The 288,358-nt window shown below is 32.4% G+C and overlaps 2 protein-coding genes, 1 long non-coding RNA gene and 1 pseudogene across 7 annotated transcripts; 1 reads left to right on the forward strand and 3 right to left on the reverse strand.

Moving 5' to 3' along the window:
• Positions 1 to 13,554: 13,554 nt before the first annotated feature.
• LOC118204684 (oxysterol-binding protein-related protein 11-like) lies at positions 13,555 to 149,190 on the reverse strand. 5 transcript variants are annotated; one of them, XM_085821179.1, is made up of 22 exons: positions 149,061 to 149,182; positions 137,355 to 137,601; positions 131,176 to 131,207; positions 126,623 to 126,728; positions 125,935 to 125,982; positions 124,877 to 124,958; positions 124,390 to 124,469; positions 119,051 to 119,344; positions 115,912 to 115,953; positions 108,329 to 108,409; positions 91,235 to 91,314; positions 89,157 to 89,197; positions 82,868 to 82,992; positions 79,550 to 79,635; positions 53,666 to 53,747; positions 47,415 to 47,562; positions 43,527 to 43,637; positions 42,510 to 42,670; positions 38,512 to 38,625; positions 33,997 to 34,158; positions 33,776 to 33,841; positions 13,555 to 27,636 (listed from the first exon to the last, which is right to left on the reverse strand). In XM_085821179.1, the coding sequence occupies exons 3-22, from the start codon at positions 131,178 to 131,180 to the stop codon at positions 27,586 to 27,588; spliced, it is 1,965 nt and encodes a 654-aa protein (XP_085677305.1). In that variant the 5' UTR covers positions 131,181 to 131,207; positions 137,355 to 137,601; positions 149,061 to 149,182; the 3' UTR covers positions 13,555 to 27,585. The 5 variants fall into 5 exon arrangements, with proteins under 5 accessions (XP_085677305.1, XP_085677308.1, XP_085677306.1 ...); XM_085821182.1 differs by lacking the exon at positions 137,355 to 137,601 and adding an exon at positions 147,831 to 147,857 and having other exon boundaries at positions 149,061 to 149,156; XM_085821180.1 differs by lacking the exon at positions 149,061 to 149,182 and adding an exon at positions 148,617 to 148,868.
• On the forward strand, positions 53,780 to 71,204 carry LOC118200052 (uncharacterized). The gene is made up of 5 exons (XR_015042375.1): positions 53,780 to 53,790; positions 57,532 to 57,600; positions 58,943 to 59,020; positions 59,258 to 59,323; positions 71,070 to 71,204. It is a non-coding gene; the product is annotated as an uncharacterized LOC118200052 (long non-coding RNA).
• Positions 149,191 to 165,627: 16,437 nt separating the features above from the next.
• LOC118204305 (RUN domain-containing protein 1-like) lies at positions 165,628 to 219,533 on the reverse strand. Its single transcript, XM_035376639.2, has 17 exons — positions 219,294 to 219,533; positions 217,541 to 217,674; positions 214,090 to 214,234; positions 213,624 to 213,713; positions 206,700 to 206,807; positions 203,515 to 203,667; positions 198,583 to 198,673; positions 191,131 to 191,189; positions 186,834 to 186,902; positions 182,764 to 182,903; positions 177,965 to 178,070; positions 175,177 to 175,272; positions 169,757 to 169,867; positions 169,120 to 169,212; positions 167,278 to 167,375; positions 167,060 to 167,154; positions 165,628 to 166,404 (listed from the first exon to the last, which is right to left on the reverse strand). Exons 2-17 carry the CDS (start codon positions 217,663 to 217,665, stop codon positions 166,298 to 166,300), a joined length of 1,686 nt encoding a protein of 561 aa, XP_035232530.1. The 5' UTR covers positions 217,666 to 217,674; positions 219,294 to 219,533; the 3' UTR covers positions 165,628 to 166,297.
• Positions 219,534 to 227,104: 7,571 nt separating this feature from the next.
• LOC118185552 (uncharacterized) lies at positions 227,105 to 231,819 on the reverse strand (annotated as a pseudogene).
• Between the last annotated feature and the right edge of the window lie 56,539 nt (positions 231,820 to 288,358).

Here is a 288,358-nt window from a genome sequence, read left to right on the forward strand (position 1 = left end):
ATGGGTCCCGTATGATGAGGACCTGGGCTGGAGGTCCTTCGCCTGGTGTGTCTGTCTGTCAGTCAGCGGTCACCCAACCATAGTACCATCACGGCAGCCAATGAAATATATAGTAAAATTCATAACCCATATCCGTTTTACCTGCATTATGAAATTAATAGTGCTTTTGAAGGTTTAAATTTAAATCTGAAGTTATGGCTTACGAGATAAATAAACTATAAAATTCTCTAACACTCTGAAGCCTTAACTGTAGAAACTAAGGAATATAAAGATGAACTACCGATCTTTTTGTATGCGTCGATGTGTGAATTTTGAAGGTAGTGCTCAGGACCTTCCGAAAGGACGCCATATTATTTGTACCGGCTCTTGCCTGGAAAGATGTTAAGGACTATACTATACGGTGCAGTTGGTGTAATTTGCGGCCTGTGATCATGTTCGTAAATGACAAATCAACTGGCGAAGATTCTGCTGGTTTTAAAACCCATCCGGCGCCCGTACCACATATTGGATATAATGTAGTAATTACATATTTGGAGAAGTTCTTGAACAGGAGGTGCAGGCTTGGGTGGATGTAAACAATTCTATTCCCGTCACACTCCTTCAAGATCATAATCGAACTGCACAGGGGAAAGAGAAAGATAATGATGATGAGGAAATGGAGGATAAAAAAAAAAAAAAAAAAAAAAAAAAAAAAAAACGACATGGCAAAATAAAGTCGTTAACGTAGAAAGAAGCTGACGAAAAAAACTGCAGACTTTCATAATATTTGTTGAGCGGTGTTCACCTATGCCAGTACGTGATGTTAGGAATCTTCACGGAACACACAGCGAATTTTTAAAACTGCGGGGACAATCTCGTTAACAGGCACCCAGTCAAATTTATGTGAAATCACATTAAGAAATTTACTTTCGTGTGATAATACATATAGGTTTTCAAAATGTTTTTTTTTAATTATATTTACATGAAATATTAATGTGCATGTGTTTCACTTTTAAATAATCTATAAAATGTTTCGTATTACTTATTTAATAAGTGCCGATAGATCGAAAAATACGGCCAACGGACTCAGCATGCTGCAATTTCTCCAGATGGCATTACAAAACATCAAAAGGAAAGTTCTGATGTTATTCATTTCATGCATAGAGGATAATGAAACATTCATTAAGAGAATGGGAAGTACAGCGATCAACATGGCCGCCCAACAGGTTAACGTCGCTGACTGTCGTGTCTGCCGGCCCGGGATCGAATACCGGAGAAAATATGGATGTTTGTAAATGTGTCCGTGTGGCATGGGGTCACTCTAAATATACGGCGAGCCGAAAGTCCTCTCGAGAGGTTGATGGTAGGGGAAGGAGTGCTCTCCATCAAAATTGGGGGGCGGAACTGAGCTAAATCGCACTGTCACCTGTAAAGGGCTCAAGACTTCCCAACGATAGACATAAACTTGCGCTCCTTGCCACGAGGAATTCCGTAGATATTTCTCAGATAAGTGAGCATTAGCAACAACAGCGATCAACATTTCAACTACTGGAAGTTCAGAGCTCACGCTGGCAGGCGGCCAAAAACATACATTTTGTCACACAATGCTAAAATAAGCGAGCAAAAGCTAATAAAGAAAAGAAATCACATTATTCTTGCATCTCCGGATATTCGGAGATACAAAATAACAACTCCCTTCCTCAATAATTAATCCCTAATAAAAGAAAATAACTTAACCTTATTTGAGATGCATAAAAACAATGAATTAACACGTAACATGAAACTACACCTTTAACACAATGCAAGGCTCACCCTAAAAAGTTTTAAGTTTGCTTGTCCCTAATGGCATCGTTAAAATGTCTGCAGTCATTTCCTCAGGAGACACATATCGGAGTATATAATTTTTATCTTTAACAAGATCTTTCACAAATGATAATCAGTGTCTGTATGTTTACTTCTCCCATTGCCTTTGTCCTTAAGGCCCACCAGCGGCCGAGCGGTAAAGTCGCTAAACACTTGTAGTTCGGTCCGAGGTTCGAATCCCGCGAACGGGCTGGCTGCATAGGCGTTTTCGTGGTTTTACCCATGCGTAACGTGTATACGAGCCAGTTTCCCTTAGGAAGTCTTCCACGAAGGCATTCCTTCCCTTAGGCAGATAGCCCTAGTGTGCTTTGCCATAATTAAATACACCAACACCTTTGTCCTTATTTAACATTTTGATGCAACTTTCATTATCCTCATAGAAAATGCAAAAAGTTTAGTTTCATGTTTAGTTCTCCCACTGCCCTTTGTCCGTATTTAACATTTTGATGCAACTTATTATCCTCATAGAAAATGCAAACAGTTTAGTTTCATGGAAATCTTGCGAAAGCCTTTTAAGCCAAACTGCTGCTTTGACAAGAGCTATAAATTCCGCTGCAGTCATGTACGATTGCTTTCTGCAGTTCTACGTAAAACACTGCATTGGAAGAATCTTTTGACCTGAGTCCAATTGGCTTTAAGTTTTGACACTTTTCTGGCTAAGACGGAAACAGCAGCTGGCATGTCTGGTATGGTATTGACTGCTACGTACAGTAACGACCAGGACAGGATTTAGATTTGACCAGATCCTCAGCTATTTGAAATACGGGGCCCTTTATGAGGAATACGAGTCAATATGTTTTACATAGGATATAGCACAATTTTTGGAGTGGCTCGAAGAAAGTGGGGGCCCTAAGCAGCTTATATGTAAATCTGGCATTGGTAACGATCCTGTTGCCCTTTCACACTTCTTAACTTTAATGTAAGCTTTGAATCATTCTTTCGCTTATAATATCCTAGATCAACAGGAAACGTAGATATTTTACAATCATTCATGTGATATTGTTTTCCTTTCTTGAAATGTATCTTGATTGGTCTATGTAGAAGATTCCCTCGCTACCACGTTGTAAACGTACTCCTAAAGATTCCCCAAACTTTTCAATGTGAAATGTTTACTCATTTCATTTTTTAAATTTTCGAGTAAAATTTCTGCGCTAGCTGCAAATTCTTCTCTATCTTGTCTTGTTTATAAACAAGGATCATTTTGACTTGGTTGAAATCTTTTACTTAGAATTTCAGTTTTCTGTTACATACCTTTGTCCCTTGCTTGAGTCCATTAAGTTCTTTACAAGCTTACAAACTCTGTCACCTTCTTAAATCCGGGAGATTGCTTTATGTATATAACACGCAATTAATCTCCAGTTAAGTATGCTGACTGGATATTACCTGTCCATGGCACAATGGCATTTTTTTCTGCTATGGCAAGAAGCATTCTTAAAGTAGTTGGCTTGGCTACAAGAGCAAATACTTGAACACTGTCGTGTCCATATCTCTGCTGCTATCCTTGACCAACCAGTTTAGGTTTGTAACGGGAAACTTTTCCTTCTTTTCACCCTGTATACCTATTTGCAACCTTTGATGGTTTTACCATAAGAAGCATTTGTCAATGTCCATGTGCCATCCGTCTTTAAAGCATTATCTATTCTTGCGTGTCGTCTTTCCATCTTTCTTTGTTGGCGCTTGAAGAAAAGCTTCATGACATGATGTTGGATTTGCTGCTTTCTCCGACTGAGTTGTGAATTAACAAAGATTGTATCTGAAAGGCGGTACACTTTTGTTTTGTCATGAGATCGTCTCAGTTCTGTATTTTCAGAAATATACTGAATTATCTTTAACCCGTTCGTGACCAAGGTCGCGTGAACGCGACGCAGCGATTCCACTCTTATCAGCCCAGCGTCGCTTCCACGCGAAGAGCTCCGATTGATATGGAGGCGTAATGGCAGACCGCACATTGAGTTGAACAGTGTTAAACGAATGTCGCATACTGCGCATGCCCAGAAAACAATTTGGCGTAATTACTATGTTGGCGCGATTTGAAAAGTAGATAAATACGGTATATGGTAGATGTACCGCCATCTGATTGTAAACAAATCTGGCGTTTAAATCTTCCTAGAGTATAATGTAAATATAAATTAATTACTGTGTTAAAATACTATTTTTTGCTGTACTGCTCAAACAACTAGAAAGCTGAAATTATTGCGAAGTAATGTGAAGCAGTGTTTGCATTCAAAATGTAAAGTATAATACCTATGAAATTCTGCACATTCCTTTGGAACTGTACAAATTTTCGTTCAGAAAAAGACTGAAATTTAGGATATATTAGTTGAAAATTTATTCATTATACTTTTAAGCAATAAAAACAATTCAGGATTTACCATACGTTCCATTCGTACATACATAAAGAAACACTGAGGAATATAACAAGTGCTTGCAAATAACACTGAAGAAATTTTACAATTCCTTAATGCTAGTTATTAAATTCTTTGAAATGAGAAAATAAAAACGCGAATATACGCTAACAAACTAAGCGAGATACTCCAGTTTACAATTATTGAATTATAACATGTAAACAAATTACATTTAAATAACGAATTATTACGAACATATGTTAACAAATATTAAATGCACTGTTATTGACAAATTACAGTGAAATATATATTAGAAAAATAAGCAAATGCAATCGGTATGGACGTTAAAATAACTAATAAGCAAAGTTCCACAACATTACAGTTGTAAACATCATTCAAACACACTCGACATGGTGATCACAAATAAGCTAGCGTAGTGTTGCTTAGTCGCCAATATTTCTCCCCGCGCAAAGGTACACCATCAAGCATGCGCAGTAAGCGAAATTTGCTTAACATTGTTCAACTCAATGTGCGGTCTGCCATTACGCGATATGGAGAGACCAGCGTCGCGTATGCGTAATCGGAACGTTTTATTTGAATTTTTAAATGCTACTAGATGGCGTTAAACGGCAACGGTTTTCACAACGGTCGATTCATATGGTATTTGACCTTCATGAACGGGCATTGGTTCTATGCTTCTGTATTTCATATATTTATTGATGTAAACAAAGTGAGAATCACGGTTCTTTAAAGGGCTGGGATTTATTGCTCGCTGTGTTTATATTTTGACAGATTGTGGAAATTTATGGAACGTTTATTAGTTGAAATGTTGGAGTAGAATTGCGTTTGTCTTTTGAGGTTTGACAGAGCGAGATTTCGAAATAGATGAATTAATCAAATAGTGAAATGGAAGAAAGAATTTCTTCTAGTTAATTAATATAAACAAACTGTTCAAGTGACTTGTTTATTGCTTTGTTTTTTTCATTAGGAGAATATGGGGGAGTACATTCAGCGGATTAGCAACGGGTAAGAGTAAAATATTTATGTTCGGTTTTGGCGCCGTTTTTTTTTTTTTTTTTTTTTTTTATGTGTGTGTTTCGTAGAAGTTTAGGGATATGTGATCGGATTATATTCATTTTCAACTATATCACACACAGCAGAATTTTTAAATTTCGATTTTATTCAGAATATATTATTATTCTTAATTTCCTCTTTTTTTATTTTGTGTTTGTAATATTTGCAGCTTTGTTTTATTGTGTATAGTATTTGTTTTCATGTGCATAGCAATAATTTTAGTTTTTTGCATATTTCATTCATTTGTATTAACGTTATATTTTTTATTTTAATACATATTAAATAGAAGTATAGTATATATATATAATTTATAAATTTGGAGCCTTTTTATTAAAATGCTGATTTTATACGAATTTTTTTGTAAACTTAGGCTTAACTGCTTAAAATGCGCGGGCCGGTAGTGACGCTCCGTTTCAGAGCGTTCGGTCCCGTGACTGAGTTTTATTTCCGGCGCGCTGGTCCTCAAGGGGTTAAAAGTAGTTGTACCTTCTTGTTTATCCTTAGGATAAGGATCTTTTGGTATAAATCTCACATCCCGACTAATTATGGTTAGGTTAGGTTAGGTTATTTAATTACGGCAAAGACTCGAGGGTTAACTGCCTAATGGGAGGGATGCCTTCGTGGAGGACTTTCTAAGGGAAACTGGCTCGTATACACGTTACACATAGGGAAAACTACGAAAACACCCATGCAGCCAGCCCGTTCGCGGGATTCGAACCACGGACAGAACTACCAGTGTTCAGCGATTTTACCGCTCGGCCGCTGGTGGGCCTCGACTAAGTATGATACTGTCGGTATACGCCATTCCAAGGTTAAGCAAAATAACATAAAAATAAATAAATAAATAATAATTAAAAAAAATTAAAAAAAGTGCTTATTTAAGTCAATTTGCACGGGAGGAAATTAAAAACTGAAACTTAAAAATTTGCAACAGCTTGCTACAAATATTTAGTGGGAATGACGTAGGATAAATTTTCATTGATAAATTTATATATTAAAAAATAATCAGCACCTTCCGTATTAAGTTTAATATAAGGCATTAAAAACATCATAGTTTAAAAGACTAGGCATGAAGAAAAATTATAATCCTCTCTAAGACGACCGCCTAAGGTCTGTGGTGTGATCGTCTAAGAGAGGTGAAGTTCAATACTAGCGTTTATTTATATTCTTGGAAATACTTTTTTTGGCCAGAAGGGAGTTACTCCAGTAGAGGTATTAGTCTCGAAATGGCCTTTTGCATCGAATCGCTAAAAGCGTTGAATCACTTTTCAAACTGTTTCCACCAAACATTATCGTCCTTTATTATACTTATAGAAATTAAATAATAAAGAATCTGCACGAATGTATGTATGTTTCTCGCACTGTGAAAAAAATACGGTACCTAAAGCCATCCAATTTTGAATAACGTAATTCTCCACCCGGATATTGGCACGCGGAAATCCGAAGCTTTATTATCTGTTTCATGTTTTGTAAAATATTAACGAAGTTTTGATTAAAAAAAAACTCAACGATTTCAAAGCTACAAATGGCAACACATACAAAATTTTTAACTCCAGCCCGCGAGACTGTCTGTTAGAAATTCTAAAGATATGCTATTTTTAAATATTTTTAGCCCAAATGCTCTTGAACATCTATGTGTGCGTAAATGAAAACAACGCCTCTTTGGGCATAATACAAAATCTTAAAGCTTCCAATTTTTTAGTCCAAAGGGGCAATTTGCCCAGAATTTCGTTTTGGCATTTTGCGTCGATTCACGACAAGCGTTGTTTCACTTTTCAAATTTTTGCCACCAAATATTATCGCCCTGTATTATATTTAAAGAAATTAAATAATGAAGAATCTGCATAAACGTATGTATGTTTCTCGCACTGTGATAGAACCATCAAAATTTGAATGACGTAATCTTCCCATAGAATATGAGCATATGGAAGCCCTAATTTGGAATCTGTTTTATTAGCGATCTCATTTTTTGTAACACTTGAACGAATTTTTGATTAACAAACTCAACGATTTCAAAGTGAGCAATAGTAACACAATACGGGAGGGGGGGATCTCCAGCGCGCGAGATTCTGTATCGGAAATTCTAAAGATAAGCTCATTTTAAAATTATTATTGCTGTTGAACTGAATTTTATGGTTTGAGTACGTAGAACATGGTATTAAATAAATAAAGGTAACACACAAACGTTAAAAAAAACGCCCCTTTGGGCGTAATTTAAAATCTGAAACCTTTTAGATTTTTAGTCCAAAGGGGCAATTTGCCCAGAAGGACTATTAATTTCGTTTTGGCATTTTTCGTGGGTTTACTACAAGCGTTGTTTAAAAAAAAAAATTTTTTTTACCCTTCCAGAAATGGTCATTTTAGAAAGGTGGTCTCCATAGCAGAGTGTATTATATGTTGTGTACGAAGACTAATGATATAATATGAAGACTATCGAGTACAATAACGGTTTATTTGCTCTGATAAATTTATGAATATCGGATAAAGAGGGGAGGTCAAAGTAATCATACCATAATAAACAAATAATTTGGTACTTTTCCGTTTCGCCGGAGCAAATCTCGCCAAGCAGACTTTATTGGCGACAACATACAGTATACACATAAAAAATGTTAAAAAAATGTTAGTTCTAAGAATTTTTTATTTTGAAGGCATAAACATTTTAATATCGCTTAAAATTTTATAAAAAAGCCAACAAATAAAGACAATAAATTTGTAAAAAGACATTAATTTAAGAATTTACTATGCTTTCATGGTTCAACATCCTGATTCGCCGGTTCATATCACGTGACCCCAAGCGATCTCATCTCACATAAACTACTCTACAAAAATCTAATGCTCTCAGTAATTATCTACATTAATTTCACGCTAAATCTTAATTTGGAACACAAGTTTAAATCCAAGCAATATTTCAATGCGTACGAATAGCTTACTCAGAAATTATGTAAAACTGCAGTGCTTTACTTCGCTAATGCATTCTCATTAGAATTGATGAATTTAACCCTTGACTTTACCTTTTCTATATTTTCGGCTTCGGGTAAGCGCTGTGATTGCATCCTAATTGATTTAATTACCGAAAATGGCCTTGGACATAAAACTGTACTATCTGATAAAAATTCTATGTAATTATATGCCAGTATTGAAAGAAACAATCAATCTGATAAGAAAACGCTGTGACTTGTTTTGAAAATGAGACGTAAAAGGTTACCAGCGAGAATAATTCGTTTGGCATCTGTTGTACCATTATTGGCGACTTTATCGCTTGCGCCGGCAAAACGGAAAAGTACCAATAATTTTTTTAAATCTGATGCATATTATATTAAATAATAAGTTAAAAATATTTTACCTCAAAAAGAGCCCAACACATTATTTCTTAGTTTAATAATTAATCATGTTGAAATTACATAATATTCATAAAAGTGAAGCAAGAACCTGAGTTAGGCGTAGATTTTTTAACATGGAAATTCAATCGCTTTCGAGGGCGAACAAAGTCGTTCTATTACCAGTAGAAAGAAATCTGCAACTGAAAAATCAAGGTTACGAACATATTTTTACCCTAAGAAAGTCGAGAGTGTACCGCCATCTGTTGGTAGACACTGGAATGTTGTGTATAATGTTTCAAGCTTGTACTATAAATGAAAACTTGCGGAATAAATCTACCTTTTATCATTAATTTTGTGTCTTTTGAAAATATGAATACGACAGACAAGCGATCGAGACCACACGGTTGTGACACTGGCAGCTGATGAACGCGTTAACTTCAGAAATTGCCTGCGCATGTTCCGTTAATGATCACTTGCGTGAGAACTAGCTTTACTATCAATATACTTTAGTTCGAATTCTTTTACATATTGTAAGTATGTTTTCGTGAGGTTGAATTAAAATATAGCATTAAAAGTTAAAATAATTTCGTTTATAAGAATCACTAGAAAATTAAATTTTCTTATGAACTACCGCCAGTAATTAACAATATGTCCAAGGAATCTAAAAACCACGTGAAACCAAGGTAGTCCTTCCTAGCGTACAGACAAAAATTTAGAGATCCTCCCTTTAGCGCGAAATGCGCCTACACTCGAATGGCGCACAAATATTTATAATTATCATTTGAATGTATTACTTAATAATCATCAATTAGATAGTCATTTAAATTAATTTAAACTAGGTCAACTAGATAGGTATATTATTAGAAAATAAAATAAAGATTTAAATTAACAAGAAATGCATTCTTTGCTTTTAAATCACTCAGTTTGTTAAGCAGTTATCATTTGAAGGCTTTATTAACCCTTTCCGGCATGCTACCTTTTAAACTTGGAGTTTTGATGATAAATAAAATAAAATTAAAAAAAAAAAAAAAAAAAAAAAAAAAAAAAAAAAAAGAAGGTAGGCAGTCTAAATTAGGCCTAGAGGAGTACACAAGTAAAATTTTATGAAGATAGTACTTATCTTTTAATTCTCTGAGTGTGCCCAAAGTGGCACACTGATTGAATAGAGCTTCAAAAAGAGTGCTGAAACGAGCATTGTTGTCAATGAACTGACCGATGAGATGCGGAGAAACAAAGAATACAGACTCTCATTTGTCCTAGATTATCGGTGAGCCCGGTCTGGGCACACCTAGGGTTCCCTGTTTGATTTTAGGCAAGGTTTAAAGGTAAAAATTTAAAACTAATATAGAATAAGGAGATTAGCATACAGCCAAAAACTAACATAGAAATTTCTTTTCAAACAATTCCTTTTATACCCCCCAAAAATTTGGAAGATTTCTTTGAAAAATGAGGGTCTTAAAAAACTAAACATGGCTAAAATATATGGAATGGCTTGTGTTAAGCTGCCATCTACTATAAATAAAGAAGGTTCAGAGTAACCTATAAATCCTTTTTCATTCAATTTTCCTGTGCGTACAGAAGGAAATTTTTAGGTGTGTCCACATCGGACACTCTGTGCCGCAAAGGGTTAAAGACCTTATGGCAAGTGGAATTGCAACACTTTTGAAAATGTTATTCTCACAATCGTGTGTAAGGGGAAAAAACGTAATATGTATCATGCAGTTCCAACACATAGTAGACCGCGAGGACGATAAAGAGTATGATAGCATAACTTAACATAGCAGCACAAAAATTCGGAAAAGTCTTTGATGAATTAATACGTCAATATGAGAACATTCTAAATTGTAATTGCATGTGACTTAATACTGAAATTTTCCATGTTTAATAAAACATAATGCATGTTTCATACGCAACAATGATCGAGAAATTATTTATTTCATTATTATTTATTTTGAGAAAAAATTCAGATTTATAAAGGTTTTAACGAGATACACTGCTTAATTTTCACTGGAATACGCTGTAATCTGTCGGAATGACTTGCATTAATCGACAGCTTTGTAATTAAATTACAGTGTCACCTATCAACTAAAACCTTTTTTACACGTTGGATTCTTTTTGTAACGCTGCCACAATAAAATTTCCCATTTCTTTGATACAATCGACAGGAAGTAATATGTCAAAATCCCCAAGTGATTTAAAAATTTATGTATAAGAATAAAACAATATCATAATCAATAAAACAAATTATAAAATATTATTTCAGTAACAGCTATTCTTTATTATTATTATTATTTATTAAGCCCATTTTGGTGGCAGAAAATCTTCAGTGGAGTCTTTCCGAATTTTCAATCCACTACGTTATAGTTATCATTCATGTGACTTGGAAAATATTGCTATTGCACGAAATATTAGATCTTTAATTTGCCTTCCTGCGCGTTGCACAAAATCAGTCTCCAGAATGCACCCATTCGGTATGACATCAAATATCAATTTATCTTTGAAATAATATCGGTATTTCTTAACAAGCTGAGCGATTTAAAAGCAATAAACGCATTTTTTAATAATTTAACTCTTTATTTCAATTTGAATTAATAGCATATCAAATTCAAATCAAGTTTAATTTATGATATATATAATAAATAATTTTTATTAATATTTATAGCGTTATTGTATTTAATAAAATGTTTTTAACGCTGTATATTACATACCTCCACACAAAATAGGTTAATTTCCACCCATACAATTATCTCTAAAAACTAGGTACGTCTTAGAATTCGTTAAAGATATAAATACTTTTGATATCTAACAACGTAGGATATTTTATCAATTATGGATGCATCAAAACTAATATTTACTTTGGTTCTTTCGCAAAGAAATCACACAATCTTTATTTGGTACTTACCTACTAACGCACCCACCATAGTAGAATTCGCCCATTTTCAGAATGTGCCATACTCTGGCAACCATGAGCATAACCATTCTTCTGGGAACCATACTCATAACAGTCCTTCAGTCAAACAACGTCGCCATTTTTGTATGCGTTCTTTTTTTCTTGTATTCCAGTTCCAACGGTTTTTATAAACAAATCGTGATATTTTTTGCCTTAACATTTAAAATATGATCTTGTAGAATTTACCAGCAACGGAAGAAACTGCGCTAAAATTTCAGCAGGAAAACAGAATTTTGCTGAAAATTTTCTACATGAAACAAAGAGGAAATGCGTTTTCTTGAAAGTCGTTGTTGCCACCAAAAGTTAAGCGTAATTGATGTTTATGTGAACATTTAAGGAAATCTAAGTCAGAATGGCGAGACACGTGATGCGCGAATGTAATACGGTTATACCAAAAGACAAAAATGCAAAAGAAGGATATCATGCTATGGAAAGAATTAAGAGTTCCGAGTAAACCGGGGCTCGTTACTGAACATCACATTGGCTCACTCTTGGAAACTCAAATACTGACTTTTCAAATTCCACTTTAGACAAGCGGTTTTATCAGCAGGTGTGAGAAGATGCAAACGGCTGGTCGTCTGGCATAGAAACTAGCATGATGGAGTCTCCTATTAACAGTTTGTCTTGAAACTGGAACTCCTGTGGCAGGTGTGAGCGCTGAACAGAGTTCTCTGGCACAACTGTCCCTTTGATGTTGCGCAGATTTTGCCAAAAATTGGTGCTGACCGAATGGTTATTACCCTTAGTCGATCTTGTAATGGTTGTTGGGTAACATCTCCCGTACTGTGAAACCTCTGCCACAGTCTTGAGATTACACACTGAGGCACATTCAGAATTTGAGACACTTCGGTTTGAGACGGTCCACATCCCAGCAATCCAATAATTCTTTCTCTGTCCATTCAGAAACATGCCCTTTTTGCGTCTTTGTGTATTCCTTCGGTCTTTTTGATCGTTCGACTCGCTTCACAGCACAGCAGTTGCACATAACTTGCCTAATCTCCGTAAGGCACGAGAAATGGTTTTATACTTTTTCTGACGCGCGCTTGCGCATACCGACCCGACGTCGACTGAAATGTTTTGCATATGCACACTGTTTCACTCTCAAACAAACGATTCTCCAAAAGTGATTTTGATTACTAATGTTCTTCCAAATTTTACGAATTATGCTTAACTTTTGGACACCGGTGTAAAAGTTATATTTTTAAATGTACAACGTATTCCTCATTTAATAATTCAATTTTATATTTTAAATTACTAATATATGTTTTCTTTTCATACGTTGATAATGTTTACCGACTTAAGATAAATATCAAGAGTTTGGTAATCTTTCTAAACAAAGGCGTGAACTTGCACCCGATAAGTAACTTTTACCTTTTCATCCGTAAAAAATTTCCCGTTTGCATTAAGGTGGTTGCGTTAATACGTAAGTATCCTTTATTTTTATACAAGATTATCGCATACAAGTTTGTTATGCATGTCTTTTAACTCTGAACTAAAGTACTGTAACTGCAGAAAAACGATATACTAGCTAAGAGCGATTATTAGGTGTTCGATTTGGAATGTTTACGAACGGAAAATGACATCTGCACTCGTGGGCTTTTGAAAATTTCAGAAGTTTACCGCGAAAAAGAGCTATTGCTATGTTCGAAAGGCCTTTACTTTGTTTACGCTTTATCAAATAATTTGCTGCTTTTTCGTTGTTCTGTTTTAATTATAATTTTTTACCTAATGTGAGGAAAATTATAGTCAGTATGTTTACATTACAAAGCATATGATTAAAGTCACCTCTTTCTTTAAATTCATAAATTATTTAATTTAATTATACACTTGTTATATATATATATTTAAGCTTTATATAATAGCAATTTCTTGCAAATGAATTTATGAATATAATTTTCTAATTATTACAGACATAACTTAATTGTTTCAAAATTGAAGTTTTGTTAATTTAATCATTTAGATATCGGACCGCTTTCATGAATTACACAATGAGACAATGGTATAAAAAATTAAATTTAGCATATTACACAAAACTAGTTAATTTCCTTTATTACATACATAATTTTATAATTAATGGTGGACAGATGCATCGTACTCTAACATTATGCAAATACTATAAGAGATGTATTAAAAATAATGCAATCGAATGTACATATAAATAGGACTTCATGAAAAAAACTGTACATTGCATAAAACAACAGAAAAACATCACTACCTAATTAAATGGATAAGGTGTATATAAAAACAACATTTAAAATTTTGGTTTAACATTGACAGATATACAAATGGATTTAACTTTTGTGCATTTTATACACTTAAGTATACATTATTGTACAAAAAATGGCTGCATATTGAGCAAGTGTCCTTAAATTACAGTTCTCTATTTTGGATAGTACCAAAGTATTAATTTTCTGGCACTAGTATATATAAATCTACAGCACTAACTACTCTGGGAATAAAATACTTTTCACAGTATATACAGGAAATGAAACTTCAAAACAACCTAGCAGCAGCTGGTTGCATATATGATTAGTATTACTAAAAGCACATAAAGATGATTAAAACTCTAATATTTATCACAATTTTAAAATTATTTGTTTAACTCACATTCTGTCATATAAGAGATTATTACTGGTTGTTTGTTGTAAAAAGAAAATTTTCTACTTTATAATCAAACGGCACTCTTGAAGTTAATTTTATATTTAGATAAATCTAGCTTATTACTTTACAAATAGTTTATCAATGAATATGGCAGATATAAATTGAATGAATATATGAATGTTTAAAACTTGAATCATGCTGCTCTATTTCCTCTATCATAAAGCATTCTTAGTATTTTTCAAGCACCACTTTCAGTAATGCATTCTTAAATACAATCAAGGAAAGCTTTAAATTAAATTATAACCTTATTACATATTTATTTATGTTAAGCTTAGCAATAAACAATTTACAGCACTATTTTGTTCAATGTAAAAATTAATATTAGTAAAATTTAAAAAGTGTATTTATTTAGGAAAAAGAAATTATTCCATAAAATGATGCAAAATAATAAATTACAAAGATGCTGAATTAATAAAATTTACCTATTATTGAATACGCAACCATAAACAAGTATTCAAGGTAGGATAATAATCAAGGGAAAGTACATGACATATCTCATATGATGCAGCAATACAACACTTTTCCCAAGCATTAAATTAGGGAACAAATGGAAACATTTAAATAATTGGGTTGTTAAATGCTAATCATGCTAAAACATCAAACAGGCAGAAAAAAAAATATAAATGGTAGGATTCAGTAAAGGGATTAAACTTATCAACTATACCAAAGTTCTAAGCAGCATATAGAAACACATACAAATATCCAAAGCAGAAGGAGTTAATAAATGGGAATAAATTTAATGATGCCAAATTTGACAGATATTCTTAAATTAACCAAAATAGTCATACTTTTGTAACATCTGGAAATGAATTTGAAGTTTTGTGGGCAAACGATTAAAAACTAAAAGTTGTACTTACTCAACATTTTGTAATCTATTGATAAAAATCTATTTCTATCGATATCTGTAAAAACCCAGAATACAGAGGGTGTTTGTTCACACATTTTTGTAACGATTTTGATTTTTTATAACTGAATTTAAATTTAATTTTAAAATACAAACGTGACTGGCATCCAATTGGACTAAGGTTTAATTATCGTCTGTAGCATAAAAAATATTCTTTTCTTTAAAATGTCGCTGAAAAATAAACAATGAATCGAAGGCTATATTTTTGCGCAGTTTGAAGAGAAATACTCTAATTCAACTATTAGAAAAGATGTGAAAAGCATGATTTTAATATTTCTACACGTAAAATAAGTGAGATAATTAATATGAAAGGAAAGAAACGTCAAAGTTTGCATCTGACTGGGAAAAAGGCAAAAAATATATACCCAACAAAGGTACGTACAGCTCTTATTGAATCTAATGTCGCATCTCACGTTTTAAACGAAAAATCCAGCCTCCCAAAAAGTTATTGCAAAATTTTTAAATATCTCTGTAGGAACTGTGAAGAAAATCATAAAATCTGATTTAAAGTTAATCAAAAAAAAAAAAAAAAAAAAAAAAAAAAAAAAAAAATTGATGTTCATCGCCTAACGCCGAAACATGTTTCTCGGCGTAGGACTACGTACAGATTGCTGTATGAAAATTATTTGGCAGGTGAAAAATAAAAATAAAATATATAATTATAATTGATAAGGCTTGGATATACTTATCTGACTGCAATTTGAAAAGATCGATTTACTACCGAAAAAGAGGAGAAAAAGATGTTGGTTTAGAGAAAACAAGGAAAGTTTTTTTTAAAGGTTTTATGGTTATTACCGGTTCTCTTATAACGGAAAACTTAAAAAAGAAAGTAGAAAAAAATGTCAAAATTAATTCGGATTATACCATACATCCATTCTTTATCCAAACAATCTTCACTGTGTTAGGTTCCATCCGGACAAGGCTCCAAGCCATACCTCAAAATCTACTGCTCTTTTTTTTGAAAAAATGAGAAATGAAACCGGATTGAAACTATTCTCTTTAACTGCATTCCACCCAAGTCCCCTGATGTGTCTGCTATGGATTACTATGCATCTGGACTTTTAAAACAAGCTCTTTATAGGTAGCATCCCAAAACATTGGATGGACTCTGGTAAATTGTGAGGGAGGAGTGGAATAAATGAACCTCAATGTTTTAAGAAAAGCACTATCCTGGAAATCAAAATGCAATATGATAGCTGAACAAAAGGGCTATCAGACTGAACATATTACAAAATAATATTCTAAGGTTTGTTTATATATAAATCTTTGCAAATTCGTTACAAAAATGTGTGAACACCTTCTGTATATAGTTTGTCCTAATTAACCTTTTAACACAATAAAACCAAATTTAAAACTAATTTTCAGTAATAAATATTTAGGAAAAATATTAATTATCCTATCTAATTGATGGATTACATGAACTTGAATAAAAGTAAATTCAGCTTTTGCACTGAGTAAAAAGGAAGTATTTCAAGGGATAAACAATATAGTTTTGCCTGCCATCAAATCCAGTTAATGTGAAAAAATTGCTCTTGAAATAAAGCATCCTACTGTCTCTCTCTTAAAATGTATTGAGTTATATTATTAAAAATTAATACTCAAGACTGAATTCTGCTAACTATTAAATCTCGAGCAATGTATTTTCCGCATAAATTTTTATAGTACTTACATTTTCCAGCTCTTCCCTAGCACTAAGGTTTTATTTGTTGCTCCTAGTTTTGGTTTTATAGTGATTTCTTCGGCATTTGTTGTATGTAAATGTACATTTTGACTTCAAAATTTCACAATTCCTTTATATTTTAGGTATCCAGTATTTCCAGTTTGCTATTTATATTGGATTCTATTTAGATGAATAAATAACTTTTTTTTTTCGATGAAAATACATTGCTTGTCTCTGAGAGTGCACTCATTTTTATAATTTGGAATAACATCCAACAATTGAATTCTGCTAATTATTAAATTTGCTCAAGAAACTGCCATTAATTTTTAATGCAATGAATGCATGCAGGTAATTTATTATCATTAAATTACAGCCTGCATGGTTTATACCATGCAAGCTGTTTTTTTCATGTAAATGAGTTCCCAAGTTTCAATTTTTTATGCATTATATGCCGCCCACATGGGAAAGTGGTTAGTGGCTTGGACTGCCATACAGAAGGGCCCGAGTTCGAATCCTGGACAAAAATGTCTGTGCATAATAATAAAATGTCTGTTCCTTCTAAGGAGATAACAGTGGCTGCTTATTAGGTGCCTCCATAATAAAATGACAACTGCTTCTGGCCTTAGTAGTGGCCAAAGCCTAAAATGGCTAGTGCCTGCCATAAAAATTATGAACTTTCACACCAAAAATGGAATGCCATATTCTAGCCATAAAATTGCTAATAAAAGTATGTATTGAACCGAAGCTCACTGGCAATTTCAGACTGAAAAGTGGTCAATATCACTGGATGAATTCAATGTTTTTTTCATTCTTTTATACACCTGAGGAATACTCTTCACCAAACTATTGACAATATAGAATAGATGATGTCAAGAAATCGTGGAGAAATGTGGTATTTTATATCTCTACAAAGAATAGTGCTGATATTCTTCACTAAATTCTAAAAACTATTTTATAATAAGGAAGTCATGGATGGCCAATGTATGCATTCAACAATGTTTTAGAATTGGCTGCAATCAGTGCTTGGATTATGTACAAAGAAACCACAGAAGGCACAATTCTTAGAAGACAAATTTTTACTGCTACTTTCTGAAGAATTTAGATGAAAACATGCGACACCAAATTGTATTTCACGCTTTGCTTCATTAGTTTCTGGTCAGGAATAAAATTTTTGTGTACAATGAAAAACTGGAAAATTCAGTAAAAACAAAACTGATATATGCTACAAATGCAAGAGATAAGTTTGTTAAAAATGCAACAAGAACACTTTATTTCTCGACAAACAAACAAAATGGCACTTTTTAGAATTTCATATATGAAAATAAAGAACTGAATGTATAGTTTATTTTAATGGCAGAACTGAGCAATTTTTATGTACTTCATTTCAAATTAATGTAATTTTCAAATTTTATTTTGTCTGTATTGCTTATGCATAACTTTGCAGATGTATTCTCATATACTTAGGTTACAAGCAATACCAACATAACTTACTTTTATTTAAAATATTTTTTTCGATATCATTACATATGCTCAAAACATTATTTTGAAATATGCTGTGGTTTAATGTCTGTGAATAAGAAAAGTTCTAAATTAAAAAAAAAAAAAAAAAGTTAAATATATTAAATTCTTGATTTTAACTAAGCCCATTAAATATCTCTGTAGTAAGGAAAAAATTCCACCTTTCCAATATTAAAAGAATATTATTCCTCAGAAAAATTATGCTGAAATTTCCTATCTTAATTAGATCAGTTTTTAAGATACCTCCCCAAAAAATTCTTATTGCAGAAATATATATAAATAAATAAAAAAAAAAAAAATGAGTTTAAAAAATTATAACTTTGTTTTTTTGGGAGTATAGAAACAAGGCATGAATAGTATCAAAATAGTATAAGTACAATACTCATTGTTGCCAAATGTTAAAACTAAATATTTACCATTAAATCATATTAAAATTGACAGTAAAAATATTTTGATTTTTAAAAACTCCTGTATTTCTTTTTGACATTTCTTAGCTCTCTCTCTTTTTTTTTTAGCATGAGATGCAAAATCTGAAATCTATACAAATGTCAAAAAGTCTGTTATCATTTAGATATAATTCTAATAAAAATACACAGAACAGTGATACCTCCGTGCTGTTAAAAAATTTCATTATTGCCTTAAGATGATGCAGATGATAGTATACTCTATATTATATATAATAACTAGAGTTAACAATTTTGCAATTGAACATATTATATAATGTTAAAATATGTTTCACTTATAACACTAATGGTGTAAAATAACACTTATCGCAAAATGTTAAAGAAATATAAAAACTTTTTTTTTCTTTTCTGAATGATTCACTTTGCTATGCTTATCAGCAATGCATTTTTATAACAAGAAAGAAAACTGGAAGATCTTAGGCTTTGTTAACCAATAACAAATTTTGATCTTCATTTGTGGCAGACAAAAGCCACTATATAAGAAACAGCAAAAGGTGCTAAAAAGAGTTCAATTTTGATTTTTACTACTAACATAATACTGCTGAAATTTCATCTTATACTAAGAATCATAATTTAAATCTTCCAAGCTTATTTTGACAGTTTTTCAACAATATTAAAAAAGATGAAAAGTGCTGCCTTATATAAATTTATTTTAGATGCTTAAATAATGATATTTAACATGAACTAGTTAATTCTTAAAAAAAATTACTATTCTGATTCTGTTTATAATGGATGAAAATGAATAACAGACAGAGGTTTTGGCTTCCCTGCTCCGGGAACTTAAGCCCACTACAGGTCTACTCCCCCTTTGGGCACATCGTGGAGGTTCAACCTCCACTATTACCCTCCAGGAGAGCAGCGCACCACCTGGAGAAAAACACCAGGCAGCACCGGTTGTCTAATGCTCCTACCAGTCGCTTGGGCGAGCCCGTCGCAGCGGGTCATTACACAGCGGCCCCGGGGGAGATCCCCGGGTTACTAGAACCACGCCGCGCTAGGACGTGCCAGACTCCGGGGCCGGCAAATAAGTGACCTTTCCCAGAGCCTTCAGAACCACCAAGTTCATAAATTTTATACCCCCCGTGGCCGAGACTGCCTAGGTACAGATCCTAGCCAGTAGCTTTGCAGAGTTCTCTACGTCGACCCCCGGGGGGAATAACAGACTGAAGCAAATTTGGGTATTTTTAGATGTAGTTGAAATGTTAGAAATAAGAGTGCATCATAAATCTTTCTGAAAGTTTCAGAAGAAATGGCAAATTAACAGCATGTGAAGAATTTAACAATGAAGAACTTTAAAAAAGGGTTGGGATCATCATATGATAATGCTGAAATTGACAAATGGGATATCAACAGATGTAAATTTTGATAACAAAGCTTCTTCTTTCTGATATTATCACAATTCAATACTCTATTAAAAGTTATAAAATTTGAGTAATTTACCTCTAAAAGAAAGCTAACACTAGATATTATTTTATGTAATTATTGAGTACTCAGATTAAAAATAATTTTACATTATTAACCTTTTGCAGTTACATGCTGGTACAGGCATAGCATTTAATATTTGGCTTCAAAATGACTGACTTTAAAGAACTAGTTTTCTTTTAATAGTCATCTAGCTAGTTATATTGCACTAATTAATTGATCAATTGTTTAAGTTACATATTTTTAGTTATTAAAATAGTTTTGTATAACACAGCAGTTCAAGTAGATAATAGTTACATGACAAAAAAAGGAATTTTTCTGGTTTCCTTCATAATATATATACAGTCAAAAGTCTTTAATCCGGACTCGTCGGGACTTCGGCGATTCCGAATTATCGATTTTTCCGGATTATAGATCATCAGTTTAAATCTGGTAAGATGGCATGCAGAAATTATAAAATTAAAAATATGAAACCGTAATTTATAAAATAATGAGCAATTATGATCTAAAGGGTATCAAAATTTACCAAAAAAGAAGCCTAATATTTATTTGTTTACTTTATTAAACATTTCTTTCAACGCGCGGATGCGTAAAGCATACCTTACGCATAGCCGAAATTAGAAAATTGCAACCAGAAAACTATTTGATTTGTATTCGTGATATTTATAATGACGAGGAATTTGATTTAAATCATATCAAAGACGGAGTACATCGAAATTAAATACTACATTTAGTAAGGAATTATAAGCACAATAAAATAAAAACATCTGCCCTGAAGATAACGATAGTGTTGACAGATCAACTTCCAGTTCATTGCGCGCCGCGACGTCCCCCCCCCGCGCAGAGCAGCGTGAAATTGATAAACAGATTTCGGAACGGTTAGATAAACAAAGGATATGCTTTTATCCATTTTTTGTAGCAATTCGTTTTTTGTTTGATGGACATCGAAACATACTTTCGTTTTCTAGATCCTTTGGGAGCTCCAGCATCGGAAATTCTATTTGACATAATCGAAAGTTCAAGCTTACTTTTAGAAAATTGCTCTTACAGTCTGCAAAAAATAATAAGCCGGATCCAATTCGAAGATTAAGGAACAACGCAATTATCAACATTAACTGAAATAGATAATTTTAGTTTATACCGTCCGTTATACATTAAACGCGCACGCGAAAACGTATTCTGCACTTGCGCACACGCATATGCGCAGTAGTCAAGGTCTTACGCGCACGCGTAAAACGCCTGTGCGCATGTGCCAACGCGCCGCATGCGCAGAAAGTTTTTAGCTTTGAGGTCCGGATTATAGATCATTCCGGATTACGGGTGTCCGAATTAACGACTTTTGACTGTATATATTTTTTTTAAAGTCCTGCTCTTTTTTCAGTCATACACGTATAAATTTTCAGCAGTTCAGTTTATTCATTCACTTTTAGGAAAATAAATTTTTTAAAATATTATTAAGCATATTATATATACAAAGCATTTACAGATTTTCTTTTCTAAAATATTCATCTTAGAAGTAGACTTCAAATTACTTCCTCAAAAATATGTAAACGATTTTATGAAAACACTTTCAGTCATATAGATATGAAGGCTCTGTAAGCTACAAAGTAAAAATTCTAATTAAATTACAGTAATACTCATTATGCTTAATAGTAAAATATTCAATATGCTTTAATAACTTAAATAAAAAAGCTGAATTCCTTTAGGTGTACATTTTGACCCCCTGACTGGTAAGGATGCCTTTATCCAGCTATGAAATTTTTCATCATTTGGTATATATCATCTTATTATTTAATATATTTTTCCCTCGGTTACTTTAATTATTTAGATAGTATCTTAATGAATGAAAAATTATAAAAACAGAGACTAAAATAATTGATTATATAAACGTAGCTAATCAATGATGTTAAATACAGCTCTTCATAAACAGATACAAAAAGTTATGTTCCTCAGAGGGTTAAGAAATAAAATTATTGACTTTGATAACTTAGATAACTCCATGCCCAATACTGATGAAATTTAGCACTACTATGAGCAAATTTAAGAAGCACCTACCTATAAGTAAAAATTGCTAATTCTAGAAACTAATTGCTTTTCATAACAGCAGCATTGCTATCTAATTTATAGCTGGCATGTTATATATGAACTGCTCATATTTATAATTTTGCTTTTAAAGAAATGGACCCTTTTTGAATTTAACTAACTAAAGCATGATGACTATTTTTATCTGAATTTTTGCTGTTTGAAGACCATATCAAGATCAGTTATATTTTGCATCCATACAATCTTTCTACCTACATTATTAAAACTGCTAAAAAATCAGTAATGGAAGTATATATATCTAAGATGAATATTTAAGGAAATGTCATCCTTTTCAAACACCCTACATAAGTAATGATTTTCATGCAGAAGAGAATACAAAATTTAACACACAAGAGGTAAAAAATCAATAAATTTATGTATTTTTCTCTTATATGCTAAAATTATATATTCCTTTTTCTTGATAAGGAAAATTATTACGAATTGCATCTACAATCCAAATGTTAGATATGAATGGCTAGTTTAAATGTTAATTTAAATCTTTTTCCTTTGCAAGGTAAGATGCAATATTTTGTTAGTTTTAAGCAGCAGTTTCTGACAAATATTCATTTTTTGCAATAACAAGGTGTTTAAAGCAAATAGAAATAATGAAAAATGTTACTGTAAGAAGTCTATTCCAAAACAAATTATTCTCTTTTAAGAATAATTTTTTTTTGTTTGTTTATGATTTTCTTCTGGAGTAATGTAAATATGAGTTACTATCATACACAGTCCCACACAAAACTAATTATAGCTAACCACACCTCTTGTTTATGCAGTTTGTCATTATCAATTATCCTAACCAAGAAAGGGAAAAAACTGTACAGAAATTTTTGTGACCAACAGAAACAATTTCAAAGGATTAAACTGCACACTGATATGTACTTTCTTTGTAATATTATCACAATTATACTTTTTAAATAAGAAATCATAACATCGCATTAACACAAAATTTCATGCATACACAGGGTGTTTAAAAAAGAATCATTCAATTAAAAAAAATCATAACTATCCAGCTTATGTTAATCTGTAGTACGTTAATCTGTGTAAAGGTAGAAAGATGGAAATCCCGAGTTTCATACATTTGGTAACTGGTAGTGTTAAAGCTCTTCCTTCACCCATCACTTCTGTGTTTGTCTAGAAGGTGTTAAAGCCTCTTTCTTCACCCACCACTTCAGTGTTTGTATAGAAAGCAACTTCACAATAGAAATCCTTTTGTGTTCTATGCTTTGGGAAGTGGGAGTCCGTAAGAATTATTCAGTGTGATTTTCATCGACAATATCCTGGTGCTATTCGATATGGAGTGCATTCGATGAAATTTCACATGCAGTTCGCAGAAGTATGCCGATACAGAACATGATATTCTTGCAACATCTGTCTTGTGTGTTTTCTGATGATGTTTATTTTTCAAACCGCACAGGATTCAAATGCTGCAAGCTATTCATAAAGATAACAGAATGGCATGCGGAATTTTGTGAATTCATCCTTCAGAATGAGTCAAAAGATGACAATTTTTTTTTAACATGCTAACATTTAATGACAAGATACTTTTCATTTATGTGGCGGGGTCAACTGCTACAATGTTAAAATATGGGGTGTAGAGCTGCCACATCAAACTGTACAATAAAGAGAGAGACTTGCAAAAAGTTAATGTTTTTTGCACTATCTCTCGGAAAAGGTGAATGATCCCTTTCTTCATACAGACCCTGTTACAGGAATCCATATATATTGATATGCTTGAAAACTGGCTTTTCCCAAAGAAACTGATTCAGATGGCTTCGTTTTCCAGCATGATGGGGCACCACCACATTGGAGATTGGATGTTCAAGTATTTTCGAACAATCGCGTTCCTCAATGATGTAAACCTGATGATTCAGTTAAACATCATTGGCTTCCGAGATCATTGAAGCTCTCAGTGTGTCATTTATTCTTGTGGGGATTTATAAAAGACTTCGCTTATGTGCCTCTAACTTTCCGCTACATTAGCAGAAGTAAAGATACACATAAAAATAGCCATGGATGCAGTAGATGCAGATATGCTCACAAAAGTTAGGAACAAATCTGCCTACAGTATAGATATATGCAGTGCATACAAAAGTGGACATACTGAGAACCTTTAATTTGGTTTATAAAACTAATCTTAAGTTTCTGTTTTCAGTATTTTTTATAACCTATGCATTTTAAATTGAGCGATTATTTTTGAAACACCCTGTATATTAAAACACAAATTAATTATTATTTTTTTATAGTCATTATTTCAGTTAGTAAGCTCAACATCATCAGAAAATTTGCTTGCAGTTCATTATTAATTATTATGCAGTTTATTAATTATTATGCAGTTTTAATTATTATGCAGTTTATTTACAGCAGTTCATTATTAATTCATAGTGCATATGAACAGAAAACACAAAAAGTAAAACTAGATGACATCCTGCCCTTGCAACACTTCAATAATTTAAATATGCTTATCAATTAAAATTTTTAAGGAAGTAAAGAAAACAGTAAATAAAACATAAAGTAATAGATAAGAAAAGTCCAGGTTTAAGTCTTTGATTAAAATTATCATAATATTAAAAAAGTACTGCAATTTGCAAAAAATACTGCAGTTTCAGACATGCAAGCTATTTCATTGAAATACCAGGAAAACAATATACAGGCACACATATTTTATTGCTTACAGAATTACCAAATTGACTTATTTTTTACATGTTGTCTGTTAATATAATCAATATATCAAGCTCATTTGTTCTGTTTACACAACTGAATTAAAGTTTGATTCAGTAATTTTGAAACAAATGAGCCCGAAATTTGAATTCATATTATTTAAATAATACTTCAGTCTGAAATTTAATCTTTTATATATTTTCAATATTAATGAAGTTAACGCATCCTTTTCTTTTCTTTTTCTTTTTTTTTTTAAACATATACAGGAAAGACATAACTACAAAATTTTCCTTTTCAAACAAATAAGATGTTTAAAACATTACTATTAAAAATTGAGTATTTCTTTCTCTAAATAAGTACATAAACAAAAAACTGTATATTTGTAAGACTTTTAATATATTTAAGAGCATAAAGAATAACATAGCATCTAATATTTATAAATTCTGGAGAAAATTCCTTAATTGAGTGAGTGGAACACAAAAATGCAAAAAATAAAATGTGTTGAGAATAATCATTATCCTATGAGCTCTTTATTACGGGCATTCACACAAACTTTTATTAAGAGTTTATATTTACATATATATACACACACAGGCAATTGGTAGTGAAAAGAAAAACTTCATTAAATTATTTATTTATTTATAATTATAGCAAAATGCTATGCAGATAAGAACAGATCTTTATTCTCTCAATCAAATTTGCTTTTAATATCTAATTTTGCAAAAAAACATTTACAATTTTTTTAAAATACATCATTTTTTAAATATGATTTTTTTAAAATATTTTCATAATTCTGATACAAGAAACTTATTTCACGTTGACTTTCTTTCATAATATTAGTCACTATATTTATTAAAAAAGCCACATGTTTGCAATTTGATGAAAGATTTCTCTCATAATATATATTGAATTTTAATATATTTATCATTTTTGTATATATAATGATAAATACTTATGTACTCGTTTTGGCAGTATACTAAAACTGGAATGATACACAGATTTATTTCACTAAAATAAGATTTGAGTAGGAAAAAATAAAATTTCTCATTTCCAAAATAGATGGATTGTCAAACAGGTATTTTAAACTTTATCCTACAAGAGTAACTTATGAATTTTGAAGCTAAAAATTTAAATATTTATGGCTGATAAAGTTAAATGCATAAACCTAAGGACAATTTAAAAATATCTTTATAATATTGACTGTTAATGGTAAATTCTATTTCATATATGCTTGTGTCTTAATTTATTACAAATGGTAAAAAAGGTCTATATAACATATAAATGGAAATTAAATTTAATATAAGAATTTGCTTGAGTTTTGGCAGTCTAGCATCAGTAACGTGTGACATACCACAAATTATTCCACCGCTTACCATAGGAAAAATGGCCTTGAAAACTATTACAATGGTTAGTTTTAAGTATTGATTCAAACTTCTGCACGTACAAACTTGCATAAAATACAGAATTCCCTCATAATTAAATTTTATATAAGAATTCAGTAAATTTCAAAATTCTTTTAAAAATAACACAAATTATAAACAAATTCTATCTTTAAGAGCTTATGGATGCTTTTAAAATACTAAAGAAGCATTTCTGACACAAGTGCAGATTTTATTTGCCAAAAATAGCAAAAAGATTGCTCTAAAAAATTATTTAACATTTAACCAAAATGTTAGTTGAAAAAATTTAATCATAATGTACAAGTTCATCTGCAGTTTTAATGCTATTTTATCTATTCACAGATATAATTCCATTAGCAGCAAACAATTTGGAACTCAGACTCAACATGAAAAAATCAGTATCATTATTTTATAAGAAACAGAGATATCTAACAACTATTAATAATAAATAGTTCGAAGTTATCCTTATTTCAGCCAAAGAAAAGAAAATGAATTGCGTGGAAAAAAAAGAGAAAGAATGTGACGACAGTATTACAAAACCAAACACTTTTAATTATACTAAGTATGATGGTTCATATTAGATGGTGAAAAAAACAACTACTTTTTTTAAAAAATTTGGATATTTTGATTAAATTACATTTAACAAAATCTCAACAAGTCTAAAAAACAACATTTCTGTACATTTATAAATACAAAGATATTAAAATACTAATTTACAACTTTGGACCCCCAATCCTTTTTACATTCTTTTTTGCATAGAATGTACATTCAATCTTTATCTTTCACATAATACATATCATATTACTTGCAGAATAATGATTAAGATTATATAAACAACTTATATTAAAATTTCATTTTGGTAACAAATTTATCTAACACGAGAAAAATCTTTGCCGTGAATAAATACAGTGCATTAAAAATGAAGAATACATGAATAAATACAGTGTATTAAAATTGATAACAATAATCGGTTTTCTCACAACAATTAAGTATTGTGTAAATAAATAATTATCTTATATTCTCAAAATAGCTGCACTTCATATGAGTAATTGAAGAATAAAATATAAGTAAATTTATGAATACAGTTTCAAGCTCTGTTGAGTAGAAATCAATGAGAAGCTAAATATCTATAATTATTTCTATAGAAAATTGAAATACTAACAGAAATTATATAAAGAAAATATCTTTATGTAACTTCTATAATTGGAAAGTTTAATTAAAAGAAAGGACTAGAAAACCAGGCAAATTTAATGACTTTTGCACACTTTCTTAGAAATCTTTGTCATGGTAAAGGATACTTGTATTTCCAAATAGTATTCTCCTTAAAAAATAACTGTAAAAAATATTAAAAAATCATGGTTAATGTAAAGTTTTTTGATAAAATGAAACACTTATTTCTCTCTTATGTGATTTCTAACAAAGAATGATACATAATTTGATAACAACTTGAATGTAAAAATTTACAATATTAAGGTAGAATTTTGTATGCATAACAAGAAAAACTGATCATGCATTCATTATATACCATTAAGTCCTTATTCATTTACAGTTCACAGTTTCATTATTTTAAATATTAATCAGCTAGATTTTTTTTTTGAGCCGATCACTATTTAGAGTTGTTACAGTAACAATAGCAGTAATATATTACAGCAACTGAAAGTCATTTGATAAATAAGAGCAATATAGGACTGTATTTTGATAGTTTACAAATTGTTAATGTGATTAAAAATTATCAAAATTTTTTAAAAACTTAAGGAAATTGGAGTTTTCTGGATATTCTTCTATAAAGCAGATAATGTAAATTTTTTGATTCAGTTAATCACGCATTTTTTTTTTTTTTTTACTGTTAATATGATTTCCACATAATTTTAATAGCATTAAGTACTGTTTCATAAATTAGTTATTAAAATAACCTATCTAAACAAAAGTTAGAGGAAATCAATCCTATTCTAGCAATTTACAATAATATTCAAAAATAATTTTTGATCAGATGTGTAAAAAATTTTAGACATATTAGTGCTAACAGTAAAGTTTATCAACAAGAAATTTTAAAGATTAGGATTTAGATGCACATTGGAAGGGAAGCCTTTATACAGTCAAAAGTCGTTAATTCGGACACCCATAATCCGGACCTCAAAGCTAAAATCTTTCTGCGCATGCGCATAGGCGTTTACGCGTGCGCGCAAGACTTTTACGACTGTGCATATGCATCTGCGCAAGCGCAGAATACGTTTTCACGTGCGCGTTTAATGTATAACGAACGGTATAAACTAAAATTATCTAATTATCTATTTCAGTTAATGCTGATGATTGTGTTGTTCCTTAATCTTTAAATTGGATCCGGCTTATTATTTTTTGCAGACTGTAAAAGCAATTTTATAAAAGTAAGCTTGAACTTTCGATTATGTCAAATAGAATTTCCAATGCTGGAGCTCCCAAAGGATCTAGAAAACGAAAGTATGTTTCGATGTCCATAAAACAAAAAGTGGAATTGCTACAAAAAATGGATAAAGGCATATCCTTTGTTTATCTAACCGTTCCAAAATCTGTTTATCAATTTCACGCTGCGGGGGGGGGGGGGGGATCTGTCAGCACTATCGTTATCTTCAGGGCAGATGTTTTTATTTTATTCGGCTTATAATTCCTTACTAAATGTAGTATTTCATCTCGATGTACTCCGTCTTTGATATAATTTAAATTAAATTCCTCGTCATTATAAATATCATGAATACAAATCAAATAGTTTTCTGGTTGCAATTTTCTAATTTCGGCTATGCGTAATGTATGCTTTACGCATGAACACATTGAAACAAATGTTTAATAAAGTAAACAAATAAATATTAAGCTTCTTTTTTTGTAAATTTTGATACCCTGTAGATCATAATTGCTCATTATTTTATAAATTACGGTTTCATATTTTTAATTTTATAATTTCTGCATGCCATCTTACCAGATTTAAACTGATGATCTATAATCCGGAAAAATCAATAATCCGAAATCGTCGAAGTCCCGATGAGTCCGGATTAAAGACTTTTGACTGTATAAGTTATTGAAAAATTTTTTATATTATGTTAGTTCAGTTAGAAAACCAAATAAAAGACACTGCTAACTGTTTTTGAAATAGAGGTGAAGGTTTGGCTGGACATTTCTATCATAGGGATACAAAACATTGGATAACTTTGTTTATCATGCACACCTAAAGTACTGCATGCTATATTCATTTAGAACTTATAACAGAACTGTCTACATAAGCATCTCTTTTGAAACATTATATGGGTAGATAAGACAAGCACTGGTGGTTTAGTAATGGCATTAATAATTTCAAATTAGCTAAAAATATTCTTCAATAGGTCTACAACCACATATTTCCAGCTTCTCATCAGCAAATTGAGTTAATTCAATTTTTAGCCTACCTTCTGCTTCTTAGAAAGGCGAGTCATGAGAACATCTTATTGGAATTTTAAAACAAAATAATAATAAAAAAAGTTCATTGGTAAAGCTTCTTTAGAGTAAGAAGAACTGTAAATTAGGAAAACAATGGATATCAACTTAGCTAAATATTAGATACTGAATATTTGGCTATCTGATTGCTAGATGTGAATTTTATTTTAGTCGAATTCTATGTAAAAAATAATGCTGATATTAATGGGCAACACTTTTGCACTAAAAGACATTGAATATTTATAAACAATTAAAATTAAACAGAAAAGTATAAAATGCAGAAAAGAGTTCTGTTATGAATGGAAAAACCATATTAATTTTAATCATACAACAAATCTGAGCTAACTACAACTCACTGGAAGCATTTGGATTTTTATAGATGATATAACTGAGATGTCTAGATCCTTATTTTAAGTGCATATTATTCTGATACCATAAAAATTGCTTAAAATAAAGTTGTAATTCATTAGAAATGCATTTACAATATTTACATTTCAGGGAGCCACAGAATGCAATGAAGTTCCAAACTTTTCAGAAGATCAATGGTTGCTAATTAAATATTGTTTTCATTTACTTGGAAGAAACCATTAAAGAAACAATTTGATGTGTACACCATGACTTCCTTGTACAGAATATTAAATTATATGCATTTTTTCTTGCATTTAATTTAAACTTATTGTATTCAATTAAATCTACTTCGTCGATAGCGCATAAACCACAATAGAATAAATGCACTCTTTAAAATTCACTATACTTGTTTACCATAGCGACACTTTGGCACTTGGCTCACTTTAACAGTGTTACATTTTGTTCATACTACAACTCATAATGCACAAAATTTATATCATTTGAAGAATTATCTAATCATTGCCACATGTTCTATTCAAATAATATAATAAATCTAAAACGATGTATAAAAGAAATTAAGCAAACAAAAAAAAAAAAAAAAAAAAAAAAAAAAAAAAAAAAAAAGAAACAGTTTTTCACAGACGATTTAATATTTCTCATTCAATTAATTCAGTTCTCACTTTGCAACAAGGCAAAAATACATATAAACTCAAAATATCTATATTAAAAATTACAAAGTAAATCTTAAACACTTATTTCCTCGAATAAATTCCAGAATGGATTAAGCTTGATTTAATTCGCAATACTAAAAGATTGGATTGGATTATTTAATTATGCAAATCACACGAGGGCTATCTGCCTAAAGGGGGTATGCCTTTGTGGAGGACTTTCTAAGGGAAACTGGCTTGTATACATGTTACACATGAGGAAAACCCCGAAAACGCCCATGCAGCCAGCCCGTTCGCGGGATTCGAACCTCGGACCGAACTACCAGTGTTCAGTGTCTTTACCGCTCCGCTGGTGGGCCAATACTAAAAGAAGGTGTTATCTTTGTTGTTACAAAGCTTAGTTTCTCTAGATTGGCAACAAATCTGCTATTCTGCCAAGTTTGAAATGTAAACAAACACGGCCACCATGGCAAAAATAATTAGGCTAAGCCATACTTAAACAACTTTTAAATTGTTGATAATTCTACAAATATTGCATGCAGATTTACAAAAGGCATAAAAACCTTAAGCGGAAGATAAGAACAATACAAATGAATCATTTTTAAAGCAAAAAATGAACAAATGACAAACATATAAGAATAAAGAAAAGAAACTGAGATCACTGAGCCGAGTAACATGGCCGACTGCAACCAAAGTATGAGGTCCACATCTACATGTTATGGCAGTCTTATGCACAAAATTTCAATGGTCTGAGGCTACTTGTTTTTGAGTTTTCGAGATATGTACATATGTACATACGCCACGAAAAATTCTCTTTAGAATTCATTTAAAATCAATTAATAATAAATTTATAATTTTTTTGGGGGGGGGAAGAGTCTTTTATTCTGTCCTTATGTACAGATGTCGTGCAGAAACATTTTTAAATTGCATTCGATAGCGGTGAAAATTGATATTTTTGTTGAAATATGATGCCTGAAATTTTTCAGTCATTACAATACTTCCTTTTTACTTCATACAAGGAAGTAAAAAAAAGAAAGAAAATCTGGAAGAATTTGGATTTTAACATTGCACCAGAGGATTTGTCAAGTTTTTTATGCTGTTGCTGAGCTTTGCAGGTTCAATCGGGCCTTGGACTCGCTCCTGGTAACAATTTTTTTTTTTTTGTTGTCTTTTTAGCCTTTTTATTAAGCATTTACTTTCTTCACATTTACATCACATACAAGTCAACAACAAAATCACAAAATTTTAAAAGCAGCATAGCAGCAGAAATTTGGAATTCACGATACAGTGTTTATTACTGGTATACGTTTTCCCAGTTTATCATATCAATGTTTAGTTTCCTTAGTAAGATGATTAAAAAAAAAAAAAATTTTTTTTGACTTTTTATTGTTGATTTTTTTTTTTTAATTTTTTTTTTTTTTATAATTAAATATCGCATTTTTACACTTAAGGCACATAAATATCAATAACAAAATCACAAAATATTTAAACATACATATCTTTAAAATTCCAGGTAACATTTAGGGCTTGATATACTTTTTTATAGTTGCTTATTATTTCTTTAATCCTCTGCATATGTTATACTTTCTGGTTTTGAAATACAGGACGATTTTTCTACATTTTTTCCATCTATATTTATCACTATTTAGATCTTTATCATCAGAATTTGTTAATACAAGAGTTTTAATTGCTTTTTGAGCTTTTAAATTAGAATATGTATGATTTCATAGGCATAATCTGCAAGTTAAAAAATTCTCACAAATTTTTTTTTTTTATCTTTAGATGAATTTCATTTTAATCAATGTAGTAAACAATTGATTTTTATTCAGTCACGAAAAACCAGTTTTATGGACTAATTATTATAAAAATATATACCAGATTGAAAATGAATACTGCTAATTATTCTACTGAGCATAAAAAAACTTGGAAACATGTAATGTACATAAAAAAAAAACTCTGTCGGCTAAAAGTATATATAAGAAAAGGCTGCTTTCAAAAGCAGATATTCTTCATTTTAAAAAGTGCAACAGAATTTTCCCAAACATATTGAACAATACTATTTTCATATCATAATTTTACTAATTTTGAAAATGAGAAAAATGTGCAACATAAATGAATTTTGTGTAAGCTTCCTACAGGAACAATGCACCAGAGAGAGAAAGAAAGAGACACCCATACTTAGATTATTAAGCAGCCCACAACATGTTAAAATAATATAAGAACACAAAGTTCATAGATAATGTTAAAGTAATTAAAACATCTTTATGAATCCACGACAATGGATTATTATCTATTTAATTGGCACATATGTCAGTGAACATTTCTTTAGTGTTAAATCTCTCAAATTCTCATTGCACTTAAATGTCCTAAAAGGCTGTCAAATTTATGATTTGCATTCAAATGTCATCTGGTAACATATGGTGTAAAGCTGTATCAAACTGTCTGAATAAAAAATTCCTACTGATGGGTGGTTTGGGTGAAATTATTAAGTATCATTGTCATATTATCAAACACTACTCTTAGAGAATCGACTTGGGGAATATAAAAAGTAAGGCAGAGTGTGTGCATCACAGGTGACAAGAATTATGAAGTTTAAAATATGAAAAACTGAGGATGTTTTGCAATAACTTTTGAAGCATATTTAGATTGCAACTTAATCTCATTATCAATTAAATGTGCCTTCATTAGTAGAAAGTTCATATGCTAAATTGGTAATGATACAATATTTAAAAAGATATTTACCTGATAAGTAGCATACTGTATAAGAAACATATTTTAACTACAGTAACACTGAAAAAACTATCATTTACATATGTGTTCTTATAAGACATTGATAGCAATATTTTGGCAGGCTGCATTGAAGATGAATTAAAGGTCTTATATCTTGTGCAATCGCAACACTTTCTAAATTGTATGAATGATAGAATTTTTTCCTTCCAGCACAAAAGATAATATATAAAAATATAAATGACTGCCACAAGAAAAATACATATACATAAGAAAATACTGACATACCTTTCCACAGTATTCAGTACCAGATTCTAAACGTTTCTTTTCTTCTTCTCGCTGTTGTTCTTCCAACTGAAAGCACAGAAATAAATATCATACAGAAAAATTATTAGCAAATAAATTAAGATACTTTTAATTGTATATTCATACAAATGTAAAAATTTACAATGCTCTAATGAATTCTATTAAGAAGAAAATAATATATGTTATTTAATATAATGACTTACTTTTTGCTTTTCAGCAGCAGCTTTTTCAAAATTTTCTTCAAGAAGTGCTTTAGTGACATGCTGCCACAGATTTCGTGATTCAAACATATCCTGCTGATCCAGCGGTCGAACATGTTTCCGATACCTTTTTAGTTCTTGAACATTTAATGTTTCAGTATTACCCTGACAAAATTCCAATAACTAATCATTACAAGTACAGAGTTTAAGTATCTATAATATATGTATTATAATCTCCAAATCTTGTTTTACTGCTACATATATGAATAACAGTAAATGCTTCTCTTATCATGTTCAAGAATTACTTGGTGCTACAATAAAATTCAATTCTATATTATAATAAGAAAACTGAGAATATTGCTTAAGAATTTTCCAATCTACATGAAGTACACACATGTCCATAAATTAAGGATAATGCAAAATCAGGCAAAGGAAGAGTTAGAAGCAAAACAAATTTAACTTATTTGTAAAGCTTATTTATTAAACAAAAGGTAAAGAGCAAACAAAGATGCTATAAGTTTGATATTATTAAAAAAATTAGGGATTTTTTCTCCCTGGAGCAAATTACAAAAGAAAAACCTATTTACAAAAAACAGTATTACATGGTTGGTATGATTGTTAATACATTGTATATCTCCCAGACGATACAATACAGTCCGTACAACGCCTAGGCATGCTGAGTATCAAATTATCGATCTGATCTTGGCGGATATTACACTACTAAAAAAGCAATGCTCTCCGAAGTTCCGGTAGACATGTAGGAGGAGGTTGACGGGCTGCAACTCGTCGGCCAAGCATGTCCCACATGTGCTCTACTGGATTCTAGTCCGGTGAGGATGCTGGCCAGTCCATACGGGTGATATCCTCCGATTGAAGGCATTCGCTTACGACGTTTGCACAGTGAGGAAGGCCGTTGTCATCCATAAACACAAATTGTGATCCCATGGTGCCCCGAAATAAACATACATGTTGTTCCAGAATGACACCCAGATAGATATGGTTTGTCATGGTTCCAATTTGAACATGCAGGTCAGTTCTGGAACTCAGAATAATTCCACCCCAAACGAGCACTCCTGCACCACCGTAACGGTGTCGTTCAATGAGTTTTCTTGGTGGTAACGGGTACCTGGAGCTCTCCATATGAAAGTACGGCGAGAATCAGACTGCAAGCTTAACCTGGACTCGTCGGAAAACATCACACAAGCCCACTGTTGTGGTGTCCACAATGCATGCTCTCTACTCCAGGCTAACCATAGGCGACAGTGAGTTGCAGTAAGTGGAACACACCTGACAGGTCTACGAGCATATAGACCAATCTGCCCTAAGCGTCTGTACACGGTCTGCCTTGAAATTGTCGTACCAGTGGCTGAAGAGAGCAAACGAGACAGGTCTGAGGCTTTTCTTTGGCAGTAACTGCCAAATGCCGGTCCTCATTCGGCGTTGTAACTCTGGGGCGACATGTGCTGTAACGTCTACTCATATTACCATCATCCTGGAATCGTTGCCAAAGCCTGGAGATGACACTCTGGGCAATTCCAAGTTCATCTGACACTTCCAGTTGAGTACGCCCACATTCCAGACGGCCGATAATTCTACCACGTAAAAAATCATCCAAATGCGTCCTTTGTGTCATAACTATTCGGTTATTGCACTGAAATGCTTATAAAGCGCCTGCGAACAATTTTACTTCTTTGCCTGTATTCCTTGTATATCACTCTCTTACACTCTCGTCATTGTGATGTACCATCGGTGTCATCTGGTTACTTCCTGAAATTTGCATATGATTCTTGAAGATGTGTGTAGTGATTTTACAGGTGATATACAGTCAAAAGTCATTAATTCGGACACCCATAATCCGGACCTCAAAGCTACAAACTTTCTGCGCATGCGTCGCATTGATCTTTGCGGCTGCGAATATTCGTGTGCGCATGCACGTTTAATGTATAATGCACGGTATAAGCTAAGTTAAAATTATCTAATTCAGTTAATGTTGCAGATTGCGTTGTTCCTTAATCTTCGAATTGGATCTGGCTTATTATTTTTTGCAGACTGTTAGAGCAATTTTATAAAAGTAAGCTTGAACTTTCGATTATGTCAAATAGAATTTCCGATATATATTTACTAATATGTAAAGGATCTACAAAGCGAAAGTATGTTTCGAAGTCCATTAAACAAAAAGTGGAATTGCTGCAAAAAATGGATAAAGGCATAATCCTTTGTTTATCTAACCATTCTGAAATCTGTTTATCAATTTCATGCTGCTCTGTGGCAGGGGGGGGTGCTACACCACAATTATAGGACTTGAACAGTGGAACTTTGTAACTGAAGAAGAAATTATGTCTGTTTATAGAATTAAAGAGAAAGTATTATCACATAAAATGAAGCAACTTAAACAACTTACATTGAAAGAAATGTTTAATAAAGTAAACAAATAAATATTAAGCTTTTTTTTTTTTTTTTTTTTTTGTAAATTTTGATACCCTTTAGATCATAATTTTTCTTTATTTCATAAATTACGGTTTCTTATTTTTAATTTTATAATTTCTGCATGCCATCTTACCAGATTTAAACTGATGATCTAGAATCCGGAAAAATCAATAATCCGGAATCGCCGAAGTCCCGACGAGTACGGATTAATGACTTTTGACTGTATTTATTTTAGAGTTCGATTTCGGCATGACTCTGAATTATCCTTAATTTATGGACATGAGTGTATATGATTATCTATTCAACAATCTATAATTAAAAAAACTATCTTAAGGAAAAAAGAATGAAAGAAAGAAGATATCTTAAGAAAATAAGAAGAAAATGCCACTCACAATTTAACCACTGGTATGCAATTTTTATGCATGTACCATTAACACTTGATACATAAAAATAGGTATAAAAAAAGAAAAAGTACAATGACATGAGAATAATTTTCAAGTAAATTTCATGAAAATGATTGCGAGAATAAATGAAAATGATGGATGTAGAAAGCCTACTCCTTAATGTTTAAAAAATAAAAGAATTACATCTTCCTCTTAATTTTTTTAAGGTTCATGGACATACTCTTGCAAAATTCTAATACATAAAATAATAGTTGGTTACTATAAAATTTGAAAATATCACTAATTAAAAAATGATTGCGTTGATTGTTCCAAAAGTTGATAATAGAATAACTGGATACATAATTTTACATTAAAAGTTGTTCCAAAATAAATTCTGATTTGAATCTGCAGTCTCAGAAACCTTAACATCAAGTTACAGAAAACAAATGCATACCCAGTGGCATAGCTAGAACGTTTGCTGTCCACGGTGGTCCCTGAATTTGCCACCTCTCTACGTATACAAATAATTATCAAGAAAAAACAACATGTAAACAAATAAATTAAAATTCTACATTTATTTATTTTTGAAGAAAAACATTACAATTCGAACAGTTTAAATAATATTATTATTTTGTTTATTTTCCTGTTTATTGATACTGGTTTGCTATATTACTCCTTTTGCATGTAGATAGCATAAAAAGATTTTTTAAATGCAAAATATACATTTGCAGTTCTTAAATACTTCAGAAATGACTTTTATTTAGAAAATGCTCTCAACTTGCAACACTTGCAACAACTCACAGGAAAGTTTGTACTAGTATTATAATATTTGGAACTTTTCTGGAGATTCTATTTTAGAAATAGACTGGAAAAATTCAAAAGGTCTGCTCTTAAACATTTCTGTTTCAATTTTCCTAGCACTAACGGAAATAAAACAGTTAAATACATTTTCCTTAATGAGGAATGTCATCATGATTGTAACTTAGCTCATATTTGTAATTTGCATTCAAAAGTTTCACCAAAATAAATAAATAAATAAATAAATAAATAAATAAATAAAAATAAAATAAAATAAAAAAAAAAAATATGTAGCTTTAAAATCACATGGTAATTTCTTAGAATTTGAGGTGGTTAGACTGCGTAGAAAATGACCTACTGGTCTTAAAAACTAAAAACTGGAAAATGCTAGCAGGGAGAAATTGTCCTGGAAAACGCTTCTTGAGAAATCCAGGGCCTACCCTGGGCTGTGGGGCCATTGAGGAAGGAAGGAATTTCTTTAAATACTTCATCAAGAGTAAAAATTCTTTTTCTTCAAAATTTAATTCCATATGACAATTTAGAATATAATTATTCCTCGCCTGCCTCGACAATCCATCGGGTTAACTCTATAAAAAATATTTCATACAAAAAGTGCTGCCTTTAAAAATGTGCTGGACAGTGTACCCCCTCTACTCTATGTCACTGCCTTAACTCCAAACACCTTGTTTCAATAAGTGAGAAAAAAAAAAGGTTCTGGAAAAATGAATTTATTATAATTAGTTATTACTCATGAAGTAATAGTAACCAATGAAGTGACAGACTCTAAACTACATTGCCATGTGAGAATCATATTCTTCATTTCTAATAAATAATCATATTGATATTCTCCAAATACATGATCAAGAAAGATGAAACAGAAATAACATAACAAGAATACAGCTTTACTTACATCACAGGAAGTGAACTGCAATATGTTGTTCCATTCTCCACTTATGCGATACACAAGATCATCTACATGTTTAATTTCACCAGTAACTTTATGTGGAGTTCCTGACTGCTGTGGCTAAAAATTTTTGTACAGATTATGATGATATTAACTAATCTTAACACTTAATTATTGTAAAACTGTAATAACAAAATAACAAAACTCAAAAAAAAAAAAAAAAAAAAAAAAAAAAAAAACTTCATTAATTTTAAACGAATAATTTTAACTTTTGATGTAAAAGAATTGATTGCACTTGAAAAACAACAGAAAATTATATTGCCAAACCTATGATAAAAGTATTTATTTCATTTAGTGTTTGTATCATAAGTAACACTTAGGAAAAGTAAATATATTTATGCATGTGTAAGCCACATTCCATTTCTGAAATGATATACTATAAAAAATGAGAATCTACTATAAAAAAATACTATAAAAAATGAGAATCTAAGAATTCTGTTGTAGGAAGTAGAGGGATAGTAGAGAAGAATAGAGACATAAATGTACAAAAATGTGGGGACATCATCAGTCTCAAACAAAAGGATGAAATGATGGTTAATGCTTACTGTTGAATGTCTGCTCTGTGCATGTTAAATATGAATTTAGCAATAATAATTTTACACAACAAAATTTAACTACAAATGGTGTATTATTCACAAGAAAATGAAAATCAAATAGCAGGAAGAGCATTTCACATAGATAAAAAACAAGTGGTGATGGATTCAAACAAAGAAAACTTCATCAAAGTTCATCAACTTCATCAAAGAAAATCATCCTAAAACTGGCTTCTGTTCAATGCAAAGATAGCAAAACATCCTTATTTGAAAGTAAATTTTTTGAGACAAACCCATGATATAAATTTTCCATACTGGTTAAAAACTTTCAGTTTGAAGCCTGAAGGATTGCACAAAACATGAACATTCCTGAACGCAGAGCTACAGCTTGGCAAGATGTTTCGTGACAAAATGAACTCAGGGTCTGGTACTGAACTCGCATAATGCAAAGACTTCCTGATGCTCACCTATGAAGAAAAACTGCTTGTGTTCCAAAAACACATTTTCAGCTTGAAAAACATACATGCCTTTGACCTGAAAGAACTAATTATGGCAAATGGAGGTTCAGTGCTATGGGGGCATGCTGACCACATAGCTAATAAAACTATACCTGACTTAGAGGTGCAAATGGATTGAAAAAGTGTTAAAAAATTTCAAAGTTACATCCATTTCCAACATGATGGGTTATTTTAAAAGGTTACACAGTTTATCTCACATCATCTAACAGTCAGATTCAAGTGATGCTAGGGACTTCAAGTAGATTTCCAGTAACAATAAATAAATAAATAAAATACAATATTTTATAAAAAAATCTGAAAGCTTTCAGATTTTATATTATGCTCAAAGGGACATTTTTTTAAACATTTTGTGTGTTATTTTTATTTATTAAATATATATATAAATTATTATATTGTTCTTCACATTTAACAACATAAAATTCAATTCAACAGCAGTATCAGAAAATATTTAAAAGAGCATATCTTTAGAATTTCGGATACACAGTCTCGCACGCTTCAGATAAAAATGTTTCTTTTTTTTCCGTACAGTGTTGCCATTGCTCGCTTTGAAATAACTGAGTTTCTTAATTAAAAACTCATAAACACTTTACAAAATATAAAATAGATAATAAAACAAATTCCAAATTAGGGCTTCCAGATCCCAATATTCAGGTGGAGACATACATTATTCAAAATTTGATGGCTCCAGGCACCCTTGCTTTATCACAATGCGAAAAACATACATACATTTATGCAGATTCTTCATTATTCAATTTCTTTAAATACAGGGCTCTAACATTTGGTGGCAACAATTTAAAAAGTGATTCGCCATTTATTAAGAATCAACAGAAAATGCCAAAACGAAATTAATAGCCCTTCTGGGAAAATTGACCCTTTGGGCTAAAAATAAAAATAAAAAAATAGCTCCCAGTTTTAAAAGAAGACACTGATTAAAATTTTATAGTTCTAAGGTACGTAAAATGAATGAATGATGATAAAGAGCTTTAAAACTTTTTATTACCTTAAGTACAGGTAGCATCGTAATTTTGTTAAAAAAATTTAGTGAAAAAGATATACTATAAATACAGTATATCCTGCATTTCTGAAGTTAGAATCGTCCATCAAAATACTTAGAAATATTTAACTGGTTTATCTGGCCAAAATATGAATATGAATCTTGATGTTTGAAAATTTTACTGATAAATAAACTAACAATTTTCAGTCTTTTTCAGTTGTTTTGAAACTGAAACAAAAAGTAAATATAATGAACCTGTAAATTACATTTATTTGTATTCCAGCCACATACAGCTAGAACTTTACTTCCAAACAAAAGGGGATCCTTTAGGGAGGGTTCTCAAAGTTCTATCCTCCTAGTATGAGTCTTGCATTCTTTAAGTCTTTTGCAAGACATAAGATAATCTTTATAAAGGTTATTGAATCTTTGTGTTGCAACCGTACATATTTTTAGGAAAATGACTGTGTTCTAACTGGACACTGGATAACACAACTAGGTGATAAAATTATCTTTTTTTTTTTCATCTTTGCTGAAGAGCAAAACTCTCACATATTTTTTTATCAAACTATCTGCACTGTTTCTGTGTCAAAATTTCATCTGCATGGCAAGCTTCTGCATTGATGATAAGGTGATAGTTTATTTGAAAAATACAATATGGAGCTAAATCAATATTTGCTAGGAATACAGTTAAACAACATCTTCAAGAATGAAAAATGCAATTTAAAATCTGCTAATCAGAGACCTAGAGTGGGAGATATAGAAATGTGCTCTTTTTTTTTTTTTTTTTTTTTTGTCTCATTGTACATGAGCATTTAAATAACCAAAATTTTGAAATCAGGATAAACTGTACTATTCCATAATAAATAATTTGGCAGATTACATAGTAAATAGTACAGAGCATTTAAACTCATTTTTATGAAATGCATAATTATTAAAATCAAGCAAGACACCTTCAATAAAGCTCAGATAATATTCAGCTGTAAGAGACCTGATATAACATGCGTTATAGTAGGCGCTGTTCAGCGAGATCGTCTTTGTACATTGTCATTTTGATAACAGTAAATAGGAGAAAAAATACCATTCAAAAAGCAATGGAATTTAACTAATTTACTACAGAAATAAAGAACACATAAATACATAGTTTCACAGCATTTTAATTAGGAAAATGCAAAATTTTTTCATGAATTTTTCATAACATTTCTGGAAATAATTTGACTGATGCTGTACTCCTAATTTTAATATTCAAAAGACATCCCTCATTCAAACAGAACATGGCAATGCAAAATTTTAGATTAAACACAAAAGCAACCTTAGTTTGTTGTAGATGTTTTGAGTTAACTCCCCCTAAAGGGAAGGGGGGGGGAATTCTAAAGATTTTCTTTTTGTGCTCTTGAAGAAGAAAGCCTTGTGTCTGATCATGCTAAAAATTGATAGAGTTTTGAATCAAACTATGGTTGCTTTTTTGCTTGGTTATAAATGGTTGACTGAAATAAAAACCAAGCTTTTTGGCAACTTAACTACTCACTTGCCCATATTTCTCAGTCACTTCTAATTTTTATAATCTACACTGACTTTACTTGGAGAATTTATATTTTATTTGGCGATTTTAGTTAAAAAAATTTATTATATAACAGTTTGATCAATATCAACTGAACTGTTAATCACAAAAACTGATGTATTTTCATGTTTCATATACAAGCAGGCAAATCAATATCGATATCCAAATGATAACATTAACTGTGATCACATTAAGTGTCATCTACTATAAACATATCAAAATTTGGAATATATTTGCCTAATTTATACATAAGTTCAATATTTTTAATGTAATACCGAATAAATGATAACTCATTTACATTAATTCATTACAAATATAGGTTTAAAACATTAAAAATTTACCTTAGTTTGAAACGTAACGGATGCAAGATATCCAGTAGAGGAACAGCTAATAGATATTCGACCTCCAAGTTCTATCCAAGGCACTGTAAGTATGCAACGCAGATAGGCACAGGGTAATGTAAAAATGTATGTTTCACCAAGTGTCAATAAATGAAGAGTCACTGAAAAATATTTAAAAAAATTTTATATTAATTTTAAATAAAAGATTTTGCATTATAATTACCAAGTCGTCAAAATGACTCCACAAAAATGCATATGTTAATCATCAATAACTACTGTAATAACAAGGCATTAACATATTCATTTCGTGTCTAACCAGTAACACATTTTCTTAAGCATAATTTTTTTTTTTTTCAGCAGGACTTCTGAAGACTGTTACACTATAACATCACAATAATCTATTCATTCCTTCCAACAATCATCCCATTTTTTCTCCCTCATGTAAAATATCAAAGACTGCCTCAAAATATAAAGGAGGAGAAATCAAATTTCAGATGTCTACCTAACAAAATATTTCTCTTAGAAGACTTATAATACAGTACAATTTTATAGCACTTTCAGGAAAATATATTTAAAATGATATTAAAATTATGTATCTTAGCATGCAGGTTAAAGCTATAAGACTGTACTACAAGACAAGCTTGATTACAAGGTGTAAGACAAATTACACTATTTCTGCAAGAAATAAGCAGAAGATACAAAAAACTGAGGGAAAAACAAATTAAACAAATATATAATTTGAGAACTTTTGAATATACTACTTATTTTCTACACGTTCTGTAGTTCTATTTATCTATTTACATAATATTTTCACAAAGAAAAAGGTTTTAATAAAATTCCTTCAGAAAATAATAAGTTCTAAATAAAAATAAATAAGATGTAAATTGCAATACATATTCGAAATACTTCTCTCTTTCTTTAACTTAAATTAAATTTTAAAAGTTTACAAATAAATTTTAAATTTACTATTTCAATAACATATATGTTTTAATTTTAAAGAAAATATAGTGTTCTCACCTTCTCCAACAAAACTGACTGCAATATATGATGTTAAAAAGTTTGATTTTATACACAAATGCGCACTCAAAGCAATTTTCTTCTTTGGACATTCAACATAAAATGCTGAGACTGAAAATAAATAAATGACAATTTAAAAATTAGTCAATGTCATGAAAACTAAATTTTGATATGATGACAAAAACAAAGAATAACCACTACAGACTTGTTTAAAAAGGTTTTGTGTCAAAGAAAAGTAGCAAATCTAAATAATTTTGCTTCAAAGTACACTATGTAAGGTGAAGAAAATCATGAAATTTATATGTTTCAGTAATGACCAACCATTAATTTAACCTTTAATCCACAAACATTAAAATGCATTTTTCATGACTCTAAAGAATAAGTTAAAATGTAAATTTGATTTACACATAACATAACCTTAAACGATACGCTGTTCCATAGATTGATTCTCTACCTCACAACATGTGAAAGTATCAAATTTTTTAAAAACTGTATAAACGGAAATATTGTCATGTTATCTACTGCATTCAGTCCTTTAACCCCTTCGTGCCGACTGTCATGTATATGTGCCAGCAACGAACACACTTATCTACTGGCCGACACGCAGGCGTGCCAGAGCCCTGTTGCGTTTTCTACCGACTGTCATGTATTTGTGCCAGTACCTTGGAACGTTTTTCAAACTATAATTTCTGCCACAAGATGGCACTGTATGCCCATACGGTTTCAGATACCTGTACATTAGACCTTCTACTCGAAATGAGAGAAGCATGACTCACATACACGCGTTTTTGATTATATAAACAAACGGGGAACTAAATGTTTTTGAATGTCATGATTTATGACGTCTCTTTAAATCGCACTTTATTCGCACGTGGTAGTTGTTTATTATAAGTAGAAGTTTTATATGCGCTAAAGCATTGAGTATTTCGGTTTACAGTTCAGTTTTTAGAAAATAATTAGATCTTGTTAGACGTGAATTCTTTCTGTTTTTACCGTTTTAATGTCGAAGCGTCGAAAATGTTTAACAGAGCATGAAATAGCAGAAATGATGCAAAATATTTCAGATATTGATTCTGATATTCTGATATTGATTCTGAAAGATTAACTGAAAGACATTTTCCAAAACTTTGTTCAGAAGAGACTGATAAGAAAATGAGACGACGATGCTTCGTTTGTTCACATTCCCGGAAAAATCCTCCAAAACGGCAAATGAGTTATTACGAGTTCAAGAATGTAACGTAGGACTGTGTGTAGATCCCTGTTTTAAAATTTTTCATACGAAAAGAGAATTTTAAGTAATATATTTAGTTTTCAGATGTATAATGTTAAAAGTCATAAAATGGTGAGTAATTAAAATAAAATGTGTAAAATATGCATTTAAACAAGAAATAAGGTAATTAAAGTATATATATAAAAATATGTATAAAGCATAAGCCGTTTAAATACTCTATAGAGCATTATTAAACAATGCGTTGATACTTCGGAAATTTCATGGATTTAGGCTTAGTATCAAAAACGCCTCCGGCCCTGGAGAGACGCTCGCGGTAGACACTGCCGGCCTCCGAGATAAGCGCGTGTTTTCGCTACCCGCCTCAAAGGGGTTAAGTAAAACCGTAAATGAAGCTATAACACAATCCAGTTTGTGTGCAGATGATATACTAAAATTACTGACTGACTGGCAAATACATTTACAAATTATAGTTATTTGCATTTAAAGTTTGGTGCTAATTTTAAACTTTGTGAAAAAATATAATTTACACAAAGGAAATTTCTAGCTTATGCTCTCAGCTCTTCCCTTCTTCAATGAATATATAATGTTAATGATTCTGTACTTCTGTCACAATATTTTTATTGTTTCAAGAAGAATTTATAAACTTTTTTTTAATTAATGCATTCAAAAGTGGTTAAAAAGTGAGAGAGGTATTGAGATCTCTTACAGAAAAATTTATTTCAAATTTCATTCACTTAAATACAGTACAATTTTTATGATTATTTGCTGTACAAAAAAGACTAAAAGAACCTGGATTGGATTATTTTATTATGGCAAATAATACTTGCTTGAGGTAAAAGATAGCTTCATGGAGAATGTATCGAGGAAAAATAGTTCATATTCATGTTACACATGAGGAGGAGGACGGGAAGAAAAGGCCTATATGGCCAGCCTTTTTGCTGGAATTTTGAACTACTAGGGTTCAATGGTGTCATTTACATAGTCATTGGTAAGGATCTACAGAAAGTTTGACCATGAAAAATATTAAGTTATAAAAAACTTTTGAATAACAATGAACAGCCATAAAAATTAACTGAACAATGCTTTAAAATGTTAGGTTAGAAATTTCTCTAATTATCAATACAATCTACATTTTCAATTAAGTTTTACTGTTAATATTTTGTTAGATATATTTCCTGCATAAAATTAAAGGACGGAATTTCCTGCACAAAATATGTCTACCCTGAGTTAATACCATCACTAAATTTTCCATATTGTCACCCATTTTCCCCCTGGATTTTTAACTGTTTAAATAGCTGCCAACTACATGAGAATAAAAATTAGAAAATTTTGGATACATTCAGATGAATGCATATAATGAATTTTACAAAGAAAGCTAATATATGTTTGAATATTTTGTAAGAACTACACCAGAAAAAACTGCCATAAAAATCAGATACATTAAATAAATTTTGAAATACTTACAGTAGTTCTTTTGCTTTTGCTAAAAAGTAATTCACAAATTCTGCTCTGTTCACAAAAATCACACTACAGCCAGAAATCCCACAGAAAAATTGCCTTAACAGCTAATCAGCACTATCAACTTTTTTTAAAATTTTTATTTATTTGACTGGTCATTTCTTTTCCAAAGTAATTTTCTAGATGATCCTCACTGTTCCTAGTAGTGCTCAGAAGCACATGAAGTCTCCACAGAAATATGTGGCTCTCCCTAGATCGTACTTTTCCATAAAAATCTCACCATGGATTTTTGGTGCCATACTGGCACATTTTTCGGTTCTTTCTTTCCACTTGCCTTTTACTTGATACTAAATGGTTTTCTTACAAACTATTCGTCCTGCCCACCCCCCCAAAAAAAATTAAATCATAAAAAAGGCAAGAAAAGAAAGGTATGATCTAAAAAATTCAGTTTGTGTTCTGACACTCTTTTCTTTCTGGTATGAATGAAGGCTGTATTTTGACTATGTGTTGAACACAGTCACAAGAAAAGATAGCTCAGTTCATATCTTGACAATCCTAGTTCATAAAAGACACTGACATTAAAAAAAAAAAAAAAGAAAAAAAAAAAGAAAACCTACTACTAGACGAAAAATGTAATTGAAACAGAAATGTTATTAAAGATAATTAACTCCAGAAAAGAAGCCTCTATTACCTTCCACTTCAAAATTACTGGAAAGCATATAAAGGGTGGATAAAGTTATAGTCACAAATAGAGATCAATTACATTTATTCAATCACAATACCAGTTATAGTCATAGAGACCAATTACATTTATTCAATCACGATACCAGTTACAGTCATAGAGATCAATTACATTTATTCAATCACAATGCCAGTTACAGTCATAGAGATCAATTACATTTATTCAATCACAATACCAGTTACAGTCATACAGGGACTGGACCAAAATGCCGCCAAATAGTCGTCAAATTTGGTGATGAAAATTAGTCATCAAAACCATCGGCAGCTTGGTGATTGATATCTTGCTAATTTAGTGAGATAGTCATTTGCTTTATGTTAACTATACTTGCCCCCATATTCTTATTTTTTTCAGCAAGCATTTCATGTTATACAAAAAAATATTACAACTTTACATATAATTTCACTAAAATTATTTACATATATACAAAATTTGTAAGAGTGCGTATAAATAAACTTACTAGGAGGATGATGGGAAACTTGTTCAGAGACATAAGTTACTTTATATACATTTTCAATAGTTTCATTATCACTATTTTCACTAAGATTCCAGGAACAACGAAACATTTCACCAATAATAGGATTATATGGCTTTTTTGCCATTGTAGCCTGAAATTATATAATTCTATGAATAACTAAATATATATATATACATACAGACAGATATAGTTGGCATTTGAAAATATGCAACAACAAATACAGGGTAAGAAAATGCATATAAAATACAAACACAGTTCATCATATCTACAAAAAAAGGAAGGAGCAAAATTCTTGAGTTTTATCTTAAATGTTACGATACCTATTTATTATATCGCAATACCATTATAATATATTGCATGGATTATGGATGTTAAAAATTAATTAACTTATTTTAAATATTAAACTGGCATATATACAGCTACTGCAAAAGGTTTCTTTCAAAAATATTTGTCACAAATTTTTATTTACTCATCAAACCAAATTTGACGAGTCAATATGAAAGTTACAGCTTCCTCAGATAAATTTTCATCCATTACCACAATCATCAACCATTTATATATTTTGTGAACATGCTACAAAGTTTTGTTTCTTATATTCATAACCCTCAGTTTTATGAAATAATTAAGCTTTCACATTCATGTTTCTATATATGTAATATACATAAATTAGAAGTTACTTTTTATCTTACTGTGCTCTGCAAGATATCGATTGTTTGAATGATGACTGCTTTTTTCAGTTGGTAATCTTTCATTGTTTTATGTAACATCATATGCATCCTCTTTACATAGGAATAGGTTAGCATATATCAGTTTTCAGCAATATATACACATAAACAGATGCTTTTATTTAGTCACCTAAATAGATATTTATTCACAATAGAGAAATCTCTCCCCCGATATCTGCACTCACTTGGTCTTAATATACTTTACACGGAACTAAGAAAACTTGCATTCAAAACGATTACTTACATTGCTCACTATATTGTCCAGACACCTTATTAAAATTTATGATTTCTACATTTTTATGCATTCTTTAAAAGTCATACTTTAAGAAGTTTTAATCTTATTATTTTTGATCAATAAGTATATTTAAAAACATTAAATTTCAGAAGCTGAAACTGAATACCACATGTGTTCTGAAATACAAATGATTTTTGTATCTCCTCATGGTACCTAATAAACACACATCAAAGCCATTGTGAGATTTTGATATGAGATAATATCATAAACCATTCATATATAAGGAAAGGGATTATAATGTGAATTTTGTGTATTTGAAAATGCCTGAATGTACGAGTGTTTATCATGACAAAAATATCACTTTGCATCAGTAAATAAAAAGTGACATAAAATATAATCATTTAATCCAAAAATATATATATGACTGATATGTTTTTTATTCACGAATGTCATACCTGAAGAAAAGATTCAGCATGACACACAGTTTGGATGGTCATTTAATAGTAGGTCAGACTAAACCAAATAGTGGAAGCCAGTGAAATCTCTCAAAATAGGGTTTACAAGATCAGAATAGGTTTTTGGAGACTAGATATATGAAATATGATTCAAACAGCTTCATGGCCAAATTTTGAACATATATAAACATATGCACCTCAAAGACAGAATTTTGAATTTCAAATTTATTTTTGTTTTATTTCATATTTTATACAAATTTAGTGAACTTTTTTAATAAATTCAGTGATTTGAGAGTAAGTGGCATCACTATTCAAAACAAAATATTTTTGTCTCCAACACATAAGACTCTTGCCATTCAGCAAAACACAGGATATTAGTCTTTCAACTTGAATGTATGTTTGAATGTTTATCATACTGGAAAAAAAAAAAAAAAAAAGTGATACATAGAGAGATCAAATTTTAAGCACACGCAGCCTTCCACTCGAACATGTGCACTTTGAAGCCAGAATTTTAACCAACTTGGATAACGCATCTGATGTCGATGAATCGAAAGTCATCGAACATTCTGATCATGAAAATGACTCAGAAATTGAGGGAAAAGTTTCTAAACATCCTCATTTTCCTTCCTCAAATGATGTTTCCCCAACAAATGACGATTTTAGTGATGTTGAAAATGACATGAGAAATTGAAAATATGAGGACTTTTTTGTAAAAACAATTTACAAAAAGAAAAGGAAACTTATAAATGGAATAAAGTTCCCCTCAATTCACTAGAATGCCTTGAAAAAATATGATGAAAAAAATATTTTAAGTGCCAAATCTTGTGACGACATTAAATGATGAGCTTTCTGCTTTCCAGAAAATCATAAATACAAGTATGATTGATGTTATCGTACAATCTACATATATTTATCTCAAATGTAACAGGACTGCAGATGAACTCTAAAACATCTCAAAGAGAAGCATGTATGATACTAATAGAGCAGAAATGTTGGCCTTTTTAGGAATTTTATTCTTATTAGGGTACCAAAAAAAAAATGTCAAAAATCAATTGGAGGAAGCATGGGCAAAAAACATTATGGAATTGAAATTTTGCAAGGGGTCATGGGTCTCGAGCAATTCAGAAACCTGTGTGCTGCTATTAGATTTGACGATAAAGGCACAAGGTATGTGTGCAGGAAAACTGATAAGCTTGCTGCACTAAGAGAATTTTTTGAATCTTTCAATCAGAACTGTCAAAAACTGGTGCAAACTTTTATACACCAGGTGATGAAATCACAATCAACGAGAAGTTGAATCCTTTCTGCGGGAGATGCTCATTTATTCAATTCATCCCCAACAAGATGGTATGAAAATATTTGCAGTTGTTGAATCACGAACGTTTTATACATTGAAGCTTGAAATTTATTGTGGCAATCAACCCCCAGGACCTTACGTGGCTTCTAATTCAAGTATTGACATTGTCAAAAGGCTAATTGGTGCGTACGAAGATTCCAACCGTAACCTGACGACCGATAATTTGTATGCAAGCTACCCCCTAGCTCAATATCTTCTTATAAGGTATAACACTTGTGGGTATGCTGAATATAAAAAAAAAAAAAAAAAAAAAAAGGAATTTTAAATGAATTCCAGCCATCAAAAACAAGAAGTCCTCAATTCACTGTTTGGTTTTGAAAAGGATATGACAATTGTTTTATATGCAACGAAAAAAATAAGTGTGTACTACTGCTCAGTACTTTACACGATGATGACAAAAGTGACCAGGAAACAAATAAACCTCACATAATCCTGGATTATAACAAATGTAAAGGTGGAGTTGACAATGTAGACCAACTTTGTAGTAATTTCTTTCACTGTCGCCTGAAAAACCAAGAGGTGGACAATGGCAATATTTTTTGCACTGTAAACGTAGCAGGCATAAATTCGCAAGTGCTCTTGAACTTCGCCAAACCTGATGCAACCATCAAGTTTAGAAGATATTTTTTGAAAAATCTAGCTACATCTTTGATGAAACCACATCTTCAGAATCGTCCGAAAATGCCATTTCTGTCGCATTTTGAAGCTATTAGAAGGCTGGTAACAACAGAAGCGGACAAGATGGTCGAAAGGGACAAGGAACCACTTGCAAAAAAGATCAAAAGACGCTACGTTGAGTGCGGTAGAATGAAGAATAATTATTACACTACCATAAAATGTTCTGAGTGTTCTAAGTTTACCTGCAAAAATCATCCGGGCAAAACAGTACAATTTTGGAAACCCTGCTGCAGTGAACAGGGACAATCTGAAAAGGATTAAAGTAGCAAAAGGTTTTTAATTTTTTCATTTGTGAAATTTATTACTTATCGAACTTTTCTTTGTGGAATATTTATAATTTGTAAATTTGATTTACGATCTTATAATTTTCATACAGAAAATAATACAAAATACTATATAACTTTAAATTGTATTTCCAGTGCATTCCATTTTTGGAATTAATTAAAAATTCATAATTTCCATCTTTACTGCTTTTTTTCTGTTATTCTTTTTCTTATATCATTTTTACTATGATGAATTACATTATTAATGCCATGTATAAGATTAAATGGTTTCAGACACGAAGCAGAGGCTCTGAAAACGATCTGGTGTACTTCATACGCCACCCCTCTAAAATTGTACCATAAGCCAGCTCCTCCAGCTGAGGGTTAAACAATTTCTTTATGCAACTTTATGTCTTTCTAAAACATTTCATACTAAATTTTAGAATTAAATTATTATAGCTTAAATTTTGATAATCAAATGGTAACCAATTTTTAATCTAATTATGTGTGCATATTTAATATAAATACCCAATTTTTAAATATTTTTTTGAGAAATTGAAAAATAATCATTGTAAAATGTAGCAGTGGTATTAAAGTTTTTCAATTTTTGTTTAGATGGTATATGTTAGTCAAAAGGTTGAGAACCGTTGTGCTAGACTATTGTCATTTGGCAAAACATAAGATATTAGTCTTTCGGTTTAATCAACAAACTCTGCTACTGAAAAGCATTATGTTGCCACTCCCAGAAATAAAATACTTTTATCTTTTTGCGCTAGCATATTGCCATTCAGTAAAGAGTCAGATATTTAATTTGTTTGTAACGTAGCAAACTAAAGGATTTAAAAGTTGCGAACACAGATCTTAATAATATATTTTTACTTTTTAAGCTACTTGATTTAAATAAAAATGCATTTAAATTATGACATGTCTAATTAGAAATATAAAATACATATTTTTTGAAACTACACTAGTTGGACTTTAAATCATTAAAATTATATATTTCTTTCTTTTTCATTGTAACCATTTTAGGTGGCTGGAGATACCAGTAATTAGTTGGCACAAATATTTCAACTGCATTATTCAAAACCAGTTCCATAGTTTGGGCTTACATGCTTGCAAGCTTAATGATATGTGTTTTCTTAACAATATGTTATCATGCTCCCAGCAGGAGGGTGTCGCATGGAGACAAGGAAGAAATGAAAGCAATATTTTTTAAACAGGAAAGCCACATTTTACAGAGATCTACTGAATATAAACAACTTATCAGTTGGATGGAAAAACTTAATTGTAACACCTTTTTATTTCTGCAAAGAAGTGTTTGATTTGAAGAATGTGGAATGATAATATGAGGTAATACCTCCTCAAATGACTGTAAAAAAATATACATCATATGAAAGAGAAAACTGACTACTAAACTACTCAGCAAACTAAAAAAATTACTCAGCAATATAAGAATAAGATCATCAGATCTAATGAATCCTCTCATCTATTGCAGTAATCAGAAATGAACTTGATTTTCAACAGCAATAACGGCAGATCACTTTGTGCCAACATGTGGACAGCTTCCTATCTGATAATGGAATCATCTGAATTGTCTGCTTGTATGTCACCCATATAAGTATCCAACAAGCCTGCATTTTAAAATTTTAGAGGAAAAAAAACTTTTGAAGTTTATAATTTATATACAAATTTATGATATTTTCTAACTATTCAGTACAGTATAAAAGAAAACATTAAATTCTCATGAAGTCTTAAAAACACCAGTGTTAAATTAGTTTTCTGTTTACTAATTCAATTTACTAAGTGGAGAATCCCAGGCAGAATTCGTTAGAATTGCGCCTATTTCCCAGTCACATAGCAGGCACAATGGAGATTTTTTGTTTTTCCTTTTAAATTAAATTCCTTACTTTTATTTCATAAGCTAGATTCACATATTTCTTAGCATGAGATAGAAAGTAGAAATGAAAATTTCCAAATAGTAATATTCAATACTAAACAAAAATATAGCATTTGAGGTAGAAATTCTTTCCTTCTCCTTTGTCAGAGAATGTAAAAATATTAGCCATTTTCTCACTCTTCTTTTGCAAATTTTCAACTTTATTCACTTTCATAACAAGAAAATATGTTCACATTAAGAAATCTGAGGTTTCTACAAGCAAATTCAGTCTAAAATTTACTAATAAAAATAAAAATAGGCGGCATATCTAATGAAGTTGATCAATATCTGCCATGGAAAAAATTACCAGGAATTTTAATAGTGAGAACAATACAGTAAATTTATAAATAAATGAATAAGAAACAAAGATTAATTTCAAATGATGTAAATCTTCCAGCTAATAACAATTTCACAACTAAATTTTATTTGGAAAACAATGAAACTGGGTTTTGAAAACAAACACTAGTTAAGTTTAATAGTTTGAAAGACAGGTATGGAACTTACAGTGTAATCATGAATACAACTAAGAAAATAGATTATTTTATCAGTACAATATAATAGTACAATAATTAGACAAAAATTACTTCACGTCCAGCATGAAATGATGTTAAATACCACTGAACAACAGCCAACATGCGAGCTTCTGGAGTTTCACAATCAGGTATCCTAGAAAAGCATTAATATACTCAATTTAGAATATGAAAAATCTGTAGTGTTTATTCCCTAATGCATGGGAGGAATGATACCCTTCATAACTTTTTTAAATTAATTAACATCAAATGCGAATATTTCTATAACATAGCAATAATATTTGATACAAATGAGTAAAAAGGAGATACAGTCAAAAGTCGTTAATTCGGACACCCATAATTCGGAATGATCTATAATCCGGACCTCAAAACTAAAAACTTTCTGCGCATGCGCCGCGTTGACACATGCGCATAGGCGTTTACGCGTGCGCGTAAGACCTTTTACGACTGCGCATATGAGTATGCGCAAGCGCAGAATACGTTTTCGCGTGCACGTTTTATGTATAATGGACGTATAAGCTAAAATTATCTAATTATCTATTTCAGTTAAAGTTGATGATTGCGTTGTTCCTTAATTTTCAAATTGGATCCGGCTTATTATTTTTTGCAGACTGTAAGAGCAATTTTATAAAAGTAAGCTTAAACTTTCGATTATATCAAATAGAATTTCCGATATATATTTGTTAATATGTAAAGGATCTAAAGCGAAAGTATGTTTTGAAATCCGAAATCTGTTTATCAATTTCACGCTGCTCGGTGGGGGGAACGCCGCGGCGGGCACGTAATGAATTGGAAGTTGATCTGTCAGCACTATCCTTATCTTCAGCGCAGATGTTTTTATTTTATTTGGCTTATAATTCCTTACCAAATGTAGTATTTCATCTCGATATGCTCCGTCTTTGATATGATTTAAAACAAGTTCCTCGTCATTATAATTCGCTTCCGATAGCGAAGATAAGTGACAGAGGTTATTGAGAACGAAAAAATTTCGATTGACAAATTAGTCGGTGTTCTTGACACAGCAATTATAGGACTTGAACAGCGGAACTTTGTAACTGAACAAGAAATTATGTCTGTTTAATAGAATTAAAGAGAAAGTATTATCACATGAAACGAAGCAAAACTTAAACAACTTACATTAAAAGAAATGTTTAATAAAGTAAACAAATAAATATTAAGCTTTTTCTTTTTGCAAATTTTGATACCCTTTAGATCATAACTGTTCTTTATTTCATAAATTACGGTTTCATATTTTTAATTTTAGAATTTCTGCATGCCATCTTAGAGATTTAAACTGATGATCTATAATCCAGAAAAATCGATAATCCGGAATCGCCAAAATGTCTGAGTTTTTATTTATTTATTTATTTTTTTAATTTAAGGGCACTGAAAGAACTTTTCTTAATCAGCCTATGATATAACTTAAATATTATAAATTAAATATTTTCCCTTAGTTTAAGATATCCTCACATATGAGATCCCAACGAGTCCGGATTAACGACTTTTGACTGTAGTAATATTTAGAAATTAAATTCAACTTGGCATCATTTTTTTACACAAAATAATACACTATAAATTGAGTGCGTGTAATGATTTTCGATCTTGGAAATTAAACACCATTCCCTCCCCTCAAAAATACAAAAAATATTTTTATGTCACCCTAAAAATATAAAAATTTTAAAAGGACTGAAAAATCTCACCAAATGCAAAATATAATTTTTCTTCAAATCAAGAAAGTACATTTCTGGAATATCTTCACTATTATATTTGTGAAATTTAAGGATCCTATTCCATGTTTTATTCACTAGTGAGAAGATTGATGAAAGAACAATCATGATAATATTCACAATGAAAGATGTAAAGGTAGATTTTTTTCTTATGAAAAATAATTTGGCGACATAAGCCAGAATAAAAATATCAAGGGTTATTGCCTCATAATTTCATCTTTTGTCATTAATTTTCTCAAAATATCAAGAACTCTGTTGTTCAAAGTTGTCATAAAAACCAATTGCTGGATCCAAAAATGGTTTTTTGAAGAGCATAAGAAACAATAAGTTTGATGCAACTCCTCAGATTTCCTTCACTGATATCATACCATCAAGAAATGCAATAAATTCTTAAGTCACATGGCTGCAGGCAATGAAACACAGATATTGCATGCTATTCCATTATTAAAATGACAATCGATAGTATAAAGCTATCCAACTCCTCCTGCTTTCAAAATTCAAATTTTAAAAAAGTAATTTTAATACAGAAAATTACGCACATAGCATATTAGAACAAATACAGTAAAAAGTCGTTAATTTGGACACCCATAATTCGGAATGATCTATAATCCGGACCTGAAAGCTAAAAACTTTCTGCGCATGCGCCACGTTGACACATGCGCATAGGCGTTTATGCGTGCACGTAAGACCTTTTACGACACCGCATATGAGTGTGCACAAGCGCAGAATACGTTTTCGCATGCACGTTTTATGTATAACGGACGATATAAGCTCAAATTATCTAATTATCGATTTCAGTTAATGTTGATGATTGCGTTGTTCCTTAATTTTCTAATTGGATCCGGCTTATTATTTTTTGCAGACTGTAAGAGCAATGCTATAAAAGTAAACTTGAACTTTCGATTATGTCAAATAGAATTTCCGATTCTGGAGCTCCCAAAGGATCGTACAAAACGAAAGTATGTTTCGATGTCCATCAAACAAAAAGTGGAATTGCTGCAAAAAATGGATAAAGACATGAAGAATGTGACAGAGAGGTTAGTGAAAACGAAAAAATTTCGATTGACAAGTTAGTCGGTATTCTCGGCACAGCAATTAACGGGACTGGAACAGCGGAACTTTGTAACTGAACAAGAAATTATGGCTGTTTATAGAATTAAAGAGAAAGTATTATCACATAAAACGAAGCAACTTGGAAAGCAACTTGCAAATTGAAAGAAATGTTTAATAAAGTAAACAAATAAATATTAAGCTTTTTTTTTTTTTTTTTTTTGTAAATTTTGATACCCTTTAAATCATAATTGTTCTTTATTTCATAAATTACGGTTTCATATTTTTAATTTTAGAATTTCTGCATGCCATCTTACGAGATTTAAACTGATGATCTATAATCCGGAATCGCCGAAGTCCTGACGAGTCCGGATTAACGACTTTTGACTGTACGTATAATTTTTTATCTTAAGGTGGTCTACTACAGCAGCATTACAATACTAAAAATTTTTTTACACGCAGAATTGCTAATTAAGAAACTATGTTGCGTGAAATTTGGCAGAAATATAAAGCAATAGGTCAGTTTTCGAATCACAATGTTAGAATCAGGTTTGAAATGAAATTTACATAAATATTATATTTTAAAAAAATTAGTTTGAAATATGTAATTTTAATGTGTAGTTTGGAAAGCCACCAATAGATGGCGCTACGAGTTAAAATTTAACATTGTAATCTTATTTCTGCAAAAATTCACGAAGTAATTGATTTTGATATCAGTTATAAATCATATTTTTTTCTAAATAATATTTAGAAGCGTTTCATATATTCCTTTATACACAGTTTTCACTAAACATTGTCAGCTGTCGGCAGAATGACGTTTACGGCAACCCTATTGCATTGCTATTCCGCACTCATTTTGTTTACATTTATTTGTACTGTGGTCAGTTTGCAAAAAATATGCGAAAATATCAAGGACGACCGAAAAAACATTCTGGTTTTAATAAAAGATCCAGAATTCAGCGTAAACGTCGAGCTCAAGAAAAAAATATGAAATTAAATTCCCGAGATGTGGAAGATTCCGAACAAGCGGATGTTTTTAAAAGGTGAGAAATAATTTATTCTTTATATCGACTACCCCGTGTTTATGATTTCGTAGTAAGTTAATTCCGAAGTAAAATATGCGTATTTTTTTTTTTATTGAAGGTCAGAAATTATTGATACAACTGCATCTGTGTCAAAGGAGAATCATTGCCCGGATGATTTTTTTACAAAGTAAGTTTTTTTTTTTTTTGTATGTGTGTGTGTATGAGGGGATGCTAATAATTGTTCAATTCTGTTATAACAATTTATTCCTCCATTCACACTAAATTGTTGGGAAATATTGAAAGGGTAAATTCCAATTCACAAGGAATTGCTGAAATAATTGAATCTTTTCAAAAGTATGAGCATGTTCTTGCGATCTAAATTGAATTCACCATCATTACATGTATTATTGGAAATTTTATAGTCATATGTTTGCTACGAAATGCTTTGTCAGTTACCTATGGTATATTTTTACAGGTGTATGCACATTTATTCATGTGTTCGCTGTTCAACTTGCTTTTTTTTATTATGTCATTTACTTGGATGTTAAAACTTTCTTTTAGCGTTGGAACATTTTATGATCATTTAGTAAAATTTATATATAAATATATATTATTGCTTGTTTATTTATGGTTCTGTGTATTTGTCATGTATGCATGTTGTGAAGTGTAGTTTTTGAAAAATATGTCACAAATGGTAAATTCCACCAAAAGCTGAATTGAATTGATATTGGGATGCAGGTAATTAGAAAATATCTGCTGTGTATTTTGAGCGTAAACCAAACTAGTGCCAAGAATGGGACCAATACGCTCAGGCTTGCTTAGCCTTTTTGCCATTGTCCAAATTGAATTATCTCCAGTATAAAGGGAGTGAATGCTTTCTCTGTATAACAATAAAATATCTGTCTGATCAAAAATCTACCAATAAGAAACTTTTCATATGTTATGTGACAGACTTTCTGCAAACAGAAGTCCTCAGCTCTGTTCTTGTACATGTTTTTTAATTGTGGTTCAGATGTGTACTTCTCAAAGGAATTCTTCTCATAGGAAGATTATCTGAACATTTAAAAACTATATTCTGCTTTTAGGGGCCTAATATTTTATGCCCCTAAAATTAATATTGAAATTTCTAAAATGTTGAAAAATATGTCATCTGGATTCTGTACAAAAAATATAATCCCTTTTTTCATTTCTGCATTTGCAATTCCTGCATTTTCTTTATTCCTACATTTTTTAATTGGAAGGAATTTCATTCGTAGAGCCCTCTAATTTATTCTTACAAATCATGTAGTAATGTACCATTTTAGATAGATATAAATAACACATTTTGTAATTTTTTTAAACTGTGGTGTTATACAGCATGATATAATGGCTACACAGGGTATGGCGAAACAGTATACAGCAATATCTGTCGCACTGTCTGAGATGGGTGGTAGTCATACATAGCTTAATGCTTAAATTTGTTATGTGTTATTTATTTATTCATGTTTTTTTTTAATTATGTTACAGCAGTTTATTTCTTTCATTCTTAGGTCCGGAAGTGAAAAATTTGACTTTTCTACGCCAGAAGTTACAGCTAATGTTCCTAAGACAAACCAGGCTTTCCTGAGGTAAGTTGGTTTATTTTTAAAATAGATATTAGCTGTGCACGATATTACAGTTACTTAATTATGGTTAACTAATTATGTATTAATTTAGAAGTCAAGCAACCAAAATCAGCGTTATATTTTCAAATAGTGAATATTTCAAAATATGATGCTGATTTTTGTTGCTTGACTCTCAAATTAATACTTGGTCGGTGTGTTATTGTATCTTAATTAAACTAATTATGGTTCTTTTCTTCTCAGTTCTGATCTGGACATTTCAGTTATTGACTCTGACGTAGAAGGTAGAAATACAAGCTCTCTTTTGGGGTAAATATGTATTTCTCTATGCCAAAATTAAAATGTCATCATTTATGTTTTTCTTTTATGGTGTTACATTATGTTGTTTACATACTGATAGCTATTAAAACTGTTAAATATAATATTGTAGCTATCAAAAAGAGGGGGATGAATTTGATTTGTACCAAATTTGGACGTTTTGCATGAAAGAACTTGAAAATAAAAGATTTTTTTTAAAAATATATTCATTGAAATCAGTGAAATTTTCAGACGGGACACTGAAGCAAATGAAAATATTTTGGGGTTTGATTCTTTTGATGGGAGCCTCATCAATAAGCCTACTATCTTTTTTAAATATTGCTTCTTTTTCATTGTTTTCATGATGTTTTATGTTCCCTTCATGAAAGAGATTTTTAATAATTTAAATTTTGTTAATAAAATATAACAAAATGAAATCTGTGATTATGTGGCTATTATTTTTTCCACATATATTTATTTGAGGAAAACCAAAAATTTTATTATTTTACAGAATTTTTAAGAAAAATATAAGGATAAAATTTTTTAAATAATTCTGATTACTACCTTTGCTTTCCTCTCGTAATGTGCCTCAAATTAGAGCAATTAGACAACAAATTTAAGTCGTGATCTTTTTTTTCCAAGTTTTTTTTTTTAGGCTTAGGAGTATAAATTGCTTATCCCCACAAGACAGTGCATCTTCTTAGTATACCATCCTAAGGCTCCGTTCACATGATGGTATAAATGTCATAGACGCATAATCATAAGGCACAAAATGTGGGAGTTCCATTCACACCTGCGAGAGAGGGTCTAAGCCATAGCCAATTAGAGAAGCTAAATTTGTGCATGCATGTATGTGTCTACAGCTTTCTCTCTCAATAGGTTTTATGTATATGCTCTGATTGGCCGACTCTTATATCAAGTCGGCACAAAGTTGAAAACTTCAAGCTTAATGCCCAAACTAGTTTTTGTGACATAGCAAGGTCTGACTACAAAGCGTTGTTAGTTGGGAATTATGACATTTATACAACGGCTTGAATAGAGCCTTAGAAAGCCATTTGGTAACTGAGTTATCCACCATGAAAGAGTTATTCTTGCCCCTCTGAATTCAGTGTTTACTGGAACACGAACATTGTAGAGGCCCTTCATGTGAAACCTCCGGCACACAAAGTACTGACTAATATTGCACGAGCAAATGACACTGCGAGCATGGAAGCAGCAGTTGTGAAGATGACTCATCTTCTTGTAGTAATATACTGGTAATCCAGTGTATTATTATTGTTAATTTATTTGCTATCTGTTGCCTAAATTTCCTAAACCTAATTGCGAATGGGCTGCCTGCATGGGCGTTTTCATGGTTTTCCCCGTGTATATGAGCCATTTCCCTTAGAAAGTCCTCCATGAAAGCATTCCTCCTCTTAGGAAGTACTTTGCTGTCATCAAATAAGCCAAATTTAAACCTAATTTGTAATATTTATATATATTAATTATATATATGTATATATATTGTGTATATATATATATTAGCTTGGAGTCTGAGCCTCTTCAGGAGAACCTTAATGATGAATTTCTGTGTCCTGATTCACCTTTAATTATCGAAAGGGAAGATCGACGAAAGGCAAATCCATTACCATCTGGCAGAACAATTTGCAATATGTCTTTTGTAATAGTGCAGGCTAGGACATTAGAGCAACATTCCCTAAATTGTAAATTTGGAGGATCATTTATTTTTAACAAAGTGATTTGACGTGGTCTTGTCACTACATATAACTATGTATGTGATAAAATTTTATGTGGGGAAATGGCAACAATTTGTTCTGATATGGAGAAAAGCAGCCTAAATCAGCTTGCAGTATTAGGTGCGTTATCTACTGGCAGTGGATTTTCACAAGAGGAGGAAAAGTTTAGCATCATGGAAATTCCGTATATGAGCAACTCGACCTTTGCTTCTTGTGAGTGAACTACTGGCAAAATAATACAGGGATGTGCACAGGAAACTATGTGTGCTGCTATAGAAGAGGAGAAAAGGCAGGCAGAACTTCGCAATGATAAAGATAATGATGGTTATCACTGTATAACTGTCATTGTTGATAGAGGTTGGTGTAAAAGAAGCTATGGGCATGGTTACAATGCTTCAAGTGGCATATCTGTTATTATAGGCATGGTCACCCAGAAAATTTTGTTTGTTGGAATTCGCAACAAAGTGTGCCTTATATGCAGTGCTATTGAAGATGGCAAGATGCCAAATAAAGTGCACCTTTGTTGGCGAAATTGGAATGGGCCTTCTACAGGTATGGAAAGCAGTGCCATTGTGGAAGGTCTGAATTATCTCCAGTGTGTTCACAAAATACGTTGTACTCGACTTGTTGGAGATGGAGATGCTAACACAATGGCCAAAGTGAAAGAAAGCATTTCATATGGAGGACGGGTGATCAAAGTAGAATGTGCTAACCATGCTGTTCGAAGATATCGCAGAGCTCTTGAGAAACTTCAGCAAAATACTGCGCACTTCCCCGGGGCTAAAGGAATTGCTGCCCGTAAATTGCTGAAAATTAAAATGCCACTGTTACTCAGAGGTGCTAGAGTAGCTATAAAAGCTCATGCTTTACCTAGCCATTATCAGCACACACAAGAAGCTATTGATGCATTAGTATCTGACTTGAGAAATGGGCCACATCATGTATTTGGCAAGCATGATGCTTGTAGTGCTTTTTTGTGCAAAGAAAGGTGCAGAGTTGGACAGCACATACAATGAAATTTTTTTCTCGGGTATGTTGCAAGCTATTGAAGCAGAAGTGGGAAGAGTACTGATGTCGTGTAGCAGTACTCTTATTTGGAATGCCACAAATAATCCTGCTGAAAGCTTCATGAGTCAACTGTGTAAAAAATCTGGTGGAAAAAGAGTTGATTTTTCCAAAGCTGGTGGCATGAACAGGCGTGCGAGTATTGCTGTCATGGCCTATTAAAATCCAGCACAGCAGTGGCAAAAAAATGCACAAAAAGCTGTAACAGGAAGTAGCCCCAGGACTCCAACTTTGAAATTCTTAGCTTCCAGAAATAAGTGCCATGTAAAACGTCTTGAGAGACGTAGACTTTTTGACACTGAGAAGAAAAAGAGAAATATGAGGAAAGCAGGACATATTCAGCAAGGTGGGGATATTTCTTATGGTGATTTTCCTGAGAAACCAGACCTATCAGATGAAACATATGAATTGGCAGCTAAAAATTTTTTTATATCAATTGAAGTTCCAAAAAAAGATTCTCTTGAGGCCATAACACGTGGACAGTCATCATCTGAAAGATGGCGTCACGAAAGATCAAGAAGAATATCATCATCCTTTTTCAAAGATGTTGCTGATAGGCGTCCAACAACACTCAGTGCTGCTTTAGTGAAACGTATCATATATAATGATAACGTTTCAACTAAAGCATTAAAATATGGCTTGGCTAACGAAGCAGTAGCCTTAAATCAATACAAGGAAAAGCACATGGGAAAAAACATCAGACGTTGTGGCCTTTTTATTGATCCTAAATATCCCTTTCTTTGTACTTCACCAGATGGATTGATAGACGAAGATGGATTACTTGAAATAAAATGTCCTTATACAGCCAGATTCTCAGCAGACTTGTCAGACTTTTTCAGCAAGCCTAATTCTGTTGGTCTTCGGATGGATGCTGATAATAATCTTTATTTACCGAAAAGCCACAAATATTATTTTCAAATTCAAGGGCAGTTAGCCATAACAGAGAGGAATTGGTGTGATTTATATATATGGTGCAGAGAAGATGCAATCACATTAAGAATACCCGAAGACAAAACTTTCTGGATCAGTTTAGTTCCAAAACTCGAAAAATTTTACGTGAATTGTATTCTTCCTGAGCTTGTTGATCCAAGAGCACCAAGAAAAATGTCTCTTAGAGAACCGAAGTATATTGTTGATGCTAGAGCACAGAATGAGAAACAAAAACAGGCCACTGCTTCTGTAAAACAAACACAAGAAAAAAGAGAAATTGAAATTTCAGAAGCAGATAAAATTATTTCATCTCCTAGAAAGAATGCAGGAGAGAAAAGAATCAGGAAGCCAAAAATTATTTTTGATTTGTAATCAGTAACAAGCCAAGCCAGCACACCGTAACATTTTCTACGTCTGAATAAAAACTATGCCTGCAACAAAGCATTATGATTAAATCCATACCTAATTAGAATATTACCCCATTTCTCTAAAAAAATATGTTCAAAAAGTCTCTGCTTTCAGCAATAGATACGTCTGATCAATTCTGCCATAATTCTGTAATCAATACTTGAAGCTAGAATCTCCTGTGCTGCACTGCCATTGCATCTCTTTTCTGAATGTTTCATCATCTACTTCTCATTCTAAATATTCCTGTGTGCTTTCATTTATAGCTGCTAACTTGTTGTGAACATTTTCTGCACCACATGTTATATTTTGCAGTGTAAATAATGCGTGCAATCATATATTTTGGTTTTAATCATCAGTAACTTTGGTAAAACTACATTTATGCAAAGAAGACTTCCATAAAGTCACAGTTTCTGTGAAAAAGAAAATAAGTTTGATGACCTCTGTCATAATTCAATAAATAATTTTTTAAAATAGCATCACCTGTGCTGCACTAACATTGGAAAAAATTAAAGTCATCTCTTTTCTGAATGTTTCCTCATGCACTTCTGTTTCTAAGTATTCTTGTGTGCTTTGATCCATAGCTGATAACTTGTTGAGAATATTTTCTGCACAACATGTTATACCTCTGAACTTAAATAATTGCGGTAAAGAAGTATTTTGGTTTGAATCATGTGTAACTCCAATATAAGTCCATTTCTCCAAGGAAAACCTCCACAAAGTCACTGCTTCTGTAGAAAAATAAGCCTGATGAATTCTGACAATTCAGTAATCAATTTTTGAAGATTACATCTTCTGTGCTGCACTGCTATTGCAGCAAATTAAAGTCATCTCGTTTCTGAATCCACTTCTGTTTCTAAGTATTCTTGAGTGCTTTGATCCATAGCTGCTAACTTGGGAACATTTTCTGCGCCACATGTTATACTTCGCTATGTAAACAATACCTGTAATGATGTTTTTCGGTTTCAATCATCAGTAACTTCTGAATAACCACATGTCTGTAAAGAAAACCTCCATAAAGTCACTGCCTCTGTAGAAAGCAAAACAAGTCTGATAAACTATGCCATAATTCAGCAGTCATTTTTTGAAGATAGTCTCCTGTGCTGCACTGCCACTAATTATTAAAGATAGCATCGTTTCTTTTGCCCTACCGTTGCAGAAAATGAAAATCTTTTCTTTTCTGAATTTGTTCTCGTACTCATGTGGCCTGATATGCTTGTTCTCTAAACATTCCTGTATATTTTCTGTGCAGCTGCTAACTTTTTGTGAACATTTTCTCCACCATACTGTATACACCTGCTTGTAAACAGTGATAGCCATTAAGTGATGAACATCTACATATACTTAATTTGAATACAAGAAATAAATATATGTCTGATGAACTCTGCCCTAATTCAGTAATCAATTTTTGAAGATAGCATCTCCTGTGCTGCAGTGCGATTGCTGAAAATTAAACTGATCTTGTTTCCGAATGTTTCCACTTCCACTTCTGCTTCTAAATATTCCTGTGTGCTTTCTCCATAGCTGCTAACATTTGAACATTTTCTGCACTACGTGTTATACTTCACAATGTAAAACAATGCCTGCAGTGAAGTATTTTGGTTTCATTCTTCTGTAATTCCAGTATAACTCCATTTCTCCAAGGAAGACCTCCACAAAGTCACTGCTTCTGTAGAAAAATGTGTCTGATAACTGTACCATAATTCAGTAATCAATGTTTGAAGAGAGCATCTCCAGTGCTGCACTGCCATTGCAGAAAATTAAATTGATCTCATTTCCAAATATTTTGTCATCCACTTCTGCTTCTAAATATTCCTGTGTGCTTTTCCCGTAGCTGCTAACTTGAACATTTTCTGCACCATGTTTTTCTCAGAGTAAACAGTGCCTACAATGAAGTATTTTGGTTTTATTCATCAGTAATTTAAGTATAACCACATTTCTGTAATGACCTCCACAAAGTCACTGTTTCTGTAAAAAAATGTATCTGATGAACTCTGCCTTATTTCAGTAATCAACTTTTGAAGATTACATATCCTGTGCTCATTCCCATTGCAGAAGATATCTCTTTCCAAATGTTTCCTCATCCAGTTATGCTTCCAAATATTCCTGTGTGCTTTCATTTATAGCTGCTAACTTGTTGTGAGCATTTTCTGCACCAAGTGTTATACTTTTCAATGTAAACATTGTCTGCAATGAAATATTTTGGTTTCATTCGTCAGTAATTTCAGTATAACTCCAGTTCTCCAAGGAAAAGCTCCACAAAGAAAGATTTCCAATACAATTATTTACATTGTGTATTCTGATAGGCTTTAGAAATTTTTGAAAGTATTGGAAATTAATAACTTGGCATCGAAAGTGAAATTACAATTGTACTGAGTAAAAAGACACGTTTTATTTACAGGAATTCTATTGGACATTGGGTATTTCCTGTATGCTACAACATGTGCTTTATAAAGTAAAAAGATACGTTGGATTTACAGGAATTCTATTGGACATGAGGGACTTTCCTGTATGCTACAACATGTGCTTTATAAGGCAAGGACATTGCTTAAGAGGGTATAGATATCGTTTGCGGAGAGGACTCCGAGACAGTGAGCATTAAGTTGCTAGTTCCCCTCGCTTTGTGTTTCGCCTGATACTGCTATAGTAGTTTGGTGCGCCAACTTCAGTTAGGAGCACTGTAGGAAGGCCTAGCGTGCCATATGGTTTTATTGAATTTTTTACTGATTTCTGCATTATTAATGAGCAATTTTTTCCAGTTTATTGTTTCTGAGATCACAAACTTGGAATATATATTCGAAAGTAGTGGTTCCTCTCACTGCTGCTGAAGAATGTGACCTTGATTTCTTCAAACACCTTAAAATGCTTGCTCATAACGATTTCCTGCAGAAGCAAAAATGAGCATCCAGAGATGAAAGTTTCCAAACTCTTCAAAGCAAGCGGATAGCATTGAACAGCAACCTGGGGATGATGAAAGTCATAAAATCTGGTGACCCCGCAGGCAAGAAAATTTAAATGATTATAGCTGCTATAAGCCGATCGGCGGAAGTTCAGATTCCGGCAATGAGCCAAGAAGAAATAAAACTATTTGTCACCAGCCAAAAAGAGTAAGGAAAGTGTCTGCTAACATGAGAATGAAGGTTTTTGATGCTGCAAAAAAGCTGATGGAAATAGAAATGCCAGTACCCAGCCTGACATTCCCCCCCGGGGGTTGACGTAGAGAACTCTGCGAAGCTACTGGCTAGGATCTGTACCTAGGCAGTCTCGGCCACGGGGGTATAAAATTTATGAACTTAGTGGTTCTGAAGGCTCTGGGAAAGGTCACTTATTGGCCGGCCTCGGAGTCTGGCACGTCCTAGCGCGGCGTGGTACTAGTAGCCCGGGGGTTTTCCCCCAGGTTCGCTGGGTAATATCCCGCTGCGACAGGCTCGCCCAAGCGACTGGTAGGAGCATTAGACGACCGGTGATGCCTGGTGTCTTATCCAGGTGGTGCGCTGCTCCCTTGGAGGATAATAGTGGAGGTTGAACCTCCATGACGTGCCCAAAGGGAGAGTAGGCCTGCAGTGTGATTTAGTTCATGGAGCAGGGAAGCCTAAAACTTACTTACTTACTTACCCAGCCTGACATGTACACTGACAACGATGCAACCCAGGAGAATCAAGATAGATTCTGCTACACCAAACAAGTGGCTTGCATTAATCCTATCACAATTCAGGACTCCTGATTCAGCTGGAAGGACATCCATACAATGATATTTGAGAAGAAGACATACAAAATTGAGTATCGTGGAAACATGATTGCTTATATCTTGAACGTGGATGATCCACTTGTCTACAAAACTCATAACCATGCTAAAAAATAAGGACATCAAATTTCAGTGCATCCTGCTCTCACAAGAGAGAAAGGTGATCATTAGAAGCCTTCCCAGCTCCACATGTTAATGCTGCCTCATGTTGCATAATATAATAATACACACACTGGCCAATCAATAAGAAACCTTTCAGATTTTCATCTGAATGCATGCTAGGGATGAAATATCCAAATTTTTTCTATGATGTGGATTATACTTGGTTAAAATGCCAGTATAAGTAAGGTGTAAGAGTGCTTTTCATAATGAATGAAGTAAAATGGGGAAAAAAAGGCGGCAGATCGTTTACCATTTGAAAAAGGGGCTTATTGTTGGTGCACATTTAGTGGGGGCATCGATTTCGAATCCTTCTCTAAAAAATGTAACTGCAGTTCGAGCATAGTTTTCAAAGACAGTGATCGGCGGTATCTCTGATGAATTGTACGGCAGAACACGGATTCAACTATCACAAATCGTCAACCAAGGCTCTTCCCAACAAATTTCAGCTAGAACTATGCGCAGTGAATTGCAGAGGGATAGGAATGCATAGTTTTGGTGCCTGTAAGAAAATCACTCAGTTCTGCCGACATGCAAGACTTCATTTTCAGTGGTGTCGAGAAAAGACACTGGACAGCTAAGGATTGGAGATGGGTAATGTGGTGGGATATTACATTATGTATTACATATTAAACATAAGTTATGGGTTACCTCATAACTACAGAAGGTTCCTGTTCGCTGCCAGAAAAGGTTGAAGTAATCTGCAATGTAAATTACCGACAATACATGAGCTTTGTTCATTTATGGGCATGATAAAATTTTATCGATGCTTTTTGAAAAATGCTGCAGAAACTCAAGGAGTCATACACGAAATGTTAAAGGGTGATAAAAAAGATCATTGTAAAGTTCCATGCACAGATGAAGGTGTTTAGTGTATTTAATTATGGCAAAGCACACTAGGGCTATCTGCCTAAGAGAAGGGATGCCTTCGTGGAGGACTTTCTAAGGGAAACTGGCTCATATACACGTTACACATGGGGAAAACCACGAAAACGCCCATGCAGCCAGTCCGTTCGCGGGATTCGAACCTCGGACCGAACTACCAGTGTTCAGCGATTTTACCGCTCTGCCGCTGGTAGGCCTGCACAGATGAAGGAATTCACCAGTTTGAGAAGTGCAAATCTGATTTAGTCAATGGTGCCCTTTTGTGTTTCCCAATGGATTACCCTTTGTGTGCAGATGCATCAGACTTTCCTATAGGATCAGTATTGCAGCAATTGGAAGAACAAGAACAAGACTGAAAACCTATTGTGTTCTACTCTAAAACATTAAATAATGCACAGAAGGTTTATAGTATCTATGACAGAGAATTCTTAGGAATATATCTTTCTGTCAAGCATTTTAAACATGTATCGGAAGGACGCAAATTCATCATACTTACTGATCACAAGCCACTGTCATATGCATAGAAGCAAAAGAATGGGAAGGCATAACCCAGACAACAACACCAACTTCAGTATATATCGGAATTTTCAACTGATATTCAGCATATTGATGCCAAAGAAAATTTAGTTGCAGTTGAAGTAGTCTCAGTTACTGGCTATGAAGCAGTAGCAGATGCTCAAGAATATAATGAAGAATTGCAACATTTAATGACAGGTAGTGCTTCACTGAAATTTAAATCATCTATATTAGCATTTTGGAAAACATTAAGATGTGACAGCTCAACAACCAGTATCAGGCCTTTTATTTCAAAGCAATTTAGACAACAAATGTTTCATCAAATTCATAATTTTGCACCTCTGGTATCAGGACAACTGTCAACGAGATGACTGAAAAATTTATCTTTCCAAATATAAAGAAAGAAATTCATGAATAGACTTAAAGTCCTGTTAATTGTCAAAGGAGCAAAGTCAACAGGCATACAAAATCTAAAATAGCTGAGTTCCAAGCACCTCATGCTAGATTAAGTATTGTGCAAGTTGACCTGATTGGGCCATTACCACCATCTGCTGGTAGGATGTATTATCTGACATTTATTGACCATTTTTCCTGTTAGGGAGAAGTAGTTTCTTTACCAGATATCACAATAGAAATGGTTGTCAAAGCATTTTACAATCATTGGATTAGCAGATTTGTTGTGCCTAGTTCCATAATCTCAGATCAAGGAAGACAGTTTGAGTCGCAGCCTTTCAAGAGCCTTGCAAAAGTATGTGGTGCTAAAGTTTTACATTCCACTCCATACCACCCACATTGCAGTGGGAAAATTGAGCAGTTTCTCAGAACTTAAAAAAATGCAATAAAGGCTCACAGCAACATCAGATGGACAGAAATCCTTCTAGGATTCAGAGTTGCAATATGTCCTGATACTAATCACTCTGTAGCTCAAATGGTATATTTTATGCAAATAAGGTTACCATGTGAGTTTTTCGACTACCTACCACTAAAACTAAACCTGAACCATTTGTAACAAATTTACTGTCTTTTATGGATCAGCACCAGTTTATCAACTGCTAACAAACATAAAATATTTATGCATAAAGACTTGAGATCATGTTCTCATGTGTTTGTGAGAACTGATCGTGTGAAAAAGGCACTTGAATTTGCTTATTGAGGGACCATTTTTTTGTGGTGAAAAAATATGATAAATATTTCCGAGTCTTAATTAAGGACAGACAAGTTAACATTTCATTGACAGACTGAAACCAGCTTATTTGTTACTTTCGAACAAATTACTAGAAACAGTGACTGAAAATAAAAAACCATTTCACATTTCATGTACCCAAAATTCTGATACTGTACCTAACGTCAAATCTATTATTCTAGATGGTATGAAAATCAGAAAATGTGTTGGATTTAAGGACTAATGTTTTGTATATTTTGCTATACTTCATCATTCCTCTGACATCATCTTCTAAATATTAGTAAATATATATCTGCATTAGTGATAATCAGCTGTGAGCACATAGTGCACCATCTGCAACTCATTTGGGTATAAACTATGCTAGTGATTATAATGTCCTTGCTTTTTCCCATATGCCATATGTTGCATGAAATTTTGTTATATGAATCTAGCTTGTGAGGAATTTCTGTGATCTTTCTAGTATGTATGGTCAAGAATTAGGCTTGTGATATACTGTCATGATTTTGCCCACATGTTCCCTGAATATACTACCATTTCCTTAGGAAGACTTCCAAGAAGAATACTGTTGTGAGTTCTAAGCCTAACTATGGTTTGGGACTGTTTATAATGAATTATTGGGATTCTGCACATGTAATGTGGATGCAATTCTATTTCCATTTAGAAGATTTTCTGCAAAGGCAATGCTTTAGCTGTGAGATAATTCTGTTTTGGAAATAAAACTGATATTTATTTAGATTTGTGGTATTTATAAGGCAGTTTATCAATAGCAGGTAGCATCTTGCCTCTTTGCTTTGATCAGGGCCTACCAACCAGTGGTAGTCAAAATTTTATAATTTAGCAGAGGGCACTGAGCAGCAAAATTTAGAGGCAAAAAAATGTTCAGAACTTACGAAGACATCAGCCAGCAGAATTTAGGATATGCAGAGATTGCACTGAGTGGCAATAGTGCCATATGTTACATTTGCTATCTGCATTATTAATTTATGAAACAATTTCAGCTGTTTGAAAATGCATTTTTCTGTTAGAAATTTGTATTTCTTGCAATTTCTTTTTTTTTTTGGGGGGGGGGGTCGAGAATATGGTGTTAAAAATATTTTATCATTTTCTTTTTTTTTCTTTTTCTTTTTTTTTCAGGTGAAAATTTTGTGCATGATTTGGCTTTCATTGAGACGTCTCTGGGTCAGGAGTTACTAAGGAAGAGAAACTTACATGCAGGTTGAAGCATGCAGTGTCAAATGTATAAGGAATATTAAAGATGCTGTATATTAGTATAAGTTTGAATAACCATAATAAAAAAATTTCTTGAAAATTGTGTTTTTTCTGCGAGTTATTAAAATTGGAAATAATTAATTACAATATTTATGAAAATTTTCGAAAATAAAAATACAAGTAGTATTTAAAAAGTACTGCAAAACTCATTTTTAAGTAGAAAAATTATTCTCAGATGAAATTCTTTCGATTATGCAAAAGGACTTTTTTAGTATTTGAAAGGTTCATTTGAACCCAACAACTGAAACTAACGTATCCCCAGTTTATTGATACCAACCATTTTGTTGGTATCAATGAACCCACTACTTTCTAAAAGCATTTCTGTCAATTACTAAGGGCTAATGAACAAGTGTTGAATTCTCAAGATTAATGTTGCCGAAACAGAAAAAAGTGTACTTCAGAACATTCTGCAGTAGCTCAAACAAAGTCACGGACCTCATCTATACTGTAGTCAGAGAGAAATTATTCCCCTTCCTTTTCTTTCAAAAGCTGAGTTTCCAAACGCACAACGGGAGGCCGTTGCTAAAAGCTGTGGAACCAGTTTTATAGCTATTTTTAGCAACTTGTGAGCTGTTTTTCAGATAACACAGTAAATTTCGGGGAGGGGGAATTTGAAATCATGATCAGTGCCGGTACGGCAGAATTTAGGTACAGCAAAATTGTAAAATTCAGCGAAGCATCAAGCAATAAAATTTTAGAATTTTGTGGGAAGGGCACTTGACAACAGAATTTATTGCGTACAAAGTCAGCAAAATGCATAGCGCCGTACCTGATTCATGATACAGCAGTATTCATTTACAATAGCAAACTTGTTTGAGGATAAGTTCGAAAAAATGTTTTCTAGTTGTTACCTAAAATCGGTAAACAATAATCTTTGAAAGATTATTCGATTATATAGTTACTAATATGGTAAAAATTTGAAAAGCAATCAGAAGCCGTATCTCTAGGGTCTTCACATCACGATTTATTTTTATTTGTTCGAATATGATATTTATATCTCTCTTCCTACAAGTATGTATCTTCGTACGTATAAAGTATCAAAAATAATAAAAGTAATTAATAAATTTTCTCTAGTTGCCCTGAAAACTACATCTGAATATAAAGATAAGAAAGACATCAGTAAATTGTTGTTGTTATTTGCTGATCATAATGGTAATCAACCGAACATGATCACATATACCGTCTTCAAAACTTTGATTTTTATCAAGCTTCATATAAATACTAGGTTTTTGTTAGTCACGTAATTTGACATCCTAAATTTAAGATGACAGATGAAATAATGACTAGTTCTGAATTAGCTCACTCAGGAAGTAAAATTTTCTCCTTCCCGTCAATATAGCATATTTATAGTTCCCAATGATGGCGATCACTAACTAAATATGTTATGGATTAGAACCCTATTGCACTCCATAAGTTTTTCTTTATTCGCTTTATGTGCATGCATGCTTGGTTGTGGAAGAAATTAAAAAGCCCTTTTTTTTTTTTACTTAGGTTATTCGAATGTATACGCCAGACATTTATTTGTTGAACTGTAGTTATAATTTGGAACGTGGTGCTAGAGCCGTTGGAGCCGAACCGAACGTCAGTTTGTTTAGAATTATAGAGTTTGATTACGCCAAAGCAGGTGAATTTGGAAAACACCAAAATCGGTCATGCATCCAACTCGTTATCGAGGCTTGAACTCCGGATGAACTACCAGTGTTCGGCGGCTCGCTTGCTAGAACTGCGTTAGGCTCTTTGAATGTAGCAAAGCCACGAGGGTTACCTTCTTAAGATGGCAGGCCTTCGTGGAGTCATTTTCTGAAGGCTTAGATTAGGTTATTATGGCAAAGCACAGTAGGATGTCTTCATGTTGAACTTTCTTAGAGAAATTGACAACCCATACACGTTACACATACAGAAAATTATGAAAACGTCCATGCAGCCGGCCCGTTAGCCTTGATTCGAATCCAGGTCGAAACTACCAGTGTTCAGCGATTTAATTCCTCTACCTTGGGAGGGCCTAATTGCTGAAGGGAACTGGCTTGTATTCATGTTACACACGGTGAAAACAAACAATGCAACCAGCTGATTCGTCTGGCATCGAACCCAAACCAGTTCGAACTTCCAGTATTCAGTAGTTTTAACCACTCGGCCACTGGTGGCGTGTGGTAGGAGCCACAGATAATGTACTGAGTAGCAAAAATCCCTAATAGTGGTCCTAGTTACTAGTAGGATTGTAAGTATATTGGTAATCATCCAATCTACAGCAAGGAAATTTCGGAGCTTAATTGTAAAGTCAAATGCGACACTCCGATAAACGTGGTATATGTAGAGATGGAAAAATTTATTATTTAAAATACTTGTATTTATTAGTAAACATTTTATAAAATTTATTCTTAATTTAGCGTTTAAGAATTCTAAGAGATCTGAGTATTTTTTCCTCCTTTGGTAATCCAATAAAATTGAGTAAATTTATGTTCTGTAATATCTTTGCGTGTTATATACATAGTTTTTTTTTTTTTTTTTTTTCTTTCAAAGTTAGACAAGTTTACACAAACAATATAGGTCGAAAAGGGAGCTGGTCTGCGCCCGGTGAGCCTGTCGGCAGCGTCGCAATGCGTAATTTGACTAACGAAAAGATCATGCTTTGGATCTGGTGATCTGGATAGTCACTTGTGTTGAAAAATAAATTTATTTCAACAACATAGGCCAAAAATTTAGTTGATCTGCGCCCGTGAGTCCGTCGGCAGCATCGTAAAGCGTAATTTGACTAACAAAAAGATAATTCTTTTGTATTTGGTGGGATTGCCGTGGTATTAATCACAAATAGTATATGGAAAAAGGTAAAACCCTTGACAGTAAAGGATACAACGAGATGCTAGTGCATGTTGACGCTGCTATCAAGGAAAAGAGTCGAATTGAGTTCCGGTGCAGAAAGTTAACGTTCCATCAAGATAATACCATACGTGTCTGCATTCACCGGCTGGCCTCTGTACGGACTCGAAAGGGATCTTTCACCACATCCACCATATAACCCCGACATCGCACGTTCGGACTTTCAGCTACATCTTGCTGGTCCTATCTTCACTTCTGCACAAGACGTCCGAAATGAGGTTGACCTGTGTTTGGACTCGGGCCACCAAGTTTCCGAGCCGAAGGTTTTGAAAAACTACCAAAAAATTGGCAGAAAAGCATAGATTTTTGGTAGTGATTACTATCCGCACTAAAGGTACTGACTACTTTTTTTTCATAACTTTATGAAGAATGTTCGTGCTTAAAATTTTCGTTACAACCATTAAATTCTGTAATATATGAATTCCTTCCCACTTCTCATGTATTTATCAACTGTTCTTTATGAACCTGATATTCCTACAATTATCAGCTGTACTTTATAAATCTGATATGTAGAAATGCAATTTGATTTTATGCATTTCAGTATCATGTGAAATCTTTAACTAATCGTTCATTATAACACTTTATGTTGTTTTCATTCAAAGCTGAACTCAGATAATGTGCCGAGGTTGAACTACCAGTAATAGGCGACTTTAGCGCTCGCCCGCTAGAATTTAGAGAGGAACTGAGTGCTAGAATTGGGTTAGGCTCTTTGAATATAGCAAAGCCACGAGGTGGCAGATAGCAGATGCTTTCGTGGAGGAAGTTTCTGAAGGCTTAGTTTAGTTTATAGCAAAGCTCCCCATACACATTACACATGGGGAAGATTATGAAAACGCCCATGTAGCCAGCCCGTTCGCCTTGATTCGAACCCAGGTCGGAACTACCAGTGTTCAGCGATTTAACCGCTCGGCCGCGGGTGAGCCTAATTGCTGAAGGAAACTGGGTCGTATTCATGTTGCACAACAGGAAAACAAACCATGCAACCAGCTGGTTCGCCTGGGATCGAACCGAAACCAGGTCGAACTTCCAGTAATCAATATTCTTAACCACTCAGCCACTGGCGGCGCGTGGCAGAAGTAAGAGCCACAGATATTGTAGTGAGCAGCAAAAACCTCTAATACTGGCTCTGGTTACTAGTAGAATTATATATTGGTAATAATCCAATCTACAGCAATGAAATTTCGGAGCATAATTGTGAAGTTAAATACGACACTCCGATAAACGTGATAAAGATGAAAAATTTTTTAAAAAAGGAAACTTACTATGCAAATACATGTATTCATTAGTAAACATTTTATAAAATTTATTCTTAATTTAGCGTTTATGAATTCTCAGAGAATTATCTCATCGAATTATTTTTTTCTCCTCTGGTAATCCAATATAATTGAGTAAATTTATGTGCTGTTAATATCTTTGCCTGTTATGTACATAGTTTTTTTTTTTCCGTTCAAAGTTAGATAAAACTGAACGTATGTTACACTGAAATTACTTTGTCTAGAAAGTAAGCGCTTGAGTAGAAACAGATGTTGGGTTTTATTTTTAGAAGACATGAGATCGCTTTCTGTAAAGTAATGTTATAAAATTTTGAATTTGAAATAATCGTACTTCGTTTTTAGTAGCGCAGAATGATAAAGATTTAATGAGAATATAGCAAAGCATCTTTTTAGAGACGCTGTTATAATTTTGCTATTTTATTTTTTTATGGTAGGTCAAGGAAAAAGGCAGGCTGCTAAATACGGTAACAGCACATTACTCTGTTTCATATATAGCGAATCCGCTCTGAAATGAGGCACGAAGCGGTAAAGTAGCTGAACACCAGTATTTCGGTCCGAGTTTCGAATCCCGCGAAGGGACTGGTTGCGCTTTCGTGGTTTTACCCTGTGTAACGTGTCTAAGTGTCAATTTCCCTTAGAAAGTCTTCCACGAAGGCATCCTTTCCCTTAGGCAGATAGATCGTACCGGTGTTTATGTTATCAACAGTACTGGTTATTTTTAAAAATGATCATCCTAGAAAGGTGATTGCCAAAAAGTATTCACTTCGCATATTTATACGTTATGCATGAATATACTCTTTTTAGTCAATCTAATATATATAAATTACTAATGCTTTAAAAAAATTCAATTTTCAATATTCTGTTTCCTATTTGTTCCTGTTCAATGAAACAGATTCATACACAGCAAATCCAAATGCATCGCTACAGGAAGATGATAAACCAGCACAGTACGTAATTACAGTTACATCCGGAAAAGAGTAGATATACATATAAATACATAATATATATATACAGTATACAACGATATACAATATATATATATATATTATCGTTTTTTAGGATGTATCTATAATATGTATCATTTTACTTTATTAAAATATAATATTCAATTTTGTAATTTAGGAATTTCTTCTCCCTTATCATGTATTATCAGCTTGTACTTTATAAACCTGATACCCCTTCAATTACCAGCTGTATTTTATAAACCTGAAACATAGAAACGCAATTTGATTTTGTGCATTTCAGTATCAAGTGAAATATTAAAACTGATCGTGCATTATAACACTTTATGTATTCATTCAAAGCGGATCTCAGATAATGTGCCGCAAATTATTTCCACACTAAGTTTTTTGTGCAAATAATACGTCCCGCTAGTGTTTTTGTAATAAAATGCATGTTATTAATTGATTTCGAATTTTCGTTGCATCTTGATATTGCTGCCAAAAGATATTCAATCAACAATAGTATCTTTTACTACGTTTATGTGTGTGGATACATAGACCATTTCTCCGTGTACTAGAAAAATTTGATAATGATTTATCCACTTTTGAAGTAAAAAAATAATAGTTAGGAGTGTTATACGATTTTATAATACAAGTAAAAAATATATATAAAGCTCTGGAAAGTGCTAACACATATTTATGGAATATTATGGATGGTAATTTATGAAATATTATGGATGGATGAGTAAATGGAATATTATGTGCGTGCTATATATGTATACACATATCATCAAGTATAAAATCATTTATATATAATTTTTATGTCACGATGAAATTTGTTTTCTTCCGCAAAATAACGGCAAATTATGAAACATTACGCAACATTGAAAAGCGTGATGAACAAATTTTGCGAAAAGAAATAGCGACTGCTGCACGTATCTCACAGATATCTTTCATTCAACACAAAGGTGGAAAAGTTCTATTCCTGTTCAAAACATACCCTGCAGTCTGAGTCACAGACGGAAGAAATGACAGCAGGTCTTTTGTTCAACTGAGGGGATGTGTTTTATGGCTTACTCACTTTCCCGCCAAACGAGTACAGAGGAAGGAAGCGTCGTTGCCATAGTAACCAGGCTGTAGGTAGTCTTACAGATTTGAGTCTTTATCGCTCAACGTTCGTAGCGCCATCTGTTATTAAAAATCGACATGAGAAAGGGGTATTAAACGCTCTTAAAGCAAAATAATAAACTTGGGAGACTAAAATGTTGTGCAGAGCAATTCAAAACAAGTGACATGGAATACTCAGTTGCACCAAATGTGTGTTTAAAGTATGGTACTGCTTCATGACAATACAGAGTCACATATCCCTATTCAGACTCAAATCCTCATTAAACCACCTGACAGGAAGCAAAGGAATCAGCCTCCTTATGGTTAAAATTTAACAGTAAACGACTTTACTTTTTCCTGCATTTGAAGATCTTTTAAGGATAATGATAAAGAAATGAAAGTACAATGCAACATCAACAGATAGATGAGAAACGATACAAAATCTGGTATGTGCTTATAACAAATACCTCAGTAATGGTGGGGATAATATAGAAAAATAGTTTAAAGAGTAAAAAACATATTACTACAGATATTCATTCAATCAATGCAAATATACAAATTTTAATAGTAGGATTAATTTTAGAGCCCAAAACTAAATTACAGTCAAAAGTCGTTAATCCGGACTCGTCGGGACTTCGGTGATTCCGGATTATCGATTTTTTCGGATTATAGATCATCAGTTTAAATCTGGTAAGATGGCATGCAGAAATTATAAAACTAAAAATATGAAACCGTAATTTATGAAATAAAGAACAATTATGATCTAAAGGGTATCAAAATTTACAAAAAAAAAAAAAGCTTAATATTTATTTGTTTACTTTTATTAAACATTTCTTTCAATGTAAGTTGTTTAAGTTGCTTCGTTTTATGTGATAATACTTTCTCTTTAATTCTATAAACAGACATAATTTCTTGTTCAGTTACAAAGTTCCGCCGTTCAAGTCCTATAATTGCTGTGTCAAGAACACCGACTAATTTGTCAATCGAAATTTTTTTGTTTTCAATAACCTCTGTCACTTTTCTTCGCTATCGGAAGCGAATTATAATGACGAGGAACTTGTTTTAAATCATATCAAAGACGGATCATATCGAGATGAAATACTACATTTGGTAAGGAATTATAAGCCAAATAAAATAAAAAACATCTGCGCTGAAGATAAGGATAGTGCTGACAAATCAACTTCCAATTCATTAGGCGCCTGCGCCGAGCAGCGTGAAATTGATAAACAGATTTCGGATTTCAAAACATACTTTCGCTTTAGATCCTTTACATATTAACAAATATATATCGGAAATTCTATTTGATATAATCGAAAGTTTAAGCTTGTTTTTATAAAATTGCTCTTACAGTCTGCAAAAAATAATAAGCCAGATGCAATTCGAAAATTAAGGAACAACGCAATCATCAACATTAACTGAAATAGATAATTAGATAATTTTAGCTTATACGTCCATTATACACAAAATGCGCACGCGAAAACGTATTCTGCACTTGCGCACACTCATATGCGCAGTCGTAAAACGTCTTACGCGCACGCGTGAACGGCTCTGCGCATGTGTCAACGTGGCGCATGCGCAGAAAGTTTTTAGTTTTGATGTCCGGATTATAGATCATTCCGAATTATGGGTGTCCGAATTAACGACTTTTGACTGTATAGGTAATTTTACACATGAAAAGCATGATTTGACTCAACAAAACTTCCAGTTTTGCAATTCAGCATGAAATTATTTTCACTCATGGTAAACAGCTTTATTTTTTTCTTACAAATATGCAAAAGCAACATCTGTTTACATAAATTTGATCAAAATGTCTGAGTTTTGATATTTTTTTTTTTTTTTTTTTTAATTTAAGGGCACTGAAAGAACTTTTCTTAATCAGCCTATGATATAACTTAAATATTATAAATTAGATATTTTCCCTTAATTTAAGATATCCTCACATATGAGGCAACTATATCTAGTAAGAAGCTATTTGTAGGCGCTGAGACCATTAAATGTATCTGTGTTAAACACCTCATATGTTATGTATTAGTTTTGTCTCTCTTTTCTGATAATGTCAATGCAAAATGATACATTATCTTTATGCATGAGTTCAAATCTAATTTCAAAGAAAACTATTTCTCACAATAAATTAAAATAATCTCACCTAACTAAAAAATCGGGATGTCGCATACAATCAGCAAACATTTCCAAAAGAGAACGAGGTTCTAATATAAAACTAGGTAAAACAACCTGTAAAAAAAGTAACTTTACTATGAAACATTCAAAGCACAAGATGCTTGCATTCATAATCTAAAATACAACTATGAGAAATAATATATTAGTAAGATATAAGTTAGTCATTGTTGTTCAATAACTGTGTAACTTTATTATAACTTTACATAAAAATGAAAGAAGGAAATAAGATCTCATCAATCACCTTTTCAAATCAGTAATGCTTCCTACAGTATCAGTTTATATATATTTCAAAAAGAAAGCTTTAAAAAAATTCACATCCAATGCATTAAATGAATTACAAAATGCATTATAGAACTTTTCTAATTAAAACACAAACCTTATAGTAAATGATTTGGGATGAATTATGACCTAGTATTGCCAAATTATTATCAATTCATTTTTATTACAAACGAATAACTAGCCTATTCTTAGAAATGGAAAATTACAAACAATAAAGAGTTGAAAACAAACATTACAATGATATATAAGAAGTCTGCTTGCACAATTTGCAAAATTTATGTATGAAGTTATTATGTTAAAACCAAAGCTAAAAAGGATAATAAATTAAAACCTTAATAATGATCATTAACAAATTAAATCTCTATAAATGTACATAAGGCAAAATGTACTGAAATTTTCACTGAACTGGATGCTTTTTGATGGAACTCCTGCGTTTTGCTGTCGTATCTTAAGCTGCCTTTGGTGGGAATCCTTGAGAAGTGTTTCTCCAAACAACAATTATAGTTCACTAACTAAGATGGCAACAACTGAATGTTTTTTGGCTGGGAGCATCTGCAAGAGGTCCACTATCTCTCCTCATAAACAGGCTGGAAGATTTAATGCTTTGATGACAAGGTCCCCCAGAGAAATTATTTGAAACTGTGCTTTGTACATGTCCCTTGACAACTTTCCATCATATGGCGAGAGCTTAATTGCAGAACATAACCTGCACATAACTGAACCTGCTCATTATTTAAAGCAGGCTGTGGTGTGAAGCAACATATTATTTACGGATGAAGATGGTTCTACCAATTTCTGGTTAAATCTTAGAATTTTCTTCTCCAGTCTCTTGTTCACAGCAGAGATCTCTTGATTAACATACTCTACGTCTCTTTATAATTTTTCTTCCCCAATGGCTACTTTTTCATTCATAGTATTGATGGTGACAATACTCTCCTTCATTTCTGCCATTTCTTTCATCTCAATGACGTTTGCTTTCACTGAGTTCTTTCTTTCAGAGAAGGATGGACAATGAGATACTTCCTTTTATTTCTGCTGCTTCCTCTCTCATCTCAGCAGCATTTGCTCCAGTAGGAATCTTCACTTCTAAAGCAATCCCTTCCACAGAGGTTTTTATTCCTGCTGCTTCCCTCCTCACTCAGTGGTATTTTTGTCGATGGAGTTCTTCATCTTAACAGAACTTGCAGCGATCTTTCTGTGATGTTTTTCAGCTGGTCATTTAACCTCCCGCTGAGCATTAAAAAATATCTCAAATTCTGATACCATTAATAATTTGAAATATAATTATCTTCCCTTTCGGTATCTACTTATTCAACTCCTTTTCCTTCATACATTTAAACAAAAGTTTAAAAAATATTCTACAGCATTTTTATCTACATATTTTTTTTTTATTTAATTCTCTTATACACTAGTAAGTGATGTCAGTGAATCACTAGTAAGTAATGTCAGAAATTACGGAATTATTTACATTTTTCAGTAGCTAAAAAAAAAAACCTGCAGGGTTTTAGATTTTAAATGATGTCCAAAGGAGATTTTTTTAATGTTTTGTGTGTTACCTTTATTTAGTAAATATCACACTCTACGTACACAAACTATAAAATTCAGTTCAAAAGCAATATCGCAAATTAATTTTAAAATAAGCATATCTTTAGAATTTCTGATACAGAGTTTCGCAGGCTGGAAATAATGTCAGTAATGTTTTTTTCGTACAGTGTTGCCATTGCTCGCTTTGAAATCGTTTAGTTTTTTAATCAAAAATTCGTTGAAGTGTTACAAAATCTGAAATTGATAATAAAACAAATTTCAAATTCAAATTAGGACTTCCACACGCCCATATTCTATGGAGGATTACGTTATTCAAATTTTAATGGCTTTAGGTACCGTTGGTTTATCAAAGTGCGAGAAACATACATACACTTATGCAGATTCTTCATGATTTAATTTCTTTAAATATAAGACAGGACAATGATATATGGTATCAACAATCTGAAAAGTGATACAGCCTTTTAATGTTTTTGATGTAAAATGACAAAATGAAATTAATAGTCCTTCAGAGCAAATTGCCCCTTTGAACTAAAAATATTAGACCTACAATTCGATAATTTCTAATTTTCAACAGTGCTCCTAAACTACCAGATATGTGAAGAATGCATAATATTATCACTGAATAAGTACTGAACTCCCTTAATGACCAAATCTGTTTTTCAAATATTTCCTTTAAAATCTTAGTCTTATAAAAAAAAGAAATTAAAAATATTTCTCTTATTCAGATCTATAAGAAATAATAATATAAAATCATATGATACACATTTTCATGAAAATGTGTACCATACGATTTTATATTATTATTTCTAATAGAGTAAAATCATTTATAGTTTATAAAGTTCATTTATAGTTTATAAAGTCATTTGTAACATGCTATATAACCTACAACTGCATTTAAAATTTAAATAAATTATTATATTTATATTTAAAAGTTGTAATTTTTCTTTATTTCAGTTGAACAATGACAAAAATTACAGACACAAAGGCAGATCACAGATATGCCCTCATTATTATTTTCTGTGGGTTAACATTAACTTTTTTAAATTATAGATGTTAACTAAATTGCTCTGAAACAACAATACCAAATTCCCCCTCCAATATAATAACAAATACAGGAAAATGAAAATGAAAACATTATCTACGCCTAACATTTGCCTTTTAGCTGGCAAAAAGGGCTTTTATGAAAATTAAAAAAAAATTTGCTACTAATAAAAATATTTTTTAAAAAATTATGCATTACTTGATATTTAAGTAGCTTTCAAATTCTGATGCAATTTATGAGTTAATGCATACCAGATCATGGTCTACATAACATCAAAATATACTTGACTCTAAAACACAACAGTACCACAAATTATTTTGAATTTAAAATTAAATTATTAAGTTATAGTGCTGTTAATAATACCATTAAAAGCTGCAGATGAGCGTACCTTATAGCATATTTGACATTACTTTTACTTACATTTGTTAAATCTGCACCTAATTTTAACTGAGACATTAAATTCATTAAGACTGAATGTCCTTCCCCTTCAATCAATGCTTCTTTTTCTTCCAACTCTTCACTGTCTGATACCTCTCCACTTGGATCTATAAAGAGAAATCAGTTATCAAAACAAATATTATGTTTTAAAAATACATATTTCATAGCTTCTATATAAGGCTAAGAAGCTTATACTTTAAAATTTTATAAAACTTTACATAGAACATGGAGAAAATTTTTAAAAAACCCCCAAAAACAGATGTTATTATTCTTTTTACAAATAAACATCTGACACATTTCACAAATAAACACATTAGTAATTTTCACAAATAAATATGGCACAGCCTTATAACAAATGATCACACAATGGAAAAAGTAATAAGTTATTATATTTTGTTTTCATTCCTTATTGCGATGCTTATCTAACATCATTTTAAAACAATATAAAAAAAGGTGTTTTACAAATATATCAAAATATTTTATAAATATAAAACATACTAATTTTTTTTTAGCTAAAAAGAATAAAACTGAAATATAAACTATACTGCTATTAGAGACTGGGCATCCTCTGAAAGAAAAGTAGAAACATTCATTCTTCACTAATGCCTAATGCATGTTGTAAGCCTATGCAAAGACGGTGCTCAACGGAAATGTATACTGGCTACAGCAGTGTTTCTTAACCTTTCCGGCGAGTCGCACACCATTGAATCTGAAAATATATCTCCGCACTCCATTGAAAAATGTGTTTTAATTTTTTTACTCTATAAAAATACATTTTTTGCAAAACTTATTGTTTATTGAAAAACAAAACAATATTATTTTTATTAATGACTAGTCTGTTGTTGTTTGTTCATTATTATACTGGCGAAGCGAGGTTCCTTTTTTAAAAGACATACGCGTAAGTCATCACTTGCATTTAAGCGATTTCTTGCTTTAGTTTTTATATGTAAAAGTGATGAAAATCCCATTTTGCACAAGTAGGTGGTAGCAAAGGGTAAGAGTAACTGCAGTGCTTCGTTCGGCAACTCTGGATAATGTTGTAATGAATTCCATTTTAACATGTCCACTTGCTCGCATTTCAATAAGTTGATCTTTTTTCATATCACTAGCATCCATCAAATTTAAGTCAAATAGAAATGGATCCAGTATCCATCTCTGGTTTTGGTAATATTTCCGGTAGAAAAATATCCATTGAATGATTCGCTCAATTTCCGGTAGAAAAATATCCATTGAATGAATCTCAAATGTATTACAATGTCAGGTATAATTGTATTCTTTTCATTTTTCGCAATAACAGAATCAAGCAAGGAAAAGTTTGCAAAATTCCCCTTTTCTACTCGACGTATCCAAATTTCTAATTTTGCGATAAATGAAGATAATTTTTGATAGATTCAATTCATTTAAATGGCTAAATATGTATGCTAAGTAGGCCAGCCTCAGCATTGCATCATTACTCTCAAAATCATTTACTAAATAACAGTTTTGACTGGTCAGTAATTGAATAATTTCCTCACGCAATTCAAAAACTCTGTTAAGCATGTGATCCTTAGATAACCATCGTATTTCGGTGTGATATAGGAGCACGGTATGATCAGCACCGATTTCTTCTCAAAATGCACGAAAAATGAGATGATTAAGCGCTCATCCTTGGATATATTTTACTATATTTACTGCTGCAGTTAGATGTTGTTTTAAACTTTCTGGCAATGCTTTCGACGCAAGTGCATGACAACGCAACATGCAGTGTGTTATTATAACTACCGGTAATTCTTTTTTCATGTGTGAAAAAAATCCTGAATTTTTGCCTAACATTGCTGAGGCTCCATCAGTGCATATTGAGCCAACCACATTCATTGGTAATTGATGTTTAGTAAAAAAATCTTTGATGCAATTGAAAACATCAATTCCTCTCATATTCACCTCCAGTGGCTCACAAAATAGAAATTCTTCTATCACCTCTTTTTCCTTCACATACCTGACAAATACCAAAAGTTGGCTACAATTATCAACATCAGTTGACTCATCCAGTTGCATGCTTATTTTTAGTGGACTGATTTTTATGTCTTCAATTATTTGCATTAAAGTCTGAGATCTTGTATTCGCGATAGTATAATATCATTCGATAATGAAATCTGTTGGATTTATGTACTTCTGAATCTAAAACTGTTTTAGCAATAATTAAAGCGGAAGGTTTAATCAACTCTTCAGCGATCGCGTGAGGTTTCTTTCTTTTTTTTTTTTTTTGCACATAAATATGCCACTTGATATGATGCTTCTAATAAAGGTTTTTGAGTTGCTGGAGCTTGAATTCCACTGAGCACAGTTGTGTATATAATTTTAAATTAGAAGAAACATCAATATACCTTTTAGCATATTTATAAGTTGAAATACTACAAAAATTATCACAATGCAAATATAGTATCTGTTGCTTACTAAAATCACTTTTGTTCCAAACATATTCGAGTTTACAAAGTGCTGAGTTTAATATTAGATACCTTTTTGTGTGTTGCAAATTTTGTGTGACAAATATCAATTGTAAACTTACCTAAAATGATAACAACTGAGAACCAATCTAATAGTTAATGCTAAATTAAACCATTTATGCAATTTTGAAATTGACTTAGTAAAATATTTTTGTGATTGATTAAATTCTAATTTTTTCAAATATTTATTCTATCCAGATTTGCTTTGTATTGCTCATCAAGAGTTTTTCAATTCTATTCTAGACTTAACTAATGCTGTCATAACTTTCTTCTGTATCACTTTTATTGTCAGTAAGACTTTATACAATATTGTACTCAGTTTTTTATATATTGTCTCAATATTATTGTTAACTGACAAATATTCTAAAAGTGAATCTTTATAACTTTTTCTAACTGATGTCCGAAAAATTATGTATAGCTTGCAATTCCTTTCAAGCTTCTTCTAAATAAAACCCACATTTCTGAAAAAGCTTTTAGCTGTACTTTAAGAGACACTGACTATAACATGCATGGTCTCTACCAAAAATATTGACTTATTAGTTATCACTTGAAGTGCTTGCATTTTCACAAGATTAAATTTTATCACACTTTAACATTTTTTGTGAAATGGCATATAGAAACTTTTATAATACCCCGGTCTAAAGGCTGAATGTTAGAAGTTGCATTTGCCAGAAGAAACACTAACATCAGTTTAATTTTTTTCAAAGAGAGGTTACAAGAATGGTGCACTGCACAGTTATCTAACTAGCAAAGCTTTTCTTTTTTTAAATTTATTTATTCAGTTCACAGCCTCCATTTGAAGAGAAAATCACTAGTAGTAGTCATCCATGAGTCAGATAATATAAAAATAGTCAGTGTCATTCATGAGTTCTTGTCGCTATAAGTAAATTCTTGCCTCCTCTTAATCATGGTTTTCAGCTTTTGTCAGTCACCAATGCTGTCCTCTTAATTATTGGGTTTATTCTGCATGTTAATAATACAGTACTCGTTTCTTCAATTTCTTAAATTAGCTACTGCTTCATTTTTTAAATTAATATATATTCTGTAACATAATCTAAGCTCCTCTATATTATAAATTTTGTATATTCATTTAATAGCCTAAGTAAAATAAATGTCTTTTAGAAATTAGCCGCATGATGATCTGCCTCTTGCTTCTAATCATACAATGATGAGATGAACAATATTATTTCTTCTTTTGCAAGCCATCTGTCAGTTAGTTCAAAATTATGTTCTAGCACCTTAACAAAATCCTAAGCTTTTATGCTCAAATTTCCAGAAATAAGAAATATTATTTGGTTTCGTAGCTAATAACCATTCTAGGAGAGCAGTTTCAATATCTCTCACTTTTCTGTTTTTTTTTTTTTTTTTACGCTTGTTAGAGATATTTGCATTTTTTTAGTTAGTTCTTTATTAATCATAGTTTCCCCAGTTTAAATTTTTTTTGTTTGTTTTGTTTTTGTTTTGGCTGCACTTACTAAGAATATTAAGATCTTTTAACAATTTATCCTCTTCCTTCAGGTTTAAATTTTTTGTTTAGGCTTTTTCAACAAGTGACAAATTTAGCTCACAAATTAAAAGAATGTTTCTTCCAATGATTTATTCAATTTCAAAACTCACTTTTCCTAACCAGCAGAATGATTTCATTTTTGTCTCTTTAAGTCAACCTGCCACTTCATGATTACAGGTATGACAGATTCTTTCTTTACTTATTCAGCCTACAGTGACCATTGAATTTCCATTTAAAGGCTGATAATGTAAGATAATGCTAATAAATGATATAAATTTCATGAAATTTTTTAGAACTGTACGGAAACATAATGTGTACAGGATGATTTTGAACATGGAAACCTTAAAAGATGGGATGCAGAAATTGCATTTGTTCCTTCTACCAGAAGGCAAGAGGATTTTTTTTTATTAACCTTATGATTAGGAAATTCTATCCCTCTGAGCTTCACTTAGGAGAAAGAGCTCTGAAAACAGTGTCTGACAGATAAAAGGACCATGGGTGAGGGGTTGAAACATTTTGGTCAAACTAATTTTATTGAAGCACTACTTATCTGAAAGACATATAAGTCACGGTCCCAATCAGTTAAATGGCTGGACTACAAACACCTTTTATAGGTACTGTAGAGACATTAGGTTATTTCAAGGCAGGAGAGATGAAAAATGAGCAATACCCTTGCTGGGACTTGAACCACAGACCTCTCGAATATGTGTCGAGGATGCTGACCACTACACCTTGAAAGCATGCTAAGAAGGTGGGAGAAATACCTTATAATACAAGCAGGATATTATAGCATTAAAGAATCAGTTTTTTCCTAATCTAAAGTTTATAAGTGGTAGATTTTTCTATTGATTAGTACAGTACAAAATCCAAAATGCGGACATTCAATATTCAAAACGATCCAATATTTTTTTTCTAGGAAGGGGTAAGGATTCTTTCTTTACAAAGTCTAGGAATGGAGTGTGAAAAAGGGTACATGCAATAAAAGCAGTTTTTCTCCCAACTAGCTCAAATCCTGACTTTCAAACACATGCTGGCTAAGGAATAACACCGTGGCCAATGAATGACAATGCACTGATTGCATGACCATGCTTTTGGCTCTGTAGCAGCTATGGGGAGGTTTAACATTTTTCTATCTGATTTAAACAATAAATGAAGCTCCCAGACATATTTGTGTGGAGTGAAATTTTGCTCATACTGGCTTTCTTTTGTTGGCAAAACAATGTGGAAGATACAAAGAATTATATTCCAAAGAACTTCAGTTAAACTAGCAATTATTTATATTTTTTTTCATTTGTTGGCATCACATCATTGGAAAAGAGAAAAAATTAGAAGTTAACATTGCATACTGCATTCTTCTTTAACTTTCTAATTTGAACTTAGCTTATTATTTTATGCAGGCTATTATTATTACAACTATCTTATCAAAATTAAAGCTTGAATTTTTGATTATGTTGAAAAGAGTTTCTGGAGCTTGTAAGGTTCTGCAAAGTAAAAGCATATTAGGTACTTGCCTTCTATAGTGGCCTTCACAGCAGAAAACAGTTTTGCCGCAGTTCGGGCTTAAGGAAGTGTGATCTCAAAATTAGGCAAAACAACAAATTTATTTCAGTGTAATTTGTTTTGAACTTATTTTGAATACTACAGAAGGCAGAATTTTCTAATTCGAAGATGATATAACAGAAATTTTAACTGCAATGAAAATGCCATAATCAGCAATCAACTAATAGATGGCGAAATCCGTAGTTTGATTTTAAATCCAGAAAATATCACTACTGATAGTGAAGAAAGAGATAAAGAGTTTTTTAAGAATGAAAAAGATTTTGATTGACAGTTTAGAGTGAATTCTTGCCACAGCAATTACAGGACTTGAACATATAACTGTACAAAGTTATGCTTTTATATAAAATTGAAGAGAAAGTATTAGCCCAAAATATAAAATTACTTAAAAATTTTCATTGATAGAAATGTTTAATAAAACCCAAAAATAAATTCTGAGTTTTTTTTTTTTTTTTTTTTAAATTCCTTAAGATTACAAATGCTTTATTATTTCATTAACAACTATTTCATATTTATAATTTCCACCTATCTTACTAAACTTAAACCAATGACCTAAAATCTTGAAATTTACAAAATACACAATTGTCAAAGTTCCAACAATTTTAGATCTTGAACTTTATTTGTACTGTATACATTGTTTTGGTTTCTAGATATTTCATTATAATAAGCAATTAATTTTGTTAACAAGTGAATTTAATACTGTATAGTAGATGGCAACACTTACCAATATTCACAGATGCTTCCCTTGACCTCTGAGATGTTGTACTACAAAAAGAATAAAAATCTAGTTGAGTTTTCTTTTGCTACATCACAAGAATTATCACGTAATTTACAGTTTTCACCTTAAACAACTAGACAATTAATGATTAATCAAAAGAAAAAGACTTAATTTACTAAAACTAATTAAAAAAGATTTAATTAATTAAAAGAAAAAGATTTAATATACTTTCATTGAAAAAAGAAGATACAAAAGAGAAGAAAAAAGAATTTAAAAAAAAATTTCTCAAGAAAACAAAGCTGCTTACAACCTTGTTTAAACTTTGGCAGTCACTATTAATTAAATAACCCAAAATATATTACTACAGTTGATGTTCCTTATGATAACTCCAAGATATTATAATAAGTGACTGCTATAGGGAAAATGGATTTAATATACTCTTGTCTGGTGTGGATTTTTTGCATCAGTCATTTTACAGGAAGAGTACTTGTTTTTAACAGTAGATTTATAAAAGCACAATGCTTCTCACCTGAGCATTTGTGAGGTCTTCATCTTAAATCTTAAGACACAGGGTACATGAAATTTGAAAAATAGTCTGGGGCCCATTGGAATAAAGGGCCCCTCAAAATTTAATTTGTGAAACCCCTTTAATGCATATCTGCTCATTGTGGAGATCAACAGTAATCTTGGATAGAATGTCTTGGGTATCTGTTCAGTTCTCTTTCATGAATTTTAAATAATTTTCACAAATTTTCAAACTCTGCACTTCCCTTCTATCACAAAAAAATTTCTGTAATTCCCTAAGCAGCAATGTCTTCTTAATTCAAATGTGTTACTATATTATGCTGTAATAGAAAGAAAGGAAACGTAATGTAATGTAAGAAGTAAACAAATATAGCATGATAAGCACCATATTAAGCATAAAAATATTAATGTAAGACACCCCGCATCTTCCCAGAAAGACCATTATGACACATTAGGGTACATCTATATAAAGAACTTCTGTTTTAGAAAATTCAGATATCGTGAACTAAAAAATTATAAAACGGAATGTACTCACAAAATTATTATTCCTACTAGTACAAAACTGTCATGGAATACCTTATAAAAATACATATATTTCCATTTTCATTTATGAATTTAACACTCAGATAATTACTCTTCTCTGTTCCATCTGTCAAATAATTTAAAATGAACACATGCTGTGTTCTTGGCTGTGCAAGTCTCCAAATCCAATCTTTCATTTCTTCTTTTTCCTCTAATAATTAATAAAACTTGTGCAAGTGACTCTATTCATGCCATTATAATAATTTAGTCTGAGAATTACTGGAGTAGAACATTCTGCAGCTACTGTGCAAATTGATTGAATCTGGCATAGAACTGATTATCACTCTGATATATATCAACTTACTGGGAGATACATAGAATGATTACAGAGAATGTCTGACATTACAAACTTTTATCTTTTTCCTATAATGCATAATATGCTTTTGCATTGTTAGAAACACTTCTTAAAGCAAGTAAGATCTGTTTATTCTTTCTGAAATAATCTGCATTTAGGAACTGATCAATTCCCTTTCGAATTAATTCACTAATTTCGAATTAACTTACTAATTTTCAGTTCACGCAGATATCAGGATATGGGGAAAAAAAAACAAAAAAAACCCTGCAATCAAAATACAGTGTTTTAGCATTTTACCCGCAGTAGTTCCAGCAGGATAGTGCTGCTCTTGACAACTTACTTGATGTCCTTAGAAAATCATTACCTAAGCAATTTCCTATGTTATCTATGTTTGGAGAGGTCTGCATATACATTTGAACATAGAAAATTGTGCTTATGCTCTGATCGCTATAACATTCTAGATTCATAAGTTATATCACATTCACAGCTTTGGAATTTTGTCAATTAAGCTAAAACTTTTGTAAACCAAATGGAAGGTTATACAATACAGACAGAGATAAATTATGGCATCTTAATCAAATGGATAGAAATTTAAAGATTATACACAGATTACAAAGAATAAATTCAAAAATAAGAAAAAACATGCAGAGTTATTTAGGACATTACATTCTGAAAAATATACCTATGTTCAGATAGACTCCTAGTCAAGCTTATTCTGTCAGCTTTAATGTCCATAGAAGTTTTGGGAAAATTTACAGCAACCTATAGCAAATGAGAAAAAGAAGGTAATTCATTGCAGGAAAAGACCATCTATTGAAAAAATAAAATCTTTATTGATCTAATATGTTGAACAGTTTGCGGGAAATTAAAATGATGATCATTAATCACTAAATATATTACAAACATAATATCTTTTCTATCTAAGCATATGAAAGTACAGTCAACTCCCAAGCAGGCCTTATCTTTAAAAAAAAAAAAAAAAAAAAAAGTTTGTTTATAGTGGAATGATGGAAAAATTACTATTAGAAACCACCAGAATAAAGCAAAATTTGAATGGGAAATATTAAGAGAAGAATAAAATGCATGGAAGAATAGCAGTGATAGCATCTGATGTCTCACAGTATTTCACTTTTTTAATCCACAACAGTACGTCATGTAATTATGCATCATCTAGAATATATAAGAATATATATCCATTAGCCATCTATTTCTGATTGATGCATATTGAAATACAAGTGTAATTTTATAAACAAAAATATTGTTCTTCCAATTTTTAAGTGCCCTCTTCTTGCATTAAAATTTGATTTAATTAAAATAATTAAATAGACTTATTCTTCAAATAAAATTGTTTAAAAATAAAAGCACATTGTGAATACTATTTTTCTTTTAATTGTAATATAGTTACTTGTGTTTTTTAAATTGCTGTCAGATTAACTGTGATGTGCTCCCTAGAATTATCCTGGTTAATCGTGAATCCATTGCGATAACAATTTGCTGTTGCACACAAATTTGAAGAAAATTTCTACATTACAGAGACAGATAAGACCTATATATCAATAAAAAATTTTTTTTCTAATTGTACACTTTAAAAATACAAAACAAAATTATTAGACATGATTATTGCAGTTTGTTTAAATGAAGTATTTTGAAAATAACAATCATGCAGATGAATTATTACAACATAGAACTCATTTCAAGTTTTAAAAAATTGATGACAGCATTATGGTTAATAAATAATAATTATGGTTAATAATATAATAATGGTTAATAAAGAATATCTAATATTGTACGTACATGAACAAAATAAAATTTTTCATGTTTCAAAAGATAACATTTGTTAAATAGTTACTATACCAATGTTCTGTTTCTATACTTTGCCGTAAAAATCATGGGCACCAATGCAGTGTTACTAATTCCTCTTAGGGAGGAAACTAATGCAGAAACAGACAGGTGAAACTGCAACTAACTAAAAAGCAACTGAGAAACTAAACTCTTAAGAGTTTGCTAATTACCAAACTTTTAGTGATCGTATAAGTGAATTTTTAATGCATTGCGTTGTGAAAATGCATCCGGGACCGAGCCGTGAGAGGATCGAATAAATAACATGTAGAATCAATATATATATAAGAAAAACACATAACAGATATAAAGAACACATAAGTAATAGGTTTCCAGATTAAATATCAGTTTATTCAAATTCCTCACAATAAAAATTAAATCTTATCCTCATCAGAGAGTCTAAGGGGAATTCTTCAATTTGTCATTTACTTTTTGTTACATTTAAATTCATGATTTGCAAATCTATTACATGACTCTTTTAATTTAACAGGTACCCGATCTATAATTTCTAAGAGGTTAAGGAAAACATATTATTTGCAATTCACATCTGTTCTAAGGAAGATTACCCAAACAACTTAAATTATTACATCCTAATTCATATAAAAACCTTAAGGTTTGTCTTGGTAATTTAGAAGGGGAAAGGGAAACAATTCAGTTTCAGTAGACTGAATTTAAGATTCAATTTTAGGTAAATTTCCAATTTCCAAAAAGTTCTAAGGAAAATTGATAAAGCACTTATCTGTGATTTTGACCACTTGAAACGCACCCAGAAAGGTATTGGGCTGGCCTTGCATTCTGGGAGAAAATTCAAAGGGTTATAATTCCACCATAATTCCTAAGAAATTCATTCCGTAAGGGGAATGTAGGCATCTAAGGAGTCTCACGCTTTTCGGTGCCACTAGCCTAATAACCCTGACTCCATTCCTTTTTCGGCAACACAATCCGCTCGCACAGCCTTGCAGAAAAACAAGCCCTCGAACCAGCACCCAAGCAGAATCTTCAAGATCGCAGTCAGGATGTCGAGTATAAAATCTCACATTGGCCGGGGTGGAACTTGGCCAATAATTTTGGAAATTCGCTGGATCATTTTTTTTTTTTTTTTCTTTTCGACAGCAAAGCGACGGTCGGATAGTGTCCGCCACGATCCGCCTTAATCACCACCTATTCAACCACAGAAGCATAACAAATCCTTCAGCCTTGGAAATCCAGCAAAAAGACTTAATCCTAAAGTCTTAAATCCTTCAACAAAACTAGTCCAAAGTCGGGCAAAAAGTAACGTCCAAACGTAAGTTCAGCAAGCAAGTACGTCTCGCCAAGTCTCGCACGAAATAGTCTTAAAACCCGAATTTTCTTCCTCTCCTTCACAAACGCGGGCTCCCATTATGGCTTCAATTATCGCCCCCTTAATTTTGGCAAAAGTTCCGTTTTCAACCCCTGAATGCGGAAATAAGGGTGATCGCACATGCGCGCCCTTCTTCACTTAGCCAACAACCGGACCCTCAATCGCCAAAAACCTGAATGACTTACATCGAAAGTCACGTGGCAACCTCTGACCCTTCTGTCACGTACTTCCTGTCCTAAGGTCGGGGATGTTTCTATAACCGGCACTTGGCGAAATTGCGGATTTCTTTACATCAGAAGTGAGCGTACGTGCGCCAGAATATGGTAACCCTGATAATTGTTGCAACCCACACAGGGAATTTTCCTGAAGGAGGAAAAGGGAAATTTTCTGTTTACTTTTCGAACATTACAGTAAGAGAAAATAAAGTTTGAAAGTCGCAAATCATTATTAGTTCATATTTTCGCAAAACGTTTATGGGGTTATTTTTCGAACATTACGGTAAGAGAAAATAAAGTTTGAAAGTCGCAAATCATTATTAGTTCATATTTTCGCAAAACGTTTATGGAGTTTATTTTTCGAACATTACAGTAAAAGAAAATAAAGTTTTTTATATTTTCGCAACGAACATTACGGTAAGAGAAAATAAAGTTTGAAAGTCGCAAATCATTATTAGTACATATTTTCGCAAAACGTTTATGGGGTTTATTTTTCGAACATTACGGTAAAAGAAAATAAAGTTTTTTATATTTTCGCATTTAAATACATATTAAATGAAAATATTAAAATAGATATGGAGATGCATTAAATATGATTTGGACTAATTTAATTATGTATTCTTACATATACAGCTATGCACATTTAATTTTTCTCAATAAAAATAATTAAGCTATCCTTATTATTTTTATATGTCTATACATTTTTTAACTCTGCACATAGCTACTCAGAAAGAAAGATATATGGGTAGGATATAAGAAGATAAAAATTATTAATCTTCCCTTCAAAGTCAAATGGATATAGCTGTAGTATATGATTTCAAAAAAAGTAAATCATTAGAATATTAAGCTGAAAATATACTGTGCACAAAACATTTCAGATGCATTCAAACTCTGAACTGGAACATGTTAATTTACTGTTGTGGAACTAATATGAAAACGATATTGTTGACAGTATAGTAGTGTACCACCAAAGAATTTATGCTGGGAGAAGAAGCAAAGCTTCAATGACACCACAAAGCCAAATGATAACTGGCTTAATTTTTACTCTTTTTATGCATAAAATGTCATAGTTGTTAGTATCTCATTAAAATGTATTTTCTAATAATATAATGATTTGCAAATGATGGAAATTTACTTGTCATTAAAACATTTTGTTCTAAACATGCTTCAGCTTATCAAAGAAGTTAAAGCTATTCCAACCTATCCCCCATATTAAAGTTTTTTTGATTAAATCAGGTTCATGTCTAATGCATCAAAAATATAAATAAACTTTCTTTAGTATTTGTCAAACATCAGTTCTCATGGCCTTAAATTGGATGCAAGATTTATTTCACAAAGTTATGTTTTCACTTATGGGGCAAAACTTTTAAATTTGTTATTTGAATCTGTTACATTAGTCTTTATTTTAAAGAATATATTGTGTGTCATATGGCCATGAAGGCAACCTGGTTAAAGTAGAAATGAAATCAAACTTTCTAATTAATGTGATTTGAAACCATTGTGTTATACTTCGAGGAATATGTTATATGGTAAATGTGTGTGCTCATGTTTTTCCTGGAAAGGGCATAACATTTTTTTACAGAAATAAGTTACCAACTTAAATTTATTGTCATGGCAATTAAATTTTTCTGAAAGAGCAGGATTATTTATAAGCCAAGTGCTAAACCTTTGTATTGTTACCCTGATCATGAAATTTTAAATGGTGATTTAATTTCTTTTTTCAGGTTGAACTGCCCTTCAATGAAAGCTTTTGCTCGATGTGTGGCCTGTAATAGCAATAAGTGGGACTTTTGTGAACTGAAATCTGTTAGGCTTTCCAAAATCCAGAAAGGTAAAGTTTAACTTTTTATTTAAGCCTAATGTTCTTAAAATATATTAGAATATCCATAGGTGACATTTGATTATTGTTTAATAAAGACACCATAACAAAATAAGCTGATTGAATCACCAAATTTGTAACTTGTAACTTTTAAATATATCCAGACTGTCTGCTTTAATAAGGAAGTAACATACAGTGCATATATAGTAGTGTTTTGATTTTCATTTATCATTTTATTCTGTTTTAAGTATGAGTTCAGCAATGCTCCAACATAAGGTATTCCAATTTATATGAGCTTTAAGTCATACAGCTCCTTATTTTATTTTGCATATTTATACTTGTTGTTTTGAAATTGTCAATAATTCATAAAATGCTGATGAACAAAACATTACTATGCCTATATATAAGAATTAGCTTTAATGAAATAAGAAGCATCAAAGTATATGCTAATTGCCATAAAACTCCATACCCTTCTTCAAAAGAGTACTTCAGTTATAACTGTGTTAACAGACGATGCAGTTGTTCAACATTTTTATACACTGTGCTGTTACTTTCATACTTTGGTTCAGGAAAGTAAATGGGATTTGATATTCTATATTTCTTCTTTTTTCCCCACATTATAATTATGAATCGAGTTATCAGAAAAGAATAATTAATTTTATGAAACCATTAGCATCAGAATAATTCCATTTCTTGCACATGTACTTTTTGTTTCCAATGGTGGATGCTTGCCTATGCCGGCATTGGCCACTCCTAAAATATCAGATATGGTGATCTATTATGGAGGCACCTAATAGGCAGGCCACCTTTGCCTCCTATGAAGGGACAGATAATTTACATCCATGCCTTGTTCGTTATTCGAACCCAGGTCCCCCAGTACTCAGGCTTCCCTAATCACTATACCATCCGGGCAGCTACGACTTTATTTTAATATGCTATTTTGTATTGATATGTAATTATGAAAAATACATTTTTATTATGTATTTTTTAAAACAAGTGCTTTTTAGTCATTGGTTCTATTTAACTAGAATTCACATGTATTGTTTTATATGCAAAATAAATACGACCCAGACTGATTGGAATCTGACTTCAGAGCTTTCGCTCGTCGCATCTGTCACATAGCTTCAGAGCTATAACTGTGTTATATTTAATTTTTAGTACTTAAATATTAATTTGTTAAAGTTAAAAAGTAATAAAGCTGAAGAATGTCAATGTGATATATTTCTTAACAGTAATGTGCAGTAGTCCCTCTTTAAAAATGGTTTTGATTATCTGCAGACAATAAAAATTGAGAAAGTTATGAAAATTAGATTATTTTGTTGAATTCAAATTGGCCAAATGATAAAGATATACAGTCAAAAGTCGTTAATTTGGACACCCATAATCCGGAATGATCTATAATCCGGACCTCAAAGCTACAAACTTTCTGCGCATGCGCCGCGTTCACGCATGCGCACAGGCGTTTAAGAGTGCGCGTAAGACCTTTACGGCTGCGAATATGTTTGTGCACATGCGCGTTTAATGCGTAATGGAGGTATAAGCTAAGCTAAAATTATCTGATTCAGTTAATGTTGCACATTGCGTTGCTCCTTAATCTTCGAATTGGATCCGGCTTATTATTTTTTGCAGACTTTTAGAACAATTTCATAAAAGTAAGCTTGAACTTTCGATTATGTCAAATAGAATTTCCGATATATATTTACTAATATGTAATTTATATCTACAAAGCGAAAGTATGTTCTGAAATCCGAAATCTGTTTATCAATTTCACGCCGCGGATTGGAAGTTGATTTGTCAGCACTATCCTTATCTTCAGGGCAGATGTTTTTATTTTATTTGGCTTATAATTCCTTACTAAGTATAGTATTCCATGTCTATGTACTCCGTCTTTGATATGATTTAAATCAAGTTCCTCGTCATTATAATTCGCTTCCGATAGTGAAGAAAGTGACCCAGAGGTTATTGAAAACGAAAACATTTCCATTGACAAATTAGTCGGTATTCTCAACACAGCAATTATAGGACTTGAACAGCAGAACTTTGTAACTAAACAAGAAATTATGTCTGTTTAATAGAATTAAAGAGAAAGTATTATCACATGAAACGAAGCAACTTACATTGAAATAAATGTTTAATAAAGTAAACAAATAAATATTAAGCTTTTTCTTTTTGTAAATTTTGATACCCTTTAGATCATAATTGTTCTTTATTTCATAAATTATGGTTTCATATTTTTAATTTTGTAATTTCTGCATGCCATCTTACCAGATTTTAACTGATGATCTATAATCTGGAAAAATCGATAATCCGGAATCGCCGAAGTCCCGACGAGTCCGGATTAACGACTTTTGACTGTACTTGCATATAAATCACTTCTGCATATGATTGAAGCTTTACAATATGTGCTTGTTAACTTCAGTTGTCTATAGTATTATTATTATGACAGTTTAACACTTGATATTTGCAGCACATTACCTCAGATTAGACCTATAGGATAAAATGTAGTTGAAAACTTTGGGAGGTTATAAATGAAATAAACGCAGAAGAAATTAACTCAAGCCATTACTATTGTGAATGAATAACAGAGCAGTTAGAAAATTTATTATAATTCAGAATTAATGTTTAGTACTGGCAAAGAAAAAGTGAATAGTGTATTAAGTTAGATAGTTTTCACAATAGAAATATTAACTTAAATAAAAAGAACAAAACTATAAATTTTCCCTCATTAATTATTAATAATTTTATTATGTTTCATTATTAAACATGTTTATTACTTGTGTATCCTGCCAAATAGACTGGCTGCATGGAAGTTTTCATAATTTTCTCTATGTGTGACATGAATTTATGCATCCAAAATGCTAACCTTTGTATGCAACACTCACTCATTTCTAATGCTTTAAAGTCCCAATACTCGTTTAATTTAGCATTTGCAGTATCAGCGTTGTTACACTATGAGTATTACTAATATTTTAATTCAGTGCTGCTTTTTAATTACTTTCACATTTATTTTATTCAATAAATAAATTAACTAAAATATAAAATTTATTGTGAATCGATTTTGTAATTATTTATGTTTATAATTTTTATCCCTTCCAGCTGATTAGGTGTGCAGAAGCAGCAGACTTGTAAATGTGAAGGAGCTATTTGCTTAGTTATGCAGTAGAATTCACCACCCCGCGGCTAGCTTCATTAAAGCTGTGAACAGCCAAGCTCACCATCTTCAGGGCAAGTGGCTGCATCAAGCAAACCCAGTGACATTCCAAAGAGGAATGTCAGTCAAAATAAAAACTTAATACCTAAATTTCGGAAAATCAGACAATTAAGCCACAAATCTTGTGACCAATTTTTCAGTTGCTGTGCTTAGTGCGATAAAGTTATATGGCAATAAACTGAAAAGCTATGGCAGGTATTCTATTGTACCCTTTAATGAAATCAACTTAAAGCAAGCTTATCATATGATAAGCAAAATGATTGTATCATTGGATATGAAGACTATGGTAATGATTGCATTGCTGGGTATGCAGGCTATGGTTCTACAATGAACCAAATGTAATATCTCAGTATGCTGTGACTATTAAAATTATAAATTATGTATTATTACTTCATATTGGTCATTATGTTCCAAAATAGATGCTCTTTTTATATAGAACTATATAAATGTAGAAAATCTGAGAAGTTAATTTTATATGGAAAGCCTTCGTGCAAAATTAATAGCATCTTGTTAATTTCATATATGTTTTGTGAAAGTAATTGCTGCTGAATCTAGAATTAATGCATTATTTGAGATTTGAGACAAAATTTGTCAAATTAGAAGATAGTGAAATAGATAAATAGGAAATGAAACATGAAATTTATATATTTAATATTGAAATAAATATCTCAGTAAAGTGGCTGTATGTAAAGTATAATGATGCAATTTTTATAATTTTTTACTAAAATGCTAAAATTATGTGCTATGAAAATTTGATTTTCATTAATATTTATAATTTTTTCCTCGCAAATTTTTATCCAAGGTGTATATGTTTTAGCTATTTTAGATTTTTCTGTTTTAATGTTAAAAATATCTTCTTTATCAGCATTACATTAAAATCCATCTCATAATCATTTGAAAACGAAGGAAATTTCATTCTTTTCAATAGTTTAAGAATATTTTCATAAAACATAATTATAGAAAAAATGAACTGATACATTTATATATATGTAAAGAAAATTTTTTAGAAGGATCCTTTTTTCCATACCAGAAACATTTCATGAGCTGTAATATGTGATATTAGTTGGCCTAATATGTAAAAGGAATGTTTAATCAAATTATTTTTATTATGCTTTTATAAATATCACTATAAGAGTTATTGAATTTAAAAGTGAAAGAAAAAGCTACAGTTATTTCAAGACTCTTTAATAAAACAATTCTTGTATTCTCGTATGAAAATTTTCTGTATATTTAACATAAAATTGTATGCATGTAAATAAATTTTTTAATTTATTATTATCATTCTGTTAGCTTCAATTTTTATTCTCAATAAATTTGATACATATATTTAATATTCAGCTAAGTTTTATTAACCATGACTGATAAGCATTTTAAATTTCATCCTGTCAAAAAATTTAAAATTCCCTTTTTTCTCTTGTAATTTTTTCATACACCTCTCATTTTCTGTTTAATTGTAAATATTGCATACTTATAATTTTATAAAGCATAACTTCCCTTCCCTGAAAAAACACACAGATTCATTCTTAATTTAAAATTCAATTACAAGTCCAATGTGAAAATGAATTAGCCAATGGAACAAAATAACACATATGTCTTTAATAGAGGACAACATATCAATAATTCCCTTAGTTTCATTTATCCCATTAGCTTCTTTACCTATTAAAAAAATTCTGATTCCCCACCCCTCATGGGGGGGGGAATCAGAATTTCAGTGTAAAGTCATAAATACCACTAATGCACACATTTACATATACACATTTGCTGCCCCTTAATGTAGTATAAGTAATGTTACTCTTCATTGATAATGTTTATTTTTATTTTAACTTTGCCTGTATCATTCACTTTTAAAATAAGCACAAATTTCTATTCTGTTTTTTTGGTTATCAGTATTTATTTCAAGATTCACACATCTGCAATTTCCAGCTTCATTTATTAAAATATATTATGCATTTTACTCATTATTTACATTATTTATACATTATTACTGGTATTAATCTTATTATCTTTTATGGATTGTAAACTGACTCTGGATGAAGGAAATTTCCATTATTATATATTTTCTATTAGCTTAAATAAAACATAAATACACACACGCAGAATGTTTGAAATAGGTTTTATGCTTAGTATATTGACTGATCTAAGGATGGAAAAGTTGTACAAATAGAACATGTAATTTTGTAAAATCATTACATTTGTCAAAGTAAGAAATAGGGCAAATATGCAAAATTCTATCTGCAGTGCCAGACTTAATTATCGATGCTCAGGATGGAAATCTCACTTTGTCACTCTATATCGGAATGATCACCATACAAAATGTCAACACAAATATAAAATTAACATTTATTTAATTAAAATTAAATATTTGAATTGATTTGAAAAGCAAGTCTTAAGATTAAGGGGAAAAATTACATTTAGAAAACAAATTTATATTTAAAAATGCTTATTAATCAGCTATTTTTGATGATTTAAAAAATATTGTTAACTTTTCTAAAAATAAAAAAGCTATAACTGTTTTTAGTGAATTTTGACTTATGAAAGTTTGTTTATAGTTTTGTCAAAAATTCATTAACATGTTTAGCTACCGTATTTTCAATGCAAAAAGATTGACAAGCCATTAAATCTTGGCACCTTGTTGATCGAAGATAGCTTTTAATCCACTTCAACTTCAAAAAGCTTCTCTAGCATGGAGCAACTGAAACATACACCGTCCCAAAATGTTTAGTGCCAATTATGAGTTAGGGATTGATTCTCCCAATACAGACCACATTTTAGCTTCATTTTTTTTTAATATATACTTAAAAACTTAAGGTTCTTCGGAGGCCTCTCCTCTTAATCAGTGGCCTGGCTGTTCTGCTCCCCCTGGTACTCTTCTGCCTAGCCAGAATATGAAAAAGGTGCAATACCCTAGCCAAATTTTCCATTGCGGTAATAAAGGAGAAAATTCCTTGCATTCTCCCCCACTTCTAGGGCGACAAGGAAGGTAAAGATCAGTTGCTAAATCCTGATAGTGACATATTATAGGCTACCACATTTTACTTCAGGCGCCAATAGGCAGGAAAAATATACGTTGCCCTCGCCGAGTTTTGAACTCCTAACCTCATGATTTCTAGGCCCACCAGCGGCCGAGTGGTAAAGTCGCTGAACACTGGTAGTTCGGTCCGAGGTTCGAATCCCGCGAACGGGCTGGCTGCATGGGCGTTTTCGTGGTTTTCCCCATGTGTAACGTGTATACGAGCCAGTTTCCCTTAGAAAGTCCTCCACGAAGGCATCCCTCCTCTTAGGCAGATAGCCCTCGAGGCTTTGCCATAAACACAAACACACACACATGATTTCTAGGCGGGCGGGCTTCCGATTATACCATTAAAGACCGCTTTAAAGAGGAAAAAATACCTATAACTCTTCCTATTAACTTCGTTTGGCTTATTAAATTACGGCAAAGCACTCGAGGGCTATCTGCATTAAGGGAGGGATGCTATAAAATGTTTGCGTGGCTTAAACCACGCAAACATTTTATAGACAAGCCAAGCACCTGTGCGCGCAGACAAACTTTTATATCGTTTAACATTTAATGTTTATACAACGGCAATCATTTTAACTATACAATTTATTGTATAGTTTAAGTTTCAACTGATAAGTTACATTATATAGCCTATAACTTTTTCTCATCTTTCTTGAAAATTTCATGGTGATCGGTTAAGTAATTTAAAAGTGAAAGGGTAATAAACAAATGCACAAACAAACTCGCATTCGCATTTATAATATTAGTTAGGATTATATAATATTAAAAACAATTTTTTTTCGTTATGACATAATTACGAATAACCTTGCTTTGTTAAGTTCCCCCACTTTAAAGGTAACCTCTCATATGCATCGCAAAATACAATTCATCTTTCTGTTATATATACAGGCTGACTCATCTTTAATAAAAATCAAACGAAAATAAACCGTATTTATATGGAGCAACAAGGCCAGAAATGGAAAAAACAGATAAATCTGTATTTAGTACCAGTGCTCCTGGTAGGCACTTGGAGAGCTTTCTGATTCCAACCACAGAGTATATACCGTTTTACGAATTCAGAGTTTGCAGACATTCACTTCATGTATCAAACAGCTGACGGCAATGGAGGAGCCACTGTAAGAATATATGGGAAAAGGTGCCCAACCACATGTGTATCATAATATTAATGTTTGCACATTTGCATCACAACCTGTTTCAATGAACATGGTCTCTTCAGGGTAAGAATATAGAATGTCAAATGGCAAAGATCAACCGAAACACCTGTTATATAGGAGGATGGGTCGCATGTTATGGAAGCTGTATATATGCTTATACCAAAATTAAAATGCACAAACATATATGCAATTGTGGCTCCAACAGGAGTATCTAGAATCAATGGATATTATGCAGCTCACCTTGCTTTTCTTTAATTTTATCTGCAATGTGCCCAGTTATTGCGATGATAATCTGCGATGTATGGTATTTTTTTGCGGTGGTTCTTAGAGACACCTTCATAATAGCACCCAGATATAATGGTGAATACACCTTTATAAAGATCGATCGCTGTTCGAAAAAATAAAATTCTTTGTAAGGGTGCCTTGGCATAAAGGCATGTGAACCTTACAAAAATCAATCTGTAATTTTGAAAAATGCAACCTCTGTAAGGATACGGACAATTTAAGGCAGGTCTCTTTATGCAAATGGGGTTTTCATTTGCATTGCAGATTAATTAATTAAAGATGCAGGGGATGGAATTAATTTTCGGCACTTTTGTGAAAAACAAGATCTTTCTACGGAAACGCTCGTCACACATTTCTCAAAGGGTACATTTATACAAAGTCCAGTGAAGTGAATTTGCATAAAGGTGCCGAAGATTTATTTGATCCTTCGCTTAATTAATTAGTCAGAAGAGGCGTAGCTAGGGTTTTCGGCGCCCGGGGACAACTGAAGATTTTGCGCCCCTTTCTCTGTGTCAAGAACGGAAAACATTTCATTCTAAAATTTCGTAACATCAATTTCGCGCCCCCTGAATTCTGCGCCCGAGGATAGATGTCCTCCCTTGCCCCACCCTAGCTACTCCACTGCTAGTCAGTAATGAAAACAAAAATTGAACTTACATAAGTATGTACTTTTATGAAGAGTGCTTTTCTGAAGTTAAAAAATGATACTCATCAGGGACGCTCGTCTTCAAGGCAGGCGCAATTCTAACAAGATTTCTTTAGGTAACAAGGATTATTAAACAACAACGATTTGCACAGATGTGCAAGTATCTTTATGATGCAGGGCCGTTCCTAGTGAAGGTGGAGAGCGTAAAATTAAGCGGGCTTCGAAAATCAGGGGCGGCCGGACTTCCGCGATACCTAAATATTTCAAATTGATTGTAAATACTTGTCATATTATGTCAGTACTTGTTATACAATGTGTCATATGTAAGTACTTAGTGAGTATGAAATATAAATTTTATTAATCATTGAGCATTTTGTTTTAAATTTAGGGGCGGCAATCTCGAATGTACTCGGGCATCTAATGGCCTAGGAACGGCCAGTTATGATGTACTCCTTATCAAACCATCTTGATTCAAGGCAAACAAGATATCTAGTTGGCTTGCTTGATTCTTTTAACAGAGCCCTTGTGATCTAGAATTTCGAAGCTGTATTTATAGATGATAAAGTCCAGTAAAGTGAATTTGCATAAAGGTGCCGAAGATTTATTTGATCCTTTGCTTAATTAATTAGTCAGTAATGAAAACAAAAATTGAACTTACATAAGGATGCACTTATGTAAGTTCAATTTTCCTCCTTTCTTATAAAGGGGTCTTCTAGATCTCAGCGCAGACTGTGGATTCAGATGAACTCACTGCTACTCAGTCTCATGTTGGTGACACCGCTTCGCCATTTTTAATATGTAAGTGGATGACTGTTTACTGAGCCTATACCTACTACTACCCAAGATGGGAGAGTATAAGATTTTTGTAGGCGAGATTTCACATGATTTCTGAAGATAATCCCATGACTCTGAGCCACTGTTTATGATTCCAACCCGAGTGGCTCCAGCCCATTACGTCATTCATGCATGTGAGTATTAAGTGAAATTTTGTAAAGCAATGGGTTGGGGCATGATGAACCTCTGTCGAAGCTCCTATAGTCACATGAATTATTTAGCACGAATTCCTTTCTGAGGAAGACACAAAGCTAGATTTAGGCTTGATAAGGCTCTAGGCTGTTTGAAATATAGGGCCCTTTATAAGTCTGTTATACTATATTTTAATTTTAGGGGGGCGAAGAAAGTGGGGGCCCTAAGCGATATATAATAGTAGCTTATATGTGTAGCTTATACATAAATCCTGCACTGGAAAGACACTTGAGACCAATGTGCATTAAATGGCTGTTGTTTCTGATGTAGGGCTTGCTGGAATAACTGTAAAAGTAGCTACTATTAAGCTATGAAATTGAAGGTGCCTTTGTAAATATTTGGCAATCCATGTGGAGTTAATGACGGGGATGCATTACAGAAATTAGCTGAAATTTCAAACATCGTTTTTAAAACCCTATTATGCGGCTACAAGTTTTGTTAGCTGGTCTTACGTTTATTCAATCGGGCCAAAGCTCTATTTATACTGTTATTAATGTTTGATAAGCCAGTAATAATATTTGATTCACTGTGATAATACAGATAAGTAAACTGGAACCATTCTAGCTAATAAATGAAGCTTTTAAAAAAGTTATATTTTCATTAAAAAAAAGTTTTTTTAATCTTGAATTTAATTTTTCTTTCCAAAAATGTAATTTAGAATTGTAAATAGGCAGACAGAAGAGCATCATGGATGATTAATAACTGCTCGGTGCTAAATTCTCAAATTTACATAAATAAGTATATGTAATATAATTGTTTGCAGTGAAATAACCTATACCATTCTGTTTGAAATAATTTACTGTATTTTATTTTAATCAAATTAGAAAGCAGTATTATTAATTATACATTCTGAACTGTAAAAACAAGACCTTAAATATAATCAAATGTAGATTGTGAATAAACATAAGAGTAGGAATATAAGAAAAATTATACTATATAACAATTTTGTATTTGTTTATTGGCAATAAATAGCAGTTCTAATTTCAATAATTCTATTTACAAGAACTTGCAGAACTTCTTAATAAATTTTGCCAAAATTATTAACTTAACGATCGAGTTCATCGTTCACTGCAACCGTAACTAGTAACCGTAACTTTGGGCGCCAGCGGAAAGGATGTCTCGTGTACAAAGTAAGTGCTAATTTGTTATTAATGCAATTTAATATTATTATTTATATATATTATGATATAAATTAAATTTAATTTCATATATTGTCAGAGGATGCTAACGAGAATAAAGTAAATTTGTAGTTTAAAACGATTACTTAACTTATTCCTTACTTACGATACTGAGAATTTTTTTTTTGCTTTTACTGTATGTTTTAAGCGTTTTTAAGTATTTCTAGATTTATAAAAATAGTTTATGTATTTATAAAAGAGTAGGTTTCTTGATTGATTTTATGATAGATATTTCTTTTAGTTTTAAAGCATGAAACTATTTTGTAAAGCTGATTTCTGCAAATCGTATATTTGAAAACATTAAGTAGTTGTATTTAATGTAATTTAAGCAATTTCGTTTATTATTTCTTAAACTTTTGCCCAGCAAAAAAATATTATATATATATATATATATATATTTTATAATTTGCATTTCTGCTAAGCAGTTGTATTTAATGTAATTTAAACAATTTCATTTAATATTTCTTAAACTTGTGCTCAGCAAAAAAATATTATATTTTGTTTTTCTTATTATTTGCAGGTATCCTGATAGATATCTGAAGGAACAGCGATGAGTAGCCTTCAGGATGGCACCATAAATTTGGTAAGTTCGTTTTTTCTTGTTCTTTCCAGGTTTGGTAGGTCAGAGTTGTTTTCCCTTTCCGATTTCCCTCAGACAGGGAAAATAATTTTGGCCACCATCTTGGATTTCAAAAACGCGCCGGCCAAAAAATAGCCAAGGGCCGGTTACGGAAAATTTCCCCTAAGGTCAACTACACAATGAAATTCCTTCTAGAACATTCTAAATGACAAAGCGCGCGAAATCATGACTTAGCAAAATGCCTCCCTTCCCTGCTTCTTTTCACAATGAATCAAAGCTTGTACAAAAATTGCAAATAAAAGAAAAATAAATAATATTCTTTTAAACTAAATAATATTCCCAGAAGCATCTATTTTTCCCCAAAATTAAAGCATTAAAATAAATAATTCAGAATCAAATAAAATTAAGATTTCCATAAATCAGAAAATCATTCACCTAGTTTTTATAATGCTATCAGACAAATTCTCTACACAACACATTACTTTACACATTAATATTTTCTTAAACGTCTTATGATGCCCTTGAAAGTTCTCTGCACAGCTGAACTTTGATAAATCAAACTGAAGGGAGTTTAAAAAACTGCTTAGGATAATAAAAAATTTGATTAATGAGAAGCTTGGGAAATTTTCCTAAAAAAAAACAGATTGAATTTTACACAGAAGGATGAAAACTATAGCATATATATTGCAATAATTATTTTGTTGGGGAAGGGAATTGAAAATCGAGAAACCGAATTTTTAATAATTATATTTACAAAACAAAAGTACTTTATATAGGGGCTTGAAATCTTATTGCTCAGGGGGAGAATTAGACGACATCACTTCACTTGAAAGACAGTTTTAAAGGTCTTTTAATCTCTTGAAGAAAATGTATTAAAACTTATAATAATATAGAATATCAAACAGCTCAGCTTTACTTTATACCATATAAAAATATGTTGCAGTGGGAAGATGACTAAATGAGCCCAATAATGACAAATGGGCAAATTAATTTATATTCACGATTTCAACCACATAAGTCTGGGCTACAACTTTCATGCTTTACAGATAAGAAAACAAAAACAATAAAATAATGGATTTAACTCAGTTGTAATTAATGAACTAAAGCAAAGTACATGACGGCTTTCTGTCCATATCCAAGGAATCCTTTTGACGAATGGAATTGAGATAAATAACGAACTATCAGAGTTCTGTGGTCTTCGTCACTCTGTCAGTACCGAGCAGCACAGGTTTAGCTTAGGAACATGTCAGATTAATAAGCTAATTTAGTTTTGAAATTTTTCAACAGTTAATTTGGAAATCATCTCTTTTTTATACTAACAGCAGCTTTAATATATTATTTAATACATAAGAATTAACAGTTTAACTGCTGTTCATTCACCCATTCTTTCGAAAAATAAGTTTGAATACTTCTAATATTTTAATACAATTCAAAAAATAATACAATATAAGTTTAAGCTTACTTGTTGATGTTGCAGAACTGAATAACATTGTTGTAATGTACGCAGTGTAGCAGCTGATGTAGCTTTGAGCAGTAACAAATTCTGGAAAAGGAACAAATATTTGCCTTCGTAGACTAAGTTTCAATAATTAATTACGAAACATGAATGTAAATTTTTTCAGTCCAGGACTGTAAAATTAAAAGCTATGCTTATTCTTTTCCAGAATTTAAAAGAAATGAATGCAAATTACAAATCAAATTCATAATAAATAATTCATTAAATTCATATGTTTTGAAATTGTATCATTAAACTTCACAAAAAGAATGTTCAATAACATAGATAATTTCGAAACATACTTATTTTCATAAATACCTCAAAAAGATTTAAATTATTTAAAATCTGTGTACAGAAAGCATTAATCTAGTTTAAATTTACAACATATTCTTTCTTAGAATGGGTATGACTCACCATCACCTGGAGTCTTATTTGGCACAGATCAGAATGGCCATAATAATGTGCTTGTTACATTATTATCAGTAATTACTCAAGTATGGCCATCAAAAAGTGTTTTCAGGTACTTTCCATATGTTGTTAGCCAAAATTTCATTAAATAAAATAATAAATACAAATATATATTAAAATTCCTTCAGTATGTCTATAAAATAAATTACGCATGATAGTCAATGAATGAATTGCTTCTGTGTATTGATAATGCTCTGTTTCTTGCCAAAGTTGAAAGGCCCCAATTATTATTTCTCAGCAGTGTTGCTATAACACAGAAATTTAAATCAAATTTTTTTATAGAGAAAATAAAAATTTGACAGCATTTCTGTTGTTACATTGAAATATATAATTAAAGTATTTTGATCGCAGAAAGAATTTTATGATACACGATTAAGGATCACATATGCATAAATTTATATGTGATGTAAGGAAGGAAATCATTAAACGGTGAGAAAATTATGTTTTCATGCTGTACCTGATTTAAGTAATTTATCTTTGAGAGACCAGCAGAAGTTAACAAGGATAATGGAGCTTCAAGATTTTCCATAGAAATCTTCCATAGATTTTCCATAGAAAAAACATCCTATTATTGAATCCCTTATTAATAATAATAATAAATGTCAATAAGTCATATATATATATATACATATATATATATATATATACATATATATATATATATATATATACATATATACGTAGCGTATTCGGAAACTAAGTACCGTTTCATTCTAGCGCCGTCGCAGTGCTGTGGTAGGCGTCCTGCGCATGCCCACCAGTCTTTCTTGTTCACTGACTTTCAATTGTCGCCATTTTGGTTGCTCTGTGTTGTGTTTTCAGTTTGCTGTACACATTCAAAATGTTTAAGACAATTAGTTCTCCCGCTGACTGTGAGATTCGTGCCGTGATTAAATTTCTGAACGTGAGGAATGTTAAACGGCCGAAATTTATCGTCAAGTGACAGAAGTTTACAGTGAATATGCGATAAGTGATAGAATGGTGAGAAAGTGGGTAAGAATGTTTAATGCAGGTCGAACAAATGTCCACGCCGAGGCTCGGAGTGGTCGGCCTTCTGTTGTCACCGATGATTTGGTAAGGACAGTTGATGAAGCAATTCATGAGAACAGACGCTTCACAATGACAACTCTTTCAGAGGCATTTCCACAAATTTCACGTGCTGTTTTGTTCGAAATTGTGTTTGACCGGTTGAATTATCGCAAACTGTGTTCCCGATGGGTCCCAAAAATGCTCACTGATGTTCACAAAACAAAGCGATTTGGTAGTGCCCTGACATTTCTCACGTGGTACAGTGATGAGGGAGAAAACTTTTTAAACCAAATTGTGACAGGTGATGAAACTTGGGTATGTCATTTCACACCAGAATCGAAACAACAATTGATGGAGTGGAGACACACGCATTCTCTGAAAAAACAAAAGTTCAAAGTGACAATGTCATCACAAAAAATCATGTGCACTGTCTTCTGGGATAGGAAAGGCGTTTTGCTTACTGAATTTCTTCCCAGAGGTGAAACCATTAATGCGGCACGATATTGTGAGACTTCAACAAAACTAAGGCGTGCCATTCAAAACAAACGAAGAGGAATGCTCAGTAAAGGAATTGTGTTGCTCCAACACAATGCTCGACCCCATACTGCTGGTGTCACTCAATCGTTAATTCGACAGTTTCATTGGGAGCAGTTCGATCACCCGCTATACAGCCCGGACTTGGCGCCGTCCGACTATCACTTGTTCCTGCACATGAAGCGCGAGTTTGGTGGCAAGCGCTTTGGATCTGACGATGACACGAAAAATGCTGTGGAGTTGTGGTTATCGAAACTGGCGGGAAGTTTCTTTGACGATGGTATACAAAAACTGGTCACCCGCTATGACAAGTGTTTGATCATTGGCAGAAACTATGCTGAAAAATAGTTTAAGACATGTATTTTCATGTAAAAATAAAATTAGATTCGAAAAAATTGTTTTACTATTTTTTTTTTCAAAACGTAGCCTCGTATATATATATATATACGAGGTATGTATATATATATATATATACTTTCTCCATGAAACAAATTTTAGGCAATACCCACCAAAGAGATTTATACAGATCTGAACTAGAATGATTTATTTTTTTTCTTCCTTAATTAAAATTTAAGATATATCAAAAGAGATTTGATTACATAGAAAAAACATTCAAAATTATTCTCTTAGCACTACTGCTGGTCTGGTTTGGTAGAAATGTAGTGGGGCACCCAATATTTACTATAAGTAATATAGATATAGTCCCACCACACTTCGATCTAGAGAAAGCCCAAAAGATCACAGAGATCACCGAGCTGTCATGGCTTGAAACATTTGTTTCACCTCACACTCCCAGGACTCCCTACCAAGATTCCGGACATTTATTAAAATAGCATTACTGCTGCAAAACAAGCAAACACATTTAATTTTTGAAATTTTGAAACACAATACGACTCTTTAAAATAATATATAACTTGCTTTTCACTAAATTTACTCACGTTGAATTAAAATTTTTTAAATATTTAAAAAAATTAAAAGTGAAGTTTTGGTGACCATTTCTCTATATATTATTTAACATAATTTGAACAGAAAAGTTTTATTAAACATATCTTAATGATTAAGAAATAATCTGATAGTAATTGAGAAGATGAATACAATTCTGATTTGATATTTAATATAAAACTGAATTTTAAATAAATTGTCATATTCTTGATTGGGCCGAGTTTTGATTAAGTGCAGGGCACAAAAACTATAAGCCTAACAGAAGGTTTGTCTTTACAGAAGTTTTTTTACTGGAATTTGACTCATCTTCACTCTATACATATGGAAAATTCCTTTGGTTAAGAAGTTACTTTGCACAAAAATATGCTAATTTTTCAAAAACAAGCATCTCAAAGATATTACTGCTTTAAACTCAGACAGAAAGAAAGAAATTGTTTGCATCCTAATTCATTATTAAGACTTCTAAACAATTTTTTTTGTAGTAAAAGGAATTTTTCCCCCTTGCATGATTAAATTGTAAAATTAAAAAAAAAAATGTTATATTGCACTAACTAAATAGGTCATTCTCCGCCCTCAGTAAGTATATAAAATAACCATTCTTGAAATGTTACTCAGCAATAATCATGTTTGACATTAAAATTAGAGTAGATGTGGTGAAAAATAAATAACATCTTGTTATTGGAGAAAAATAAGCATTATTTCATGTATGTGGAAGTTTAATTTATGAAAATGATGATGTCATTACATTTATTTAATTACATAAAGAGTGGACACTTTTATTATTATCATTTATGACCTAAAATTGTGTATAATATGTATATAAATAAATACCTAAATTAAGATTAAAAAGAAGCTTAAGAAAATACTTTAGAAGTTAATGATGTGAAAATAGAAGTAGGAATTGATATTAAAGAGATAAGGAATGAAATGGCACACTAAAAAAAACTTCTATGTCGTCCCCACGACATGGAAGTTTTTTTCCAGTGGGGAAATGGTGAAAAAACACTACTCTCTGCAAGTGATAAGGGAGATGAGAAATTAGGCAAAATGTTGTTTTGGACAAAAGGACTAATCAAACATATATCCTTCTATGCTTTGTTATTGTTTCTAGTATTTCTTTTTATTCTTTACCTTTTTGCACTGGTTTGCCAGAAAATGAATGATATTTTTTCTATCATCCTTTGAAATACTGTATTATACTGTTTCTTCAGGGTTTAAATTTACCCAGAGCCTGGTTAAGCTATTTCTTAGTTTTTCTTAACAAAACAGCAATTCCAACTATAGCTCCAAATATGATATGATTTGGTATTTTATTTTGTTATTTAACCCTTCATCAAAAATTTAATAGTTTATTAAAATTTTATTTATCTCATTATAGTTTAATGAATTTTAATTATTTATTATTTTACTTATTAAATTTATTTATTTCTCTTTTTTCTTTTCTGATAGCCTTCTGCAATGCTCAGGCACTTATGATTTTAGAAATTAACCCTGGTTGTGGAAAGCAAGAGACTTTCAAACTAATAACTATATTCAACTGACATTCATTTATATTTGAAATGGTTAAATGATCGATAGATTAACTCTTTCAATTAAAAAAAAATTACCTTGTTTTCTATCTAAGTGAACAAAATATGTTATAAATAAGATAAATTTAGCAATTGGGAATTTTTTGACAAATGGTTTTTCAAGCCAAAGGCTGGGACACATATATCCCAGCCATTGTTAATGGTAGGATACATATGTTCCACACATAAAGATCAACTTACTAATAAGCATACCTATTATTCTGGAAAACTTTATTATATGAAATAGATTTTACATTATATGGTACAGGGTAAAGCATTCTTTGCATAACCCAACATTACACATAGGGAAACTCATTTTTGTTCTTTTCTCTACGTTCATTTGAGTACAACAAGCACAGCGGCACCTTCATTTTCCAACTTTTGGAAGATGATCCCTGACATTCAGGAGATTCGAAGGACTTTTTTTTTAACTCAGTAGCAATTTTTAAACTTTTAGTGGGATATATATGTCCCATTAGTAGTTAAAGACAGACCAAAAGTATTTTACCCATATTATCAATGCACTTTATGATTTAGTGCATGATTTTTTACAAAATTTGTAATGAAATATAAAGCATGTTCATTATATACCATTTATTTCATGCATAATAAAATTACAATATATATTAAGTATGGTGTTAAAAGAAATTCACAGAGGGGAAAGAAGTTTTCCAAGATGAATTTGACAAAGTTGTCTTAAATAAATAAACATATAGCATAATCTAGTAGATTAAATAAGAAATATTAGTCACTGGAGAAGTTTTTTTTTTTCCATATTTTTATATGTTTCTAAGTAGCACTTTGTATCAGTGGAAACAACAGAAATAACTTGCAACAATGAACACAAAAACCAGCAAAATAATAGTAAAAGCAAAGTTGGGAGACCACTGGCATAAATCATTTACATATCTAGATCTTAAAATATTCCTGTAAGAACATAAGTGATTACACCTACAGAGTCAATAAAGATATTTATTTGAGTTTATAAAGATGCCCACATAAGAATTACTTAATGCATATAAAGTATGATTATACATATAAATAATTCACATATCAATAAACGGTACTATTCCATTTTGAGGACCGTAAAAAATCGCCAAACTATTGTTGATGCCAGTGCTAACAAAAATATTTGCGGCAACCATAACGCAAGAAAGGAAGTATAATAGGAAATAACTATCTAAAGATTATTGTTTTAATTTAGATGAAAGGGTAATTTCATATAATACTTATTATTATTATTTAAATTTATATAAAAAATCTGATGTATACACCACATGACTTCCTTGTACGGAATATTAAATTATACGCATTTTTTCTTGCATTTCATTTAAACTTATTGGATTGAATTAAATCTACTTCTCCGACGTATTTATTTACCATAGCGACACTCTGGCGTTAGATTCACTTAACAGTATTATATTTCATTCATATTATAACTCATAACGTGCAAAATTTATATCATTTAAAGAATAGAATTATCTAATCGTTGCCACATGTTCTATTCAAATACTATAATAAAGCTAGAATGATGTATAAAAGAAATTAAGCAAACAAAAAAAAAAAAAAGAAAAGAAAAGAAACAGTTTTTCACAGACAATTGAGTATTTCTCATTCAATTAATTCAGTTCTCTCTTCGCGAGAAGGCAAATATACATAAAAACTCAATGTAATATGTGTATTGAAAATTACGAAGTAAATCTTAAACACTTATTTCCTCGAAAAAATTCCAGAAAGGATTAAGCATGATTTAATTGGCAATAATAAATGAAGGCGTTATCTTTGTTGTTGCAAAGCTAAGTTTCTCTAAATTGGCAACAAATCTGCTGTTTCAAACGTAAACAACCAATGCCCGCCATATAAAAAAGGCTTAGCGGCACTTAAACAACTTTAAAATTGTTGATAATTCTAAAAATATTTCATACAGATTTACTAAAGGCATAAAAACCTTAACCGGAAGATATAAACAACATAATTCAATCATTTTTAAAGCAAAAAATGTACAATTTACAAACATATAAGAGTAAAGATACTGCGATCACTGAGCCGGGTAACAGAGTGCATATATATATAAATATATATTTATATATGTTTGGTGAGGCCGATTGCACCCAAAATACGAAGTGCACATCTACATGTTATAGCAGTCCTTATACAAAATTTCAACGTTCTGAGGTTACACGTTTTTGAGTTATGCGAGATACGTACGTACATACATACGTTCGTACAGACGCCACGAAAAATTCTCTTCAGAATTAATTTTAAAGCAGTTTTATAATTTTTTTGGAGGAGACGAGTCTTTTATTCTGTCCTTTCATACAGATATCATGCAAAAACATCGTTAAATTGCATTCAATAGCGGTCAAAATGGATATTTTCGTTGAAATATGCTGCCTGAAACTTTTCGCGATTACAATACTTCCTTTTTACTTCGTACAAGGAAGTAAAAAGGCCAAACATAACTGAATGGAGCATAAGAGTAAATAACTATTTCAGATCATTATTATAATTTATATAAGAAAAAGATAATGGATTCCTGCATCGCTATTTCGGTACTGAGTTATCGCTAAAGCATAATTTCATGTCGTTGGTTGTTCAAACATAATTTTCTATAATGAATGATGCCTTTTCTTTGAAAAAATTCTATTGCAGACTTTTCGTCATGGGCAATTCCCAAATTGTTAAATCTGTAAGATATCAAAAATGGATTTAAAAATTAAACTAGTATTTCAATAGCATCTTAAGAAATATAGAACTATCATAACTTACGCAATTTGAAATCAGCGCGCACGTTAGATTTGGCGCACTGTTAATTGGGCGCATTTGCTAAATTTCGCGTTTTTGTGCATATATTTTCGCTGCTATTTTTTACGGTCCTCAAAATAGAATAGTACCCAATAAACATATCATTTAAAAGTTTGACTTTCCTTTGAAAAAGCATGATTTCTGTTACACACACATACACAAAAAAAGGGGGCGCAAGAAAAAAGAAAAAATGATTTTACTTACAGTATCACAGCATTTTGGACCATTTCCAAGGTAAGGCAGAGCCTAAAATTAAAATACTAAATGAAATAATTTCAATTCTTATTAAGGTTTTTTATTTTATTTACAGAAAAACTAAAATTATACGATATTATGCTATTTATATAGTACAAAGTCAGAGATCCAGTATCCAGAAAGATCTAAAATTTCGGCCTCCAGAATATTTTTAGAAGTATTTTTAATGCTTTAAGCTTGCACATTTGATATTTTTTTCAAAATAAAACATGGAGAATCTTGATGATTCTTAATTTCCCTTTAGCACTGATGCCAACCGGGTAAATTATTATTTACTATTTCTTGCTTTCATCACCACATGACTAACAACCACTTGAGAAATGACTCATGTAGTGATGTCTAAAAATTTTTAATAATAGTATTTGAACATAAAAAAGATGGAAACCTTTAAACTTTGACATTACGCTTGGTGATGATTTCAGCTAAACTGCGCTGAGAAGTGGAGTGTGTTGAGGGAGAAATTTAACAGAAATTTCTTTCCATATGCAATAATGTAGATTTTGTAAATGATACTCAGAGGTTAAAAGATTACATTTAGTGCTGCTTGAATTAAAAATAACTGATTTTGTATTCAGTGGACTGGTGCCAGAGCTAATGCAGCCACAGTGGGTGGCAGAATTTATGGGAGAAAAAATTGTTTAGGGTTTAGAGAAACACTGAGCAAAAAATAAAGGGACGGCAAAATGTTTAGAGTTTAGGGAGGCATCTGACATCAGAATTTTGGACCCACAGAGACTGGACCAGACAAAATGTCTAGTACGACTCCTGGATAAAGTAAGGAATTTTATTTATTCAGGACTGAGATAAGATTTAAGCATGTGCAGGAAAGAGTCGTAAGTATAATAAATAACTAACCTAAAATACTTCAGGCTTTGCTTTATCAGCACTTGATAGAAGCAACCCAAAATTTAATGCTGTATGTTTATTTTAGCAGAACAACATGTTTTATTCACCCGTCTCCCGATACACTGCCAATAGTGTATAGATGATGATAGCTAAGCTTTATGATGATAGCCGGAAATTTGAAAATTTTCAGATATCACAAACAAAAAGCAAAAGTTTTCAATTAATGGAATTTGTGAAGAAATATGTAGAAGTGGTAATAAATGAAGATAATATTTAAATAAATTTTTCATTGCAATGATAATGCCCCAATCAACAATCAAATTAACAGATGGCAAAATTTGTAGTACGGTTCCAAACCCAGAAAATACCACTGCCAATAGTGAAGAAAGTGACAGAGAACAAAAAAATTTTGATTGACAGTTTAGTAGGAATTGTTGATGTGGCAATTACAGTATCACAACATTTTGGACTTGAAAAATGGAACTTTAAATGTGAAAAAGAAGATCAAAAGAATTAAAGGGAAAGTACGAGGCATATTCGGAAACTAAGTACCGTTTTGAAAAAAAAAAAATAGTAAAACAATTTTTTCGAATCCAATTTTATTTTTACATGAAAAAACATGTCTTAAACTATTTTTCAACATAGTTTCCGCCAATGATCAAACACTTGTCATAGCGGGTGACCAGTTTTTGTATACCATCGTCAAAGAAACTTCCCGCCAGTTTCGATAACCACGACTCCACAGCATTTTTCGTGTCATCGTCAGATCCAAAGCGCTTGCCACCAAGCTCGCGCTTCATGTGCAGGAACAAGTGATAGTCGGACGGCGCCAAGTGCGGGCTGAACGGCGGGTGATCGAACTGCTCCCAATGAAACTGTCGAATTAACGATTGAGGGACACTAGCAGTATGGGGCCGAGCATTGTCATGGAGCAACACAATTCCTTTACAGAGCATTCTTCTTTGTTTGATTTGAATGGCACGCCTTAGTTTTGCTAAAGTCTCACAATATCGTGCAGCATTAATGGTTTCACCTCTGGGAAGAAATTCAGTAAGCAAAACGCCTTTCCTATCCAAGAAGACAGTGCACATGATTTTTTGTGATGACATTGTCACTTTGAACTTTTGTTTTTTCAGAGAATGAGTGTGTCTCCACTCCATCGATTGTTGTTTCGATTCTGGTGTGAAATGACACACCCAAGTTTCATCACCTGTCACAATGTGGATTAAAAAGTTTTCTCCCTCATCACTGTACCGCGTGAGAAATGTCAGGGCACTACCAAGTCGCTTTGTTTTGTGAACATCAGTGAGCAGTTTTGGAACCCATCGGGAACACAGTTTGCGATAATTCAAGCGGTCAGACACAATTTCGAACAAAACAGTACGTGAAATTTGTGAAAATGCCTCTGAAAGAGTTGTCATTGTGAAGCGTCTGTTCTCATGAATTGCTTCATCAACTTTCCTTACCAAATCATCGGTGACAACAGAAGGCCGACCACTCCGAGCCTCGGCGTGGACATTTGTTCGACCTGCATTAAACATTCTTACCTACTTTCTCACCATTCCATCACTTATCGCGTATTCACCTTAAACTTCTGTCACTTGACGATAAATTTCGGCCGGTTTAACATTCCTCGCGTTCAAAAATTTAATCACGGCACGAATCTCACAGTCAGCGGGAGAATTAATTGTCTTAAACATTTTGAATGTACACAGCAAACTGAAAACACAATAAAGAGCAACCAAAATGGCGACAATTGAAAGTGAGTGAACAAGAAAGACTAGTGCGCATGCGCGGGACGCCTACCACAGCGCTGCGACGGCGCTAGAATTAAACGGTACTTAGTTTCCGAATACACTACGTATCAGCACAGAAAAAGAAACAAACAACTTACATTAAAAATAATGTTTAATAAAGTAAAGCCCTTTTTTTTTGTAAATTTTGATTCCCTTAAGGCTAAAAGTACTTCATTATTTCATAAATCACTATTTCATATTTCTAATTTCTATGTATCATTTTACTATATTTAAATTGATGATCTAACATCCCGAAAAATCCCAAAGCCATGGCAAGTCCAGATCTCGGACTTTGTACTGCATTAGCATAATCTATATTCATTTTTATGATACACATTTTCAATCTGTTGATACACATTTATGTAAAATACTTTTATTTCATTTAACGATGAATGATCAACCCTTAATATGGATTATTTGATTAAAGTAAAAATATAAAAATTTACCTCAATTTTTCTTGATAAAGAATTATTATATGCTTCAGTCTGGCGCAACATATCACGGACGTTATTTAAAGCCTCAGTCACAGAAGAAGCAATTTGAACCACAGAAGTTTGAGGAGTAACTTGTGTTTTGGTTTTTCTACTTCCTCTTTTGCGTGTCGGATGAGAGTCCATAATAGTACTGCTGTGAAAACCAGTATACCATGTAGAATGAGTATCAGCATTTGGTCCAGAGGTTCTTAATTCAATGGCAGATAAAGGAGTTCTGTGTTCTCGGGGAGGTAATGGTGGATTTTTCTGCATAGAACATAAATTTAAACTTATACATACTTTCTTTACTTATATATATAAATATATATATATTTAAATATGTACAAAAATCCTGTAATTTGTACAAGGATAAAATATTTAGTAATTTCAATGTTTTCAAATGACTACAGAAAGCAATCTTCAGTTTCTTTTTACATATGGTAAAAAGCTATATTAATAATTAAACATTCTCAAAGGAAATACTTGGGTAAAATATTTTAAATTCTTGGTCTTATTATTTTTATTATGATAGTATTTGTGAAATATTAAAAATGATAATCAATAAATGCACTGTAGTAACAAGGTTAAAAAAGGCTACATTATTTCAAAAATCATTCATGTACAAAAATCTGAAATTATTTTTACTTTCCCTTTTTGTGACACTTTCCATGCTTTAGAATTATGACTTTTAAATAATTCAAAGACATTTTTCTAAAATCTCACTGCATATAAAACCACAATTTTATAGTTTTCCTACAGATTGTGATTGTAGCATACAGTAGAAGTCCATTAGTCCGGCATCCAACAGTCCGGAATGCTCGATAGTCCGGCATCGCTCCGGAAAATTGTAAAAATTTTGGTTTTCTCCAAAAGTGTGTCTTTAAAGCAAATAAAACCGCTTGAGAGCTATTCAGAAGTTTTCGGGGTAGTTCGAGATCATCCGGAAGCGCTCAGTATTGTTCGGAAACAATTAGCGGCCGGCTAGTCTCAGCTGTCACAACAAATTCAGGTGCAGTGCAGCTCCGTTAATCAATCACGAAGCGTCTTCGCCATTTTTTTGTGCGTTGTTGTTTTGTGTCCTTTCACATCGCAGTAAACGTAACTTTTGAAACTGTTTATAAAAAAAGTGATTTTCGTTCTAACTGTACAGTGACCATGTTTTCAAAACCTAAGCCTTTGAGTTCAAAAGGAGAGAAACGAAAACACGTAACACTGACTCTCAATCAGAAACTAGAAATCATCAAACGGCTAGAAAAAGGTGAGAATAGAAATGTTTTAATGAATGAGTTTAATATTGGCTCATCAAATATTTATGACATTAAAAAACAAAAAGATGAACTAATGAAGTTTGCTTCTCAATCGGTAACAACTGAAAAATTGGCTTCTAGACAAACATTAAAAAAAAACCAAAACTGGAACAGATAGATAGTGCATTGTTCAAATGGTTTAGTGCAGTACGTTCTGAAGGAAAGCCGGTAACAGGGCCAATGATTGTTGAAAAGGCAAAGAAATTCGGCCATGATTTAGGAGTTGCTGAAAGTGAATGTAATTATTCTGATGGTTGGCTCAGAAACTTTAAGTTTCGGCATGGAATTCGAAGACTTGATGTAACTGGAGAAACCCTTTCAGCAAACCAAAACTCTGCAGAAAAATACAAAGACGAGTTTGAGAAAATTGTGGCTGATAATGATTTAACACCTGAACAGATTTACAATGCTGATGAAACAGGGCTATTGTGGCGATGTTTACCAACATCTACACTAGCTGGGGAAGGAGAAAAAGCAGCCAAGGGTTTTAAAAAAAACAAAGACAGATTAACCGTCTTGCTATGTGCTAATAAAACCACCGAGTGACCCCTTTTGTGATAGGTAAATCTGCAAAACCCAGGGCTTTTAAGAACGTTACACACTTGCCTGTCCAATACGATGCTCAATCAAATGCGTGGATAACTGCCGCCCTCTTTAAAGACTGGTTTTTTCACCACTTTGTGCCTGAGGTCAAGGAATCCTTCAAAAGCCTTGGTCTACCAGAAGATACTAAAGCCATCCTTCTTTTGGACAATTGCAAAGCCCATCCGCCAGTAGATGAGTTAGTTTCTGGAAATATTGTTGCTACTCTGCTCCCACCTAACGTAACATCTTTGATTCAACCCATGGACCAAGGGGTTATTCAAAATTTTAAATGCTTTTATAGAAGGTCTTTTATTCAAGGCCTGTTAAATGCCGACTGTGACGTGACTGATTTTCAAAAAAAGTTTACAGTAAAAGATGCCGTCTATGCTATTGCACAATCTTGGAACCAGGTAAAAAATACAACACTCCAAAAATTCTGGAGAAAACTTTGGTCAGCTGCAAACCCTGCATCTGACCTAACTCTACAGACTGATGAGGAAGAAAACCATCAGTATGCTCTGACCAAAGTTTTGGATGTCGTTAGAAGTACTGACAATCCCTTGAAAAACCTGCCTGAAGATGAGGTAGTAGAGGAATGGCTTTTAATCGACGAGAATGAGCCTGTTGAACAAGAACTAACCGATGAGGACATTATCAACATTGTAGTAAACCCTCAGCCTACTCAAAATCTTGAAGAAAATTACTCAGATGCCGAAACGAAAGAAAAGGAAAAAATCAGCTGGGCAGAAGCTGCAGAATCACTAAATAAGTTTATCTCTTTTGCCGAGGCTAGTACTAGCTACAGTGCTTCAGAAATTATTGATTTCCATATCATTAGAAATAAATTTTATACTAAACGTCAAAAGTCAAGAAAACAAAAAGACATTCGTGACTTTTTTAAATCTAAGTGAAATATGTTTTACAGTACGTGTACATACATTATATGAAATGTAAAATAAACTTTGTTGTATGTATTTGCATACTGTATTTTTAGTTTAATTATTAACCTAATTGTTCTTATAATTACCGCCCGATAGACCGGAATTTTCGGTAGTCCGGCACCGAGCCGGTCCCGAACGTGCCGGATTATCGGACTTCTACCGTATTAAAAATAATTTTATTTGCTTGAAATTATATAATTTTTTGCTCATTATCTGTATTTTTATGTGTAAAATGTTTTAGAGAAGCCTGACTGGTATGGTGTTCTCATTTTTACGTTTCAAGATTTTTTGCTGCTAATGGTTGGACACTTTGGTAGCTTATTGATTATTTAGCCATATCATCACTTAGAATTGTTGCCCAGGGTGGCCACAGATGGCAACCAAATTATACCCACAAGAAAAAAATTTTGGTATAATTTTGAAGGAGAATATCAGGTGATATGGATCTGATGGTGCCCTTCCTCTTTTCTGAATCTCTCAACAGAATTTTTAATTCAACAATACGAGGGCTGTCTGAAAAGTTTTCAACCTCGATATATAGATGGCAGTATTAATCAACTGAAGTGGGAGGATCTCAAAGAGAGAATGAATCGACTGCAAAAAAGGCAAAAACTCTTCCTTCTGCTGGGAAAGTGACAGTAACAGTTTTCTGGGAGAGCCATGGGATTGAGCGAATAGATTATCTTGAAAAGTGAAAAACCATTACCAGGGTATGCTAAGCAATGTTATTTTTTACAAGTTGAAGGCAGACATTGTGGAAAAACAGCCCCATTTGCAAAAGAAAAAAAAAACTGTTTCATCAAGACTATGCTCCATCTCACACCTCAGCAGTTGTAATGGCGAAAATCCATGAACTACAGTTTGAAATGTTTGACCACCCATCCTACTGGCCAGACCTCATACTTTTATGTTTCCAAAACTAAAAGAAGCACCCAGAGGACAAAAATTTTCATCAAATGGAGGTTACGAACTTTGTTAATAACTACCTTTCAGAGAAAGATTCCACATATTATTTGAATGGGTTAAAAGGATGGCAGCATCACCGGAAGAAATATGTAGGGAACTACTCTGATATGCGCCCTCAAGGCACCAAATTTCTCGCCAAATATTTTTGGCGAGAAACTCCACGTTGCCATATTGCTATCTAAATTTTTTGTCTACATTTCGAACTTTAAGCCTAAAATGTCTCCAAAAACACGGTTTTCGCGAAAGCAAAAACCACGTTTTGAACACACAATTTAAGCTAAAAATTCAAAACAGAAACAAAAAATTTAGATAGCAAATTTCAAAGAATACCATGTACACAGCATCCTGTTTCAACTTAAAAAAACATCTACGAATTGCACAATTTAGGCAACAAACGAATTTACGAACTATGCGCACCTCACTTTAATAAATAACTATAACAACAATAAATTTCAAAGAATACCATGTACACAGCGTTCTGTTTCAACTTTAAAAAACATCTACGAATTGCACAATTCAGATGGTATGCACTAATCAACAAAATAACTAAAATAAATTTCAAACAATTCAAAAAAACAATAATAACGACAGAAATTCATACTAAAAAAAAAAAAAACAATGAACATTACATTCTACAAAATAAGAACAAGAATAAAATAAAATGCACTTACCATTAATGCTTTTTCGAAGAGCAGATATACCAATTTCGTACCGCCTTTAACATGCCGCCACGTAATCACTAATATCGTATTTATATGACAGCCAGACACACTATCCAGAAAATTCATACCATGGTTCACAAATAAATAAAATAACAAATAATCACAAATCCCTACTTCTATCACGCACAACCACTAAAAATAATCTCCCATACCTTCTTTCCACACCTCCAAATACCCATTGCCCCTCAACAGGATGACCACGACGATATTTCCTTATGCCGAACTTCAATTCAACAACTTTCACCATTAAATCTTTTCCCCCTAGCTTCTCAGACACAAAGCATGACGGGAACCAACGAACTCCAGCGAAAGACTTTTCAACGTCAACAGGGTTGCCATACAACATGCAATCGCACCAAAAACCAGCACAGAACACATATCGCCACATTTGGTGAAATTAGGGCGTATATCAGAGTTGTACCATATGTAAACATACAAGGAGAGGAAAATATCTTTTTTCTTTGTTAGATTGGAAACATTTCAAACAGCCTATGTATTTTAAAAGTCCATATCCCACAAAGACACTATACACTTATAAATCTCCCAGCCCTCACCAGGATTTGAACTAGGCCCAAGGCTATGGCAACCTCTCTCACTCTCTTTCAAATGTTATTTCATTAATCTATGTTGTTGCCATTACTTAATTTTATTTTTCTATTTAAATTACACATCATAAAAGATTTTTTTTTTACATTTGGGTTTGTGAAAACAAGTCAAAACAGCAGTAACTTTACTGCTAGTTGAAAGGATCTTTATAGATAAAAGAATTACAAGAGATTACAAACACGTACTTCAGCAATACTTTTTGTGTGATGTTCAGCTACAGCTCTTATCCTGTTGACCCAGAACTGCCTTTCTTTAGCATCGTTAGCTATAATTTTTAAAAAAAAATTAAACTTATCATAAAGATAATAACATAATTATTGATTTTGTTCACAATATTTGAATTCATTATATTGTAAGTATTCATATATAAGTATTTTTACTGTTTATTAATGTATTACAGTCAAAAATATTTCAAACACAATAATTTTGCTTAGAGAATAATTTTGAGAAAGCATATTCAATAGTATGGTATAAATTGTTCCTGCATAAGTTAAAATTTATAAAAAAGTTATAAAAAATTATTTGGAAAAAACCTAAAAATGCATATTTGCATGCATAAATATAAAATAATGATATAATGTTCCTCTTGAATTTGTGCTATGAGTTTGTTCAAAAAGTCATAGACATTATCAAATATTATACTGCAAATACAGCTAGAAAAATTGTCATTACCTTTTAACTTATATAATTCACCACAAGCTGCACTGATTGCAAAAGTTTGGCCGTCTTCATCACTTGGAGATATTACAGCTCCCTACATGAGAAACATCTGCTTATTTATGTTATATAAATATCTTACACTTATTTAGGGAAAAAAAAAGTAGCAAAAGCAGTCTTCATACATTCAGATGTCCTCATACTTGCATATAAAAGTAAATTATCAATTATTTTAAGAAAAATAATTTTACTTTTCTTAATCTTCAGTATCATTTTTTTCCTAATGGAGGCAAAATGATTATTAAAATCAACAGACAATTTTAAAACTTCGGTATTCACTTTAAGGGCTCTTAGGTACTTTCTGATTATCTGCATCCCCATGAAAAGTTGCCTATACATTAGTTCTTTTATGAACTGCTGGAAAAGGCTTGTTTGGTTAATTTTAGGCCTCACTGGTGCTGTTCCATTCATAAATAATAATAAAAAAAGTTTAAAAGAAACAAGAAATATTTATGGGGGGTAGAATCCTAAGATGAATATGTATATTCTTGCAGCTGGTGGACAGTGTGCAGTGAAATGAGAATTAAATATAAACCATGCAAACCTATGTGCATTCAAATGCCTGCATTTATAAGTTAGCTATCATCATGCATGTACTTTAAAATATACTAAACGCATAACAATTCTACTGCACATTATAGCCATACATGTAGATAGAAAGTACTTTCTAAGACATATTCCTATAACCAAACATTTCACTCAACTTTGCTACTATTTATCTACGTATGAAAACACAGGTTGGTTTTCTGATATTTTAAAAATACTTGCTAAGCAGATGTTGATATGTTTTTAAGCACTCTTTTACTAAGATTTCAAAAATATTTTGCCAGTTCTGCTTCATCCCACCCCAAAAAAGCCCATCTATTTTTTTAAACATGAAAAATTAACTCAGCATGTAAAATAGTTAGCTTTCTATACACCTTATGTAATAAGGGATTTACTTTTAAATGTCTGATCAATAATTTTGGATTTTGTGCTTTATTTATAATAAATATTTCTAATAAAATACTTACAGCTAAAAATATAGCTCCTCTAGGTCTTTTTTTCTTCACCTCATCAAGCTAAACCAGAGAGAAATATAACATATATGAAAGTGTGGTAATAATAAAAATCACTTCTGTTAAAAAAATAATGACTGCTACATTATAATGGATTAAATATAGGGTCATCCAGAAAGTTCAGCAGTTTTTTTTTTTTTTTTGATTAAAAATAAAGATGAAGAGAAAAAAAAAAAAAAAAACTTTCATTAAATCCCCACAGTACCACTGACTTTTTTCAATCTTTCCGGCAGCTGGAAAATTCTTTTTTTTAGAAAAGTCACTAGATTTATTCATAAAGAAATTATCAAGATGCTGTGTGAAACTTACAAAATGGGATAGCTATCCTTAAATTTCTTCTAATTTTCAAAGATGGTTGGTGGTCAGAGAAGTTACATGCATCAAAATATAAATAACTAAACCTATTTTCATGTCAATCAATGACCAAAACATTGACTAAACATATTAAAATATGTTTAGTTCTAAGGCATACAATCTAATACATAAAATGTTAACTGTTTCTGCTTTTGTAATTAAATAAAATTATATTAAAAAAGACATTTTTATGGAAAATAAACTATTATGGTTAATAGCAATTAAAATTACAAAATACTCGCAGATGGATGACAATCCCCACCAAACAAAAAAGGCAAATGATATATACCATATAATATTCCAAAATACCAGTTTCTGGATTGAGGATGAACCAGCGATATTGCCAACCTTTTACAACATTAGTGTACTTGTATAATTGTCCTTCCAAAGGTCGACTGTGAAAGAAAATGTATTAAATTTTCTCATGAATGAAATGTGAGAGAGATCTGTTGCTATATTACATGAACAACAATTAAATGATTTAATATCAAATACAGATTTAAATCAATGTTCTAACATAAAAATCATCATCACAAAAATAATTATATGCTTGGAGAATATAGCGAAAATATATACTTTCCACAATTAACATATATAAATAAAAAAGTAGAATTTCTATTAGAATACACATCTACAAAACAGAAAATCATAAAAAAATATTGAAAAAGAAGAGATATCTTTTCTAGTAGTTTGAACTCTATAAATAAAAGATATGTAATAATGTAACCAAATTTGCTATAAAATACAATACACAGCTAATTTGAATTAAAAAATGCTATAAATTTTATACAACTGAGCTTTTAATTTTATATTTACTATGCTCAAATTAGACATTCATCTACAAAGAAAATTGGTACATTCTGATTATCCACACTCCCTCTCAAAAAGTTACCAACTTGCCAAAAATTGTAGATTCAGAACATAATAGCTATTTTCAAAAATAGAAGTGCACCAAGAGTTACATAAAATAGCAACCAACTAACAAAATTAAAAATGCAACCTTTTTTTTTTGGTGGTGGTGTTCTTTCCGTGTACACAGTTCTCTTTTTTTTTACTTAAAAAAAATCAGAGAATTGCACAACTTTGGTATCAAGCACACTGGATTTTTTCATTGTATATAGCAATGCATTTTTGCTTAAAAAATAGAGAATTACACAAATTTGGCTGAAGGTACACAAATTTTCATCGGTAAAATTCAATCATTTACCAAGTAAGAGTAAAAAATGCAAAAATTCACCGAGTGCAAATTTTTGCATTCTATACTGTTACGCAAAATACCACATTTCTGAAGAAATGTGACAATTTTTTTTTTTTTTTCACCAGCTTACAAATTCTGCAGTACTACTATAATTTCTTACAAGAAGAAATGATGTTCACAATACAACAAAAATAAACACGAACGGTTGTTGAATTTAAAAGTGACCTTCAGTGGAACTCAACAGTTGTGTATTGCTTATGCATACCTAGGTTGCCACATAAATATATTTTGGCAACATCATGGACTACCTATTTTGGCAACACAGCATACTGCTTTGTGAACACTTTTCAGGAAATGAGGATTATTAGAAAGCATCAGAAAATCATTAAATAAATAAATAAATAAATAAAAATTATGCTAAATTAAAAAAAATAGTATTTTTAAAAGCAAATTAAAGTGCCAAAAAATTTTATTTCTTCATCTATAATACTGGAGAGATCCTTAAAAAAGATCAGTACTCGGAGAGGAATATTGAACATTTTCAGAGCATAATCCAAGATGAGTATTAACAATGTATAAATGTATATGTCACATAAGCCCTCATATAGAATTGGATTCTGTAAATTTGTGCTGCTCTTTATCACTTAGATCAGGAAAAAATTCCATTTTGGTTATTCGCAGAAAACTGTTGAAATTGCTTGGAATAAAAAATTATACAGCAATTCTTCTGTTCACATAAATGGATGGCAAACACAGATTTAATTGTATTATTCTAACCAGCTATCATTATTTGCATTATAAAATCAATCAGACCTTCCTGCATGTCCACATGAATATTATGTTCGTTTGATGGCACATGTTCTTCAATGAAGATTTTCACTCCTAATGTGATCTTCTTCTCATAACAGAATTTTCAGATGTACCCTCTTTAGCCAGTTAGTATTTTTAATAGTCACAGATTAATTTTAAGATCATGCATAAATTTTCACAAGAGGGGAGAAGGAATTAATACTGAAAGTTACTAGCAATGAATTGAAAAATCAGAATATGATAGCTACTAGGAAAAAATGGACTCCAAACCATGTGTTTGAGATTACAGCTTAAAAGTTTTTCAATGAGAGTTTGATACAACAAAGATTTTTGATTTTAGTTTTAATTTGATGCAACAAAGCTTCACGTTTAATGCAACAATCAATGACTCTTATTTAGCTCAAAAGGAGCTACTGGTCTCAAAATGCGATTATGCATTGATCACTATAAACAGTGTATTGCTTTTCAAATTGTTGAAAATCAAATATAATTGCCCTGTATTATTTTTAAAGAAATTAAATAATGAAGAATTTGTATGAATGTTTTTCGCAATGTGAAAAAACGATAGTATCTAGAGACATCAAACTTTGAATAATATAGTCCTCTACCTGAAAATGTGCACTTGGAAGGCTGAATTTTGAATTTATTTAATATCTGCTTCCTATTTTATAAAACTTTAATGAATTTTTGATTAACAAACTCAACAATTTCGAAGTAAGCAACGTATGGAACAAAACATTTTTATCTCCAGCATGAGACTGTCTATAAAAAATTCTAAAGATTTGCTGTTTTAAAATATCTGATGATTTTGTTCTTGAATTGAATTTTATGTGGCATACATGCAAAAATTGTGCTATTATGAACAAACTTAATATGAATAAAGTCATAATGAATAAAGTTAACACAGAGAATGTTACTAATAAGAAGACAAAAACAAAATTTTTGCTAGCCATCTCATTAAGAAAACTGAACACTGATAGAATAAACTAAGAAAAGATTGACAAAAATATAAAAAAAAGTATGCCAACACTTAACACTACGTCAGAAATTCTATATTTTGTTAAATTATATAAAAATTTTGTGATTTTGCTCTTGAATTGTCTACGGCTTAAGTGTGAAAAAAATGACGCTTTAATAATGAAAGCAAAAGAAATGGGTTAGCAGGAGCAAGTGCAACAGCAGACTAAGTAGATTGTGAACTCAGCAAGAGTAAAAAAAAAAACTAACAAATCCTTTTCGGCAACCGTTAAAATGTGAAACTTCTCAAATTTCTCTAAATCTTGAAATGAACAGAAAGTACAACTTGTTTGTAAAATTTTTTATAAGAATAAATATGGAAAACATTTTAATGACTATGGAATCTGAAGTTCAGCTGCTCATTGAAAATACTAATATTTTCTTAAATTTTAGAAATCTGGAAAAAAACAAAATACTATATGCAATTTTGAAGAAATCAACAAGCTTTCATTAGAACATTGAAGTGAAAAGTGACACAGATTAGAATGAAATTAAAATTTGATAACGCATTTACAAATGGACACTTATGTGATTATAAAACATATAAAATATTAAGGTTTTAAAATGTTATAAATAAATGCATTATGAGGGAAAAGTAAAAAATTAACAAAATGTAAAATATAACAGAAAAAAGATAATAACTCCATGCATCAACATTGCTTTAAATATACAATTTATTTAGCAGCTAAAATCCATAAAAGAGTGAATATAATACTTGCAATTATGATAAAATAAGAAAACTATAAGACAAGTTATAATACAACTAAATAAGCATTCATTAGGGTGCCACATCAGAGTGAGTTCAACCCATAAGACTGAACTGGATGGCCAACGTTATTAAAATTTAGGCTGGTACTCTGCAGAATTTAGAAGCCACACAGGTAGATCAGGGTAGCAAAAAAACCTAGCACCAATCCTGCAGTTATACTGTCTGTCTATGCGAAGAACAGTCGTGTCTGGTGGGTGGCGGTTGCTATAGAAACAGGGCTAGTATATTTCAAATAGGGGCGAACCAAGGGTTACTTTATTGTTATTTTGTTTTTGGCGACTGTTAGCTGAGGAAAAAAAGAGTTTATCATATGTCTTCAAGACACCCTTACGGAAAATGGTTCACGGCTCGTTTCTATGGCAACAGACAGCTGCAGACTAACTGGTGAGAGCTTTTCTTATGATAGACAGACTGTAATAACTTTGAAAAAAAAAATCTAATTCATTTAGTTCTATAAAAAAAGGCTACATCTTCTTGACAGCAACTATTAAGACAAACAGATTTTTTAACAGACATTAATCATAGCTTACAGGTCTGAATACAACAAAAGAAATATAAAGTAATATTGCTTCATTTTTTAATCTATCAAAAGGGAAGCAGTACTAGATATTACAACAAATAACTGAGTTCATAAGTGTTGTAATAATTGAAAGCATCCATATAACTAGATTTTTGAACCCTTGCTTACTAATTGCATTATTTCATATACCTAAAACTGTAAGTTTAACTATAAAAAAAAAAAAAAAAAAAAAAAAAAAAACTGTATTTATGTAACAATAATCCTATCTGTATATTGGTTAAGAATATAGCTCTCCTCATGTTCACATACATCGGCATTCATTCTTGAAACCTATTTTTGTTAAACATAAAAGTTGTTATACTATGAAGATGACTACTGCTTTATTTTACTAAGCAAATTATTTCTCTTCAAACATGTGTTATGACGTAGTATACTGTAGTGGTTACCTGATATAGCACATACATTTTGCTTCCAGTATAGATATAGTGAATCAAAATATTGCTATGATAAACACAGATTTTAACTTACCTCATTTTATTTCTCTCTTGAGCATCTAGTTCCTAAAAAAAATATATATATATTGAGTGCTATGGTTATAGTTATCAGACAAAAGATTATTCATTAAAAATACAATACACATAAAATAAAATAAAAACTGTCTAACAGAATATTCAATTAAATGTTATTTCATTATGAAACAATATCACAAATCAGAAATTTCATGTTTATAAAAAACAGATATTCAAATGTTGTCAAGTTTATTAAGATAGTAAAAACACACCAAAAAATTAATAATAATGTTTAAAATTAACCAAATCAACTCACTCTGGTTAATTGTATTTCATGCATAAGATTAAGAAATAGTTCTTACTGCTGTTGAATTCACATCGTAGCACATATATATTTAAATTATCAATTAGTAACCTCTTAATACACTCAACTGAGTGCAGTAAACTAAATTAAAACTAAAACTTCTGCATGCCCGAGGAAATATACTCAGGAATTTTTTTCAGATATAAATACAACAGATTATATCTGATACGGCTTTGAGTTATGATAAAAAAATTAAAAGAGGTTCAGTTAAAATACAAAATAAAAAATTGGGGGAAAAAAAAAAAAAAGAACCACTTTCTGAATTTTTATTAGCACATACAATGAATTTAACACAGTGAAAGCATATTAAAAGAAACCATATTCGTAATATATTGTTACGAAATGTATGTACAGGTGCGTAAGACGGCTTCCCCACAAAGCACTTTTAGGGTTGCCAAATCTGGCGAGAAATCGCCCATTTGGCGATATGCCATGGACGGATGGAGAACATTCTGGAATGAATTCTTACCGGTTTAGACCAGAATGTTCTCGAACACCAGCCAAAAGCTATATAGACCCTACTGGTATGCAGAGAATTAGTATCGACAGTGTGCCTCGTCAAGAGGGTGAGTTAGAGTGCCTCGTCTAGGGTGCGAGTTAGTTAGCATCGAGATGGTGTCTCGTCTAGCGAGTCAATCGAGTTGACAGCCAGGCAGCGAGTGCTGAGTGAGTCGTCGAGTGCACCGAAAGAGTCTTGTAGTGTATTGCGGTTAGTGCATCGTTGAGAGAGCGTGTTGAGCTCCGGGAATGACTGAACCGAAGAGTCGCAAGCTGTGCTCTGTGTGTCCTTGAGTGCATCGCGAGTTGTAGCGTGGAGAGTCTCGAGAGTATGTGGAGTTCCGAGAACGACCGAGCAGAGTCGGGAGCTGTACTCTAGTGCTTTGCCGTGAAGCTGTCTTTCCGTTATGGCCTGATAACCTGAAGGCTGTGTTGCTGATTGTTCCAGCGTGTTTATTGTAGTTCTTCGACGACTGTGTAAACGGGATTTTGGAGCTGTCCTGAGAACACTGGCCAATAAAGTGTTTCGATACTTCATCAAGTAGTAATGTCATTATTCACTCCAAATCCTCACGAACCCCGTACGAACGTGAAGGAAGAAAATAACGTAACATCTGATGTCAGGAAAGAAAAACACAACAATATTATTCCTATCTTAAAAATTAATTTGGTGAAATATCTGTATGTATAATATTACTAACAAATATTGTATTCCTTAAAATCTATTGCAATGAATTAGCAGTCACTCTTTCCAGTGAAAATTCTACCACAAGTGCATTTAGAAGCACTAACAACAAAATGATTAAGAAAAAAAAAATTTTTTTATTATCCTATATCAGAAAAAGATTTACAGTTTTTACAAAATATTTTACAAGCTATATACAATGCATTTTTGTAAAATTAATACATATATTAAAGATATGCATATATTACAGAAAATGATGACAACATTCTTCAAGAGAAACATTAAACTGAAATTTGAAATGAAAACATTGGATATTTGATGAGAAGTGAGCATTTAAAAAAATAATTTTTACCTACCCATGTGAAAAATACATGAACTTTTTCTTTCATAATTTGGTAACTAAAAATTACAAGGGTAACAATCATGCAAATTTAAAACAATATTGATCATATAGTAATTTATACTGGGTTACTGGAATAAGCTGACTGACAAAGGATTTTCCTTAAATTGTATCAAAGTTACTCAGATCTTTATATACATTAAATTTGGCATGAAATCCATGCTCAAGCACTTTCGGCTATTGCTTATGTAGCATCAGACATGGATTTTTGCTTATTTGCATGATATTTGATTAGCACTTACAGCAAAGAAGTGGCCAATAAAATAAAAATATCATCAATATCTTTATGAATTTGAACAATATTCACCTGGAATTTTAAACAGGTTGCCCTATATAGTTGGAAAACTGTTTATGATATAAAAATTTTCTGTCAAATTTCATATTTCAATAAATACTCACAGTTTTGATTTCAAATTTTAATTTAACATTTCTCTTGAACTAGCTACTTGCATGACCTGCTGCCTAAAATAATTATCATAAAAAGAGGAAAATACATATGATTTTAATGAATCTAGCTAGTGTAATTTCTTGAGTCTCTCTAGTAATTAATAATAACTCAGATGAAGAACAGCTTTTATTGCTTTTAAATTGTTTGGTTAGCAAATAACAAACAGATTAAATTTAAAAGCCAAATTAAATATCTCACACTTTGGCACACTGGTACATTGAACATAAAAATGCTTTATTTTGAGAAGTTGCAACACATTTCTTTTAAATTGCTGATTTTGTTTACCAAGTTTGAAAGACATATATGCCCTCTGCTAAGCAGCAAAACATTTCTTTCAAATTGCCGAGATTCTCATTAAATTTAAATTGAAAGCTTTGAGACTTTTTTTTTTTTCTACATCAATTTATTGCTGATCTTCTAAATGCATTCACTGCTGAATTTTGACTGGAAAGAATGAAGTCAAGCTTGTCATTTACATGACCATTGTTATAGAGCAACAAATTATGTATTTCTCTGGGAATTCAAAATAAATAAATAATGTGTAAAATTCAAAATTTCCGATGACTTCTGGCTATATAGAATATCTATTAACACATAATAAAATTTCATAACTTTTTTAAAAGACCACAAACATAGCATTTTATATAACAAGAAGAAAAAGAAAACACTTTTACATTATCATCATAAATCTATAGTGACTATGCACTTTAGTCATATTATCTACTTAAAATACTGCATTTTTGTGTAACTGCATTGAATACTCAGTCACTCAAGTCTCTTGCATAATTATTTGTGATTTTATCTAACAATAAAAACATTTTATCAAGTATTTTTAAGATGCAAATTAAAAAAAAAATAGTTAAAACACATACGCCAATGCTTTTAAACTATTCGAGCTAGTCAATCACTTTTATGAGAGTAAATTATTTGAATGAAAATATACAAAAATTAAATATGTAAGGAGCACACTTGAAACAAATTTTAAAATAAACTTATAAGTCAAGCAAATATCAAAGAATTTTGTTTTTATAATTAATAAATCACTTAAAGCCTTGCCTGTATTTAAAAGGCTACCGGAAAAACTTCTGTCAAAACCTGCTTTTATATGAAAAGTACATTATTTTTAGGGCTTTTTTACTATGCTAAGTAGGACATTTTTTAAAATTAATCACAAAAAATTTTTATTTTCACACAATTTCTATAATGAAAATAAGGCATGACAAATATTTTTTCTAGACATAAATAATTATAAATAAGCTTTAACAAATCAATACTGGAAACATGAAAGAAAGGATAATTTTAATACCACTAATAGTACTTTACAATAAAACGGCAATGTCTGCAATAGTAATAATTATTTTTCATAGTTTTATCACCAGATTAAAAAATATTATAAAATTAATAAAGACTGCACAAAATATTTCATATTTCAGCAGAACTTTTATTTTCTGATACATTTACAATTTCAAAATATGACATTTTTCTTTTAAAAACAGTTACTGGACAGCTTATTAATTTATATTCAGAAATAAATGGAGCGGGGACTGATAATAAAGCTAAATGCCGTGTGCTCTCAAATAGAACAGAACATATCAACAAAAAATTACATCAAGCTTACAATGAAGTTCCCAACATAAGGAATTTTATTTTAAATTACTGAAACTACACTAATTTATATTTTAAAATACATAAGTTACTTTTGTAAGCAATGCTTGGGAAACATTATACTTCAAAACAAAGCAAATCTTAAAAATAAGTTTTTAATATTGTGGAATGGGATGAAAAAGCATAAAGAGACTAATGACAGATATAGGAGTTATGTTTTGCCAGTTAATAATATTGAAGTTGTGCAGCATTTTCAGAATTTATCACTGGGAAATTGCAACCTTTATCTGGCATAGATTTCAAATGAAAGAGCAAAACAATTAACCTTAAAGCACTTTCAGAGAAAATAATATATCTTCCTTTTCCAAGAGAAAATAATTATTCTATTCTGTTTGTATATTTTGTGTAAAGTCACTCTAAATACAATGGATACTTAGTGTCAACTATTTAGATACTGCAGTAAAAGAAAATTTATGGAGGAAAAGAAAAACTTGCAATCTGATCCTTTACATTTCAGTTTCAACTAATAACTTTGAAACACATGAACCAGCCTGATTACTAAAAGAGCTGTAAATTGGTACTCATACAGCCTTCATCAATTCTTCTCCTCTCATAGAAAGAAATACTTATTCTTACATATATACATGTGAATTATATACACATTATAAATAAATTTATTAAAATATAAATAAAATAAAATAATTATAATAATAAATAATAAAATAATAAAATAATAAATAATAAAATAATTTATAAATAAAATAATTAAATTTTATTGAATTACAAAACAACAGGAAATCATACAAATGATTTGCTTCCCTTTTTCAATCTAGAAAGAAATTTTTACTATTTCATTATTTTTTTAAAGAAATATACAGGGTGTCTATAACTAAAGAACCCTATTTCAAAGCTGCCTACAAGCGAAACCAGTGATCAGAAAATTGTGAAATTTTGTGGCAGACTTAATGAAGGTATGAGAATGTCTTTCAGTGGGGGGGGGAATTAGTTACAAATAGCACCACCAGAGGGCACTTTACTTTGAAAAACCTGCAGCAAAAATATAAACCTTTGTCAATGTCATGCAGCAACTGTTGCAAAAACTAGAAACATTCACAGAGACTTTGTTTTCAATGTGCTTGTTGCTCACAATGATGATAAGTTTACGAGATTGCACTTTGCTGGTAAAATTGTTTTACCAAAACAGCTGGAACTTTTGTAATGTGTGGCCTCCCTGATCCCCAGAACTCAGTCCATGCAATTTTTGGCTTTGGGGACATTTGAAACATCTGATAAGTCGTTACAGTTCAAGAACTTTACCTGATCTTAAAGCCAGCATTTCATGCCACGTGCTGAATATACACGTGTGCACATGTTGACTGCAGTGTAGTCAACTGTGGAACATGCTACCTTGCAATTTCAGATGGCAGCTGAAAGTAATGGCCATGTGTGGAACATGTTTTTTGTAACAAAATTTGTAAAATTGTAAAACTATTGTAAAGGTGTGGCTAAGTGTATAATTTATTAATATAATGTCTTCTGGTGATGATATCTGTAACTAATTTTTTTTTTTCCCCACTGAAAGACATTATATTATCCCTTCATACACAAAAAAATTCACATTTTTCTGATCACTGGTTTCTCTTGTAGGCAGCTTTGAAATAGGATTGTTTTAATTATAGAATATTTTAATTATTATCAGTGCCAGATTTTATTTTCAATATAAGAATCCTTACATGTTTTTCTTAAAATGCACTGATTCATTTCATTTAAAATCAATGCCTAAGGATGAACTTTTTATGCTGTTTCAATAAAAAAATCTAAAACTAGTTATCACCTAAAGTGCAGTTTTTTTTTTCCTAATGCTACAACACAAAGATGCCTATATCTTTTAAAAAGAAAATCAAAAGTACAACATTTGAACAATATTAGTCATCAGTGCATCAGTAACAGTGCATAAATAATGGAAAAGAAAATCTAGCCAGATGTTTATTTAAAAAAAAAATTACCAATAAATATTGTCATTACTCTAAATGGAGAGATATACAGTTTAAGAATTTAAAATAATCACTGTTAACTACTGAGCAAGATAGGTGGTAATGCCGTAACAGATTATTTACATTACTCTAGAACTTAAAAAAAAGTTCATGTGTAATAGATGACTAAAAACACAGTTTCTTTTTGGAAGGCATAACAATCACCTGGCTTTTATGACTATAAAGTAATTTTGCAGAAGTAAAATTTTCAGTGGTCCACTGGTTCAGATGCTGGCCTGAAGGATGAAAGATGTTGGTTTCAATTCCAGTCTGAGACAAACTTTACAGTGGCACCACAAAAAAAAGTTGCATCCCAGAAATGTGAGGTAATATAGCTTGCCAGTGTTCTACATGGGTTGATGCAGGAATTAAGAAGAGAAAGTTTCAGTAGTCCAGTGGTTAAGTTGCTTGCCTGCAGGACAGGATATGATGAGTTCGACTCTAGCCTGAGATTTCGCAAATGACAGAAATAACATCTTGTTACAGTTAAATATAAAATTTATTGAAGAATTTTAAAATTAAAAAGAGAAAAGAAAGTGAAATTAAAAAAAAGCTTTTGTATCAAAACACAGATATACCTGCATAAGATTCACAAACTACAGCAGTCTTTATCACACTGCAGTATCATTATTCTAAAATGCAGTTCTACTTTGAAGTTTGTTCAATTCAATATATTCAACTATTGAATATATTCACCTTAACCAGCTTTTACTCCTTCTGTTATAGAGAACTATGTCATACCTATAAAATACTTCTGTTAAGAGTGATCCTAACTAGGTAGTTGTAGGAAAATTATATGTCTCGTTAACATAAAAATTCTAGTTATTTTAAAAGGAAAAAAGAAAGCAGAGATTCTTTCAAATTCTAGCTGTACGTTTTTCTGAAGATTATCAACAATTATAGGAATCTGGGAATGCCTGAACAAACAATAAATGGTTCTCAACAATTTCTACAAATATAATTCAAAGCAGTACACCAGTATTTTATTATCATACAATGAGTTATTCAGTGTGCATTTTCATAAGAATACATTAGCTTTAAAAGCAAAAGTATACTTTACAGAACTATTTTGTTTGTCTTCAATAGCACAGATTGCATAATACTGAACATGTTTATTAAAAACTCCTGGTTCTACATTCAAATATAATAACAATAATAAATGAGTCTATGTATACACCATACTTTAAAATAAAATTTAATACCCCTCTAAGATGACTATCATGGTTTCAGATGACTTTGGTCTTCTCTAGAGGTAGTCATCTCAGAGGAAAGATTAATGATGGAGATAATCAATTTATATAATGGTCTTCCATGATTCAAGATTATTGCAGTCTATAAAAGAGAAAGAAACACCCTTAATATTAGCCCCCCCCCCCGTTACTTCAACAGCAGTTCCCCATGCTAAATCACCAACGCATATCACAAACTATCACCCAAAAGGCCAAAAATCAAAAACCACAGTCACTTATAATCTGCTTATTGTGAAAAGATTAGGTGTTACTACTGTATTTCTATTCAAAGTATGGTTCACCACTATCTTGAATAGTACATTGCAGAGTTCATGTAGCAAAAATCCTTGGAGCGAGAAAATGCTTCTGATACTGTATAAAAAGCATTTATGGAAATATGGCAGCCACAAACTGTTATGCAAGAAGTAAACATGTTTGTTATGTAACTTTTTCTCAGTTAAAATTGGCGATGTTCTTGGTGATAATGAAACTGGGATTGTAACAAAAAAGAAGATCTACACAAAATACTACAGTAAACATGCAGAATGCCAGCTTAGTAATACTGCCAGCAATGCAAATTAATTAAAATTATCAAATTAAAAAAATTTTTAATAGCTAAACTTCTGAAATGCTGTAAGTGAATAACAAAAATTAAATATAAAGAGAAAAAAAATTTTTTAAATATATTTTACTAAGTAACATCAAAAACACTCAGAGATAAGAGCATCTTCAATAAATTTAATACTTCATTTAACAGATATTTTAATCTAAGATTATTGAAACATATCAATGAACTTATGAAATCACTTACAATTTATAAAGTTTGCAATAAAAGTCCACACGCATATGTATTGAACTGTCAGCTTCAAAATATATTTGACCATATGGAATAAGCTTATAAGCAAAAATTAATTATTACTGCACCGATGAATGCCAATACAGACATACAAATATTGCCAATATTTTGAAATAAGTTATCTTAGTTGGTATTTGAAACTGAACGAGGCCAAGGATGATTTCAATACCATCTTGATTAAGAGCTTCTTTGGTTAATTCATTTGTGCCATCATTACAAAAATAGCATGAAATTTCAGTTTTATAGGTTGGAATTAAAGCAAGAAGAGAATTTATATTGGAGAGGCAGAAAAAGGATCGCCAAAATAGCTGCCTGAGAGTCAGATTTTACGTTAAAGTTGCTGAAAGTTTTGAGGATGGCTATTTCAGCCTCTACATTTATGGTTAACAATTCAGGTGGGAAAACACTATTATTATTAAGATGACCTTTCTATTTGATGATACAGTCAAAAGTCGTTAATCCAGACACCCATAATCCGGAATGATCTATACCTCAAAGCTACAAACTTTCTGCGCATGCGTCAACACATAATGCGTTCATGCATGTGCATATGCGTGTGCGCATGCGCATAATACGTTTATGCATGCACATTTAATGTATAATGGATGGTACAAGCTAAGCTAAAATTATCTAATTATCTATTTCAGTTAATGTTGCAGATTGCGTTATTCCTTAATTTTCGAATTGGATCCGGCTTATTATTTCTTGCAGACTGTTAGAGCAATTTTATAAAAGTAAGCTTGAACTTTCGCTTATGTCAAAAAGAATTTCCGATGCTGGAGCTGGATCTACAAAGCAAAAGCATGTTTCGATGTCAATCAAACCAAAAGTGGAATGGCTGCAAAAAATGGATAAAGGCATATCCTTTGTTTCTCTAACCATTCCGAAATCTGTTTATCAATTTCACACTGCTCTGCCGTGGGGGAGGGGGGACATCGCAGCGTGCAATGAATTGGAAGTTGATCTGTCAGCACTATTCTTATCTTCAGGGCAGATGTTTTTATTTAATTTCGCTTATAATTCCTTACTAAATGTAGTATTTCATCTCGATGTACTCCGTCTTTGATATGATTTAAATCAAATTCCTTGTCATTATAATTTGCTTCCGATAGTGAAGAAAGTGACACAGAGGTTATTGAAAACGAAAAAATTTCGATTGACAAATTAGTCGGTATTCTCGACACAGCAATTATAGGACTTGAACAGCGGAACTTTGTAACTGAACAAGAAATTATGTCTGTTTATAGAATTAAAGAGAAAGTATTATCACATAAAACGAAGCAACTTAAACAACTTACATTGAAAGAAATGTTTAATAAAGTAAACAAATAAATATTAAACTTTTATTTTTGTAAATTTTGATACCCTTTAGATCATAATTGTTCTTTATTTCATAAATTACGGTTTCATATTTATAATTTTATAATTTCTGCATGCCATCTAACCAGATTTAAACTGATGATTTATAATCCGGAAAAATCGATAATCCGGAATCGCCGAAGTCCCGACAAGTCCGGATTAAAGACTTTTGACTGTATTTGAAGTACAATTTAAAAACAGACTGCTCAACAAACAAATCCTGGTGGTAACAAATTACTGTCCACCACCTTCTAGTTCGAATGCCACTGTAGAGTCAATAGGGTTTTTGATGCTGACAGACGAGAAAAATGTGACGGGACTCGAATCTGGATATCTTAAATACACATAGAGTGTATGAAAACAGAAATAACAGTCATCAAAACCAGCATTTTTTTATTTCTTTCAAAGCTGTTACTATCAGCAAAAGGTTTAAATTATATTAGAATTGCCCAAACCAGCAATTATGTTTTTTTCCTTTCTGGTTGTTACCTTAATTTGTTATTACAAGGTTTGAATTATATTAGAAATAGGTATAGAAAAGACTCGGGTCATTCTTGATTATCTCTCAGAATGTAGCACATAAGCATAAAAATATAGTCAGTTCTTAAATTATCAAAATACATATTAATCAAGTTGCAGATTAATTGGACCCTGTCTTAAAAAAAATAAGTTTGTTTATTGGGAACGATGAAAAAAATTACTATCACACATCATTAGCATAAAATAAAACTGTTTACAGAAAATGTAAAAAAAAGTGGATGCACGAGCTAACAACAGTAAGAGCTAATGATAATACAGTCAAAAGTTGTTAATTCGGACTCGTCGGGACTTCGGCGATTCCGGATTATAGATCATCAGTTTAAATCTGGTAAGATGGCATGCAGAAATTAAAAATATGAAACCGTAATTTATGAAATAAAGAACAATTATGATCTAAAGGGTATCAAAATTTACAAAAAAAAAAAAAAAAAAAAAAGCTTAATATTTATTTGTTTACTTTATTAAACATTTCTTTCAATGTAAGTTGTTTAAGTTGCTTCATTTTATGTGATAATACACTCTCTTTAATTCTATAAACAGACATAATTTCTTGTTCAGTTACAAAGTTCCGCTGTTCAAGTCCTATAATTGCGGTGTCGAGAATACTGACTAATTTGTCAATCGAAATTGTTTCGTTTCAATAACCTCGGTGTCACTTTCTTCACTATCGGAAGCGATACTTTCTGGATCTAGAACCATACTACAGATTTTGCTGTCCGTTAATTGATTGATGATTGAGCCATTGTTGTCACAATGAAAAACTTCTCTTATATCATCTTCATTTATTACCGCTTCTTCACATTTCTTTACAAAATCCAATAACTGAGAAATTTCACCTTTAGTTTGCGATGTCCGAAAACCTTCAAATTCGCAGCTATCATCTTCATCCTCCTCACCATGAAATATGGTAGATGGCCATAAATTATGCCAAGCATTTTTTAACGCACCTGGAGACACATCCTCCCACGATCTTGCGATGCTCCACACGGCAGATTTTATGCTTATTAATTATATTATTATTAATATTTTATGCTTATTAATTTAACAATTTCAATAATTCTTGAATAGTTTTGCCACTGTTCAAGAAATTTAACACAGATTTTAAAAATGCTGCTTTATATTTGCATTTCAGAGGGTGCACTATTCCCATATCCATAGGCTGAATGATAGACGTACAATTTGGAGGGAAGATTACGGATCCATTATCTTTCACTAAAATTTTAAGTGAAGTATGCGCCAAACAGTTATCAACAATCAGGACTATTTCTGAGTCATCAGGTAAACCACCCGAATTCAAATGTCGCCGAGCCTCGGGTATAAAATGATTTTCAAACCAATCATTCATCAACACTTGTGTCATCCACGCTCCTTTATTTGTACGATATATAACAGGGAAAATCGTTACTCTTTAAACACTTGAGGTCGTGCATGTTTTCCGATTACGAAAAGTTTGCACTTGTGCGTTCCTGCAGCATTTGTGCATGCTAAAATTGTTAGTCTCACTTTGGAATCTTTGACACCAGTTGGAGCCTTTTCTGTAGAGGTTGCCAAGGTATTTCGCAGTACATATTGCCAGAAAAGATTAGTTTCATCAGCATTGTAAATTTGTTCTGCAGATAATTGTTAACTAGTAATGAATTCAATGAATTAATCTGCAAATTGTTCAGCAGCTTCAGTATCAGCTGAAGATTTTTCACCTGAAATTTTTAATTGTCTTATACCATGCCGATTTTTAAATTTGGTTAACCAACCTGTCGAATATGTGCACTCTCCATTTAAGTTCATTTCTTCATGAAATATTTGGGCTTGAGCCATTACCATTGGAACCGTCAATGGCATGCCCTCGCTGCGACGCTGTCTGAACCATTCAGTCATCACTTTGTCATGATTCTCACTTTTAGCATAACAAACAATTTTTCTGTTATTCATTGAAAGTGGGGTGTCGAAATCCACAAAAAAATCAAAAAGTTCCTTTTTTTTTTTTTTTTTGTTTTTTTTTTTTTTGTTTATGTCATATACAGTTGACTTTCCAATGTTATACTCCTCGCATAATTTTGAGACAGATATGCCTTTATCCATTTTTTGCAGCAATTCCACTTTTTTTTTGATGGGCATCGAAACATACTTTCGCTTTGCAGATCCTTTGGGAGCTTCAGCATCTGAAATTCTATTTGACATAATCGAAAGTTCAAGCTTACTTTTATAAAATTGCTCTAACAGTCACCAAAAATAATAAGTCAGATCCAATTCAAAGATTAAGGAACAACGCAATCTGCAACATTAACTGAAATAGATAATTAGATAATTTTAGCTTATACCATTCGTTATACATTAAATGTGCATGCGCAGACAATATGCGCAGTCGTAAAGGTCTTACGCGCACGCGTAAACGCCTATGCGCATGCGTCAAAGCGACGCATGTGCAGAAAGTTTGTAGCTTTGAGGTCCGGATTATGGGTGTCCGAATTAACGACTTTTGACTGTAGTATTATTCTAACATAGGTATTTTATATTTTAACACAAAATCGGACTTCTTCTGAAAAAACATATAATTTTTTTTCCATATTTTGATTCTAGAACTCAAATTATGCCTAGATATTAATTTTTTTAATTTTTGGTGAGAAATTTATGTAGAAATTTTAAAATTTATCTTGGCGTATTTTTTCAGTTTGCACAAAGAAAAATTCACTTGGCGGAATTCTTAATTTATAGTCAGATACTTGCTTTCCTTTTTTTTTTTTTTTTTCATTGATGCACAAAAGGAAAAAACCTCCACCATTCATTCTTTCAAATAATTTTAACAAAGTGCATTAACCACAATTTCATTATTATTGCTTATATTAAATACACCAAATTTCAAAACGGGCCAAAATGTAAATTCACATATATCTTAGGAAATTTTGAATAAAAAAACTCTAAGTTTTTGCAGATATGTTTAGAAATACATCTACTTAAAGAGAATGTTAAAAATTTTATAGATTCTAATACAAAAATGCTTTAAAAATTTATTTTAAAATACAAATTTTTAAAGTATATAATAGAAAATGTACGAATTATAGTTGGATTAAGCCTAAGTTTCAAATTCTGGAAGAAAGAACTAAGTAAGTTTAATAAAAACAAGAGATATTAATAAATATATACCAAATTCAATTAACGTTGAGGTGCTAAAATTTTGAGAGCTAATTTAAAAAAAAAAAAAATACTCATGCGATTTTTACAAAACTCAGCACTTTGGCATAATTTAAGTCGTAGATAAGTCAAATACATATCCAAGTTGAATTCCGTCAATTGGCCCAGTAGAACGGGAGATATAGAAATGTCCCCCCCCTCCGCAGTATTCATACACTTGAGAGAGAACTTTGAATATTGATTTAATTTATGTAACAAAATGAACTCATTTTCCATATTAAACTGCCTGAAAATACAGCAGTTAATAATATTTTTGGATACTTCTTTATTATTATGAACACTATTTTTTTAAATGCTAAATTAGTGCCAGCTTATTAGCAAGTTTTATTTACTCCTCTCAAACATTTTGCGGCTAGCCAGTTTCCATGTTTGCTTTTAATATGGTATTAGAATTATTTTCTTGCCCCAAAGACTTTTACTACATGCATTTTACAAGGTAAGACTGATAGTAAGTCATGTCTCGCTGATTTTTATTCTACTTAGCAGAGCATCTCAGTCTTTTTGACATTTTGTGCATGAGCGTGTTTTTGGGAGGTCAGAAATTTGAAAAAAATCCGATCAAGAAGGGGTTAATAATATAAATGTCATCTTAATGAATGTAAGTTTATGAAAATAGAGATTAAAATACGTAAATATATAAATTCATCTAATAAAGGATGTTTAAATACAGGTCTTTATGACAGATCCAAAATGTTGTGCCACCCGGAGGGTTAATTACAAAAATGGGTTATTCCTCTTTTTTGTGATTTTTAACTGTCACCAAATTAGCTGTGAATTTGAGTTAACTGTGATTTACTAACACATTACAATTATTTTGCAAAGTGGAATTTTTTTATTTATAGTAAGCATTTAAAATGTTAGTTTCAGTTACATATCTAAAAGAGGTACTAGTATTCTGTTTTGAGGACTGTAAAAAATCGCCAAACTATTGTTGATGCCAGTGCTGCTAAAAATAATTTCTGCAACCCTAACGCAAGAAAGAAGTATAATAGTAAATAACTATCCAAGATTGATGTTTTAATTTAGATGAAAGGTTATTTTCATATAATACTTTTTATTATTATAATTTAATATATAAAAAAGGCTAAACATAACTGAATGGAAGCATAAGAGTAAATAATTATTTCAGATTATTATTATTATTTCTACCAAGTCATCGTTAAAGCATACTTTCATCTCGTTGGTTGCTCAAACATAATTTTCTATAATGAATGATGCCTTGTCTTTGAAAAAATTCTATTGCAGACTTTTCGCCATGGGAAATTTCCAAATTGTTAAATCCATAGGATATCAAAAAAGAATTAAAAAATTAAACTAGTATTTCAATGGCGTCTTAAGAAATATAGAACTATCTAAACATACAACATCTGAAATCAACGCGTACGCTAGATTTGGCGCGCTGTTAAATGTGCGCGTTTGCTAGATTTGGCCCTTTTGCGCATACATTTTTGCTGCAATTTTTTTACGGTCCTCAAAACGGAATAGTACCAAAAAGATTTATACTCTTCCCATCTGGGTTTTATAGATACTACTCATAAAATTGTTTTAAGCATAGATTTCATTGCATAACCACTATACACTCTTTAGTTTAAGAATATATTTTATTACCTAGAATTCTTAATAAAATACTAAATTTTCATTATATAAAAGTCATTTAATTAATTAAATGAAATCCAGATAAACTACTTATTTTATCATAATTAAATACCTGTACATGTAATCTTTACAAATCCTAAAAAATCTAATACAAATAATATGATTAACTACTTAATGTAAGTAAAATGAAATTTCGGCAATATTGGGTGCTACTTTGGTAGACGGTTGCACGGATTTTGGCGATTTTTTGGCGATTTTCCTTTGGCGAGTAATACAACTTATGGTAAACCCATTGCTGGATAAGTTATTTATGGTAACCGATACTTTGTTGTCATTTTATTTAAAAAATAATGCGTTTTATTGTGCATAAATTCCATGTTTAAAATATTATTTATGGCTTTTAAATATTAAAAATCAATTTAATTTTGCATTTTTATTTGAAATAAAAATTTTATTGTTTATCATATTTTATGAAATTTTATGTTGTGGATGATGTAATCAATGACATCGCCTTACTTTGAAAGTAATTCGTTTTAATATGTATAAATTTAATCTAATGTTTTAAACATTATTTATGGCTCTTAAATATTAAAATACAATTAAATTTTGCATTTTTTAAAAAAATGATTTTATTATGTATGAATTTTTAAATAATTTTAATTCTAGCCGTGATGTAATAAGCTCTCTGATTGGTTATAGAATATTTGTGCATTAACGAGCTGTAATCAGCTCCCTGATTGGTTACTGACAATTTATGCATTTCCGCACCGTTTTAAAATTTAATTTATATCTTCGAATTCCTTCAAAGATGTCTTCAAAGATGTTATCTAAATTATGATTCTGATTTTTTATTGTGCTACTTATCAATAAGCAGCAGGTTAAACACTCAAAAAAATGTAAGTACATATTTTTCTTTTATTTTATAATTGTATACTTCAATTTTTGTTAAAAAAATTAATACACTATTTTCAGAAATTGCTGAGATAATTATTGTCCATATGTTTTAATGTTAATTATATTCTATATAACGTATTTTAAAGTATTTGAATTTAATAATATTCTAATTCTTTTAAATGTTGGTATGATGGTTTTGAATTCGATGTTCAATTTCAGTAATATTTTAATCTAATTAAACGTTGGCTCAATGTTTTTATAGTGGTGTTTTTATTCTCTTCTTTGCTATATGAAAGTAATAATAACCTTACTTTAGTATTTTATACTCATAGTAAATGTATTTATTTACACTTGCCTGCCATCTTAAAAAATGACATTTTCAACAAAAAATTAATCCATTGCTTTTAACGATATTTATTTATTTATTTTTTAAGTTTCGAATACTTTACTATGCGTAAAAACAGCGTTTTTCAAGATGGCTGACGTTTGTAAAAATCGCGCCAACAATTTGGCCAACGTAAATCGCCAAAAATCCGTGCAACCGTCTACCAAAGTAGCACCCAATATTGTTTTTATACTCATTCACAAAGCAAACAAGAATCATTTTATCTTCTGTTACAGACGTTTATTTATCATAGTTCATGTTTTTCATGATGGCATGAGTTGTAAAATCACATTAAATAATGCAATAATAATAAAATTACATTACTGTTTTCAAATTAGCCGATTCAAAATAATATCAATAGAATTGAAAACTTAGTTTTCAAAATAACACTTAATAATCTATTAATTAGAATTTAGCTTTCAGCATTTTAATCTTTGATAACTTAGACATCAATCAAATATTTGAAAAAATTCCGATTCAAAATACGTTTAATTATACCAAGCAACTTATAGACTATATAATCTAGTGATCATGACACATTATTATAACTTAACATTTATTTTTTTAATCTATATTATTATTGAAATACATACAGATTTCTATCACCAGTTCTATCTTTGCTGCAAAAAAAAAAAAAAAAAAAAAAAAAAAAAAAAAAAAAATATTTTTAGTACTTATAACAATTATAAACTGCAATGTAGCTCTTTCAAAACATCACATATCAATGCAGTATACATGCTATGCCATAATGCTAATTATTCATTTATTTTTAAAAAGAGACTTTTCTGTAATAAAAAAGCATGGCTGTATTAAAAAAATACTCCATCTAATACTTTACATTTCTAGTTTAAATGGAAGAAAAATTAAAATACTAAACTTCAGAAATCTGAAATAAACAAACATTTCATTAAAAGATTTTTTTGTAATGGTTTCGTGTTACCTAAAATTATACCAAGAGATATCTTCTGAATTTTATATTTTAAAATATACTTTTAAATATGCAATTTTTCAGAAGCCACAATGTAATTAGCGAACACAATAAGTACTTCTGAGAAAGTGTGTTTTGGAAATTACATCACAAGAAAACTAGTAATCCTAATGATTTCAGTTTAATAAATTATTATAATTAAATTGGTTAAAAATTCATTAACTTGATTCTGATAAGTTATTTAATACATTTTTATATAACAGTTTAGTTAATAAATCAGCACACTTTCCTCATAGTTATTAAAGGTCTTTTGCAAAGAAAGTTTTCAAACCTAAGAGCTAATAACCTAGAGTTAATAAGTATTTTAAAAAAAAAAAAATTCCAAAATGCTAGACGTAATCTTAACCTGTAATTAGTTTTCACGAATTAAGTAAAATATAAATGGCCTTACGTCAGAGAAATAATTCCTATTAAACAAGAAATAGTCCTACAAATTTCACATAAACAAAAATTTTGATAAAAAACACTACATTTATTCCAAGAGGATGACTATCATTCATTACTCATTCCCAATTACTTCTCCACTTCAAATTTAAAAATCAGTTTTCTTTGCGGAAAAGGGGACTTTGAGAAATTAATATTTATGTTCATAATCCTTTGTGGAATACGAATCTGCTAACAAAGACAACATTTACGAAATGCACTCTGATAAAACGACAAGGATCAGAATCACCGCCTTATCTTGTATGATAATAGGATTCAAAATAATCAACATTCTGTCATTTGATCATGTTTTACCAATGATAAAAATGAACAAGAGATGTCCGTGATTTAAAATACAATAAGGAGTTATAGCAAAAGAAACACAATCATATAAAAGACAAACAGAATTTACTTGTGCTGTTTTCATTGCATTAATGAGCGTAATTTTTTCATCCTCAGTAAGTTCAGGAACATCATTTATTAAAAAATTAATATCGTCTGCTTTCGTTAGGTTCGCCATACTACAGATGCGCATAGTTGCCACAATCAAAAATTTTACTGTAACATTCAAGTTTCCTTTTGCCAAAAGAGGTATCCGAAAACTCGTATAATTGTAATTGCACCCTAAAATAAATACATTTTGATAGTTACGTAATAAATATGATAAATACTACTAATTTAATGGATGAAGAATTGTATTTTGATATTTGCAGTTTGAAAATTTCTTCATTTTCCTCGAAAACGTCGTTAAATTCCTTTCAATTAGAAATGGCTGAAAGACGTGAGCAACCATTATGAAATTTCCTTTTTCTGGAATATATCCTTGATTGATTTGCAACTATCTAATGATACTTGCCCAAACACCACGAGATCTGAAATGTTTTTCTTTCTTAATAATCACGTGGAGACTCTAACGCCACACATAGAGCTTGGAACTGCAATTTAGCTAATCTATAACGTCGCACATAGAGCTTGGAACTGCAATTAAGCTAATCTATATATAATTGCAAGTTCTCTATCCTTCGTCTCTTCGGCCAAAATTAAAACTGCATTTCTCGCATCCCTCCACGCTGTTGTCATTAGCAGAAACCGAGTAATTTAATTATCGGTTCTTAACACTAGTGTTAATTTTAAGAGCAACATACATTTACTTATATGTTTACGTGTTGGGGCATATTCATACTAGATTCTTCAGTTCATTAATTTAGACCTTCGCTCAGAAAATGACCTTATTCGTCGACTGATGGCGGGCACTTGACTTTTACCACACGTTACACATATTCTCAGGAAGTTTCGAGCTAGTAAAGCTTCACTCTTTCCCTTAATTGCTCGAAACAGTGTTCTATCTATTGATAATAAGTTGCTCATTTACAAAAACATGTTGCGTCCAATTCTTAGCTATGCATGCCTCGTCTGGACATACTCGTGCAAATGTTTGAGAAGGCAGTTAAAAGCTGCCCAAAACGGGGTATTGCGTATGATATGTAATGCCCCCTGGTACGTTCGGAATAGCCAAATTCGTAAAGAGTTAAGAATAGAGGATCTTTGTGATTTTTATTGCCGTCTATCTAGGGCATTTTATGATAAACAGGAACTTCTGGACAATCCTGTGTTAGTATCCCTAGTATCAATCCTAGTTAGTATCCTAGTTAGTATCCTAGTATGACAATCCTGTCCCTAGTATCATAACTATTGTTATGATACTAGGGACCCCAATTTCAGTAAACGCCCAAGGGCAATCCTAAATGTTAGTAATATGTAATTTTGTATATGTGTTATGCAAATTGTTGCTCAGATACTTTATTGTATATTGTGTTTTTTCCTCCTGATTGCATTTTGTTTTTACTAGTGGCACTAAGGCGTCGCACTTCGTATTTTGTTTCTCTTGTGTGTACATGTATTCTTCTGTGAAATAGTTGTTAAAAAATAGTTAATTATGTATGCATTAGTAATTAGGTACTTAAATTATGAATTTAAACTCTTACTCATTTAATTATTTAGCACATTCAGTTATATTTCTCATAATTCGAAACTTTTATCATGTTATTCGATGAGGGGTAGGGCTATGGCGCCCAGGCACCCTGGTGGTTAAGCACCGCAGTTCAATGTATTCACTTGACTTTTACTTTCGTCTTTTTGTTTTACCGATGTTCTTCACCTGATACACCTGCTTTCTGAACTCAAATTCACTATATGTTCTTAGTTGGGACTTATATTTAGTTTTTTCATGACAGGGCCAACTTACAAGTCGAAAAAAAGTAAACAAAAAATTAAGGCATAAAATAGAACACCATGAAACAAATAATGGACGCGGGGAAATTTTCATTGCATCCACTATCAAACAAATAGTCGGTTGAGAATCAACCAGTGTTATAATAGTTTAAGAATAAGGGTTGTTAAGACGTGGATTGCAGCCAAACAGCAGTCTACAAGCCGGATAACTCCCAGATAAAAACGATAAATGTCTAATGCCCGTATTTCGGGGAAGAGGAGTGACCCCAGTACAAAATAAAAATAGATTTTAACGAACTGAGAAAATAAAAATAAAATAAAGTTTTATTATTTTTTATAAATAATATTAATGAATCATCACAATAATTTATAAAGGAATAAAAATCGTATTTGGTGTCGCATACATCAGTAAATCTTATGCACGACCTATGATTGCGTAATAACATTAAATATGCATCCTATATTATATAGTGTGCATGAGCCAGTATGTATGATTCACAGTTCATCTGTTTGCAACTATAGATGCTATAGTACGAAGTAGTGTAAATATTTTTGCATTCATTCTGTGATTTAAGGCTCGAGTATAAATGAAAACGAACGGTCAAAATTTCGCAAAATTGCCACCCAGACGGTAGAGTGGTTAGGGAAGCCGACTGCGGTACCGAAGGGCTCAGGTTCGAATCTCAGAGAAGGCATGGATGTAAAATCATCTGTCCCTTCATAGGAGGTAAAGGTGTCCGCCTATTAGGTGCCTCCACAATAAAATGGCCACCACTTCCGGCATTAGAAGTGATCAATGCTGAAGAAAGGCAAGTGCCCACCGTTCGTAAAAAAAAGAATGATGTAAGCATATCAACATTACGAAATGAAGAGAAAAGAGATGATCTGGAGTTGCGCATAATAGAAGACAAAATAGTAGAAAAGAAAATATGAATGAAGGTGCACAAAACAAAACGGATTATTATGCAAAAGAGATAGCAGGAATACCAATTACATTATCCACGATGAACCTGAAGGAAAAACAATCTAGATCAGCCAAAAGAAAAGAAAAAAACAAAAGTGAAGGGTAGAAAACGATAATGTTTGAAAAATCTTCAAAATTTTGATATATCTATGTGGTGAACAGTGGCGTAGCTAGGGTGGGGCAAGGGGCATCTGTCCCCGGGCGCAGCATCCAAGGGGCACCAAACTGATGCTACGAAATTTTTTAATGAAATGTTTTCCATCCTTGGCACACAGAAAGGGGCGCAAATTCTTCGTTGTCCCCGGGCGCTGAAAACTCTAGCTACGCCCCTGGTGGTGAATATCCCTTACTTCCATTATGCAAGATTCTTTAATAAAAAACTGCAAACATATGCTTAGAAGATGTGTTGGAAGTAATTACTACAAAAGTTGGAAAGTAAATTACAAGAATGCTAAAAAACAAAAAAACATTTTATCGTCCCAAACGATGAAAAACTAAAAGAAAATGGATGATAAACAGTAATAAGAGTAAATTAATTTATTATTATATTTAAACTCTTTTCTTTCAATGAGACACATTTTACTAAAAGCTGCGGAGATTAGAAAATATTTAAAAAATAACGCATTTACAACCACATGAATGCTTAACGGAATATAAGAACTCTATAGAAACATTTTTGGCATTCCTTGAGGCTCACTTGTGCTCCTGTTAATGCTTGCTCGTGGCACCACCTATTAGCAGTGATAGAAGTGCGGTATACGAGTTAAAAGAGCTTGAGATTCGATCGTGGATCTGTTACGTGACAGTTCGAGTGGGTAGGTCATCTGCCAAAGATAGGCCTTCGTGGTCCCCGTACGTCCAGGACTAGTGATCACGGGATGCCGGTTCAGCAAGGGGTTATAAGTGAGAGTTCAATAATTTTAAAACTCCTTCTCAATGGAGTGGGATCGCATTGCGCCCGGTTTATGAATACGTAACGAGGACATCCTTTTGGGAGCTTTTAGTCTAATACGGAGTTGGAGAATCCGACCGTGTAGTGCAGGAACAACAGCGACTCTACAACCGACTACTCTGATTCTAACCGACACCATAGAGCCGGTGTTGGCTAGAATTAGATAGATCGAAACATGTAACTTGACTTGTCGTCGCGATTGAACCTGTGTTACGGACCTGGCTGAGAACCCTGTCCGTCGATGGCATCGATATTTGCGTTGGAGGGCTGTGGTTTCAATGTTTGGCCTTGCCTAGTAGGACCAACACCTCCTAACAAACTTCTGTTAGGAGGTGTTGGTAGGGCTCGCTGTATACTGCTGAGAAGTATTGCTAGAGCGTACGAGTTTTCGCTAGTTTTAACGTCGGGTACTTTTTTCCGACCCTGGCCACTTTTAAGGCCGGAAGTGGTGGCCATTTTCTTGTGGAGTCACCTAATAGGCGGCCACCGTTACCTCCTATGAAGGGACGGACATTAAAACCATACCTTCTCTGAGATTCCAAGTCAGACCCTTCGGTATTGCAGTCGTCAGCCCTAACCATTATACCACCTGGGCGGCAGTTTTCGCTAATTGGCTACTTTTGACAAACTTGCGGGACTAAAATTTATGCGTATGCGATTTTGCTACTCCCTCATTTTCTCCTCTTATTTTTGCTACTTTAACGTTTTTTAAAAACCTCATTGTTGTTGCTAATGCTCACTTCATCAGATCTATAATCAGCCCAAGCCCACGAAATTTCTCGTAGCAAAGAGCTCCAGTTTGCGCCTGCCGTTGGCAACAGCTTTGAGCACCTTACAGGTGAAAGTGCGCTTTAGCTCAGTTCCGCCTCCAATTTTGATGGAGAGCACCCCGGGAGGGACGAAACCGAGGACCTCCCACCCTTTTCCCCTACCACCAACCACTCGAGAGATATTTCGGCTCGCCGAATATTCAGTGCCCCCCATGCCGCACGGAAACTATACATTTACGAACATCCATGCCTTCTCCGGGATTCAAACCCGGGCTCTTCCGCACAACAGTCAGCGACGCTGACCACTATACCGGTTGGGCGCCTTACATCATAAAATGCTTATTTGTTTAAATAATGCTTCTACTAAAATTAATTAATAAGTAAATAATTTATTTAGACTCAAATAGAAGTTGACATCTTCCATGCAACTAATCTGCAACTATCCATTAAATGAAATTACCTTTATTGGCAATCCTGAGATTTTACAGCAGGTGCACACAGTTTAAAGCGACAGTCGCCGAGGATTTCACGTGTTTTATAGATTGCTCTTTTTTTTAACCTTTAAAGTTTAACAGTATGCAATGCAACTGTAGAAAGAATATTTTCAAGAAACACCTTTGACCAAAACCAAACAGTGAAATATAATATGTTTGGAATTCCTAGACTCCATACTTCGAATGAAAATGTCATTGGAAGTGTGGTGATGGCGATAAGGAGCGCGCCTTGCGCCCTCCGATAAGTGTGGCAACCCTAGAGGAGAAGTTTCTTACGAGTAGCGAGCAGAGCGAAACAGGCAGGCTGTCGGGCAGTGTGCGCGAAGTTCCTAAATAAAGTTTAATTTTTATTGTGCACTATGTCTTGTTAATATTTATATTAATGCAGTAAGAACATAATCTGTGATATGGAATTTGAGGATTGGTGGTAAAACATAACAGTAAATTACCATAATGGTAACCTGGACTGTGTTAAATCGTATGAACAGTTCTCAAGCACTTTCGGTTTTGACTACAAGCCATCACTCAAGATCTCCAAACCAGAAGTAATGGATTACATCGGTTTTCATCCTCCGAATCACAGATGAGTACTAATTATAGATCATTTTATAATTCTGTTTTCTACTTATCATTTAATTTAATTTTCTTTAGTTAAATTTTTGCTTTTATTTTTGCTTAAAAACCTTGCACAATGTCTGATGTTCATGCCGTCCAAATTCCGGTTTATAACCGATCAGACCCATCTTTATGGTTTATTATGTGTGAAAGTACCTTTGCTCTTGCCACCCCCAAACCTATCACAGAATCCATTACTAAATATAATTATGTAGTTTCTCATCTTCCTCCAGATATCGCATCACTAGTACGGGATTTACTTATGAAACCAGACCCTATTGATCCATATGCAAAGCTTAAAACTGAGTTAATAAATCGTTCAGGAGAATCTTCTCAGCAAGAAATTCGCCAATTATTATCTGGAGAAGAATTAGGTTCTCGAAAACCTTCCGATTTGCTTAGAAATATGAAACGTCGAGCAGAATCTTTAAATGTTCCTGATAACTTAATGTTAGAATTATTCCTTCAACGTTTGCCTTCGACTGTTCAGTCTATTTTGGCAGCGGTTTCCAATTTAAGTGTAGATAAAGCTGCAGAAATTGCCGACAGAATTTTAGAAGTAAATCCAACCCCAGGGACTTGTGCCGTTTCTCGCACAGTCGATCAGTCTCTTGAGGATAAATTATTTAAACAAATAGAAAAATTAAACAAACGTATTGATCGCATTTCTCTTTCTCGTGGTCGCTCGCCAAACCGCGGAGATCGCAATAGAGAAAGAAGCAGTTCCAAAAGGAGAGATTATTCTGTTTGCTGGTATCATAGACGTTTTGGGAAAAAATGTAGAGATGACAAATGTACAAAACCTTGTTCATGGCAGGGAAACGAAACCAGCAAAGAATAGAGGCGACTTATTCTTTGCCTCAAGTTTCACGTCGCCTGTTCGTTCGTGACCGTAGAACAAACCTTTCATTCTTGGTCGATACCGGCTCTGACGTGTCCTTACTTCCAGCAAATAATTCTCAAAAACGGAATTCGTCCCAACAAACACTTTTCGCTGCTAATTCTTCTACTATTCATGTTTATGGTCAAAAAATACTTTCTTTGGATTTCAAATTAAGACGACAGTTTACATGGACTTTTCTTATAGCAAATGTTAGTACACCCATTCTTGGAGCAGATTTTCTCCATTTCTTTGAATTGGTGCCTGATCTCAGAAACAAATGTCTCAAAGATTTAAAAACGCATTTTAAAACTGTCGGTTGCGTGAAAAATGCAAGCATTTATTCAGTAAAAACTGTATTTAGTGATACACCATATCACAAAATTTTAAAAGAATTTCCTTCAGTTACTAGATTACCAGATCCTAACCAACCTGTTAAACATAATACCGTTCATTATATCATAACTAAAGGTCCACCTGTGGTTGCAAAACCTCGTCGGTTAGCTCCAGATCGCTTAAAAATAGCAAAACAAGAATTTCAAACTATGATGCAATTGGGGCATTTGAGACCTTCGAGCAGCAATTATGCATCCCCACTTCACATGGTTCCAAAAAAGGGAAGTCTGGAATGGAGACCTGTAGGAGATTATCGAGCATTGAACGCTCAAACGATAAAAGACAAATACCCTATTCCATGCTTAGCCGATTTTACTGCTGCATTGCACGGTACTAAAATTTTTAGTCATGTCGACCTGATTAAGGCAGACCATCAAATACCAATTAACCCAGCCGACATCCACAAAACCGCCATATGCACACCATTCGGTTTATTCGAAAGTACCCGTATGCAATTCGGCTTATGCAATGCATCCGCGACTTTTCAACGTTTTATAGATGAAGTCGCGGGATTTAGAAGGCGTTTACGCTTTCGTCGATGACTTGCTCATAGCCTCTAAAGATTCTGAGGAACATTGCAGGCATTTGAAAGCTTTATTTTCCAAACTTCAGGAATATGGACTTTGCATAAATGTTTCAAAATGCACCTTTGGTCAAACATCTATTGATTTCTTAGGTTTTCACCTTAGTGAAAACGGAATTGAACCTCTTCCTGACAAAGTCAAATGTATTTTAGATTTTCCTCAACCTACCACTCTCACTCAGCTTCGCCGATTTTTAGGCATGTTTAACTTTTATAGATGTTTCATACCCAAAGCAGCACATATTCTTTCTCCTTTAATAAAATTGTTAGAAGGCTATATGAATAAAAAGAAATCTCGTTCTCGTGTTCAGGATTCATCCCCACAATTAAATTGGAACGAGAATGCTGAACAAGCCTTTATTGCTGCCAAAAATGCCATTGCTCAGGCTACCCTTTTGAGACACCCTATTCCCGGAGCCCAGCTAAGCATCTGGGTAGATGCCTCAGACGTCGCAATAGGCGGCACACTTATGCAGTTGTCTCAACAAACATGGGAACCTATAGCATTTTTCTCTATGAAACTCAATAAAAGTCAACAGAAATGGTCCGCGTACGATAGGGAATTATTTTCTATTTATTCTGCAATTAAGAAATTCCGACACATGTTAGAGGGCAGAAATTTTATAATTTATACGGATCAAAAACCGTTAATATACGCTTTTAAACAGAACCCTCATAAATGTTCACCTCGACAATTGCGACATTTAGATTTTATTTCTCAGTACTCTACTGATATTAGGCATGTGCAAGGTTCAAAAAACGACGTTGCTGACGCTCTTTCAAGAATCGAAATTGATTCCATAACAAAATCTCCATTTTTGGATTTTAAAAAATTTTCGGAAGCTCAACGGCATGATCCGGAGGTACAAGACCTTCTCAAAAACAACACATCATCTTTGAAACTGAAATTTAAACCGTGCCAATATTCTGATGGTAATATTCTTTGTGACATATCAACGGACATTCCTCGTCCATTTGTTCCGAATTCCTTTCGCAGACTCATCTTTAATCATCTGCATAATCTGTCACATCCAGGAATTGCAGCTACTACGAAGCTTATTTGTTCTCGTTATGTATGGCCCGATATGAAACGTCATATCAAAAATTGGGTGAAATCCTGTGAATCTTGCCAAAAATCGAAAATTACTAGGCACACTAAAGCACCACTGGGCACATTCTCTCTTCCTGATGCACGTTTTTCAGAAATCCATATGGATATCGTCGGACCGTTACCTCCATCAGAAGGCAACGTGTACCTTTTGACTCTAATAGATAGATTCTCCAGATGGCCTGAAGCCATTCCCATCCCGGATATGAAAACGGAAACCATTTGCAGAGCCATCTTCAACTGTTGGATATCTCGTTTTGGCTGCCCATCGATCATAACAACAGACCAAGGTTCTCAAATGAGATCCGCACTTTTTGCAGAATTCACGCGCATTTTGGGTATGAACAGAATCACAACAACAGCCTATCATCCAATGTCAAACGGCATTGTTGAACGATTTCATCGACATTTAAAATCTTCTCTCAAGGCTCACGAGACCAATAACTGGACTGAAACACTACCAGTTGTTATGCTTGGTATTCGGACAGCCGTAAAGGAAGATCTACAGTCATCTTGTGCTGAACTGGTGTACGGCACAACTCTCAAGCTGCCTAGTGATATGATAACGTCATCTAAGATATCTCCGTATGACACACAATTTATCACGAATCTTCGGCATAGAATACAACAATTGAATCCAATAGCAACATCTGCACATTGCCAAGAAAAATGTTATGTAAGTGCTACCTTAAAGTCGTGTACGCATGTATACTTACGTGTCGATCGAGTAAAGCCACCTCTGTGCCAACCATATACAGGTCCGCATAAAGTCCTTTCTAGAACGGACAAAACTTTCACAATTGATGTTAACGGTCTGAAATCTACTGTGTCTATAGACCGTGTGAAACTAGCCTATTTGCTTTCGGACTCTAATTTGCCTGAACTGAAAACAAATAAAGACTTAAAGACAGTTCAGCAGAATAAATCTGCAAACGAACTCTCTAAGACACAAACTGTCACCAGATCGGGAAGACATGTTCACTTCCCTAAGAAACTTGCTTCTTACATAACAATTTAAAACATTTTTTTTAAATTCATATCTTAACATATTTCTTGTTATTTCATGTTTATTATATGTGTCAATACCTTGTTATATATTCAATTTCATTTTGATCTTTTCTAATTTTATATTCTAATTTTGTAATCATGTAAAAATACCCGACAGTTCGGATACTCTGAGATAATTTCATAACCTATGTCGTTCCTTTGAATAGCCATTAAAGGAACTGGGGGGAAACTCTGTGGTGATGGCGATAAGGAGCGCGCCTTGCGCCCTCCGATAAGTGTGGCAACCCTAGAGGAGAAGTTTCTTACGAGTAGCGAGCAGAGCGAAACAGGCAGGCTGTCGGGCAGTGTGCGCGAAGTTCCTAAATAAAGTTTAATTTTTATTGTGCACTATGTCTTGTTAATATTTATATTAATGCAGTAAGAACATAATCTGTGATATGGAATTTGAGGATTGGTGGTAAAACATAACAGTAAATTACCATAGAAGCACTAGAAATCTGTTGTGTTTAACCCTCAAAACCCATGCATACATACAGCTCATATTTACAAAGCGAAAGAATCGAGGATAATAATAATAAGAAAGTGAACAAGATTATGAAGAGCAATCAGATTAAATTTTCTTTTAAATAACTGCAAAATAAAAAATGCACATTTTTATATTTTTTTCTTTCTAAGTAATGGTAAATAATCAGGGATACTACGATAATATATTTTATTTTAGTTCAATTAATAGTCGATTTATTTTAAAATGAAGAAATGCTATTTAATCAGAATTAATTATATGCAAAAAACAAAATAGAAAAATTTGATGTAAAAAATTCATTTTTCAATGATACTAGGAAAGATAGCTTCACAGTACAGTGGAATATGACTACAGTAAATTCTTTCAATGGAACCACTTCTGAAAATGGTCTGCATCTACAAATTTACATTAGCTTATTATTTATAAAACATTTACCTTCGCAGAAAGTTCACTCTGTTCTATAATATATTTTATTTCAAAATAAATAAATAAATTTTAAAATGAAATATTTTTAAAGCTGATACTTACTGATTAAGCAAAACAAAGTTAAATCTTTAGAAGTTAAGACATGAATGTCTGTTCATAACTGGGATAACTATCCAGTCATCTATAAATTCTATATAATTATTTTATCTATAAAATTCCAAAACATCATTCTTTGTGCTTTAAAATTCTGTAAAAAGAATTTAGTATCAAGTTCAAACAACAACTTTTATTTTTTATTTAGCATATACTGTCGTAATTTCGATTTTCCATGCCAAAAAATTCTGTTTAGGTAGGGGAGGTGTTATTATATATACATATATATATATATATAGAGAGAGAAACAAAAAGTAAGAAATTTAGAACCAATTCCACAAAGACCCAAAAGAAGTGAAATTAAATACCAGTAATTTTCAAAATTTCCTATAAATACGTAAAAAAAACCAAAAGTAAGAAGAATGAAGAAAGGTGAAATACTAAAATTTCAAAAAACAAATACTACATAGGAAGAGAAATGCAATCAAACCTGATAAAAGTTATCAAAAGGAAGTACATCAGACTCAATTGAACCCCCCCCCCCAAGAATCTCCAACTTGGGATAGTTTTGCTTTTAAATAAAAATTTGTGAAAACAAAGCAAAAAAATAATCAATTACAAAAATTAAGTGCCAACTCAAAAAAATTAGTATAAAAGCTCATACAATCCAAACTTGAGAAGGTATATAACAATGGATATGAACAAATTAATTTAAAATAAAAAGCTAAATTAACTGAGAATTAATTAAAGACAAAAATAATGTTTAAAGAATAATTAACAATATGATTTTGAAACATTTGAAAAAATAAATTACATAATTTTAATGACTAAGAAGCAACTTATAGTCCGTAACTAATAGAACCAATGGTGACTGATTTTGTGAAAACGTCCGAGGTCATGTGAACATACATAAATATGATGTCATCAAAATCATGTGACCTCTAATGTCATGTGGTATTTTTTGCAACTTTTTGATTTTTCTACAGTTACTTTAGTTGTAAAATTTCTCGCAAGACTGCTGGGGAGTTTGCGCCACAGTGTTCATCATTTGTCTCCAGATGGTCAGAGGTGGGTGTTTTTTGCCATATTTTAGGCTCTTCCACTATGATGGTCCCAAGACATGACACTCACTCTTGTGATTCTCGGTCTGTTGTTTGCACATGTTGCCATCTATTAGCACTAATGGAAAATATGGCTTCCTAATTCCCCATGCCCTTAGCAACATGAATCATACTTGAGATTTGATTGGAGATCTGTGCATGATATTCGAATATTGTACCGTGTGGTAGATTTTGATAACATGAAGCATACTTGGGATTTCATCAGAGATCTGTACAAATGATATTTGAATATTGTATCATGTGGTAGATTTTGATATCTGAACTTCCGTCTGGAATGTGCATATGAATGTGCTTGGGAAACTTTACATTCGTCGCAAGTTCTGTACACAGTTGTATTAATACAAATAACAAAACTCTTCCTTGGAAAAAAAAAAATATTGCAGAAAGGGGTTTTAAAGAGTGCTTGTATATAAAAGTTTTAGTGAAACATTCACTGTCATTTTGTGGCACACTAATAGATTTTCTAAATTATTAAAGGATCTAGTAGAAAATGCACTGATGCAGTCATATGCGAAGATTGATATGCATTGCACGTTTATTTGTCAGGTAAGAACAGACAATCTCTTTGATAAAATAACTAGCTTTAAGTATAACATTAGAGATAATTTGAGTATGAATTAATTGTCTTGACTTTTACACCTTTTCCTTAACAAATTCTCGAATTAAGTGAAAATATGTTTTGAGAAATGTGCTAAATATATAAAATGCATAGATGGCTATACAAAATACAGTTACTTTTTCAACAACTGAATGCATTTTTAAGCAACTTGAAAATTCTGGTTTATAGTCTGCTTTTCTTTTAGTTTTCATTGTGCAAATGTATACTATTAAGTTTAATTAGTGGCAATTAAATATATATGAACATCAGACATGCATACTTTAAAATGCTAATTAATACAAGTATAAAATTTTATTGACTTGATGCAACAGCTTGCATATGCAAAATGCAAGCTTCTATTAAAAAAAAAAAAAAGTGCAGAAAATACATGAATTCATGTAAAAAATCTAGTTTGTAAACATGCCTTTAAGTTTGAAGTGTTAAACTTCGGAAGCAATATGAAAATGACACATATTTTCTGAAGACATTTTTATGGTTTTGAAATTGTTTCATAGTACGTGAAGTCTTCAGATTTTTTTGATATATTATAATTATTCATAAATCTTCATGAAAGATGAAAAATATGCAATTTTTTCTTGAAAGTTTTAGGACCATTCAGTAAGCATCTGCAATAAAAATTGCATGGTATTCTTTCAATAATATGAAATGATACAAGTTCTTCAAAAAAGAATAGGATATATTTTAAGTGTACAGAATATTGAAACATTTGGTATGAAACGATTTTAATCATGCATGAATATCAGTATTTTTTCATTGTTATTAGAGCAAACCTCTTCCTAAATTTTGGATTCCCCATATTTTCAATATTTCTTATTTTATAAATTAAAGGCTTGGATAACTGTTAAATTTTTTAGAAAAACTTCAAATGTTTTCCTGATTGGCCAAAGTAATGTGAAATCATTTAAAAAGGGCAACATGCTGGACAATTTCTATTGGAAATATATCTGTTACGGTGAAACACCGAAATCTGGAGAATGTCAACATTCACATAGTCTCTTGGTCTAAGCCCGAAATATTTTCCAAATACTCTTATTTTTGACTTACACCGGTCAATGTCGACATTCACCATGTACTAATGGTGAATGTTGAACATATAACAATATTATAGTTTCTTCTCCGTAATTCAGTCGCGAATAAACGCACTGGAGACTTGAAATAAGAACTTAAGAACATGAGAACCTAAAACACACAATACATTCAAAATGAGAAAAGAAAATAATAGAAGTTAGAAACTTACTTAATTATACAGTACATTCTAAATGAGAAAATAAAATAACAGTAATAAAAAACTTACTAAATTATGTGATTCAAATCTTATTTATTGCAACAACTTAAACTATTATGGCACTTTATAACCTCTCTTTTCGACTTTCACCAGAGCATATCTGTGATTGTCGACATACATCGGTGAGGGTCCGAATATACAAGAATGTAGTGAAATATTCGGTCTTTCACCAGCGTATTTGGTGAATGTTGATATTCTCTCGTGAAATTCGACATTCTCCAACTTTGGTCTTTCACGGTGACATATCCATATTTGAGAACTCCACTGATGATTCGAGTAATTGAAATTGATTTAAAATCTTAAAAAATATACGGAATATGATTTTACTTAAACACCGAGTGCCTTTCTATTTGCTAGTAGTGCATAAATATGAAGTAAATATTTATATTCCAGACACTATTTGCAAATAGAAAAGGTCATTCATATACTTAAAATATGAATTTAATGATGAACTAAAGTTTTAAGTGGTAACTTCTAACCAAAAGAACATGAAATTATTTTAAAAATATATATTGAATGCATAATTTTTATTAGCTATGTTTTGCAATTAATTTAATAAAAAAAGGGCTAGTTTAGAAACCAGACTGAGTCTGGTTTCTAAACTAGCCCCCTAGTACACCACTACTTTAAATTTCAATTATTTAAAAAATACTCTAGCATTTTATCATGCTCTTCACAATATATGTTGTCTTTAAGTTTTAAACTTTTAGTATACAATAAGCATGTTCACAGAACATTCACTCTCACTGTTGACTCAAAGTATTCATTATTTTACATCCTGAGAATACAGAGTGAAAGAGATCCAGAATCATTCGGACTTTGCCAATTCCATATTTCGGATTATAGACTATCTGTTTGAATAGAGTAAGGTGACACACGGAAACTGTAAAATTAAATATATGAAATGGTTGTGAAATAATAAAACATTTATGCCATTAAGAAAACTAAAATTTAAAAAAAAAAAAAAAAAAAAAAAAAAAAAAAAAAAAAAAAAAAAAAACTGATGCTTGTTTTATTAGCCCAAAGGGCGTTAGCTCAGAAGGGCTATTAATTTTGTTTTGGCATTTTGGATTGAAAATTTTAAATGTCGATTCACTTTTCAAATTGTTGCTACCAAATATTATCACCCTGTGTTATATTTAAGGAAATTAAATGATGAAGAATCTGCATGAATATATGCATGTTTCTCACACTATGATAAAACAATGGTCATCCAATTTTGAATAACGTAATCCTCCGAATTTGGAATTTGTTTCATTATTGATTCCAAATTTTGTAACACCTTTAACAAATTTTTGGTTAACAAACTCAACGATTTCAAAGCATGCAATGGCATGCTGTTGAATTGAATTTCATGGTTTAAGTACAAAGAACATGATATTTAATAAATAAAGGTAACAAATAAAAGGTTAAAAAAAGTCCCTTTGAGTGTAATGTAAAATCTGAATATTCTCAGATTTTTATTTTTAAACATTTCTTTCAATGTAAGTTGTTTAACCAATTTAATTTCATACATCTTTCTTTTTCTATGATTTATAGAGAGACAATTATTTGTTTAATTATAAAATCTTATAATTGCTGAGTTGAAAATTTTCACTAAACAGTCAGTTGAAATCTTTTCATTCTCAACAAACTTTTTATCACATTCTTAACAATTCCGTGGCAATATTTTTCCAGGTATAAACCATACTATGGTTTAGGCATCCATTAGTTGACTGATGTTTGGGACATTATCCTTGCAACAAGAACTTTAATCATGTCATCCTCATTTAGCATTTCATCACATTTTATTAGTTGGAAAATTTTGCAGTTCTCTTTTGTTAAACTGAAATCATTTGCATATTTCTTCGGCATGCAGAAATAGCAACAATTTTTGCCAATATCCTTTGGCTGATTGATGGATGTAAATTTTTGCAGAAGGAATGGAAACCTTCCCCCCTCAAAATGTTAATTTTGATATGACAACAGTAATAATAATAATAGGCTGAAATAATAAGCTGGATGAGATCATAAAGTTAAGAAAGAGTGCAATTCACAGTGGTAGCTGAACTTAGAACGACTGAGATCAAATTCTTTCTTCCTTCTTCTCTACCACCATCAAAAAGGAAGCCAACATGTTTAACATTCTCCCCCCCCCAAAAAAAAACTGCTTTTCAGATTTTACATATTACTACTGTATTCTATCGTGTACAGGACTAATAGGATAAAAAATGCTGAATTCCTTCACTTATAGAACCACTCAAGGGCTGAAAATGAAAATGTGATTTTATAGCCGGTAGATAAAACTACAATGGTCTACCCAACAGCTGAGTAGTTAAGACTGCTGAATGCCGGGAGTTTGTCCCAGGAGAACAGGCTGGCTGCATGATTGGTTTTTCCCATTTGTAATATGAATATGAAATAGTTTCCTTTAGAAAATCTTTCACAAAGGCATTTGTAGATAGCCCTCATGTACTTTGTCATATTCAAATAACCTAGTGCAATTTGAGTACGATAATAATACCTAAATAATCTATAACTTTCTGCTGGCAAGATATAAAGTGTGGAAAAATTTTATTCATATTTCTGTACAAAAAATGAAGAAATTCCATCATTTTTGGTAGATCTTGGTGCGTATGTGCCCCCCCCCCCAAAGACGTTAATGACATGAACTACTTGTCTGGCATCAAATGTGGCAGGGAGTGAGTTTGTTTTTCAAGTGCTATGTTTCTTTAATATTTTCCTCAGGATCAAATACTTTTGAAACACATTAACCCCATTCCTATAACTATATTAAAAAAAAAGTCAAATGACATACATTACATAGCTCAGTACAATTTGATTGTTTGTAACTACTTAATAGTAAATTTTTAATAGATAACATGGAACATAAAAACAAAAACTTTGAAATTAAGGAAATAATACACAAAATTTGTTCAGGCTCTTAATTTATTTTACAACCAAATGGACATATATTTACATTGCTCTACATACAATATTACTTTATATAATTTCAACAATGAACATAAAACATTATTTTAAACAGTTAATAAATATATATGTTTGAGAAATGGATGGTTTATTTGTGAATTGGAAGAACAACAACATGATGAGATATTTCAAAAGTTAGATATCAGGAATTTTTGTAATGCATAAATAGGTTTATGAAGTTTATGAGCAGAAAAATTGCTTCATTTCCCTTCTCTAGAGAAATTATTAAAATAAAAACAAGAAGAATCATGCAAATAAAAATGCACATACAAAGATGAAATATGCTTTTCATTGTGTATTTATGGCTATCTTAAGATAACCTTAAAGTGAATGAAGAAAATATAACTCAGTTATGTACAAAGTATTTTCAGCTAAAATAAAAACACTACAAATTAAAAATATTCAGATCATAAAACACAATGAAATAGTAAAATTATGAGTAATTGGGAGAAAAAAAAAAAGATTTTATTAGTATTGCGATTCTTTTCAAACTTAAATATGAGCATTTTTGCTACAGAAAAATTTGCATTAAATAAACAGATACCAACTCTGGAATAATTAAAAATTTTTAAACTTTTATAAAAATTCCTTGATAAAAGACTTAGTTAATTTAAAATGCATCTTTTATACTTTGTAACTGACGAACAGCTAAATCTACAGGTAGATCAAAATCTAGATGAGTAAGCCTATCCAGGGATTTCAAAGCATCTTCAAAACCTAGAATAAAGTAAAACAAGATTAAGCAGCCAAAATGCATTACAATTCAGTTTATTTTATAACCTTTCTTTTTAACAAATAAATGTTTTACTAACAGTTAATAAGCATATGTATGATGTCATGATTTAAATTGAATCTAATATAACAACTTTTTCTAAATATCAATAAAAGAATTAATGGGGCAATAACATATCATGTCAGTTACCGTAATCTGAAATAAAAAAGTTGTCAACAGCAGCTATTTATTTAAAATGCTGACATTAACGAAACATATTCAACATGCAATGATGTCACATGCAATCATGTGCTTTCTTCAATGACAGAATATGAACCTGTATAATAATAATGACAGGACTAGTTTCGATGGTTCGGTAAAACCATTGAAACTAATCCTGTGAAAATTTGAAAATATAACGCTGATTTTTGTTGTTTGACTTCTGAATTAGTATTTGCTCGGCATGCTATTGTGTTTTAATTGTAAACCCAGTTTGGTTAAAAAATTTCTCCAATTTCTGAAAAATCAGTTGTTCCAACATTACGACAATTTTGTACAAAGAAATGTGAAAATATGCTGAAGCTCAATGACTTTGAAAACAGTTAATAATCTACTTAAACATTACACATTTTCAAGTAACTACATAATTAAAAAAATTACCAGTTTTATATGCATAACTCCATGGCTGATAAAAGTGTTCCAATAAAACCCGAGTTTTATAAATGAGTTTCAACCAAGAAACAAGACGCTTATCACTGTAAAAGAAAGGGAGAAAATGTTTTTAAAAATATGAATAATGAATTAAAATATGAATAAAGAAACAATATAGGGAAAAAGTTTTAATGTTTTAAGTAATTTAGTTAAGAAAAAATACTTACTTGAGTGCAGCACACACAAAAGCTTTAAAATGGGAATCAGGTGAACGTTTAAGCGGAGTATGGGTACTGATAATATTATCTACGGTACTCAAAAGTGACTGAAAGAAAAAAACAAATATTGCTTTATAACAAAGAAAATGAAACTGAAAACAATGCATATGACAAAAAAAGGTACTATTGCTAGCCAAAATCACTTCACTATAAGTGAAAAATCTAGTAACCATGTAAAGAAAAAAATCACTTATGAAATCTAAAACAAACTATTCTATTAATAGAGAAATACAGATTTCTCATCAAAATGCTATTTTAATAATGAAAATCTTTTGATTACCTAGCTGCTGAAAAGACACGACTGAAAACATAAAAGAACTCTTATGTAACAAAATAAAAAAAAAGAGTCAAGATCATTCTTTTAATGTGAAAATTAATGTAACCAAATGCAGTATTATTACCTCGAAAAAAAATTACTTTCTGCCAAAAAATCAGTTCCACTTTTATTATTTCATGACATTATGAGATATCGTGAAATAATAAAATGAAATGATTTCTAAATTAGCAGTTACACTGCATATCATTATTATATCTGATTAACCCTTTCAGGACGGTCATCCCGTATACGCATTCCCTAAAAACGTCTCTTACAGCGGGGCGTCCCATCCATGCATCACTAGAGATTGCATTCAGAGGACGGGTGATGTGTATATGCATTTTAAGCTGGAATGTTTTTTTGAAGGCCACTACATGGCATTATATGTCCATCACTTTTGAAATGAACACAGTTTTAGGTTCCTGACCTTGAGTTTGATATACTCTGCTTGACTTTGGTATTTTACTCATCAGCTGTTGTGAGGGTGGGAAGGGGAGGGAAAGCCTAAACAGAGGTGGGCTCTTTAAATTGCCGCATGCTAATATAAATATTCGCGTGTCTGATTTATATCCAATTCCTTTTTTTATAATAATTTTCACTTCTACTATATACGGTCTTTTAGGGTCACTATGTGGAATTATGTTATGTTTTGCATTGCCTTCAGATATATTTCCGTTCCTTCTCTTTTTATTTCGGAAAGCCTCACCTCCAGTCTATTATGGCGGGAAGGTGCTATTTATCAGAGGAAGAATACCCTCGTACGGTTAATGAACCATTTACTAATGCAGATGAGAGTCATGATTCTTTTACTAAAGAGCTAGAAAGTGATACTTCTCCGTGCTTCGAGATTTACCACAGTCTTCATTTTAAATTTTGTTACTTCTTACTGTAAATAGACTTTATTGTGTTGTTTTATTAATTTTAAATTTTATTGATGGATTTTATCAATTAAAACTTTGGAATAATTTGAATAGAGCTTCTGAAAATTCTTTTACAAGATAAGGAAAATTTTAATTATATTATCATGTAAAATGAAGGAAAAAAAAAACGTTATTAAGTGCTAATTTTAACATATATAAGAGCTCAAGTAATAATCTAAAAGGATACCAAAAATTATGATGCTAGAAGTGAAACTTTTTTTTTCTGACTTTTTTTTTATAAAATTAGGCTTAGCAATGTAAAACGTCCGTCCTGTACGGTGACTGCCTTTGATTCCCTTCCATTTCATATGAGCGTCTTAAACAAAGGTGCACCCTCGCGAAAAGGTTAAATGCTAGACAATGAGTTATTATTAAATACAGCAAAATGATTTTTTAACATCAATACAAATAATACATGAAATATTAAACAATTGCAAAACAATATTTAAAAAATTAAATGTGCATAACTTATCCTATGCACAGTTTACACTAATACATTTTATGTAACCTTAATATTACAATTAACTAGATTGATGATTAATTTTACTTTCTAACCTGTTTAGGAGTCATAGCAACTCCTCCAACTATTTCTAGATTGAAGCTTTGGCAAAGTTTTCGAGCTGGAGAAGCATTGTACTGATAACCATTCTAAAATATAAATAAATAAATAATAAAAACAGAATATAGAACTTAAGCATATAATCTGTGATGTTTGTATTAATACACAAAATTTGTTAAAAGCTGTTTGCAATAAAGGAAAGAAGTTTTAATCACCATAATAAAATGACATCGAATCATTCGCATATTTTGCTGACAATACAACTTCCATATTTTTAATATGAAGGTTTTTCAAAGAAATGACATTATTTAAGTGGAAGACAGCTTTGCATACATTTAAAAAAAATATTAGTACTTTTTTCTGACAAATAAATGCAAAAAATTATGTAACATAATTAAATATTAAAATATATTAAATTACAACTTTGCTATGCCTAAATACCTCTCAATATGCCAAAATGCAATTCAATTTAAAGTTTGTTCTTTAAAAAATGACTATACATTAGAAAAATCTGAAAGCAATAATTAGGTTTACATTAAAATCTATCGCTTAAAAAGCATTTGTTTCACATACTAATACAAACAAACTCTGGTTTAATGGCACTTTTTCCCCTTGAAAAATAAAAGAACTCACTTTCAATTCATAATATTTTAGAATAAGATCCCAGGCATGCATCATCTTAGTAGCAGATGAAGACTGGACGGCAAAACATCCAAATGGTACTAAGCTGTTGCTCTGCCCAATCTAATATAAATCATAAAATAAATGAAATTAAAATTTGACACAGGTATGATTCTAAGCATGCATAATCTTCATGAGCATTAATGAGAGAAATTTTCTCTGCATAATAATTGAATGAAAATTTAAGAGTCTTGAAAGCAACAAAAAATATTTTATATAAAAAGAAAACTTGATGTATTTCTTTCATTTTAATTGTAATTAGAAACGAATTTATGTAAATTATCCGATAATGCAATAAAAAGTATATCAGTGAAGAACATAAATCTATTGCATATTATAGCTTTCTAAATGTGTTATGGAATACAATCATAGTAAAAATCCTGCAAAGTCGATTCAAGAAAAAAGAAAGGATTTCTTAAACAGGGTTCGTACACATTTCCTTACATGAAAATTAAGGACTTTTAAGGACCATCAAAGAAAAAATTAAGGACCTATCAGCAAACAAAAAAATGAATAGAATAAAACAATTATCCATACAACCGACTTCATGCTTGTAATTTCACTTTAAGAAACTAACAGAAGTGTGTATTATGCACTATTATTAAATTCAATTTAATACTTACCATCTAACTCCCTACAAGTTATGAAGTAGATAACATTAAATTAGGAACATAATTTCTTGAAAAACATGTATAAGTGTATTTTACACTAATAACAGTCACTATTTTAGAGATATACATGATTATTATTTAACTTATTTGATATTTATTCCACTATTATAATCACAATGTAAGAATATTTTGCAGATTAAAATGACTGATTTGTAAACATACAATTTATTTCCTTGGTTTTTTTAAAGATACTAGAATAATAAACTGTACAATAAAAGATACAAAACATTTGTGCTTTTTTTAAATCTGAAATCTTTTCAGCTATTTTAACATCTAATTTATTTACATCTATTTCCTTTTCTTTAACTATTCTTCTAAATTCATTTGCTTTGATAAACAAATCAATGTTCCTGCTGGTCTCAGCTTCATCTGCTAAAGCATCTACTTCTTCATTAATATCTTTAATGTCCCTTTGAAGAAATTTTTTCTTCTGCTTCATATAATCAATTTCTTCCTCAATAATATTTCTTTTCCTCTTTGAATTTTCAGATTTAGTTAAAGATTTTTGTTCTTCTAAATACTGAACTTCTAAATAACGAACTCCACTTCTTGCAGAAGCTGCTGCTGATCTCATTTCTTTATTAATTTCGATATTAAGAACACCTCCAGAAAATTTTATGTAATCAAATACTGTGTGATGAAAAATGTATGATGAGTCACTTAAATTTTCAATTTCAATTGCTTTATTTACAGAGAAGCCCCTTTCCACAGAGGCCTGTTCATGTGACAAGATAAGAATACTTGAATAGCGAAAATATACATTTTTTGCTATATATATATATAATAATTTATTTCCTAAACAATATTGATTAATTGATTATATTATCTCCTAAGTTTAATTAAAGTAGAATTATTTTAAAAGAGTGAATCCATACTGGTAAGTTATATTTTGAAAGATGTATATATATATATATATACAGTACAAAGTCCGAGATCCGGACATCCAATATCTGGAATAATCTAAAATCCGGACCTCAAAGCCCCCACCAACCAATTTTTTAGGGCTTTTTTGAAGGGAAGGGGTATGCTTTAAGCACGCACATTAGATTCTTTTCCTCCTAATAAAAAAACATGCCGGAAATCCCGATTCTTAATCTCAGTTTGGCGCTAAATAAAATATCTCATTATTGAAGAAATAATTATTTTAGCATAAATTTGTGTGATTAGTAACTTGACTCCATAGCTGCATATCTGCTTGGCATAATCTCAAACCGAAACATTTGTTAATTTTACAGCAACTAATATTTTATATCCTTGATGCCGAAATCGCGAATCATTATTTATTGTATTTTGCTTTCATCACCGCATGTTTATCAACAGATGACAACTTGAGTGATGAATCATGCAGCGACGCCAAATAACAGAGTATTATCCGATTACAGATTTAAGTTTAATGCGCTAAAATGTTGACAATGGGAGATTTAGCAGAAATTTCTTCCCTTATGCTAAAAATAGATCTTGTTAATGATACTCATGGGACAAACGATTATATTTAGTGCTATTTGAATTAAGAATAACTGATTTGTTATTCACATAAAGCCAGAACCAGCGCTAGAGCTCGCATGGCCGCCCCAGGCGGCAGAATTTAGCGAAGTTTAACAGAAGTTTTTCATTGCGATGACAATGCCCAATCATCAATCAATTAATGGAGGGCGAAATCTGTAGTAGGGTTCTAAATCCAGAAAATACAGCTACCGATAGTGAAGAAAGTAACAGAGAGGTTACTGAACGAGAAAAAATTTTGATTGACAAGTTATTCAGAATTCTCGACACAGCAATTACAGGACTTGAACAATGGAACTTAATAACTGAACAAGAAATTATATGTCTATAGTATTAGTCTACAGTATTAGCAGAGAAAACAAATCAAACAACTCACATTGAAAGAAATGTTTAATAAAGTAAACATATAAATATTAAGCTCTTTTCTTTTGTAAATTTTGATACCCTTTAAATCATAAATGCTTCATTATTTCATAAATCACGATTTCATATTTTCAATTTTATAATTTCTACGTGCCATCTTAGTAGATTTAAAATGATCTAATATCCGGAAAAATCTCAAATCTGGGATCGCCGAAGTCCCGACGAGTCCAGACCTCGGACTTTGTACTGTATAAATATATATATATATACTATAATACGGAATGTATATTTTCAGTTAAACTTCTACCCAATAACTTTAGTAATTCATGAAAGTTAATTTTGCGTCTAGTTAATTCAGGAAAATTAGTTTCAATTAGTTGTTTTCAGCTTTAAAAATATTAAAAAATTTTTAATTAGTTATTTTCAACTAATAATTTTATCGCCATTAGCAAAAATTATGCATTACTATCAACAACATAGGTTTAAACCAAATATTTAATTGTCTATTGAAGCTTCAAAACGTATTTCCGAACTTCACTTTTTCTCGGCTAGCGTTACCGAATTTGCCCTTGGCGACCTAAAATCGAAATGGAGCCAACAGATTTCCCGCGAAATCGATAACAGACTCTCTGCAGAAATAAACTCATAATCCCGATATCCTATACATATAGTATGTGCAAAAGAGAATAAACTCCGTAGAAGGTGATAAAAAATTAATTTATGGCTTAATTGAAACAAACACAGAAATTAAGCTAAGCAAAACTGTGTAAAAACAAATTGAAATGATAAAACGAAACTTAATTTTCATGTGAATTTTCAGCGCTGACTCTCCCATTCTAGAAATTTCAATTTGTTTCAGACAAAGACCACATTTAAGGATTGCCATCCATCAATATCCAGTCTTTGTAGTCAGCTTGATGAATGCACAGTTTATTGAAAATGCACTTTCCAGGCATTTCGTTCCTATTGGCGTCGGAAGAGTTGTGGCCTTCCAGGTTGGTATTGCTCTAATTTTGGCAAATATTTTCAGAATCCCCCCCCTTTTTTTTTCTCGAGCACCTTCATCATCACTTTCGCCTCTTAAAGAACTTCCGGCTTCACGCTTTCGTCACAATCTGCCTAAATTTATGGATAACACATGTTTTGAAACATGTTTTGAAAGATTGGGTGAATAGCCAATCAGACACCGATACTTTCGTTCGGGTAGCTATTTTTTTTTTTTTTATTTATTTATTTTTATCGTTTTCAACACAAATCTGCCAACAGATTGGTTAAGAGCCGTGTAATTTTAATACCATATTCATGAGAAATCGTAATTCACACTTAGAATGGCAATCATTAGAAATGATAAGAAATGTCAAATGAGCAAAATTAAGGACTTTTAAGGACCAAAAATCATTTTTGAAAAAATTAAGGACTTTTATGGACCATATGAACCCTGTTAAATGAAACTGAAACAGGTAATCTGATCATAATAATAAAATGGAAATCTGCCTCGTATAAATACATATGATTTCTGTGCTGGATGTCAGCTGATAGAGATACTGTCATACTTAACGAAATTGCTAGAAACATGTTTGCTACTTGGCTATGATGAAAAATAACAGTAAAAATTTGAATAAAGAAATAATGCATGAAGAACCTGGAAAGCCATAAATCGCTGTACAAAGCAGCAATTTTTACAATTTACAAATTTTCAGCCATCATTACAGATCAGTAAACTATAAAATTAGGCACATAAATTTCAAAAATACATTAAACCTTTAACTGGCTAGAATATTTTTGTGACATCTGTAAGAACGTACATATACGTGCATATTAAAATATGTCAAGAGAAATTAAGGCAATATATTAAAAGTACACAAATCCAGGTATAAAATACCAGGGGAATTCTAATTCTATAAAAATATTTAATGTTTTTAATTAGATATATTATGAATTAAATGCATTTTTATTTAAATCAATCAGAATCACACAGGAAAAAAAAAATTAAGAAATGCATTTACTGCTTTAAAATAATTTAGTTTGTTAATAAATAATAGATGGATTAAACATGAAAGAATAATATCTTTTGCTTTTCTGAATGGCAAAAGAGTTGAATAAAAGTGAAATAATGCTGCAAAATCACGTTGTAAAACTATTTAAATAGCCTGCCTTTTTAAGTTAAAAAAAAAAAGTGGAAATATTTTAATTTTTTGCTTTAGTTTGTAAAAATAATCTCCGGAGTTTTTCACAAGTCGAAAAAGGTACTATAGTAAGTCTTCCATAAAAATAAACTGTTGTAAAGCAAACTTTTGTAAAATGGAACATAGGTATATTGAATAAAAATATCATCATTGGTAAGTAAATTTTTATCTGTAAATTTCCGTAATTTATTTATTACTTTCAATTTTAGAAACTACTGCTGTAATCTATTTATTACTTTCAATTTTAGAAATTATCGTCATAATTTATTTATTGTTATCACTTCTAGAAACCACTAATACGATCATATTAAACAAAGATCACTGTATATTATACCTGTCAAAGGTTTCATATTATGACTATCTATTTACAGCTTGTTTCTCATGCAACAAAATTCATTACCTTTAGACACATAATTTTCTATGTTTTTAGTGAGTGTCACTCTTTTATAACAATATTATTTAGTTTTAGAACAAACACATGAAAACAGTTATGAAAAATTACCAAATTCTGCTCATTAAAGATAAAAAAAGCAATGTAATGTAATGTTCTGTATAATTTTTTAAAATGCAAAAAATATATTACTGCTTTCATTATGCCTACAGCAAATTAGGGTTGTTAGTAATTACTATGTTTATAAGAAATACTTACTGGCATGAGACCATGTTGCATCAAATCTCTTATAGCACATGCTAAATCCTTTCTTACAGCAGTGGTTAATTTTTCATTGCACTGCACAACAGGTGTCTGAAATAAAAATTTCAAAGTAATGATATCACTCCCAAAATTTCTAATAGAGCAGAACATGCTGATATGAAGACTCTCTTTAGAAGATAAATAAAATTATATGCATTGCTTAAAAAAAAAAAAAAAAAAAAAAAAAAGAAAGTGTGTTGACTTCCTCACACAGTCTATTAAATTATACATATTTCTTATTGCATTTCATTTACACTTGTTTCTTTGAATTATCCTAACTTAATTAACACCAAACTGCAGGGGTATATATGCCTTGATCAGACAATGCATTAACTGCTCTGGGCGTATATATACGCCCTTCCGAAATGCTATCATTTATTTGCTTTGCATTGCTACCAGTGAAATTATTCGCAAAACTTTGGAATGCAACACCACAATGACCTTGACATAGCATGCAAATTAGGATACTATTTCAGGGAAAAGGGGGGGGGGAATACGAGGCGGAATGTTTCTGAAACGGTAAAAGTAATGACTGTGCGGTTATTGGTCGTGTTTCTTTTTGAGTAAGACATATTTTTTTTTAATTCTGCGTCTTCTGTTTTCGTTTACTTCATTACTGCTGTTTGTAATGTGCTTTTTTTTCAGGAATATGTCTAAAAATGATGACTAATGACTGCACAGTTATTGCTCCAGTTTGAGTAAAATATAAATTTTTATACCGTGTCTTTTTGTTTACTGTTTGTAGTAGGTGCTTTTTTTTTATGAATATGTATGACAGTGAAATAGATGATTGCAGTCCGTCATCTTCAGGATTGAACACCTCAGAATATGATATTACATCAGATGAAGAGATTGCAACTATTCTTCGAAAGATACTCGACGTTGGGTACATGAAAAACTTGCCTATGCTGCCTCCACACTTTCCATTCAGGTATATTGATTTTACAAGGTATAACACTGAAACCTGATATTACACTTTACTGGTCTAAAAATGATTTAAATTCCATTTTTTTTGGAATATTTTTATTATCTTTTTATTATATGAACATAATAATTTTCATTATATTTTTACTCTAAACATTAAATTTTGCATTTTAATTTTTTCTTTTATTCTTTATTTTGTGAAAGTAAACAGTTTTTAGAAAGCAAAACCTGCACTTATTTCCCCCCCCCAATATATTGCATAACTAAGCGCATGTGTAAAAAACGGTGGCACTGGAGAGTGAATCTTGTACGTTTTTTGTGGCAGTTGAGTGTTTAACCTATTCCTCAGAGCAAGTTGAAAATGACATAAAAAACTGCAAATTTTGAAATAAAATATTCTGGTCAATTTTTATTGTGCAAGAGTCAAATTTCTTATAATTTTATTTTTTCATAGCGAGTATGAAACTTTCCCCAAATACAAGTACAGGAACCAGGAAATCACATCAAAAGTTAGATTTCATTGTCAGCCAAAATTAATGCTTTTAAAAATTTGATATTGCCAAAACATGAATATTTTTCATCATTTAAAACACTTTTGTAAGTGGAAGTATATGACTATGACTGCGAAAATAAAGGCCGGGTAGAGTATGTGTGTAAATACATGTACTTTTGGTGCTACTGATTGCAATAAAAAAAAGAGAGGTGCATAATCAAATTTTATAGCAGTCCTATCTACAAAATTTCAAAGTTCTGCAGCTAACTGTTTTTCAGTTGTGGAAAAAAAGGACATTTTACAATCCATTTTGGGATACTTTTTTTTTTATTCTGTCTATAACTACCAAACATCCCGAAATAGCCAAAATGATTTTTTTTTTTTGGCTGATAACAAAAATTTTTCATAATTATATTACTTTCTTCACTTTGTATAAGGAAGTAAAAAATGGAGCTTAAAAGATTTAATAAATATAAAATTTATAACTCTTCATTACAAATTGCTGCACCTTTTCACTTGGTTGTATACTGACATTGAAAACGTGTTTTGTATTTCTAAATATTTCGCATTTGGATCATGCAAATAGTTAAGCCATCCTACTATAAAAGAATGATGCGAAATAATGGTAAACTCAGGCAGTCTTCAACAATTCACTATAATGAAACAAACAAACAAATTCATTTTATTCACTATAATGTCTATAAACTTCATACTTCAGGAACAAAATTACTGGTTGCATAGAATAATTACCAGTTTATTTATTTGTTAGCATCAGAAGGGAGATCTATGTAAATTTTTATGTCTTACTTCACGAGAATCAAATAAAATAATTGACTTAAAAGCACATTATAATTTCTAAAATTCATCAAAATTCAGTGATGTGTAAATCTTTTTCAAGTATGGACAATTTGTTTTTTGTTTTCTCAGAATTAATTGACATTAGTTTTTAATAGAACAGCAACAGTGTTGTGCTTTTATATACTGTGTATACAGAAGCAAATAATGAACATATACTTCAAGTCCATTGGAAAAACTCAAACTTACTATGTTCATGTACATTTAGAAATTTCAAGTATCAGTTTCTTAGATATATAGTTAACTAATATTATTTGGTTATAGCATGTATAAATGGATACTACTATTTCAGTAAATGAAAATAACAATAGCAAAAAGATCCAAATTAAAACATACATTTTGAAGTTACAACAGGGATAAAGAGGGAAGAATATTAACAAAGACTGATTGACTTACAGCTATTAATGAGAACTCTCACTTAAACAAACACACAAAAGAATAAAAATACGAGAACATTTAAAATATACTCACATCCTCAGAATCACTTGTATAATCACTATCCTCACAAGGTGGTTCTTGCTCAGAAACACATTTTTCTACTTCATTCACAGCTACTTCTAATCGAGCTCTTAAATCACTGTAAAACAAGTAATATTGATAATTAATACATATTTTCTTAAAAAATGCAATAAAGACTAGAAAACTGTTTCCATTAAAAAATAATCCATATAAGTTTACTATACATATTATTTATCTATCAGTTAGGGAAAATAATTTTCTAAAACCAAATAATACTCAATGCTGAAAGAGTCTGTAATAATATAATGACATTTCTTAAAACACTAACTCAAAGCATCATGAATCTAAAATAGTATTTCTCCATAAAAAAGTGTGGTCTTGATATCTAAATTTTAAAATATCATACAGAGATCTCATAACGCATAGTTTTGACAACAAAATATTACAAATTTCTAAGAAATTTCAAATCACTTAAGATAATACAATTTTACATTTAAGAGTATTTCCCCCTCCAGCAATTTTCTTTTTTATATGTGTTTCTTAAAGCTTTTTATCTGTACTATATATGACATTTATATACATAATTCAACAATAACTTTAGGAGAATGATGAAAAAATTCACTACTTAAAAATTAGTCTATTCACTTTTGACTGTAAAAGGGGTGAATGTGACCCCATTTCAAAAATCCTGAAAAATACCTTAGAGTAAAAATGTGACATAATTTTAAACAATTCAGACTATTAATGTGATATACATACATGCATGCATACACACAATTTTTCAAACAATTTCATTAGTGGAGTAGAAATTATAATGCTCTTTAATCTATCAAATGCAAATTTATGTTTTACTACATCCTTTCACAAAGTTACTTTATTGGTTTTCCAGAATTTCTTAAATTCTCTGAACGACTACATTAACATTTTTCTTTCCAGTACAATAGTTCACAACGATAAGCAAATCATATGATGTAGACATTGCTTTTTCCTCAACCCACCAAGTATTTAGATTAGAGCCTAAAGTGTGCATTATTAACAGGTGTGGAAGTTAACAGATGAGAAACTGCTAATGAGAAGAGAATGATTTATGGAATGTAGAGAATTTTAGTAAGCTGCCCACCTATTCAATAAATTATTTCTAAAATTTTTAACAACAGGACTTTGAACAGATTTTTTTAATCCAAAAATTTCCCACACATTTCGTTTAATAAGAATAATAATACTTCAGTCTTCACAACATCCAGTCTGGTACTGCTCAAGGATGCTTGCTCTACAGTCTAGCCCAAGCTAGGCAATTGTTTTGGCTCAGGGGCCACTATGTGTAGGTGCAGTTTAGTGGATGGCCACATCTTTTAAAATAATTGCATTTATTAGTTAACTTGGCATTTCAGAAAAGGTATAAATTCTACCATAAAAATCAATGAATATAAATTAACTCAAATAGTGGCAGTTTAATTTATTTATTGTACTAATTTCATATCTGTAGCTGCAAGTACATTTAAACATTTAATTTTAGAATTAGTTTAATAAGGAAGGAAGCCATGTGATGTGCCCAAGATTTTTTTTTTTTAAGCTTAACCATACCTACCATACCTACATTTTTTCGACTGGAAGCTCTGGCCTCATCTATTGTAACGCTTGCCATTTTGTTCCAGGATAATCCACTTGTCTTCCCACAATTCACAGCACACTCAAGCAAATCCTGACTAGTGGTTCCTATTTTTCATTTCTAGGCCAATTCATTACTCTGTGATAATGAAATTTTTATTAACTCCACAAACCAAGATGAGTAATTGTGTAGTGTCTTCAGTATCTGTTCTCTCAACCAGTACTAAAGAAAACCAAACAAAATCTTTGCTCGCACTCTTCCGCTGTTTTGCGAATTCGTCACTCAGTGCGCTGCACTGTAGTCCTTCTTGACAATGAAATGCTTTCAAATTTGCTTTTTACAATACGAAAAAATACACTTGCACACTCTACCATACACTGCATAATTAATTTGCCATTTAAAAAAGGCTTGACGGATTTAGCAAGGTTGTATGTAGGATACCATGAAACTTGCTTATGTGATGCTATTTTGAAGTCCTGATTGCTTTGTAAATAATGTTTGTTGTCTCTTCAGCCTTTTCACACACTCTGCAGCTTTTGTGTTACTTTCTTCCTTGGAAAATTTGAAGAAAATTCAATATGTTTTGTTTTGTGCTGTCATTTCCTTAAATACACCATAATTTCATGACACAATAAACACACTGCTTATTCCCCATATTACCAAAGAAATATTTGTTTATCAATTCTTCATTAAACACACAGCATTCATCACTGATTTTAGGTACTTTTGGAGGACTCATGGTTTTACTAAAGTTGGAAATTTACATATTAACAGTTGCAAGATGAAATTAACCAGATCAATCGGAAGAACACTGCACATATTATCTACACTACGCATGTGTATTGATGTGGCTGTCCGTGGATAATACAAGATGAATTTTTATTTGTGCACAGGAAGGAAATCTCTGTTCAAGGTAATTTTTCTGACTGTCAGTGAGCCATAAATAAACTCATAGCAAGTGGCCTCCGGGCCACTATTTAACCATCCTTGGTCTTCCTTAATATCGCCCATTAAAATGCTTTTAATAGTGAGTCCAAGGAAGGAAGTTTACAGAAATTTAATTAAGTTTATCAATACTGGATAGTTCTGGTTTACTTTTCAGCCTTGATACAAAAGTTTTAGTCCAAAAGTTTACAATATCAGGGGGTCTTTGTACTTCATTTGTGTCTTTTTGTATAAGAAAAGTGATTATCTATTTGATTGTTTCTGACTGCTCAGTATAAAAAAATGTTTTCATTTCCTAAGATATCTTTTCATCTCCTTTTGGCAAATTATCTTCTAATTTTGTCAAACAAATGAAAGCAGTTATTATACCAATCAAACCAATGAAAGTAATTACAACACAGGACAGAACTGACGTCATTAAACTTGATGAAGACAGAGTTTTTATAGAAGAGCCCCCCTTTTTTAAATATATTCAGCCCATTCTATATGTGCCTCTTTTACAATACATTTAAACTCCTTTTTTTTAATGGATTCCAGAATTAAAAAAAGTTTTTACAGTTTCTGCACCATTAAAAATTAATCATGAACATTAAACCTTCAAGCAAGATTACCTGTCCATACAATGAAATGTGAAATATGACTTGTACATAACAATGATTATGCGTACACACAATCTCGCTACACCCAGACCCCGAACCATCCCTGCAGTATGAAACACATCACATGTAAAATTTAACGAATAATAACTATCTGTATTTAAAAAGTCAAATTACAAAGCACAAGACCTTTATTGCCCCACCTTTTTTTAAAGCCACAAATTGAGGCTCTCACACAACAGCCTAACAAAAATCAACCATGATATTTTGTTAACTAGTTTTCACATGAGCAATACACGAATTGACGAATTTTTCTTAGTGAATTAAAATGACTCTGAAACCTTTCAGAAATATGTCCAAACTAATTTTCCTGTGCAATCATCACAATTTTCCATTTCTTTCTTTTGCCAAAAGTTTTACCTTTTTGAACACGTTAATCTGTTTCACTTTTTTCATTTAAGCTACCTCTAGTTAAGATTTCAAAAGTAATTTATGATGACAAATATTCCACCTGAAATTCATCATTTAACTAAGAAAACTCATTTTCCTCTTTATCCATAGCTTAAGTAATACTTTAGTGACATGAATTTTAAATAAAAATGATACAAAGAAATTTTATATAATCTTTTATAAAGCCTCACATTCCACAATTTTGTCATCAGTATGAAATTTTCATAAATTTCAGACCATTATTTTATAATATAATAACTGCCTAGTCTTTCATTCAAATAAAAAAACACTTACTCAATTAGGCCTACTTGTAGTTTTATGAGAAATGCCACAGCATTTACATGAGCAAAGATTTCACTTATGGCTTCCACACAGGGTAGCTTTTTACCAATACTTGAATATTTATTTACAGAAATAGAAGGAAATTTATTCAGGTTGAGTATTATAATATTTTTTTTAAAAATTTGATAAACATGCGATATTTTACGGTTCTTGTATAACTGATCTATGGTTAAAAAAATTAACTGTGGTAATGATACCTTGTCAGCTTGTAAAACAATACTTTGCCTTAAAAAAATTCTTTTCCAAAAACAATGGACGATAAGCCTTCTTAAAGCCAGTTTTAAAGGAGATTAAATCATACAAAATATATTATTATTATAAGGAGGGGATTTTGCTGCAAAACAGTATAATCAGGCAATTTACTAAAATGATTTAAACAGTATAAAACTAAACAGTCCAGAAATTTCACCAAAATAATCAAATTAATAAAATATTATAAACTATACTCATGATTTTTTTTCACACTAAACATCGGGTGTCAAAGAAGACCACTCACAGAGAGGTTAAAAATTACTGAAACCTCGAGTAAGTGACTTCGCGTTCACTATATTCCCATTCAATATCAAACATGTAGTTATTGCAACTGTTTAAAAATTTTATTTTCTAATAAAAACTTTATAAAAATGACAATAATTACATTATAAAAAAATATGTAGCAACAAAAGCAATTTAAATAATTCACAAACAAACTAAATAATAAGGACAGATTTTGATATTTAATATTGTGGTGATTTCATACTGCATAAATTTACATTTAACTTCTAGATCATGAATTTCTATATCTGCACATACATGCAATTATATAAAATATAAGAAAGGAGATCAGATGAAAAGCAAAATACTTTATCAGAGATTAAAAAGCTACCTACCCCCAGTGGTTCACTTTATTTGACTTTTTTAATGTGTTCCTCTGAAAGTTGTGCCTTCCACACCCAAATTGAGCTATTGTAAAAACTTGTAACAAAGTCAAAACTCTTTGCATAATACGGAAGACACTACCATTATCTTTCTAAAAAAAAAAAAAAAAAAAAAAAAAAAAAAAAAAAAAAAAATCATTAATTAATTAAATTTAATAAACTTAGTATAAAATTGATGAAATAAATATATGGGCTGATTTTTAAGTAGGATTAACTATCGAAATATTAAAAATATAAAATATAGTAACAATATTAATCACATATCATATATCTATTTTAGTCAATATATGTTAAAACTAAAAATTTTTTATACCCCCCTCCAAAAAATATATTGTCAATTTCCTTACTTTTTTTGTATAGATTAAAAAAAATATTTATGCGTGGAAACTGTTGAGCCTGTTCTTCAGGGATAGGTACTTCAACTAAGCATTTACCCCTTCTATTTTTATATTTCCTTGTTCTTTTCTTAACATTAATTTTTAAGATGAAAATTTATTTAGCACAATGTACATTTAAATTTCTTTAATAGCAACCTTCTCATCAGACCTGTAGGAGATAAAGGACTGCTAATAGATATTTACTTGCTTTAAAGACCCTTTCACAAATAGAGAAAAATCTGATGTGTACACCACATGACTTCCTTGTACGGAATATTAAATTACATGCATTTTACTTATTTCCTTGAATTTCATTAGAGATATATTTATCATTCAACTAATTCAGTTCTCACTTCGTGACAAGGCAAAAATATATGAAACCTCAAAATATCTTCATTAAAAATTTAAAAATATAAAACACAAATACAGTTATTAAAATCAGAATTATGGGCCCAGTCATTTTGACCCATTTTAATTGGACATAACTTTTTAATTCTTTATTTATAACTTTGATATTTTTTTGAATTTTTCTAAAAACTTATGAATGTTGCAAGATGTGTTTTTGTTCATTTTAAGTAATTATTTTCGACAATATTACTGTTTATAACTGGAATTACAGCCATCGGTCATATTAACCATATTCAGAAAATTATATATATATTAATTTTCTGAATTATTTAGAAAATTAATATATATAATTTCTGAATTAATCTCAATATTTATGACTTTTTTTTTTAGCTATTTCCAGTTTGCTGATAGATAAACAAATGTATTTTTGGTAAGGAAGATTGCATATTTTACAGAAGTGATTGGGGGGGGGGATAAAATCATATGTTTGGAATTTTTGGGCACCATGCGTCTGTGCATTTCGCTTGTGTTAGAAAGTTTATTTTTCAGTATTTCAAAATTTCCCATGAAGACAGACACGATGCCAATTTTTTCAAAGCACATGCCTAAAAAGCCGGACAAATTCGGCATTAAATTTTGGCTTCCTACTGATGTGCAGTCAAAATATTTACTGAATAAACTTCCCTATTTGGGAAAAGACAAAACAAGACGAGAAACAGTAGGTGAACATGCAGCTTGATGGAATCGCTGAAATTAGTAAAAGGAATGAGGAATTCAGGGACAAGCTGCATTGGCACAATAAATCATTTGAAAAGTGCCTTAATCTTTCAAAAATACGAGGGATGAAGTCTGTTCTAATAAGATAGCTAAGCATGACAACATAACGCTTACATCATATTACAAGAGAAAAAACAAGAACATCCCACTCCTGAATACCATGCACCTAACACTGGATATCAAATCTGACAAAAAAAATACAAAGGAAGTTGTGAGTTTTTACTATTCGACCAAATATGGAGTTGATGTTTTGGACCAGACAATACTCAGTGAAGTCCTCATCCAGTCGTCTTTTGGCCAGTTAAAAAAAAAAAAAAAAAAAAAAAAATTAACATTCTTGAGTTGGCCGTAATAAATGCATGGATAATTCACAAGGAAACAATTGAATATAAGAATATCAGCTGTTCATGATTTTATTTTGAATACGGCTGAGGAGCTTCAAAAGATGTACATTTCATCCAAAATTCAACAACTTTCTGTATCTAACGAAAAGAGAATTGGTACTTGCGTCAACCCTTCCTGCAAGCACAAACACAGCCAAATAAATACATGCAGAAGCAACAAAACTTTAAATACATGTGAATATGTTTGTGGAACTTGAATAGGTAAAATTAAAAAAATTAATAATTTGTATGCACTACAAAACTGAGTAATGTAAGTACTAATATGTGTAATTTTTAATATATTTATTTCATATTGAAAATTTTTTATGAGGCAATTTTTTAAATGATAAGTTTAAATAAAAATATTTAGAGTGATTTTTTTTTTCTCTTTTAACTCTGTTACATTAAATTATCCTTCTATTAATATATTTCCTCACTTAGCTTTATTTTGCTCTTTTATCTTTCGGTTGCATGTATTTACTCAATTTATTTATTTATTAAACAAGCAAAATGTACGATTATAAACATTAATTTTGCATAATATTAGCAAAAAGTGAGTCCTTTCTTCTATTTGGAACAAAATGACCGCTGATCATAGTTATAGGTACCGTAATTTCCAGAAGAAACGCCGCGGCGTTTACGTGTTTAAAACTTAAATTTTCAGCGGGTGCGGCGTTTAGGTGCACTAAAAATAAAATATTTCCTATGATGGTCTTGTACATAGTTTGGATGGCCTTGTCATTGTGCATAGATTGGTGCTGTTCCCACACAAAAGACCATTCAGTTGCTTTTTGCGAACGTTATTTTGTTTATGTTCTTTCCCTTGAACGGACCTATATGCCTTATTCACCCTAAACGAGATCTCAGAACAATAACATTCTTTCCCCTTTCAAATCAACATTCTCATCAGTTTGAATAGTCTCTCTCCTCTGCCATTCGATGAATCTTCCAGGACCCATCCTCTTTCCACCCCTGCCTCGCAATAACGAACTCTGACGTATTTCCCCTTCAGCATGAATGGATTTTTCTTGGCATTCTGCCAAATACAGATCCCATCAGTTAGAGTACAAGTACTTGTTGAATAGTTTTTAATTAGAGAGCGGAAAATTTTTGAAAATGTCTCTAAACGGCACAGAAGCTATACATTTCTTACCTTTAATTTATTTTTGAGTTATGGTTCCATTTCATGCATTTTTCTTAACTGGTATGTCATATATCAGGACTTAGGTTGAGTTTTTGCATCTATACGGCCCACGACGATGTCATGCGCAATTTAATCTATTGCGGCGTTTACGCTGATGCAGCGTTTCTGCGTAATTTTAATTTTTTTCCCACCATTTTTCTCGAGTGCGCCGTTTACGCTGATACAGCCTTTCTTCCGGAAATTATGGTATATGGAAACTGCCATAATGCTAGTGTTAATGAACAATTTTTACAATTAAAATTAGAATTTCTATGCAAAAACAAGCAACTTGGCCAGCAGGCAAGAAGGCAGATTTTTTGATGCACAAAATGTTTACTTTTGGTTCCATTTGGCAAAAAGAAACTGAAGGTGTAGAAACTGACTTAATTTGTAGTGAATGCTATGCTGAGTCATAAAAAAATTAGCCTGTAACAACTTTTAAAACTATTGCATTCAGGTTAACTAAAGGCATAATGTACAGCTACATGCTATAGAAGTCCTATATATCCTATATCCAATTTCAATGTCCTAAGGCAAGTTGTTTTTGAGTTATGCGAGATATATACATACATATGTACTGACGCACATACATACATACACACACACGCCATGAAAAAATTTCTTGTAAATCGATTTTAAATCAGTTTTATAATTCATCTGGGGGAAAAGTCCTTTATTCTGCTTTTATGTACAGATGTCATGCAAAACATTAAATTGCATTCGATAGTAGTCGAAATGGATATTTTCGTTGAAATAAGGTACCCAGAATTTTTCGTGATTACAGTACTTCCTTTACTTCGTACAAGGAAGTGAAAAGTATGTAGAAATGCAAAAGTACAGAAAAGCAGAGATCCTTTTCAAATTTGCAGATGTGAGTCAGCACATGCATGAGCACACACAAAATAAATACCGATACAAAAATGTAATTAGCAATTATTGAAACAATATACTCACTGGATTTTTCACAGAACCAGGATAATAACTATCACTTTGTGTATCAGAATCCGAATAGCCATAGGTATTCTTAAAATAAATAATTAAACATTATTAAAATAAAATAGAAATCTCTCAAGTTATATAGGTTTATTCATAATTTGCTTCAAGATTTCAGAAGGCTACAGTAAAAAAGAGCATTACACTAAATACAGAAACAATTTAAGTTTTATTCAAAAGTGTTCTATGTGTGAACTCTAGGTTACACAGCATACATCAGTGTGACAGTTCAGTTCCTGTTAGACTCTATTAAGCATGGTTCTCTCAACGATACTGACAGCATGTGTGTTCCTTTCATCCAGTTCTGCAAATCACATGGCAAAGGGAGTAAGAAAATAAGGTCTTTTAGCTCCATAAGAAACACATGGTGTTAATTCTGGCGAGCATGGTGGCCATGGCCAAAGGAGTACGCTATCTTTGGAAGCTCACTCAATCCAATGACAAGGTAATTGTGTGTTAAGGTATACACATGCCACAGAAAATAGGGTGCAATTTAATTTTGTTGAAAAACAAAGTCATCATCTTCATTTTCATGTAATTGCAGTATATTCATATATGCTACAACGGTAACAATCTGCTTCCTGGAGGAGAAGGGTTTCGGATTATAAATTATGTCCAAAGGGACTTTTTTTTTTAACATTTTGTGTGTTACCTGCTTCCAGAGGCCCATATTCACAGGAGGATTACGTTTTTCAAAATTTGATATCTCTAGGTACTGTTGTTTCATCACAATGCGAGAAAGACACATGCATTTATGCAGCTTCTTCATTATTTAATTTCTTTAACTCTCTGAGCGTTATGACCGGAAAAAACCGGTCATCAGAAGTTTGCTGCTTGGTATATATTAGCTTATAATTTAAGATATTTTGCTTTCTTACTTACTTTAATAATGTAAATATCATTTTAATGAATGTAAGTTTATGAAAACGCAGATTAAAATAAGTAATTATACAAACTAAATTAATAAATGCTGTTTAAATACTGGTCTTCATGACAGATCTAAAATCCTGTGCCACTCACAGGGTTAAATACAATACAGGGCGATAATATTTGGTGGCAAAAATTTGAAAAGTGAAACACTGATTGTAGTAAAGCAACGCAAAATGCCAAAATGAAATTAATAGTCCTTCTGGACAAATTACGTTTTGTGTGTTACCTTCATTTATTAAATATCATGTTCTTTGCACTTAAACCATAAAATTCAGTTCAATAGCAATTCCGCAAAATAATTTTAAAATGAGCATATCTTTAGAATTTCTGATACACAGTTCCGCAGTTCTGATACACAGTAAGGTTTCTCCCCCCATACAGTATTGCCACTGCTCATTTTTAAATCATTGAGTTTGTTACTCAAAAATTCGTTAAAGTTTTACAAAATATGAAATCAATAATAAAACAGATTCAAAATTTCAAATTCGGTCTTCCACATGCCCATATTTGTAAAAGGATTACGTCATTCAAAATTCGATGGCTTTATGTACTTTTATTTTATCACAATGTGAGAAATATACATACATTTATGCAGATTTTTCATTATTTAATTTCTTCAAATATAATGCAGGACTCCAACATTTGGTGGCAACCATTTGAAAAGTGAACGCAAAATCACAAAATGAAAATAGTCCTTCAGAGACAAAGCCCCTTTGGACTAAAAAGAAGGCTTGTACTCATACGAGGAAGAGACAGTACAGATCATTCGGGGAATCAGGCCACTGTTCCACTACTGCTTGAGGATTTCTGGTGCACGAAATTTGCAAGTTGTGATGCTTTACCTTCCCAAACAAGCGACAGGTGGTTTTGTCACTAAAAGTCATTTTCTGCAGATGCAGAAAATGGTCATTGGCTTGGACATTGATGCAAAGGTTCATATGAGATAAGCAAACCCACGAATGCAGTTTTACAATCAGTATGGCCACGATTGCACGATTATAGTATGGCTTCATATGTAGAGTTTTGCATTCCACTTGTCACACTGTTGGTTGCGAAATTCACTATTCATGGGTTACACAAAGAGTTGATTTGCCAGGCTCCTCAAAAATGTTCCCCATACATCACTTATGGTTTCTGTAGATGGACTCGGCTGGCACTTTGTTGCTTATCACACAAGCATGTAGTTTCTTTGAACTTGCTGTACAGCACATGAATTGTCTTGTCAGTGGGTCCCTGTTTTTGATATTTCAAAATTTTTAATACAATACCAGCTGTACCAACACCACAGAATCCAATTTAGCAATTTTAACACACACAAAAAACTTTGTTTGTGAACACCATTTTGATTCATTTATTGCTTTCACTCAGATGTGTGCTGCCATCTGTTGCCAACTGCTGTTATAAAAAACATTTATTTAGTGCAAGGTTCTTTTTTGCTGTACTTGTCTCAGTTTTTTACAGCAAAAAAAAGACCTTGCACTAAAAACAACACAACTGTACTTAGTGCAAGGTTCCTTTTTGCTGCATTTGTCTCAGTTTCTTAACCCACTTAGTAGTAAAAATAGTACAGTTAATAGTATTTTGAAACCCAAGTGGGAATTATGAATAATCCAGTATAAAATATTTATAATTATATAAATAAATTCTATAAATTTGCAGATTTCAGAGAAACAGAATTTTCATTAATAATATAATTAATTTTTTTATACAACTTCTACACATAACTTAAAAATACCTACATTTTGAAAAATGATATTAATAGCATTTAATAGTTATAATGCAAATACTTCAAACCAAATGGTAATTTTTTTTAAAAGCTTGCACAGATTTCAGAAGGCATTTTTATTTTTCCTTAATTTGTAATTATATTATTTTTGCTTTTATAGTCTGTTTTAAAATGAAATAGCTATTCTACAGAAGCTGACCAATGAAATTGCATATGCTTTCTCGGATTCAGTAGTTTAAATATTTCTTTTCAGAATCTGGAGACCAAAGAATATTTATAAAATATTTTCACTTTTCCAGATCTAATTTTAACTCTTAAATGTTTTAAATTTAAGTGTTATAATACAATTGTGAATACTTGATAAGTACTGATGCATTATTAGAACGTTCATTTGCAAAACTCTGACTGAGAAACACAAGAAGAACAAGTTCTCAAGAATTAAATGCAGATTAAAAGCAATAATACCATCAGGATAAAGGAAGATTTGGGGAATGGTGTTTCTCAGCCGAGTTGGTAAATTTCTTCCATGGGGAAAAAAAAAAAAAAAAAAAAAAAAAAAAAAAAAAAAACTGAAAAGAAGCATTTAGTTATTTCATATTAACATTATGTGTATTTTATTCCTGTATAACACAACTCCACAATTAATCAATTTAAATTCTTTTATTTTATGCATATTTAGCCTATTTGTATGTACGCAACAGTCTTTTTTGGCAATACAACTATATATATAGATATTTATATTTTTTTATTTGTTTTGATATTTACTTTTATACCTGTAAGTTTGGATGGAATTTGAAGCTGAATTTTAGTTCATAACAGTAACAAAAATGAAAAATTAACATCTTTATTTTAAAAGGAAGAGAAATTTGAATTATTTATTGTAAAACAATCTATTTCACCAACACAGTATAAATTTATCCCATTTAGCAACTCCATTGGTGTATTATAGTTTATTTCTTCCCACTGCTCTAGAAGAAGCCCACCTGAGGTTTATCAGCACACATTTTTTAACCTTCCTCCTCTTAATATAGGCTGAATTTATTAATAAGAAATAAGTATCATGAATCTGTTCTTCCCTACCTATCCCCAAAAGCAAATTACTTCCTTAAAATGACTTTTTGGATGCAGTATGACAAAATTTCATACGTTCTTCAGGTTCCTTGAAAAGCATTCAACTTTTAATACTTTTTTTCTAGATCTCAAGGAAAATACCCAAAGTAATCAAAACAGGTACTTTTTAAAAAGAAAACATTTATTTTCCTTTTAAATTTCTATATTTTTGAAGAATGATATTAACCATGATTCAACCTCATGAATGTCAAGCAAATTACAAGTTCTAAATCATACATATGGTATGAAGTTCTACTTTCATTTCTAAATCAATAATATTATTTTGCATTAATAATGTCAAAAAATGATCAAAATGTAAAATTTCCAATTTAATAATTAATACATAAAATTTTTTATTCCCAAATGAAAATTATTTTAGGCGCACTTTCATGTTTTAAAGTTAGAATACAACTTCAAAATACAATATCATACAAAGCTTTTAATAATGGAGATTTGGCTTATCAGGAAGAAATAAAAAGGGGTAGAACTCACTTTTCCATGAACTGGGCAGTTGCAAGTGCACCGTGGCTGACCATTAGATACAACTTCCCCTAAAATATTTGAGATTTTAAGCAGAGATTTAATAGGTATAGAAATAAAATTCATTTATTATCATTTATCAAAAAATTTTCAAATCAATATACACAAATTCACCTTACATCAAAATTTTTACTCAGAGTAATACTAAAAAAGAAATGCTTATTTTTCAGGAGAGTATCAAAGAACATTTTTATAAATGATTCTGTAAACCTTTAGAGGATTCAAAAAGTATGCTACAACTATTACCAGCACCTAGCAGAATCCCTGCCTTTCCACAAAGACAATTTTGCTGTAACTGCAGTAATAGTAGCAGCAACAACTGGCATCTAATTCCAAGGCTGAATTAACAAGGAAGTAATAGTTTATATGCAAAACATCTCAGATGTAACCAATATTCTTTAAGGAATTATGCTGGTATATGAGACAAATGCAGTGTAGGCATACCCATAGGCAAATGTTGCTAGCAGTTTGAACACAGTCAGATAGATTGGATTACTTAAGACAAAGCACGTAAGAGATATCCGCCATCACAGTTTTGACTGAGAACTCGACAGGAGATCACAGCCACACCAACTTGATTGATGTTGATTGACAAACAGAGCTGTAAGTGTTTATCACAAATGATATTATATTGAGGTTGATGAAAGGATGTGCGGTAATCACGAAGTCACATATCCCAAATTCCTCATTCTTTGACCCCTACCTCAGCATAAAGAAGCAAAGTTTTCATCTTCTCTATTCTTTCTTCAGTGTTGCTTTGTGGAAGACAATATATTTTTTTAAGCTGCATTATTATGGGGCATGAAACATGGATTCCCGAAAATAATATGATCATTAATATAATGGAGATATGTCTAAGTTGCACCATCCAGCAGGAAAGATCATGTCCACTATCTTCTGCGAATATGATCCGAGTATTTAAGCTGAGTTTATGAAAAAAGGCACAACTATTAATGGTGATTGTTGCTAAATATTGAAAAATAAGTACAGGTTTTTGGAGAAAATCTACAAATCATCATGACAATGCAATGCCACACAATGTATGCACAGCATTTTAAAGATAAGATGAGAGGTTTGGCAGCATCTGCTGTACAATCAACATTTTCTTGTTTAATTTCTAAAACACATTAAAAATTAATTTAAATAGATTTCTGTGTATTTTTCGAGTTTGGGAAAGGAGTGGGGCAATGATCATCCAGTCCAGAAACAGTGAAAGGAGTGCATGAAGCAAAAAAGGTTGAGAACCACTAGTCTAGATATTGTGCCTTTTAACTTTCACATGCTCAAAAATTGATAAAATATCTAGTTGAAAGAAGATTTGCCAAAGAAGAATAGCAGCAAAGAGTTGTTATATGATGGCTCCATAAGAAAGGTAGCAGTCTCCTACGAGGAAATTAAAGGAATAGTTTTTGATATTTACCAATATTTTTTGTACTTTTTGTTTTTAAATTCATAAAACACATTAGAAAATAATCTAACTCTCAATGAATGTACATATATATATATTTTTAAGTTTTGGAAAGGGGAAGAGATGATCTTCTAGCAATGGTGAAAGGGATGCACGGCACAAAAAATGTTGCTAACAACTATTTTGACAGGTTTTGTTTGGTTTATTTGATTACGGCAAAGCCTTGAGGGCTATCTGCCTTAGGGAAGGGATACCTTCATGGAGGACTTTCTAAGGGAAACTGGCTCATATACATGTGACGCATGGGGAAAACCATGAAAACAACTATGCAGTCAGCCCGTTCGCAAGATTCTAGCCTTGGACTAAACTACTAGTGTTCAGCAACTTTACTGCTCGGCCGCTGGTGGGCCCTGATTTAGACAGAGCTCATGATTCTGTTCAAAAAAATAGCATGGCAGTATTGCTAAATAAACTGTTTTAAAGTAGTTTTTGAGTACTCTTCATACATCAAAATTGAACTTTTATTCAAAATTTCCTGCCTTTTGTGCACACAGTACATGTAAGTAAAATATTATTGTTTAAACTTGCACTGCTAAAATATATTTAAATACATGCTTTTTAATTTATAACTTTAGAAAGTGAGCATGTACACATAAATATAGATATTTGAATGATGTTGACAGATTGAAAAAAAAATCAACAATAAAAAAAGGGGGTAATAAATATCAGTTTCTTGATTTATTAATTATAATAACAACAAAACAAATTATTACATTAAATTTTTTGATTCATCCATTCTTTTCATAACTATCATATAATAATCTCAAATTCTAAAACTAACCTTTTTACCTTAATACAGAGAGTACTGTGGCAACTAGATTGGTAATGCAGCAATGCTACAAATATGTTATCCAGCCATTCATCTACTGGAGCTCAAACATCTAATAATTAAATGCGTAAAGAATTGCATATACCAGGGGTGGCAAAGCTCCTTGATAGTCCGAACCATTTTTCAAAATTTTAAATTTTTCGCGAGCCACAATTAAATACGTATTTAAAAGGTATTAAAATTTTTTTACAGAAATTATATTTATTAAAATCATATAAATAAAAGTAAAAATATGTGTATTGAATTTAAATATTAAAAATTAAACACATTTATTTTATTTCTCTTGATAATTCTTTAAAATTTGGTGAATAATTGGTGACAGTACTTCTCAGTAATTCTTTGAGATGCTGGTTAGTTAATACTGATCGGTGTTTGGATTTCACAAATTTTAAAGTGGAATAAAATGATTCACATAAGTCCGTTGTTCCGAATATTGAAATAATTCGACAAGCAGCCTTTTTTAATTCAGGATACTTCGATTCTGGTACAAATTTCCAAAATTCAGTAATCGGCGTCGATTTATACTTCTTGATTCTTCTTGCATCTCTATTAATTCTAATTTTCCAGATGCATTTTGTGTCGTAATTATATTGAAAATGGAAAACTCACTTTGAATTATGTTAATTTCATATGGATTCAGAAAAAAATCAAGAGACGATGGACGGAAATGAAATTTGTTAGAATGTTGCACTTAATCTTTCATATTTGTTGTCCTTAATTTAAGACATTTTGAAACACATACAAAACGATAATAATTTTTAAAAATATAATAACACAAAAATGAAAAGGAAAATGTCTTCTTTCTAATATTGATTAAATGCTAACTGCCTGTTTACTTAATTATTAAATTCTAATAAACTGTTACATTAGTTTTAATCCCTAAACAGCCAAGTCCCCAATGCCCTAGATCAGTGTCGGGGAATCTATGACATGCGTGTCACAAGCCACACTCATCAGGCATTTTCAGAGCTGATGATGGATATACAAAATTGTATAATCAAAAATATTTATCTCTAACCTTATAAGAACTAAAATTTATAACTATTTTCCCTGGGTCACCACAACTATTGAAATGGAGTATATACATATATACTATAGTAAAGTCCTTGCTGGAACAGATCAGTGAAAGATTCAACCAATTTAGAAGCATAGAACAGATCATTAGAATAATTAAATATACAAATGTAGTAGTTTGCAGGACCTTGGAATTAAAAGGATTTTGAACAGATGCAACCTGATGATTTACAGATGCAATTTGCAGATTTTCAAGATTGGATGCAAACTGATGATTTGCAGATTTTCAAGATAGCATTTAGACTCATGTTCTTGTCAAATTAAGGAAAAATCTGGAATGAAATGTTGCAATAATGAACAAAAAAATATGATTGCCTAACACTTTTAACTAACAGATTACCTAACACTTTTAGCTGCATAAAAAATTTAACGACTGCTTTGCTAACAATTTTTTCATCAACATATTTATGTGACACTTTGATCTATGTATTAAATAAAATTATGATAAACAAATGAAATGTGATAACATATAATGTTAGTAATGTTTGTAGGCTTTGAAATGTACAAAATATGAACCTTCAATCAAAAAATTATCAGATGAGTATCACCAATAAAAAAGCCACAAAGAATAATGTATGCCTTGCTCTTTTTTTTAATAAATAAATATAGCTACCAATCTATTTTTTCCACAGCGTGCCCACATGTTTCTGCATTCTTGTACCATTTGGTTATAATTTATTTTAAATTGTTATTTTTTCTTAAATATAAATTAAAAACTACAAATAAAAAAATATGACGACTTCAAGCAGCCTTTAGACCAATCACAGCGCAGACTAGTGATATGCACCACAGTTGAAATGCTAGGAATATTTTCCTCCTATTATTTTGCAGTGGACAGGTCAGTGACTCTTGCCACATGAGGCAGTCCCTGAATTTACCGTCCCTTTTGATATACAAATAAGTAACTATAAAAAATTTAAATTTGTGACATCAATATTTTATGCAAAATACAATATATTAACAATTAGTAATTAGTTTTAAATCATAATGAAAATACAAATGAAAATAATTTATAAAAGTGTCCTAATAGTTTCAAAAAAATTTTTTTTAGCTTTATAATCCTTTTAATATACGTAGGGCATCCAGAAAGTAAGTTTCCTTATTTAAAAAAAAAAAAAAAAAAAAAAAAAAAAAAAAAAAAAAACCAAACTTTCAAGAACATATTTATTGCCATCAAGTACAGCAATGTTTCAGCTATTTTTCAACATAGCCACCACCAGAATTGAGACACTTGTCATATTGTGGGATCAACTCTTGTATCCTTCTGTCGTAGAACTCTGCCCCCTGTGAATGGAACCAGCGTGTGATAGACGTCTTCAGCTCTTCGTCGTAGCCAAAACACTCACAGGACGGCAGGAATTTCTTGAGGTGGGAAAAAAAAAAAAAAAAAAAATGTTAAAAAATCACTGGGAGCAAGATTAGGGCTGTAGGGTGGATGATCAAATGACTTCCAGCCAAATTCCGTCAAAACAGCTGCTGTGCGTCGAGCCGTATGTGGATGAGCATTGTCATGGAGGAGCACAACACCTGCAGTAAGCATTCCATGCCTCTTGTTTTGAATGGTACGTCGCAATTTCTGCAATGTTTCACAGTAACGGTCAGCATTTACTGTTTCACCACATGGAAGGAACTGAATGAGCAGAATGCCCTTCTGGTCCCAGAACATCGTGCACATCACTTTCCGTACCGACAGCGTCAATTTGAATTGCATCCTGACCGGAGATCCCTATGCCGCCAACGCAGTGACTGCTGCTTGGTTTTCAGAGTGCAGTGCGAAATCCAAGTCTCATCGTCCTTGACGATCCTGTCGAGGAACTCGTCGCTGTCTTTGTGATACTGTTGCAGAAATTCAGTGCTGTTCTTAAGCGCTCAATTTTGTGTTCGGGTGTCAGGTTTTTCGGCACCCACCCGGCACACAATTTTTTGAACAGCAGATGCTTAGTGACAATCTCATGCATCAAGGAACGTGATATCTGCGGAAAATGGCTGCTCAGCTCTGAAATCGCTAAATGACAGTTCTCCATCACACGCTGCTGCACAAGTTCCACAAGATCATCATTGATGAGGAATGGTCACTCACTACGTTCTTCCTCACGGACACGTTGACGACCTTTTGAAAGCTGCCTACACCAGCGACGCACCATCTGCTTACTCATGATGTTCGGCCCATAGACCCTGACAGAGCTGATGATGAATTTGAATTGGTGCATTGCTTTGTGCTTTCAAGAACTTTATCACCGACTGAGCCTCACAGGTGGCGCGAGAAGGAATGTGAGGGCTTCCATTTCGGACCACTGCTACTAGCACGAGGCAGGACCTGTTCGGCTGGCAGATGATTGATACGTCATAGATCTGTTACGCATGTGCAAATGACACTAATTACGTTTACTTTAAAGGGGAAAATATTGGAAAACTTACTTTCTGCATGTCTCGTATACATGTTACCAGCAAAGTATGAAAAATGAGAATTATTAGATACTTTCCCAAATATGCCTAGTATTTTTGCGCATTAAGCTGCTGAAAAATTATCAGTAAATGCATAAAGTAGGAAATTTAGATCTAATTTATTACAGTAGTGTGAATTTCACTTCTTAGTATTGAAAAACATTACTTATTGGTTTCACAGTATTTCTTGTAAGGCATTTGATTCCCATATTTTAAGATTAAATTTTCTTTGTTGTACATAAGCTAGTCAGGCTTTTCTCAGATACTCTTAATTGATGAAAAAAATGTGTGGTAGAAAAATACTTAAAGGACAGTTGAAAAAATATAATCTTTTACACTGTAAAGGCATATTATATTTAATTTCCTAAAAAGTATAAACAACCTTTCAGTATGTTACTATTTTCTGAATATAGCTCCATATACTCTCTCAGCTCAGCACATATTATTATGACAATACATTTTGGCAGTCTAAAATATGCAACAAAGAAATTTTCAGTAAAAGCAAATGCATCATCATGTTTTCAACAAATTCGACGCTGATTTAAAGATCTGCAACTGTGTTCCTCACTTAACTATGAAAAAATAAGTGGCGAAAACATATACAGAGTCTTGACAACTTTCGATTGGCAACTGTATAAACTTGATTGACGATGCAGCAATCATTTTCCTAGCATTTTCTACCAATTCCATACTTGCAGAATATGCAATGTTGAATAAGATGGTTTTCACTAGTAGCAACATATATTGGCCAACAAACTGATATAAGGTATTTCTCCCACCTTCTTAGCATGCCTTCGTAGTGCAGTGGTCAGCACGCTCGACACATATTCAAGAGGTCTGTGGTTCAAGTCCTGGTGAGTGCATTGCTAATTTTTCATTTCTCCTGCTTTGAAATAATATCTCTACAGTGGTGCCTGAACTAAGAAAGGTTGTGAATGATGATTCTTCATCACCAGGATATATCTATAGGCTTGCCTTCTAGCCATTGACACCGTTTGATGGCAGTCACAGAATTTACTGACAAGCCTTTGGTGCTTTTAAATTCTTGGTTCCTATAATGTGGCAACCATGCCAGAATAGCTATAACAGCTGGAAGGTTCCAAGAATATCTCGAGCCTGAATTCCTGAATAAATCACCGAAGACTTTAAAAAAAGCTCCAGCACAAAGTAGCTTAAATCCTCAAGTCAGGAATTAAATTTATATACATAGAGATTGAGTCAAATTATCATAATGTTAGGGTAAGAGCCTCTGTAATCACAAAATAGTAAGTTTGTAAAGACAAACATCATTTTCCAAATTTTTAATTCTTATCTTTTCCTTAAAAAATGTTTCCCAACTAAACCACAAGAAACAAAGAAACTCTTAAATTTGATTTCTTGTACAGTAAAAATTATAGTTGAATTTTTTATCATGAAGTATTTTATAAACTCCAGTATTTATCAAATATGCAGTCAAATGAATCATCCAATTATATTAACAACAATTAAGAGAATCTCTCCTCCCACTGAATTTAAATAATTTGTCATTACACACATTAGTAACATATTAGTAACAAAAGAAGTTGTTATTAATGTAAGAATCAGATACCTTGAAGGAACTCAATAAATCTTTCCAAATCAGAAATTTGAGTTTTTAGTTGACTCACAAGTTGCTCTTTCATTTTTGCAGGATTCACAAGCTTGAGTTAAAAGTCAGGACACATGCATGTTAGTAGAAGTTGTTAGAGAGGAGAAAAGAATATCACAGATAAGACAAAATTCATTTCACATTTATTAGTATATTTGTTAGCATGTTTCAATCATATACACTTTATACAGATATGCACTGAAAAAAAAAAAAAAAAAAAAAAAAAAAAAGCGCAATAAAAGCATTAGAAAACAAATTAGATGATTAAATACTTTAAATAAAGAATGTATTTTATAATTAAATACAGCAAAATTCAACCTTAGACTGATGCCAATGGCATAGCTAATCTCTGGCATTATGATCAGTGTCTCTTTCTTTCGAGGAGCAAAATTATTTTACATTGTAGACTTAAAATATATCATTTTAACAGACATAAGAAAAATAAATAATTAATTAAAAATGAGAAATATATAATTATAACAGCAGCTATTGAGTAAAGAAAGTAGGGGGTAGGGAGAAAATTATGAGATGAGGCTTTAAAAATCAGGAAAGCAGTAATTGGAATTCAAAGCTAGAAAGACTCTCACAAATATGGAAGCTTCTAGAAAATCTAATTTCTCAAATGAAGACGACTTAAATAATTCTAACAGAAATATTGCTAGAGTAAAAAAAAAAAAAAAAAACAATGATAAGCTGTGGAAAATTTACTCAATTATTTCTTTATATACAAGATCCATGCTTTTTATTTTTAAAATTTCAGCTCTTTCTCAGCTTGAATGATGCATGTTTAATCACACTGATCAGAAATTTTCTTAAAACTTGAAAAGAGGGAGAAAGAAAGGTCTCTAAAAAGTATTTAACAAATTTTATTAATAGAAGATCAAAATAACTTCCAAGTTTAATTTATTAAGAATGTGGGTAGTTTTGTAGAGATAATAAAGGGATAAATAATTTGATAACATGACTATACAGAAAATTTTTAGGGTTTTCATCCGCAGAGAACCCGTTGGCGCCGTTGCATTTTTACTCGCCAAGCTCGCGTTTCATCGGCAATGAGCTGAGCCACAAACGTGATTTTTAGTGCATGTAAATTCAAGTTAGCAGACAAAACAATATATTAAGCATATGGTAGTAAAAATTCACAGATAATAAGCATGTAGATGCAAAACTAACTGGTCAAGCGTGATATACTAAATAAATTTGTATTAAATTCAAGTTAGCACAGAAAAGAATATATTAAGTATAAGACAATATATAAGCATTTATAACAGAAATAAAAATTCATTTAAAAAATATAAATTAGTATTAATGTACTGAAATTAACTGGTTAAATGTGATAAACGAAAAAAATTGTCTTAAATTCCAGTTAATACAGAAAACAATATATTCCTTACACCAGCAGTGGTTTGCTAATTTTGATGACCATGGTGATGCATCAAACTATTCTGTCATCTTAGGTAATCAATAATATTTTTTATTTCAATTTAATCATCTGTTTATGTCACACCAGCCATCCTCTGAAAGGTTATTGTTAGAAAAGCATTAACAATATATTGTTAAAATTTAAGCCAGAAAATATATTTATTCTCATTTTAGATGACAATAACCAATAATAAAAATAAAAGCATTACTTAGTTATTTAAATTGCTGGTTCTTAGAGCTGTTAATAATTAAGAACACAACGTGAACAGCTGTGTTACAAATTAGCATTCACCCCTCCCGCCGTATTTTCTTCCTTTCATCACGAACCGAGAACCGGCATCTATGTACGAAAATATTTCTATCCATTCGTTGTTAAAAAATTCAGAAAAAATAATAATAAATAAGAGAAGAACAATATAAATCTGCAAATGCGAACAACGACAGTGATAATTCAACAAAATGAACCCAAGAGGAATGGTTGCAAACTTCGAACAAGCGAATAGGATAAATCTGCTGGGTTACCAGGTTTGAACTATTATCAACCGGGTTCTCTGCGGAAGTGCTTCCAATTTTTACTTTTTAGAAGAGTTAGAATAATGTTTTAATAATAATTATGTATTATTAGGCTGTATCAATAATTGATGTAGAAGACCTGCCACTAAGCAGTTAATAATTGAGTTGCTTCAAATAATTGAATTTTTCAGTATGAGAAGACTAAGGGCAGAAAGAATCTTTTTTAAGCTGAGTGACAAGATAGGGATCAAAAGAAGGCAAATAAAATAATTTCTAATGAACTGTAGTGCTAAATGAGTTATTAGAATCTTAAGGAAAGAAGCTTAGGGATTAATTTAAAAAGTGAAATGAATTATGCTATCAATTCATAACACTGAAGAAAAATATTGGTTAAATAAAATTTTTTGTTGAAAGGGCTCATCAAAATGGACAAAAGTGTTATCTAACAGAGGAACCAATAAATGCTTAGTCCACATAGCAATAACATTTTTGTTCCTTGAAGAAGAGGGACACAAGACCTGTGTCCCCTGAAATGCATATATTTCTATAAAACAAATGTCAATCAAACAATGACTTTTATACCTTCATTTATATTTCAAGAAGCATTACTTCTTTTTATAACGATACTAAACAGTTGACAACATTATACTCTGCTTTTCCACAATCCCTTAATAATAATGACAGCATTGGTTCTCTAAGTTATACACACATGTTAGTTCTAAGGTTAGAATTTACCACTAATCATTATCTGGGTAATAATTTTATCATAAAGGGGTGGGGGAAGAGTGGACTAAGATTTACACTAATTATCTTGTGGCCAAAGAAATAAGGCTTATATTTAAAAAGTTCAGCATATATAAAAAGCTAATGTAATAAACCACGATCAACTTTTGATTAACCAGACTGCGGAATGACTACACCAAATTAAACAAAATGTTACATTTGGTTACCATAAAAAACTGAAAAACATTACTGCCATAAACCATCAATGTAACACAAAACCACCTACATAAAATAAAGAAAAGAAATAAGAATGCATCACATAGCAGATAAAATCATAATAATTTAGAACTTAGTTTCTTCACTTTTAACAATACTTACCCTACCACTATTTTCAATGTGTTCTTTTAATTTTGAATGGTAATTTAATAAGCAAATAAAATTATTTCCCAGAATAAATGCTTGATAATGCAAGTAAATTGTTAATAGTACTTTTCTGTTGATTATAATATAACTTATCCTTTCATGTGTTTTCATAATTCCTTTTGGATTAATCCAATTTTGAGTTAACCATAGACATCATCATTATCCCAGTTCATTTGGAGTTCACTCTAGTATGCAATAAGCATTGTATTATATATTCCTTACGCTCACGCTTACCAAAAAGTCCTTCAAATTCTGGCAATGTTATCTAAGTTGTTATATGCGATCAATATTTTCATTTAAGTGAATGGCATTAATTAAACTTCATCCTATATGCATACATTTTCTGTTTTAAAACATTGTTATTCTGTAATATGTTTTGAACTTAGAAATAGATTTTTTTTGTTATCAGTATTATTTGTATATCCTGACAGACAACAGATGATAACTTAATGGAATTTAAGAAAATAAATTCTTTTCGTATTCCAAAATTTAACTTTCCTTAACATGAAATTCTTCTAGTTTTACATAAATTAAATTTAAATACTGACTGAACCTCACTTTTGAACAGACCGTTAAAAACATACAAACAAATGAAATTAAATATGCCTTGAAGAAATTTCTGCCTAGTTGGCAAATTTCTTGTTTATTTAGTTAATTACAGCAAAGCATATTTGGGTTATCTACCCAAGGGGGGAAGATGTCCTCATGAGAACTTTCCTAAGGAAAACCACTCATATTTATATAACAGGTAGAGAAAACAACAAAAATGATGAGGCAGCCAGCATATTTACCAAGATTGACAGGAGCTTTGCTTTTAATTTGCAAACAATAACACTCAGTTTTTTCGCAAAACAAACAGATACAGCTAGTTCAACCTTCCAAACTAATACTCTGTGATGCAAAGTTCTAGCTTGGATTTTGCAGAAAAAATAACTTACAATATAATTTTGATAAAATTTTAATGAAATATTGTTATTATTTGCTAAATTAATTTAATTCACAAAAATATTAAAATCTACTATATCAGAATTTTTTAAAAAAACATTTCATGAATTTTTCTTTAAACTGCAAAATTAGTTTAGCAATAAAATTCATAAAAAAATATTGCCTAGATAATACATGTTTTTTAAGGCTTAGGTTATAATTCACAAGTCAAAATTATTTTATTACCTTTTATTTTGAGATTTATTGAAATTCTTTTAAATAAGGGTTGTAATTTGTATTTGCTTTGATTAACTATGATTTAAAAATAATATTACGATGAACTGCATTTTTAAACTTCTGTGTAACACAAGAATACTATATGTACTTTTCTACATTTCTGATTGGATATTTATAAGTCTGGTACCATTCCTCGTAATACAATAAACAATATTCTTACACCATGTCTCAACATAATATGAGAAATTGCTTTATAGCATGTTCACAGAAACACAATATCCAAGATTAAACAATACATAATTTACTTACTTACTCAAAATTATATGCAATAAATACAGCAAACTTGTATTCATATGTGCTATTTAATTAACATTATTCAAAATTATAATACTGGATCATTAGACTAGAAAAAAAAAAGCTAAAATGAGCCTATTTTAAATCACTAATATTTAATACAGAATAATGCTAAACTGTTAAAAACAAATGTTGTCTGGTTGAATGCTAAGAGGACAAAAGAATTAAATAACATTATGAAAGCATTTTTCATTTTAAAAATTAGATTGCACAATAAATAAGGTAATCTGCATTTAATGCCACAATTTTATAATATTAAAGCTGCCTTAAATAGTACTGACAATATTTATTACGTACCTCTCTTATAGCAGCATCAACCTGAGACCGGAGCTCATCTGGACTAAGCTTATCCAACTCATCCAAATTGAGAAGAAGCTTTCCCTTTAGCTGTTCAATAATAACTGATTGACGTTCAAGCAACATGCTTTGTGGCATTCCAGCTTCTCCTGTCTATGATATAAAAGGTAAAACCTATAGTTATTGAATATGTAATACTTTTATAAGAAGGTCAAATTTTTAACTCTTGAAAATATAAACTTCAGTTAAGAAATTTACATGATTAGGTACACATACTCTATACCAGCGATTTTCAACCACTGGTATGCAAAGAAACAAAGTATTTTTAACTATTAAACTTCAAATACCCCAACATCCTGTTTAAGTTTCTTTTCTTTAACACTCATAAATTTATGCGATCTGAGCTTTGTCAAGGTCAATAGCCGCTCACAGACTTTAGCAAAATAATCTGTTTTTATTTTCACAAATATTCTTTTAGAGATAGAAATAACAAATTTGTCATAAATTATACTTTTAAAAGGAGTGATAGTTAACAGGAAATAAAAATAAGTTTCCAAAAAAGATAATAGCATCTCATTTATTCTTTTAGAGTTCATCGATTAATTTTAGCATGTTTACATTTTATATTGCCACCATTTCCAGGTTTATATTGCTCTATTTTTAATTAGACTAATTATTTACATCAATTTGCTACTTTGTCTTCATGTTGCTTTGTATTCCTTACGTTACTACTCGATTTGAGAATACTGTAGCTTGTTTTCGAAGAACTTGTATTATACAGTGTATTTAACCCCTTCGAGCAGGGTAGCGAAAACGCGCACTTATCTCGGAGGCCGGCAGTGTCTTACGCGAGCGTCTCTCCAGGACTGGGGACTTTTTTGGTACTAAGCCTAAATCCATGAAATTTCCGAAGTATCAATGCATTGTTTAATAATGCTCTATAGAGTATTTAAACGGCTTATGCTTTATAAATATTGTTATATATATACTTTAATTACCTTATTTCTTGTTTAAATGCATATTTCACATATTTTATTTTAATTACTCACCATTTTATGACTTTTAACATTATACATCTGAAAACTAAATATATTACTTAAAATTCTCTTTTCCTATGAAAAATTTGAAAACAGGGATCTACACACAGTCCTACGTTACATTCCTTGCACTCGTAATAACTCATTTGCCATTTTGGAGGATTTTTCCGGGAATGTGAACAAACGAAGCATCGTCGTCTCATTTTCTTATCAGTCTCTTCTGAACAAAGTTTTGGAAAATGTCTTTCAGTTAATCTTTCAGAATCAATATCAGAATATCAGAATCAATATCTGAAATATTTTGCATCATTTCTGCTATTTCATGCTCTGTTAAACATTTTCGACGCTTCGACATTGCAACGGTAAAAACAGAAAGAATTCACGTCTAACAAGATCTAATCATTTTCTAAAAACTGAACTGCAAACCGAAATACTCAATGCTTTAGCGCATATAAAACTTCTTTTTACAATAAACAACTACCACGTGCGAATAAAGTGCGATTTAAAGAGACGTCATAAATCACGACATTCGGAAACATTTAGTTCCCGTTTGTTTATATAATCAAAAACGCGTGTATGTGAGTCATGCTTCTCTCATTTCGAGTAGAAGGTCTAATGTACATGTACCTGAAACCATATGGGCATACAGTGCCATCTTATCGCAGAAATTATAGTTTGAAAAACGTTCCAAGGTACTGGCACAAATACGTGACAGTCGGTAGAAAACGCAACAGGGCTCTGGCACGCCTGCGTGTCGGCCAGTAGATAAGTGTGTTCATTGCTGGCATGTATATGTGACAGTCGGCACGAAGGGGTTAAAGGACTGAATGAAGTAGATAACATGACAATATTTCCATTTATACAGTTTTTACAAAATTTGATACTTTCACATGTTGTGAGGTAGAGAATCAATCTATGGAACAGCGTATTGTTTTAGGTGTCCGCTTTAAGGTTATGTTATGTGTAAATCAAATTTACATTTTAACTTATTCTTTAGGGTCATGAAAAATGCATTTTAATGTTTGTGGATTACAGGTTAAATTAATGGTTGGTCATTACTGAAACATATAAATTTCATGATTTTCTTCACCTTACATAGTGTACTTTGAAGCAAAATTATTTAGATTTGCTACTTTTCTTTGACACAAAACCTTTTTAAACAAGTCTGTTTAAAAAGATTAAAAATTTTAAATTTTAGAATTAAAGTATTACCACTTAAATTTTGATAATTAAAATGGTAACCAATTTTTAATCTAATATTTTTTATGTGTGCATATTTGCTACAAATATCCAACCGGTTGTGCAAACAGCAAAATATATATATTTTTAAATATTTCTATTAAGAAACTGAAAAATAATCATTGTAAAATGTAGTGGTGGTACTAAAGCTTTTCAGTTTCTGTTTAGATCGTGTACGTTAGTCAAAAGGTTGAGAACCATTGCTCTATACCATAATTGTATAAAATACATGTTTAAAGTATTACTTTAATCTGTTATACATTTATATTAAAAAGAGACATCAAATCATTAACTGTGTATATGTCTTCAAGAATATCTTGTTCACTAGTAATGAAGACTTATTTTAGAAGGAAAAGTGAATGAGTAGTTAAGAGACAAATAGTAATATTAGTGGATCAAGTTCTAATTAATGTATTCATGTTTTTATTAAAAAATTCAATATTTAAATTTTTTTCATGCACACTAAGCATTAAATAGGTATGTTTGTGACATTTAAGGGCTATTGTAAGTTATTTCAGTTCTCCAGAAATTCATATTTGATGCAAAGTTCCTTAGAGACTGTGGGAGAGGACCTGTTTAAACTGAAAGCAGAACCTATAGATAATCTGAAAAGTTTTGCAATTAAAGAAGATGAACACTTGGATAAGAGAATTCTGATAGTTTTCAATATAAGAATAAACTTACTCATTACCTGGATATTTGATGCAAAACTGTAAATGTTTTACTGCTATGACAATACATTTACCTGTTTTACTGTAACTATTCAAAAATCACGTTTTGTATAAAATCAATAGTTAATGAATTTAAGAACATATTTTTATCATAGCCAATCCACAAAATTACAATCATGATAATATGTAATTAAAAAGGAATGAAATTACACAAAAATATAGAAATTAATATTTATACTTCATAAGCATAATGTTCTAGATCTTCTAATTGTTCTTTCAATTTATTAATCAGTTCTTTCTGCCTGGTTCTTTGTTGTTCAAGTTTAACTTCTTGAGTTTGTTCATTCTAGAATAAAATATATAACAATATTATAATAAAGCATGTTTAATGCTGTAATAGACCATCATAATTTAAGAACACTCACTTTAATACTTTTATGAATTAAAAGGGTTAATTTGTTATATTACATACAGTAAATTTAAGAAAACTGAGTACTTCTTTGTTACAGCTGGCCACAAGAGCCGAGATTTCTTGCCAAAATCTCGCTGCCTGTTCTTATACCTCGTCACGTGATCGAATATTAGCACTGGCTGCGTTTTCTTATACCTCAACATGTAATCATATATTAGCAACGTGTTGCACTTTTGCTTTCACCACATGATCTTATATTATTAATTTTTGATGGGGTTTTTGAATTTGCACTGTTGATTTAAAAATATATTTACCGCTTTTTTTGTGAATATGATGATAACCATCTTTAATTTACCAAGTAATGAGGTGGAAGCCATATAATTTTTTCAAGAAAGAGGTCTTTTACCTAACAAACGATTATGTGAAAATGGCCACAACATGAAACTTTATGATAACAATGAAACCATTCGGAGGTGCAATGATAAAAATTGCAAAAAGAAGAAGGGCCTCTGTGTCTGAAGTTGATTCAGTGGTTTCAGAATATCGTTCATCACTGCTATTAGATTTATATATACTTAAGCAGATGAGCTGACATCCATGAAATGGTGTAACAAACAGCTTAATATGTGTAAAAGTGCAGCACTTAACTGAAACAATTAATTACATGCAATAACATAACAATAAGGATGAGTATTCTTTAAAAATATTCTTAGGAAAAAACATGTATTGTTACTATTATATATTGTGTTATTTATTTTTACTTTTGCACTTCATGAATTTGGTGAAATTATAGCCAAGATCTTGGCACAAATCTGAAATCACCAAATATGACTGGGTACTTACGTACCGCAGCAGAAGTTGCGCTGATGTGCCAATAAAGCATTCTACTCTTAATAAAATTATTGAAAACATTGCAGATGGCAGCACAATTTATTCTGACAGTTGGAAAGGTTACCAAACAAATAGAATAGAAAAAGAAGGATTTCTACATGCTAAAGTTAATCATAAATACAATTTTATTGATCCTGATACATATACAAACAGTTGAAAAAATGTCGGGCAATGCTAAATGGAATAAAAAGAGACATAGGGGGACAGCGAGACATCATTTAGAATCTTATTTAGCAGAGTTCATATGGCGACAGCATCAGGTAAAAAAAAATAGAGACTTTTGAATCTATGTTAAACTCTATATCGGCCCATTTTCTACCGAAATCTGATTGATTACTTTAATTATACATAAATTGTTTTGATTTTTGAAAGTATTTTGATTTTAAATAAAGTGTTTTAATTTATGATTTCTCGCAAAAATTTTAGGCGTAGATTGGCGGCACTTAAAAACCGCCAAATCTGCAGCTGCGGTGGCATTGAACGCAAGTACCTATGACTGCGGCCACTGTATCAAAGAAATACCCAAAACTGTACACTATGCAACTTTTCTTGTAACTTCTTTCTATGTAACTTTTCTTGCAACTTCTTTCTATGTAACATAACACTTAAAATTAATATATACATATGTAAAATACAAAATATGTAACAAAATTTGACAATAGACCCTTAACCTTTACGACCCGACTATTGCATGATTAAAATTTAACTATGAAAAGTAGTTTAATTTAATGCTGACATACTAAAAGAAGTGTATTATAAGTTTAAATTTTTTATCTTTTCCCATTTTCTGGAAATCTCCTGGGATAATATGTCCGTATTGTCAACTGGGACTATTTGTCCCAATCGTCTAGGATATTACCCTTTCTCAGACAACAAAACTAAAATTTGTGGTAATATATAATGTGAATATTACAAAATGTAAACTCTACCACATGCACCAGTTTATATACAACAAAAGACTGCAAATGTAAAAACCCATTTAAAAGTGGGTTTTATTTACCCAATAGGTCATGAAATCTAATCTCTGAGAGGTATGTGCCCATTAGGACCAAAAGGGTTAAATTTCTAACTTTCAACTGAAGTACATCCCCTCTTCAAGAATGCATATTGCATTGTTTTATGTCACTCTTTTCCGGAAGAGATCCACATTGTTGTGAGCTTTTATCCAGACATTATTTAGAACTCATACAAAGAACTCGAAGAACTCATACTCTGAGAATAAATACTCCAGTTACTTTCTACATATCTTGCCCACTGTTGCTTGCATAACCAATGTCCATTGCTCCACAGTATTTCCTATTATTAAATGTGACTGCATAGTTCAAAATTGTGGGGTGTAGGTTGCCCCTATTGGGCTGTGTCATGTAATCAGAAATATTATGCAATAAGATATGTTGATAAGAATTAAGAAGTAATTAAGAGATGTTCGGATAATAAAACCAAAAACTAGATCTTGTCTTATTTAAGACTCTGGCTAGAATTACTATTTCACTTAGAATAGTGAAGCCAGCTCAATTTAAGTCCTGAATACACAGCATAATGTACTATATCAAGGGATGATAGAAAAAAAGATCATTTGTTCTTTTTGCAGCACATCAATGAAAAATGGTAAGCAACACTTACCAATGTGACAAACACCTATAAGCAATGTGAGAGCACAGAAGGGAATTTTAACGAAGAAAACAAAGAGAGAAGATTCAAAAGAAAAAACATAGATAGATATGCATTCAGGGGTTACAAATTTTTTTTTGAGTTACTACTAAAACTAAATTTTATGAGATCAAAAGAATTTTTTGCCGAAATTGTGATTTCATTGCATAAAAGAAGTAGTGGAGCTCCTCAAAATTAGGTTCTGGGTGTAATTATGTTTTATTTTAAAAACTGAGAAGTACCAAACTCAGGCTCCAGTGCAATTTTAAACTCACTTTAAATGAATGATATATATATGACTATCAAAATATTTCAACAATTCAATATATTCAACAATATACAATATATTCAATTCTAAAAATATTTCAACAGTAAAATTATATTGAAATGTATTACTGCACAGTGTTATATGCAGCCATAACTAACTGCACAATAATCTGCTTCTTTTTTCTTTATCAGAATTTAGCCAAACAGCACTCCTGCAAGGGAAAAATTTAATCTCCAAGAAATGAATTAATATAATGGAGGATCAAAAAATTATTCAACAGAAATTAAATTTTTGATTATATAATGGAATAATCACCTTAATTAAATTCAGTATTTATTTAAATTTTTTAACATATGACAAAACATAACAGGATCTAGCAATGGATCTAGAATTTTTTCAATACAGTCAAAAGTCGTTAATCCGGACTCGTCGGGACTTCGGCGATTCCGGATTATCGATTTTTCCGGATTATAGATCATCAGTTTAAATCTCGTAAGATGGCATGCAGAAATTATAAAATTAAAAATATGAAACCGTAATTTATGAAATAAAGAACAATTATGATCTAAAGGGTATCAAAATTTGCAAAAAGAAAAAGCTTAATATTTATTTGTTTACTTTATTAAACATTTCTTTCAATGTAAGTTGTTTAAGTTTTGCTTCGTTTCATGTGATAATACTTTCTCTTTAATTCTATTAAACAGACATAATTTCTTGTTCAGTTACAAAGTTCCGCCGTTCAAGTCCTATAATTGCTGTGTCGAGAATACTGACTAATTTGTCAATCGAAATTTTTTTGTTTTCAATAACCTCTGTCACTTTTCTTCGCTATCGGAAGCGAATTATAATGACGAGGAACTTGTTTTAAATCATATCAAAGACGAAGCATATCGAGATGAAATACTACATTTGGTAAGGAATTATAAGCCAAATAAAATAAAAACATCTGCGCTGAAGATAAGGATAGTGCTGACAAATCAACTTCCAATTCATTACGCGCCCACCGCCGAGCAGCGTGAAATTGATAAACAGATTTCGGATTTCAAAACATACTTTCGCTTTAGATCCTTTACATATTAACAAATATATATCGGAAATTCTATTTGATATAATCGAAAGTTTAAGCTTACTTTTATAAAATTGCTCTTACAGTCTGCAAAAAATAATAAGCCGGATGCAATTCGAAAATTAAGGAACAACGCAATCATCAACATTAACTGAAATAGATAATTATTTAGCTTATACGTCCATTATACATAAAATGCACGCGCGAAAACGTATTCTGCACTTGCGCACACTCATATGCGCAGTCGTAAAAGGTCTTACGCGCACGCGTGAACGCCTCTGTGCATGTGTCAACGCGGCGCATGCGCAGAAAGTTTTTAGTTTTGATGTCCGGATTATAGATCATTCCGAATTATGGGCGTCCGAATTAACGACTTTTGACTGTAATTATTAATTTATGAAAATATTATCTCCTAACTCTGCAATCTATGCATCAAGCAGGATGCAGAATTCCATTGTCTTAGAGTTCAAACATGGAATCTATAAAAAAAATTTACAGTTTTTTGCTCATTAATCGAAACTGATGTCAAGCAGAGTTAACCGCTCCCCTTACAAATTTTTTTGAAAAAAAATTGTAAAAAATCATCACATTTTTTTATTTTATTATTAAATACAGCAAAACGAAACAAATCAAAATATGTAGGTTTTAAGTTGAATTTTGAATTTTTTGAAGGTATAAAAGCATTTATTTTTAATATTAGTTTACTATCCCGAGTTATCTCGGGCAAACGAAAAAGAGTTAAATATTAATCTTTGTATGATAGTTTTTGAAACAAGGGACAACAGAGCGATATGTGACATTCTACACTGGTATCTGGTCTCTTTTCTTACTGGCTCACCGCTGGAATCTCTTTCACGGGAGCACAGAGTGCACTGTCTCGTTGGATTTGATTTTTTCCCCCCACCTCTTCATAATCACTATCTGAAAAATCATCGCTTTCACTATCTTCCGTCATCGCCATTATTTTATTTTTTTCCAACACATGGATCCTTCTTTATACATTACTAATCCACAAGCCAACGTATACTACAGTCAAAAGTCGTTAATTCGGACACCCATAATCCGGACCTCAAAGCTACAAACTTTCTGCGCATGCGTCGCGTTCACGCATGCGCACAGGCGTTTACGAGAGCGCGTAAGACCCTTACGGCTGCGAATATGTTTGTGCGCATGCGTGTTTAATGTGTAACGGCGCGTTTAATGTGTGTGATACGCTAAGCTAAAGTTATCTAATTCAGTTAATGTTGCAGATTGCGTTGTTCCTTAATCTTCGAATTGGATCCGACTTATTATTTTTTGCAGACTGTTAGAGCAATTTTATAAAAGTAAGCTTGAACTTTCGATTATGTCAAATAGAATTTCCGATATATATTTACTACAAAGCGAAAGTATGTTTTGAAATGTATGTTTGGGGGGGGGGGGAAGAAACGTCATTATTAGATTATGATAGATTAGAAAGATTATGTCAAATAGAATTTCCGATATATATTTACTAATATGTAATTTGTATCTACAAAGCGAAAGTATGTTTTGAAATCCGAAATCTGTTTATCAATTTCACGCCACGGATTGGAAGTTAATCTGTCAGCACTATCCTTATCTTCAGGGCAGATGTTTTTATTTTATTTGGTTTATAATTCCATACTAAGTGTAGTATTTCATCTCGATGTACTCCGTCTTTGATATGATTTAAATCAAGTTCCTCGTCATTATAATTCCCTTCCGATAGTGAAGAAAGTGACCCAGAGGTTATTGAAAACGAAAACATTTCGATTGACAAATTAGTCGGTATTCTCAACACAGCAATCATAGGACTTGAACAGCGGAACTTTGTAACTAAACAAGAAATTATGTCTGTTTAATAGAATTAAAGAGAAAGTATTATTACATGAAACGAAGCAACTTACATTGAAGGAAATGTTTAATAAAGTAAACAAATAAATATTAAGCTTTTTCTTTTTGTAAATTTTGATACCCTTTAGATCATAATTGTTCTTTATTTCATAAATTACGGTTTCATATTTTTAATTTTGTAATTTCTGCATGCCATCTTACTAGATTTAAACTGATGATCTATAATCCGGAATCGCCGAAGTCCCGAGAAGTCCGGATTAACGACTTTTGACTGTATACAATAGGGAAACACGTGATCAGTCCCTCCAAAAAAACCGCGCAACCAACAAAATTTGGCAAACTGCCAATCACAGCTGAATATTTCCTTTCATTTCCTCCAGACCGAGTAAAACCGTGATAAAAGAAATCGTACTAACAAATTCTGCTTCGCCCAAGTTTTCTCGGGATAATAATTAACTGCAATATATATGAACCCGAGATAACTCGGGATAATCAGGCAAGCAGTTAAAGATAAAATGCAAATCAGAGACATTTGAGAAAAAAGATACATAGTGGTTTTTAGAATATACTGAAATATTTACCATAGAACATGAACATTTTAAAGAAGAGATTTCTAAATATTTTTACCTCTTTTCATTTTATATCAGAGAGTCATTCCAGAGCATTTCGATCCAATTGCTGTATTGTATGTAAATATGCAAGTATGTAGTATTGAAAAGCATTCTATGCTTGAAAATATAAATGTAAAGCTTATAACATTCATTACACTGAACAGGGAAATTTTGCTCTTGGTTCTTTTTTACTTAACAGTGATCTAGTTATGTGATTATACCCATGCAGTGAACCTTTTTTTTAAACAGTTTGGGTGTACAAAGTTTAAGGCAAGCAACTTTTCTCCCTCCCAAGTTGAGAACTCCTAGCTTAAATAAATGTTCCTAACAGCATTTATATTATTAATTTAAAGAATAATGTTATTAACATAATTCTAAAAGTATATGACATATAAACAAAAATATCTTACAATTATTTGAGTTAAATCTAATCCATTTTCATACTCTCTAATGTCTGGAATACCTCGGAAAGCAAATTCTTCTAATTCTTTTAACAAATTCTGAAAGATAAAAGTTTAATAACCATATCAAACAACACAGTAAGCATTTTAATAATCACAAAGACATTTAAAACTGAAAATATTTAAAAGTTTTGCCCATGAAAGTAAATGCAAATTTCTCTATACAATGTTTTACACCATATTAGAAACATAAAAATATTTATTATAATGACTAATCAATATATATTTGCACCCATGTGCATGATCTAACACTCATTTACAAAGTTTCAAGCTCCTGGGTCTTGAGAACTCTTGAGATATTTTTAGTAGGGCACAGGTCATCCCCAAGCTTTCAGTATGGTGATACTTAAAGCATGCATACACATACAAGTTTGAAAAATTTTAAGTAGATAACATTAATGCAAAATATAATTACCTCTTTTTCACCTTGAGAAGCATCAACTATTTGTTTAAGGCGAAACTGTACTTGAGCGAAATGTGTTGTTAATGCTATAAGTGAAGAGTTCAGCTGTTCTTGTTCTTCTTCAAGTCTCTTTAATCTCTCTGCTTCACTCAAAACACTAAAAATAAAATAACATTAAGTGGACTCGGGTGACACACAGTTTAAAATGAACTTATGCTTACTGACTATATCTTAAAAATTTAATACGGGTAGTTCTACTTTAGGAAATTACTACTTTAAGAAATCTGAAGAGGATTTTTGCTTTTATGAAAAGAAAGGGTGAAAAGTGATACTACTCCTCAGTACTGCTGATATTTATGTATTTTCTCACAGATCGTGAAAGCTGGAGGATATCCCATGAATTTATCAGGTTTATGGTCAATGGGATAATACTTCAGCACCTAAAAAACTAAATATAAATATAAGGTCAAACATTACGATTATTTGACAAACAGACCCCTTACAACTCATGCCAACCATTCCAGCAATCAAAATTCCCTATCACCACATAAAATAGCAACAAAATAATCCTCATCTTTCTGAAGACAGTGTCACAAATTCGTCTAAACATGAATCTTAAGATGTGTCACAAAGCTGCATTTTTTTTTTTTTTTTAACGTTATCACATTGTCTTTCAATATTTTGAGTAAGCGCACCAGTCACAGAATTTTGAAAATAATCTGATTACTGTTCTGGAGAAAGCAGGTCTAAAATTTCAATTAACTCCCCCCCCAAACACTTCTTTATAACAAAATTTTATGATGGTATGTTCTTGAGATAGACAAAGTTCTTTAAGGTGCCCTTAAAATTTTATGTAGGCTCTGTTGCTAATACTTATGTCAAAATTTTTTCTATAATTTTTTTTACTTCTGCAATTAAGCCTCATTTTGTTTGTGCTATGTAGATGTCCCATTTTTGCTTCATATGAACATGTTTCCCCTAACTTTTATAAGTGTAGACAAAAAAGGAGGAAGTACAGATGACATGCTCTGAGAATAAGACAAGGAAGAAAAGAATATGTTTTTAAGAATAATCAAGTAAGGTGAAATGACTTTAATTTTCAATACATTGACACAGCATTGCTTTAATTCTTAATTAATTTGTTCAATAAAAGTTTTGGTGAATCTTTACATTATGGTAACTTGCCGATTTTTTGGCGAAAATTTGGCGCCAACCCTGCTACAGCAAACCTGCTAGTTTTGTTTTTGGATGCCATTTTGTTTTCACGAAGTAAAGGCATTTTATTTATTTATTTATTTATTTTTTAACTCAACATTTTTTCCAGCAATCTGCTAGCCGAATTACGTTTATACTAGAACTTTTATCGAACATAAATGCTTAATCATGACGAAGATTAGGTGCGAAATTGGGAGAAAGTGCAGAATCGCAAACCGTTTGCCGCGCTTTTAAGAATCGCACATACACGGTATCCATGTACACGTCGACCTATTTTCACTTAAAAAAACATCCCAAAATTGCACAAAAATGGAATTGCGCACACTCTTGACTTTATCTATGTACACATCGACCTATTTTCACTTAAAAAGTCAAAGAAAATTGACAAAAATCCAATTCTTCTTACTCTTGTAAAAAGCGCCAAACAAATAAGTGGGCGATTCTGCACTTTAGCAGCGAAATTGTTTCTAAGTGCTTATTAGCTAAAATCACGATCGGAATTTTCTGGAAAATGTCACATTACATGTCTCATGATCTCTTATTTCTCTCAGATAAAATAATCTGTGATTCGAACCGTGTACTTCTCAGATCTCTTTACAGTAGTACACAGTACATTTGTAGAGTACACAGTCCTGATTCGAACTGTGTACTCTACTAAAGTCCTAGCTAGTAACCTTTATCGCCTTACCAAAATGTCGCCAAACTACCTGTTACCATATTCTAAAGATTAGCCAAAGTTTTTGTTTGATTATTATTAGATAAAAAACTTGAGTTTAACATTTTCTCTTATGTACAAATATGATTCATTTATGTATAAGAATCACCCAAAACAAAATTAATTTTGGAAAGCTTCACTATAAGCATTTTACTATTTTTAGAACAGAAAAACAAAATAACCAAATCAGAAAGGAAAGTTGAGGGGCTTTTACAAATTGTCAACAACAATATTGTTGATGACGAGGTGAATGATCAGTTGCAAGAGCTAGTTGAGAAATCTTTCAACAAATAATTTACTGCATGACATATGTCTACATGTTAGTAGTAATTATAGAGAGAAATACAAAATGAATGCCACCCAAATGGTAAAGTGATTAGAATCGCTGTCTGCCATGCCAAAGGGCTACAGTTTGAATCCCAGAGAAGCATAAATAAGATTATTAGAAGATGATATATAATGCAAAGAGAATATTAATATTTTATTAAAGTCCTTATGTTAACATTAGAAGAACCATTAAATTATACTAACATCACAGAAAAAATAAGTGAAAACTTCAGCAATTTTAATCGTCATTAAAAGTTATTATAATTGATAAAAATTTATGGTACAGTCAAAAGTCGTTAATCCGGACTCGTCGGAACTTCGGCGATTCCGGATTACAGATCATCAGTTTAAATTTGGTAAGATAGCATGCAGAAATTACAAAATTAAAAATATGAAACCATAATTTATAAAATAAAGAACAATTATGATCTAAAGGGTATCAAAATTTACAAAAAGAAAAAGCTTAATATTTATTTGTTTACTTTATTAAACATTTCTTTCAATGTAAGTTGTTTAAGTTGCTTAGTTTTATGTGATAATACTTTCTCTTTAATTCTATAAACAGACATAATTTTTGTTCAGTTACAAAGTTCCGCTGTTCAAATCCCGTTAATTGCTGTGCCGAGAATACCGACCAACTTGTCAATCGAAATTTTTTCGTTTTCACTAACCTCTCTTTCACGTTCTTCATGTCTTTATCCATTTTTTGCAGCAATTCCATTTTTGTTTGATGGACATCGAAACATATTATCGTTTTGTACGATCCTTTGGGAGCTCCAGAATCGGTAATTCTATTTGACATAATCGAAAGTTCAAGTTTACTTTTATAGTATTGCTCTTACAGTCTGCAAAAAATAATAAGACGGATCCAATTCGAAGATTAAGGAACAACGCAATCATCAACATTAACTGAAACAGATAATTAGATAATTTTAGCTTATACTGTCCGTTATACATAAAACGCGCACGCGAAAACGTATTCTGCTCTTGCGCAAATGCATATGAGAAGTCGTAAAAGGTCTTACGCGTACGCGTAAATGCCTATGCGCATGTGTCAATGCGGTGCATGCGCAGAAAGTTTTTAGCTTTGAGGTCCGGATTATAGATCATTCCGGATTATGGGTGTCCAAATTAACGACTTTTGACTGTATAATTGATAAAATTTATGGTATATGTTTACAAATAAAAACATTAGAATAAACATACTCATCATCATACTCTCTGCAAGATGAATAATTGACGTCAATTTCATCGGGTGGCAAATTATCTGTGACATTTAGATGCTCACAGTCACTGCAATTCAAATTACATGTAACAGGTTCTTCATCCATTTTGCAAGACTGAAAGAAACATAATATACACCTATGAATGGAATTAATTAATGCAAAACAGAGAATAACTATCTGCCTAACAGATCAGATGGCTTTATGAAGAATTTCCCACAGAAAATTGCCCTGTATTTACATTAACATGGTAAAATCATGAAAATCTCATGCAGGCAACTCATTCAGTGAAGTAGAAGAACAGCTAGAGAAATATTTGCATGAAAACTAGCTCGTATTCTTTCAGTAAAAGGTAGAATTTGTAGATTTCATTGCTCTAAACAATAACATCTTCCTCATCAAAATTAATTTTTTTGTCTAATCTACATGTTTAATACTGTGTTTATAATTTTTTCAATAATTAACTAATTTCCATCGATTTTGGATAATGAACTTGTGCACAAAATACTGTTGTAATGTTTAAATAAGCAATCATCTGTGATTCAAGAACAAATTGATTTATTTTACATTAATTCCTATGGGGAAAATTGTTTCGGTTTATGAACATTTCGCACAATGAATAACTTTCAAGAATGAATTAAATTCGGCAACTCTAAGGTTCCACTGTACTGTTTTTATTACAATATTCAAACAGCAATACTACCACTGACTGTACAGATACTTTTGCATCTTAGGCAGAAGTAACCTCTAAGGCTTTTTAATGAAACATTATTAACAGATAAACAAATTACTTTAATATATTTTTTGATACATTTAGCAGGTAAAAAAAATTAAAGAATGTTGAGTGATAGTAAAGCAGTGAATATTTTATATGTTTATATTACATAGTATGAAATGTTGACTTATAAACAAGGAAGGTTTTTTTTAAAACTATAATGTGTTTTATCCTGAAAAATAATAATTGCTGAATAACAGTAAAAATTACGTTTAATATAAATAGCTGCAAATACTTTAGCAGCTTCAAATTCAATAATTTTCTAATGTTTTTAAGTTTGGGAATAGTTTTTCAGTAGTCTGATGCATAAACTAACCATTTTAACCAAAATAATACATTCAATTAAACAGCAATGCTCAAACAAGCTGGAGATGAGAAAAACTCATTAGATTAAAATTACGCTTTTAATGATTTTAATATTTTAAAATACATTTAAAGTAACTATAAAAACTATTAGAAACATATATTTTACACATTCTGTGTTTACTTCACAATTCTTATACAGTTCAAAATGAAAAAGTTCCCTGAATAAAATGCATTATAAACGAACAAATTAATGGCTAATGCTGAATGGATACAAATACAAATGCATGTAACGAGTTTTCTAAATGGATTTTTAAATGTTAAAGCTGTCGTACTGTCGTGTGTGACCTATGACATTAAATACAACCATCAAAACCAACACGTAAATACATACTGCGGTAAAAATAAGGAATTAATGAAAAATACGTATATCCAGTTGTGTGACTGTACCTATATAAATTCACAATAATAAATTAGGCATAATTATGTATGTGATTTTACCATATGATTTTATTTGTTCCGGCAAGCTAACATACGGCAACTTTTGATTTAGAATATCACCATCTACTTATTTTTGCTAATTTCTTACTGTAAAGTTTCTGACGCAATAAAAATCTGATATAGTTTCAAAAATATATATAAAATGAAATTTTCTTACTTTTTTCCAAAATTATATCCTATTATACATGCTGGGTGTTGCACCAGGTATGAAAGCGGTGTAACTTAAAAAAATATAGTCAGAGCGACTCATGCATTAAACACACACTTGTAGTAATCTAAATATATTCGTTGTCAAGTAAGAATAGGAAACAGGAGGGATTAGTGCATCATCATAATCAACCAGCTGCTACAAATATCAACAAACCGTTATCAACGTCAAGTTAAGAAGACGATAAGCACAAAATGTTTTTCACGCAGCTTACAGTTTAAAGAAAGGATTTCAAAATAGTAAAAGTAGTGGTTTCTTTTTTCTTGGTTTTTTTAATATTTTCATCTCTCTATTTCTCTTCAGAAGATACAGAAAAAATGACAAAATCAGATATAAAAGTTAATTTTAGCTTTGATAAAATATAAAACGTCATAAATCACCGAGGTTAGATAGAGATTTTAGTGTTAATTTCTTATCGTTTCACCATAGAGTTAAGTTTCGGTTTCTGTTTAATTGATATAATACAAATTTTGCCTTCCGTTGCTTCAGAGAAGAGGAGGATTAGAAAAATAAGTCGATCTCATCTGGTCGGAAACTCTTTCGCTACCAACGTTTCATATACTACCAGAAGGGATATTTTAACAAGATATCTAAAGTATACGAAAGGTCATTTGACCTATAACTGCTCACTACATAAAGACGAAAACCCAATCCCATTAGCTACTCCATAGATCACAGACCCTGTAATGAAACCCAGTCTTAGAGAAACTAGAGTAAAGACGGCGAACTTTGAAGAATATCAAAGCCATATGACGTTTCATATACTCACACCTGGAAGTGTCTCACACCTGGAAATATCCTGAAATTTGCCTACAAATCGCTATAAACGGAAAGAAATCCTGTCTATGAGTGGTGTCAAACACCGGAGTACAAGATCCTAAGATTTACCTCCATCGAGAAATAATCCCTTGTACATATATTTCAACGAAGTAAAAATAGATCTACTAAATTACATAAAAGTCATTGAGTTGAAGAAAAAGTCCTAAAGGTTTGAAGTAAGTGCTGCTCACGCAGAGCTGTAGCTAGGGTTTTCAGGGCCTGGGGACAACTGAAAATTTCGTGCCCCCTTCTATTTACCAAGAAGGGAAAATATTTAAAAAAATAAAATTCCCAACATCAATTTGATGCCCCTAGATACTACGCCCTGGGGCAGATGTCGCCTCTTAAATCCCTGTACCTACGTCCCTGCACTCACGAAAGACATTCCCAACTAAGAAAATAAAGGCAAAGCTGGTCGTACTGGTGAGAAAAGATTCGAAGACATTCAAAAACAAAACGTATAAAGGCAGCGTGAAAATTTCAAAGGGCATCATAACAATTCCAAAATAAAATCACAGTTACCTAAAATTTCGAAAAATAAATTAAAAAAAAATAAAATATAAAATCCTACATGATAATAAAGTACACAAAAAATACCTAAAGCATTAATAAAATACCAGCTAAATATCAAAAATATATAACAACACAAAATTTAAATAAGACTACCCGACTAATATATTTAATAACGTTTCTATACTTCAATTTCTGTTGTAATTTTACTGCAATCTCAACTTCGCCACCAACTTGTTAATTTTTCTCCACAGTATTTAGTCAATTTATTAATCTTTTTCTTTTTCCCAGCGTGTTTTGTTTCTCTTTTTCTTTTTGTATTGTTTCATTATAACTCTAAAAATTTAGTTTGAAATTAAACTTATTACTTAGCACAATATCCATATTTTTGCGTTCCTATCTTAAAATAAGATTAACTTCCTTAATTCTTTGGAAGGTTTCAATCTGATTTCAAAGTAGATTATTTACCAATTTTTAGCAGTGAACAATTTTCAGCAGTGAAGTGATAAAATTTATTTTTCTTCTTTCATGAACTTAAAAAGATGCTTTTTTATAAATCTAGATATTATAAAATTATGAGGGTGCACTTTTAGCTTTTAGAAACTATTTGTTGGATGCATATTTAATATTTGCATTCCTTTTTTTTTCTTTGTATATTTTATTTCCTCACTGCTTAATTTTATGTTATGATTTTTGCAATAATCTTGTTACTGGCAACGTGCTTTTTTTACTATTAAGTTTGTGTGAGTGGCAACAGTTGTTCATGTTTATGTTTCAGTAGAATAGCGTTCTTAGCCGCACTGCGCTGCAGGCAATTTTTCTCTTAAATATTTCATCTTTTAGAATAACAATAAAGTTTACTATACAAAGCTGCTGCTTTTTAGTTCAAGGCAACTATTTGGTTCCCCAGGTGAGGCATTTAATGCTATTTAATGTGTTATTATTATATGCTTTAGAACTGTGTTTAACGAACTTTTAAGTACTGGTACTGCGAATCGTCTGCGTGACGTCAGAAAGATAAGCGGAAATATTTTTTGCTGCTTAAGTATCTTGTTGAAGTTATTTGTGCTTATTAATCATTATTCATGGTAATAATGACAGAATTAAGTGAATCTGATCTTAAAAGATTAAGAGGACGAACGAAATCTACCCTAACGCGGCTTCACAATAGTTTCAGTAATCAGTTAAGTTTAACGGAATTAAAAGCACGATTAGAAAGAATTGAACAAATATTTAAAGAATTTGATCAATATGATGCTGCTTTACCCGAAGAAGCTTCTGAAATTGCTGAATTCGAAGCTAAATATTTTGAAACGAAAGTAATGTATCAATCCGCCATTGAATCCGTAACGGCCAGAAATGTTTTGATTTCAAATCCCACTGCAGTTGAGGCTAGCTTTAATCTTCCGCGTTTAAACATTCCGAGTTTCAATGGTAAATATACTGATTGGCTTAATTTTAAAGATCTGTACATGGCGACAGTTCATACCAATCAGTCATTAGCGAAAATTCAGAAATTCCAATATTTGATAGGACTTTTAACAGACGAACCAGCTGCTATTATTAAGCACATTCCGATTTCCGAAGCTACATATGATGAGGCTTGGGACAAACTGATGAATCGTTATGATAGAAAAAATCAAATTGTCATGTCGCTTGTCAGAACATTTCTTGAGCAACCCAAAATTACTAGCGCTGATTCTGTTAATCTAAGAAAACTATCTGATACATCTGATGAAGTTATCCGTGGATTAAAATCTCTTGGCGAAAAGGCTTCGTCTAGAGATGTTTGGCTAATTTATTTTTTGTTAGAAAAAGTCGATCCAGAAACGCGCCATTTATGGTCACAAAAAATGGTGAAGAAGAATTTCCTACCTTAGAATGTTTTTTGGAATTCTTAAACTCAAGGTGTGTTTCACTTGAAATGTTAAACACTCATAATAACGAAAAGCGAGTATCGCATAAAAATCAGTGCTCTGTTTCGAAGAATGTTTCACATAATAATAAAAATTCTGTTCTAAAATGTCAGCATTGCAATGGTTGTCATTTTTTATCAAAGTGTTATAAATTTAAAGGTGCAGATATTACGACTAGGAAAAATATCATTCGCAAGAATTTATTATGTTTCAATTGTTTCGGAAATCATCAATTAAAATTTTGTTCATCGCAGAATGTGTGTTCTATTTGCAAAGCAAAACACCATACTTTACTGCATGAAGATATTAAAAGTAATAACGTAGTTGTGTCAAATTCATCTCCATCTGATGAACAAATTTCTAATTCAGACGAACAAAATAATATTTCGAGTTTTTCTATTCAGGGTCAGAGTACTTCATTTTTACCAACGGCGGCAGTAATAATTTACGATTCTGCTGGTCAAGGTCACGAATGTATCATTCTTTTTGACAGTGGAAGTGAAGCTTCTTTCATCAGTGAATCATTTATTCGACAATTAAATATACGCAGACAAAATGCCCGTATTTGCGTAAAGGGACTTAGTGATTCTGAAGCAGCTTTGACTCGTGGTTATGTAAATGTAAAATTGTTTCCGAAATCTGAGTTGAAAAAAAATGGTGTTTTAATACAAGCATATATTCTTAAAAAATTAACTTCGCATTTGCCTTCAGTAAAGATTGATAGCAAGGACCTTGATTATTTGAATTCAATTAATCTTGCAGATCCGAATTTCAGTACGCCCAAACAAATAGACATGATAATTGGAGCTGACTATTTCTTTTCTCTGCTTCAGCCAGGGCAGATTGTTGGCTATAAAAATGTAATTGCGCAAAATACTATTTTTGGTTGGGTTGTATCAGGCAGAATTAAAACAGAAGGCAATACTCCGCATCCCATTAGTGTTAATCGCATTAGTTTACATATTGAGGATAACGTCGATGCAACACTTAAGCGTTTTTGGGAGTTGGAAGAATTAACGTTCCAAAATCAGAAATCAACGATTGAAGAAGAGTTTTGTGAGAAGCATTTTAAAGAAAATTATCGAGTAAACGGAAATGGCAGATTTGTTGTCCGACTGCCCATTTTCAGTAATGCCAAAAGTTAGGCGACTCCAAACCTTTGGCTATTTCTCGTCTTCTATCCATGGAAAGAAAATTTGATTTAGATAAAGAACTTGGTAGGCAATACAAGGAGTTCATGCAAGAATACGAAACTTTAAATCATATGGTTCCAGTTGTTGAGAATGAAGAAAATAAGCAAGTATATTATCTACCGCATCATGCTGTTGTTAAACCGAGTAGCTCTACCACTAAACTTCGTGTAGTATTTGACGGTTCATGTAAATCTAAAAATTCAGTTTCTTTGAACTCTGTTTTAGGGGTAGGTGCAACACTACAACGAGATATATTTTCAATATTGCTCAACTTTCGTATACATAAAATAGCTTTTTCTGCTGACATAGAAAAAATGTATCGCCAGATTTTAGTAGATACTGAGGATCAACATTTACAAAGAATTGTTTGGAGAGAATCTGTTAATTCAAAAATGCAGACATATAAATTATGTACAGTTACATATGGCACTGCATCTGCACCATTTTTAGCAACACGCTGTTTGTGGCAAATTGCTTTGGATGCAGAACAGGATCATCCTCATGTATCTTCCGTTCTTAAAAATGATTTCTATGTAGATGATTGTTTATCTGGAGCAAACAATTTAGAGGAAGCAGTTGACCTATGTTCTAAGCTTTCACAGCTATTAGAGAAACGTGGATTTAATTTAAGGAAATGGAGGTCAAACTGCTCAAAGCTTCTCGAAAATTTATCCATTGATAATCATGAAGAAGATGACCTGGAAGTTCACTAAGATGAATGTGCCAAGACTTTAGGGCTGTTTTGGAATTCTACAGAAGACGTATTTTTATTTAACATTTCTATGGATTTTGGGACTGAAATTACTAAAAGAAGGTTCATTTCTCAATCTTCTAAAATCTTTGATCCTCTTGGCTTGCTATCACCATGTACAGTCAAGTTGAAAATATTTTATCAGCAATTGTGGTTTTTAAAACTTGACTGGGATGTCCCACTGCCTAAAGAATGGGAAGAGAAGTTGCAGCGACTTCAAGAAGATCTTAAGGCTCTCAAAAATGTTAAAATTTCAAGGTGGCTTCAAACTACGTCTAACCACATCTATCTGCATGGTTTTTGTGACGCGTCAGAATCTGCTTACGCTGCTGTTATCTACTGTGTTCAACCAACATCTCACGACAGAAATGAAGTCAATTTGGTGGTTGCAAAAACCAAAGTTGCTCCCATTAAACAAGTGTCCATACCTAGACTGGAACTCCTAGGTGCATTGCTCCTTGCCAGATTAATCAAAGCTGTCCGTAAAGCCTTCTCCACCACTGAAATTTCCTTTCACGCTTGGAATGACTCTAAGGTTGTTCTCTGTTGGTTAGCAGCTCATCCTCGAAAATGGAAGCTTTTTGTGGCAAACAGGACTTCAGAAATATTAGATGCTATTCCCTATCAACAGTGGAGCTATATTTCGTCGAAACAGAATCCTGCCGATCTTCCTTCTAGAGGAATCGATCCTAAAATTCTACTGAACATATCCCTATGGTGGCATGGGCCATCATTCTTAGCGTTCGACAGTTCAAAGTGGCCTCTACAATGTTCTGTCAGTAATGAAACTAACAGTGATGCAACTGTCTTAACTGAACAAAGGACAAAATCAATTTTTTGTACAACAGCTTATTTGACTAATGACACTCTGGACAATTTATTTCAGAACTCTTCTTCTTTATCTAAAATAGTTAATGTAATTTCTTTTTGTTTAAGATTTATTTCTAGGTGCAAAGAACGGGTCTTTGGTTCTGAAGATAATAGGTTAAAAAGTCTTGCAGTAGTACCTTCATCTAATGAAAGGCAAGAAGCTATGAAGTTGATCATTAAATGGATCCAGTTTGTGCACTTCCATAAAGATATAAAGGATCTCAAAAATAATTCATCTTTAAGTCCTAAAAGTGTTTTAAGCTCACGTTTTCCTTTTCTAGATGATGATGGTGTTTTACGGGTGGGAGGTAGGCTGCAAAATTCTGACTTGTCATTCAATGCTAAGCATCCCATAATTATACCAGGTCAACACAGGATTGCTTTGTTGCTTGTTAAACAATATCATGTAACTTATATGCATGCAGGGCCCAGTTTACTAGCTAACATTTTAAAGCAAAGCTATTGGATTGTAAATGGTAAGAAACTTATTCAGTCTTTTATCCATAAATGTATTGTTTGTCACAGATATAAATTGTCATCTAATAATCAGTTAATGGGAAACTTGCCAAAACAAAGAGTAACACTTGAGAGACCATTTTTTAGCACAGGTATTGATTATGCCGGTCCTGTAATTTTGAAATGTTACAAAGGTCGTTGCTTTAAGACCACTAAAGGTTATATAGCTTTGTTTGTATGTCTAGCTACCAAAGCTTACCATATTGAGGTAGTTAGCGACTTGACTGCAGATTCTTTCATTGCTGCTCTTAGGCGATTTGTATCGAGGCGTGGTACACCTCGATACTTATTTTCGGATAATGGTACGAACTTTGTTGGCGCAAAAAGAAAATTGTCCGAATTGCAAACTCTGCTACTTTCACTTAACAGCAATGAATTGATTTTAAATTATTTTGCTGAAAATACTATGGAATGGAAAATGATTCCACCTGCTTCTCCCCACTTTGGTGGTTTGTGGGAATCAGGGATCAAGTGCATAAAATTTCATTTGAAAAGAATGATAGGAGAGACAAAGTTAACATTTGAAGAATTAACTACTTTACTAACTCAAATTGAAGCTGTGTTAAATTCACGCCCCTTATCTAAAACTAATCACAATGATGTAGGTAATTTAGATGCTTTGACTCCATCACATTTTTTAACTGGGGATGTTTTTACTAGCATTCCAGAGCAGGATTTTTCTATTGTATTAATTAAGGAGGACAACATGCCTCCTGGTGTTTGGCCTTTAGGTCGCATTGTTGAAATCCATCCAGGAAAGGATGGCAATGTTAGAGTTGTTACAGTAAAAACTGTTAATGGTTATTTTAAAAGACCTATAGTAAAACTTTTACCATTGCCATTGCATCGGGAATGATCTATTGTTAATGCAATGGCAAGGGTGGGAGTTAATGTTGGATGCATATTTAATATTTGCATTCCTTTTTTTTTCTTTGTATATTTTATTTCCTCACTGCTTAATTTTATGTTATGATTTTTGCAATAATCTTGTTACTGGCAACGTGCTTTTTTTACTATTAAGTTTGTGTGAGTGGCAACAGTTGTTCATGCTTATGTTTCAGTAGAATAGCGTTCTTAGCCGCACTGCGCTGCAGGCAATTTTTCTCTTAAATATTTCATCTTTTAGAATAACAATAAAGTTTATTATACAAAGCTGATGCTTTTTAGTTCAAGGCAACTACTATTTATTTATAATCATAGAATGTATAATATTACAGGAACTGCAATACCAGCATAGTTCTATTTTCATATATCTATCCAAAGTGTTGCCAATTACAAATTACTAAATATTAAATATTAAATGTTGCCATTTACAAATTATTAAATTTTACAGATATCAGCAATATGTATTACATTTTATTGTATTCAATTTTTGACAAAACGTTAGTTAATGGTTACAATAAATGCAATCTGCTTTGAGCTTTTCATCTATAAACAATATCTCCTTCAAAAATTTCATCCTTTTGTCAATATAAATTTACGTAGTTAATGCAATTACAAATATAATGCTTTGAAAAGTGTAAGTCCACATTCCGCCAAGACAATATTTAGTTCGGAGATCTGGGATCATCATTCGTTAAGTGGTGTTTGACTCGAAGGCCTTTACCACTACATATTTATCAATCCCCTAAGGACCTGTAAAAGTTCGTTAAATTCCACAAATTGGAAAAGACCTGTGCACTTGTAATAAAAGTGCAAAGTCTTCACTAGTGAAGAAGTTGATCAGGGGTGACGCCATATATCGACCACAGATGAAGTCTTCGTTGGATAAGCCAATTACAAATTACTAAATATTAGATATTAAATGTTGCCATTTACAAATTATTAAATATTACAGATATCAGCAATATGTATTACATTTTATTGTATTCAATTTTTGACAAAACGTTAGTTAATGGTTACAATAAATGCAATCTGCTTTGAGCTTTTCATCTATAAACAATATCTCCTTCAAAAATTTCATCCTTTTGTCAATATAAATTTACGTAGTTAATGCAATTACAAATATAATGCTTTGAAAAGTGTAAGTCCACATTCCGCCAAGACAATATTTAGTTCGGAGATCTGGGATCATCATTCGTTAAGTGGTGTTTGACCGAAGGCCTTTACCACTACATATTTATCAATCCCCTAAGGACCTGTAAAAGTTCGTTAAATTCCATAAAATGGAAAAGACCTGTGCATTTGTAATAAAAGTGCAACGTCTTCAGTAGTGAAGAAGTTGATCAGGGGTGACGCCATATATCGACCACAGGTGAAGTCTTCGTTGGATAAGCAATAATAGCAACTAATAATTTTGGCATATCTTTTCGCAATGCCATACCTTTTACACATTATCGTAGATCTGACACACTATCGTACAGTAAAAATGGAAAATAATATATACAAGTCCCAGAAATTTTTTTGCTTTCGTCTGAGGCGAAAGTACCTATATCTTAATACTCATAGGGAAGTAGACTGTCACGTGATATACGAATTTAATGATGATAAACTCCAGGGGCGCCGCGTGGGTATTAGGCGCCCTTGTTCAAATTGAAAGTTGGCGCCCGTTTATGGGGCTCTCTTGCACTCGTATAAAGTGCTGCAAATTATGTGTGAAATACTCTTTTATAACATTCAAAATTTGACTTTCGAACTAAAAAGCTTTAAAATTATAATATTAAAACACGTGTTTGTCTTATTGTTTTTATTATTTCTTAAATTTTAAAAACTAAACAATGATAAAAACATTTTTTAAATAAAATATAAAAATTAGAAAAATATATTCCCCTAGCTTTAGCAGCTACAAAAGCGCGTATCAATTCATTTATATTTAATTTATCCAAAATTTGGCTATCTTTGAATATCCGACAAGTCCGATAATTTCTCTGGCGCCATCGTAGATCGCATGTAGTTTTCTATACTTTTAAGTTTTGAAAAACTTCGTTCTCCAGTAGCCACCGAAACTCTCAGGGTTAAAAAAAAATCCGTAAAATTTATTGCAATATTTGGAAATGTATCGGTAAGATTGTTTTCATAAATGTAATTTAAAACATCAATATGTGACAAATCATCTTTGGTAAAACGTCGCAAAGATTTTATTTCTTCAAACAAATTTAATTCGTCAGTATCCTTTCCATTAACATTTTTAGTAGCCATTAACTTTTGTTCTAATCTTTTACAATGCTTTAAAATTTCATTGTCACTCCAGTTTTTTAAATTAGGTTATAAAGTGAATTGAAGTAATTGTAATGTTCTTTTAATTGACTGAATATTTCAATAATTGAAGAAATAGTAGTGTCTAATATTATATTGTAAAATTCAACCTTAAAATTTTGTCTCGGATTTTTGATTGGTTTGTTCATCTTGAAGTAGTTTCTTCTTAAACCAGTTTCGACTTAAAACCTGTTTCGAAAAAAAACCTGTTTTGTTTCGACTTAAAAGTTGTTTTTGTTTAAACCTGTTTCGAAAGTCAGTATCCACCCACAAACCATCAGCAACGATACTTGCATTGGCAATTGCGTGTTCATACGCTTCATCTGGTATACGATTATTGAGTTCTGATGTAAGATTTTGTAAATTGTGAGTCACGATTTGTAAAGCGCAATTAGAGTTTTGTTTTATTTCATTTACCACATTTACTAAATTTAAAATATCGTTAATGGAACAAATGAATTTAAACGTCAAACCATTTGTATCAACTTTTTTGCTTGAGTTCTTAATTCTATGTCTCTTGTTTGATCTTCTTGAATATTTGTGAACGCTCTCAAAAGTTTTCTTCGATCTTCCATTGAGTCTTAAACGGAAGCCGAAAGCCTGAATTCTACTTCCCATCTGGCGTTGGACAGTGGTTTTAAAGTAATATATGTTTCCTCCTGCTGCTCCTCTTCCGGCTGCTCCTCCTTTTGCTGCTCCTCCTCTTGCTGCTCCTCTTCATGCTGCTCCTCCTCATGCTGCTCTCATCCAGTTGCTCCTCCTCAGGCTACTCCTCCTCCAGCTTCTCCTCCTCCTGCTGCTCCTTCTCCTCCGACTTCTCATGCTGCTCCTCCTCATTCTGCTTCTCCTCTTGCTGCTCCTCCTCCTCCTTCTGCTCCTTCTCCGGCTACTCCTCCTCCGACTGCTCCTCCTCCGGATACTCCTCCTCCGGCTGCTCCTCCTCATGCTGCTCCTCCTCATGCTGCTCTCCTCCAGCTGCTCCTGCTCCTCCTCAGGCTGCACCTCCTCCTCCCTCTGCTCCTCCTCAGGCTTCTCCTCCTCCTCCTTCTGCTCTCCTCCAGCTGCTCCTCCTCCGACTTCTCCTCATGCTGCTCCTCCTCACGCTGCTTCTTCTCTTGCAGCTCCTCCTCAGGCTGCTCCTCCTCGTCTTGCTCCTCCTCATGCTGCTCTCCTCCAGCTACTCCTCCTCTTGCTGCTCCTCCTCCGGCTGCTCCTACTCATCATGCTGCTCCTCCTCTTGCTGCTCCTCCTCAGGATACTCCTCCTCCTGCTGCTCCTCCTCTTGCTTCTGCTCGTCATGCTGCTCCTCCTCCGGCTGTTCCTCCTCATGCTGCTCTCCTCCAGCTGCTCCTCCTCTTGCTGCTACTCCTCCTCCTCCTCCTGCTCCTCCTCAGGCTGCTCCTCGTCCTACTGTTCCTCCTCCCGCTGCTCCTCCTTTTGCTGCTCCTCCTCCGAATTCTCCTCCTCATGCTGCTCCTCCTCTTGCTGCTCATCCTCATTCTGCTCTTCCTCCTTCTCCGACTGCTCTTCCTCGTGCTGCTCCTCCTCCTGCTCCTCCTCTTGCTGCTCCTCCTCCGGCTGCTCTCCAGCTGCTCCCCCTCCTGCTGCTCCTCCTCTTGCTGCTCCTCCTGCTGCTCCTCCTCCTCTTGCTTCTCCTCCTCCTTCTCCGACTGCTCCTCCTCCTGCTGCTCATCCTCCTACTGCTCCTCCTCCTCCTGGTGCTCCTCCCGCTGCTCCTCGTCCGACTGCTCCTCCTCCTTCTGCTCATCCTCTTGCTGCTCCTCGTCCGACTGCTCCTCCTCCTTCTGCTCGTCCTCTTGCTGCTCCTCCTCATGCTGCTCCTCCTCATGCTGCTCCTCCTCCGGCTGCTCCTCCTCATGCTGCTCTCCTCCAGCTCCTCCTCTTGATGCTTCTCCTCAGGCTACTCCTCCTCCTCCTTCTGCTCTCCTCCAGCTGCTCCTCCTCCGACTTCTCCTCATGCTGCTCCTCCTCACGCTGCTTCTTCTCTTGCAGCTCCTCCTCAGGCTGCTCCTCCTCGTCTTGCTCCTCCTCCTGCTGCTCTCCTCCAGCTACTCCTCCTCTTGCTGCTCCTCCTCCGGCTGCTCTCCTCCAGCTACTCCTCCTCTTGCTGCTCCTACTCATCATGCTGCTCCTCCTCCAGCTGCTCCTCCTCTTGCTGCTCCTCCTCAGGCTGCTCCTCCTGCTCCTCCTCTTGCTGCTCCTCCTCCGGCTGCTCTCCTCCAGCTGCTCCTCCTCAGGCTACTCCTCCTCCTGCTCCTCCTTTTGCTGCTCCTCATTCTGCTGCTCCTCCTCCTCCGACTTCTCATGCTGCTCCTCCTCCTCCTGCTCTTCCTCCTCCCTCTGCTCCTCCTCTCTCCTTCTGCTCGTCCTCTTGCTGCTCTTCCTGATGCTGCTCCTCCTCCGGCTGCTCCTCCTCATGCTGCTCTCCTCCAGCTGCTCCTCCTCTTGATGCTTCTCCTCAGGCTACTCCTCCTCCTGCTGCTCCTCCTCCTCCGACTTCTCCTCATGCTGCTCCTCCTCATGCTGCTTCTCTTGCTCCTCCTCCTCCTCCTGCTCTTCCTCAGGCTGCTCCTCCTCATGCTGCTCCTCCTCAGGCTTTTCCTCCTCCTTCTGCTCTCCTCCGGCTGCTCCTCCTCTTGCTTCTCCTCCTCCTTCTCCGACTGCTCCTCCTCCTGCTGCTCCTCCTCCTACTGCTCCTCCTCCTCCTGGTGCTCCTCCCGCTGCTCCTCGTCCGACTGCTCCTCCTCCTCGCAGCGGGAGGAGGAGCAGTATGAGGAGGAGGAGCATGAGGAGGAGCAGCATGAGGAGGAGGAGCATGAGGAGGAGCAGCATGAGGAGGAGGAGCATGAGGAGGAGCAGCATGAGGAGGAGCAGCAACGGGAGGAGCAGCAAGGGGAGGAGCAGCAGGAAGAAAAGCAGAAGAAAAGCAGCTGGAGGAGTAGGACGAAACATATATTCGTGGGCAGAAATAATTGTGCTTCGAGGCTGACATGCCATTCGAGACCAGCCATTTTGCCCCGTTCCACCCACGGCCCTCCAATCTATAATTGCAAATACTAATGTTGCAGTTTTAAAGATAGTATTGTAAAATTTAAATGATAAATATCGCACCTGCTTTTGGAGAAGGGGAGAGGAGTGTTCTTAAAATTATTTTTATTACATTCAATATTTTTAACTTGAAATTTTGGTACTAATTGATGTCACGTATTTGTAATATTTTCGCCTTGGAACAACATAGTGGCCTGCTAGGTTGACTGCTGTTTTCAAAGCAAAAATGTTTGACATCTGTATCAAGACTGGTAATATAAAAGCAGCTACAGCAATTGAAAATTTGCCGAAACACACTCGCAGTTTAGTCCTTTGACGGTTATCGCGACTGCAATTAAAATTACAGGAGAGGAGATAAAATGCGTTATAATAAATAAAAACTGACAGTTAATATTTTAACTATGTTTTGAAGTAATTTAATTTGTAGACAAATTTATTTGGCTATGTAAAATAACACACACTCAAAACAAGAACGTTCTTTAAAAAAAAGAAAACAAAAAAGTCTGAAAGGATTTAGATTGTAATTTTGCATCAGTGTGTGTGTGTGATTATGGCAAAGCCTCGAGGGCTATCTGCCTAAGGGGAAGGGTGCCTTCGTGGAGGACTTTCTAAGGGAAACTGGCTCGTATACACGTTACACATGGGGAAAACCACGAAAACGCGCATGCAGCCAGCCCGTTCGCGAGATTCGAACCTCGGACCGAACTACCAGTGTTCAGCGACTTTACCGCTCGGCCGCTGGTGGGCAATTTTGCATCAGAAAGTTAGTTAAGGTTTTTCCTTTTGCCGCTGAGGTCAAAGTTTATCTGCCTTCTCCTGGACGCGCTCTTCCTGCCACAACTACTTTTACCTTTTTATATCCATTATTAGTTTATTGTTGGTATTGTTATTTAAGAAAAGAAATGCAAAGCCTCACTTGCTTCACCAGATAGGTCATGAGGCTTGCAGAAGTAAGGAAATACCTCAGCAATACAAAGAGCTATAATACAGATGAATAAGACAACACAATAATACGAGGGTTGGAACTTTAATAGTGGCAACTATTTATTTACAAGGAATACAAAAGTGATTCATGTCACCATGTTTTACAGTCCTTCAATATAGTCGCCAGCATTGTGTACAACCCGTTTCCAACGATGTGGAAGTCGCAGAATACCTGTAGCAGCGCCTGTTTTGTTGATAGTTTGAATGGACCGGTCTACTGCCGCAAGAATCTCAGGAACAGTTTGGAAGCGAGTGCCACGAAGTGGTTCCTTCATCTTAGGAATTAAGTCATAGTCAGAAGGGCTTAGATCTGGGGAGTATGGTGGATGGTAAAGCACTTCCCGCCCCATCGCTTGAACAAATCAGTCACAGCTTGCGCTGCATGCGCCCGAGCATTGTCATGCAAAATGAGAGGAGCGTTCTGCAGAAAAAGTCGCCGTTTTTTTCTCAAAGCTGGTCGGAGATTGTGCTCCAAAAATGAGCAGTAATACTGTGCAGTGATGGTCTGCTGTGGGGGAACGGTATGCGTTAGGATGACACCATCACAATCGTACACGAGAATCACCATAACTTTCACATTGCTGGGGTTCTCACGAAATTTGGAACGTCGTGGTGACCCGTGATGACGCTATTTGTTTGATTGGCGTTTCAGTTCTGGCTGGTACGATCGGGCCCAAGTCTCATCCAGCGTAATGATACGGCGTAAAAAAGCATCTCCTTCGCGCTCATAGCGCTCCAGGTGGGTTCGGGCAGCATTGTATCGTAGCCATTTCTGCATTTCCGTCAATTGATGTAGAACCCATCGTGAAGCAATTTTTCTTATGGACAGACGTTCCTTCAGAATGTGCAGCACAGTCGTATGCGCTAATCCTGTTTGTCCGGCCAGCTGATAAATCGTTTGGCGGCGATCACAGTCCAAGAGTGCGGCAACAGCTTGCACGTCTGCATCGCTGACACTCGGACGACCAGGCTGCAGCATGTCTGCCACGTTTTGGCGTCCTTCATTGAATGCTTTCACCCATCTTGCTACGGTTCTGTAAGGCAATGCAGATTCCCCGCAAGCCTCTTGAAGCCCTTGATGACACTGTCGGGCTGTACGACTTCTGGCACATTCAATTTTTATCCAACATCGTTGTTCTTGTTTTGAAACATCTTGACAACACTTACTTTAGACCGCGAGCTAATACAAGGATCCGTTCTTCACGTCACTCCGCATGCGCGTGACGTAGGCAGGACGAGTCTTTTTGATGAGAGGTAAGGTAGGTATGTAGTTCACGTGTGTTATACGCGATATTCTTTGATTTTGTTGCGTAGCTTTTTTTCAGCTGTGTTGCCACTATTAAAGTTCCAACCCTCGTATATGACACCTAGATCTGGAGAGAATAACGAATATATTGTTCCAATTTTATATTTCGTTAGCAATTTTTAGTAGAATTGTAATTAAAATCGTTTTATTTTCCCGTGTAATACAGCGCATGACGAGGAGTTTTAAGAGAATCTACGCCGAAAAAGTAAAAATACTGGAGCACGCGCATTTAATGATAGATATCTGGTAATTTACGAGTATATTTAAACTGAATAAATGTAATTGACTACTGTGTTAGCTGTTGACCGTAATTCTAATCTTTTGCTTTCCAGAAATCTCGAGAAAACGGAAATTACCAGAACCTTCTGGTGCACGACTAAAAATTTTTAAAACGGAGAGAAATATCGCAGTTTAGTTGTTTACATAACTGTTTTGTTGACTGTAGCGAATTTGGAGTGAGTTCGGATTAGCTTTCTCTAAGCTTTGGATTGGGTTTCATTTGATGCTTTAGTAGTTTAAAATGTAACTCTGCGTGATATTGTGCTATTGTACGCATATCTAAGAAATAATATTTGATCGCTATCGAATGCAATTTAACGATGTTTTTGAGTAACATCTGTACGTAAAGACAGAATAAAAGACTCTTTTCCTCCAAAAACTTATAAAACTGATTTAAAATGAATTCTGAAGAGAATTTTTCGTCGCGTCTGTATGAACGTATGTACGTACGTATCTCGCATAACTCAAAAACGAGTAGCCTCAGAACGTTGAAAGTTTGTATATAGGATTGCTATAACATGTAGATGTGCACCTCGCATTTTGGTTGCAATCGGACGTATCAAACGTATATAAATACATTTATAGATATATCCATCTGTTACCCGGCTCACTGATCTCAGTTTCTGGTAAAAGTTTACAATTGGGTGCCCCTTGTTTTTTGGCGAATCTTTTTTGACGCCAAAGTCGGCGCCAGGAAGGCTCAATTTCAAGATGGCCGCTACACAAAATCAAAATAAGAAGTCAAAGAATTGCACAAACTCTGTGTCCATGTATACATCGATCTGTTTTCACTTAAAAAAGACATTCTAGAATTGCACAAACCAGGCATTGCGCACTGCCTTAAATTTGTCCATGTACACATCAATCTACTTTCATTTAAATAAAATCAGGAAGCTAAAACATAGTTAAAAGTATCATGGTAACCAAAAGTGTGGTTTCATCGCCAAAATTTAAAAAAAAAAAAAAAAAAAAAATGTCGCTAATCGAAGGGGCACCCAATTCTACAGTAGAGACCAAGTTGGTGAAATTATGTTGTTCTTATCGTTCGGTTAAGGTTTTTATGCTTTAGTAAATTTGCAAGCAATATTTGTACAATTATCAAAAATTGGAAAGCTTGTTAAGTGCCGTTAAGCCCTAAGTTTTAAATAACATGGAGGACATATTTTTTTACATTTGAAACAGCAGAATAGTAGATTTGCTGCCAATGTAGAGAGACTAAGCTTCGCAACAACAAAGATAACGCCTTCATTTATTACTGCGAATTAAATAATGCTTAATCCTTTCTGTAATTTTTTCGAGGAAATAAGTGTTACTTCGATTAAGTGTTATTAAGATTTACTTCTCAATTTTTAATACAGATATTTTGAGTTTTTATGTATTTTTGCCTTGTCGCGAAGTGAGAACTGAATCAATCGAATGAGAAATACTGAATCGTCTGTGAAAAACTGTTTCTTTTCTGTTTTGCTTGCTTAATTTCTTTTATACATCGTTCTAGATATATTAGAATTTATTTGAATAGAACATGTGGCAACGATTACATAATTCTTCAAATGATATAAATTTTGTGCATTCTGAGTTATAATATGAATTTTACTGTATGCTTCCCCAGCGTGGTCTGCAAATGCAAGAATTCATCGCGAAAAAATACAAAGAATTCAAAACAAGGCCTTCCGAATAATTACAAATGCGCCCTGGTTCGTACGAAACAGCACTCTTCACAATGATTTAAAAATTAAACCCACGGATTCTGAAATTCTAAAAAGCTTCTCATAACTTTTTTATGAAATGTGACAGTCATCCTAAGAATATCATCAAAAAACTAGGAAATTATGATTTCACAATTGAACAACGCCACAAGAGGCCCCGCACTATTCACCATAATAGCCGGTGGTAATGTATATATTTTCGTTTTCTTCTTAGTTAGCCAAGATTTTACTTCATTTTCTTTACTTATAGATTTACTTATCAAATTACAAAGCGCTATGGACTTTGTTCCTGCCAAAGCAGTTAGACTTTGTGTGTAAATAGTTTTTACTCTTGTGAAACGTTTCAATGTACTGCAAATTGCGTTTTTACTTGCCAATTATTGCTTATCAAATGAATAATTTTTATGAAATTTTAAAAATGCCTTACAATACATCCTGCAAGAGATGGCGAAACCAGAGCTCCAGTCAACTAAAATGCTTTTGATCACTACTAATAGATGGCGCCACACGAGCACCTCATTTGTTCAAAGTTTACTTATTCTACGTACGGCGGCACAGAAGCCTCCGTCGCTAGTAATCTCTGAGTTCTAGCACAGCATGTGTACAAGTACTTCCATATTATTGGATACAACTTACTCTATTCTTCAAGCATTTAAAAGTATCATATATTGGTAAAGGTCGTTAATGGTCGATTGCCTCTTACTAAGTGCTAAGACATAGACATAATTATAATATGAAAGAAATATAACACTGTTAAGGGAACCTAGCGCCAGAGTGTCGCTATGGTAAACAAATATAGTGAATTCTAAAGAGTGCATTTATTCTATTGTGGTTTATGCGCTACCGACAAAGTAGATTTAATTCAATCCAATAAGTTTAAATGAAATGCAAGGAAAAATGCGTATAATTTAATATTCCGTGCAAGGAATTCATGTGGTGTACACATCAGATTTTTTTTATATTATATTGAAATCCCAATACAACAAACTCGAACCATTACATCAGTGTAATCTTGGTTCTCTGTTAAAAAGTCTGATGTGTACACCACATGACTTCCTTATACGGAATATTAAATTATACGCATTTTTTCTTCATTTTATTTAAACTTATTAGATTGAATTAAACCTACTTCGCCGACAGCGCATAAACCCCAATAGAATAAATGCATTCTTTAAATTCACTTTGTTTACCATAGCGACACTGTGGCGCTAGGTTTACTTAACAGTATTATATTTCATTCATATTATAACTCAGAATGCACAAAATGTATATCATTTAAAGAATTATCTAATCGTTGCCACATGTTCTATTCAAATACTATAATAAAGCTAGAATGATATATAAAAGAAATTAAGCAAACAAAACAAAACAGAAACAGTTTTTCACAGACGATTGAGTATTTCTCATTCAATTAATTCAGTTCTCACTTCGTGACAAGGCAAAAATACATAAAAACTCAAAATATCTGCATTAAAAATTACGAAGTAAATTTTAAACACTCATTTCCTCGAAAAAATTCCAATAAATGAAGGCGTTATTTTTGTGTTGCGAAGCTTAGTCTCTCTAGATTGGCAACAAATCTACAATTCTGCTGTTTCAAATGTAAACAAATATGTCCGCCATGTTATTTAAAACTTAACCGCCTTAAACAGCTTTTAAATTGTTGATAATTGTACAAATATTGCTTCCAGAATTATGAAAGGCATAAAAACCTTAACCGGAAGATAAAAACAACATAATTCAATCATTTTAAAGCAAAAAATGTACAATTTACAAACATATAAGAGTAAAGAAACTGAGATCACTGAGCCGGGTAATAGAGTGGATATATATATATATATATATATATATATAAATATATTTATATACGTTTGGTGGTGCCGATTGCAACCAAAATACGAGGTGCACATCTACATGTTATAACAGTCATATATACAAAATTTCAATGTTCTTAGGCTACTCGTTTTTGAGTTATGCGAGATACGTACGTACATACGTTCGTACAGACGCCACGAAATATTCTCTTCAGAATTAATTTTAAAGCAGTTTTATAATTTTTTTGGAGGAAACGAGTCTTTTATTCTGTTCTTACGTACAGATATCACGCAAAAACATCGTTAAATTGCATTCGATAGCGGTCAAAATGGATATTTTCGTTGAAATATGCTGCCTGAAACTTTTCGCGATTACAATACTTCCTTTTTACTTCGTACAAGGAAGTAAAAAGAGGATCTTTCATACACGCATTAAAGAGCATACTAATTATTAATATTTTTTAAGTATGTAGCTAAACATTTAATGTTTTTTATGAGATAATTTAAAACACAGGCATTCCTGTTTACTTTCTTAAGTGTTCCATATATTCAAGAACATTACCAAGGCACCTCGAATTGGAAGAATTACTGCATAATAATACCTTAAACGACATTTTAATAGTATATTATGTATAGGAATCTGAAATGTGAACTTGAATTCCTGCCTGTTTAGTATGTGTTTTAGAGATGGACTTTTTTTTTTAACTTTAAATTAAGCAGGACATTGTTTACTTGTATAAATATGAAGCGAATTTAAACTAAGGAATAATGTCATGCTTGAGAGGTATTTGTAAACAATGTACTTCATGCATTTTATTATTAAGGAAGAAAGTACTTATAAATATTGTTCATATTATATCATAAAGTACCTAGCTGATAATTAATAAAAACCTTTTCTGTTGCTATATATTATGTTCCTTAATTACGTCAGACACATTTGCTTTTATAAATAGTTGTACATGACTTAATGTGCTTTTTCAATTTCAAGATTAGTGTTTTATTCATCTAAACGGCTTCCCTAATGAAAATCACTTAATCGTAAATACAGTAGCAAAAGTTAAGAAAGTATAAAACTAAGGGGCAAAGGAATAAAAAATAAAGCCGAGAAGAAGAAAAATGCAAGCATAAGCTGAATATTTTCCGAAAAATTTCGAAACTTCGGAAACCTGTTTTACGGGTTTTTCACATTTCTCGCTTTTCTCTTAAAGAGGAAAAAAATCTAGCTAACTCAGTGTCATTCCTTTTGAACTTCCTATGTCGTATCAAAAACTACCTGCTTTCAGCTGGAAAAACAGCGCCATCGAATTTCATTTGCTCCTGATTTTTTTATCGTGTTATTTTACTATCTGTCACATGTTTTTTTGGGAACAGCAGTATGTTTCTTGCAGCCCACTTTCAGATGAGAGATCGATTACTCTTCGAAATAGAATTTCGCATCTGAAGATTCGATTACATTTAGGCTGCGATGCGGAACAAGGTTTCCGAAAGAGTTCGAAGAATGTATAAACCTTGGGAGAAACGTTTGTTATTTCAAGGTAGCTTGACATATTGAATGTTTCACATCGTTTGGATAAGGTATAAAGAACTCTTATGCTGATACAGCAGACTTTGTTATTTTCCTCTTTATTTAGATTAAAAAAAATTCTAAGAAAAGCCACGTTCCTCAGTTATGAGGGAATACTTTCAGAAATTTCTCTGTTTTTAAAGATAAAAATGTGCATATTGAAATAGGTGTTTTGATTGTTGGAAGAAGCTGGCATATGTTGTTTATAAACTTACCATGCCCTAAAAATTTAGAAATTTTTCTTTTAAAAACTTACATATTAAATTAGAATAGTTTTTATAAAATTCATCTTCGCTTATACCGAATAAGAAACAGGCTATAGAATAAGGTATTTCTCCCGCCTTTTTAGCATGCTTTTAGCCCACCAGCGGCCGAGCAATAAAGTCGCTGAACACTGGTAGTTCGTTCCGAGGTTCGAATCCCGCGAACGGGCTGGCTGCGTGATAGTTTTCCCCATGTGTAACGTGTATACGAGCCAGTTTCCCTTAGAAAGTCCTCCACGAAGGCATCCCTCCTTTAGGAAGATAGCCCTCGAGAGTTTGCCAATATCCCCCCCACACACTTAGCATGCTTTTGTGGTGCAAAAGTCAGCACGCTCGGCGCGTATTCGAGAGGTCAGTGCCTCGAATCCCGGCGAGGGCACTGCTCATTTTTCACGTCTCTCAGCATCAAAAATCCTATGGCACCCGAACTAAAAAAGGGGGCAGATGATGATTCTCCACCACCAGGATTTGGCGATTGGGTCCCCTAATCCCCAGTCGCCCTCTAAACTTGAGAGTATATAAGGTATATCTCCTTCCTTCTTAGCATGCCTTCGTGGTGCAATGGTCAGCATACTCGGCGCGTATTCGAAAGATCCGAGGTTCGAATACTGGAGGGGCCATTGCACATTTTCACATCTCCTAACATAATAACATCTTCTAACATAACTCCTCCGTCTCTACAGTACATGCGTATACAAAATCTTCGTTAAACTAATTTTTCTTTTCTTCATGAGTAATTAATGATGTAAATTGACTTAAAACCGGTCGAATTTTGCTAATTTTCCTTAAAAAACATAATTTACTGTATCAGGGTATATTTCTATCCGACACTTATTTATTTTTTCTTCTTTTCTATTGAAAAGATATTCAATAATGAGTATGTTCATTACTGATTGTATTAAAAAGTATTGCATTAAAAAGTGTTAGGAATTCTTCTTAACTAGTTTTCTCTCAAATTTAGTTAGAGTTAAAATATTAAGTCATTTTATCTCATTTTAATATTTTCCGTTATCTTATCATTTAGCTAAAAGTGTATATGTCATACAAGGAAAAATATTTCAGACAATTTCTCTTGTCATGTATCCATACAGAATCAACTTATATCAATATGACATATATTCTTTCTTTAACAAATAGCTTTTATGCAATTCCTATTTGAATGCTAAAAATAGCATGCACCGTGGTTTGAAAGTTAAGATAAGTTTTGAAGAAACAATTGACCAAAACAGAAAAATTACAGCTTGGATTCTAACCACTGTCACAAAATAGCCGAATTATAAGATGAAAATGCAACTATTGAACTGTTGCAGGAATCGCTGTGTTAATCGAGACAGAACCTAGTGTATTAAAATATGATTACGTTGTTAATTCACAAAGCACGGTGCTAGAATTATAATCGGGAACAGAAACCGAATTGCAAAATGAAAATTCAAATATTGAGCTGTTGCAAGAATCACTTGTGGTGATAACAGATGCAGAAGCTAGTGTATTAAAATAGTATGATTACGTTGTTAATGCACAAATCACTGTGCAAGAATTAGAATTAGGAATAGAAACCGATTTACAAAATGCAAATGCAAATATTGTGCTGTTGCAAGAATCGCTTGCTGTGTTAATCGACACAGAAGCTAGTGCATTAAAATATGATTACGTTGTTAATGCACAAAGCACAGTGCAAGAATTAGAATCGGGAACAGAAACCGAATTGAAAGAATTAGAATTAGGAACAGAAACCGATTTACAAAATAAAAATGCAAATATTGAGCTGTTTCAAGAATTGCTTGCTGTGTTAATCGACGCAGAAGCTAGTGTATTAAAATATGATTACGTTGTTAATGCACAAAGCACTGTGCAAGAATTAGAATCGGGAACAGAAACCGAATTGAAAGAATTAGAATTAGGAACAGAAACCGATTTACAAATTGAAAATGCAAATATTGAGCTGTTTCAAGAATTGCTTGCTGTGTTAATCGACACAGAAGCTAGTGTATTAAAATATGATTACGTTGTTAATGCACAAAGCACAGTGCAAAAATTAGAATCGGGAACAGAAACCGAATTGAAAGAATTAGAATTAGGAACAGAAACCGATTTACAAAATGAAAATGCAAATATTGAGCTGTTTCATGAATTGCTTGCTGTGTTAATCGACACAGAAGCTAGTGTATTAAAATATGATTACGTTGTTAATGCACAAAGCACAGTGCAAGAATTAGAATCGCGAACAGAAACCGAATTGAAAGAATTAGAATTAGGAACAGAAACCAATTTACAAATTGAAAATGCAAATATTGAGCTGTTGCAAGAATCGCTTGCTGTGTTAATCGAAACAGAAGCTAGTGTATTAAAATATGATTACGTTGTTAATGCACAAAGCACAGTGCAAGAATTAGAATCGTGAACAGAAACAGAATTGAAAGAATTAGAATTAGGAACAGAAACCGATTTACAAAATGAAAATGCAAATATTGAGCTGTTGCAAGAATCGCTTGCTGTGTTAATCGACGCAGAAGCTAGTGTATTAAAATATGATTACGTTGTTAATGCACAAAGCACAGTGCAAAAATTAGAATCGGGAACAGAAACCGAATTGAAAAAATTATTGAGTTAGGAACAGAAACCGATTTACAAATTGAAAATGCAAATATTGAGCTGTTGCAAGAATCGCTTGCTGTGTTAATCGACGCAGAAGCTAGTGTATTAAAATATGATTACGTTGTTAATGTACAAAGCACAGTGCAAGAATTAGAATCGGGAACAGAAACGGAATTGTAAAATGAAAATGCAAATATTGAGCAGTTGAAAGTATCGCTTGTGGAGTTAATCGAAGCAGATAAAACATGACTACATTATTAATATTGCTTAAGAAAACCGATGGTCAATTAACGGAGTCAAAATTCCAATGGCTCAGAACACGGTCAAAACTCAAATTACGTGATCACGTACTACAAATCGCGTAGGCTTCTGTCACTGAAGTTAGCAGATACAATCAGACTGAACTTGAACAATACACTGGCACGTACAAAAAATAGTTGCCTTAAAATTAGAGAAAGTGTTGATTCTGAGTTCCCAGAAAACCGGTGCCAACGCCGATAATAGGCGTCAATCAAAGGAACACCCTTTTCTACACTACAACGCCGAATCTGTTTTTAACTGGTTAATAAAATTAATATAATTGAAAATATCTTGATTTTTAAAGGATACGTACATTCTACGGTAGAAATTAGAACAGCTGCGTGTTTTACTGCCAGTTATAGTACATCTTATAGCATTGATTTATAAGCAACACCTCTACAAAATAAAATTTTTAGCAATACTAATTTACCAAATTTAATAAAATTAAATTTCAGAGGCTTATGAGATTTATTTATGATAGAATTGAAACTTTATTTCTTTTTATCCTTATACAAATAAAATTATATGAGAAGCAATAGAAAAGAATTGTCATGAGCATCTCCTTTCACATGAATGCAATAAGTTCCTTCACACAGGAAGTTTAAAACTTCAAGCTACTAATGTAATTTCGTTCCCTATGGTAATAAATTCTGTGCTAATGAAAATATGAAAACAAAATGTCTTGACATTGGATGATTGAACCTACAAATAGAAAATAAGAGAGAGCACTTAACTACTGAGGGGTAGTTACATACGAAGTTCCCATTTGTTTTATGAAACAATAAGCGATATGGATTTTTCATTTGATAATTTAGTACAAATAGTTGTAACATAATTCTTGACAATCATAAATTTGAAACAAATTGTCTTTTACTGTTTATTTATTAGCCGGATCCACGGGAAAAGATCTGATTAACAAGCTGTATGCAATAATAGTTCCCATAAGAGCCGTGAAAAGTCCTTTCGTGATTGGAAGAATACCGCCTACAGTTAACCAAATACCTTGTTGAATTCTTAAAATGAGTAAAATTTTTTTATTCGAATCATCGGGTATTATATGAACAACATCTGCAATTTCGGCATTATAAACCGGAATCTTCGCAGCAAATCTGAACATTAGCAAAAGCAGCGAAAGGACGTATATCAGTTGATACAAAGACATCAAATTGCGCGGATTCATGTTCCATCCACTTTTCAACAGGGAAAAAATTGTATAGTACATTAATGCAGATACAAAGAATACGGAAATGAGGACCATTGAACATAATGTTCTATCAACAAACGCCAGTAACTTGCAGAATCCTTTGTATAAATTAAGGTGTTTTGAGAAATCTGGTGGAGTTGCCTTAAGAAAGGAAATTATGTCTTTCAGTATTTCTTTCAGGTGCCACGAAACGGTAGAATAAAACACGCAAAAGAGGCAAAAGGGAACCATGTTGTGAATGGAGAGTAAAATAATCATCGCCACATGGACTAATAGAAGTAGAGTTGGGTTTCGAAACAGTGAAAGGTTTACTGAGTTAGTAGAATACTGAGTTAGTAGAATAATTATGCACATATAGCAAATTTTCTTTCTTGCCTGGTTTAATTTCAGCTGAAGAGAAGGCGAAATTTTAATTTTCCCAATTTCATTTAAAATTAGAATAATGTCTTTTCTTTTCCAGTATATAAGACACCTGAATATCCATCCGATCCAATAAAGTAACTTTGCAGAAAAATTGTCCGTTGATACAGTTGTTAAAAAAGCTTCCCATAAAATGAGTCCTTTAACAAGCGCTAGGAATGAATCTCCGTGGAAAACATTTATTACAAACTTGATGGCTTTTGCCTTATGTTTATGACGAGGAAAGATATCAATGCCACAGAATAAGAAAGAGAAGAATAGAGGCCTGTAAACGCTTTTAATTAATTTGTTAAATCTTGGTTTTCTTTCGCGAAGAATTTGCTGCAATTTTATCATTTTTGCCAGATTCTCGCCTAAGTTCCAGCAATATTAATATTTATGTATTTCGTACGAAGCAATTGGACTTTTGGGAAAGTTGTAAGGATCTTAAGTTTTACTAACGTTTATTTTATTTTAAATCTTTACTATCACTTCTTATTTTCTACTTCCGGCCAGAATTAAAAGCGTTAACTTATTTATGCAAAAATTGTCTGGCGAACGCCAAGTACTTAAGTTGTGGCTTTTTGCCAAGCGAGAGAGAGGAAGGAGTTAGTCGAAGCAGGCCGCTTACCTTAGAAGTTTTACTCAATTGCTGGTTGCCTTCCAGGCCAGAGGTTTAATCCTCTTCATAATTTTAAACGTATTGTAGTGTTAACAGTTCTCTGTACTACATACGGCTTCCTGTTAATATAAGGCCAATCTTCCACGTTTATTATTTCAAAGTTAAGTTAGCGTTTAGTTATATTTTTATATTCTTACGTTTAGACCACAAGTAGTGGGTCTTTGTATTCCGAAGTACGGAAATTATTGTAAAGAGAGAAAAATAAAGGGTTTTTGTATACCCTTCTTGTGTATCCTGTCTACTTCCCACAGTTATTGAACATAGCTTTAGTAAGCTCTCTGTTCCGAGTCAGGTCCTTGCATGTTCCCAAAGAAAGTAAGACGGAACATTGAACCTAATAAAGTAATCCAGACATAAATTATTAAAGTATATCATTTACTGCAGTCTGTTAAGTTCCACAAAGCTGAGTTCCAAATCGAGTACAGGTAACAGGTAAAATGTAACAGGGCCGAAGAATTTAATAAAAACTTCCTTCGGATTGAACATCTACATGCTGCAGATTTTCAAATACAGAAATCTACGCTAATTTAGAAGCATAACAAAAATAATGGGAAATATTTGTTGGAGTTTTGCTGTTCTTAAAGCTAAAATAATAATTGCACTTGCATTAGAAAAGAGGCATATCACACCGCCATCTAAATATGATTCTTACCACAGCGCGGAAAATACTATGTTAATTCAACTTGTCGTACAAAAGAAGAATAAGGTGCAGCCATTTTCTACTGCGGTTGTTTACGTCAAAAGTCGAGTGTACACAATGATCAATATAATATAAGCACAGCAAGCTTGATTTCTTTTATACACAACAATGTACTATATTTTCGCTCGATGTTTAAAGTATCTGTGCCAAAATTTTGGTAATGAACTTTAAAAGCCTTTTGATTGACGTATGATAGAACCTAGTTTGAAGTGAATGGTATACATATTGAACAAGGACTAATGTTCATTCTGCAAGTGAATTGTTTGTAGAAGAGATTCAAAAGTTTTTCATGGTATTATATAGCAAAAATAAACTCTGGACTAAATTGCTTTTTGACTCTTCTTTCTTTACATGACAGGCAATTACTCAGATCAAGCTGATACATCAAATGAAACATCACGAATTTGGAATTTGTTTGCCTATTAATTGCTATACGTCATTGAGGCTGAAAGCGCGAGTGATCACTAGATTTTGCAATTAATTTCACGGTAATGGAAAATTTTAAACTTATCACTGAGAAACTAATTAACTAAATCTGACGCTACGTCTGTTAGGATTAATAGAGGTGGCATTATGCTGCCTCCATTGACATTGATTAGGTATAATAGGTGGATTATCGAGTTAGAGGAACTTTGAATTTCAGGAATGATTCATTGTAATATGATTATTCTTGAAATCCTAACAGGTAATAAATGCAGGCTAATTTTATTACTATTGTCGAATAATTTCAGTTATCGATAAATAGCAATTGACCAATTTAAATAGTCAAACCGTTTAATTTGATTGAATGTAGGAACATTTTACGACTATCAGAACTGGATAATAGCATTTTAATTCACGTTATTTTACTTGGCAAACACTTTCATTGAGGGAATAAAAAGAGAGAAAGTTTCAAGTGGTGCACATTCATCTAATAATAAATTCAGCAAAGAGATTTAAGCAGGAAAGCTTTAATTGCGAGAAATTCTTTAAAAAACACATAAAAATGAAAATGAAAAACTAACATTAGATTGTATATTGTTTAGTTAAATAGGTTTATTTTATTAAAGCAGAGTCTACTAATCAACTTATTTTACGAAACTTAAGCATATGATAGCATATGATAGATATATAAGTCTTTATAAAACACCATTTTTTTTACGCTTAAGGCGAATTTTTTAGTATTAGCTCAAACTGCAGTTTTTCGAACTTTTTATTTAAAAAATTGATATCTAATGCAGTGTTTAATCCGTTAGAATATGAAATAAAGCATAAAATCTGTGAAGTAGAAAAGAGTAGAGAAAGACAATGCTGTAAGTAAAACTTCGAACAAACTTGAGTTTAGTTTTTTTAGTTTAGTTACAAATCTGCAGATGTTAGCATTGACAGTAGCATTTTTATAACAGTAAATAGTTCTATAGCACCACTGCAGTAAATATTTATTTATGTTTTAGGTGCTTTAAAGTTTGCTTTGAATTTTTTTAAATTTGTTTTCGAGTATGCCCCACAAAGATATCACCTTCAAATTAATTTTAGTGAGTTAAGCTAGAAGAATAATGGTAGAATAATACGATTATTTTGAATTTTGACTAAAAAATCAGATTTATGATGGAAATATCAAATGAAATAATATGCAACTTACTTACAGCTTCCAATGAATACATGCACCCAAGAAAGACGTACTATACAATACAAATATATACAATCAAGAAATGCATGTAATACAATACAAATATATACAATCAAGAAATGCATGTAATACAATACAAATATATACAATCAAGAAATGCATGTAATACAATACAAATATATACAATCAAGAAATGCATGTAATACAATACAAATACATACAGTATACGCAATACAAATACATACATTCAAGAAATACATTCTATACATGAAATACAATACAAATACATTCAATCAAGAAATATGTACCATACATACCATATAATACAAATACATACAATCAAGAAATATATACAATACACACTATAAAATACAGATACATATAATCAAGAATTAGATAAAAAAAGCGTATAATGCAAAGCAAATATATGAAATCAAGAATTTTTAGTAACATATGTCACATCAAGATGCCAAATATGATAAAAAGATTCAGTGATATATGTGCACTTTCACTGTTCCGAAGTTGAAACTCACAACCACCCTGGAGAAATTAAGCGAAAGAGTGTGGCAGTCTTTGTTTGCAACTCAATTCTTAGAATATATATAGTTAATAATTTACGAATTAATATATATTTACTTTACTCTGCCATTCAGGTGCAGGCATTAGGTACATCACAGTGAAAACAGTTCACAGATGTGTAATGCTTTGATTGATAATGTCATTGTAGATAAAAAGGTAAGTAAAATGCTTAATGTGACCCATATACAATCTCTATTGTGTATGCTGGTGGTAGAGAAATAAAGCCTTCAGCAGCATTTTGCCATTTTTAAATATAGATTACGAGTATATACACCTGCATATAAACAATGCCAAAAAAATTTTAAATTGCGTTTGAAACTGAAATGAGCTTTCACATCAGTATGCATTAACACTTCCATTATTTCACAATGCATTTACACTTCCATTATTTTTGAAAATCAAGAAGTTTTAAAAATGCAGACAGATGTGCATTCCGCAATCTTTGCGACATCTTGGGGAAATAATACGTTATGCTGCGCAATCTTAGTGATTTATTGGTATGCCTTCTTTTTATTTAGAAATCATGTGTTGAAGACCTTAATTTCAATGGAATTTTCCATTAGAAACATTTCTAGAGAGCGTACTATATTAGATACAAGATTCTTTATTTTTGTCTGCAGGACACTTCTAATTATGTAACGGGCAATAGTATTACTGGTTTTCTTCAGCTGATTCCAGTACTACTTGTAGATTAATAGTTCAAAATCTAAAATTAAAGTACCTTCTTTAAACCTCCTTTGGTACCTCCTTTAAAAGCATTTGAATGAATACGTTATAAAAGCTTCTTGATTTTGGAAGAAGAAGATTAAATATAAAGTAAAGAAATCTGATGACTTTTCTGTAAGACAACATGACTTTCCTGTACGGAATATTAATTTATACGCATTTTTTTGTTGCATTTCATTAAAATTTATTTTCTAGAATTTCACTAGAGATATATTTCTCATTCAATTAATTCAGTTCTCACTTCTTGGGAAGGCAAAAATGCATATAACCTCAAAATATCTTCATTAGAAATTGAAAAATGTAGAAAAAGGTAAAACACCAAATGTAGTTAAAACAATTAAAAATAATTTTTACAATTAAAATTAGAGTTTCTACGCAAAAGCAAGCAATTCGACAGCTGGAAAGAAGGCCGATTCTTCGCTGCACAAATCTGAAAGTTTACTTTTGGTCCTACTTCGGCAAAAAGACACTGAAGGTGCAGAAACTGACTTAATTCACTATTTTGCTAAATTTCAAATGCAAACATATATGGCTGCCACATGATTAAAAAAAATTGGGCTTAGCCGAATTTAAACAACTCTTGAATTATTGATAATTCTAAACTATTGCATAAATTATTGATAATTCTATACTATCGCATGAAGATTAAGTAAAAGCATAAAAACCTTAACCGGAAGATAAGAACAATATAAATGAATCATTTTGAAAACAAAAATTGCACAATTTACCAACCTATATGAATAAAAAAAATCTGATGTGTACACCACAGGACTTCCTTGTACGGAATATTAAATTATACGCATTTTTTCTTGCATTTCTAATAAGTTTATTATTAGATTGAATTAAACCTACTTCGCCGACACCGCATAAACCACAATAGAATAAATGCATTCTTTAAAATTCACTTTGTTTACCATAGCGACACTCTGGCGCTAGGTTTAATTAACAGTATTATATTTCGTTCATATTATAACTCAGAATGCACAAAATTTATATAATTTAAAGAATTATCTAATCGTTGCCATATGTTCTTTTCAAATACTACAATAAAGCTAGAACAACGTATAAAAGAAATTAAGCAAACAAAACAAAAAAGAAACAGTTTTTCACAGACGATTGAGTATTTCTCATTCAATTAATTCAGTTTTCACTTCGCGAGAAGGCAAAAATATATAAAAACTCAAAATATCTGTATTAAAAATTACGAAGTAAATCTTAAACACTTATTTCCTCGAAAAAATTCCAGAAAGGATTAAGCATGATTTAATTCGCAATAAAAAATGAAGGCGTTATCTTTGTTGTTGCGAAGCTAAGTTTCTCTAGATTGGCCAACAAATCCGCTATCCTGCTGTTTCAAATGTAAACAAGAGCAATGGCCGTCATCAAAAAAATTATTAGGCTTAGCGGCACTTAAACAATTTAAAAATTATTGATAATTCTAAACATATTACATACAGATTTACTAAAGGCATAAAAACCTTAACCGGAATATCAGAATAACATAATTCAATCATTTTTAAAGCAAAAAATGTACAATTTACAAACATATACGAGTAAAGAAACTGAGATCACTGAGCCGGGTAACAGAGTGGATATATATATAAATATATCTATATACGTTTGGTGCTGCCGATTGCAACCAAAATACGAGGTGCACATCTACATGTTATAGCAGCCCTATATACAAAATTTCAACGTTCTGAGGCTACTCGTTTTTATACGTTCGTACAGACGCGACGAAAAATTCTCTTCAGAACTCATTTTAAAGTAGTTTTATAATTTTTTTGGAGGAAAAGAGTGTTTTATTCTGTCCTTACGTACAGATATCACGGAAATACATCGTTAAATTGCATTCGAAAGAGGTCAAAATGGATATTTTCTTTGAAATATGCTGCCTGAAACTTCTCGCGATTACTATACTACCTTTTTACTTCGTACAAGGAAGTAAAAACTGAGCTCACGAAGCCGAGTATATATATATATATTTACATAAGTTTAGTGCGGCCGCTTGCAACTAACGAGGTAGGTGCACACCTACACGGTATAGCAGTCCTACATACAATATTTCATCCTTCTGAGGCTACTCGTTTTTGAGTTAAGCTAGATACATACATACATACATACGTAGAGACATCACGAAAAATTATCTTCTGAATGCATTTAAAATCACTTTTGTAATCCGTTTGGGAAAAGAGTCCTTTATTCTGTCCTTACGTACGGATGTCAGGCAAAAACAGCGTTAAACTGCATTCGATAGGTGTCAAAATGGATATTTTCATTGAAATATGATACCTGGAATTTTTCATGATTACAATACTTCCTTTACTTTGTACAGGAAAGTGAAAACAATACAAAGGTTACGCAATTGATAATGAGGATTACCACACACATTACTAAATAAAAAAGTCGTATGAATTTCTGAACTGATGACAAGGAACATAAGCATTACGATCTAAGCGTCAATAATCGCCAATATTTGGTATTGAGTTGTAGAGACTAGGGAATGAACTTCTGTCTGTATACTGGAGTAGTAGGAAATTACACAGGAGAAGGGTTCACGTACGTACGCTTTATTAACTCTTTAAAATTTACAATTCATCAACTCGACGCTAACAAACTTCGCCTCTACTCGGGCAGTAACTGAAAGTCAGATAATGGAAACTAAAAGTTGAAGTATTAAGAAGTGATAAAACTAGCCTACAGGGCTCAGTGAGATCTCGAACTTTAACCCCCTTCTAAACTAGTGGCAGCAAAGCAATGCAATTAAGCCACTTGAACCTGCAATGAGAAAACGTACCTACGGCAGAGACAGCAACCAGAACCTAACTCTCTCTTTAGCCTACCGAAACTCGGCTTTTAACCCTTTCCGGCACAGTGTGTCTGGTCTGGACACACCTAAAAATTTCCTTTTGTACGCACAGAAAAATTGAATGAAAAAGGATTTATAAGTTATTGGAGGTTACTCTGAATTTTCTTTATTTATAGTAGATGGCAGCTCAACACAAACCAGTCCATATATTTTAGCCATGTTTAGTTTTTCAAGACCCTCATTTTTCAAAAAAATCTTCCAGAGATTTTAGGGTATAAAAGGAATTGCTTGAAAAGAAATTTCTATGTTATTTTTTGGCTGTATGCTAATCTCCTTACTCTATATTAGTTTTAAATTTTTACCTTGAAATCTTGCCTAAAATCAAACGGCGAACCCTAGGTTTGACCAGACCGGTCTCACTGATAATCTAGGACAGATGTTACGTAACATCGTCAATAAACTTCGGAAGATATCCACGAGACAGTTTTATGAATAACAGACAGTTTATTGAATGAACACGAGACTATTAATGTTTTAATGACGCGAGTTTTATGTACCCTTTTTTTTTGTGGATGGCATCAGTTTTCGGCGTTGCCATGCACGTTCTGATCCGTCCTTGCTTAGTCTTGATATCAATTGAATTGAATTATATATTGTATTTTTGTTCTGTTTATTGAATGATATCCTAGTTCCTGCTTTATTGTGAAACTGTGAAAATGCTGATGTCAAGTATTAACAAAGATGTTTATTCGTCAAGAAGCATGTGCAGAATCCAAGTAGATAAGATTTATTTCTTTTTCTATAAATATTGAAATTGTAAACAGATATTCTAATAATAGACTCACTGTGTCTAATTATTATTTAGGTTTATATACGTATATTAAGAACCTGTGCAGAACAATCGTTGACGGGTAGTCTCGGCGTAGTTCTGAATTTTTTGCTATTTTTCGTTACAACAACCGAGAGTCTGTATTCTTTGTTTCTCCGCATCTCATCGGTCAGTTCACTGACAATAATACTCGTTTCAGCATTCTTTTCGAAGCTCTATTCAATAACTGTGCCACTTTGGGCACACCCACAGAATTAAAACAATAAGTGCTATCTTCACAAAATTTTACTTGTGTACTCCTCTAGGCCTAATTACCTTTTTTTAATCAAAACTCCGACTTTAAAAGGTAGCGTGCCGGAAAGGGTTAACTACATCCTTCAAAAGAGAAAATTTGCATTCGTTCACGCGCGCTGCAACATTTAACTATTCTGGCACTGACAATTAGAGGAATGAAGGCTTATAGGAAAGTTTCAAATAAAACTTTAAATTATTAGTTAAAATAAACATAAATCGCTACAGATTTTAAGCAATTTTGTTTCTTAATATGTCTATTGATTAGATGAACCTGTCTATTGATTAGTCACACAGATTTGCTAACTACACTCATGTCCATAAATTAAAGATAATTCGGAGTCACGCGGAAATCGAACTCTAAAATAAATATATCACCTGTAAAATCACTACACACATCTTCAAGAATCATATTCAAATTTCAGGAAGTAACCAGATGACACCGATGGTACATCACAATGACGAGAGTGTAAGAGAGTGATATATAAGGAATACAGGCAAAGACGTAAAATTGTTCGCAGGCGCTTTATAAGCATTTCAGTGCAATAACCGAATAGTTATGACACAAGGGACGCATTTGGATGATTTTTTACGTGGTAGAATTATCGGCCGTCTGGAATGTCGGCGTACCCAACTGGAAGTATCAGACGAACTTGGAATTGCCCAGAGTGTCATCTCCAGGGTTTGGCAACGATTCCAAGATGATGGTAATGTGAGTAGACGTTACAGTACAGGTCGCCCCAGAGTTACAACGCCGAATGAGGACCGGTATTTGGCAGTTACTGCCGAAAGAAACTGGCGGAGCACAGCCTCAGACCTGTCTCGTCAGCTCTCTTCAGCCACTGGTACGACAATTTCAAGGCAGACCGTGTAGAGACGCTTAGGGCATATTGGTCTATATGCTCGTAGACCTGTCAGATGCATTCCACTTACTGCAACTCACTGTCGCCTGTGGTTAGCCTGGAGTAGAGAGCATGCATTGTGGAAACCGCAACAGTGGGCTTGTGTGATGTTTTCCGACGAGTCCAGGTTTAGCTTGCAGTCTGATTCTCGCCGGACTTTCATATGGAGAGCTCCTGGTACCCGTTACCATTAAGAAAACATCATTGAACGACACCGTTACGGTGGTGCAGAGTGCTCGTTTTGGGTGGAATTATTCTGGGTTCCAGAACTGACCTGCATGTTCAAATTGGAACCATGACAAGCCAAATCTTTTGGGACGTCATTCTGGAACAACATGTACGTTTGCTTCGGGGCGCCATGGGCGCACAATTTGTGTTTATGGATGACAACGTCCGTCCTCACCGTGCAAACATCGTAAGCGAACGCCTTCAATCGGAGGATATCACCCGTATGGACTGGCCAGCATTCTCACCGGACTTGAATCCAGTAGAGCACGTGTGGGACATGCTTGGCCGACGAGTTGCAGCCCGGCAACCTCCTCCTACATGTCTACCGGAACTTCAGAGAGCATTGCCTTTTGAGTGGTGTAATATCCCCCAAGATCAGATCGATAATTTGATACTCAGCATGCCTAGGCGTTGTACGGAGTGTATTGCATCGTCTGGGAGACATACAATGTATTAACAATCATACCAACCATGTAATATTGTTTTTTGTAAATAAGTTTTTTTTTTGTAATTTGCTCCAGGGAGAAAAAATCGCTAATTTTTTTAATAATATCAAACATATAGCATCTTTTTTTGCTCTTTACCTTTTGTTTAATAAGTAAGCTTTACAAATAAGTCAAATTTGTTTTGCTTCTAACTCTTCCTTCACCTGATTTTGCATTATCCTTAATTTATGGACATGAGTGTAATAACAGTGAGGCTATATTAAAATACAGTTCTCAACAGTGACCACAATTCCGAGCTCAAAGTTGCAACAGTTTGATTCTTTCAACCCACTATTGAGAAGATATTTCCACAGGAAATGATCTGATGAGCAGGCTGTACGTCATGATAGTTCCCATAAGAGCTGGGAAAAGTCCTTTTGTGATTGGAAGCATTCCTCCAACAGTTAGCGAAATACCTTGCTGAATTTTTAAAATAAGCCCAAATTTATTGCCGTAGCCTTCGGGTAGCATATGAACAACATCTGCAATTTCAGCATTATAAACTGGAATCTTTGCAGCCGAGCTGAACATTACAAAAAGCAGCAAGAGCAGGAGCATTAACGAACATACAGACAGTACAGAAACCAACTCTCGAGTGAATCCTTTCTTAAAGAAGGCAAAAACTATGAAATACATATATGCAGATACATAAATTATGGAAAGAAGGACCCCTGAACGTAACGTTTTATCAGTAATCGCCAATAACTTGCATAATCTGTGGTACAAATGAAGGTGATTCGAGAAGTCTGGCGGGGCTGTCTTGAGAAAGGCAATAAAGTCTTTCTGTATCTCTTTCAAATGCCATGAAATAGCAGAATATAGCACGCAAAAGAGACAAAAAGGGACCACATTATGCACGATGAGTAAAATGCACGTTGCTGAATGAAGAAATATCAGTACGTTCAAGTCTTTTATAGGTGAAAATTTCATCCACATTTGGGGTACCGATAAATCCCGATGTTGTGGATACAAAACAAAAATCACTATAAGTAGTAAGTAAAGATACTGGCATATTAGATTAAATGCACAAAGAAAGTATATTTTGTTTCTTGTACGATTTAATTCTGTTTGAAGAGAATCTGAACTTTTAATTTTGGAAGCCATAACAAAGATACGAATAATATTCTTTCTTTTCTGGTATATAAGACATCTGAATATAAATCCGGTACAGTAAAGCAATGTTCTTGAGAAGTTGTCCATTGAGATAATTGAAAATAAATGTTGACATAAAATCAGTCCTATAATAAATGCAATAAATGACACTCCATGAAAGATATTTACAATATACTTGACCATTTTCATCTTGTGAATCTGATATGGGAAGATTTCAACACCGCAAAATAAAAAAGAAATGAATAGAGGCTTGTAAAAGGCTTGGATTGACTTGTTTATTCGCTGTTCATTATTACCCGAACTTCTTTTCTGTTTGGTCATTTTGATTGGAATCATGCCCTTCCACAATATTTTCCAAATGAAGTATCAGTTGGTAACTAATGTTTGAACCAGTTTCAAGTTTCAGACATTATCATTTATGTACAAACTCTCAAATTTATCCTTTCTTCCAGGAATTTGCACTCACAAGAACCTTAGTACAATTCAACTAGCGATGGACACGAAAGCACTACATTAACCAAAATTCAGTTATAAAATGCTGAGAACTAGAAAGGTTTATTGAAACTTCCTTAAAATGAATCTGTCTTTTATGACATAAAATGTTAAATTGTATAAAGATTTATGTAAATTAGCCAAAAAGGTTTTACATACGATGCAGCATTGAAAGCTGAAATTCAAGAATGGGCTACATTCGCATTTAGAAAAATATTTCACGTTTCCTAAAACATTATAATCATTATGACTCCAGAAACTGTTTGTTCAGCTTCCCCAGATGTTAGAAAGAAGAAAAATTACATGGAGTTATGTTTTATGTTTCATTACTTACCATAAAAATATCGTTTTAAAATTGTCATTTTACCTCGGTATAACATTTTATCTCAGGATCTCTTATTCGCAGAATGTATTTTCGATAATTAAAGTAATTGCTCCAAGTTGTTGACAAGTAACTTTTTATTGATGTATAGAAATACATATAATGTGCGTTAAAGCGCAAAGTTATTGTTGAAAAAAGACTTTCATTTTCCATACTGAGAAAGTACAAAGAAAATTAAAAAGTTCCCGCAAAAAGGATTAAAAAGGCCTTAATGAATTATTTTTTCACTTCGTTCTTTCCTTTCATCATATGACACGCAACTTGTGAGACCGTGATGACATATCAACTGCAGCTTACAATGTCGCAATTTTTACTTCCTTGTACAAAGTAAAGAAAATATTGTAATCACGAAAAATTCGCCGTTTCATATTTTAACGAAAATATCTATTTTGACCGCTATCTAATGCAATTTAACGATGGTTTTGCGTGACATCTGTACACAATGGCAGAATAAAGGACTCTTTTCCCCTAAATGTATTATGAAACTGATTTAAAATGGATTCATAAGAGAATGTTTTTCGTGGCATCTGCACGTAAATACGAACGTACAGGGGTTGGACAAAAATATGGAAACACCTTTAAAAAACATGTTTCTTTGCTTAATATGGTGTAGGAAACCCGTTGGCATCCAAAACAGCTTGCAGTCTTCTCGGAATGGATAAATACAGTTCCTGTATGTTTGCCAAGGGAATATTATACCATTCTTCCTGCAAAACGGTGGCAAGTTCAGATAACGATGTTGGTGGTGGATAACGAGAACGCACTTTCCGTTCCAATGTAGACCACAAAGGTTCGATAATATTCAGGTCTGGTGACTGTGGTGGCCAGGGGAGATGGGACAACTCATCCTCGTGTTCAGAAAACCAGTCCTGGACGATATGAGCTGTGTGAACAGGGGCTTTGTCATCTTGGAAGACACCATCACAATCGGGAAACAAAGTTTGTACCATGGGATGAACTTGATAGGCCAAAATGTTCACATAAGTCTTGGCAGTCATGTGCCCTGACACAGTTATCATGGGGCTAGCAGAGAACCACGATATGGCTGTCCAAACAATAACAGAAACCCCGCCATGTTTCACTCTTGGCAACAAGCAAGCTGTATTATAGGCTTGAGATGGCGTTCTCCAAACGTAAACTCGGCCAGAAGTGGGAAACAATGTGAAAGAAGACTCGTCAGACCATATTACTCGCTTCCACTGCTCTATAGTCCAGGCTTTATGACTTAAACACCACCTTTTCCTGTTACGGGCATTAGCATCACTGATGAGTGGCTTCTCATTTGCAGCACGGCCAGCAATTCCCTGTTTATGAAGCTCCCTTCTAATTGTTTTGGTACTCACAGGGTTCGGTAACACAACATTCATTTCAGCAGTAACTTTTGCAGCTGTGGTCTTCTTTATTTTGCGTCACAATTGCCCTTAATGATCGTCTGTCACGATCACTCAGGACACACTTTCGTCCGCGCTGTGATTTAGCAGATGATGTTTTTCCGCTTTTCAAATATGCGGAATAATTCTTCGATACAGTTCCTCTTGAAACACTAAACACCTCGGCTACCTTGCTTACGGTAGTACCTACCATACGTGCTCCAACAATTTGCCCACGTTCGAAGTCTGTTAACTCTGACATAATGCAATGACAACCTCTCATAACAGTACTCCGACAACAACTGAACTGTTTAGCACATGTACGAAGTTGTATAGGTGGTGTCAGTGGTCGAAAACGCCAGCGCCACCTACATATTTCATTAAAATCAATCTTTCTTTTCAAACATGCATTTCACAAGGTGTTTCCATATTTTTGTCCATCCACTGTATGTACGTATCTCGCATTACAAGAAAACGAGTAGCTTCAGAACGCTGAAATTTTGTATATAGGATTGTTATAATATGTATACTGCTGGAGATTAAAATTGCAGCAACACCATGAACGAAAGCAAATACAAAAAAGATGTTTATTGAATGTAAAACAGTATGGTATGAAAAACAAAATGATTAAATTTGTAAGCATTTTGGAGGTTTACAGGGGGGCGAAATTAGTAGAAACAGTTGGCAGCCAAAACAACGCTTAACCCATTAGGCATGGAATCAAACTGGGTTTGTATGACAGAAATAGGCATCTCATTCCATGTTGCTTCATGTCTATGCTACATTTATCAACCGTATTAGCTGGAGAGGGGTGAGGCCAGTCTCTCAGCAACCCATGGCCAGATGTTTTCGATGGGAGACAGATTTGGAGACCGTGCACGTCAGAGCAGCAATCAAATACCCGAAGGGAGGTCAGAACACGACGTGCAAAAAACGACATGGTCTTGCATTATCTTGTTGGAACAGAGCGTTTGGGGCCCTCGAAGATAGGGCAAAACCACTGGACGTAAGACGCCAGAAATATACTCAGATGTTTTCAAATTACCGTTGATCCGAACTAGAGATGAGCGTTTCGTGTACTCAGTGGCTGCCCAAACCATCACACCAGGTTCAGGGCCCCTATACCAAATGCAAGCAGGTGACGTGCGGTCTCCTTGGACACTCCACACACGTATACGGCCATCAGAATACTGCACGTAGAATCGGGACTCATTTGAAAAGCGACATTGTGCCACTCCTGTACCCACCAGCTTTGTCGTCTGGCGCATCAGAGTCGCCGTCTCCCTCTATGCTGCATTGTCAAGGGAAGTCGAAGTAATGGTCAACCTGCTGATAATCCACGCTGCTGCAAACGTCGACGCACCTTATGAGCTGATACTGGACGTGCTGCAAACATGGCCATTTTCTGACTAATGGTCCGTGACGTGGTCGTACGGTTTTGCAGCGCTGACCTCACAAAATGTCTGTCTTGTATGACGTTAGTAATAGGAGGGCTTTGAGATCCTGCATGCCGTTCAGTATGACTCTCAGCAATCCATTGATTCCATACTCACATGACAGTCGTTGGATATCAACCAGTGCGACCGGTGATATCACGGAACTATAATCTACACTTTCGTAGGCAACGATCCTGCCTCTATCGAATTTCGGAATTTGCTGGTAAGCATTTCCTCTTCTTATTCGAGGCATAACATGATATTCTGAGTAAATTCCAACCTTACAAAGCACCTTCCGAATGAGAAATCCACTACCCATCTTTTCTTTTATGTCGTGCTTCAGATGTCATATCTCCCACCTGCGTCGTTTAAATACGCTGAAATACTAATTATTTGCATATCCTTTCATGTGATTTTGACGTTCGTCAGATCATTCTTTCCTGGTGTTGTAATTTTAATGGCCAGCAATGTAGTTGTGCATCCTCCTTTTTGGTTGCAATCGGCCGAACCAAAAGCATATATATATATATATATATAAACACGCTGTTACTCGGCTCGGGTGAGCTCAGTTTTTTTATTCTTATATGTTGGCAAATTTTGCATTTTTTGCTTTAAAAATGATTGAACTATGTCGTTCTTATCTTCCGGTTTAGGTTTTATGCCTTTAGCTAATCTGCATGCAATAATTGTAGAACTATAAACAATTTTAAAGTTGTTTAAGTGCGGCTAAGCCTAATTTTTTTTTACTGTAGCTGTCATATGTGTTTACATTTGAAACTTAGCCGAACAGTGAATTAAGTCAGTTTCTGTATCTTCAGTTGTAAGGATTTTAAGTTTTACTAACGTTTATTATATTTTAAAACTTTACTGTCCTCTCTTGTTTTGCACTTCCGGCCAGAATAAACACGGTTAGTTTTATTTATGCAAATTGAGCTTGCAAACTGTTAAGTATTTAAGTTGTGACTTTTAGATAGGAAAGAGTTAGAGAGAAAAAGACTTCTCGCTATCTTACCTTAAGCGCGCTTTTCAGTAAGTTACTGTCCGCCTTTAAGGCTAGAACTTAGTTATCTTGATACTGAAGACGTAGTGTAGTTTTCCTCAATCTGCGTGTAAAGATTAAAAGGCCAATCTTCAAGTTACTAGTCTTTGTAAAGTATTTGAGTTTAACTCTTATTTAATTTAATTAGTGTTAGTTTAATTATAAAAATTGTTTTTCAGTTGTTTGAACTGTATTTGGTGTTTTATATTGTTCTATAGCTTTCAATTTTTAATGGAGATATTTTGAGTTTTTATGAATTTTTGCCTTGCCGCGAAGTGCGAGCTAAATTAATTGAATGAGCAGTACATCTCTAAAGAAATTCGCGAAAATAAGGGTAAACGAAATGTAGGAAAAAATGCGTATAATTTAATATTCCGTACAAGGAAGTCATGTGGAGTACACACTCATGTCATGTGGTGTTGCAGATTTATTTATTGGTAGATTATTTTAACTGTTAAGAGTGTTATAGAGTCATTAAGGTTTATGTTGGAGACGTGAAAAATACCAGTGCCGGATTTCGAACGCCGGACCACCTGAACCACCGGAATACGCGTCGAGTGTGCTTCCAGTTACACCATGAAGGGATGTGGAAAGGAGGGAGAAAATATCTTATATACTTCCCTTTTTAAACGGCGATTGTAGATGAGAGGATTGAATTGCCAAATTCTGGGGGGGGGAACGTTTTATCGTCCACCACCTTTTAATTCGGGCGCCACTGTAGAGTCATTAAAATTTTTTGATGTCATGAATCTGAAGAAATCCGCAGTGCATATAATCAGGAGAATTAATTCTGTAGGCAATCCAAGGTTGATGAGTTTGAAAAGAAGCCCCTCATGCCAGACTCGGTCAAAGGCTTTTGAAACGTCCAGGATAAGGAGCGCTACACTTTGCTGGTTATGAAATGCAGAACTGACGAATTCCACAAACCTGACCAGCTGACGAGTAATGCTAAGATTTTTATGAAAATCATATTTGGTCATTAAGCAGAAGATGCATATAAGGTTCTAATCTTTTGAGGATGAGACGTTCATAAATGTTTACAAGGTTGGATAATAAGCTGATTGGTCTATATCCATCTGGTTTAGAAACATCTTTGCTTGGTTTAAGAGGAAGAAGAATTTTGGCTTACATTACTAGTCCAAGAGTCAGGAATTATTAGCTTTCAAGAGTCAGGAAAATAATTAAGATTAAGGCAAGCATTAAAGATGCAAGTAAGTTTACTAATCACTTTTCTTGGGATATTTCGAAGCATTTGATTGGTGATTTGATCTTTTCCAGGAGCCTTTTTAACGTTTAGATAACGAATGATGTTTAGTACCTCCAATGAAGTTGTAAACTTGGGAAGATTGTGAGCAGTGGAAGAATAGAGCCATGAATGTACATAACCTTCCAGAGTATCTTTAAAAGTAGGATTCATCGGGTCCATGTTTGGAGTAAATTGTTCTTGAAGGTAATAAGCAAAAATGTTAACTTCACCATGAATCGAATATGTAATAGTAGAACCAGAATGGAGAGGTCTATTGTAAATGGTCTTCTTGAGATTTTGAAGATATTTCCAAAGTGAGCCATCACTAATGTTCAGTTTGGAGATGAATTCTTCCTTGGATTCCCTTTTGAAATCAAAAATAAGTTTCATATTAGAAGTCAGAATACAGAAAATTTATATCATTTGAAGAATTATATAATCGTTGCCACATGTTCCATTCAAAGAGTATAATAAATTTAGAACGATGTATAAAAGAAAGTAAGCAAACAAAACAAAAAAGAAACCGTTTTTCACAGACGATTGAGTATTTCTCATTCAATTAATTCAGTTTTCACTTCGCAACAATTCAAAAATACATAAAAACTCAAAATATCTATATTAAAAATTTCGAAGTTAACCTGAAACACTTATTTCCTCGAAAAAATTCCAGAGAAGGTTAAGCATGATTTAATTCGCAATAATAAATGAAGGCGTTATCTTTGTTGTTGAGAAGCTTAGTCTCTCTAGATTGGCAACAAATCTACTATTCTGCTGTTTCAAATGTAAACAAAGATGTCCAAAATTAGGCTTAACCGCACCTAAACAGCTTTTAAATTCTTGATAATTGTACACATATTGTTTGCAGATTTATAAAAGACATAAATTCCTTAACCGGAAGATAAGAACAACATAATTCAATCATTTTTAAAGCAAAAAATGCACAATTTACAAACATATAAGAGTAAAGAAACTGAGATCACTGAGCCGGGTAACAGAATGGATATATATATATAAATATATTTACATACGTTTGGTGTGGCCGAGTGCAGCCAAAATACGAGGTGCACATCTGCATGTTATAGCAATCCTATATACAAAATTGCAACGTTCTGAGGCTACTCGTTTTTGAGTTTTGCGAGATACATACGTACGTACGTACGCACAGACACCACGAAAAATTCTCTTCAGAATTCATTTTAAAGCAGTTTTATAATTTTTTTGGAGGACAAGAGTCTTTTATTCTGTTCTTACCCACAGATATCACGCTAAAACATCGTTAAATTGCATTCGATAACGGTCAAAATGGATATTTTCGTTGAAATATGCTGCCTGAAACGTTTCGCGATTACAATAGTTCCTTTTTACTTCGCACATGAAAATAAAAATAGAACAAGAAATAGGTATAAAGGCCATACCTTTCAGTCATATCCTTACTAAATCTCCTGACGTAGCATCCCTGGATGTTTGAGCTTTTGGACTTTTAAAAAAGCGGATTGTCCGGACCTCGGCTTACAATATTCTTTGCTATTCGAGAGGAATAAAATGTTTAGGTAAAATATTTCTGTAAATACAATGAAAATCGTCTAAAAAAGGTGCAAACTGCTTCTGTAATTTTAACTGACTAAAATAGAGTACTAAAGAAAAATTAAAGATGCTTAATAAAAACGATAAATAACCTCATTGAAACAAAAAATATAAACGTGTAACGCAATGACTTCTTTGAAGAGACTTTTGCTTCATTTTCGCCATTTGTGAAGATAAGCTAACAATGTACATATGTGGGCACAATGCCAACAAATTCTTAATTTAATCTGAAGTGAAATCAGCTTCATGTCAGTGTGTAAAATTAATATTATTAATCCGTTACTGTTGTGAAAAATAAGAAAAAATTATTCGAAATTCAGAGATTTGTTTTCCGTAGCATAAATAACGAATTTTGCTGCCATCTTTAGATAATCGTAAGGCAACACATATTTATGCTTTGTTTAGAATTCAGCTGCTATGGATTTCTAATTACGATATAACTTAATATAACTACTGGAATAGAATACAATCATTTCTCAGATGATTAGTACAGTTATAGCAGGTGAGGGTAAAGCACAATCTTATCTGTTTTTCATGTGCAAATACAGATTTAACTAAGTAAGAGATAATAATTAATTTCAAGGAATTGATATCAAAAACACATTTTTTCATATGTTTCCAGAATTTTGTTTAGATTATAAAGTATTTTATCCCTCCTTTCCGCATGCATTCGTAGCGTAGCGGTAGCACACTTGGCGTGCATTTGAGAGGTCCAGTTCGAGTTCCGGTGAGGGCATTGTTCATTTTTCATGTCTCATACTTCAAAATAACCACCTAATGTCTCTATTGTGACTCCGAAACTAAAAGGTGGAAGACGATAATTCCGCCACCACCAGGATTTGGCAAATGAGTCTCCTCATCCACAGTCGCCCTTTAAAAGAGAAAGTGTACAAGGTATTCCGCCCCTTTCCGCAGTGATGTGGAAACAGTGTTTAAGACAGCCAGGTGCCTGGGCCCAGTGCTCTATGCCAAGTCGAACGCTTAAAAAATTTCGAATATACTTAATAATACGTTAAGAAATAAGATAACAAAATCGCATTAATGGTTTTTTTATATTATAAACCTTAACTAATTAGTAGGAGGAGATCGTTGTGAAGGTTGATCAAGCTGGGAACAAAAAGTACTAAGTGCACAATGCAAGCGGTCGTACAGAGGCTGTTCACACATTTTTTAAGCGATGTATATTGTATTCACAAAACTAAATTACATAAAATTCTTGCGTTTTAAACATTGTATTTGACATCTCTTATTCTGAACTATCTTTCGACACCGCCAATTTCTAGAATAATAATGCCGTTTGAAGTGGCAGAAGAGATATTCTATCCCATTCCTCCCGAACAGCTTTCCAGAGTCCTGTTAGGGGTTTGGGACAACGTTTGGATAATGCAGTTTTTAAAAGTCCGAAAGCACAAAAATCCATAGGTGACACATCGGGAGATTTAGTAGGGAAATCAGTTAAGGGTAAGGCCTTGATACCAGTTTTTTGTTCCATATCTTTTAGGAAATTTCCAGTGGATTTTCATGTGTGACTGCTAGCTTTGTCCTGATGGAGTCTCACAGATGGATGGCACTGTGCGTAAAGCGATGGTATTTCATTCAGAAAAATTGGCGATATAATATGTTCCTGATAGTATTTGGAGTTAATCTTGACATTTTTTTGCACTCTCTTTATTTTTAACTTGGCATTATAAGAAAAACCAGCAACAATCATGAATCCCTTAGAAAAACTTTCTTCCGATTCTTTGAACCATATACTTAAATTGCTTTCTCCCCTTTTAAGATAATAAATGGCACTTTTTTGTTACAATCGTAAATACACCCAAGCTTCATCTATTGTGACAATTGCTTTCCATTTTTCTTTGGATTAAGTATTTCTCATATAGAATTCTGCAGCGTGTCCTGCGTTGAGCGATATGCTTTGGAAGTAGACGATGCACATTGCGTTTTTTCGCTTTCTCAAGATTTAAATCAACGTTTATCATTTTGTTTACAGTGGAAACTGAGCATTTTAATGATTTCGCAACTGTCCTTTGACTAGGGGGATTTTCTTTTAACGTTAAACAACGTACCTTTGCAATAGTCGAAGATGTCCGTTTCTTCCTCGGATACTTGTTTGGAATTTTTGTCCCACTTGAGGCTCCAATTTGACGTTTGTTTCCTTTCTTGTTGATGATATTACCTATCGACTCTTTAGATATCACAAAACCATGACTCTCACATCGTTTTTGGATAACGGAGTATGCCTATTTCTCTTCGGAAAGAGTGTCAATGTAGCCTTCGAACCACTATTTTGTTAACTTCGCCATTTTGAATAAAAACAAAACTTTCAAGCCACAGACGATAATTTTGACTTTTAAAAACATAGTACAATTGCAATGACGTCTTTTGCAGTAAACGATGTTTTATTACCGCTTACCAAAATCGTCTAAAAATGTGCTAACAGCCTCTGTAGTGGTAAAGTTTTAACAATTTAAAAAGAATACATACACTATTAATACAGTAAAAATACAAATCAAGGAAGGTAAAATTATAAATAAAATGACATTCAGTACTAATTATTCCATTGTCACCTTGATATTATTAAGTATGGGCATGGGCCGCTTGCAGGTCATCCAAATAGTTATGCTTCTCTCCACATGCCTTCGTGGTGGAATGGTACTGCCCTTGGCAAGTATTTGAGACGTCAAAGTTTCGTGTCCCGGGAAGGGCACTGCTCATTTTTCATGTCTCTTGCTTCAAAATAGCCTGATGTCTCAACAAGCTAAATAATTTAAAATCTAGTTTCAAAGGTAGTTGGATGTATTTAAAATGATTTTAAAACGAATACTGTTAAGAAAAAATACTGCATAATGTATTGATATTCAAGAAATATCTTTAGAAATAAAATGACAGAACATTTGTACTCGACAATAATTATTTTCACTCATAGTTTTAAAAATAAGTCATACAGATTTGCTAACTGAAAACAGTGAGGCTATACTAAAACCACAGTTCTCAATAGTGACCACAGTTCCACAGTCACTCATCAGTGACCAATAGTTCCACAGTTAAAGTTGCAACAGTTTGATTCATTCAACATACTATTCAGAAGATATTTCCGCAGGAAATGATCTGATGAGGCTGTACTAAAACCACAGTTCTCAATAGTGACCACAGTTCCACAGTCCCTCATTAGTGACCAATAGTTCCACAGTTAACGTTGCAACAGTTTGATTCATTCAACATACTATTCAGAAGATATTTCCGCAGGAAATGATCTGATGAGGCTATACTAAAACCACAGTTCTCAATAGTAACCACAGTTCCACAGTCACTCATTAGTGACCAATAGTTCCACAGTTAAAGTTGCAACAGTTTGATTCATTCAACATACTATTCAGAAGATATTTCCGCAGGAAATGATCTGATGAGGCTATACTAAAACCACAGTTCTCAATAGTGACCACAGTTCCACAGTCACTTATTAGTGACCAATAGTTCCACAGTTAAAGTTGCAACAGTTTGATTCATTCAACATACTATTCAGAAGATATTTCCGCAGGAAATGATCTGATGAGGCTATACTAAAACCACAGTTCTCAATAGTAACCACAGTTCCACAGTCACTCATTAGTGACCAATAGTTCCACAGTTAAAGTTGCAACAGTTTGTTTCATTCAACATACTATTCAGAAGATATTTCCGCAGGAAATGATCTGATGAGGCTATACTAAAACCACAGTTCTCAATAGTAACCACAGTTCCACAGTCACTCATTAGTGACCAATAGTTCCACAGTTAAAGTTGCAACAGTTTGATTCATTCAACATACTATTCAGAAGATATTTCCGTAGGAAATGATCTGATGAGGCTATACTAAAACCACAGTTCTCAATAGTGACCACAATTCCACAGTGACTCATTAGTGACCAATAGTTCCACAGTTAAAGTTGCAACAGTTTGATTCATTCAACATACTATTCAGAAGATATTTCCGCAGGAAATGATCTGATGAGGCTATACTAAAACCACAGTTCTCAATAGTGACCACAGTTCCACAGTCACTCATTAGTGACCAATAGTTCCACAGTTAAAGTTGCAACAGTTTGATTCATTCAACATACTATTCAGAAGATATTTCCGCAGGAAATGATTTGATGAGCAGGCTGTACGTCATAATAGTTCCCATAAGAGCTGGAAAAAGTCCTTTCGTGATTGGAAGCATTCCTCCAACTGTTAGCGAAATACCTTGCTGAATTTTTAAAATAAGCCCGATTTTCCGTCCTGAATCACCGGGTACCATATAGACAACATCTGCAACCTCAGCATTATAAACTGGAATCTTTGCAGCAGAGCTGAGCATTACAAAAAGCAGCAACAGGATGTATACTAGCACATACACGGATATTAAAGAAAGCGGATTTAGAGTGAAACCTCTTTTCAAAAGAGCAAAAATTATGAAATACATATATGCAGACACATAAAATACAGAAAGAAGAACCGTTGAACATAGCGTTTTATCAATAAATGCCAGTAATCTGCAGAATCTATAGTAAAAGTGAGAGTGGGCAGAAAGGTCTGGCTGATTTACCTCAAGAAACGCAGCGAAATCTCTCAATACCTTTTTCAGATGCCATGAAATGGTAGAATAAAGCACGCAGAAGAGGGAAAAGGGAATCATGTTATGCACTGTGACTGAGATGAACATTGTTGCATAACGTAGTAAAAACAAAATTTCATCTTTCTTTGTTGAAAACTCTTTCCTATTTTCCGGTTTTGATAACTCCAGGTATTGCGGAAACACAAGGAAAATCATTATACATAATAAATGGGTATATTGGGATAGTAAGATAAATATACATATGTAATATATTTTCTTTCTTGTATGGTTTAACTCCATTCGAAGAGAGCTTGAAATTTTAACGTTTGCCAGCATAATAAGAATACTACTAATATCATTCTTTTTCAGGTATATAACACATCTGAACATAAATCCGGTGTAGTAAAGTAACATGCTTGACAAGATGTCCATCGATACTTTTGAATATAACACATCGTGTAACGCAACAACTCCTATAACGAATGCAAGAAATGATACCCCGTGGAAAGCATTTACGATGTACTTGACTCTCTTCATCTTGTGAAATTTGTATGGGAAGATGTTGATGCCACAAAATAAAAAAGCGGTGAATAGAGGCTTATAAAAGTTTTGGTTTAACTTGCTCATTCGCGGTCCATTATTTCCAGAATTTCTCTGTGTTTTAGTCATTTTAGCTAGGTACATGCCTCTCTGCAGAATTGTTCAAAAACAGTTATGAAGTAGTTAATGTTTGAACCGATTTCAATTCCTAAAAACTTATCTTCAACTTAACTAATGAAAAAAAAAAAAAAAAAAAAAAAAAAAAAAAAAAAAAAAAAGAAATCTCTGAAATGTTTTAGATTTTAAATTACGTCCAAAGGGGCGTTTTTTAACATTTTGTGTGTTACCTTTCTTTATTAAATATCATGTTCCTCGCACTTAAACCATAAGATCCAGTGCAACAGCAATATCGCAAAATAGTTTTAAAACGAGCATATCTTTAGAATTTCCGATACAGAGACTCACGCGCTGGAGATAAAAATGTTTTTTCTGCACAACGTTGCCATTGCTCGCTTTGAAATCCTTGAGTTTGTTAATCAAAAATTCGTCAAAGTTTTAAAAAATAGGAAATCGATCATAAAACAAATTTCAAATTTCAAATTTGGTCTTCCACATGCTCATATTCGTTGGAGGATTACGTTATTCAAAATTCGATGACTCTATGTACCGTTGTTTTATCACAATACGAGAAATATACATACATTTATGCAGATTTTTCATTATTTAATTTCTTCAAATATAATGCAGGACTCTAACATTTTGTGGCAACAGTTTGAAAAGTGAACCGACATTTATGAGTCCGACGCAAAATGCCAAAACGAAACTAATAGTCCTTCGGGATTCAAATCCCTTTGGACTAAAAAAAAAACAGGAGAACTGTGCATTGATCAAAGTTTAGCTTCAAGTTAGTGAAGTCAGTTTAAGCAGATAGGTTTTGTCCAACATAAAAATGCTATGGCGTCAACGTCTCCACGAAAGTTTGCTGTTGTGATAGTTGAAACACAAGAATAACCGGCTTTAGAAAAGCGTCTCACACTTTTCATCAAACATGTTTATCATTATAATACCCAAACATATTAGTTCGGCTCACGTAAACGTTATGCAAAAGAAAAAGATAATGTTACTTGTTTGTGTTTCACTGCTTATCATAAAAGTTAAATATTTAAAATCGTGAGTAAATATTATCCTAAGAAACTAAGTTTCCTTTATACTTGATATTTGTTTCCTTTTATGTACACATTTTTGCCTGATAATTAAAGTAATTTTTTTGAAATTTGACACAGTTTTATTTAACTATAAAAATAGAAAATGCCCTTGAAAGCTAAAAGTATAGTGCATGTTGAAAGAAGACTCTTTATCTTTCATAAGAGGAAGAATTATGTAATGGAAATTATAGATCTCCTTATGCTGTTATCAGTTAGTCAGAAAATGCTTAAAAGGTTACCTTTTTCACTTCGTTTTATCATGACATGGCAGGTAATTTTTGAGATAGTACTGACGAGAATGTTTTATTAGTTCAAAAAAGAAAAGAGTTATATTGATAATCGAAGTATGTTTTTCACTTAACTTCGCTGCGATACAAAAGTTAAAACTTCTATCTTGAAATACTCATCATTCATTAGTGTTCTTTTCTATACGCACAACTTTTAAAGTAAGTCAACAATTAAAGTATTTCATACATAGCTTATTTCTATTTTCCTTTCAAGAAATATCCATCGATTAGATTTTCGTGTTTTCCTTTCTAGCCAAGTAAACTTAAGCGTTTTGCTGATGTATTCATGAATTTTTAATATTTTTATTCATTTAATTAGTGTAAAAGCAGCACACAGTGTTCGATATAATAAAATAAATTTAATTTGAAGTTTAAAGCTGCAAGTTAGTGAAGTCATTATCTGTTTTAGTTGGCTGCGTGTTTGAGAATATAAAAATAATTTCATTTCCTAATTTTATTGAAAAATAATTCCTGTTTTACTTCCTTGTACGAAGTAAAGGAAGTACTGTAATCGAGAAAAATTTCGGGTGTCATATTTCAACGAAAATATCCATTTCGACCGCTACCGAATCCATTTGAACGATATTTTTGCGCTATTCTATGCACGTACGGAAAGAATAAAGAACTTGTTTCCCCAAAATGGATTTAAAATGGATTCAGAAGACATTTTTTCATGACGTCTGTACGTACAGTCTTTTTCCGAAAATAAGACACTGTCTTACTTTCTTTTTTGGTTCAAAATACGCGCTAGGACTTATTTTCGGGGAAGGGCAAAAATAAAAGTACTGCATATACTCGCGTATAAGTCGATACCGCGTATAAGTCGACCCCTCCACTTCGACATAAAAAATTCGTAGAAAATAAGAAACCCGCGTATAAGTCGACCCCCCCACTTCCGAAATCGATCGAGAAACTTCGAAAAAATTTTTTTAAGTACTACATTTATTCAAAATCATCTGAGGAAAAAAAGTAAATATGCGATAAAAAATACCTTGGTAAATAAACAAAATCAAAATCCTTCAACGTCCGATTCATGGTCAGATTCGCCAAACATTTCATAGAACTCTTCTGTCGTCATTGGCTCGTCATCATACATATTTTCAGTCTCGAACTCTGTATTGTTACAATCACTACTAAAGCCTTCGTCGTCATTTTCACTTTCAAAAACAGTATCATCTTCCGTGCCATCTAGTTCGTTGCTAATACAACATTTTTTTAAATGATTTTATAATCATTTCAGAGGGTATTTCGTTCCAAGCATCTTTAACCCACTGAGCGATTAATGTAATATTGGGCTTTTTAATGTTGCCTCCCTTTGTAAATGTTGATCGACCGGAACTAATCCACTCTGCCCAATATTTTCTAACATTTACTTTGAAGGGCTTATTGAGGCAGACATCTAGGGGTTGAATGACGGATGTTAATCCTCTCGGAATTACGGCCACAGTCGTTTTTAGGTGTTTTGTCACTTTTGTCACTTCTTCAGAAAAGTGTCCGCGAAAAGAATCGTATACTAAAAACGAAGGTTTTTTTGAAAGCTGCTCCCGGTCTTTTATCCCACACATTTTTAAGCCAATCGACTGTTCCGTCAGCATCCATCCATTCCTTTTCATGGGCGCGAACCAGCACACCTGATGGAAACACAACGTTTTCCGGTAAAGTTTTTCTTTTAAAAATGATCAACGGACGATCTTTAAAAATGACTATCTGCATTTCTCTTTTCTTGGCGTGTTGGCGAAACTTTTTTTATTGCTCGATATTGATCGGTTGTTCGGGGGCCGAAAATTCTTTGGTTTAATCGAAACGTACTCTAGTTAAAGTATGAAACTCTGCGATTAGTTCGTCACATAATTTAAGTCATGAAATTACTTCAAGTAAGTGACTTATTTGATAAGTCGTCCAATTTGAGCGCGGGAAGAAAACAACTGCATTATATAAAGAAATTTTTGAACTTCCGATTCTTTTAATTTTTTTATGGCCCCGTGTATAAGTCGACCCCCCCACACACTTTGAAGTCTTTTTTTGTCCAAAATATCTCGACTTATACGCGGGTATATACGGTATATTTATATATTTTTATTTATTATTTATTTTACACGGAATACAGAAATTTAAATTTATTCAATTACAGTCATGTCATCTTCTTCTGGAACATCGTCATAAATAAAATTCTAAATTATATTCTGATTTTCTTCCAAATCCATTTCCTGTTGAATCATTGGTCCGAATCTCTCATGTCTTGCAATATAACTATCGTTAAATGAATACTTCTTGTTTAAGTAGCCTGTTCGTAGTGCATTGGAAACATCACTATCAGTTATTTTGTCCCATGAATTTTTTACCCAATTCACAACTTCTTGTAAGCCTGGTTTTACAAAATTACCTCGATGATTTCTCACCATTCCTGTTTTCAATATATTCATTGATTTCCATCCGCAAATGATCCTTGAATGGCTTGTTTATTGCACTGTCAAGTGTCTTGAGGTAACCAGTCATTCCTGCCGGAATATTATTTATTTTTACCCATTAATCACCCCTTTTGATTTTCGACTCATTCTGTGGGGGTTGGAAAAAGGTCGCTGCGTCGTATGTGTCTCGGGGGTTACAGTTCAGCCCAAATTTCACCCCGACGAGAGTCTGCCGACGCTAACGGATGACGATGCCTTTCCTGTGAACGTATCTCTCTCTGGGCAAAAGGTGAACTGGTTAAGATAAATTCCAAGAATTAATTTGAAACGAACTGTAGAGGTAAACAATTAATTTCTCGGAATATTTTGTTTCAAACATTTCTCTGAAATACGAGTATTAGGAAAGCTAAACATATTATTACTTAATAAATCAACAGCATTTTTTAACGAATTCTTTTTGTCACATTATTTTAACTAGGGATTATTTTCGGGGGATGTCTTATTTTACAAAAAGTTCCGAAAATCACGATAGAGCTTATTTTCGGAGGATGTCTTATTTTCAGAAAAAGACGGTACATATATACTCGCATAACTCAAAAACGAAGAGCCTTAAAACGTTGAAATTTTGTATACGAGACTGCTATAACATGTAGTTGTGCACCTTCCTTTTTTGTTGCAATCGGCAGCACCAAAAGGATACATATATATACATATATATTCCCACTCTGTTACTTAGCTCGGTGAGATCAGTTTTTTAAGACATATATGTTGGTATATTTTATCTGCACGTATGGACAGAATAAAGGACTCTTTTTTTTCCGAAACTGATGGTAAAATATATTTAAAATGAATTCAAAAGGGACTTTTTTTCTTCGTTACATCAATACGAAAACGATTAGCGGTAGAACGTTAAAATTTTGTGTATGGGATTGGCATAATATCTAGTTGTTCATATCCCATTTTAATTACTGTATGTAATTACTCCCTTAGCCGGCTTTTTCTTTTTTTTGTTTTAAAAAGTTATTGAATGATGTTGTTCGCCTGTTCCGGTTATAGTTTTTATGTCTTTAAATTAGTTTGCATAAAATAATTGTAGAATTATCACCAATTTAAAAGTTTAAGTGGCCTAAGCCTAACGAGGCTTCCATTTGTTCGTGTTTAAAACATTACATTTAAAACTCTTTCTAGAGAAGTGAATTAAGTCAGTTGGTGGGCCAAGTTCAGTGTCTTTTTGCCCAGTGGGACTGAAAGTTAGCTTTGAGTTTTCTGTACCGAAGATTCTATCTTCCTGTCCGATGGCCTAATTGCTAGTTTTCGCGTAGAAACTCTCATTTTAATTGTAAAAACGGTTTTTTAATTGCTTTTAACTGCATTTGATGTTTTAGTTTTTTTTTCTATTTTACAACTTTTAATGAAGATGTGCTGAGTTTTTAGGTATTTTTGTTTTGCCGCGAAGTGAAAACTGAAAAGATTGACAGGAGAACTATATCTTTAATGAAATTCGGGGAAACAAGTTTAAATGAAGTGCAGCCAGAAATGTGCATAGTTTAACTCGCCATATAAAGAAGTTATGTGGTGTCCACATCAGATATTTTTTTAAACAGAAAAAAAAAAAAAAAAAAAAAAAAAAAAAAAAAAAAAAAAATCGAACATTTTTTAATTTTCTAGTTTATGTTAAAAAAAAAAACCCGGAAAAAATAATATATTTTACCTTTTAAAACTAGACAAAAAAATCAAAAATCTTAGTTTGGCGAATAGTTTAAATAAAGTTAAAAAAAAAACCATCGATTTCGAGGGCGGTTGACGACAGATTCCACATCTTCGGGAGCAAAATGTTTCTTTGCGGAAAAATAGGAGCGTAACCATATCGAGAACAAAAACGAATGGTGCGTGAATTGTTGAGGTAAAGATTAGTAAAACTTGGAAAGCTAAGATATTGGAACTCTCTAAAAGCTAGGAAGAAAGGAATTTAAATCAATGCCATTAACTAAAGAAAGTGAATTTTTGTGAAAGTGAAAAGCTTCAAGGAAATACAATAAACTTAATTAAGAAGCTCAAGTCATTTGGATTTTCTGAAGCAGGGAGACGTGAAAAATGACCATTCCCCTCGCTAGGACTCGAACCTGGACCTTTCGAATATGCACCGAGTGTGCTACCCGTTACCTCACGAAGGCATGCTGAAAGGAGGGAGAATATTTTATGGATAAGTTTCCTAAAACCCAAGTCAAAATTGTATTTAAACTATTGTGTTTAACTACTGAATATTTGTTTATAGATTTTATCTATTATAAATTGGATTAGTTCACTTTTGAAACTCAATTTAATAATTATTTTCCATTTCTTGACATTCGCATTATCCACAATGAATTTGACTTCAGCCGCACAGCTTTTTCTGTTTTCGGCTTCTTCATGCTAAATCTTGTTACCCTACTGAAAAAAAAAATGGCTTCTTTTTACACTTGTGTAATGTTTTGAAAGTGTGTTCTTCAGAATCTTTGTTTTCTCAAACTCAGTTATGAAATCAATTGCCATTTATACAGGATTTTATCTCGTAGTCCTTAAAAATACCTTTAAAATCGTGGTGCCCTTAAAGAAGATATTCCGCTGTTAGAAATAACATTCATAACTCTGATGTCATTCCTTTTTCATCCTTCCACCAGTTGCCGAATTTCTCTAAGTCTGCAAACATTCATCTTTCACCTAATTTTCTCACCTTTAAGTGAAATTCGTTGTTTTATTCTTAAATATTACTTTTTTTAAGAATATTCCTCTGACTTTAATTTGGGGAATTTATAGCATATCTTGTCAGTTGGGTCTCAGATGTATCAGATAAATTAAAACAGCATTAAAATTTTGTGTCAAGGAACACGAATTTTAGGTTCAAAAAGAAGAAATAAGCAAATATCCGATATCTACTCATGGTTGGGCACTTAATCACATTGTTAACTTTGTTTAAACGAAAACTACCCTTAAAACGCCTTCCGTCGGTGATCTATATTCTTTGTCAGAAACGTTCCAGGACAATTGTTTTTTATTTTTGAGTTTGCTGTGCTAAAAAGGAACAAATCTTATTTTTATGTTACCTAGCATGTATTCTTACCTGATATGAACTTGGTAATATTTTTGCGCAAACTTACTAGGGGGCGAGACTGTGCTTAGCAACGCACTTCATATTGTTGTCGCATTCCTTAAGGTGGCAGAATGGATGCTGATTGTGAGCAAAGTGTGAACATTACGTTCTGCGCTCGGAAAAACTCCTACTGAAACGTGGAACATGATTAATCAAGCATATGCAGGCGAGGCACTTTCAAGAAATCGTGTTGGCGAGTGGCACAAAAGGTTTCGAGAAGGCAGAGATTCAGTGCAAAACAATCCTACAACTAGTCGTCCAGCTATTGCACATACCGATGCAAACGGTGAGAGTGTAAGGCAGTTATTGCAAGAAGACCGTGTAGCTGTACATATGACACCAGAAGAATTGAATTTGAATCGTGATGTGTGCCATAAGATTTTACGCGAAGATTTAGGGAAACAGAAACTTAATGCAAGAATCGTCTGTCACTAACATGTGAACAGGAAGAGGGAAGACGAAGAATTTCTGCCGAACTATTGCATAGAGCCACCATTTGTGTCAAAGATTATTACGATTTTTTCTTGTTTCCGTGAGTCAAAAGGCGACTAAAAGGAAAGCGTCATCAAGATTATTACAGACATCCAATGGGCTTGCAAGCATAGCGGTTGAAGATTACAGTTGTGCATGGATAGCCAAGGTGACTACTTTGATAGTAGCTAGAATCATTACTTGGTAAATACAGTTTTCCATTTTCTACGACCTTTGTCCAGAACTTTTCTGACAAGGGATGTATAGTTTGTTAATTTTTTTCATCTTTACATAAACGTTTCTTCTTAATTAACGACATTAATTCCAGCCTACTTTCTCCACCCACTTTCAGATTCTAATTCCAGGTTCAGAATTCTAATTCCTTAGTTTTTTTTTACCATTTATTAGTATTTTCCACAATAGATGGTCCCACGCTCATTTATATTTGTTCCACCCATCGCTTTTGGAATTTTTGCATCCAGTACAATGCAAAGCCAATACGACAGAAAAATGATGCATATGCACATACAGGTGTACGTATAAGAGGGTACGTTAGGGCAACCAAAACGCGAAGAGTCAGAGCACACAGTGTAAGGAACTTAAAAAGAAGAAAGGAAGGCGCATTTCCAGGCATACGTCCCTCTATGAAAATGAAACTGTATATGCAGTATGGATGCAAGAAAGCGTCAGGATGCCTTTATACGTGGTAGAATGATTGACAAGCTTGAGGAGGAGTGTAGTTTGAAATCTACAACCATGGACTTTGAAACGAAAAAAATGTAGCTTCACGAGGTTGAAAACCCTTCCGAATGATGGGTATAACTAATAAGAAATATTGGTGGTGGTCGGCAAAGAAAAATAACATTGAATGTTGACCGATATATCGCCTTGCAGGCGAAAAGATATCGAAATGAGACAGCGGGCAACATTGCTCAGCAATTGTCCACGACAACTGGAAGACAGGTGTCTCAGTTTACTGCAGATAAACGACTTCATACAGGTATCCTATTCACCCACTGTTCTGAATGCTGCATACCATCGACAGCATCCCATAGCACACAGCTTACAGAGGTGTAGACTGTATAAAGGTGTAGACTTACAGAGGTGTAGACTGTTCAGAGGTGTAGACTGTTCAGAGGTATAGACTGTACAGAGGGGTAGACTTACAGACGTGTATACTGTAATACAAAGACTGGACCTCTCATCAATGGAGTCACGTCCTCCAACAATTGTCATGGCTAACATGGCAATTGTTTCTATCTGACAAACGATTTTAGGCGGCAGTTGATAAGATGAGAGGCAGTGACACACTTTGTCCCACTCACATCAGGGAAAGAGACTGTCGGGTGGTCCTGATGTGCTTGAATAGGGAAGCATTATGATGAACACAAGAACGGATCTCTACGTTTTCGACACAGGTTCAGCTAACTAAGATCGTTACTGTTATGAAATTATCCTCCCCCACGTGCATTTTGTCCGAGGTGCCCTTGGCCTCGACTTTGGTTTTATGGATGACAATGCACGGCCATACACGACTCATGCTGCTGATAACATTATAGAAAATAAACATATACATAGAATGGATTGGTCAACGATGGAGCCCCTGATTTAAACTCCACTGAACATGCGTAGGATACTTTAGGAGGACACCTTAAAGCAGGATCTTACCTTCTGGAAAACATAGACAACTGAAACTCATGCTACCTCTAAGAGTGGGATCTCTTTCCCAACGAACTCTTAGATATTCTGGTGGAGTATCGACAAACGGTGAAACGTAACCATTGCAGTTTGTTAAATAAAAAGAAGAACGGTGCTACTTTGGTAGACGGTTGCACGGATTTTTGGCGATTTACGTTGGCGCGATTTGTACAAACGTCAGCCATCTTGAAAAACGCTGTTTTTACGCATAGTAAAGTATTCGAAACTTTTTTAAAATATATATATATATATATATATATATATATATATATATCGTTAGAAATAATGGATTAATTTTTTTGTTGAAAATGTCGTTTTTTTAAGATGGCAGGCAAGTGTAAATAAATACATTTACTATGAGTATAAAATACTAAAGTAAGGTTATTATTACTTTCATATAGCAAAGAAGAGAATAAAAACACCGCTATAAAAACATTGTGCCAACGTTTAATTAGATTAAAATATTACTGAAATTGAATATCGAAATGAAAAACATCATCCAACATTTAAAAGAATTAGAATATTATTAAATTTAAATACTTTAAAATACGTTATATATAATATAATATATATATATATATATATATTATATTATATTATATAGAATAAATACATTTACTACGAGTATAAAATACTAAAGAAAGGTTAAATTATTACTTTCATATAGCATAGAAATAGAATAAAAATACCACTATAAAAACATTGCGCCAACGTTTAATTGGATTAAAATATTACGTAAATTGAATATCGAATTAAAAACCATCACACCAACGTTTAAAAGAATTAAAATATTACTTAAATTAAATACTTTAAAATAAGTAAATAAGATCGCTTCGTAGACTAGAGCTAAAATGACAGCAATTAGTTTATTGTTGGTAAAAAAGGAGGAATGTCTAATAATTTTCTTACCGTTACAGCGGTTATTTCTTCCAACATGACCACAATATCATATACGGCCGACTCAGAATCGGCTCTTCTAACGGTTTTCATCTGTGATCTACATTTTCGTACTTCATTGAAGAAACAATTAGCGACGTTTCCTTCAAAAATTTAAAATAAATTTCCTCTGACCCTTGTAAGAATTTATAAATAAATCTTTGGCGGCGAAAATAAGGTCTCAAAGGACAATTTTTTGATTCCGAAACCAAAAATTCTTGGTACTTATCAAAAACAACATTCATCTTTGAAGGAGACATTTTTGAAGGAATTCGAAGATATGAATTAAATTTTAAAATGGCGCGGTAATGCACAAATTTTCAGCAACCTATCAGGGAACTGATTACAGCTCATTAATGCACAAATATTCTAAAACCAATCAGAGAGCTGATTACATCACGCCTAGAATTAAAATTATTTAAATAATCATACATAATAAAATCATTTAAAAAAAGAAATGCAAAATTAAATTGTATTTTAATATTTAACAGCCATAAATAATGTTTAAAACATTAGATTAAATTTATAGATATTAAAACCAATTACTTTTAAAGTAAGGTGACGTCACTGATTACATCATCCACAGCATAAAATTTCATAAAATATGATAAAGAATAAAATTTTTATTTCAAATAAAAAAGCAAAATTAAATTGATTTTTAATATTTAGAAGCCATAAATAATATTTAAAACACGGAATTTATGCATAATAGCACACATTATTTTTTAAATAAAATGTCAACAAAGTATCGGTTACCATAAATAACTTATCCAGCAATGGGTTTACCTTAAGTCGTATTACTCGCCAAAAGAAAAATTGCCAAAAACTCGCCAAAATCCGTGCAACCGTCTACCAAAGTAGCACCAGAGGAACTCTTAGAGCGATTCCAATCTGCTTTTTAGACAGCAACAAAAGCCTCTAAGTAACATTTCTTAGAAAAGGCTTCCAATGCTTGCTTTCGAGAACTGCACAAACGTTGGCAGCTGTGTATTGATAACGAAAAGATCAAGGACAATTATTTGATGAGTTACATTAATACATTAATTTACATATACATTAATTTTTAATACAGCGGTCTTGATACTTTTCTGACCGAGGTAAAATGGCAAATTACGAAAGAGAGTTAGGCTTTTTGGAGGATATTAAAATTAAATATTATGCTATATATTAGTAATTGTTATGTTTAAATTATTGCATTAAAATTAAACTATATTTTGAAATCATTTTAGCATCGTTATAATTGAAATAAATTGTGTATCTAATTTTAATAAAATCTGTCAAATGTTATTACAAAATTAATCAAAGTGAACATATAAATTCGCCGTTAAGTTGAAAACGGAATATAGTTTGCCCATTAAAAAAGTTAAATGAAGTTGGAAAATGGTATTATTGGATTTAAAAAATAGTATAAAAACCATTTTTCTGTCTTCTGACGTTTTTGAGAATCTTTATATAAAAACTAATGCCGTAAGTTACTTAACAGAATCCTTTACTTTTTTAACCCTTTTGAAACCTCAAAAGTTTGCCTCGAAGTAATGCATATTGTGAATAAATATAACATTTATCTTATTTTCCTTTTTTCTTTGGATTACTTAAGAAAAACATCTGATGCGTATACCACATGATTTCCATGCGCGGAATATTAAATTATGGGCCTTTTTTGCTAAATTTCATTTAAACGTATTTCTTCGAATTTTACTAGACATATATTTCTCATTCAATGAATTCAGTTCTCACTTGGCGAGGCAAAAATACATAAAATATCTTTATTAAAATTGAAAAATATAACACACTAAATACAGTTAAAACAATTAAAAATAATTTTTATAACTAAAATTAGAGTTTCTAAGCACAAACAAGTAATTCGCTCAAGAAGGCAGATATTTCGGTGCACAAAACTGAAAGTTTACTTTTGCTCACGCGGTAAAAAGATAACTAAAACACTAACATAATAACTATTCTACTAAACAGTGCCAAATGCTAACAAATGGGTGCTTCGTTAGGCTTAGTACAAAATAAACTAAAATTTAAATTAAAAAATTGCTGATAATTTTACAGCCGTTGCATACAGATTAACTAAAGGCAAAAAAAGCTTAACCGGAAGATAAACACAGCATAATTCCATCATTTTTAAAGCAAAAAATGCAAAAACTGAGCTGATAGAGCCGACTCGTTTTTGATTTATGCGAGATACATACATAGGTATGAACGTACAGACAAAAAATCCATTTTAAATGTTTTTTGCAACCCATTTTGGGAAAAGGAGTCCTTTATACTGTTCTTACGTTCAGATGTCACGCAAGAACATCGTTAAATTGCATTCGGTAGTGGTCAAAATTCATATTTTCTTTGAAATATGATACCCGAAAATTTTCGCGATTACAATACTTCCTTTACTTCGTATAAGAAAGTAAAAATAGGTAGCTTTTACTCCTTCTTACTTCCTTTCTTTTTTAAGTGTTTGAGAAGTAAAAAGGAAGTATTGTAATCGCGAAAGATTTAGGCAGCATATTTCAACGAAAATATCCATTTTGACCGCTATCGAATGCAATTTAACGATGTTTTTGCGTCATATCTGTACGTAAGGACAGAATAAAATACTCTTTTCCTTCAAAAAAAATTATAAAACTGCTTTAAATTAATACTGAAGAGAATTTTTCGTTGCGTCTGTACGAACGTATGTACGTACGTGCGTGCCTACCTACGTATCTCGCATAACTCAAAAACGAGTAGCCTCAGAACGTTGAAATTTTGTATATAGGACTGCTATAACATGTAGATGTGCACCTAGTATTTTGGTTGCAATCGGCCGCACCAAACGTATATAAATATATTTATACATATATCCACTCTGTTACCCGGCACAGTGATCTCAGTTTCTTTACTCTTATATGTTTGTAAATTGTACATTTTTTTGCTTTAAAAATGATTGAATTATGTTGTTTTTATCTTCCGGTTAAGGATTTTATGCCTTTAGTAAATCTGTGTGCAATATTTTTAGAATTATCATCAATTTTAAAGTTGTTTAATTGCCGCTAAGCCTGTTTTTAATGGCGGCCATTGATGTTTACATTTGAAAGAGGAGACTAGTGGATTCGTTGCCAATCTAGAGAAACTTAGCTTCGCAACAATAAAGATAACGCATTCATTTATTATTGCCAATTAAATCCTGCTTAATTCTTTCTGGAATTTTTTCGAGGAAATAAGTGTTTGAGATTTACTTCGTAATTTTTAATATAGATATTTTGAGTTTTTATGTATTTTTGCCTTCTCGCGAAGTAAGAACTGAATTAATTAAATGAGAAATACTTTTTCGTCAACGAAAACTGTTTCTTTTTTGTTTTATTTGCTTAATTTCTTTTATACATATTTCTAGCTTTATTATAGTATTTGAATAGAACATGTGGCAACGATTAGATAATTCTTTAAATGATATACATTTTGTGCATTCTGAGTTATAATATGAAGAAATATAATACTGTTAAGTAAACCTAGCGCCAGAGTGTCGCTATGGTAAACAAAGTGAAGTTTAAAGAATGCATTTATTCTATTGTGCTTTATGCGCTGTCGGCGAAGTAGGTTTAATTCAATCTAATAAGTTTAAATAAAATGCAAGAAAAAATGCGTATAATTTAATATTCCAATACAAGGAAGTCATGTGGTGTACACATCAGATTTTTTACCATTTATCAATCATTCTACAAATGCATTTCATGCATTGAAAATAAAATCGTTAATGATTGAACGTTTGAAAAAGAAGACCCACACAGCATGAGTTGGAAACTGAGTTTGTGTTTTAGTATTTTGCCTGTGTTAAGAACAGAAAGAAAACTCTCTGGTGGCAAAAAACACTTTACTTTTATTTATTTTTCATCTAGTACTTCACAGCCGAAGAATTGGAAGGAAACATTTATTTGATAAATACTTTGAAACAGCTGCGAAAAGAAATTGTTAAATTTGGTTTCATATGCCAATAACTAATGTAAAAATGAGCACTAAAACATTTTTTACTGCTTTTCTTTATTTAAATGAATTAATTACGAAAATTAATTTACTTATGTGTGAAAAAGCAGTTGTTTGTATTGTTAATTAATTATTCTAGACAAAGGAAGTTCAGAGAAAAGCATAAGGAAAAAGAAAAAAAAATGCACAAGTAAAAGAAAGCACAAGGTTATATCGCACATAATACCATTTCTTTTTTTAATCTTAATGTTACATACTGAACTTTCTGATTGCCTAGACCAATGGTGCTCAACCTTTGGTCTCTTGCGAGCACATTTTGGCCTATGGCGAGCACATTTCCAAAACATCAACATTTTTGTTAAACATATTTCCAATCTGATGTGATATATCTGAAATATTAATTTCGAGAAGTGGGTTTGAGATGAATAACAATATTGGTTGAACTTTATGGAAATCAGAGAAGCGGAGTTCAAAATTATTTTTCAGTGCATTTAGGTTTTCCGAGTATTTCTCTGTTTCAATTGCCTTGTGGTTGTTAATATGGCTTGATAAATTATGAAAAATGGGTGAAATTGTTTTCTTTCATCTGATTTATCCGTAAATTTAACTTCAAGTCTGAAACTGATCCATAAATTTAACTTCTGAAAAGCAGTTAAAGTCCCAGTCAATGGAAAAAGGGTTTTTTTCTTTTCCGTGGAGATCTTCGTTCAGTTTTAGCTGTTATATCCGTGAGAAAATACAGATCGGGTAACCAATTATTATCGTTCAATTCTTTATAACTTCCGTTTCCGGATTTCAGAAACTGCTTTATTGGCAAAAGAAATTCTACAAACCGTTGAAGTACTTTTCCCCTTCTGAGCCATCTAGCATCGGAATGAAGCAATAAGATTCCATGTTCGCTATCAACTTCATCAGTCAGCAATGAATTATTTTATAACGTCTTGCAAGATATCTCTTATGACTGTAAATGCTTACCATGTTTTCAAAATTAAGAAAATAAAATCAATGGTTATTTTTAAAGTATCTTTTGTTCGTAGTACCTAATCGGGCTGACGAGCACATACAAAACGATTGGCGAGCACAGGGTTGGGCACCGCTGGCCTTGACCAACACGGTTTGAGCACAGAACCTGAGATTTTAAGAACCAAAATAACACTTTTAATTCCTTACAGTTATTATTATTATTATTATTATTATTATTATTATTATTATTATTATTTTGTTGAGAACAAAAATGCGGCGTTGGGTTCCAGAAGGAAACCTGCGCCTGGTGCCCCAAGTTAATGAAATCGGGTTCTTATGCAAATTCGAAGGTGTTAAAAATATTAGAATTTTCACATTTGTGGTTAGATAAATATTGTGGTTACTATATATATATATTTGAGAATATTTTATTGTAGGATAAACAGATGTAATTTTAAATATATTGCAAATACAGAGGCTGTTCGCAGATGTTTTAGACGATTTTGTTAAGCGGTAATAAAAACTCGTTTGCTGCAAAAGAAGTAATTACAATTGTACTATGTTTTTAAAAGTCAAAATTATCGTCTGTGGCTTGTTCTGTTTTTATTCAAAATGGCGAATTTAACAAAGCAGTGGTTCGAAGGCTTTATTTACGCTCTTTCCGGAAAGATATATGCATACTCCGTTATCCAAAAACGATGTGAGAGTCATGGTTTTGTGATATCTAAAGCGTCGATACGTAATATCATCAACAAGAAAGGAGAAAAAACGTGAAATTGGAGCCTCAAGTGGGACAAAAATTCCAAACAAGTATCCGAGGAAAAAACGGACATCTTCGACTATTGCAAAGGTACGTTGTTTAATGTTAAAAGAAAATCCCCCTAGTCAAAGGACAGATTCAAAATCATTAAAATGCTCGGTGTCCACTGTAAACAAAATGATAAACGTTGATTTAAATCTTAAGAAAGCGAGAAAACGCAATGTGCATCGTCTTCTTCCAAAGCATATCGCTCGACGCAGGACACGCTGCAGAATTCTATATGAGAAACACTTATCCAAAGAAAAATGGAAAACAATTGTCAGAATAGATGAAGCATGGATGTATTTAAATGATTGTAACAAAAAAGAGCCATTTATTATCATAAAAGGGGAGAAAAAAATTTAAGTACATGTTTCAAAGAATCGAAAGAAAGTTTTTCTGAGGGATTCATGATAGTTGCTGGTTTTTCTTATAATGCCAAGTTAAAAATAAAGAGAGTGCAAAAAAATGTCAAGATTAACTCCAAATACTATCAGGAACATATTATATCGCCAATTTTTCTGAATGAAATACCATCGCTTTACGCACAGTGCCATCCATCTGTGAGACTCCATCAGGACAAAGCTAGCAGTCACACATGAAAATCCACTGGAAATTTCCTAAAAGATATGGAACAAAAAACTGGTATCAAGGCCTTACCCTTAACTGATTTCCCTACTAAATCTCCCGATGTGTCACCTATGGATTTTTGTGCTTTCGGACTTTTAAAAACTGCATTATCCAAACGTTGTCCCAAAACCCTAACAGCACTCTGGAAAGCTGTTCGGGAGGAATGGGATAGAATATCTCTTCTGCCACTTCAAACGGCATTATTATTCTGGAAATTGCGGTGTCGAAAGATAGTTCAGAATAAGGGATGTCAAACAGAACATTTAAAACACAAGAATTTTATGAAATTTAGTTTTGTGAATACAATATACCTCGTCTAAAAAATGTGTGAACAGCCTCTGTAATATATGAAGATTTTAACCTAGTTTGATGAAAAATTACTAGACGTATTTGGTTAGAAGAATAAATCTATTAACTTTAGAATTTTTCATGTTTTTATTGGGGAGAGAAATGATAAGGAACTTCCAGAACTTCATTTCTTTGAAATCAGCATGCTTGTGATATTTCATAGAACCGTTACCTAGCCTTTAAGTCTTTTAGAAATGAAATTAGAACTTTATGTAAAGAATATTTAGCAAATGTTCATAATTAACCTAAAAATTAGAAAATTAATATGGACTGCATTAATATCACCCATGTAATTAAATAAAATAACACCATATTAGCCCTATAGCCCTATATTTGCTGCCTTGTTTAGAATTTTATGATTCCTTAACCAGGACTGCTTTATGTACACTGTCCAGTGATTTTACTTATACAATTGAGTGCAAGATTTAAAAGCACTTGCTTGAATGAAATGAGTATAACTAATGGATGTATTTAATTTAATTATGGCAAAGCACACTAGGGCTATCTGCCTAAGGGGAGGAATGCCTTCGTGGAGGACTTTCTAAGGGGAACTGCCTCGTATACTCGTTACACATGGGGAAAACCACGAAAATACCCATGCAGCCAGCCCGTTCGCGGGATTCGAACCTCGAACCGAACTACCAGCGTTCAGCGACTTTACCGCTCGGCCGCTGGTAGGCTATAACTAATGGGAATTATAAATTTAGGAATTAAGTATTAATCCAGAATTTCGAATATATGATTGAGAATCGAGAGGCGTATTTTTTGAATTGTTTACTTTAATTTTTTGATATTTCTACAATTTGTGCTTATCAAAGCTTCATATATATAATTTTTCGTTTCTAATAATTCGCGCCATGAATATTGAAACTCTCATTACTATGGTAATATGAACTTCAAGATGAAGAGATTATTTTATAGAAAATTTATAATTACACGTAACAATAACACTTACACATTACTACTTATCTTATGATGTCATAGATTAGCATTTCAACTAAACTGAACTTCTGAGTTGTAAGATAAATAATGTTACGTTTTTTCTTTTCTGACACCAGTTGTTACGTTATTTTCTTCCTTCACGTTCGTACGGGGTTCGTAGATTTGGAGTGAATAACGACGACACTTGATGAAGTATCCAAACATACTTTATTATGTGAGTATTGTCAGGACAGTTCTAAAACACGTTTTACAGTCGTCACTTTATTTAGCCAATACTGATCAAGACAGCTCCAAAGTCACGTTTTACAGTCGTCACTTTATTTAGCCAATACTGATCAAGACCGCTCCAAAGTCACGTTTTACAGTCGTCACTTTATTTAGCCAATACTGATCAAGACAGCTCCAAAGTCACGTTTTACAGTCGTCACTTTATTTAGCCAATACTGATCAAGACCGCTCCAAAGTCACGTTTTACAGTCGTCACTTTATTTAGCCAATACTGATCAAGACAGCTCCAAAGTCACGTTTTACAGTCGTCACTTTATTTAGCCAATACTGATCAAGACAGCTCCAAAGTCACGTTTTACAGTCGTCACTTTATTTAGCCAATACTGATCAAGACCGCTCCAAAGTCACGTTTTACAGTCGTCACTTTATTTAGCCAATACTGATCAAGACAGCTCCAAAGTCACGTTTTACAGTCGTCAATTTATTTAGCCAATACTGATCAAGACCGCTCCAAAGTCACGTTTTACAGTCGTCACTTTATTTAGCCAATACTGATCAAGACAGCTCCAAAGTCACGTTTTACAGTCGTCGAAGATCTACTATAAACACTTCTTCGTAACTACTATATAACTCCTTCGGTGAACTCGACGACCCACTTGGCACTCGCTGGCTGGCTGTCAACTCGATCGACTTCGCAGGGATTGACTCGCTAGACGAGACACCAACTCGATGCTAACAATCTCGCACTTTACGAGGCACTCTCCCTCGCCCTCTCGACGAGGCGCACACTAACTGACTGCGGACCAGAAGGGTTTATATAGCTTTCGGCTTGTGTTCGAGAACATTCTGGGCTAAACCGGTAAGAATTCGTTCCAAAAGGTTCTCCATCCGTCCATGGCATATCGCCAATTTTGTCGCCAAATGGGCGATTTCTCGCCAAACATGGCGACCCTGCTTTCCCTTGCCATTTTATGACAATCCTAAAACTGCTTTGCGGGTAAGCCATTTCACCGCGCCTTGACTTTTCGTAACCATAATTTAAAGTTATTTTATTACATTTAAACAGTTTGAAAGTAGAAAATAACTAATAATAAATAAACATTTAGACTTATAATAAACATTTAAATAAACATTTAGAAGCAAATAACGTTCTGTTAGTTTATTGAGTTAATCAGACAGAAGCATTAATCAGCTATATATATATAATGTTTTGTAAGGATATAATGTTTATAATATAATGTTTTGTAAATTCATTAGCTTTTTCGAAGCAATAGGACATGAAACATGTGCATAGCCCTCACCTTCCGAAACTTGGCACAATTTACAAATTGGAGTTGGGATGATGTTCATTCGATGTTTGGTTTTTAAAAGGAAATAATGGCCAGTATCAAGACAAAAGACAATTTCAATTTGGGCCATAAAGGAGTAAGAAAATTCTCTTAATCCATACATCACCCACCAGAAGTATTCAAACGCAAAATTCACTTTTAAAGTTATTTAGAGTAATCTGCATAGCTTTAGACATTAGCTTCCGGGTTCATAAACATAAACTTCCGGTTCACAGCGTAGAACAAGAACAACCATGATTCTGCTTCTAACAACTGGAAAGACGAAATGCAAATAGTTTTGGAAAACTTAAAGCATAAAGTTTAAAACAAAGTAGTCAAAATCTTTTGAAAAATTTCATCGAAACTGACGATCAGAACTTTGTCAGAGACCTTAAAATTTTTTATGACTTTTTATTTTTTATTAGTCCAAACGTGCTTTGTCCCCGAAGGACTATTGTTTCGTTTTGCCATTTTGCGTTGAATTATTATAAACGGCGAATCACTTTTCAAACTGTTGCCACCAAATGTTAGAGTCCTGCATTATATTTGAAGAAATTAAATAACGAAAGGTCTGCATAACTGTACGTATATTTGTCGCATTGTGATAAAACAACGGTACATAGAGCCATCGAATTTTGAATGACGTAATCCTCCTACGAATATGGGCATGTGGAAGCCCAAATTTCAAATTTGGAATTTGTTTTATGATCGATTTCATATTTTGTAAATCTTTAACGAATTTTTGAGTAAGAAACTCAATGATTTCAAAGCGAGCAATGGCAAAACTCTTACGAGAAAAAAAGA

This window comes from Stegodyphus dumicola, chromosome 7 (assembly GCF_044657685.1).
Source record: "Stegodyphus dumicola isolate Sdum_Otavi_A_Nest chromosome 7, ASM4465768v1".
Taxonomy (NCBI): domain Eukaryota; kingdom Metazoa; phylum Arthropoda; class Arachnida; order Araneae; family Eresidae; genus Stegodyphus; species Stegodyphus dumicola.

What these genes read in the sequence shown, in the direction of transcription:
- LOC118204305 (XM_035376639.2), bottom strand. Translation starts at nt 217,665, where the DNA reads ATGGATGAAGAACCTGTTACATGTAATTTGAATTGCAGTGACTGTGAG. An exon ending in AATAAAGTGAACCACTGGGG is followed by an intron (nt 178,071 to 182,763) that starts GTAGGTAGCTTT and finishes CTTGTTTTACAG; the next exon opens with TGATTTAAGAGCTCGATTAG. An exon ending in ATACAAGTGATTCTGAGGAT is followed by an intron (nt 175,273 to 177,964) that starts GTGAGTATATTT and finishes TTTTTATTTCAG; the next exon opens with ACACCTGTTGTGCAGTGCAA.
- LOC118204684 (XM_085821178.1), bottom strand. Translation starts at nt 149,183, where the DNA reads ATGCGCATCTGTAGTATGGCGAACCTAACGAAAGCAGACGATATTAAT. An exon ending in CCGTTACGTTTCAAACTAAG is followed by an intron (nt 38,626 to 42,509) that starts GTAAATTTTTAA and finishes AAAAATTTTTAG; the next exon opens with CCACAGCAGTCAGGAACTCC. An exon ending in GTACTGAATACTGTGGAAAG is followed by an intron (nt 27,637 to 33,775) that starts GTATGTCAGTAT and finishes TATTTTTTACAG; the next exon opens with TTATTTTTTAAGGAGAATAC.